Here is a 261896-nt window from a genome sequence, read left to right as displayed (position 1 = left end):
GCTTGAACATCTTAATTTGGCATGGCTCATGTTGTTGTGAGAGTGTCACAGCACCACAGATGAGCTGAGGCTGGCAGACCAGTCGCCCTGCTCATGCAGGGTCACCTAGAGCAGGTAGCTCAGGACTACGTCTAGTTGGGTTTTGAGTATCTCCAAGCATGGAGGCACCACAGCCTCTCTGGGCAAAATCTTCCAGTGTTTGACCACCCTCACAGTAAAAAAGCCTTATGTTTAGACAAAATGTCTTGTATTTCAGTTTGCATCCCCTGCCTCTTTTTCTCCTCCTCCTTCTCACAGGACATTAGCAGTTTCACATAACTAACTTCAAATATAGCATATTCATCATGATTTTGCTTACTAGATAAAATTAAAGGACAAACCCAACAGCTTGTAGATCACAGGTTCAGTGAGGTCAGGGGAACTGGAAAGATCAGAGAGACAGCCAAGAAGCACAGCAGCTAGCTGTACCAAGATCCATTGATGTAGAAACTTAGGCAGTACTCCAGCTAGCCACACACATGCCTAGCAAGTGAGGCAGATAAAATATAAGCAGAGAAGATAACAACTATCTACACAAGTTGTCCCAAACACTGTTTAGCCACGGTAAACATGGTATCAAATACTGCATAGAATAATACAGGAATTTCAGTGTTTCAGAACAAGTAAGGGAAGTACCTTACTTACCAGGTACTTATGCCCGCCATACCAGAAACATAAGGGGCTGGCCTCTCCAACATAAAAGGCACTAATACAGGAAACCTCAAGAGAAATGATTAGCTGGGTCCAGAATCCTTAGAACACATACCACAGCCATCACCTTTGCTACTTCCTAAGCACTAGCTATGCATCTTGTGCTCTGTATGGCACAAGCATAAAGCTAATACCTACTGAAAGCAATATTTAATCAATAAATAAGCAATATAATGAGAAATAGAGTCACCTTTTCACTTACACAAATATGTGCACATAATCTGTACTGGCTTAAAACACAGAAACCAGTAACAACAAAATAGTATTTGCACATTATTATGGCTGAACAGCCAAGGTATTAAACCTTCTAGCATATGAAAGTACTTGAGCTTTGGAGCAGTGCTAACTGGCCAATTGATGAGGTAGCAATATGCTGTAGGCTGACAATTAGCTTTCATTGGGCAATGAACAGATGTTTAGCGTTTCATGTGCTTTCATCTGGGAAGGTGCTACTGAGCAGTGTCACTGTAAATTGAAGAGAGTTTAACATTTACCTGGGTTACAGCTAAGATCCTCAAATGGTAAGAGATACTGCCCTAAACCATTAATACTGCTAAATCATTCAGGCTGGCAACAGCAGGAGGAACTCAGTCTAACTATGGTTTGCTGCATTAACTAAGATTTCAGTGAAGCAGCTTCAACAGAAAGACATAGGGAGGCAAAGTTGCGCCAGGAGTGGAGTGAAGTGCAATATTTACATGAATTCAGAAAATTGCAAGGGTTTGGTGGTTTTCTTGTTGTTTTGGAGAGCCATTATTAGAAATTCTGCAAGAAGAGAAGTTGTTTATCAAACACATGTTTTACATGGGAAGGCATATGCCATATGCAAGGGAACAGCTGACAACAGGGGCTCTTCCAGGAATGGAAATGCTATCCCTGTCTGTGTGGCTGTGGCTGATGAGGACGAGATTCACAGAAGCTCAGGACATGTCCTGGGGGTTTGCACCTATCTATAACCAGCAGGTGAGATGCTCTTTTTCCTCCCATGCTAAGCTGTGGGAGCTCTGAAGCCTCTAACAGGAATTGTGGCTGGGAGAGGGTCCCTTGCTGCGTAAACACAGATTCTTAATGTCCTTGTGGATAATTGAGCCTAAAGTTACTTTCTGTCTAACTCACTACAAAATCTTAGCATACAGGCATTAGTTGATTTGTTATTTAAACCTGGGTGACAGCTAAGCCTCTTGATGTTTGAGCATTATTCATCTTCTTCTGTTGTTGATGTACAGAGAACACAGCAGAATCAAAATCCACCCTATATGTAACCCTGCTTCCATTACAAAGTATTTTCCCTAAACCACAAATATACAAGATGTGCTATTCACTACCTATGCCTTATAGTTATTTTTTCACACTCCTCCCATGGCCAAGAGAAAGCTTTGTTACAAGAATATAGCCTTCCCAAGGCTAAAAGAGGTGACCTGCCTACAGTCACTCTGCAGAAACAAGCAGAAAGACCCGAAGCTCAGTCCTTTTCAACCATACTATACATTCCACTCCTGCCGGCTTAGCTCATGAAAGACTTTGCTGTCCTTAAATGTCAGAGAATCTTATGTTCCAGGCATGGACAGTAGCTTCAGCCTCTCTGGCTGGTAAAGGAAGCAAAACCACTGTGGACTAATTGTGCAGGCCTTCAAGACTAGTTCTGACTCTTGTAGCTCATATGAAGCTTTATTCAATAATCAGATCTCAAATCTTTGAATCCTGTGGGTACTTCACACTACCTTGTATTTTGTCAGGGATGAATGACCCCCAAAATGTGGATAGACAAACTCTTCTAACCTAATTGATCATTCCTGCATACAAGAAATGTTTGGGGTTTAACTAATCATGAAACAACTTATGTCTTTTCCAGAACTGTTTCCTCTTTCCTTTTACTCTCCAATTCACTAAAAACGTTTGGTACAGACAGGTAAGTACATTATTTTCTCCTAAAGCCTAACTTCTTGACATCTGAGGTGTGCCTCCTTCCTGTCTCATTGTAGGTTCAGAGGAACAAATAATGTCAAAATCAACTCTATTTGCACTTCATTTCCCAGTAGGAAAAAAAATCCTTTCCTGAACCACAAAGATAAAGTATATATGCTCTTACTGGCTCATGCTTTGGCTTATTTTTCATGCCCATCCTGCTCTTGGTTTTAGATTTATATTCGTTGTGTCTTGTCTTTTTTTTTAAAGCCCTGTGCTTTCCAGGCTTAGTTTAGCTAGCTGGCTGGCCTACGGCCAACAGTGGTGAAGAATATTTTAAAACATGATGATTAAATGTGAATTAATGTACTTCTTAGAGGATGAAACTTAATTAGCCTGCTTCCTTAATTCATAATAATTAAAGAAATTACATAAAAGGATTGTGTGGCACATGCTACTCTGCTCTGGCCAGTGTCCCTGAGATCCACACGAGTCACAAACCTACCATGAGCAAAACATGTTCCCTGACCAGAAAGCAAAACTTCTGCTCCAAAAGACAACTACATCCTGTTCTCTGCTCCCACTCAGTATTCAGATTCAGACCTTCAGTATCTCTGTTTTTCCATTTTTGTTTGTGTTTTAAATTATATCATGAATGCAGTGTGTTTGATTTTCTTTGTAAGTCACTGTCTCAGGAAGCTCTCAGAGCAGCAGCCAGAAAAATGAACCTCCTCCTCTCTCCCTGTCTGAAAAAGATGTCCCTGCAATACATCACCTGTTTGCAATCAGCACTCTGATCAAATAAGCATGCTTAAAGTGTTTCTTCTGTTCTTTCTATCTGCAGGCAGGCACAAAGCTTTGCCCTTAAGAGAGCTGCAGAACAGCTGTGTGAGTGCTTGGCACTAGGTGCAGAGACCTCCTGTTGATCACTCACTTAGAAGATGGCCCTGAAATTGTGCATCCTAAGCATAAGAACAGGCAATCCTGAGGAGCAGGAATAGCTCTGGAGATTAGGGAACTGCTCTGTAAATGATGAGGGTCTGTTGCTGCTGCAACAACTAAGTTCATTTGAGGTCTGGTTACATACGGTTATAGAAGCCCTGGTTTGAATCTTACACTGAAATATTGAAAAACGTGCTGGGAGGCACTCAGAGCTGTGGCATATAGCTATTCCTTTGTTGTAACTAGGGCTCTGAATGGGCCTGGGGTTGCTGGTACAAGAATTTTTAGCGAGCATATTCATAGGGAAGAAAACAGCATTTGTAAAAGATTGCTTCAAAGGAAATGTGCAAAATAGTCCTGTTTAAACTCAGAGGCTTGAGAAAGCCTTATCACCTATTTGGGCTAGATCTTTATTCAACATAGGTTGGAATAGCAATGCTGTCATCAACCGACTAACAATGTATGTTTTACATTGGTTGAATCAATGGTTCTTATCTTAAGTCTTTATTGGGACTGAGTCCTTAATTCTGGTTATATTTATTACCCGAGACTTCAAACTGTGGTCTTCCCTGAACATGGTTACTTATGAGTGAAAAGGTACGCCCTCACTGCTTGAGAAAAACTTTCCAGAGTTTCATGTTGGCCAGGAGTATTCAGAATTAGGGTGTCCGGACAAAAGGCAAGTGGGAGAGGAAAAGCCTCTTCCCACATCATTGCATCAGTTAAAACAAATAGCACGCCTGTTTGCTTTTGCACTTCACTTCACTGCTTCATTGCAACATAAATTCAGATTAAGGAGGTCCTTTCATTTCTAGTACCTACTTTGGGGTTCTGATATCTTGGAAAAATAAAACCCTTGGGTTAAGGCTTATGGTCTGAATTCTTGCCCCTGCTCTGTTGGCACGAAGCACTTGAAAAAAACAGCTTATGTCATCTCTAGAGTCCCCAAACTTAAAATTTTCCTTAACACAGTGGTTAGGACATTTTGCAGAGCAGTGCAATATTCCAATCATAAACTTTCTTAAATCAGGCAGGGAAAGTACTCAAGGTTCTCAATGAAAATGAAATGCATAAAGTACAAGAATGTAAATTATTGTTGCCTTCTTACACAGGCTGTGGTATCACTAGTGCCATTCCTCCATGGATCGTGGAAGTATATTATAGGTATTAGAGAATTCGACTCTGATACACCAAATGAGCTAAATTATGCCTAAGTAACTCATATAGCCTCAGCTGCTGCAGCATCTGACCTCCTAAAAATATTTATTCCTACTGTATGAAGCCTGTGGCAGGTGACTATTAAGATATTTAATAATAAGGGAATTGAGGCACAGTGAAATTGGTGACCTTCTGTCAGACAGGGCAGATAGCTCTGCAAACCCTATGCTAGTTTCCAGTCCACTTAGCTAGTCTGCATTTCTGTTGCTGCCTAAAAAAAATATTATCTTCCATGGAGAGCTAAAATATAAGGAGAGTAAATGTTCTTATAGAGCACCCATAATTCAGTTACCTTGCACTTCTATTGTAAGACTAAAAAGTTGAACTAAGACCTAGAAATATCAAATGCCCCTTTACAGGGAAAGACCACTCCCAAAGGAAGTAACACTAGGTATTTTGTAGTAGTCTTTGACTCTAAAGTCACAATCATAACATTCAATAAAAGCATCTTTCGTAATCAAAAAGTCCCAACCACTTGTTCAGGTCTTTTTCCACAGAGCTGAAAATGATTCAAAACACATGGAAAATTCTTTCCATAGACTCATACTAAAATAAAGGTGGGGTTTTGGAAACCAGTTAGTTCTAAACAAAACAAGACCCAAATAGTGACTTGCCTTTGGAATTCCCTATTTGCACCTGTGGAGCAGCTAGTAAGAGGATCCCAAGTAAATGAGTGAGTCAGAGTCAGTGCAACATTAAATGCTTACCTTAATTAGAAGCCATTTCTTTGAAACAGTTGCTTTTCTCTGTTATTGGAATAGCTGCAGGGGATATCTCACTGTCACTTGAGAAAAACAAAGTGATTGCAAATGACTGCATGTTCACAGCGTCACTAGCTTGGGCTTGCAACCCCTATTGAGAGCCAGCTATAACGTATGACAGAGAGATTCTGAAGCTCAGGCTTTGCCATGGGCTGCAGGCTCCCTGGGGTTAACTGTGTGAAGACATTTGTACAGTTCAGTGAGGAACACTCAGGACGAAGACTCACCAGTGATTTAAAATGGACAGGCCAAGCAGTTGCTACCTCCACCTATCTATCTGCCCATCTATCTTCCAAAGGCTGGAGCCTCATAGCAGGCTGAAGCTGCTTCTGAGGCACAACAGTCTGCAGCTTTGCATATTAAGACACACTGAAATTGGTGCCAGATTTGTTACATGCGGAGCAGTAAATCACCAAAGTTCATGAGGAGCTACACATACTTTGGGCTGTCCTTGGTGCAAGGTGGAAAGGAAAGTGTGGCGGTCAGGTCACATTTAATAAACAGTGAAGCAGCAACTACTTCAACTGTCAGCTACTTCCTTCAGATTTAGGTTGGGATGAAAGAAAATATTTTTATATGGTACTAGGTCTACTCATTGACATGACAACTTGGAACTACTAGCGGTTCCTTTAACCCTCTACACAGATGCTCTAACCCTGTTAAAGAAATACAGTGGCACTAATGAAAAGCAGCAGCACATTAAGTTACCACACAGATACACCTACATACTACCCCACGCTCTGGGTTCATGGAAGTGATCCCATGTTCAAATAAACAGAATTTAAATAACCATGCATGAGAAACCATGCAACAAAGAAGGAAAGATGATGACCTTGGACCAAGCAGTCCTACTGGCAGTAATCATGAGGTTCTAAGACCAGAGCTGCCTACACAAACCAGATCTCACATGAATTTTTTATAGAAGTCTTCAATCAACTCAGTCTTTGCTTCCGAAGATCACGTAAGATCTCCCCATGTAAGATTCCCTTGAGGACTCTGGGGAAAACTTTCCCTTAGAAAAGATCTGGAATTATTGATTGGTGAAAGGGCAATGATTTAGCAATTAAAAGCAGTGCTGATTTTTCAATATTATTGTGATGCAAATAGCTTATACCAAACATTAAGAGTGCTGAGAAGAGATTTATTTTTGTTTAATAAGTACATGAAGTTCCTATTAGGGGCCAAAGTACATGGCCTTGTCTACAAGGGTGGAGACATCATGGGTTATAGGAGCCAGTATTGCCATCTCATTTGAATGAATCATGGGTATACCTGGACTACTTCTTTTTTGCTGATTGACAGAGATCTACTGCAGCATATTCCCTGGACCACTGTTCTGGGGTACACACTGGGCTCTTAAATGTTTCTGGGATGCTGCAGCTCTGTTGGCATTTCTTCTAAGAACAGATTCTTTACTAGCTACCCGTGTGTTGACACAGGACCTCACAGGCCAGCTGGCTTCTCAGGTTCCTTCTCAGGTAACTTCTCAGGTTACCACTGGCTCTTTCAGATTTGTCAGTAGTTTCCATGCACTCATCCTTTGGCATAGCATTTCCAGATGAGGCACAAAAGGTAACTGACTTAAAGACAATCATGATGGGGGGGTCTTTGCCATAGGGTGGGCCTTGTAACTCCTTTTATTAATTCATAAATTAGTAAGAATAATGCACCAGAGACCTATACAAAATAAACCACTACTTCTTTCCACAAGTGTCATTAGACCAGCTAGTACAATTAGGAAAGATGGACAAGTTTCAGGCACATACAACCTTTTTCTGCATGCAGAAAATGAGCACATATGATTTAATCTCAGAAGAAATTTGTGTCTAAAGTGGCAATCTGCTCGTTTACAGGGAGGTTCCTGATGGAGTCGGGATTCTTTTATAGAAGGGTAATATCAGCTCCCCACCCTGCGCCCCCCCCCCCCAAAAAGCAATACAATGTGATTTGCAAAATAAGACAATGGCTAAGTTCAGAAAAGCTTTTCAGACAAGTGCTTTTGTAATAAATCTTAAGTTTTACCATTGACTCCCATGGAAGTACAACTGGATTCAGTGGTGTTGATCTCTATCCTAATGATGTCATGGTGAGTTTTTGTGGTTGTGGGGTTGGAAAGGGCAGCACCAATGCAGTAATGTTCTTTATACCTGTTAGGTCCCCTTTAGCAGAAGCAGCTATAATTTATAAATTCCTGTGAACTCTCCTGGGTCAAACAGGAGACAGACTGTCCTTCCAAGACGTGCCTAGCACCAGAAGTGCCTGGGCTAGCTGGGATCTGAGATTCCATGATGGTTTTTGTCATGTTTTGGCACCAAACCCCTTGTTTTCTTTACTTTCCAATTACTTTTCATTGCAGGGCACAATGTTAGTTCATCTCACAGGAATTTGTTTACTGTTTTCCACTATTTCAAGCCTCTTTCCTGGTTAGATTTCAACTCGGAAATTACCTTTTTCCACACAGACACATTTTTTCCCCTATAGTTCTGATTAGATGCTTTCTTTTTTCCACTTTTTGCCTTACCCTGTTAAGTAGCATTACTACTCACTGAAGAACATTGGCTGGTCTGCAGCTGTATTTTTCAGTATGGATGAAGGTTTTCTCAAGTTAAGAGGATGTCTTCTTTGCTGGATGCTGACGAGCAATATCTCACTGGAGTAAAAGCAGTGAAAATAAGCCAGGCATTTTAAAGCACAGTCTTGATGTGGTTTGTACCTTATTTTTCACTAGCTTGGCTCTGTGAGAATGTAGTATTAGCTCGCAATCTGTTTTTATTTCCTCCTTTTTTCCTCTTTCCATCTTGTTTTCTCCTCTTTTTCCTCCTGACTTTCTATCCTAGTTTCTTCCCAACCCCCCCCATCTTATCTTTTATGCATCATGGGCTACAGCCAGGATAGGGAATTTGATTATGTGGAGAAACGCTGACAAAGCAGAGTGGATGGTTTAAATGGATAGGCAAAGCAACACATCTAGTGTGGAAGATACGTTTTTTCTTCCACCATATTTTCAAACGTCTTCAAACTATATCTTATTTCAGGGCTTGAACCTGATAAATTAATGTACCAAATCGACAGGATTCTCTGTCTTGCCACTCTCCCTTCTAGTTCATGGTGGTTATATCAAGGCTAACAGGCCTCTGTGCATTAGAGGTATCTGTTTGCTTAGGGTCCTCATGTTTGCCAGCATTAAGGCTTCCTGCTTTAATTCAAATGGATAGGATGCTGCGGTTATGATTGGGGCATTGAAGGAGGAGGATATTGAAATAACAAAGAAATTGTCGTTTCAGAATGAAGAATCACCATAATCTGCAAGATCTTTTCTTGGGAGTCCTTTTAATGCTTGAGACCAAACTCTCAAAGGTTGTATATGGCTAAGGGCAGCAAGAAGAGAGAATTCAAGAGCCAGATCTTTTGTCCATGCAAACAAAATGCTCAGCACCTTTCTGGGGGAGCCCTGGTAGACATCTTCATTGCTGTGCCATGTTGATGACACATCATCACACTAGTGTGACCGTGATGGAGTAGGGAAGTGGAACCACACTCCGCATTACCAGAACAGCTCAAGGATAAATGTAACATAAACCCAAGCAGCCAACAGGGAAGACTCTGCTGATATGTTGCACAGTAGCAGCTGGAAGACAGTTTTATTGCTTCTGGCTCTTACTCTAAGCCTGGCTTGTTTAAGACCTGAGCACTTCTCCTTTAGTAGTAAAGTATTTCAAGTCATAATACAGTTTAAAATAGAGCACATATTATGTCACACCACAATACACAATATTTACCTTCATTTGGGAAAACCAAAACTTAAAAAATGTTTTATAATATGGAAACACTTCAGATTTATTTAACATTTTATACTTTCCTTGGCTGTACTAATTTTCTACTTTCTAAATATAATCTAATTTCTAAATATATAAACTCAGCTAAACTGAGTATTCACATAAAAGCAAATTGGGAGGGTTCTGGGGGGTAATTTTTCCTGTTCTAAGGATGTAAATTGAAAAGTGCGTCCCAAATGGATGAGGAAGATTCTTTGCCAAAAGTTTTGTTTTTTTTTTTTTAATATAAAAATAATTACAATGAGAGATGTGCCAGTTTAGGACAGGTTGTTATATGCAAGCTACTGTATCTATGTGTGTATAACCAACCAACTCTAAACAACTGTATCTATATCTGTATGTACGGATTGTATATATGCCTGTTTCTAAACAAGAAAATAGGAGTTATTTATTCAAGAACTAAATTTATATAGCAATTCCTGCCTGGCTGCCTTCATAGGATGCACAGAAGTAGGACCAGAGCTAGAGCAGGTGTCCTGCATGGCTTCTGCTAGAATGGAGTTAGAACTGCCCTGTACTTCAGACCCTCCATTGCTAAAAACAGACAGCCTGGGGGTGTAACTCATGCTGTATGTCAGAGCCTGCGCTTCATACAGTCGTCTTCCTAAGGGACGGCCAAGACAGAGGGTGGAATGAAAACTGTGATGTTCTGGAAGGAGAAGATTCATTGTAGTCTGACGCCATGGCAGGCACAGATGAAACTGATGATGCAAAGCTAGTTCAAGGCAATAGGAGTCTCAAAAGTGAAAATGCTCCTCTCTTCAGTGGCAGGACTGGAGAACAGTTTGTGTACTTTTCTCTTGGATCTAACTGGAAGTGTCCAGTTCTCGCTTAAGCATAAAGAATGCTTGCTGTACTTTAAACTTGTGCGCTGTAGTTGAGGCAGCATGTTTGACACAAATCCACCCCTCAGTTGCCTCTCCTTCTGCAGCTTTAATGTCTGGTTTCTTCTGTCTCTTATTCCTTCAGATTTACTGTGTTGCACTCAGAAAAATTAAGCTACACTTTGATAAATGGCTGGGTTTCTTTACATTTTGTACAGTAAGGCATTCATTTCGTTTACACCGACTATCATTTCCTTGGACTGCCATTTATTTAAATGAAGCTCTGTATCTTTATTTAAACATGAAATGTATTAATCAGTGATATGATGGCTTAAGTTCTACTTTATTACACTTAGGTGGAGCTGGTGAAATCATGTGGTTATATTGATCTGAGCTCAAATCAGGGTTCAGTTCTGACCTTCGATATACTCACATAGAGTTCCTGCTGATTACAATGAGAGCCAAGCATATGCAGCCAAGGCTCAGCATTTGGCCTTTGGTCAGAATATGTATTAGTTTTTGCTTTTCTCTAGATGTAGAGGATACGTAAAAAATATTGGCCATTTTAAATTTGTTTTTGTTCTCTTTTGCTTGTCTAAAGTGAGGTGTCTGTTCCCGTCATGTTCCCAAATGAAAGTCACAAAGCTAACTTCTAACTTTGCCAACTGTAGTTCTCCAAACTTGCCAATACTTTTGCATCAATGATGAGGACAGGTCATATCGACCTGTTGACACAAAGATATGCCTTTGCAGTGCAGCCCAAGGGTGACACTGGTGACGCTGCCTGTCTGTTTCACAAGCAGAAGTATTATGTCAGTTCTTATTGGAAATTCCCCCTAACCAGGCAATTCGTGAAAAACAGTGTTTTAGCCGCTTAGATTGTAACTAGTTGTGTTTATACAGGAACTGTTAAACTAATTTAGCAATAACACATTTAAAACTACCATCTTGCAAAATGCTGAGAAAAAGCTGAAAACAGCCAAAAGTAATGTTAGTTTGAATGGCCTCAACAGAACTAGCCAAATATTTTTAGCACTTATGTCAGTGTCATTCCAACAGAGTGCACAAAAAGTTGAAGGTGAGACAGAATTTTCTCATCTGGAGTTTACAGTGTCTGAAGATAAAAATAGGAAAAGTTTTTGGGGAAAGGAAGTATTACTACACAGCTTCTGAGACAAAAACCTTAGGCAAAGAAAGAAGAATGATTTGCTCAAAGCTATCAAGGTTGTGGTGTTCTGAGGAACTGCGCTTGCTGCTCCTGGACAAGGCATCAGAGTATTTTTCCACTCCGTTTTGCTCCTTGGGGTAATATTTAACATTGTGTATGGCAGAGTATAAATACACATAATAACAAATCAAAGTAGTTCAGATCCACTAGTGGTTTATGTCTACGCCTAGTGTGTCTATGCCTCCAATAATGCAGGCACATGGATCAAACTTTTAGGTAGTCCTAGAAGCAGAACTGGGACAGACAGGGGGGAAGAGGGGAATCAATTTCACTGGCAAACAGAAACTACAAGGGTTTAGATGAAGTTCTAAGACAGCCTTGCTCACCTGACCACAGCTACTGGTGGGGCGAAGGCACCATAGAATAGGTCTATTTAAAATACTCTAATCCTTGTGACAGAGCCCACATTATGCTGATAAAACAGGCATGCATTTCTGAAGCCACTTTGTGCGGTTTACTATGAATTTTTAAGGCTTTTGTACTGAATTTGTCAGCATGCTTCTGGTGTTAGAATAGTCCATTCCTGCAGCAACCTGGGAGTCAAGTTTTGGAATAGGCTGAATTTCAAAAACACTTTGGGAAAATTGAATTTGAAAGAATGTTGATGCCTATACACACATCTAAGTATTTAGACATGCATGTACAAGACTTAGATGCATATAAAGTAGAAAGAAAGGATTGTAAGGCAATATTCTTTTAAGGAGGTAGGGCTGGAAGAAGCTTCCTTTTATATACAGGGAAAAATTTCCTTTCTGAATTTTTAAGTTTTGCAGGGTCGCTTTTTATTTTTTTTTGTCTTGGGGTACTTCATGTACACAGGCCCTACCAAAGTGATGGCTGCAAAGCCTCAGGCAAAGTTCTCATTTTACTTCACAGGATCATTTTCCTGATTTTCCCCTGAAAGCATTTAAAATAGTTCTCCTCTATAAGATTTGCTGGTTTATGTAAGAAAAAATTTAAAAGTGGAAGACAAAATCGCTATTTAAATCTATTCCTTCTACTCAAAGTTCTCTTTTTCTACCATTGTGCTCTCAAAATCTTGTCCATAAGATGCCCGCAAATGGTCATTGATTTTTTTTCAAGAGTGAAATCAATAATTGGAGAAATGTAGTCTTTAAGGTCATGGTAAAAGGCTGAGAGAAGAATATAAAATAGCAGTTTCAAATGAAAGCTTGACGGTAATGTTGCAAAGAGATCCATAGACATGCTGACTGTTGAGAGGCTGATGACACAAGGAGCTTTATTGAAGTAATGAGAGAAAACACCTCCTTTATTAGGACAGACTGTGTGAAAAGCTGAATTAAGGCTCCTCTGCCTGACTGTCACAGTCATCTTCTCTCTAATGTGTTTTGAAGTTTAAAAGAGTGTAAAGAGCAGGAAAGTCTGTTCTGTATCAAATAATGGAGGAACACCTGAAGAAGTGAAAATTCTTGAGGCAAAGGTGACTCTCTTTCAGAGTTTACACACTTAGGCATGTGGCAAAAGTACTGGGTGCCCATAGAACAAAATCTCAGACAAAATTTTGTCAAAATGCGGGATAGGAAATGTGTGTTTATGAATACCTTGTTACTCTGTTTTTGCTCCTTTTCTCCTCTTTTTACTGTCTTTCTTTTTAAAAACGATCATCTTGATATTTCTGTGGATTCAATTATTCTGTATTTGTTTGACATATCAGAATATTCTGAAACATTAAATTACATACATCTTTCTTGTACCAGAGAGACAATTCAAATGCTAATGTAGATGTAGAGCCCTTATTCCTGGTATATTCTTATACAGTAGAATATTAGGGCTGATTCTGTCTCACTTGCTCTATGAGCATTCAAAAAGTCCACCTCTGAAATGGAAGCTCTTCTACGTATCTTGGCCCATGCAAATGCCAAGTTGTTTCCATGTATTTGAAAGACAAAGTCCAGCATGTTTGTCTTGCAATACTCAGCTGAGTGTTTTAAAAGAGGAGATTTAAAAATGAAAGCTCAAAATATTAGAAAAAGGTAAAAGTGGCAGCTGTTTTATGGAAACTTTGCTGAATTTCTTTTGGTAGACAATTGTGTGTAAATACTGCTTAAAAACATTAAAATAACTTTTTGTTAAAAGGTGTGAAACCAAAAATACATGCCTACTTCTTCGGTTTTTAACTCATGCCTTGAAAAGGCAAAGTTTCCAGTGACATGTACAGAAAACAAGGTCTCATTACTTAACAAGGTCTATGTCTTCAACTTTTCTTCTACCACAGCTAATTTAAACATAAGAACAGCCAGTATTTTTAACTTTGTCCTTCTTTCATTGAACTGATGTGGGAAGAAACAAAGCACCTGACACAAGCTAACAGCCTCTTGTCAGATGGCATGCTGATGAGGATGGTGGAAATATCTACCCTGAGTTCAGGGGTCAGAGTTGGACTCTGTAGCAATAAGCACAAGGGAAGAACTGAAAAAAGAATTATTTTCCTTTCTTGCCTGGCTTTCCGAAACTAAGTACTCTCTCAACAAAAGGCCCTTTAGATTTGCAGATACTTGGGATTGAGGAAAAGGTGTTCAGTTTCACTGTCAGCTCCTTCCAGCTAAAGCTACAATTCAGCAAGCTTTCACCAGCAGGCATAAGAAGAGTTGTCAATCAACAGTTAAATACTGACATGAATAGTTCCTTTGTAAATATTTCTCTTGTGCCTTTGAAAGCACACAAGCCAAAACAAAAAATCTTTTGACAGTGTGTGAAAAACAAAACTGAAATGCTTCAACAGCCTTTCGCAGCTAGAAAGCTGGCCATATAAACTCTTTAAAATTGAATGCTCTTTGTCAGGCAGAGGAAAGCTTGTGTTCTGAGATTTGACCATCAGGCAGCCCAACAGTGCAGCTGTGTGCCTTAGAAAAGCGTTTTTTTAGCTGTGTGAGTTGGTTGGTTGCATTTTTATTCACATTCATGAAGCATTTGCAGTTGTCATTGTATTCACCTTGAGTGAGTTTCCCTTTCAAAGGCATTAGCAAGACACCGAGCTGTTTCCAGATCTTCAGTCAGATCTGATATATTGTAAGTTCTGCCAAAGAAATCCCCAAGTTGAGCGATTTCCTTACCTGGAAGAATCAGGATTTGAGTTTGTGTTGTTTCCTTTTTTAAATGCTGATTGCACTTGGTGTCAAAGGCTCAGCCTGACTCTTTGGTAGCACCAGCAGAAAGCAGTAGGTTAAGTCAGGCTTAGATAAAGACTTTTTCGGTGTAATGCCCCAATTCGATTAAGTCATGTAAGCATATCCCTGACTTTAAACACAGGGATGATTGGAACTATTCATAGATTTAAAGAAAGAAAAACAAATTGCTGAACTTCTGGCCAGCTTCTCCTCCATGAGTGGCTCCACTGAGGCTGTTACTCCTGCAGTAAAGTTTTTCTGAATGTGAAGTGCAGATAGCAGTGATGGAGGCAAAGAAAGAGAAGCAGTTGCTTTTAAGAGGCAGTAGGAAAAGAGCCTCGCATACACAAAGAAAATGTTTTTCATACGTATAAGTTTATAATTGCCTGTATAGGGTAGTCTCAATGACGCGTATTGCAGAAAACATTGCAGGTGGTGACTAACTAAAGAGCAGTGGGACAGAAGTGGAGGCATTATCTTGAGTTGCACAATCACACTTGCAAAATTGAATATTCAGACTTGTTTGGATTAAAGGGCACATTGGCTAAAGCTGCCAATTTATCTGCTGGTTTTATTGTAACTTGTCTTGGATTTTAACTTCCACCAGAGATGACAGAATTGTTAGTACCTCATCTAATATCTAGCAGACTCAAGAGCAGCACCACTCTTGTCAGTCTGCTCAGAGGTGGGAGTCCAAATTCTCTCATGAAAAATTAAACCCAAGAATTTTTATCCTAGGCCCTGTGTTTGTGGGAAAGTTGGGGGTTTTGTACAGGATAAAGTGCTTCGTGCTCATATACAACAATTTGGGGCTTTTTTTTTTAGTCATCTGGCATCTTTTGCATACCAGTTAATTCCCTTGGGAAGGGCAAAAGTCTATTCTAGAACTGTTACGTTTTCAGGAAAATAATTTTCAGCAGTTACCTGAAGTTAGTTCAACAGTTCCCCTTCGGACAGTCATCCTGTTGCTATGCCATTCTGCACAGATTTACAGCTGAATTAACTTGTGTCTTTTATCTGTAGGTCTTCTAAGGCCAGTTCAGCCGACCGTAACCCTCCACTTAGATTTTAAAATTCAACTAGCCCCAGTAAAATTCCAGTTTATGTACACTCTGCAACATTCCCTTTATAGCAGTCATGTTGCCTGCCTCCAGGTGCACTTGGTAGGAAGGTCTCCAGTTCTTTGGTCACTGGGAAAAGAAATTAATTCTCTGAAATGCCAAGACCTACCAGCACTGGAAATGCAGGAGACAGATAGAACCCCAGTGTCTTTGAAAAATGGTCAATGGGGAAGGCATCTAAGTAAATGCAGGTGCCAGGGAGGGATCTCTTTCCCAAACAGAAAGAGATTCTTCCAGGCAGATTCTTTTTCAGCATATCAATCTTCATTTAGAAACAGGACCTGGAAATTTAAGATACAAATGTGAATCTTTAGGTGGAGAACTAGCCTGCAGCTTCTGCTGAGGGCAATACTGCCGGCTAAAACACAGGCTGGGATAAACCTTAAAATTATGAGGTATAACTCATGTTCTTAATTTAAAGCAGATAAACGCAAGATTGCTCAAACAGGAAGAAACAAATGTAAACTTCTGAGACAGAAATAATTTCTAAATACTGCCTGAGCTGAGAATATATGCATGTAGGTAGATGGATGGATATGTACAGAAACATCTAGCACCCAAAGGAAAGCCTAAAGTGTAGGGCTTTGGCTCGCGTTCTGCGGAGCTGTGTGGGATGGAGCTGTTGTTTACCGTGGCTCTCACCTTGGCACCAGGGATTCTTCCAGCCCTTCCTCACTAGCATAGTAAAACTGGAGGCTTGGCATGAAGAGCAGAAAATAGCTGGGTGGATCTTGTTATTTGTCCTGGTGTAGCATCCTTATTGTAGTCACTAAAGTCTACACTTGAGTTTTGAATTTGCAGTCAGTGCTTATAGCAAAATACTTTTTCTCTAGACCTTCTGGAATGTGTAGTTATTTTGTCCACTAAAGTCAATGAAGTAACAGTGACCTAAATCATCTGAGCCTTAATCCTGCCTGTGGCTGGAAGCCCTGGCTCTTGGTGTTTCCCTCACATGCTTTGCAGTAGCAGAAGAAAAAGCATTACAGAGAAGTGACATTTCTGTTTTGAATCAGAGACCATTTCTTTTGTTTTGCTTTGCATTTTTTTTCATTTGTTAGTTTATTTATGAATTAGTCAACATCTACCAAAGGTGACACTCCATCTGAAAACCTAATGGATGGTAGCTGAATCTCAGAAGATCATTTGGGCTATGCATATATTGACAAGTAGGGTAACACAGTAGCAGTGGATCTGTACAGTAAAAACATTAGTGCTCAGGACTGGGTTTTCCACAACATATTAATTTCATTAGATTTTACTTCAGACTGGTTCTGGTCTGACCTGTGAATGGAAAGCTCATTAGAGGCTGGAGCACTTCAGGGGCACATCTTCTGGTTTAGTTAGTTATCTGCAGGTAATCCAGATAATATGCTTCACGACCTCTCTGCAGCGTGGTATGTGGGAAAAATCAGGAGGTTGGCTTCAAAGTTGTTCTCTTGGTCTCACCTAAAATGCAATGTAGAAGCATGGTGTTTAACTCTGTCCTGAAGACAGGTCATCCATTGTACATCCTGCAATAAGTGCACAGTCTGGGTATGGTCTTGCGAGTTCTTCCATTGTTAAAAGTCTTCCTACTGGATTAGAGGTAAACTGGCTTGCAAAAGGATTATTTCTGAGCTGAAGTAAAACATACCTGGCATACAGCATATAACTATGGCATTGTTTACACTCTTCCAAGGCTTGCCAGCAAACAGCTGTTTCTTATTTTTCAAGTGTAGTGAAAAGGAGACAGATGCAGCAAGAAAACTCAGACAGGGGGTGGTAACGGCTTAGAATTTGCACTCCCTTCTTGGGCAAGGTGTTTGACTAAAGAACTTGAAACTGGACCTGGGCAAGCTCCCTGAGACAACACAGACACAAATGCCAAAGTGATTTTAACAACCAAAGATCTGACCAATAAATTTTTACCTGGAGAGGAAATTACCGAGATATAAGCCTCAGTACTGAAGTTTTAAACCTCTTGAGTCATATACTTTCATTTTTGATGTGCCCACATGACCAACAACACTTTATTTTTCACAAAATAATAACTCCACAGATCAGAGGACAGGCAATAAGAAACTGATTTGGAGTCAATAAAACAATTCATCAGTATGTGTATTTGATGATAATGCTTCCTGAAATAAGTCTGAAACCACCGTTAGCACCAATATCAGAGCTGGTGAGAGCACTTTGCAGAGGGTAGCTGGAGGTGGCCCTGACAGCTGCTCTGAATTGTCATATTGCACATTCCATGGTTTAAACAGTAATTTATTTTGCAATCTCTGCATCATCAATTCTGGGGTGTTTGTCCATAATGTTTAATGTTTAAAGAGGTCAATATTTAAAGAGATCTGTGACAGCAAATAAAACCCCTACGTTGCTTGAAAGTTAGTATGTCACACACTCTGATGGTGATATAGAACAAGAACTGTCACTGACAAAGTGTCAGTGCCTCTATTAAGACAAGAAATTATGATGCCAAGAGAACCACCAGTGAGAAAGACTATTTAAAACTTCTGACGCAGTTTCTGAGTATCTTAGTAAAGTTCACCGGAGCTTAAAGGAAAAACTCTATTTGTTAATCCTATTCAAGACATGCAGGGGAGCAAAACAGTATGAATAGTACAAAACAGGGTATATAGGATTTGCCAATGTGGAGAAATGAACGTCCCTGCTGCTCTGCCTCCTTCTCCAAGCCAGCGTGGGAAAAAAGAGGCATGTGTATTCGCAGGCTGTGGGATACACCACTGCTCTCAGTAATGCCTGTAAGAGTTGCCACAATATCTTCCTGCAGGATCACTGCTTTGAAGTAGCACGGTCATGCGTGGCATTGAGGTTCCCAAAGTGATGCTGGAATAACCAAAGTAGCAAATTTGTGGGTTGTGCTGCCCATAGGAGAAGATGATGGCAATAATAGCTGGTACTACAGGCACTGAAACCGGTGTACGTGACTGTATGGTAATATCAGCAAAGAAAGAAAGGGCCGGTGGAATCCTTTCACATGCCGGTGACCCGAGGTTAGCAGGCTTTGCCTCTGCTAACCCTGCTGCTTCTAGATCACCCCCTCTGCCCAACAGGGCTTTCTGCAGCAAAGGTCTGCAGCAGCAATGCTGGGAAGCACAACCTGCCCTCACTCTCCTTCCATGCACAGTTCTGAGCAAGAGGAGGACTGGTGCCTTAAACAGCAGATGGGCAAACACCTTTGAGCAAAATCTGTAATTATCAGAATCTCAAAGGTACTTTTTGATCCTGTTAACTTAAACTTTTAAAAGCAGGGTTATTTGATTAGTGAGAGGACTTCTGATTTTATATCATACATTAGAGATACATATGTAATATTTTCATCTGACTTGAGTAAATTCACATCTGCAAGCACAAGGAAAATTATTCCACTGAATTGGAAAAGCACCCCTTGAATCTAAAATTACTTTGGTTGAAGCATCAGGCTAAGCATCGTGATGTAGTGTATTTGTTGTGCAAACACAAATTAAATAATTAAATAAACATTCTTATATTATTACTTTTTCTGATTTTTTAGGAGCTGTGACCATTTGTTTCCAGATACTCTAAGCAGTTCTGATATTTCTGGGAGAAGGCAAGGTGTTAAAATTCCTATCTCTAACAAGGAAGTCTGGTGTTTCAAGCTAGAAAGATAGCTCACTTCCTCAAAATCACATCTGATAATATCTTTCCTTAACAATAAATATTTTTCGTGTAAAGGGAGCACAAAATACAGTTGAATACTTCTAAATACCACTTTTAAAGAATTGGAAGATGTGGGTTTTTTCCCTAACTTGATCCTCGCAAGTTAGATCCTCCATAGTCCCAAAAGGCATGAATAGTTTCTTGTAAGTAGAAAAGGGAAATAGAAACAAGACTTATAAAATCTTCTGAATTCTCAGGTCTGTGCTCTCTCTCTATCGGCGCTCTCTCTCTGTCACCAGACCTAAAAATGCTGTGAAGTTGAGGCAAGCTGCCAAGAGTTTCACACCCAGTGCTGAACTGGCATAAAGTCAAAGGTTGCTAGTTGCATTTGGATGCCAAAACATTAGCACGGCTCTCACTACTGGCTCTTACACATCCTTTTTCAAAGCTAGGTACTTTGCAATTTTTGCCTCTTCTACAAGCTTTCATTGCTTGCTTTTCCAAGTTTTCCTTGAGCACTAATCTTGCTGCTGGTAAGAAAGCATCTTGCATACTAAAAGTTTCCTCTTCAGTAGTAACTGTTGATGGAGGTCCCCCTTCTGCAATGGGAATCACACACAAGTGTTGCATGTCCTGGATATGTCTGCAGTATTAGTTCAGTGCAGTTCAAGCCTGCTCTTTGGTCTGGATTTGCCAGTCAGCCACACTGTAACCCCCAAAGCCCCACTGAGAGGCTACTGCAGCCCAGGCTCCACATGCACGTTCAGAGGGGCACAGCCTGCCCTTTTTTAGAACCCCAAAATATGTCCAAACTTCCACTCAGAAATGGAGTATGTTAAGGCTGAGTGCAATACTGCCCTGTCAGTGCTATCCCAAGCTTGACCCTTATTAACACTGTATGAATGCACTTAGTGACTAACCACCACAACCTGAAAAGTCATGGGCTGCATCAGCTGGGATCTGCCCACAACTTTGCCCTGCAACTAACATTTACCCTCAGAGAGTACCACACTGGAACAGCAGTACGTTTGACCCATAACTTGCAAGCATATTTTTGGGACATAGGCTTTTATTTACCATGTACTCAGATAGACACCAATATGCAACTAATAAATCACAAACTTCACTTTAAACTCAGAAATGTTCCCACTGAATTCAGTGGGAGTATTCATGTGTTAAATGCTCTGGGATCAGTCACCTGAGGCTATGAACTCCCAGATCTGCCTAAAGCCCCTTGCTGTTACAAACATGTATGTGTATCAAAGCATCTGACAAAATGGCACATTGACACCTTTACAATATTTGATATTATAGCACTTTAAACCAAGGCTCTGTTCTCCCAAAAAAGCAAGGACTCCAATCACAGAAAACTCTGTGTAACGTTCTTTCTTTGTGGATGTTCAAGTGGCTAGCAGAAGGAACCAATACAACTGAGCAGATGCCTTCTTGCACCAGGGCAAGGTTAATTCCGGCATGGAGGGAAAACAACTGCAGCCTATAGGGAAGTATTTAATCTCTGTTCTCCTGTGCAATTCTCAGCAACACAGTAAAAGGAACACACACTACAATTAATGATTTACATATTTATAACCCAATCTTCTTGACCTTTGTTAGCCAAAACACCTGAGTAAACCAATCTGTATGCTTAAATTTCTTGTAACAGCTGGGAACGTGGCAAATGCTTTAAAAAAAAAAAGTGGGCAGGAAGGATAATTGTTTTGGTTTTTTTTAAGGTAAGACAAAGCAGGAATACAGAAATGGTAAGATGGAGTTTAACAATAAGACAACAAGTGGTAACTGCTAAAAACAGAATGTGAAAAGCTCTTTTGCTTGTGCAGTTGCAACTTCAATTTTGCAATGATAAGAAGTTGCTTGTTTATCTCATCCAAGCAACTGTTTCCTCATTTCACATCACAGCAAATAGCTGACTAGGTGCAAAAGGTTGATCAGTAATTTTGAGGATTATAGCTAAATCATCACACTGGTTTCAAGTTAACGGTCATAAAAATGTCATATTACTTTTGTAGCAGTTCTTTGGACAGAACACAGTATTTTGACTATTTCCAATTCTTAGGATAGCAAGCACACCCTAAAGGAATATTTTAAAAATATATGTACCCTTTTTGATGACTACCTCTTTTGGCTTCAGCCACCCAATGAAATGAATGAAATCTGAAAGTAAATTTTATGCCCTTGAACAAGGGCAGGATTCCTTTTCTGAGTACGTTTCACTGAAGCTCCTACAGCTTGCAGCTAGTGTTTAATCTTGAGTTGAAGCAGGCAGGGTTGCTTGTCAATTTTGTAGTTACATGTGGCATAATGATAAATTAGAAGCATATTTGTGTCAGACTAGCAAGGGAAGGTCATATAAAGAAGCAAAGTTACCAGGAGGAAGAACACCTCTCTTGCTCTCAGGAACTAAATGCTCTGTTAATGTCAGTGAAGGAATTCCTGCCTACCCTTACCATACTGCTTTAGAGACCAAAAGTAAACCAGGACCCATAAGCACTCTGGTCTCTTCTAGCTCTACCTAATCTCTGTAGTTGCCAGATCAAAGCTTTTAACTGAATAAACCAATCTATGCTTCTGTATTTGAGTCAAATATGCTTGATTGTGCACACCCTGCTGATAAAAAACGGTGCTTAATCAGCATAAATGCATGCTTTGTGTGCAAGAGCACAGTATTTCACTGGAAACAGATTGGAGAGTTTTAGCTGGGGAAAATTACTGTTGTGCAGATCACCAGCAATTTGGAAGGCTGTTTTTCTGTGGATGCATTAGGTATACATGGAGTACTAGAAGGCAATGACTGTAGGATGATATTGCATCCATATGGCTGCAGAGGGGGTCAGAAAATTAATTGTTAGAAAGGTTTTAAATGGGAATGGAAGGATGTTTGTTATTCCACCCTGGAAAGTGTAAGACATAAACACTGGACTTGGGAGCTTGCTCAACAATTGGAAGAAAAAAGGATATCAGCACGAGTTCCTAACTACAGACACAACGTTGATAAGTCTCCCCCTGAAATTTTCATTACAATAATTTGTTATTGAAGACAAATAGCAATTAGTTAAAAAAAAAAAAAAAAGAAAAAGAAAAAAAGAAAATCCATCACTTTGAATAACCTAAAAAAGGTTATTTTTCTCTTCCTAAATCAGTTTTTGCTCTTCTCCATTGTGGAGTCACTATTTCCTTTGTTCTTCATGCTCAGGACTCACATAGTAAAGAGGATCTTAATTTCTGAAGTGAAATAATGCAGACGATAGGCTAATTTACAAAGAAACTTTGTGGCTTCTCTCAAGCCTGGTGCTGTAGGACAGAAGAACCTAGTGTTCTTCACTTACAGGATGGAGAAGCAAGAATGAGAAGAAAGGAAAAACTCTTTTTAATTTTACCTATGTATTACTTGCGTATTTCCTTAAATAGAAGGTAAACAATCTAATCTAAAGCACTACAAAAACCTTTTCTTTAACCTTAATTGGCTGGCAGAGGTGCAGCTATAGTACAGGTGATCCTTTGTTTGACAAGCAGATAAATGCGAAGTTTGAGTTAAGGCTCTTAACTAACCCCAGTGCTGTGCTCCGATCTGCCCCTGTAATGCTGTACCTACTGCTTTGTTACTGCAGTAAATACCCAAAGGCATTATTGTCGCAGGCTACCTACTGGGTATTTAGGGAAAGAATCTGGCCTAAGGGTGTCAATGGGAATTTTGCCACAGGCTTCATTTACAGCCTGGATTTCACCCACAGCTTGTTGAATCACTGGGTTTTTTTTACTGAGCTTTCCAAACTATACAGTACCAGATAACCTTCATACTCGAGTTTCAGCACTATTGCTTTTTTTGAATCAGACATCTCTGTTGATCTGCCTAAATGGGCATAAAAAAAAGAGGGAAAACAAGGTTTTTAAAGTTTTGAAAGAAAGCTTTGTACATCTTTTCTAGGTATGGAGCAACAATTACAAAAATTATACCAACAGGATGGAAGAGCATCATTTCAGGAAGATGAGCCACTAACCCTCAGAGGCCTACACCTGATACCTCAGAAAACTAGCCGAATGATACAGCTAAGCTGTAGTGGAGTTTCAGGAAGGTAATTATTATATATGAATAGGTATATACATGAATGGAAGCATATTCAAATATATCTTCCTTTGAAGTGCATCTCTTCACAGGGGAAACTGGTTTGCTTAAGTGAATCTTGGAACAGGTGATCTTCTGTGTTTTTCCATTTAAGTAAATAATCATCCTCTTTTCTAGCTGTACTAATGATTTCTGTTGTCCAAAAAGGCAGTGGTTCTTTCTCTCTCTTTGTTGCAGGGAAGGTGGGATGGAGTACTTTCTTAACATTAGAAGCATGCATATTAGTACACTGTAACACAAATTAAGAGAGAGACCTTCTCTAGGCACACCAGTCTATAAAATCACTGCTCCCAGCCACTTAGTTTTAAAAGAAATGAGCAATTCAGGATCCTCCTTTGCCCAAATTCACTATTTCTGATTAAACGTATTTCCCAATCTTTTATTAGTATTTCCATTTTGCAAGGCAAGCATAAACCTGCTCCATTTTGCATTCCCTTTGCACAGGTGCAAATGATTTAGCAATTGCAACCACATATGTCCTACTACATAACTGCATATGCTTCCTGTTTTAATCAGTGTGGCAAATGATTAATTGTATAAATGTGCAACTTAAAAACCTACTAATGTGAAAGCAAGATAGAGAACACCTTTATTTTTGAGGCGCCGCTGCCCTGTGGCTGAATATATCATGTTCAGTGCTATAATTCTTGTCTGTAATGACACCCTACCCAGGTAGCTGATTCACCTTTTCACTCACTAAGAAATGTGCTGAGGTGTAAAATTTGTGTCCTACTGTAGAAGTAACAGAGGACAGAACGTGATGCCCTCAGCTGGGTGACCGGTAGCTACATGTGCACAGATGATTAGGCAGCTGCATTAGAGGTATTATGTATTGATCCATGGTAAACTTTGGATATCTCTGCACTGAAGCAGGTGATCCTTTTGGACTGGGAAGAACTGATCCCACAGTGAAATAATTAGCTATTTCTAGAGAAAGAAGAAAGCATATGTTTGTTTTCCCTCCTTGTATTCCTTTATTTTCTTGGATAGATGAGTTCAGGTCTAAAGAGTTTTCTCTACTCTCTATGTAACACTGATAAAATAGAAAAGTCTTGTTGAAGACAGCCATGCCGGATGCATCTTCTCCTTAAGTTATGGCTAATATTCTGAATAGACAAATATAATGAAGAAATGCGTGTATGTCCTTGGACACACACAGAAAGGTAAGAATGATCAACAATTAGCGATAACCTGCAAAGACGTAGCAATATGTTTAAAAAGGAAAAGGATGTATATGTTGAGAAAAAAAATCCAGTAATTTTATAAAGGTTCCCTCTCCAATTTGTAAAGTCACCGTTATGAAAAGTATTACTTATAGTCTCAGTTTTATTTTTATCACTTGTCCAAGCCCAAACTTGCTTCAAGAATGCAAATACATGACATGCCTACTATTCCAGGAAGGAAACAGAGTATTTTTATTTTCTCATGTTCTCCCACTTTTTGCAACCTCTAGTATATTAAAAATGTACAAATGCAAAGGGTATCTGTGAAAGAGAGAAACTACCTACTCTTTTTGTCACCAGAACCACATGTATTGGTGTCGAGACTTTCAGACTGCAGTAACAATGATTACTGTAATTTTTGCAGATGCAGCCCTACAGTTTAAAGTCCTCACTAGTTAGTAATAATGTCAACGCAAAGACATCAATACTAACTTGGACAAATGAGCAGAATGTATACTCTGAGTATCTAAATTCTAGAAAAAATCGTGAACTCATTGCAACCTCCATACAGCCTCATTCTACAAAGTTCGTTAATATCAACATCAATATTTTGCAATGTAATAACAAGTTCAATTTTTAAAGTCCTCTGGAATTAAAATGCAGGCTCATGTGACTTTCAAAAATGGAATCAGTATTCTGAATTAAGCCCCTGAATCCCTTGAAGAACTTTATTTTCTCTGCAGTATTTCTTCATGCCAGCTTTCTGTTTCATCTAATGTAGAAAAAGTCCTTGTCAAAATCCTCTCTGTACCTTGGTAAGTTATTAAGCAAATTAAAAACTTATTATAGCATTAAACCAGAATCTCGTTTTTTATTTCTATATACAACTTTAATTATTACATACTTTTACACCATAGTCAGCTTTCAGTCTATCTTATTTTTATAATGAAAACATGTAACAGTATCCGAAGTTGTAAAAAGAAGCTGAAAAATTAACAACTGCAGTTCCTGGCACCAAGAAGATCTACAAGCACTCAAGAATGTAGAATAAACACCTGTCCTAGCAGACTGGCTTTTGCTGCTGCCTCTCACTCATCCTCAATAGTGTCTTAACCTTTCTTCTTCTGCCCCTAAGCAAACCTAACTGTTGAAGCAATCCTTTATGTTCTTGGTCTTGCTTCCCTCCCACAGCCACTTTAAAATCCTCCCGTACCTGCTTTAAAATGCTCGTATCACACCAGACCAGGTTTGTCAGATTCTTTGTTTGCCACTTTCTCTAACAAAATAGATTAACTCTGCGCTGAAAGAAACTGTGAGCTCCTGGGACACAAAGTATGTCGCAAAACTGCCAACAGAAGTCACTGGAAGGATCTTTTGAAGGCAGCCATGGGTATACATTTAATTTTTCAGATTGGCAAAAGCATATCAACTTTCCAAGTCTGTGATTAAGTACCAGCCACCATCAAAGCTTTCGATACGTAATTAAAAACACAAACATGAAGATCTCTCTGGTTTCATACCCAGTACAGGTATAAACCCTGGTTGTCTATTAACTTAGTGATAGCTACCTGTTTTACATCATTGTGATAGGTCCCATGGACTTTATAGTATCCCTTATAAAGACAAACAATAAACAATTCAAGTTTAGGTGGATTATCAAAGCAAATACTTTGAAAATATTTTTTCAAGGGCCAGATGAGATGACTACCAGAGAAATTACAAGATGTTGAAACAGAAAGTATGAGTCTGGAATAAAAGCCTTAAGCAGAAGATAGTGAGCAGGTTTTATTGTCCATCAATGTTACCTCCCTGTGCCCAAGATACAGTAAAGAACTGCAACAATGATCAATCCATAGAAACAGGGCATCGTTGTTCGTTCGTTCTTTCAAAGAAAATTTTCCCCCAGTTGCCTATTGGATGTCCTCATTCATCCCAATGCATTAGTTTTTATGACAGGACTTGCATTACTGTTTTCATCTAGCAGAACACCAGGACTTTGTAAAGAGTGAAGCAGACGCTCATTGCAATATCACCTCTAATACCAGCTGTTTCTGTACTTCCTTGCAGGTGTTTGTCTTCCACATGGCTGACAGCTGAATTCTGTTCAAAAGGGATGACTAAGGCTGCAATAGGTACAAAGCCAAGTTCCCTCTTGGATTCTCTTCTTCCTCCTGCTGTGCCTCATGTGGCTGGCAGAGCGTTGCCATTGTGGAACAGAGGTTGCTGGAAATAAATTCTTCTTAGGCAGACAGGCTTTTGTTCAGTTTTGACTCCAGGCTCCCAGCCCAAAGTCTTGAGCAATCTGCACTGAGAAAGCTCTGTGCGTCTGTGGTAAGGCTCTTTTTTAAAGGCTTCTAGTCTGAGCCAATTTGTAGTAAAGAGAACCATTTTCTGAAAGACTGTGTTCTGGGCAGAGGATCTTCATTATCAGTCTTGTACTAGCATATTCTCTGAGATTTCCATCAAATTAGGCTTTGGATTTAGATGCAGATAAGATCATTCTTAGGTTTCTATGTCTGTATTTCTTTATGCAGACTAGTTACAGAAAAAATCAGAGAGGCACACTGTATTCTTGTGCCTCTTTTCTATTAATTAATTAATCCTTTGCTTTTTCTATATAAATGGGTAAAAGAAATGGTGTGCACATTAATTTTTCTTTCTGAAAAAGGAACACATGTTTCAACTGCTTATTTTCTGTCACAGCCATGATTTCATTAGGTGAAATCCAAGGTTACTCTGTGCTTTAAAATAGTCAGCACGTTACTCACCTTTTTGTGGACATGCATGAGGCCAAATAATTTTTTGTGTTTTCCTGCTCCTTTTCCACTTCTCCTCTTGTTACCAATTCCAGAAGACGGTGACTGTAATGTCTTTGCACAAGTCAGCAAACTGCAGCACTTTTTAGAACCAAGACTTTTTGGACACACTCATATCAGTGTAAAGTTTGTGAAGCGTTTTATGTAACTGTTCAAAGAGTGTCCCTCTCTCATTTTCTTAGTGACGATGGTAGACAGCCCTTCCTGTCTATCAGTTAGAAACTGTCATCACCTGTCACCCAAGTTCTGAGCATTTCTAGCCAGTCTTCACCTGCCAGCTATTTTTGTTGAATGCTTTGGTGAATCATATAAAAATTGCGTAAGTGTGACTTCCGCTGCAATATGCACTTTACAGACTCTTGAATTCTTTTGCAGCTAAAAAGAGAAGAATGAGGTCTATAAGGAAGTCCCATATTTCTTTGTCTAACTGTAAGTCTGAAAATGCACATTCCCATGCCTGTATCCTGTTCTGCAGAATGGCAAGGCAATTTTACAACAGCTATGAACTCCTAGGTAGCAGCTTTGTTGTTCTTATTTTCAATCCCACCTAAGATGCTTGCTTTTCCCCGTAATCTTGTTTTCCCCATTCTTATTCCACCTCAAGCAAGACATTTGATTCCCTCTTCTCTGCTATCTACATGTGACATTGTTACATGTTTTTTTCCCTGGATTTATTTAATGGATGATCTTTGCCTAGACTTCATCTGTTACAAATTGCCACATCCAGGCTTGGACTCCTATTTTTAAACACCTTGCTAACATATTGGTTTTCCAGATGTTTCTATTTTCTAAAAGAATACCTGAATGTACCAATATGTCAATTATCTTAAAAAACCAAAGCATATAGAACAAATGAGAAAAGCCACAAAACAAAACGCCAGCTGATTCACAGCATATGTGATTATTTTGCTTTCCGCGATATTAACAATGCTGTTGCTGTGGTGGCTATGTCTAAGATGAAATGTGGAAACTCCCTTTGGCTTAGAATACTGATGACACTTAAGATAATAATGCTTATCTGGTACCTTTTAAATACTCATTATCTTGTGTTCTTTTACCCAAGATTAAGACAGATGGTTTTTGAATCAACAGACTACACTTGGGTAGCCAGATAGTGTACCAGATGGGTATCGTTATTCACTTATATGAAATTCTGTATTGCATCCCTTGGGACATATTAAGAGTAGCATATTTCTTAGAGAACCCGTCACGCTAAAGGCTTTATTTGTTCAGTTGATGGCTGCTTATAAGCAATAATTACAGCACGACAGAAGGTGACAGACGAACATATTCATTTTTCAGTGCATAAATACAGCCTGAGCATGAATAGCTCAGCATAGGGTTTACTATGAATGGGGAAGGACCATTTAGGCATATAACAGAAAACAAAAATATATAGAATTATTTTTGCAGAAAGGTGTTCTTGGTCTTTTAAAACCTGTCCATTACTTATGAAGCCACAATATTGCTTTAAATGCTTTAATGGAAACAGTTTCTGTAGAGAGAATGATATATTTTATTAGACCAACTACATAGGGTTGTAGAGTGGACTATTTTTATTAAGTGTTATATAGTGTGTTTTAAGTACCTTAAATCTGAGTGGATGAAAGTGCACATATGAAAGAACAAGTCTTTCTTTCATTAGCTAAGTGTAACAGCATTATCAAAGTTCAGTCATGACTGGGAGAAAAAACAAAACAAAACAAAACAAAAGGTGAGCCACTGGGAGGAGTGCTGTGGGAAGGATGCCTGGATTCTTCAGATTCTTCACTTAAAATCTGGCCAGGGCATCGTTTGGGATTCATATCTACTTCAGTGCAGCCAGCCTTTCATTGTCTGTCTCTTTCTGAGATTTTTCAGCCCTTCCCCAGGTCTCGCCCCTTCACACAGTCCACTGAAGTCCATCTTCAGCCAGAGAACAGGCGGGAACCGGCCTTTTGCACATCCTGAGCCCTCCAAGTCCTAAAGAAATTGAATTAACAGGGATGGTCCCTACTGCCTCAGCCCGGCGCTACAAGCTGTGCAACAGGGCTGGTGCAGGCATCTGTCCCCGGAGAGGACTGGGAGCTGTGAATGTTAATCAGAGATGAATTCCTGCCTATTGCCGAGAGCAAGCCATGTTTGCCACGGACGTCAGAACACACGGACATCTCCCATGGGGCAACATTTATTCATTTCCCCTGGAACAGCTTTTGCAGCTCCCCGCTCAGGATGTGGGTGCTGGTCAGCCTCACTGCTGGAGATCCCTGCATGTTATATATAGGGAGTCCTGCTACCTAAAGCGACGTGTGGCTGCTGCTGCTGAACTGGAAGCCTGACCGATGTGTAAGCCTTGGGTGTTGTAACCCATTCCTTAGCACTGTGCCGATGTTACGTATGGCCGAGATTGTAACTTCTTTTTTTTTGAGCTTTCCAATATGCATTTATCACTGAATTGAAAGAGCCAATTTGAAAGTAAGAAAAGTTTTGGCACAGAATATACTTTCAACAAAAATTGAGACGAGCGACAGAAAGTTGTTGCGACCAAGAGCTCCCTCTCGTGTATTACAGACAAAGCAGAAGGTTGGTGTCTGCGCAGGTCTCAGCGTGGGGCCGTGCGCCGTGGGCAGCACCAGTGAAGCAATGGCACCCTGGGCAGCGGGGGTCCCCGAGCGGAGCCCACGGACTGAGGGGTCCCCGGCAGCGGCTTCCCAAGCTCACGGCTTAACTCTGTTCCAGGTATGTCGTGAGCTTCGTCATGGCAGCGTGGAAGTACATTTCTGTAACGTAAAAACTTTTTGCAACATTTGCAATCACGTTTATTTCACTAATTCGTCTTTAAAAAAAAGAAAGAAAAAACCCCACAGAACTGACATTTTGAAACAAATTCTTATCCATTTCAACATCTTACTTACAAATATATTTTTTTAAAAAAGCTGAAAATCTGAGTGCTGTGTTTTCATGAATACAGGTTCACAAATTCTTTGTGTCAATAAGACTTGAGACTCTGCAAGAGTGCATGTGGGATATTTCAGAAGGTAACAAAGGCCACAACCTTCCCAGTAATCCCCCTTCTTCTGATTCCATGGTGGCTCAACCGCTTGTACTGCATCAGCTCTCAACCTCTTCCTCAGTTAAGCTGTACATGTGGAAACACAGTAAATACTTAGTTTTCAGAGCAGCTAAATTTGTTTTTCATCCAAAACATTTATTTAAATGCGTTATTTTCTTGGGATATCCTGTCTGGATGTGTTTTGGCTTTTATGTAATCAACTATCACGAGCACAGACAGTAGCGCACTGACTTTTTAAACACAAACAAGCTGATTTCTTGTTCACTGCAGTTTTGAAAACATGAGAGCAGATGCTAGAAAACGCACTGACCCTTAAAAGAAAGGATAAGTTCAAGCAGTTTTAAGGTCTGCTGGTTCTTTCCTCCACAGCATGACTTTGCACAAATCACCCTGAAACTGTGTGCTGGAACTGTGTTGGTAGTTAGTACACTTGACTGCCCTTCAAGTGTTTTGCAGGTGCCAAAGTTGTCCAGGGCTGGTTCTTCAAGTATGAAGGTCAGTGAAAATGAAGATTAATTTGTATTATAACCTGACCAGCTTATTTTAGTCATTTTAATCTTTTGAAAACTGAGCACTGTGCTGGCAAGTAAACAGGAATTAATATCTGGATATGACTATTTATAGTGAGAATATAGTGTCTACTGTTTATGTAAAATCTGTCAAAACAAGCGCAAAGCAGAGATTTTCAAAGCTGAGATACTTAAAGTGGTGAAGCTTTACCGTGCTAGCTGAGCTTGAGCAGCAAGGTGAAACATAGCGTCGAACATACTTTAAGTGAGAATTAAATGAAGACAGTGAAGCGGATTTTTTTAACCGTTACACACAACGAGATTTCTAGAAAGGTACGATGGCCACACAGACTAAGGAATTTTATGAAAACACCTTTCAATACCTCCCATGGGGAGGATTGCATATTGAAGGACTGTAAAGGTGAAGAACAGCTTTTTCTGTTTTACTACTCAAATAACAGGAGATGTTATTTCAGTCATAATACCGCATTTTATTTGCCTGAAATTACATCCATGTTTACAGCCTCTAACACAGGCAATAGGTCTCTTAACTACCTCAGGAGAAAAGATTTGAAACTTGCCTCGGCTGCTAAGCAGAGAAGACGGAATACAGACACCTGCGTTTCTTCTGCTTTGCAGGTTTCTTCAGTCTTTCTGCAGCTGCTTCCATGTGTGTGTTTTTGAAGAAATGAACTGCTGGTACCACGATGGTTCATTAGCATTCTTCAGGAGAGCATGTTTTAATTAACGCCTGTGCAAGAAATGCTTGCCGTTTGACAATTTTAATTTCTCACAGCCAGAAAGTGACACCAGACATTTACAAACTTGAAGTCAAACTAATCTAACAGTAAAATGAATCCTTGTTATTTCTAGTCTTTGACTGAGAACTGTGGTCTAATTTTACACACAGGGTAAAAAAAGCACATTAATAAAATTATCTAGCTATGCATGTATGTTTGGGGAAGGTTGCAATTCAGAATTCTGCTTGCAAATATTCTGTCATGACAGAGAAAAAATGATAAAGATTTTTCTCAAGCAAGAACTATGCTGAAGAGCATCTGAAACTGAGTCTCACCCTAATTAAACAGATTGTCCAGTTGGAAAGAAAAACTCTTCATATGACTCCCTCCAAAATATATTTATTGAACTTATTTTGGGTTTAACATTCAAATATTATTTGCACAGTCAGATAATAAAGACAACATGTGAATTTTTTTATTTTACAAACAGAATGATTACACATGGAGACGGAACAAATTACAAATTAATATATAGTTCCATATATCATTTAGGGAATTGGATATCACAGTAAGTAGGGTGGTTAAGAAACAGACAAATGAAGCCAGTTTCAAGCTTCAAAAGAAGTGCTAATGTTCATAAGCAGTTCATGTTGGTAATAGTTCTTCATTGCTATCAATCACTATCACTACATAAACAAAACAACGAGTCCTTAACAAACCTATCCCAGATGAGCACCACACAGGGGAGCTGATGCTACGTAGTTAGTGCTGATGGCTATGCTCCTTGGTGGTCCTTAGTCACCAGGGCCAAGGTGATCAGGCTTGAGAGCTCCTTGCAGGCAGTTTGCCATCCTTCTTCTTTATTCAGTTGATGTTTTATACTCCCTGTCCCTGATCCAAAAGAAAAGGATCTGCTTTTGATGACTCATTTTGGGGATCGGGACATGTTCTGGGTTTTGCTTATTCTGCAGGTGCCGCCAAAGACCTTTCTTGCCTGCAGGATTATCTTGGTTTTACCAGGCATCTTTCCCCTTCTGCTTTGTTGTCTGGTTATTTGGTGACAGGTTTCCAATTGTAATTTCTTAGGTAAGCTTGATTTTGCGTATTTAGTGAGGCTTTAAGAAAACAGCTAGAAAGAGTGAAGTAGGAAACCATAAGCTGTACCGGATCACTTCAGTTGCCATGAAAAATCAGAGTCTTCCTGAAATGTGTTTCTTGCCACACGAAGGAGAAGGTGATTGGGAACACTCTGCACAGGCATACACGTCCTACAAGCCTGCAGTCACCGATTTAAGTAGAATTGCTGAAGCTGCTTCCTGTGGCACAGGATATATAATCTGCTTTTGAGCTATCTCAATTATCAGCCAACACTTAAATGCAATCTGAAATAAAACCAGTGTGTTTAAATGAAAACAGCAGAGATCTGAGGGTTAATTGCAGGTGGACAATGTCTGCCTCAGAGGTGGGGTGGATACGTGGTGAAGCATCTGCCATCGCACTTTAATCCATACCTGCAAATCTACCAGAGCCTTCAACACGTGAATTTTGGGTACCTCTGTCCTGTGAAATCCACAGCCCTCAGAGGCCCAGGCTTCTTATACGGTGCTGAGAACGAAATCCACAGGCTCCACAAGCTAACTCAGGGGTCACCTGGCTGAAGCTCGGGGACTACGGAGCCGCGTCCTGGCGCAGGGCCTCTTTCGGCATTAGGTACTTCATGCGCGCTAGTCCCTTTTTCAGAGGAGCAAAACGGGAGGTCAAGACTGCCCCATCACAAGCTCATTCTCCTGCCTGGGAGACTGGAGCCAAGTGTTCTTTTTCCTACTCTGACTGATTTACCACAAAACTTAAAATGAATAGAAGGGTGGCGGTTATCTTTGATTTCTTCTTTTGAATCTGTTTTACTTTGTAAAAATGACTATCGAGCACGCCACCGGGTATTTTCTCTCTCTGGAGCAGCGAGCAGGGCGCGAAGCCGAGCTCTTCGGGTTCCTTCCTGTGCCTGCGGCTCCTGGGAGGCGGCGAGCACTGCGGCTGCTTTTCACCTGCGCCGGGCGGCAAGGGCCCGCTGCCCCAGCCCGCCATCGCGCCGCGAGGAACCGCGCAGACGGTTTAACGGCCGGGCAACCGCCCGCCGCGGGCACAGGCCACGCCCCCGGCCACGCCCCACACACGTCTGCAAAACCACCCGCGGCGGGCGTAGGCCTTCACCCGGAAGCGCTCCCGGAGGGCGGCACCGCCCGGCGCGAGTGCTTCCGGGTAGCGGCGCGTTTCCTCGCTCGGCCCCTCCGCCACGCCGGCGCCGCCGCCTCCGCCGGGCCGCCCGCTGCCCCCGCCTCGCTCTGCCTCCCCCCTCGCCTCTCCCCGCCCCGGGCGATGCCGCTGCGGGGCTCCCGGTCCGCGGGGCCGTGGGGGCGGCTGTCGCCGTCGTCGTTGCTTCTGGTGGCGCTGGCGGCCTGCGCCGCTCGGGCCTCCGAGATCACCTTCGAGCTGCCCGACAACGCCAAGCAGTGCTTCTACGAGGAGATCGCCCAGGGCACCAAGTGCACCCTCGAGTTCCAGGTAGCCGGGGGCGGCCGGGGGCGGCCTGACGGGGAAGCGCCGCCCCGGGCCTGGGCTGGGCGCGCCGCGCCGCGCTGGCGGAGCCGGGCGCCGGCCGGGCGCCGGGGAGCGGGGTCCGAGGGCCTTGTGCTGGCGGGGGAGCCGCTCGGCTTCCTTCGTTCGCTGCGCGCCGCTGCGAGTGTCGGGGAGAGGCGCCTGGGGCGGGAGCAGCGGTTGAGGCCCATGCGGAGTTGGCAGCTCAGCGGAGGAAGCAGCGCAGGCCGCGCTACGGCCGGCGGGCGGGCCTGCCTTCGCTTCAGAGCTCCGTCAGACACCTCACGCCGGCCCGGGAAGCTGGCCGTGTCTTTTACCCTCATCTCTGGCCTGCAGTGCCCCGTCTGAAGAGCGTGGGGAATACCTCCAGCGCCCCTGCCCAACAAGATGCCGCGAAAGTGATTTCCTCGCGGTTTGTGGAGCATTTGCATGATGAGCACGATACAGCATAAGCAGCTAATGCTTCTCATTTCAGAGTACGGTTCAAATGGTCACATAGCAAACAGCAGGAAAGTGAGGGAAGAGGTATGCAGTACTAGCAAAGTGTCCCGGGCACATAGCAAGACAGCAGTCTTACAAAAAATAAAACATGCAGGCAACTGACATCTTCTTGAAGTCTGTGGTTAACATGCACGTATTAAGTGAGGCTGCACAGTTTTTCTTACTTTTCCCAGTTTCTAACAGTTCGAACACGCAGCCATCATGGTAGAGCATGCTGTGCAGCTTTGAGATGTATCAAGCAAACAGCCCTGACAGTTTTGGTGCCTTTGCGTGTATCAGCAGAGTTCGAACCTTTCAATCTGTTCCTTCAGCTGGTGAAGTCACTGATAGTACAGCAGCAGCATAAGAGAGAAATCATCCTTGACGATGGGAGTCACAGTTACCTTTGGGAGCTTTTGAAGAGGCTGTGTACTTTCATGGTCCAACTTTTCTGGTTGAAGTCCTGTGTTTTTTTCTTTCTGACTGCTGGCCCGCCTTTTGTATTTTGGAGTGTGTTGCTGCCAAATATCAGTCCTTGTTACTCTGTCCTATGTGTTCTAATTCTTTCTTAGATACAGCTTTTTCCCTACCCAGGTGTCTTTTGTCCCTGCCTGTTACTTTCATAAAGTCTTTTCTGTGCAGTACTTTCCTCCCTGTTTTGAAGTGGATATCATTGGACGTTGCTGGACAGATAAGCCTGCTGTTGTCACCTTTGTTGGTGATCGGAACAGGAGCGGCATTGTTAAAAGTGAAGTCTGGGTTTGACCATCTGCCAGTAGACTGAAGTGCTGCGTGCATGTCCTTTGGCAGTATGTCTCGAGAGCTGAGAAGAGGCTCAAGCAAGCTCTGTGGGAGGGAATCCTAGGGGAACTCTAAAGCTCTGGCAAATCTTTACCATGTATATGTAAGCTAGCCTTTTCAGGGTGTGTAATATAACTGAATGTGAGTGACTTTCATGTAATTGGTAAAAAGCACACCTCTGTCAAATTTGAGATCATACTTCAAAAACATCATTTCATTACAGAAAACCTTACTGTTGTTTTTCCTTCCAACCAGGTAAGCATTTCTGTATGAAAATCCCAAGTAGATGCAGACACCCAGAGAAAGACATCCAGAGATCCAGACACACCAAAATTTTTTTGCTCTTTGTATCCTGTCATCACATTTTTGGAAAAACTGTGAAGATACTGCTTGCCAACTGAGTATTTTTAAAACTTCCTGTTTATGGAGCAGCTACTGCTGAGATCTCTTGTTATTTCAGTTCTACCATTAACCTTATCGTTTTAATAACTTGATACCTAAATAAACTGTTGTGAGTTTAAATAGTACTATGTGAGCTGAAGTGCAGATACTCAGATACTAAAATATTTCAGTGATTTCTGCACACATAAAAGGGACATGCCTTTAGATATAAGTCTCTTCTTCCTTCAGCATGCTGTATCTTAAAAGCAGTAAGTTTGAAGCAAGGATTAGGTGTAAAACTACTAACCTAAGAGTCGTCAGAACACCCAAGTTATGAATACCTAAGCTACCAATTAGTCTTTCTCTAGAGGTGGGATAGCTAGTCTGCAGAGCAGTATGCTGTAGACCAGCAACCATCGAAGCCTGAAAAGAACTTTGAGACAATCGCGTGAAGTTTTGAGTCACTTGTAGGCATTATCTAGATGTGCTGGTTTTGGGAAGAAACGCTGTGCCTAGCTGTGCAGGAGGGAGGCAGCAGACCCCACAGAACATTGCTCTGTTCACAATGCAGGTGAAGACAGCCAGGTTGAAATACCTGTTCTACTGGTGGAATGCCATTCCTGCAGCCTAAAGCAGCTGGAGCTAATAGGGTAGTTACACTATTTTGGCCCTACAGAAAGGAGCCATCTTACTGCATGTTAGCAATCTTCTCTGGCTGAATCAATTCCGTGGAGGACCTGTGAATACAGTAAATGGTTGATTTGTTACAGTAATCACTTTGATGCCCCGTCAGCTTTCATCTACTGCAGCCTTTGCTGTTGTACGGTTATTTATAACAAAGTAAAACTAAAATTGCTCTCGTAAACAGTTTGAAAACATAGTTGAGATTACATATCCTGAACCTAAAGTATTTTGAATGTCTTCCATAAGAAAATAATTTTGCATACTTGCTTTGAAAGATTTTAAAGTTAATGTATTATATTCTATAACATTTGTTAAAGCAAAAAAAATTGCAGTGCCACTTGACAAATTATACTTCTTAGAAGAAATGCATATATGTCTGTATTCCTAAAAAGACAATTTCTTGTTTTTTGTTTTCAGGTGATCACTGGAGGTCATTATGATGTTGACTGTCGGTTGGAAGATCCCGATGGCACTGTATTGTACAAAGAGATGAAGAAACAATATGATAGCTTCACATTTACTGCATCTAGAAACGGAACATACAAATTCTGCTTCAGCAACGAGTTCTCTACTTTCACACACAAAACTGTGTACTTTGATTTCCAGGTTGGAGAAGATCCACCACTGTTTCCTAGTGAGAACAGAGTAACTGCACTTACCCAGGTAAAATGCTGTTGTGTTTGACAGCAGCTGTTAGGTGGAGGCAATGTTTTCCCAAGTTCAGCTGCATTAGATATCTATCTCACTTTTGAAAATCAATGGATTGAAGCTTTTAAAATAATCTGAGTTACTACAAATAAGCTTTCTTTCTGAAGATAGGATTTATAGAACATAGAGCAGAGCTGAGAAGGAATCACCAAGTGCTTAAGAGAAAAATAGGGTAGTAACTTAAACCTTAAACTCCAGGCCACTATCTCCTTCTGTTTGTTTTTTGTTGTTGTTAAGGGAACTTCCTTTTAATGCCATGGTTCTCTGCCTCTTGAAGTATGGATTTCACAAACTGTAAATATCGGTGGATCAGGGTTTTCAAAATTTCCAAACTTGGGAGAAACTTTGAGAATTGTTTTTATGTTTAAAATGGTGGAGTCTTTTTTGGGAGAGGACTTAAGCTGACCTCTCATGTAACTGCCATTTTTAAAATGAAGAAGAAAATTCTAGCAAAATAAACAAATTAACAAAATTAGCCATATTTAGCTGGCTTCTGGATATTTGTTCTTTATAAGACACTACGAAGTGTCAGAGCATTATTATTGTATTCTCGGGATTTTACAGTTTTGTACCACCTCTTCGCAATCTAAATCCATCAAAACTTCCCTTGGAACACTTGCTTCATGAATTCCTACTAATGCTCTTACATTATAACCATCACCAAACCTCGCTTCAAACAACTGTTAAAGAGTTCTGGACATGGTCACTATTTTGCTAGTCTGGACTTGACAGCATAAATACTGCTTCCCAAATGCCAATCTCACTTGAATTTACCTCACTTAAGTCTGCAGTAGCTGAGATCTGTAATGAGTAGATGACTTGCTGTGAATTCAACTACAGCTCTTACCTCTTTCTTCTTGTCACTCTTCTGCTCTATTTTTTATTCTAATTGTTGATCCTGAATCTTTCCATCTCTTTTCCTTTAGTCTTCATTCTGTACAGTCTGTATGTCCCATTACGTCTGTTTTTTCTTTTGCTATCTTGGCATCAGCAGAGAGATTTTGAGAACATGCAGAACATGTGGTTTCTGAGTCTAGCACCTCTGCAGCCCCTTGCAGCCTGCGGGAGAAGATACATAAAAAAATAGTTTATCACTGGGTTGTAGCGTACGCAATGCAAATAAGGTATTTGGGAAAGGGAGGATTAGTTTTCAGAGTACGGCACATCTTTGGTAAGAAGGTTCTTGTTGCACTTTTCTTGAGGCTTGTAGCATGACCAAATTTGGGCAGCCTTTCATAGGGATAGTAAAAGGTAAATCCCTAAAACCAGAGTGACTTTGTGTTTAAATCTCTTGTGCAGACTAGGAGAGCTCTATAGTTTATCAGTGAGACCAACGGCAGAACTTAGTTTGGAAAACCTTTTCCTGAATTTTGTTGAGAAGAATATCTTAGACTTGTTCAGACACCTGTCTTGAAAGACATCAACTTGAAAAGATGGTTAGACACAGATACAAGTAACTGAGAGTGGTCCTGTCAGGGTGTTAAACGTTTCCTTTTGTAATAGGTTGTGTTGTTTGATCTTCAGGAAATACTAATTTTAAGCCATAAAACAGAAAAACAAACCGTGACTAGAAATTAAGTATTTTGAAGATCTATTGATGAATCTCTTGGTGAGCAAAACACAGTGAGGGGTAATGGCTTTTACTTACAGACTATAAACTGAAAGTGGAAGAAGTTTATGTGAAAAATGATCTAGGGCTTGGAAAACTGGCAATACTTTTTTAATGAAAAATTACAAGTTGGGCTATTTGTTCAGTATTTGTTATATGATTATGGAGCATTCAGAAACACTGAAATGTGACATAATTGTCCTCCCTCTAACCACTTTTTGTGTGCATGACTAAGAGAAGGGTCTCTTGCCAGAAGAACATGTTGAGTTCAGTAATGTCAATTTTTAGGATGTTTTATAACTTCAGTGAGAATTGTGCAATGAAGAATGTCATACTTGTGAAACACAGAAGCATTTAATCTATACTATGTGTATCTTAATGTTATAAGCAACTTTGTTTTCCTGATATGTGTGGAATTAACAACTGGGAGATCACCGACATTTCAAAAGTGTTTCTGATGTTCATTTTGAACCCAAACATACATGAATTTAAGATTGTTTAGTCGTTCTCAGAGCCTGTTGCCTTTTATTAGATCTACAGTTTTACACGCTTCTGTGTTTAATAGTCTTGTCACATTCCTGTGTATGGAGTTTGATCAATGTAAGTTAAATTTTACTGCATTTACAGTATTTCAGTCTGACAATGGACTGAGTTACTCCTTAGCTTGCAAAGTTACATGAATCCTAATTTTAAATATCAAACCACAAAACTTTGCAGAAAAAGCACTAGAAGCGTTCTTAATTCAGTGGTGTGTTTTTGTTTGCTTCTCTAGATGGAATCTGCGTGTGTTTCAATTCATGAAGCTTTGAAGTCTGTCATCGATTATCAGACTCACTTCCGCTTGAGGGAAGCGCAGGGCCGCAGCAGAGCAGAGGATTTAAACACAAGGGTGGCCTACTGGTCAATAGGGGAAGCAATCATTCTTCTTGTCGTTAGTATCGGGCAGGTATTTCTCCTCAAAAGCTTCTTCTCGGATAAAAGAACCACAACAACACGTGTTGGATCATAACTGGTAGTCGTAGTGCTTCAGGTCATTGTGTGCTACTCATCTGTAAAAATTACTGTTCTCCAATTAATTGCAGGTACAAAGGATCTGAGTATATGCAACATTCAAATGTGTCCACCCCTCATCCCTTAAAAAACACAGAACAGACCCAAAATGTTATGAAAGGGACACATGATTTGAAATATTTTAAAAATACTTTGGAACTTAATTTTTTTTTTATTCCTGTATTAAATATCTGGCAGTGACCAGCCTCTCTTCATTTCTAATGATGTTAATCCAAACTGAGTTTGATTTTTACCAGCAAGATTAGCCATCTGCAGCATAACACTTTAAAATAACCCAACAGTCTAGTGTCTGATATGAGAGCCAATATATATAAAAATTTGCTTTAATTTTAATTTTCAGGATGAATGTATTGAATTATAAAAAGGCAAATGTGATTAACTGTAGTGCACTGTTTTGATTTGCTGTTAAAAAAATAATTAATGATACCCTTTGCTTATTTGTAAAATTGTTGGAAGCTTGACACTACATCATGGTGCAAATTCTCCATCAGCCTGGTAAGTCTCCACCTTCAAAACTTGCTAAATTTTATACTTGAGTATGTTTGCTTAAACATACATTCTTCTGTATTAAAATAAATACATTTCCTCTTTTACAGTGTTTGTTTCACTGAACAAATTGTAAGCTGAGACTACTCAGGAAATCCACTTTCTGTATTCAGAACTCCAAATCTCCAAGTTTATTTAAAATACATGCAATAAAATAAGGAATCTTGTAACTTTGTCACTGAAACTGTACAGTTTCTATACGCATATATGCTGCTGCTGCTTTTTGGATTTAAGACCAGAAGTAGCTTGGTTTGTGAAGCAGCACAGCACCAGCACTGGACGAGGTTATATTGTGTGTTAGGCACATACAAAGCTTTTTACTAAATTGTTTTCCTATTAAGAGGCCAATTTGATATTGATACTGCATTGCACGAGTGCTGTAAATTTTACTTTCCTGTGTGTGGTGCACTGATATTTGATGGCCTTGTGCATCTAATTGCCACTCTTTTTTGCTAGTGGTCAGGAAATGTTTTAAATATTTCAGGTTATCTTTTTGGTAGAGTTGTAGTTACATTGTTTCCATTGCTCATGTCTTTGGTAGCTTATGTACTGTAAAGTCTTGTTTTATTTGGGTGTGGAAGGTAGTAAATGTACATACCTACAAGTAGCTTGAATTGAGCTGGTCATAATAAGGCTAAACTCCTTCAAATGGCTCTGGAGGAATAAGTTGACTGACCTATTCGTAAGTGCACACAAACTAAACTAAAGTGAAAAAATTTGTTGTATATTAGCGGCTAATTCAAAAGATGCTTAAACGAGTTCTCAGCAAGCAGAGAAAGAATGATAAACCCTTAAATTACCTGTATTATTTCTAGCAAAAAATTGAAATTACATGTGCAGGTGACACTGAGTCTGAAGAATTGATCTAAGATGACTTGATTTTTAACATCTTGTGATGCCTGAAAAAAATAAACAAAAGTGCACCTCCTCTGTTGTGAACTGAACGACTGCTCTTTTGGAAACTGAAGAAAAACCTCAAGCAGCTACAAAATTATTCAAAAGGTCATGGGGGTATTGAAAAGCTTAAGGTATGTAAAATGCAGGAATATATATAACATTTTTCTATCCTGTACTGAATTTTAAATACTGCAGTCCCATTTCAGGATGCAAGCTTCCCAGAAATAGTTAGACTCACACAGATCAGAAACAAAAAAACCCCTAATGTTTTCTTCTTATGATGCAAATCTGTGCCTGCACACAATGTTCTTGATTGTACCTATATGCTTTATTCTTGTGTTTCGGCAACTGATATTCACTACTCTTTGTGCTGCATCGCACACAATAATGAAGCAAGTGGTACACTTTGTGCAAGTGTCGGATGAAAATAGGATTTAGTTTTGATAGTGTCCACTATTATCTTCCGGAGTTTGAATATCACTTGTGTAGCTTTAATCACAACAAAAGCATTTGTTTTAAGGATTGAAACATGTTGGGTTTTTTTTCACTGACTTGCTCTGTGTGCTGTCAAAATTGGTAAACGATGGGATAAAACAGATAATGGTTGGCCATTACGTACACGTCTCTTTATTCTTTATGTTTGAATGTGTGAAGTGGGACTGTTCAGCTTAATATTACTCCCACTGCAGAGGTTTAGTGGACTTGATTTTTGCATTGAAGTTAGGTATCCGAACCAATCCTCTGGTATCCTGCTGCATAATATGCAGCAATAGCTTAAAAATGCCTTTATTTTTGTGTTATTAAAAACATGGCACAAATACACGTTTGAACATAGCTGTACATAGTTTTTAAAATAAGTGACTGAATAGGATATAATGAAACACATGCTAACACGCAGTGGGTGAAGAAATGCATTGTGACTTTTGGTTAAAGCTGCATCTTTTTAATATATGAAAAGAATAGTTTGGTTAATGGTGTGATACACAAGTAAACGCCCTGCGTTAAAGGGGATATGACTGTGTTTTTAATTGCTAAAGACCCTGAGTTTCAGCTATTCCTTGGATGTTTTATGTTTACAGAACTTCTTTTCATGTCCTGAAATGTCAGTTCTTGTTTTAGTTTGGGGGCAAAAAAAAGTTTAGTTTGAATAAGTCAAAATGCAGACCCTGTGAATATTGTATGGGAAAATAAAAATTAATATATGAATGTGGTCTGATTGTTTTGTTTGCATGTGGGAGTGGGGAGCATTATTCTTCAAAAAAGCTTTGAATGATGATTTGAGTAGTCAACTTGTATTTTAACACATTACAGTTAATGTACCACCTGACACTTGATCATTACTTCTATTCCTGTACATCAATAAACATACCAGTCCACTGCTGTTCATAATTAGCTGTGCTTTCAGTTCACTGGAACAGCTCAAGTTTCAGCAAGATAATTTGGTTACTGGCTCTTTGCTCAGCATGTTAGCAGTGCAGGCAGTAATATTCACAAATCTGCTCCCGTTGGAGTGGAATTCAAAGTATTTGGCTACAGATGCCAGGAATTATTTGGGCTGTACTGCATCTTTTCAGATTAATCCTGTAGATACAGGGTTAATATGGGATGAGCTAGACGGGTGCATCCAGTTAGTGGTGTCTAATGATGGGATATAAACTTAAAATATTACATAGTAACTAAATGTGTGATTTGAGATATTTTTATGTTGTGTAGCTTTTTGCTGAATCTCAGCCCATACCAGTTAGGTTTTAACAACCAGATAGAGTAGGCATCATTGCTTTGTGTGGGCACCTTCCAAAATGGCTTTTGTGTCCCGTTTGTGTTTTCTCTTGTGTCAGTTGCTGTACATTCAAAAATTTTCAAAAATATTTATGGTGCTTGGACTAAAAAAAAGCTTTTGTCCAGAAGTATGAGTAAATTCTAATCTTTCAGTGATGTATTGTTGTTATGGTCAGGTTTTTTTAGGAGCCTCGTACCCAGGATTTTAAAGTAGCTTAAGATAAGTAGTGATCTGAAGCATTTTTCCACTGAAAGCTGATCATCTTACAAAAAAAAAATTTAAAAAAATTAGACAAAGTGAAAAGATGAGGTTGTACGATGATGAAGGCTTTTATTGAGGAGGAAGTAGAAATGCGCTCTGGACCATTGCAATCCATTTTAAACAGTTTGTCGGACTGCCAGGCTGCCCGAGGGCACAACCACAGCAGAGGCACCGCAACCTGGGTTTTGTATGACTTACACAATGGCAACAACTATTGAAAGACATTTTTAAAGCCTGACCCTGCCATTCAGCGGGGAGTTACGGTGTAACACATCAGGGTGCAGAAAGCTGGTAGGCTGCACCAGGTTACTCTAGGACAGGTTCTGGGCTTGGTGTGTGAGTGATGTTCATCATGTGATACGGATCCAATTTCCTAAGTAGTTTGGGTTTTTTGCAGTGTATAGTTATATTCTACATCTCTAAAGGAAAGCAAGCTTATTGCGCCTTATCAAGAACTCAGATTTACATTGTCTAGCGCAACTTTGGAGTCATTGCTATTGCCTTCAGAGGCTTTTGTGTAGATTTACCTTCAGGTCCCATCAAAGTGTGTCTCCTAACCATTATTCTTGGTGTGCAAACATTTTGTACCTTTGCTTTCTGCCTAGCTGGGCTCTTCACAGGAGGAAGTCATACTCATGGAGAAATCCACCACTAAGGGGATCATCTAATGCCAATGATTATTTAAAACTAAGTCTTAGCAATCCGTATTACCATTACTGAGTTACCAGTTACCATTACTTCAGCCACTGAGGTAGTCTCTGTGCATTTACAGCTGATGAGTGCTAATTCTGCTTGTCAGTAAGACCATGGGCATGTTCCCTGAAGTGATCAAAATCTTCCAACACCACCTGATTTCTTGTTGTTAAAAACAGATTAAATTCCTTTTTCTGTATAGCTCGGTGGAGGAGCGGTCTTCCAGGTGTGAGATGAAACCAAGAGTGTAACATGGGCCCTAAATGAGACTGATGTCTTTCTCTCACACTCCTCCCCTTGACTTCCACGGCTGTCAATTCAAGTTCCAGAAAATCGAGGTTATGGTGTGTGCACACTGAGGATGCCACCGATCTTGACTGAGGAAGTGGTGTGAGACGTGAGGGGAAGTGGTGAATCATCTCAGCTTAGGAAATACTCTGGTTACCCAACAGTAGCAGCTCTCAACAGGTTCGTTATTTGTATTAAAAAGTCCACGTTACAAACCTCAGGGTAAGATCCTACGTAAGCATAAAGTGGTTTTACTTTGCGATACTTCTAACCAGATGGATTTGACCCACTCACGCCTTGTCCTCTGCCTGCTGACAACAACCCGGACACGTGCAAGTGGTCTGTTCAGCATCCCTGGTGTGCAACACAGCGATTTTAAGCAATTTGATTGCCTTGTGCATCTGTGTTTTATATTTCTTAGCATTACAGGCTGTTTTGCTGGTGGGCTAACAGGAAAAGGAGTCACACAGGGAGTATGCTGTAGCCTTGTTGCCATCCTCCTGTTTTCAAGATGCAGAGTCCTCCTCTGATGACTCATCTGTGCTGTGGTTTTACCAGAGTGCAGAAACGAATCTTGACAGGGACACCACGTTCCTCAATTTTACTGCTGTTAATTGTGTGTTTGGTTATCAATAGGGGCCGTTGAACAGGACTTCCTAAATATTTCCATAGCCTGCCTGTCTCACTGTGAGACACTCTCCAGCTCAGAGTGCAGCAAACGAGACGCAGTATGGCAGGATGCCGTCCCTTCAACAGCCGGCACTGTTCAGGTACGCGTTTCATAGCTGAACGCATTTTGTTGGTGTGCTGCCACGGGAAGGTTGTCACGACCTCCTGCCAGCCGTGTGTGACGGCGCATGGTCAGCGATCAGCTGCGTATCTGAGAGGTCTCCACTTGGTGGAGTATTCCTGGTTTAAGCAAGAACCTTCTTGTTAGGGATGTGATTGGTTCCTATCTGTGTCTTGGGTATTCTTTCCTAAATTTCTGTATGTGGATTTTCCTGATGCCAAGGACAGCAAATTTGTTCATTCCTTGCTGTAAATGAGTAGTCTTTATAAATTACCAAAAAGAAAGTATGTTGATGTTTTTGATATGTAGGATATCAAGAACTGAGGAGTAGCATTTTTTTTCTGGAAGAAATCAAACATGAGGGAAAAAGCTTTGAGAATGTTAATGTATTGATATGAGACAAGAGCTTTTCTGGCAAGGCACTGCCTTTTGCTCTGGTGTTCGGAGAACACAATATCACTGGGTGTCAGGGAAGTATCTCAACAGGGACAGAAAGGAGGGGAAAGAGAGGCAGAAGAGAGAGGGGGAAGAGAAAGAGGAAAAGTGAGAGCGGAAGAAAGGGAAGGAAGGAAGGAAGGAAGAGAGGACAGAGGGGACAGAGCGGGGAGAGAAGCCCATGTGCCAGGTTTGGGAGGCTTGAGGAATGCCCAGCTTGCTCCCTGTGGACAACAGGTGCTCCCTTTTCTGGGGTGTGGGTGGCCTTTGGTGGCTGCTGCCCCCAATAAGGGTGCACAGCGCAATCTGCAGAGAGCAGCTGTAATTCACACCGGAATCCACTCTTTCTAACACATATTGACACAGCCATAATGAGGAATTCAATGAAAATTGCCCCAAGGGAAATGAGAAGAAACATTTGTCAAAGTGTGGACGGAGGTTGGAAGAACAGTAGGCTGTTACGGAAAGGGAACGTGAAGAATAGAGTATGGTAACAAACAGGAGGTGCTGTGACCTGTGAAATATTCTGCCTCACATCAAACCGGCCTTTAATCCCACTGACACAAACCCAGAAGGACTCCACAGCTCTCAGTGTCATTGCTTGTCTTAAACTGACGTAAGATGGTCAGCTGCCTACCGATCCCACACGTCTCTTTCACTCACAGTCAAAGATGCGTAAGACATTGCAGTCTTACTTAGTAAGTCTCACTTAGTACCACACCACGCTTGCTCTCCTCTAAAACAAAAGCCCCCAAACCCTGAAAATTCACAGGGCAGGAAATGAGGCTGTGTTTCATCACTTGTACAAATCCCTGGGCCAAGCCCTTAGTGGGCTACACCTCATTAAGTGGTATTGTGCAGCAAGGCAAACTTCCACCCTCTTGCAAATGCCACCTTAGAAAGAAATCCGCTTGCATTTCAAAATACAGGTGAGGATGATGGAGTCAGAGCAAGGAGTGCTAATAAACGCGTTGCTAGCACACCTCGTTTACTAATACATAATGAAAACCAATGCCCACGGGCGGCAGAAGTCAGGTGCTGCGTTGGAAGGTATTCAGAAATGCTGAAATCAGGATGTCTTGCTGCAACGTGAGAATTTCAACAGCCTGAAATCACCGCAGAAACCATATTTCTTCCTGTCATTTCCATTTGCCGACAAACCAAACACTGAATTGCAGTAAGGATATCTGTTCTTGGTGAACACAGACTGTCACTTGACACTCTCACTGACTCGGGATGTTTAGGCAGAGAAAGCCCAGAAGAGCTTTTGCCACCTTCAAATAGCAATAATAATAATCATAAGCCCCTCCATCCTTGTGATACATCTGGTGCATGCTGATACAGCCCAAATTCCCAGTAAGCTTAGACTAAAAGGAGTTTTGAAGTCATAACAAAAACCCCAGGAGACCGGGGCTAGCCTGGTACTTGGGCCATCTGGGTGTGCCTCCTCCTCTGCAGGCCCCGATCCCTCAAGGGGATCTATGCTTTCATGGCACGCAGAGCCACTCACTTCCACTGAACTCCTAAGAAGGTGGCAAGACAAAGCCAGGGATTACCTGGACCACTAAATCTCATCTGCAGATGCATCAACCGTGAAATGAGCATTTATTCCAGAAGGGCTCAAAGAACATCCTCCAGCCGCTCCAGAGGGTGCCTTCAGCACTCAATAGCAAATGAATGGCCTGTCATAAAATACAAGCTCCCAAGTCTCAAGGAACGTTCCCCAGGCAGCCCTTAGCAGATCAGAAGCAAAGGACAGTGAGAGAAGACAAAGGGGAAACGAAGGAATTCGGAAAGACTCAGAGCCATCACACCCCCAAAACTCATGCACTCGGCTAACTGTTTGGCACTCTGCTAGAAATAACAGACCCTACACAGCTCTGCATGCAGATTTGCTCCTCCGCTCTTGCTTTGAGGGCAGTTTCGGGACTGTCCTCGCAATTGCTCTGTGGTGACAGCAAGGAAGCTCTATAGCAGGTGCTGCTCCTTGTCTCAAACTCCCCCAATAGGAGGGGCAATGCAGAGACAAGCCCTGGATCTCAAGTAGCGCCAAAAAGATCTTCTAGACGAAGGATGGTTTTCACACGATGCAGCAAGTCTGCAGGTTGACTCAAGGATATTAATCACCCGGACTTGGGCACCCAGATGGTGGCATCAGATGGGAAAAGGAAACAGGTGCATTTGAACAGGTATTTAACTCCCACATGGCAAACATGAGCTCCTTTGACGTGGTTTTGGAGCAAGAAAGGTTCTTTTTCCCATTTTACAGACAAGGTGGTGGACCAGAGGAGGGCACATCCTTCTGTTTCACATCCTTCAGTGAGCTTGGGGAAGGGACACCAAGGCAATACCTGAGTCAGGCAATGGAGCAAGGCTGTCTCAACTCCACATTAGCCTCCAGATCCCAGAACAGCATTGCAACACTCCTGCCCCATTTGTGAAACCTAATAACCCTCAGGCTTGTTCTTGTTTATGTTTTCAGCCCACAGAGGCCTGCGTGGCTGGTATCACCTATTAAATCACTTGGAAGTGATGGCTTAATAGCAAAGTCCTGAGGCTGAGCAGCCGGGTACTTTGGGGACATCTCTGTACTCTCTAGACCAATAAATGCTCACTGTGCTCTACCAGGCACTCTGAATAAAGACATGACCCCATAGTTTTCATGTACCTCTGACTTCAAGCTCCACTTGCGCTCCCTTGCCCTTCCCCCCAGAACTGGCGTATATGTTGAAGTTGGCTTGGGTGTTTCAAAAGTACAGTGCCCTCGCTTTTGCCTGCCCTGTGGCTGGCCTGTAGGACTGCTGTTGAGAGATTATTACTTTGCACTTTCCTATATATACACACAGAGAAAGAAAAAGAAATCCAGCCTAAAGAACCTGCAGTCTAACTGGGATAAAATAAAGGATGGCAAGAAGGCACACTCGTACCCACTGTGCAGGCAGGAAGAAAAATGCAGCATTTAAGAACTGAACCCACACAATTACTCAGGGGCTTCATTTTCATTAACGGAAGCCATCATCTTTCTCTGAAGTCTTGCGGTTATCCTAAGGCCAAGTGCATGGAGGGAAACAGTGGCTGGACAGAGACTGACCCTAGACTCCCTTTTGCCCAGCTGTCTAGTAGGGCAGCATCTTCTCCTTCAGGATGCATAGCAGAGGGTGAGCACCTAGTACAACACATTCAGGCTTCGTTACAGAGAGATCCTAGCTTTTTCTTGCTCAACCTGTTACAATCTGTGTTTGCCAGACAGCGTGGCTATATTGCTCCTCAGCATTTCTTTTTACATGGCTGAGAACTTGTAGCCTGCTGCTAGCTCACCTTATTTCCAGGGAAAGAGAATGATCTTGATCTGAGCCCTTCCATGAAGGCAAGGCATTGACAAGGAGAGCCAAATCCCTCAGTGCCCTGTAAGTGACACGTCTTTCTCTTGAACGAGAAGGAAATTACTCTTGTAACAAGACACAACAAACGGTCTCCAGAGTGTCTGAATGACTGGGTATTGGATATGGGTGTCTGTCTGAAGTCTAGTGAGGATGAACAGCAGACCGAGATAACAGATGGAAATGTGCGAGAGTTAAACCTTCCTGGGCCCTGGTCATGGTACCCCCTTACACATCACCTCATTCTCCTGGAGGAGGCAATCATTCCCACAGGGCGGAGGAGACTGATAATGCCGCAGGTGATGGGATAGCTGGAACCTGAAGCCAATGTCAGGATACAAGAAACCTGGAGAAGCAACAGTATCAGCGATGCTGAGTCTTCAGTTCAGCGGAGCAAGTCCTATTCATTCAACGTATCTCGGACTCTGCGGTGAAAGAGCAAAAAACTACAAAAGGCCTATTTCCTCTTTCAAAAAAGAGCTTTTAAGAAAACATGCAAAAAGGGAAACGTGTGATTCCTGCCAAAGCTATGTTCTCTGTGTTGTGTCTCATCCATTGCCTCCTTACAAGGCATTCTGCATACAGCCACATCAGACCACTGGCATGGAGGGGTAAGGGCTCAACATGAAAAGGTCATAGGGGTATCTGTAACAGCAAGCAGTAAGGGAAAAGCAGTCAGCCTGGATGCACACCTGAATGCCTCCCAAAAAGCGCCAAACCTTTTTGAAAACCAGGTGTCCTACAAACACTCACAATGAACTTCTTGCTATCCTCTATTGAGATTTGTTACCCTCTTAAAACCCAAAGGGAAGATGATGTGTTTCCATGTGTGTAGCCAAAGGAGATTGCTGTTAGTGTCATTCTACGAAGTAGAGATGAAGGGACAGTGAGCAGGACAGTCTGCATGGCAGTTTTGTTTAGGGTGGCTGGGAGGAAGAAGAGTGCAAGAAGTGTAGGCAGTGCTTAGCTTGCATGGCCAGATTTTTCCCAGGCCCAGGCAAAGGTAAAGGGCAGTAATGGAGCAACATGGGGAACGGCAAGCAGGGAAACTGCTGTGGCCATTTGCGCTGGGGAAGGTGCAGAGCTGAAGCGACAGAACTACAGAAGTTCAGTGAGCGTAAGCTTCCCCCAAACAGCACATTAAGGCACACAAGGAGGCAGAGATCCACTTGAAGGTTGGCGGTACAGGAGTTCGCAGGCAGGATGCAAAGTGCGTGATTGCTTTATGAGGCGCAGCTTTCCTGGTGGTGGCTGTCGCACAAGGATCTGCCAGCGCAGAGAGGACATGTTTGTTCTCTCAGTTGGAGAGTTCTCCGAATGGCAGCACCTGAGAAATGGAGAAACGCCCCCAGGGGAGGTGCAGGGCAGTCCCACTTTTACTGCGGCAGTCCTCTGCAAGTTATGCCCTCCTCAAACTGCCTCAGTTTCCTAGATGAGGCCCATCCTACAGCTGGGATCACGGCGCACCTTGGAGGCAGCAGAGAGCGTAAAGGACAGCAAGAAGCAGCTAGTGCTGGCTCAAAATTCTGTTACTTGACCTGGGTAACTGGGCTCATGAAATTAAACTACAACCCGCTGCAGGGCTCAAAGGCAGCAGGCATCATGCAACATCTAGATGCGAGGCTCCAGGGTCAGAGCTTCTTATTTTGGTCCATCTTCAGATCATTGATGCAGGTAAATGGAAGAGGCCAAGTTCTGGCTGTCAGGCAGGTGTCTGAGGATCAAGGCCTTGCCTTCCTCAAAACACTGTCAATTCCACATGTGAAGCCAGGGATACACAGAAATCCAGAGTCTTAGTGCCCAAATGAGATGTAGAGAGGAAGGACTGAAGATGTGTGAAGCACTCAGAAGCCGCCTGGGACAACAGAAGCCTGAACAAGAAGAGAAGGCTGCACTTGGACCATAAGGAAGGGAGGCTTCTGGCACTGAAAATTCAAAGCTGCTGGAGGAATAAAGTAGAAGCTGGGAGAAAGCACACAGGTGCAGAAGGGCGCCCAGGTCAGATTGGTGTGATCTAAAAAGCAGATACAGCTTGCATTCAAGGCAGAGCTCAAAGGGGGGCTCTGTAGTGAATGGGGCTACATCTGGCTGGCGACCGGTCACCAGCGGTGTTCCGCAGGGCTCAATTCTAGGGCCAGTCCTGTTCGATATTCTTATCAACGATCGGGATGCAGGAGTTGAGCGCATCATTAGCAAGTTTGCTGATGATCCCAAACTGGAAGGTGCTGTTGACTCTCTGGAGTCGCCTGGGACAGAGTAATGCCGGGCACAAGTATAAACTGGGAGAAGAGTGGCTGGAGAGCAGCCCTGCAGAAAGTGACCTGGGGGTGCTGGTCAACAGCAGGCCCAGTAGGAGTCAGCAGTGTGCCCTGGCAGCCAAGAGGGCAAACCGCATGCTGGGGAGCATCAGCCCTGGCCTAACCAGCCGGTCAGGAGAGGGGATTGTCCCACTGTATTCAGCGATGCTGCGGCCTCCCCTTGAGTGCTGTGTGCAGTTCTGGGCCCCACAATTTAAGAAGGATGTGAAGGTACTCGAATGTGTCCAGAGGCAGGCAACAAAGATGGTGTTGGGTTGGAAGGCATGTCCTGTGAGGAGCGGCTGAGGACTTTGGCCTTGTCTAGATTGGAGAAGAGGAAGCTGAGGGGTGACCTGATTGCTCTCTACAGCTTCCTGAGGAGGGGAAGTGGAGAGGGAGGTGCTGAGCTCTTCTCCCTGGGATCCAGTGATAGGATGTGTGGGAATGGTTCAAAGCCGCATCAGGGGAGGTTCTCACTGGACAGTAGGAAGCATTTCTTTGCTGAGAGGGTGGTCAAACCCTGGAACAGGCTTCTGAGAGAGGTGGTTGATGCCCCCTGCCTGTCAGTGTTGAAGAGGCATTTGGACAATGCCCTTAACAACATGCTTTCACTTTTGGTCAGCCCTCAAGTGGTCAGGCAGTTGGACTGGATGATCGCTGTAGGTCCCTTCCAACTGAAACAGTCTAGTCTAGTCTAGTGTATGCTATGCCATGCTACGCTACGCTATGCTACGCTACGCTATGCTACGCTACGCTCTGCTGTGCTGTAAAGAAGACAGCGTGGGTTAATGGCATTGCAGTTTCTACAGCTGTGTGACCTGGGCTCGAAAACCAGCTCAACCCAACGCAACCCAATGCAGCCGTCACTGTACCTTCCCCCAGAGCTACTGCTGATAGGATTCGGCTTAGAAGAAGACACTTCCCTACCAAAGCCCTCCTGGTACTGTAACTGTGTGCACAGGGAACCTGAGTGCACAGGGTATCTATGCAAAGAGGTAACATGGAGCACGTGCCTCTTGTCAACATCCGCACCTTCCCAAGCTCATGCTCCTTCTCTCTCCTCCTCTGGTGATGTTTCTACATTTCTTCTCTCACTCCACCTTTGTCCTGGAGTAGGACATTTGTACAAAATGTTGGCAATATCTCTGGTCCCACCACCCCTACGCAAAGAAAACCTTTTACTTCCCTGTTTGGGAGCACCTATCAGACCTATGAATCACTTTACCCAGGACGAGGAGCCCGGAGCTTCCAGAAGCTGACTATCACCTCTAGCAAGGAGTTGTTTTGTGATCCGGGACGACATCACCTTTCTTCATCATTTTCTCTGAGAAGTGACATGCCAGCCTGCACGAGGTGAAAGCTGAAGGACTTGTTCTCCTTGGTGAAGGCTTGGGCTGGCAGAAATCACTCGGTACCTGCCAAAGGCCGTTAGCCCAAGGCTTGCCTCTGGCTTGGATGCCCCTGCCCCTTGTCCGTGCCTCCTTCACAACCCTCCCCGTAGCGAGGCTGCCCTGGCCGACGTCCGACAGCGGAGAGAAACCAGAGCAGAGCAGAAGTGTCAGCAGCTGGGCAGAGAGAGGGACTGGATGCAGGCTGAGGATACTGGAACTGCTGCAAAACCAGCTTCCCCTCCTGCCTGCTCTGCCCTCAAGGGGCTCCGGGGGCCCATGGCTGTGCCCCCCGTCAGGCTGGTGCCACCCACAGTGGGGCGTGGGGAGCAGGGAGAGGCACCAGGGGAAGGGGGAGAAAGCAGCACCCAGAAACCATGTCAGGGAAATAGCAATTTATTTCCTTTTTCTTGAATCAAGGCTTGCTGCAGCCCTGCTAGTGCCGCCAGCAGGGTGGCCGCTTGCAGGGCTGGGGAGAGTCCTGGGGGCCGGGGGCCCTCCTCTTTGGGGTTCGCTGCGGCACCCCACGCCAGCGGTCACTGCCCCAGCTGGGAGCGGAGGGGCTGCGGCTGCAGCCCTGGGCAGAGGGACCTGCCGCCGCCGCCTGCCCCAGCTCCTCCTGGGGCTGCTCCTGCTCTGCAGGCACGGGTGCGGATGGGGGGCGTCTGGGACCCCCGCGGAGGGCGGCCTCCCACGTGCCGGCTTCTTCCTCCACGTCGGAGCCTGCAGGGCTGCTGGAGGAGGCCAGACTGGAATCTGGAGTCAGCCCCCGGGAGGCGCTGGGGCTGGGGCTGGCTGCAGGGCTGGCATCCTCCCCACCGGCAGCGCAGGGGTCCTGCTGGCCCAGGTGCCGGCGCAGCTCCCTGCCACACAGGCACACGGCGGTGGTGATGAGCCGGCGGACGAATGTTCCTGTGTTTTCCTGCAGGCAGTTCTGCAGCTTCTGCACCAGCACCACCTCGTCCAGCCCCCAGAGGCACAGGTGGCCCACAAGGACTCCCTCCACTACAGCCACCTCCCACCACCACTCCTCGAAGAGCACCGCGAGCTCCTGTCGCAGCCACGGCACCAGGGGCCTGATGTTATCTGGGTGGCTCTTGAAAAAGTCCGCCCAGACCTCGGGAGGGAAGTCGCCCACCTGAGCGCGGGGCACTGCCCCCACAGCCCCCCTGCTCGTCCTGGTGGTCTCCAGCTGGTGCTGCTGCAGGGCCTGGGACATCGAACGTCAAATAATCATCCTCCGACCACACTGAGAACACGATGGCCGTCGTCCCCGACTTGCACAGGGGGCAGTTTGGCTTCTGCCGTGCCCAGCGCTGTGCACAGTCTAAGCAAAACTGGTGGAGGCAAGGTGACATGTAGGCAACGCCATCTTGATCATCGTGGCAGATGGGGCAGCTCCACTTGCTCTCGGCAGCCATGCTCTCTGCATGCTGCAGCAAGCTGGGAAGCACCGAGGATGAGCAGCTGCTCCCTCTCGCTGGCGCCACAGCAGCGGGTGTTGCACACTGCAAAATGGAAAGAGGCCACAGTCACTCGCTGTCCCAGGGAGGGAAGGGGAAAGGAGGGGAGGAAGAAATGCTCACGTCCCTCGAGAAGGACACCCTCCCAGCTCCCCAAGCCCCATTGCCCACCCCACGGGCACCCCAGGGGGACGTTCCCCCGCACGGCTCACCTCCGCTGCTGCAAGCACACCCCGCGGTGCCCAGCTGCCTGAACCAGGCAGGGCCGGGGAAACACAGGCGATGGCTCCAGGACAGGCACAGAGAGCTGACAACGGCAACCCCCAAAGCACCACCCGGCACCAGGAAAAGCCTTGCTCCACCCTCCACACCTCGCAGGCATGCTCGGCAGAAGTCCAGGCCCGAGCCAGGCTGGTCCAGGCCATGCCGGTGCCCGAATATAAGCAGCAAGGGACATGAGGTCACAGTCCGTCACCCGCTGACGACACAGTCCGCCGCTTGGTGATGTCACCCTCCGCCACTCGGTGATGTCACAGCAGGCCTTCCGCCCCCACAGGCACATGGCATGAAGAGAAAAAAGAAAATATCGTTTCTTGTTTTCATCTCCTATATTTCTGTGTTGCTCTAGCTTCGTCACCTGCAACACACGGCCGTGACTGTGTGTCTCATCCCCCCACTCCTGACACCCTGCAGAGGTCTCCTGTGAGGGGGAGCATGGTGAGACCAGTCAGCTTGGACTGCCTGGGGCTGGATGATGCCTCCCCCAGCTGGCTGCCTTTCCCTGTGCAAAGCCGGGATTTGCAGGGGAGCCTGGCTGGTCAGTGGCTAGCCCCGGGTGAGAGTCTCCCACCCTGCTGGGTCCTGCCCCCCGCCGGCAGGGGGAAGCCTGAAGGGCCATTTTGCTCTGGCCCCATCCACTCCCGCTGGCATTCACCCACAGTGCCAGGTCCCTCTCCACTTTCCAAGTTTGCCATGTTTCTGGTAGGTGGTGCTGCAGGCCAACTTTTGCATTAGTGGTCCTCAAAAGCACCAGCAATGGAGGCTGATACTATATGCGCAGGAAGGAGTTGTTGTTGCTGTCCCTCATAGTCCCTAATCAGGAAACCACACCTGATTAGGGACCACGCTTAGCCTTGTTTGCAAGCAGCAAACATCTGCTGTGTTGTGTTGGGGAATTTTCATGGTAAGGGTAATTAAACTCATGTTTGTGCTTTAATATAAAAGAAAAATTGAATAAACAGTGCATTGGGCAGAGTCCTACCACCATAAGCAGTTTTACATGGAGTCTGCAAAGATACATCAGGAGATGATTCCTTATGTATGCTTGCACCAGCAACCATCCTGAGAGCAGTTGCCTGGGGCACCTCAGCCCCGCCGTTGGTCTGTCCCCCAGCCCAGCTCTGCTGCCCAAAGGTGGCCCCTGAGCTCTCCCCTACCAGAATGGCCACAAGACAATGCTGCGGCTGTTTCTTATCACCAAGGGGAACTTCACTCCCTTGCAAGGAGTCCTTCTGTCTCTGGCATTCCTGCTTGTGGCCAGTGCAGCCCCTTCTGCAGCTGGGCCTTCTTGCCCTCTGTGCCAGATTGTACCACTGCTGAGCACTTAGAATTTGAATTTCCCCTTCACCATGAAAGACAACAGCAACATAAATGATGTGCAAGTGTAATTACTGCTGTAGAACTAGCACAGCAGAATGTGGTTTTAATTGTGTGACAACTTTAGTTGGGTAACTTGCAGTTTTAATATCAAAAACAGTGATGGCTGGGGATGTCTTACACTATTAATGCACTTGGTGAAGCCAGACCTTAAAATTTAAGCAAAAAATGAATGGTAATCTTGGGACAAAGTTTTTTCAGATCTTTTGGTTCTTTTCATAAACAGAACCAGAACAGAGTTATCCTGGCTGCTAAAAAAAAAAAAAAAAAGAGAGAGAGAAAGAGCTAATGAGGAAGATGACTTGCATATCTTTGAGTAGGAGAAACTATGGCCATAAGGGAAGAGCAACCTCATGAATTTTAGCAATTAATATAATATAAAATGCAAAAGCATTCTCTGAACAATGCACATACAGAATGATATCTATGTGTGTAATGCTTTATTATGGGACCAGAAAGCTGCAGAGCTCTCTGTGTGCTAGAAGGCTGGATGGTTGAGATGGCAAAATGAGAGTATAGGAGCTGCAGAATGCACAAATGAAAAACATTTACACTTGAACATAATGTAGACTAAAATTAAGACATCGATTAAAAGAGGATTAATACGACACACTGTGATATATATTCACTTTGCCTTTTTTATGATTTTGATGGAATCTGGTGTCATCTTTCTGGTTCAGAGGTATACCTAATACTCCAGATGCTCTGCCTTGGACTTCCAGGGACCAGTGACAATGAGCAGCTCTTGGTCTTCGGAAGCTGTTGGAGAGGCACCCCCGGACATGCAGAGGAGCAGCTAATCCAAGGGAGAGAGAAATTCTGCCGCTTTCTTCTTTCCTGAAGCTTGCAGTGCTGGCAAGCAGGCTCTGGCACAGTGCTGGGGAATATTTTGCCATCTCATGGCAGTTCACAGGAAAAACAACTCTGGGTGATCAGGAACACTCAGCTACCCAGAAGGAACAAAGCTGGAATGTATGATTTCTCTTGCAGTAACTGCAAAATGGCACTTGGAAGGTTTGCAGCAAAACAGAGCAACCCAAAACCCTGCAGAAACCATTATCTGCCCACCTGCAGCTCCAGGATGGTCTCTGCATGCCAGTGGTGGCATCTGAAATGAAGGCAGAGAAGCTGACCGTGATGTATTTGTGGGATGCTGGAGCTAACTTGGGATATGCTAAAAAAAATCCCACAAATCGAATGGCCTGAGCCTCCTGCTGAGCTCCTTCCCCAAAGGAGCTGTTGCTGCCATGCCTGAGAGGGACTCCTCCCCAGCCCACGGCCTCCTGCTCCCAGTGTGTGCACAGCTGCCCCTCTCCAAGGCATCTGTAGCGGTCGCCATCACAAACTATGAGGGTTACCCAACCTGTGGGTGCGTAGAGATTGTTACCATGGGGTTCTCAGGATTCTGCAATACACAAAGACGTGGATATCTGGGTTTCTGAAAATGTCTTTATTGCAAATTACTACAAAACCACTGTTAGTAAAAATAAATAAATAAATAAATAAATATACACAAATATATACTACAAGTCACTGCAAAATTATCACTAGGAAAGCAAGTGTATGTATATATTTTACAACAGTAAAGCAAATATATGTGATTACAAATTATTACAGAATTCCAACTAGAGAAGCAAGTATATATTTATGAACACTTAACTGTGCATGTGCCTATAAATATATTACATGAGGTGTTACTGGTATGACACTCACCAAACCGCTGCCAGGAGTGGGGCTAGTTGATGACAGAAAACGTCTCACTTCAAAGGTCATCCACATCACAGAGTCCAGAGTCAGCCAGGCATCCCCAGCGAGGGTCTGGTCTGTCCAGGAGAGCTCATGCAGAGAAGCTCTTGCAGAGCTGTTCTTGCAGGGAAGCTCATTTTGGGTGGGTAACAAGTTACTTTCTATACCTGTTTGGTGTAGATACCTATGTGGGCATAGGACATCAGTTCCTGGAATAGTTGTTGCTGACTCCTGTTTTCTGGGAGGGTCACTTTGTTATCACAGTTTCATTGTCCTGCACTCATCAGGGTTTCTTTGTGCCGCCAACTACTCCCCATCAAGGAGATTTCAGCTCCAAGAAGTCTGTGGGTGGGATGAGGTGGAGCAGGTCTGTGAAGTTTCTGGCAGAGGAGCCACAGGCTTCTAGCCTTCCCCAGCTGTGTGGAAAAAAAAAAAACAGAAAGATCCCTTTAACTTCCAGAATTGTTTCTTTTCAGCTCATTAATAGAAATACAGATAGCCAGTGTCAATTAGCTGCTCTTAGTAAGACTAAAGTTCAGGTCATGTGTATCGGATTAGCTACTCCCCTGACATGACATCTGTGAGGAGATGCCACAGGTCCAAGTCCAGGCTGCCTGCAGCCACTGAAAACCCCAGGCTCCCTTCTGCTGGCCCTTTTGGGCTGACTGCTGCCTCAGGGTTTATGTTTTTTCCTAGTAAAAGACTGAAGCTAACTAAGGATATTCTTCAGTAGCTGATGCCTATTTGTGAGAGCACATCTACAGGCGAGCAGCTGCAGAGAAAGAGCTCCTTGGACAGCGGCCCTGCCGCTGGGACGTGATGAAGAACGTTGTGGAGGTCAGGCCCGCGGAGGCCTGGGGAAAAGCCAGCCAATTTGCTGTTCCCCAGCTGCGCCGCCCTCCCCTACAGACCTTGGCTGTGTGTCAGCCCTCCTCCCGGTGCTCCAGCATCCGTCCTCTCATCCTGAATCGCAGTGGGATGCAAGACATGAGAACAGGATAAGAGGCCCAGATCACTGAAGTGCCGGTGAGTGCCCCATTAAAGCCAACAGAAAATTAACATTCAAACCCTTCCCCAGGTAAACTAAAGGGGAGCACAGATGTTACACTTGTGCAGCTGCAAGCAGGTGCAAGAAGAAATGCCAGTGCTACGGCCCACCCTCCTTCCTCTCTTCAGGGGGGGGAAGAGTCAGTTTTGGCTCTGTCAAAAATGTTTTCTCAAGTACAAGTATGGGAAGAAGAGAAACACCCTTCAAATACAGCAAGTGACATATTTCCTTGGTTGTTGGATTTTTTAAATTATTTTAAACACAACTTTGAAATATTCTGTGGATATATTTAACATACAATGAGAATACCAGATGGCTTCATGAAATTACAGCTTCCAAACACTCCTCTGAGAAACCTTAAAAGTTACATACCAGCAATATTCTACCTTCTTCACTTTTCAGAAGCGTTCAGTGTAAAACATGCTACTTTTTTATTCTGGGGAGTCAAACCAACATGACCTGTTGACCAGTCTCTTTGGTAGCACTAGTGTCAATGGTGGTGGTGGTCCTTCTAGGAAGGATGTCCTGGGAGAAGGCAGTTGACTGGAGCCTGCTGCTTGTTCTCCTTGACCGAGGCTGGTTACAGTTCCCATGTGAAGGGTGTTGCTGCTGGTATCCGCTATGACTGGACTCTGATCAGCTGCTGTTTCTTGAAGCCCAACATCAGCATTTCTAATGTCGCCACCTAAGTCCCATCTGCTGGTAGTAATACTGTAATTTTTGGCTGCTCCTCCAGTTTCCTTGCTGGCTCTATAAAAATCTTTACATCCTATCATTCCCAGAAAAGAAGATGGAAACTTGTTTTCCCTCTCATTTATCTGAGCTGTGCCTATCCAAGTAATGCTGCTGTTGTACTCGGTACTCTGTCTCCTTGTCACTACTACTGTCAGTTTTAATCACCACTGGAGATAAATGTACTGAGTTATTCATGTGATGTTTCCAGTGTTTCTTCTGTTGCTTTTTCCTTTTGGGAGGCCTTGTTGTGCTGATTACTTTTCCTTTACAGATTATCTCCACACTTGGACGACTCCTCCTTTTTTCTCACGCTTCGTTTCACTACTTGCTGGATAGCCTGAAAGGCTGTCTTCACCAGTGTAGCAGTCACTGAATTCTGGTTAAGTTTTCTCAAGGTCATTTTCTCTCGCTAGACTTGTATGCTCCTCAACTGTGCTCTCCAGGTGCAGTTTTGTACTTTTTCCACCAAGCTTTTCTCTTTTCCTTCTGTTCATCCCTCAAGAAGGGGTCCTTGGTCTGTTGCTTGATCAGCCTCTTGACCTGCATCTTTCGTAAGAGCAGTAGCACCTGCTGTGGGGTCTTGGCAACATCAGCAAAGTTGCTGGTCTCACTTTTCACCCCCTTTTTTCACAGGGTTACATTTAGGAATGTCGTGGGTGGCCCAGCTCCTAGCACTGATCTCTGCAGAACTGTATTGGCAACTTTCCTCCATTGCAAGAGTTAACTATTAACCCGTACTCCCCTCGCCCATCTCCTATCTGTTAATTATTTATCAGACTTTACTATTAAGTCATTCTTTTAGGCTTAAAGCTTCTTTTAAGGCTTAAGGTTTCTTTTAAAAGCATTGAGGGGACTTGGTGAGAGGCCTTTTGGAAACCCCGTAGACTATATTAACTGGACCTTCATTGCTTACTGATCCCTTTAAAGTAACACCAACAGACTCAAAAGGCTTTAAAAAGCCTTTCCCAGATAAAGTAAACAAAACCAAAGCTTGCAGTGCATTTAAAAAATTTGTGTAACATGAGGCAATCCAGTAGCAGGTGGTTACTCTGTATGGTATGTAATCCAAAAATCACTGTTCAGACAGCTGTGTCACCTATGCTATGTTAATTACTTCTAATAAAGGGCTTTATGACTTAACTAAGGCTTTACCACCTGGATTAATTAATTTTGCAGGCTATGTAATAATCAGTCTGCATAATAAACACAGAGTTGATGGACAGTAGGGATTTATTGTTCTGTGAAGGCAATCTGTAAATACGTTATGGTAACATGATAAACATTTCAAACATATATAAACTGTTTTGGTATCCAAAATAATGCAAATATATACAGGACCACTTAACTAAACATAGGAATTCTTTCTTTTCCAGTGTCTTTAATGCTATGTGCTTTGTGATCTACCCAATATGACGCTGCTAATAATTTTTGTCTGCTCTGATTGCTTTTATCCAAGATGTTCGGAAGCTACCATTGAAAATATGTTTGGGGAGGTAAACTTGACATGTGCTTTCTTTAAGAACACCTTCTTTCTTAATAAATTAAAGAAAAGAATACTTTCATACGGAAACATCTTTAGTGTACATCTGTAACGTGACATTTCCCCTAACTTGCAGCCTTATAATTTTATATTTTGCCTCTTAAAACTTTTTTCAGTTCAAATCTACTTAGAATTACAATGTTAGTAGGAACATTTTAACTACAATCATGTTTTTAATCCTCATGTAGCTTTCTCTTCCATTGGATCAAATATTAGTTCTCTGACCTAGGCATAGGTCTGTTTGTTCAGTGCATGATCTGAATAAAATCTTTGGTTTCACAAACAAAAAGATTCAAGTGAGAATAAAATTGAACTGATACAAAGGGTGTGGTGTGCTTTGCCCGTTGTTTATCATGACACAAAACATTCATCTGGAACTGTGATAGAACGTTCTCTATTTACGTGTAGTGTTAGTGAGAGGTGTAATAAAGAAGGTACAGTGAGAAATTATTCTTCTTTCCTTTGAAGCAGTTGTACACCCATGGAACTACAAAAATATTTTAAGGAGTGCTTCTTTGGAAATTAGATAGCAGCACTGATTTTTTATTTTGTGGAATTTTTGCCCCTCAGACTACTTAGAGTACAACTCTGTTTAGAATGAAGTTTTTTGTAAAACTACAGCTACTGAAGTGCCCCTGTCCTAGATGTTAGAATGCTGAAAAAAAATACTAATTTTGTTCAGTTGAGAGACTGGAGTGCTCTGCTTATGGACTGTGTAACGCTAATGGGGTGACACAGCATGACATGCTGTACTGAGACTCTAGTGAGCCTTCTGAACCATCAGGATCGTTTATACCAGTAGAGCCTCAGTTACATTTCTGTAACCTTGATATCTCTGAAATCGAAAAAGAGACTTAATTGTGATGGTCTTTTCTTATAAAGGACCGTGATCACAGTTAAGTGAAATGAGACTAACTTTTCCTTTTCTTAGCCAAGAGACAGAGTTTGTCAGGGCACCCGACAAAGTATTTTGCACTTATCACTGTACTATTGCCGTCTGAGTTTGACTATGAAATACCAGCCTGTGAGGTTAATGCTGTGTTACGCAAGAACCACCCTGTTCCCCAGCAGATGTATTAAACGCCATTTTGGTTGCTAGTCAGGAAGAAAGGAAGGTATCCCAAACTGGTGTGTTTCTTTGCAATCTCCCTAGTCTAAGCCAAAATGTTTATAACTTTACAAATTAATTGCAGACTTCCTTAAGCCATTAATTTTGTCCGCAGCAGACATTTAAATCCTGGTAAACCTTTTGTATCTGCATTAGTAAGTTGGGTGTGTATCATTTCAAGTTTTATCTGAGAGGAACTTCAGTTGTTCTGAGGGTTCTCATGTAAGTTATGCAGTGTTGAGTTCTGGGGACAAATACCTATAATTGGAAGATGTGCACAGAGCCATGGAACGTAATACTGACGGTAGCGAGGTAAGACAAGAATGTGTAAGGCTTGAATTAATGGTGGTGAATAGAGGTTATTCACTGCCAGAAAATTTGAGCATCAGCGAAGGGCAGAGACTTGTGTAGCGTGTGGGCAGTCCTTTACACTGCAGTTTCTGTGCCGAGAGAGCAGGAAACAATTTTTTTTTCTGCAGTAACTTACCGTTGGTATGATAATTTTACAGGTTAAAGTCTGAAACACTTACTGATAACGATCGTGGCATGCCAGAATTATTTGTTAGTTACGAGGGGGACCCTGCTGATGTGAATGCTTCGGAGATGGCTGTGCAGATGCGGAAAAGCAGAACGAATGAGAATGAATGGGATGGATTCCTTCTTACTTCCAGCCAATGCAGTGGAAATTAACTGCCTTGCAGTCAGCCTCTGCCTGCTGCAGCTCAAGCGAACGTGGAGGAAGACAAAAGGCGAGGAATAGGATAGTGAATGAATGTAACAAAATATCAACCACTAACGCAGCAGAATAGATTAATGTGCTACAAAGACCCTTGCTAAAGAGGGCATAGTCTGCACAAAAGTACTCCTTTAGCTATGCAGGTGGGCTAGAAGGCCAAGTCATCATCAAGACAAGTTTCCTCAGCTTCCCCTTAGCTTTGCAGCATCAGACCTGAGCTGAGTACTAAATCATAAGCCATTCCCTGCCTGGTCTGAGCCGCGAGAGTTATCCATATTTATAAAAAGAGGTAGCAATAAATTAAGACTGCTAGAGTTAGACTAACAGGTAGTGTCACTCTTGTACAAACTGGATCCCCTTGGTCCCCTCCCAGTACAGGCTGGGCCCTGTCCCAGTACAAATCGGATCCCCTTGGCCCCATCCCAGTACAGGCTGGGCCCTGTCCCAGTACATAACTGGATCTCCTTGGCCCCCTCCCAGTACAAACTGAGGATGACAGGGAGTGTGCTGGTGTTTGGTGTAGTGTTAGGCAGTGCTGCGAGGAGCGGGGAGTTGGACTCGATGATCCTTATGGGTCCCTCCTAACTTGAGATCTTCTTCTGTGATTTTTATATATAACACATCTTTATTTACTTTGCATTTGTACGGTGTGCTTCTGGAGCCTACATTTGATAAGATGTCAGCATTTGAATGTTTTATTAAAATCTATACCTTCAAAAAGATTTTTGTTTGGAAGGTTGAACCTTCTGAAAGAAGAGACTGTAGTGTGCATGTAAAAAGTTTGGTATCCCATACTGACGATGTATATAAAACTCCTGCTGTATTAATGCTGTTTTGTACTTTGCCGCCAATATTCTATGTGAAGACAAAATATAAATAAAATGTAAATAAAATATAAATAAAACATAAGTAAAACATTAAAAAATATAAGTTGAGTACATGTTGTACGACAGATTATTATGGACCCCATGTTTGAAAATGCTTCCGTAATTTACCAGGGGAAAAATTTAACCACCAAGCAGAGGTCCTCCTGTCCTTCGCACGCTGCGGAGGCTAGGGGCGTAGCGTGCCCGTTTTCTCTTTAACTGCAGTCGTGCGGGGGGAATGAATAATCCCGCGCTTGGTAACGGACACGCGAGAGGCGGCTCTCCGGTGCGGCACGGGCTGCTCGGCACCGCCGCGCCCCGCGGCACCCGGGCCGGCTGCGGGCCAGCCCCTCCCCTCAGCCGCCACGCCCACCGCCGCCGCCGGCCCCCCCGCTCCCCCGCCGACCCGCACCGGGGCTGCCGCGGGCGGCAGCGCGGCCGCTCCCCGCTCCCGGCTCGGGAAGGGCCGCCGCCCCGCGCCGCCCCCCGGAAGCTCCCGCCTGCCCGGGCCACGGCGGCTCGGCCGCCGCAGGTGAGGCCGCCTGGGCGGGGCGGCGCAGGTGCCGGTGCCGGTGCCGGTGCCGAGGGCGGCCGGGCGGGGAGCGGGGCGCAGCGCCGGGTGCTCCCGGGCCCGGTCCTCACGCACTCTCCGGCGGGACCGTCCCTTCTCCTCCGCCCGGTGCCCGCCGCCCTTTGGACTCCGCGGCGGCTTCCTCCCCTCGGGTGAATGCCAGGCGGCCGAGCGCGGCCCGGGAGCTCCTGACGCCGGGCCGAGCGCCAGCCATGTCGCGGAGCGCCGGCTCGGAGGGCGGGCGGCCCGGCGGGTCCCTGCTGCCCCGTAGGGCCGGCCCGGGCTCCCCGCTCGCCGGGGACGCGCAGCCGGGGCCCGCCGCCCCCTTGCCGCCGCCCCCGCTCCCCCTGCAGCCCCCCTTCGGCCCCGAGGCCTGCCCCGCGGAGGGCAGCCCCGGCCCCAGCGGGCCGGCCGAGCTCAAGCCGGTCCGGCGCTTCATCCCGGACTCGTGGAAGAACTTCTTCAGAGGGAGGCGCAACGACGGCTCCAGCTGGGACGGCACGGCCTCCGACATCAGGTACATCTCGGACGGGGTGGAGTGCTCGCCGCCGCCCTCCCCGGCCCCTCTGCGGCCGGGGCCCCGGTCGGTGCCCGGCTCCTACAAGGATCCTTACGGAGGCTCGGGCGGGAGCTACAACTCGCGGAAGGAGGCCGAAGCCATGCTGCCCGGGGACCCCCTCGGGTCGCTGGAGCGCCGCGCCGCCAGCGGCCAGACGTACGGCGAGCGGCTGGAGGCCTACACCCAGCGCTACGCCTACATGAAGTCCTGGGCCGGCCTGCTCAGGATCCTCTGCGCGGCCGAGCTGCTGCTGGGCGCCGCCGTCTTCGCCTGCGTCACGGCTTACGTGCACAAGGACAACGAGTGGTACAACATGTTCGGGTACTCGCAGCCCTACGGCTACGGGGTGGGCAGCGCCTACGGAGGCTACTCCTACAGCGGACCCAAAACACCTTTCATCCTGGTGGTGGCGGGCATGGCGTGGATAGTCACGATAGTGCTGCTGGTGCTGGGCATGTCGATGTACTACCGGACCATCCTCCTCGATTCCAGCTGGTGGCCTCTGACCGAGTTTGGAATTAACGTGGCCTTGTTCTTGCTGTACATGTCGGCTGCCATAGTGTACGTAAACGACACCAACCGCGGTGGGCTCTGCTATTACCCCTTGTTTAAGACGCCGATAAATGCATCCTTTTGCCGTGTAGAGGGAGGTCAGACAGCAGCGATCATCTTCTTGTTTGTCACAGTGATCATCTATCTAATCAGCGCGGTGGTTTCTCTAAAGTTATGGCGGCATGAAGGAGCTAGGAGGCACCGGGAATTAATGGAGCGAGAGGTAAGTCCTTAATTACCGGTTTGTATCTACTGGGCATGGAGCGGTGGGGAGCACCTGCAAGATCGCTCTGTGCCACAGATGGGGTCGGATCAGGTGCCTTCTCTGCAGCAGGTCCCTGGCCTTTGAGGGTGAACTTCCACCAGTCTTAACAGTATTTGAGATTGCCAAATGAAAGGCTTTTTTTAAGATGTCTGATGCAAATTCTTGGAGGTTTTGTGTTGTTTTTTTTTTTTTTAATTCGCGTTGGTAAGGAGCTGGCTCTGTTCTCCTTGTAATGCTCAGCTCTCTTCCTGCGTCAGCCGAGGAACTGCTTCCTGGTGTCTGTTTTCCAAACAAAGGAAGGAATGAACAATGTCCTTGTTCGGCTCTTCAGCAGGGTTAGGCTTAAAGCCACCTCGCATCTATATGAAGACCGTGCTTTCAGCACGTTCAGTGCTAGCGTGAAGAACGTGAAATACTTACTTTTACTTTGCAAGCAAAACTCCAGGCTACTTCTTTTTATGTCTTTTCAGTTTTCCTTACAATAGGTATTGGAAAATAATAGTAATAACAGAGTTGGCGAGATTTTAATCAACTTCATCTTTTTCACATCAAGTATGTTGCGTTGCTGCTGACCTTACCCTTACTAGATTGCATTCAATACTCACCTGGTTAATGATAAAATGTAATAGTAGAGACTTACCACTATCAACTAGAGAATTCAAAGTAATTTGTGTAAAACCTCTTTCCCGTGAAACCACCACCGAAGAAAACCGTTAAAAAATTAATAAAACTTAACATAGCATAAAAATCAATGTACATGAAGCCTACGTAAGCCTAACTGAAGGAGGGGACAGCATTTTAGCGATCTTGGTAGGAGAGAGCTCTGCTCTGTGACTGCAGTCTTGATTCGCGACATTTTCATTTAATGCCAGTTTCCATTCCACCATCTTGCATAAACCTGAGACTCCCCGTTTGAAGAGTACATTGCAGCTCTTTGATAAAAGTTTTTTAACCAACTTGTAATATGTCCTGCAAGAATGAGGTGGTGGCTGGAATTATACGGAAGGTGTTCAGTCACTCTTCCCTGTGACTGTCCGTGTTCTTTTATTCCAGTTGCTTAATGCTTCCAAAGGGAATACTTTTATAATACAGGTTAGGCTCTGGAGAGTGCTGTGCAAAACAGCTGCTCGCTGAGCTACCAGTCAGTGCGCTGTCGTGTTTTCTAGGCAATGAATTAGGCTGCAGAGTGTCAGTGAGTTAATACCAGCTGGAATGTGAAATAATAAAGGAGACTGGAAACTGAATGGGGTATTTCCTGCAAGCTGTTCCTTACAGCTATGCCCTGGGAGATCCTGTCATTGTTCTGGGTTTTGGGTGGTTGTTTTCATTCCACTGTTCTTAAACAGTTTCTAAATCAACTTATCTGAAAATATTGCTTATGATAAATTTCTTCATACATAAATATAAATGTGATTCTCTGTACAGCATGATTTTGAAAAAGTTTACATTTTAAGAGTCTGCTTTTGCGTACTATTTTTGCTGAAAATAAAACTTACAGTTCTTTCTATTTTTTGATAGATGAAAACACAGTCCTCTTTTCCAGAAAAGAAGGTAGGAAATGGGAATTTATTCTTCTGTTTAGTGGTATTTCCAAATGGTTGTTCTTTTTCTTGTGACTATTTTGATTGACCTATCTTATTTACTTATTTGGCTTGGAAGAGGTTAGGTTTAATGCTTTAACGTAGTCCGGACAACATTCTCCTACCTAGAAGATTCGGAAGAAGCTTGTAAAGGAGTTACTCCTCGTTAGGCTGGGTTATAAAGTTTACTGTAAATAGCAAATCTGATGACTGCCTCTGTGTGTGCTCTTACCCTCTTTTGTGAAGTGACAAGTTCTGTAGCATTTATCACAGTGTTGGCAGGCGTGGCTCGAACAGTAGGTCATCTGATGCGCTGTAGGTTTTAGAGACTCTCTTTCCTCCTGGCTGGTTGCTTAACTTGGAGGATAGCCAGTGGAAGCACAGTGGTAGGGGCTCTGTGAGTTCCGCTTATTCCTGTGTCTCTGAGACTGCCCTAAAGAACTCCTTGCCGGTTTTGAAGTATCAGCAATTTTAGTGCTTGTGCCGCATGAAGATGTGGTTGCATACACTACAAAGATTGTATAGGGTCTTAACAGCAGATGTTGATGATTCCCAGAGAATTGATGGTGTACTTATTTCAGTCTTAAATGTCTCCTGTTTAAGATACTGGGAATTTCCTACCACTGTTTTCTCTGTTGCTTCAGTACTGGATCAGGATCCTTTTTTATGTGTTCCAACAAGACTCCATGTGCTTTTATTTCTGGATCAAGGGATAAATTGTGCAATAGGAAACCAGGGGAAAAGGGAACTCCAGAGAACTGAGTGATTCCTGTTCTTTCACAAATTAGGTGGATATCCAAGGAAACTTCCTTAAATTATATTTTTAAGACATACAAGACAAATCTTTCCAAGCCCCAAGAAGTATTTATCTGTCACTGGTACCGCTGTTAGGACAAACTGAAGATGGATACTATGTGAGAAACGTTACTGTAACTCTTTACTAATCTTCTAATTACAATAAGGGTTGTAAGAAATGTCTATGATTTGCTTCTACTGCTGCTCAATACTTGTATCTCTGTCTTCAAATGAGTTGGGTATTTTGTAGTTTATGCATATTGCATTTGAAGTAAAACTGACTTCATTAAGAACTACTTATTTTTCTTTTAAAACAGTATGAAAGTGATGACAGACCAAGAGAAGAGGTCACTTACAGGCAGCTTAAATCAGTGGAAAGAAAACCGGAACTACTTAATGGTCATATACCTGCAGGCCACATTCCTAAACCTATAGTGATGCCAGACTACTTAGCGTAAGTGACTTGACTTTGATGAACAGACTTAGTGGAGAATACTTGAATGATGTTTTTCACTCAGCATTTCTCATACATACACTCATGGATTCTCTGCCGTGCATGTGCTATGGGAACTCATAATTCTTTATTAAGTTAATATTAAAAATAGAGAGGATGGAGGCTGGTATCAATGGTATAGAGCCACTAATACACATAAAGAATCTTAAATTTAAAAGAAACAACCGAAACCTCAAATATTAAAGCAGACCGTTATAATCTAGCAAGTACAATAACTGCCAAAGGAACAGAAGACCACCACGCAGACAATTTAGGAAAAAAAAAAAAAAAAACAAAAAAAACCAAAAAACCCAAACCATGGGAAATTACTTGGCTTTTTAGCCCCTGAAATTTGACTACCCTTGTACTGTCTCAGTGCTAAATCTATAACATGCTCCCTTGTAAAGGGTAGGCCTTTTCATGGTGAAGCATGAGATCATGGATTAATTTTTATACTATTTGCCATAGACTAGGGCACAAACTGAAACACAGGAGGTTCCACCTGAATATTAGGAAAATGTTTTTCACTCTGAGGGTTAGCACAGGTTGCCCAGAGATTATGGAGTCTCCGTCCTTGGAGATATTCAAAAGCTGTCTGGACACAGTCCTGGGCAACCAGTTCTAGGTGGCCCTGCTTGAGCAGGGGGGTTGGACCAGATGACCTCCGGACTTCCCTTCCAACCTCAACCATTCTGTCATTCTGTGATTCTGTGATTTCAATGCTTTACATACATGCAAATTTCAGCAGGTTATGAGATTAGCAAACAATACAGAAATACACTATCAAGGTGAAGGGTCCGTGTGTTTGTTGAAGTCCTATCTCTAAAACTAGTCCTTTTTTTTAAGGAAATACCCAGCAATTCAAACAAATGAAATGCGAGACCGGTACAAAGCAGTATTCAATGACCAGTTTGCTGAGTATAAAGAACTGTCTGTGGAAGTACATGCTGTATTAAAAAAGTTTGATGAGCTGGATGCATTGATGAGACAGCTTCCTCACCATCCTGAAAGCATATATGTAAGTACCTATGAAATGGGGTCATGGAAAACAGGTGTGGTATTAGGCGGTTTCTGACTGTCTTTAGCGAGGGCACCATGTCTTGTAATGCTGGTGGTGACTTGGTAGGAGACCAAGTTTCCCCAAATATGTTATTTCTTGTTTGGTCATCAGTCGAGGATACCAAGTTGCAATTAAGTTGTATACATGTTTTTCTGGGTTGTTTTTTTTCATGCTAGTAGCTTTCAAGTTCGAGTGAGTTACAGTTAATGTACTTTCACTAGTTCTCAAGTGCAAGATTTGCAACTAAAGTGTTACAACTAGAATGGATTGATCAAATGAGAATTTTACTTCTGACGAGTATTTTGTAGAATTTATATGAAGACATGGAGCACACTCAAAGTGTTTAAAAATGTGTGGTCTCTCTCATTAGGAACAGGAAAGGATATCAAAAGTTCTGCAAGAATACAAGAAGAAGAAAAATGTGAGTGTTTTCAGCTTTACATTGCTAGTGAATCTAACAAATAGCAAAGAGAGTGTAAATAGCCAATATGTCTGACACTAGGTACAATTCAGTAGCTCAGGGTATCTGTAGCTACGACAGGGCTTTGTATATTTTGTCTTTTAAAACTTTGGCAAAGTTAGGACACAACCCACTCCACTCATGCCAACAACCTGTTTTGAGAATAATGGTTCCGTTAGGCAGATGTCAGAAAAACCCAACCACAAGAGTTAAGCATTTTCGTCTTCTGAGAGTATGTCTCATCTCTTAGCATTCTGCATTCAAAAGATTGGTTATTTTTTGGGATCCAGTTCATTTATATTCACTGACTGACAGCTAACAGATGAGTTAACAACAGAAAACATAATCTTACCCTTGAAAAGAAGTTTTGTATTTTTGTTGTGGTATGGAACTTAGACAGACTTTCAAAACGTAATTTTCAGTGTAATCCAAGAGGTTTCACTTTGTCATTTTTAAATGCAGGCAGTAAATGTGTACCTGTGTTCCATTAAAAACATAATACATTACAAATACCTTCTTTTCTTTTTCATGGAATTGAAATTTTGTGTCCGTGTTAGTTAAACTTCATTGCTTTTTTTGGGGGGAGGGGTTTAACAGACATACCACAACACACCTATAAAATCTAAATTATGTAGTAGGATATCATTTATATTTGCAGATTTCTGTTTAAAAACTCCTCTGTTTACTAAGTAACTACAGCATATAAAAGCAGAACCTATTTTTCCAGCCTTTCATGAAGGAAGGGGAAGCAGGAAATAAGAAATCATGGCCAAGGAAAAAGAGTGTGATTTTTCGAGAATGTTTATATACTGTCCTTAATCAAGAACATAATTGATAACAGGCTATTCTTGGAAGAGTCTGGAAGTGTAATATATTAATGTAAAGGTTTTTGTATTTTTGGCAGGATCCTGCATTTCTGGAGAAAAAGGAGCGTTGTGAATACCTGAAGAATAAGCTTTCTCACATAAAACAACGAATTCAGGACTATGATAAAGTTATGAATTGGAATGTAGAAACTTAGCTATGCCTTCATGTTGTGGATACTATTTTCTATATTTTAAATCGATATACGTATTTTAAACTATTTATTTACTCTCAGAGGAGTATACCTATGGGGATTGCTTAATCACTTTGTCATTTATTTAGATGTTGTACATTACTGGTAGGTTTTGTATGGAGATCCAATTTTAAATCGATGTAATGAAGTTATCAGATAAGTTTAGAAAGCCCGTGCTAACATTCTGCTTTTATTAAACAGTGCACAGCCTGGCCTCTTAAATATGAATACTGTATTTGAAAATACTGTATTAGCAAACTCATGAAGCCCACCAGAGAAAGCAGTGCTAAGTACCATGTCAAAAGTTTGCACAGAAATGCCGTTAACAATTTCAGATTTTATTTATAGGTGACATCTTAATGATATCAGAAAGAGTTGAGCCGTTCTTTCTGGCTGGGGTTTGGTGGAGTGCTTAATCATATTGAATAATTTTGGCAGGTCAGAAATGAGTTTAATAAGACTTTTTGTACTGTATTTCCAAATGCTCTGCTGTATGTCAGAACTTATCTGGAATTTCACCCAAGAGATGCAAAATAACTTCCTATTTAAGCAACCACAGTAGGGGGCAGGGAGCGGTGGTGGTGGTGTGTAGGTTTTTGGTTTGGGTTTTTTCTTTTTTTATTCCCCTCTTTAGAGGTGATGCAACAAATTTATACGTGGCCTTAAGGAACAGAGGTACAGGATAAGACTCATGCTAGTGTTCCATTAGTGTTGCTGTAGGCTAGTATGCTCTGCATACCTTTTCTGGGTCATCTTAGTAGGAATCCATGGGTTTAAAGGCAAAATACTTCATTCTTCATCAGCAAGTAACAGGACTTTTTGTCTAGGCAGCAGCTGCTTGTGAACTTGGCATTCAACGAGTAAGCATGGCAAAATTAATCCTCATTCAAAGTATAAATTATTAGTATCCTTTATAAGGCCAGGTAAAACGTTTTAATAGACGTGCTTTCCAGAGCACATCTGCATAAATTCAATATATATTTTTATATTTTATCTTGGGGATAAGTTTGTATATGCAAATGTTTTCATAAGCCAGTAAATTTTCTCTTTGGATCCTTTTTCACATCTTTGTTTACTTTTTTAACTTACTAAAATTATTAGAAGTATTGATAGTTTCTTTGTACAGTTTTCCACAACTGCAATTTGTCTGCTCTGAAATATATTTTAATTTGAAAAAAAAAACAAACACCAGTGAAGCTATGTTATTCTATTGCTTATAAAGGCATTTTGTTAGAAAAAGGTGCTCTGGTTACAGTTATTTCAAATTTTTGTTAGCAATCGTTTTTTCTTTAAAAGAAAGTTTTCAACTTCTGCCTTAATTTAAAGGCAAGACATCACGAAAGCTGTTTCCAGTTTAGAACAGTACCACCTGTGTTCTTCAGTACTGGAAATGCATTAATATACCTCACTCTGGTAGTTATATCCCTTCTGAATTTTGAGCCCTTATCGTTCACACTGCAATCCTGATGGCTATACACCCACTTTCATATTTATAAAGCTGACATTCCAATTTTATCAGCCACTTCATTCCAAGAGTTTTAGTGGATGAAGTAAATAACACAAGACACCATGGGAACACTGAGAGAATTTGAAAACATGGCACCTCTTCATTTAAAAGCCTTCAGTCTCATCTACCTGGAAGGTGTCTCAATACTTTCATCACTCTGAAATCAGATGACAGTCAGTGCTATCCCTCGTTCTCCCTCTCTTTTCAGGTGCCTCTCTCTCTGGTTCAGGTTTCTATTCCTTTCAAAGACAAGGAAGCCTCTCTACCTTATAAAGGAGCTGGGCCAAGTGTTTTATACCTATTGTGCTGTATACTTGTTAAACTTTTCTTTCTAAGAGAGGTCCTTGTCCAAGTCCCTGCAATCTAAATGACCTCTCACTGTACACCCAGGTTTCTCATTTTTTCTCAGTGGAAGTTCTGGGCATTGCATCAGTACCAGGAGAAGATTAATCCAGTTTTAAGGATCAACTGATGTTTATAAAGTGCTAAAAAGAAGCTGACTTTGATGTTTTCTTTGAAAGATTCACAGTCCATACCCTTAATAGGTCTTCCTCCCATAGGACACTGAGACCCAGCTCCATGCTCCCTTTGGCAGTGGTCTGAGTTTCGGTCTCTGAGAAGCTGGTTCCTGGCCCCTCAGACAGTGCCTGCATAGCCTCTGCAGAACCATTGTGCTTCTCCTTTCCTGCAAAGTTTCCAACAAATGAGTTGTGAAAAGGGGACACCATGCCTGTGGCTGGAACGAGGAAATAAACCAAGCAGAGAGAGCTGTGTGTGGATTGCTCCACCTTTCCCAGCAAGGTGCAGCTGAGTGGATTTTCCAAAAGCTGGGGAGAGAAGATACGTAGGAATACTCCCTTCTGCCAGCCTTTTGGGTTTCAAGTAGGATTAGTGCAGTGGATAGCAGTGGGGCGTGCTAAGCACGGAGCCCTAGGAGGTGGCATTTACCCTTTGCAGCTTAGGAAGTCCAGCAGGGCAACACATTGCGACCGTTCCAGTAAATTACTTGCTCAGTCCTGGATCTGTTAGAGACCTCAACACTGCTAAGCCGGCACTTTCGGTGCATACAACTGGTGAGGCGGTTTTGCTCTAGCCTATTAGAGGACTGAAAAGGGTCTTGTCGACGGTGCTCTGAATGTGCCAAAGAAAAAATACTAGTCTAGGAAACGTTTTTATCATTCAGAGAAATTGAGATTAATGAAATAAGAATTAATGGCTGGGAGTTGAAGCCAGTCAAATGCACAACAGAAGTTAGGAGGAAACTGAGTGAGAATTAGTTACAATCAGAACTATCAGGGAAAGTGGTCTCTTGATATCCTTAAAGAACAGAAGGTATACTTCAGACAAAAATAAAGTTACTAGATGATTATCACCTCGGTCTCTCTATGCAGCCTCTCAAGTCTCAACTCTGTGAATTTACATTGTTGCATGCACATGTAAACCGCCTGCTATGTGATCTTACTCGCGTGACTGCGTTTTTGCAGAAGGTAGTTAACATTTATTTGAATCTTATCAAGTAATGTTGCCCTACATCAATGGGCATACAGCGTCCACTTTCAGTTACAGCCTGCCCTCAGGCACTGAAGGATACAAGTTCTTGTTATATACGCTCAGTCTTCCTCTTAGAAAATGCCTGTCTGGCTTCACAGATCTACAAAGGGAAATGTCCAAGAGACTACCAGTTTCCAGGAATACAATAGTTTTCAAAGTGGACTTGAATGAATCAATGAAAGGGTTTTTTTTTGTCTTAATAAACAGCTGGATATCCTTGATCAAGATAACTGTGGCATACTCTTTACTAATCGGTACATTTTTGCAGGACAGATGAAGCAGCACCTAACAAATGTAACCAAAAGTTTGTATCACGTAGTAGGGTGGACTAGCTTTCGTGACAGCGTATCAATTAAAAATACTTGTGGCAATGAAAAACCTAATGGATTTGAAATTGTAGAAGAAGCTATCCAGTATTTAGTTAATTAATCTCAAAATAGTGGTGCGATTTGAAGTATTCGGACAATTATAATCTAAAAAATTATTGTATATCGTGCATTCCCATCCAGCATTGACATTCTTGGCCTTAACAATAAAAAATACTGTTTTTCTGAAAGAAGTCTCATTTCTCTCTTTTTCTATGAAAATTGTCAGCTTGCAGCCATTTTTCCATTTCAACGTTTTATAAATTGGATTTTTTCCTTCTTAAGAAAGGATGGCATGTGATCTAATGGGAGTAGATCAAACTACAACTTTATTTCAGTTCCTAGAAGCAAATCTTGACTTCTTACATTAAAGAATTCCCCTTTTTCCATCTTCAGTAGTTTTCATTGCTTTCCTTCAAAATATCTTGGATTTTTCCCAGGTATGGTTTAATTGAAAGGGAATTCATTTCTCCTCTGTTTCCCCTATATTTGTACATTGCTCCTAATAAATGCAGCAGGCTGACACATACTGAAGCAGTAAGCTTTTCCCCACTCCTATTTAAGGAAATGTTACTCCTGTTTAAATGTTTTCTTCCTCATTTATTGTCTTACTGGGATGCAGAGTGACACCCCTTAGAAACGGATGCTCGGCAACTTTCCTGTAATTCAAGAGGTCAAACCCAGTCTTGGCACACTTCCACTGTATCCAGTAAAGTTATGATTGCTCTGCAGAGAAATTGGCTAAAACTATCTCTAGCTTTATTGGGCTGATCCTCACTGTGATGCTTATGAAATGGAAACTCTTGGTGACGTGAGAGGGTGTCCTGGTTTCAGCTGGGATAGAGTTAGTTTTCTTCTTAGTAGCTGGTAGAGCGCTGTGTTTTGGATTTAGGATGAGAATAATGTTGATAACACACTGATGTTTTGGTTCTTGCTGAGCAGAGTTTACACTAGTCAAGGACTTTTCAGCTTCTTGTGCTCTGCCAGGTGCATAGGAAGCTGGGAGGGAGCACAGCCAGGACAGCTGACCCAGACTGGCTGACGGGCTATTCCATACCATATGACGTCATGCTCAGTATATAAGCTGGGGGAAGGAGGAAGAGGGGGACATTGCGCGTGATGGCATTTGTCTTCCCAAGTAACCGTTACGCGTGATGGAGCCCTGCTTTCCTGGGGATGGCTGAACACCTGCCTGCTGATGGGAAGTAGTGAATGAATTCCTTGCTTTGCTTTGCTTGTGCGCGCAGCTTTTGCTTTACCCATTAAAGTGTCTTTATCTCAACCCATGAGTTTTCTCACTTTTACTCTTCGATTCTCTCCCCCATCCCACCAGGGGGGAGTGAGCGAGCGGCTGTGTGGTGCTTAGTTGCTGGCTGGGGTTAAACTACGACAGAGGGATCAATGCTACTCAGAATTACTTTAGGTAGAAGCAAAACATGATCACGTAACATCAAAATACCTGAAACTAATTTGTTACCTCTTTTTGTATTTTGATGTTAATCTGAAAAGATCTCAGACTCTTTCTGCACGTGAAAGAGTACACTCTTGTGTAACTGCATTTTCTTTTTGCTTGTGTTGTGGGAAAGCAAACGTTTGCAAGCTTTTAAAACTGCATATAGTTTTCACTCTAACAAAATAAATAATTTGAGACATTCGTACAGTTCTAGAACCTGCCCTGTAATCCTGTCTAAATATAGATAAAGACCTTGTGGAATTACCAGAACATGTAAAATGGCTATGATCTATTCTTTCATCCTGAAAGGTTGCTTATTCCCTACTATTCCTAAAATATATGCACTCTGTAGATGTCATTGAGTTTCTTCCTCTCTACCTATAATTGAGTAGTTACAGTAATTTTCCTTTTCTACCACTGCATGTAGTGTTCTGTTCTGGAGCTACATGAAAATTATATGTATGCATGTGTAAATTATATGTAAGTATTTTTTTTCTTTTTTACAGCAGAATGTTTCATAGTTCTGATCCTGTTTTTCTGTCAGTGAGTTTGTTCTGCTAACAAATCTGTCCCTCTGTTCCCTTGTACTCTTGTATTTGTCTTTTTCCCTGCTGCCTCATTCTCACAAAGGCCAATCCATCCTATGGCAACATCTTGTCACCATGTCTTCTTCTCAAGTACTCTGACATTAATCCATACAACTGAAAATGCTTTTCTTGTATTTAAACAAACCATCCTCTAGGTTTAACAACATGAACTAGTTGCTGTTGTAAACTCCTGAACGTAGGGACCACGTTGTGCTTCATTTGGCATGAACTGGTATGGTATTACTGCAGAATTGTTTGTCAATTTCTGGGCATAGCAAAGTAAGGGTAATAGAAGAAAGTTACTGTTACATAGTTAAACGTAGCTTTATAATCTTTACTACAGTAGTTGTGAAAAGTGTTTAGTTAACATCTGTAACAGTGCGTTTTCAGTGTGAGATGCACAACCTGTTTTCTGCCTGCATATGAAGATAATCACTATAACAAGTGCTTCAGATTTCTTCTTTGGAGAGAACAATAAAAGCCCCTCCCGGGCCTATGTACCAGCCGAAAAAACAGTATTTCTACTGGGTGTTAAAACTGTAACTGGTGTTCTTCTTGATGCTTTCTTTTAGTGTCTAGTCAGAGTTTTCTGTGTGCAAACAAAACAGCCTGTTGCCCTATTTTGAAAAGCAAGTGAAAAGGAAAAGCTATAGCTTCAGGAGGTTTTCATCTCTAAGAAATCCCTACATTACAACATCTTCTAGTCTAGACTTGTGCTATTTTATAGACCAAAAATAATCTTTTTCAAAGTTGCATTGGCATGTATGGTTAGAACTCATCCAACCCAACCACTCTGCTACATTAATCAATATTTCAAAATCTCTCTGCTGTAATCTGTAATGCCAAGAGCTGCCGGATATGAACTACAGTCCTTCTTATATCTGTCTGGCTACCTTTAAAAATAAATTGTATGCTTGCAAAGGAGACAAAACAGTAAATATAAAGATATCTGAAAAATGAAACGTACACAACCTTTAGTGAAAAATTACATTTCTTTTGGTCAGAGCAATTAGCACACTCACTCAATGGAATACAAAGCATCCCAACCTACTTTTTAAATGCAGTTGCCAGTTAACTGTTCACAGCTTTGTAGTGGTGGTTTATTAAAAGAAATCCCCAAAGAAAGCTATCGCACTGAAACAAGAACCCAGCCTGAAAGGGGTGATTCTGAATACGGTGAGATCGCTCTGCGTGTCTGCAAAAACTTGTATTACTCCACTACTTAGTTTGCTCCTGTGAGCACACTAAAATCACAGAAAATATACCTTAAACTTTGCAGCAATGAATGAATTCCAAGTTCTGTATTTTAGAATAGAGTTAAAGCAGTGCTTTTGCTACCGGGATAATAGGCAGCTATTTTCATTAAGTAACTGATGAGCGTAATTATGCATTAAAATTCAGTGCTACAGTATATGTAAATAATGGCCTTTTTTCCAGGCTCCCGGATTCTTCTGTTAGTTACTGAAATCACTCCAGTTAATTACAGAAACACCGTGTAAACCCAGACAGCGCCTTGATGCCGTTAACCGGTGGGTGAGAGGAGCGAGGGCCGGTTTGACCTGACAGAAACTCACCGCCGGCTCCGTGCCCACACGAGTGATGGATCCGCGACGCGTTTTCGCTACGCTACCGCCCTTTTAATAATTTAATTGGAGTATTTTGACGTTGTTGTGGAAAATATCCTGTATTTAACCGTAGCGGCAGCAATATTTTCGTCAGTTTGAGATGCCGAGGGTCGCCCGTTCACCGGAGCCGCTGAGAGGCCGGACGGCTTCGCTCCCGCCTCCCCCGATGGTCTGTTTCCCGCCGAGCGGTAAGGCTGGGCTGGGCGGGTGCGGCCTCAGAGCATTTTGAAGCTCCGGGCAAGTTAAACCCGGCATCACCCGTGACAGCCACCGGCTCTCCCCTCGCTCACTCCTGCGAGGTGGGCAGCAGGCCGCCTCCGTTCCGGGGCCTCTCCTCCCCGGAACGATCGCTCCGCGGCCCGGGCGGCAGCCGGGAGGGGCTGGCGGTGCACCGAGGCGGAAGAAGGCGGGCGCTGGCGTTTCCGGTTCGGCGCGGTGGGGCGGCTGGGCCTGACGGCAGGCAGGGCCGGAGTGCGGGCCCGGTTCCCCTCAGCCCCCCGGGTGGCCCGCCTGGGGCCGGTCCCTCCTCACAGCCCCTTCGCCCGCCGTGCGGCACCGTAACGGGGCTTCCCGTCAGGCGGGAGTTGCGCCTCCCCGGCCGGGGCCAGCGGCTCTCGGCCTCGTCCCGAGCGCGGCCGTCGTTGCCCTCCGCAGCGGCAGAGCGAAGCCGCGGAGATGGATGAGGAACCCGAACGGACCAAGCGCTGGGAAGGAGGCTACGAAAGAACATGGTAGGCTTTCCTTTTCCCTTCTCACCTCCTTGTTGGTGAAAGACGAGAAAAATCTCCCTTCTGCTCAACAACGATCTGTTTTGCGTAGGGAAATCCTTAAAGAAGACGAATCCGGATCGCTGAAAGCCACCATCGAGGACATTCTTTTCAAGGCAAAGAGGAAAAGGTATTATGTGTTGCCACCAGCCTGCTAATAATACCGGTTTGCTCAGTTAGAGGGACTTAACCATTCTGAAACTGGGTCCTCGAGGGTCAGCAAGCGTATCGGCACACTTGCAGTAGCTTTGTGTCCTTACCCCTGCAGAGCTTCAGATGCATGCTTCTTGCCTGCTACTTACTAATTGTGGCAGGAAAAATAGTAATATTTATTTTTATCTTTAATTTCAAGGCTGAATGTATACAGGCTAGATAGCCCAGATGTATTCTAGCTAAAGAGGTGAGGTCTTGGTCTGATGAAACATGGTGCAAAGCACTGCAATTGCAGATTGCACTGCTTAGAGAAAATTCTTCAACATTTTTTCAATATACAAATCGTGCTTCAAGCTGGGTTTTGGTATCATGGCACCAGATTTGTGTTTCAAATTGCCAGAAAAATTGCTGGATAAAATCTGGATTGGTTTTATTTCAGGTCGTGTTAAAATATTCAAATTTGGATAAAATTTTAAAGTTCCATTCAACCTGGTAATAAGAAATAGTTTTTGGTTTTTTTGAGAGACATGAAATCTGTTTGTAACTGAATTGTCTTTTTTTCAGTGTAAATAAGTGCCTGTGGTTTGTTATTGCTTCATATTTGCCAAAAGTCTCGTATTGGATTTGTTCCAGACTTTTGTTTTAGGAACAATTCCTTCATTTGCATCTTACTTAAATCCTTTTGTGTTTTATTAGACTCTATGAACACCATGGACAAGTTCGACTGGGAATGGTAAGTTAATATCTTAACCCTTGTCTGTCCTGAGTCCAAGACTACTTGAATAGAGGTAGTATGCCTCATCTGAAATACACTTTTGCTAACTTAATGTGCTTGAGACCACAGCCTGCATTTTCCACCAAACTTTTTTTTTTTTTTTTAAAAAACATTTTTTGTTCATTGGTGGTGTGGGATGTGAAGCACGAGTATTCAGAGGGGCAGGTTTGGCATGTTCACTGCATTGGGGTGTGTTTTGCATCAGCAGTCAGATGACATGCACTTGCACTGTCAATATTTCTTCATGTGAAAAATGGGCATAGTTTAAATGAGTTGTAAATAATAACGTACAACACTGAGCTTTTCAGATGAAGAGGTGAAGGTGCAAACTATGCATATTTTGTAGTTTTTCATGAGAGGAGAACAGTGTGCATTTTTCAATATAGGGTTTTTTTTTCATTTTGAAGGAAAAGTGGAAAAAATGCATTACTTTTCCAGTTGTTGTTGATTGCATAGCTCAGTGTACTGAATTTTTGCTGTTTGAGGGAGGAAGTAGTTGCTTTTTTAACTAAATGGAATAATAAACAGTTCATTGAAATATCTGTTCTGTGAGTGATTATCACTTATGGTGAAAATGCAGATGCGTCACCTTTACGTGGTTGTTGATGGATCAAGAACTATGGAGGACCAAGATTTAAAACCAAACAGACTTACTTGCACTTTGAAGGTATTTCTGTACTCATAAGTTTTCTCTTATTAATCCACTGTTTTTCTGTAAACCAGTTCCATTTTGCATTTAAAAGAATGGTAGTCTCCTGTGACTAGATTATGTGCGTAGCCTCATCTCTTCTCTCATCCCTACTTTTTCCCTTGTTTCTGTTGCTGGTCTGTAATCTTCCTGGCTTTTGAATAGTAAAATCTGTGTGATTAGTTTGCCTTGCACGAGTACTTCTGTATGGTAAAAACACTTCGTAAGGACATATTGTGGAAAGACACATTATGAAAAGTATGTGGAAATAAAGCTGAAGTGTTGCCTGTAATAAGGGATGAAAGAAGAACAAACATGCTTTCATTGCACGTCTAAATTTTTATTTTTTTTATAGTTGTGGTTTGATGAATTGTGGTTTGAATGGATGCTAGGCAGGAGTTGAACTGGATGGCTGCTTCAGACTGTGGAGGACTTGAACTGTACATCTTGTACTATATGGTCTTCTCTAACAACACTAAGCATTGAAATCCTGGGGTTTGATGATTTTTGTATGAATTAGTGCTTTTTGGTGTATCGTAAACCTCCATTTGAAACAACAGTAATCCAGAACTTTAACATATAAAGTGAATAAAATAAGGGGTGGGTGGTTTCTGAAATTTACATTGTATGGGTAACGTGGAAGGAAGGAGAAGGACGGAAGGGCTAGGATGAAAGGAGAATGGAAAGGAACAGCTCATTCTCCCCCTTTTTTTTTTCCCCAGCATTTTTTTAAGTGATAGTGGATGTTTTGCGAGTACCACCTACTTAATGCATGTGGAATAAAACTGTCTTCAGTTTTCAACGGTGTTAACTTTTCTTTGTAGTTACTGGAATATTTTGTTGAAGAGTACTTTGACCAAAATCCTATTAGTCAGGTATGTACAACCATGCAAGAAACAAGTAACTGAAAACTATTTTAAAAGTTAGTTTTAGTTTTAACACTATCTAGTAAACTGTTTCTAATTGATGTGTTCCTTCCGTCCCTTCCTCATCAGTCTGGTGAAATTCTTGTTTCTGCCTGAACTAATGAAAATAAGAGTCCATATATTCCCTTTTTCCTAAACATAAATTCTAACACAGAAGATCTGATTGTATTTTTTTTCAGGCATTTAGAATTTTAGAAAATTTCTTTTTGTACCTTGTGGCAAAAGTACTGGAAATACAGGAATGTATGTTAACTGATGCATAGTGTTGTGCTGCTTTTGTTAAACTTGCAAGAAAACTTGTATAGTTAAGTAATTCTGATCCATAAAGACGTGTTCGGCAAAATATAGCAAAAATGTAAATCAGCTTATTTTTAAACTTGCTAAGAAAAGTTTTGCCTTTTTTTTTTTCCTTCTCCAGATTGGCTTAATTGTAACCAAGAGTAAAAGAGCTGAAAAAATGACAGAACTTTCAGGTAGGGAGGTAGTATATTTTTTTTAAATTGGAGACATTTTCATCTCTTGTGTTGATGTTATGAGTTCTACCTGGATGACACTTCTGAAAGTGAAGTAGCGTTAACATAATATTTTTGATTTAAAAGAAAGGTTATTGCAACTTATCCAAAACCAGAGTCTTTATTTTGATGTTTTGATCTAGAATTGTCATTGCGTGCTTGTTCAAGTCTTACCCAGGTTGCAACTGAAATATGCTTTGTTTCCCCTCTGGTTAGTTTCTCCCCTGTTTGTTAATTTTGTATTTTATGACATCTGTGTGTTCTGTGAAATCTGATCAGATGTTAAGAAGCAAGGTTTCTTTTGTTCCTGCCTTCTGTCACTAGGAATCCATGTGGCTTCAGAGATGAAGTCTTATTTTTTCCTCTTTGTTCGCCTGTAAAACTGGAGCAACTTTATTGAAGAATTTGAGGATCAATCAATCCTTGAACAGTACTTTGAGGATAACAGAGGAAACTAAACTCTGTTTCTGCTGACTCTTTGTGAGGCGTTTCACACTCGTGTTAAGCGCTTAATGATCCACAACAGCGATTTTATTCCTTTTAACTTCTTAGTTTCTAACGATTGAGCATCTGTAGGGTAAATGTCTTTCTGTTAATATATTGTTTTATTGTTTTCTACATTCTGATCAAGAGGTCACTTTCTAAGGAGAAATGTAGAGTTACAAGTCACAGTTTGAAAACTGTTATTGTGCAAGTACACTTCATTAAATATATAGTTTAAATATTTCAATTCTTTTAGCTTGTTATTTCAGGTGAATTGTTTTTTTCACTTACAGGTAACTCAAAAAAGCACGTAACTGCTCTGAAGAAAGCAGTGGATATGAACTGTAGTGGAGAGCCATCTCTATATAATTCCCTAAATTTGGCCATGCAAACTTTAAAGTTAGTATATACATGGAGTTTTTTTGTTTTCTTTGTTTTCCATAATCAGTATAGTGCTGATTGTGAATTTTTGAGGGGCAGAGACAGTATTTTTTACAAGTAGCATCTTGCATCATGCTGACCTGAGTCTTTAAAAGGCAGCTTTATGTCCTCTTACAATACAAACCATTAAGAAGTTAAATATGCTAGTAATGCAGAAGTTAATTTTCTAACACAAGATACTTGTATTTAGAGGTGTGCTGCTTATAAAAAGCAAGAATATTTTAAAAAGAGTAGGTGATTTTATGTTGTGTGTGAATATGGCGATGAAAGACCTTGCAGTTATTTTCTGCTAGAGGGCTAAGGTGTGAGAGAGGGCAGAGTTAGGGATTAATAATGGTAAGAGAACAGGAAAAGAAACAGCACTGAATCACAATAATCTGCTGGGAGTCTTGGCATACTTTAGAAAGGTAAGTTTTTGTTTGGGTAGGATAGATTTAAAAAACTTTTGCTACGTGAGGTATTGAGATGGGATAAACATTTGTGGAAGACTGTTTTAAAAAATAATTATAGCTAGAAACACTGACAGGACAAACCTGGTAGTCAGTGTCATAAAAATTATTTGAATGACTAGTTGGAAGAGAGTTTTCCATTTAGAACTGAAAGAGAGTAGTTAAAAGTAATGGATTTACACCTATAAACTGATTAGAGATTTTTATTTTAAGAAGTCAGGAAGACTTACTGCAGTGCTGCTAGTTTGAAGGTGAATTTTACCTGTGAGAGTACTGATAAGGTACAGGAATAACTTAAGCATTAGAGCAAACAGTCAGATAACAACTACACAATCAAATACTGTATTTTAGATACTGGAAAGTTTTGGCTTTTAGAAGGTGAAATTCTGGTGCTCAGAGAAGGATCTTACCCGTCTTTTATAATTTGTAGGGTACTTCATATCATATCATATCATCTTCTGACTTTAGTACGTTTAAAGTCCTTGGAAGCTTTAGCATACACATAGCTTAGTGTATAGAAGTAAATTAACGATATACTTTCTTTAGGCACATGCCAGGACATACAAGCAGAGAGGTTTTGGTAGTCTTCAGCAGTCTGACGACATGTGATCCAGCCAACATCTATGATCTAATTAAGGTACAGACGTGAAGTTTGACTACTACGTTGAACATACATGCTATTAGACTAAAAACAGACAGTTGCAGTGTCATTGCCAGTTAATTTTCGTTTAAAACTTTGAGCCTTTTTACTGTTTTCTGTTCTGCATATGAACTTGAGTATGCTTTCTTTTTCCATTTGAAGTGTTTAAAAGCAGTTAAGATCAGAGTGTCTGTCATCGGCCTCAGTGCTGAAGTTCGAGTCTGTACAGTGCTTGCCCGAGAAACTGGTGGTATGTATCTGAAATTCAGTAGATATACTACTAATACAAGTTTAAAATCAAAAGCAGCCAACTAATTTCTCATATATTCATTAATGTATTTTGATATTTAAAGATGAATATTCTGTTGTGCTGGCAGAAAATTTAAGGGTTTCCCAAATCTACAAAATACACAGGATTTAGTGAAATTATTATCAGCTGGTAGCTGCATTTCTAGAGAGAAGCAATATATATATTTTAAAACCCAGTGTTCCACATAAAGAGCTATGTGATGTGGAACTTAATTAATGTAACATGTTAATATCAGTTACTACAGTGGTAACACAGTGTCATTACTACAGTATATAGAGAGAAAAAAGCTATGGGCCTTCATGTCTAATTAAACATTCTGGTGTTATTAATTTTAAAACTTGTCATTTTCAGTAGCATTAACAGGACTTTTTTAGGCACAGGGTTGGCTATTTTTTTTTTTTTACTTAAGATGTTTTCTGTCATTTGGACAATGTTTGTATTCTTATCTGCTCATAATCTGAGAGTAAGGCATTTCTTTCTTCGTGACAGGAACATACCACGTTATTTTAGATGAAAGTCATTATAAGGAGCTGCTGATGCATCATGTTAGTCCTCCACCTGCCAGTTCAAGTTCTGAGTGCTCCCTTATTCGAATGGGTAGGATATGGTTTTGTTCAAGTCCTAGCACAAGACTGTGAATCTTGTCTGTTTCTTTCTTTGCATCTTCTGTGTTAAAGCCATACAAATAGTTAGAAGCATAATAAAGACATTGCACAATTTTTTTTTATTTTATTTTTTATTTTGCTAGATAGATATCAATTTTCTTGATGTTGTTCCTGCAAAGTCATCAACTTTTAAATGAAGTTAAGAATTAAATAAGACAAATTACTCAACTGCAGTTGGAAACAGTGAAGTGGAATGATACTGCTTGTACAGTAATTGATATAAACGTAATACTTAGAAATGAAGGATAAAAACCGATTTTGTTTCTCCCTCTGTTTTTTCTCCTGCAGAAGGCAACTATTATAAGCTTAATTAACTATAAGAGCCATCTGTTTGGCCATATAGTACGTGTTTCTTAGGGGCACTGTTGTGGTGTTCTTTCAACAAATGGATTAGGTACCTTTTCTTCCCCAGATGTATTTCTCAATAAATTTAAGCCTGGAGTTAAACCAGAATAGGAACTCTAATGCCACAAATTAGAGCATTGATTTCTCACTTTCATCCACCTGTTTTTACTGATAAGAATGTATGTATTTTTACGTGTAGATTTCAAGACTGAAGAGATTTACTTGTTATAGGTAAAGCCTGAGCAGCAGTTGGAAAAATGAACTGCCCACTTGACATGAGCTGCAAAAAATAAGCAGTAAAAATAATGGTATCTGTTACAGCCTTCGTAAAGTGCTATAGTCTCATCTGTCATATACTGCACTTGGAAGGTGAATATATGCTTGGTGTCTGCATATAAAAATATTTTCCCCTTAATTAGAAACCCTTGTTCAAGTGAATATTCATGTAGTGCTCTTTCTGCTTTCCTACCACTGCACATCATTTTCTTTTTAGCTGTTCTTCAAAAATGGGGTTCCAGTGAGCTTCAGTTAATATGAAGTCTATGAAAACATTTTTTTTCAATTGGGGAAATACAATAAGGCATTTGTTGGTAGATGTAGGTAGAGACCTTTAAGAAGAATTTGATACCTAGTAAGAGTGTATTACTTCTCCTGTAATAACAAACAAACAAAAAGACAGATAGGCCTTAATGTTTAGAATAATCTTTGAACTTCTGCATTGAAGTAAGAAACGGAAAGATTACTTGCATGTTTAAAATTGGTAATATGAGGTGTTTTTCTCTTCAGGTTTTCCTCAGCATACCATTGCTTCTCTATCTGATCAAGATGCAAAGCCATCCTTTAGCATGGCGTGAGTATAGTTGATTAGAATTCAATGAGCTGATTAGAATTCAATAATTAAAATTAGTCATATTTAGAAAATCTGCTTGTCAGTGAAAATATTGCAAAATAACATGAAAAAATAGTAAATCATGTCTTATGACTTCTCAGTAGAAATTTTGTTTCCATTTGCACATCCAGTATGTGGACATAGATACCTCTGTTGAATATGCTTTTTAAAATCTACATTTTGAAGGCAAATCTAAAAAAAAGGTAAAATCTAAATTTTTTGAAGGTAGTAAATGGCTTTTAGTTGTGTTGCGCAGTGATTAGAACACAAGGTATTAAAGTGGTTACTACAAATTTTACTTGCATTTCTTGATTCAAGTATTTTTATCACTATAAAGCTAATGATGAGGATGAAGGGCGTTATCTGGAATAAAGTATTTTAATGTGACTTTAAAGGGAAGTTTAAACTAGAGGCCTCATTTGATTAGTGTACCAGTGCTCTTCTCAATGAAAGGAATCATGGTTTTCAGGGGTGATAGGGGAATCTGAATTTTCAGAAGGAAACAGTGTCTGCTGTTTGAAAGAATAAATACTAATATGCATCTTAAGGTCAATACAGAGTATTTGTGTGTGTGTAAGTAGAAATACTACTGCTGTTATCTTTCATAACTTTATTTTTTTTGAAGATATATTGGCTTCTTTATGTGGGAAAATTTGGTCTTTGTTCTGGTTCTGTGGGAAAATGTAGTTACTGATATCTCACAGTATCAATTGCTTTCGGACGCTTCCATACACATGGAACTGTTGCATGGAAGCTACTGAAACTTTTTAAACTATCTGTTGTGAGAACTATGTAGTATTTTTAGTCATGTAGTATTATGGTGTTATCTCTTAGGTATTAAATTGTCTCTTGCTACTCTAGGCAATTGGAAAACAGCAGTGAGCCGGGTCTTACACTGGGTGGCTATTTCTGTCCCCAGTGCAGAGCCAAATACTGTGAACTTCCTGTGGAATGCAAAATCTGCGGTGAGTAGCAAGCAAAGGTGAGCAGATGAATTACGAGTTAGTGGTAAGAGTTAAGGGGTAGAAAAATTGTACTATACTCTAGGAATTAAAAGCCAACTCTGCTTTAAGAAGCCTGCATTCCTGTGTCCTGGGATGTCAGCTTCGTACAAGGGACTTTCAGGACTATACCTGTAACAGTAAAGCAGTATCATATTCCCCAGTATAATGTTATAAACTAAAAGCCCTAAAGCAAAGGGGGGAAGGAGGATGATTCACATATGAATGGTAATAATTTCCTCAAGAATCCTAATTTAACAGACACACCAATGTTTCAGACTCCTCAGTGCAAGGCCATGAGATTAAAGAAAGCTTTGGAGTAAGAGGACAGAAGCACCCCTTCACCTCTGGGAGTATGTGGATGAAAGGTTTCAAAGTTGAACCCAAGGGCAGGCTGCACAGTGACACTTGAACATGGAGTTATAAACGGAAGCCCTTCGGTCTTGCAAATGTTAATGGACTGTGCAACCAATTGTGCCCCCCTGCCCCTAACGAGGGTGGGAGGGAGGATTAGCATTTTTTAATGGTATTAATATTGTGTGAGCGACAGCTGTCCTCCTGTTAGCTGCTGCAGGTGTATGACTAAAACATAATAGGTATTATCAAGATGCGTGTATTTGGCAAGAGGATGAAATAATTCTAGTTTTGGGTTACCTTGTTCTAGTTTCATGTCAAGGTTTTCATGTCGTCATGAGTTTCGTTTCAGCAAGGTAATAGTGTAACTGGAGAAATCCTGTGTATCAGCAACAGATTCTCCACAGCTGCAGCTGTCAGCAGAACAAGAGCTTGGAAGTTTACACTGCATGTGAGTGAGCAATGAAGAAGTTTGTGCCAGCCCATGCCCCAGCTAACACTAGCCTGTTGTCGTGGTTTAACCCCAGCCGGCAACTAAGCACCACACAGCCACTCACTCACTCCTCCCTGGTGGGAAGGGGGAGAGAATCGGAAGAGTAAAAGCGAGAAAACTCATGGGTCGAGATAAAGAGTTTAATAGGTAAAGCAAAAGCCACACACATAAGCAAAGCAAAACAAGGAATTCATTCACTACTTCCTATCAGCCATCTCCAGGAAAGCACGGCTCCATCATGCATAACAGTTACTTGAGAAGGCAGATGCCATAACTCTGAATGTCCTTCCCCTTCTGCCTTCTTCCCCCAGCTTTTATTGCAGAGAATGATGGAATATCCCTTTGGTCAGTTGGGGTCAGCTGTCCTGGCTGTGTCCCCGCCCAACTTCTTGTGCACCCCCATCCTACTCGCTGGTGGGGTGGGGTGAGAAGCAGAAAAGGCCTTGACTCTGTGTAAGCACCGCTCAGCAGTAACTAAAAAATCCCTGTGTTATCAACACTGTTTCCAGCACAAATCCAAAACATAGCCCCATGCTACCTACCGTGAAGAAAATTAACTCTACCCCAGCCAAAACCAGCAGACCTGTGTCAGCTGAAACAGGGCTACGGTGTGCCTTTGGCAGTATTATAGTAGGCTGCAGTAGAGCTTTTTAGTTGGGCACTATTTTAGCTGGTGATGTGAAACAGCAGAACTGTCATTGCCAAAGAGTTGTGCATTTACATTTAATTGGAAGACTCTTCTATGGTTGCATTTTGTTTATGGCATGAGGATGAAAAACTTGTTAACTTTACAACTGTGCATTGTAAATGTACTTCTAAAGACTGAGTTAAACATTTTAATTAGAAATTTGAGGAATTTGCTTGTTCTTTATATTTGGGAGTTAATTCTGGAAAGGATTACAGGTTTCAATTATGGAAGCTATCAAATGGTTATGGTTTTTAATTCTTAAAAGTTCTGAATGTAATTAAAAAATCTTTTTTCCTTTTTGCTTTGTTTAATACAGAAAAGCTTTTCAGTAAGTTCTCTCTTATAGTAATTTTGATGTCTCTATTTGCAGGTCTTACATTAGTGTCTGCACCTCACCTGGCTCGGTCTTACCATCACTTGTTTCCTTTGGATGCCTTTCAGGAAGTTCCCTTGGAAGAATACCAGGGGGAACGGTATGCAAATCATATTTGTGATAATGAATGTACTTGTGGACCCTGTAATTGTTTTGTCACCAAAGTAAGAATAGCTGGCAGCAGCTTCTTTGCTGCTGGAGACACTGTTGAATGTTTGGGCATTTTGGGGCACCTCTGGCAATAAGAAATATTTGTAGTACCCATTAACAGTTATCCTGTATGTTCAGTTGAATAGCTGAAATAATTGCCATAAATTGTTACTATGTATGAGATGTTTTTTAAACACCATTTTACACACTCTTGACTTCTTTTTCAGTTAAAATACACAATTTTGCTTTTAGGTATTGTCAAGGCTGCCAGGGAGAAATGAAAGATCAAAATGTAAGTATGTTGAACTGCATTGGAATTTGCATTGAGGGGTGTCAGAAGTAGAGATGATCCTTTAGTATAGTCTTCTAAAGACCAGAAAAATATTTGTGGAAGTTTATCTCATGGTTAACTAGAGTTCTCTGTTATAGAGTTATGTCTTTTAGACTGCAAAGTCTATAAAAGTGTGGGAAGGGATTTCCTAGAGAGTTGCATAAATAACCTTCCACTCTTAGCCATTTGGAAGCATCTACAGTGACTTGAACTCAGCCCTTTGGACATACTTGCCATTAGAAACTTCAATTGGTTTTCTGTGATGTTAGCAATATAGTCTATGTACACCATCTTGATAATGCAACTGTTGCCCTCCTGTAGTGCTATGATGGTAATAATTTTTTCCTAATTTGACTTTTCTATCTTTTCCACACAGGTTTACATATGTAAAGTGTGTCAGAATGCATTTTGCGTGGAATGCGATTTGTTTGTTCATGATTCACTGCACTGCTGTCCTGGCTGTATTCATGAGCACCCTGCTCCCATATCTGCATGATGTCATCTCTTTATAGAAATTGTCATATCTATGTCATTCTTGCATAAATCTATTTTGTTTATTCAGCCATAGCTTTCAGTGAGGCACCTCAAAACAAGAAGGACCTAGGTGATCACAGAAAGGATGAACACTGGCTTGGGAGCAAACATTAATTTTCACCTAATGTATTAATGATTTTGTTACTGTTAATATATTCTTGAATTATCTGTATCCAATTTATTTTCTTTGATCTTCTCTGAAAAACCCTGGCTTTTTCTGAATGCTATTGTTAGTAGCATGTATATTTGTAAATGCGAAAGTGATAAAACTGGTTTGTATGATAATGTGGTGATTCATCTTTGTTTCATTATTTGTTAAAAAAAGGAGCCCTGAAAATGTATTTTACATATTGATTGTTATATGCTCTTGTTTTTGGTGGATGGTGGAGTTCTATAGATCAAAATATTTTCTATAAGAATTTAACAAAGGTGGGTTTGAGCTATTAGTTGGGGGACATTTCAAATATCAATTTCAAGTATTGTGGCTATTCACCGTGGCCTTCACTAAGGTGACTCAAATACAGCTGCTATAAATGTGCTGAAAACACGTTCTAGGTTTTAATGATGCAGCTCAAAACTAACAATTCTATTACTGCTGTGCCTATAGTTGCGTGGTTTAAGTTTCACTTTCTTGTAGGAGTGTAAGGTTACTGAAAGGCAATGAATTTGCAAAGGTGTAAGACTTGAGTTTATGCAAACTATTGTTTGATGGTCACAGTATTGAAGACAGCGATGCCGTTTTGATTCTGAGGCTAGAACGAATTGCCAGAACTGCAAGTCGTCTTCTCTCCTTGGCTAAGCTCCCAGAGCAACAGACAATAAGGTGGGGGGAGAAGGGGAAGCACCTGTCCTTATCTGAACATTGAAGAATGGAAATTGAGACAAATGCAAGACACTCTTTGCCATGGAGACCTCATTGCGGCCTTTCAGTACTTAAAGGGGGCTTATAAGAAAGATGGGGACAGACTTTTTAGCAGGCCTGTTGCGATAGGACAAGGGGTAATGGTTTTGAACTAAAAGAGGGTAGATTCAGACTAGATGTAAGGAAGAAATTTTTTACAATGAGGGTGGTGAAACACTGGAACAGGCTGCCCAGAGAGGTGGTAGATGCCCCATCCTTGGAAACATTCAAGGCCAGGCTGGATGGGGCTCTGAACAACCTGATCTAGTTGTAGATGTCCCTGCTCATTGCAGGGGGGCTGGACTAGATGACCTTTTAAGGTCCCTTCCATCCCAAAGCATTCCATGATTCTGTGATTTTACAGTGTCTGTTCAAAGTTTGATTGCAATTTGAACTTGTGAGAACGTAACATGCTACATACACCTCAGTAAGAGCAGGTTGTGATGGTGCAGTCTAAAGCAGGACGTCACATTGGATTTTCTGAAGTCATCTTGTGACGTTTGTAATACATCTGTGACTGAGTTACTCTGGATGCATCTGACTTAATTTTTAAAATTGTAAGTTTTGTTGTCAGATTAGGAACAGCAACCACTGAATCTTGAAAGTTCAAACAAGCACACAGAAAAAAAGCAAACCCGTAAGTTAGTTCCCTGTTTTTCACACTCGCCGCATACAAACAATACATGCTACTTCTCACTTTTCACAGACAGTTTTCATTTCAAATCCTTTAAATACGCAAATTCTCAATTGTTAACATAGTTCCTTCTGTGCTTTTTCTACTATTTATGCCTGCAGTCTGGCTGGAATGCAGTAATTCTACTGTGCTGGCAGAAAAATGACTGTTTCAGCATCTGTGTTTCATTTTGTGCTGAGTCAAACAATCCGTATAACCCCTTTGTGCTATCAGGTGATTGCAGTGCCTGTTACTGTAAGGGTGTCCTAAAAACTAGCAGAAAAATTACATGTTCATGGGTTTTGGTGTGGTCTAGTAGGGCTGCCCTAAGCATCTGGCTCTTAGATATTCTGATACTGGTGACAGCCTCTTGATACGATGTTTTCTCATACTACTTTCATCTTCACAGTCAGCATTTCTTAGTGGAAAAAAAAAGGTTTTGTCAAAACACTTTAAATCTGTTCTAGCTTTTTCTCTTGCTAGACATGAAAATAACATACTTGGAAGTAGAAGCTGTGTAGAAGTTGTGGCCATATACTCCTTTATTTGGTTGTGGTCTGAGTAATAATTTGGCTTGTCGTTTTCCACCCTTCTTGTCTGATAGGAAGAGCAGTTCAAACTAGGTCCTGAAAAATCGCTGTCAGGGCAACATTTCTTTGATGTGTAAAGAATTTCAGCTGTGGCCTTTGTATTTAAAGCAGCATGGAGGAAATGGCTCCTTCATCTGTACTCTTTGACTGGGATTCACTGGTTCTCAAGTCTCCCTTGCTTGTGGGAAGCTCCAGCCTGCTTCGTTCTTGTATTTCCGTATTTACGGGATCTGACGCAAGGTTAGTCAATCGGCGAGGTTACTAGCAGGCCTGTGAGAAATTCTTGTACTTCCTGAAGATGTTGCACAATATGGTTTGGACATAAAGGGTTGAGGGAAGAGAGAAAAAGACAAAAACATCCTCTGGTGGGGCTGGGGACACAACTGTGGCAAGAAGTTTGAGGCTGAAAGGCACCGTGAGACCAGAGAGCGCGCTACCGTGTGGAGCGAAGGGGATTTCGGAAAGGTGAGTGCCCTTGCTTTACTGTCCACTTTATACTTTCCTGGCAGGAATAAAAGTTACCATCTGTATTAATGCTCATAACTAATTTCCAAGAGCGGAAGTGCTGAAAATATATTAATTAAAATATGAGTAAAAGAAATGTCTGGATTTAGTTTGCATAACAACCGCAACTCCTGAAGAACTTACATGGCATCCTGGTCTGTCTCATGCAATGTGAGGAACAGTTTTAATTCTAGATTGTGATGTAGCTTATGCGTGAAAAAATGCCACAAAGTACTAACTCTGAAGCATTACCGGATTGTGCAGGCTCCTGGCTGAAGGAATGAGAGTAGATGAATTTTATTTTTAAAGTCATCAAATTTGAACGAGAATCACGTTTCCATATTTAGGAAAAATAAACGTGGTGCCCATAGTGCAATTCATGAAAGTAACTTCTCAAAATATAATAGAACTTGAAGACTTTTACAACTTTTGCAGCACTTTTTGCCTTGGGATTTGAAAGCATTTAAATTGTTTAGCGTACATTTTCCTGTGAGAGGAGAATGAGATTTTTATAACCAGTGAAAAAGAGTTTTTACTCTCCAACAGGTTGGAGATTCTGGATTTAGAATCACTTTCTTAAGGATGAATTTGTTTGGTAAATGCTGTAAATCTCTTGAGATCCCTCAGTTATTTGAGAAAACAAAGCAAAGCTCTTTGGAGGTGTGGGGAGCAGAATTTGACTATATGGAGCTGAACTGTAGACGTGTTTGATGTGTTCTGAACCATCACATAGCAAAATATTTCCTACACTTGTCTTACCGCAGTACTAATAACGACAAAAAGTCATTAGTTCCACAAGATAAGCTACAGTTGAGAAGACTAGTGGAAATACCACACATTTAATAAAACCACTTTATTGGAGAGAAGTATTGACAGTATGAATTTGGCAATAAATTTCATTGCCAAATTAATTTTGTTTTGTGATGATGAATTCCCAGTTCCTTCTCACGAAGGATTATGCAGTTCCTGCTAGTCACTGCTTATGTTGAAAACAGCTAACAATTAAAAATACTGCAGTAAAACAGTTGCTTGCTTTGATTATTTTTTTCTGTTTTTCATTTCTGCTTCCTGTCTTCCATTTGCATTGCATGTCTTGCCACCTTTTTTTTTTCCTAATTTAAGGAGAAATTCAAAATACGCTAGCAACATTCAGTCATGGCTTTGAGATGGAAGAATTGAGATGATAGAGGTGTGTTGGTTTACTGAGGCCTTTCTAGGTTTTTAAGCTACAGGATGAAGCTCTTACAGTCTGCCAGCCACCGGTGTCATCTTGCTCAAATCTCACCTGTTTATGTCTCTTTCTTTCTCCCCATTTTGGTTGTAAAGGCTTCAGGATACTTGCTGTTATTGTTATAAGGGCAGTGGTCAGTCAGAGTTTGCAGAAGTCTCAAATTGGCTAGTCAGATTTAATAATACACCTGTTCATACCAACTCTACCGTTAACTTATTGCTTCTTAGTAAGGTGAAATCAAATATTTATAACCCGTAAAAAACGTGTTATTAACATAACAGAGGTGATGACTGAATGTTATCTAAAAGATGCGCGTAATATAATTTGGTAGTCTTCCTTGTTTTTTCAGAAAATGTCTGCCAAAGAGGACCCTACAGCAGAGACAAATGAGAATGAAATACATGAGCTGAATCCTTCCGCATTGCAAGCTCATTTCCCGCATGGAGCCTTTGATTTTCACAAGTTTGCCAAAGACTTGGAGGCAGAATTCCAAGAAGTCCGCAAGCAGCTGCAGAAGGGTTACAACCCTACCATGAGAAATGAACACAATAGATTAAAGTCCTTCTTGTCCTATACATTTCATTCATCATGGTCTTTCACAGAAATGGCAGCTGCTGGCTTTTATCACACGGGTGTTAAATCCAGCGTGCAGTGTTTTTGCTGTGGATTAGTTTTATTTGCCATGAAGCTTAGATGTACCCCGAACGAACAGCACAAGAAATTTTCTCCCACTTGTGAATTTGTCCTGGGCAAAGAGGTGGGTAATATTTCAAAGTACGATGTACGTGTTCAGAAGTTGGAGAAGAACCTAGCAGAGCACGCCTACAGGTACAGCGCGGAGGACGCAAGGCTGCAGTCCTTTGACGGATGGCCATTCTATGCCCGAGGAACAAAGCCTGATTCACTGGCCAGAGCTGGGTTTTTCTTTGCAGGTAATTGGAAGCGATGCTTGCAGGGATTTCTGTTTTGATTTATAAAACGATGCGAGTCTACTTACAAGACTTGAATGGGTACAACATTGGTTTTTTCATGCCGCTCATCGTTTTGCGATGTATTGTATCCCCCATAAATGCTTTCTTTCCCAGGCTGAAGAACATAGGCAACTCAACCATTCTTCATGTGGAAGGTGTTCCACAATTTTATTATCCTTGCTGCTGTTCCCTGCACTTTTTCCTCTTCTAATACAGTATGTTTTGAGTTCAGGGGACCTCAATCACATGCACTGTTTAAGATGTGGATTAATCGTGGGTTTGTACAGTGACATAATTATACTTTTTTCTGCTTATTTGTCTCTAACAGATGCCAGACTTATAGATCTGATGTCTCTTCCTCTCCCCCAAAGGTGCAGGCTGCTTTTTAAAGATTGGTATTATGTTTTCCCCACTCAGCCATAATCTGTTGCATAACTGCTTTGGTTTTGGATCCACCTTCTGCTGTATGGCCCCACTGCTTTAGACAATGGGAATCTCCCTGAATTCTTCTGCAGTGAACATTAATGCAGATATTGCAGAGAATGTCACTTCAAGTCCCCTGCAATTGCACTGTCCCCTTTGAATGGTTCTTTTACAGCCTGGTTAGCAGTTGGCTCTACCAGCTCTCTTCACTGCCTTTTTGTTCCTGCCATGTGGAAGAAGTTTTAGATTCCTTTAGCTTGTTACTCTTGGACTTTTTTTTTTTTTCCCAGCCTGCCTGATTTTATTTTCACACTTCATCTGTCAGAGCTTTTGAGCCTTCCATTTTCTTTGCTCAAAAGCTTCAGCGTTTTGAGTGATACCTTCTTAGTTTTTGTAATTGGATTTATTTTCCTATTGGTCATACTCCTTTCCTGTAACTTTTCCTAAGTCTTTTCTAGTAAATAGCACATGCTGGTGTTGCATTTCCAGTAAAACATCTTTCAGGAAACTCTGAAATGCCTGTAAGAGAGTCGTTGGGGTTTTTGGTGTGTTTGTGTTTTTTTTTTTTTTTCATTGGTTTTATTTAGTCAGCCATTTCAGCTTCCTTACCTTTATATACTTCCTGTTTTTAAAGTTTAACATAGCCTTAGTAAGTTCCCTGTTCCTGTGGGGGATGTTGTACCTAAGTAACTTGCGATCATGGTTACACAGTGACGCTTCCACTATGAGACTTTGAGCTCTTCCCAGTGCATTTCTCAGTACCAAGTCACATCATCTTGTAGACTTGCTAACCAGCTGCCCCATGAGATTATGCCTGATAGTATCTAAAATAAAGTCATCTCTACTTTGCATCTCACGGTGGTATCTGTGCAGTCCACTTGGGGGATAACTGGAGTCACTGGGTACAATTGTTTCTTGCCCACAGTGCCTCTCTCATTTCTTTGAGCATTATGTACTCAGTTTTGTCACCCTGGTTGGTTGGCTGGTAACATGGACCAAGAACTGAGGCCTGAAATTCCAATCTGTAGAAAATCTTTGCTCTTTGTTGGTTAGTTTGATTTTGTTCTAAGATATCATTAAGATCTGATATTCCTTCTAGCACTGTTTACTCAGTTTTCCCTGAGTATTTTGTATACTGGCATTACAGCATTTGACTGACCTGTCTTTCTTCCATCACATTTATGCTGACTATCGATATGTTAGCTTAGGGACGGAAATTCTAGTTGTCCCATCTTATTCTGTTGGTTTCTAGAATTATTCATTTACTTAGCTTTTACAAATAAACTGACTAGCTAGAATGCAAAATTTAAAAAATAGCCAACAAAAAAGACAAGTTTATTCTATCAAGCCTCTACAATTTCTCAGATATTTCTGAAGTTTTATTTTGATGGAAAGATCTGCCTTATATTTTCATTTTTGGATCTGCACTGTGTGTAGAACCAGACTGACCTAACTGAAATTAAATGAAAATCTAAGCAGTTTTGTAAACCTTTTAGTTTCAGTTGCGATAAGCAAAGAAAAAGGCTTCCCTTAGCTACAAATTTTGGACCAATGATATGCACTGGTATACTCGTCGCGTGGCTAGAGTGCGAGGAAGTAAAACACGCAAATGTGTGATTATCTCTGAGATCTGTAACTCTCTACATGCAGGCAAGAAAGATACAGTGCAGTGTTTTGCTTGTGGTGGATGTCTGGGAAATTGGGAAGATGGTGATGATCCTTGGAGAGAACATGCTAAATGGTTTCCTCAGTAAGTTGACTGTCTGTACTAGATTTCTATATGTACAAAAAGGTTGATTTGTTTTGATATCTCTTTTTTAACTCAGCAACAATGCTGGAAAGTAAAGAAATAAAAAACAAACCCCACATATTTGTCTTCAAGGTTGTTATGTTCAGACAATTGATTTCAGCAGATCTTTATTTTTGAGAACTGAACTGTACAAATCTACTATCCCTAACCTTATAATTACTCTCTGTATATTGTTTTACATACTTTCTAGAGATCTCCCATGGGCTTTTCACTGAGCAAAAGCCAGCTGATTATTCTCTCAGACAGTCACTATGTTGCATGAACGATGCTGACGGCACCAAAAAGTTTGCCTTTGTTCCATTGTCTTTCTGTTGTGAAAAGTCCTGAGCATGCAACTCTTAATAACTGAAACACTGCTTCCAGAATTGTAATTGGAATTAATGCTTAGGAATAACATTTTGGGTTTTTTTGTAGATGTGAATTCCTTCAAAGTAAGAAATCAAGTGAGGAAATTAAAAAGTACATTGAAACCTACAGTGGATTTGTTGGAGTGGTGGTAATCTTGTCATCTCTTTCAATCTTCCTTTATCATGGAATACACCCCAAGGAGTTGCTATATGGGACTTGAAGACAGGCAAATTAGGCCTTGACCCTGATTTCCACCCTCTTCCTCCTAAAAAATACCCCAAAAACCCAAAAGCTGGATATAATTGCATATGTAATTAACACTGTGCACTCTAGGTGGAATTTGTTTCATGTAAGTTTATTTTGATGTGTGCATCCAAGCTGCTTGCTGCGGCAGTACCTAGGAAGTCCATTGATGAAAAGCAACATACACCTAATTGGCATTTATCCTACTCAAAGGCAGATGGATTAATTAACTCCTCATGGCACCTATACATATATATTGACTATTAGGAAGATTGTAGGTGAAAGTGCTAAACTAAGCACTTCTGCATGGCTGAAGTCAGGTTAGGTGAACTCTAACCCACCAGCTCTGGTATCACTTCATCTTTGTTTGGAGGACTTGTTTTCATCAGAAGAAATATAATATATGTTAGATCTTTCGTGATTAAAACCCCTATGCCTCAAAAATCTCAAAAAATCTGGAAGCGAAACCCATTAGCTGATGTAAGATGAGAGGGCTGCAAGTGTCACTTGGAAAACACCATCTCGGATATCTTAAGAGCATCGGTGCTATCTTTCTTTCTTTAGAGCTGCTACTGCCTGAGGAGAGCCATTTCTTCTCATTAATAGTAACCTGTCATTAGTCAATTCTGTTTCAGAAAATTCTCAAACTGAAAGCATTTAAAATGTTGATGCTTAGTACTAGCCCTGTTTATATATGATAGTTATTTCTTTTGTCTAGCCAAAGGGTGAAATGAAAATAGAATGCATAATAGAAATAAGTATTAATTTTTAATTTTCCACTTAGGGAAGGCATTTCACATGTTCCCTTATCAAGGAGAATTTGTCTACTGCAACAGGTAAGAAAATAGAATCCACTGTCTATTCGCTTTTCATTAGAAAATAATGCCTTCATATTTTTCTTGTACATCACCCTTAACAATGAAAGCTTGGTTCTGTATTTCTGAAGCTTTTACTACAAGTAAAATTTTGTTCTCTGTAGAAGCTAAACGTAAAACATGCTGCTTGAGTAGATCTATCTCACTTGCATTTGTAAGAGAGAGATGAGAAATAAATGAAACCTGAAGGCTTTGAAAGAAAAACAGAGATTTTCATCTGTACTATACATCAAGAATATACATTTATAATTGTCTGAAAGATACGGTTGTGTAGTCCTGGTTTTGCTTTGCTGTAAGCCTGGGATATATGCAATCTAGTTCTGTTCCTGCATTGGAGAATCTGATAGCAGGCTAAAGCTTTCCTAACTAACCAAGTATCTTTGGTTGCAAAGGTGATCTCGTCTTGAACATCTTTGAGGATGAAGGAGTTCGACTGGACTCTTTTAAAACTTGGCCAGCAGAAGCCCGTGTTGAAGCCACTGCTCTTGCTAAAGCCGGGTTCTTCTATACAGGTTTGAACCAAGTTTGTTAGCTGTATAAACACAGGACAAGTAAAAGATCCACTTTCCAATGCAGCTGGGAGAGAGGTTCAAGATAGTCCTGGTACCTAATTAAAATCTTTCTTTAGCTTTCAGTAAGGAGAATAATGCAGCTGCAAAATCAGAATGGCTTTTGCAAAAGCTGGAGCAAGGGAATCGAAATGGAATGACCTTGTCTGAGGTGAAAGCCAGAGCAAAGACTTGCAAGGAGGATATGTTTTTAAAAAGGAGGAAGCATTTATCTGAACACTCGTATATTCATTTGTCTGGTGTCACTAAAAGGACAATAATGGCACATCTCTTAATTCTATGGCATTTTCTTTTCCTTGATTTAATTTTTCTTATTCGTGATCTAAAAAGCATGTAATTCCAGGAAGAGATAGACGTCACCGAAGTAAACTCAAGAAACAGCTGCATTGTTGCAGTCTTTATGCTGCTGGCATGTTAGTAAGGAAAAAATCATGTACGTGACCATTTTTGAAGTGCATCATTTCTTGCTTACAGGAGAAGGCGATAAGGTACAGTGCTTCAACTGTGCAGGTTGCTTACACAAATGGGAAGAAGGTGAAGATCCTAGGGAAGGACATGCAAAATGGTTCCCTGAGTGAGTGACAGAGTATCTTAAGACAATTTTCTGCTGTGTGATGAAAGTTGCCATACACTTTTGCTGTTGTTTTTTTAATACTACTTTAAATGTATATAAATAACTATATGTTCCTTGAGTGTATAGCACATAATGCCTCTGTGAAAACCCTTTTTTTTAATTGACGTTTAAATGTAGAAATACACTAAAAGCTTCCAAACAAAAGGAATGTTTGTGAAATAGCTCCATCTTTCTGCCAAATATAAGCAATAGAAGCCATGCATTACGCTAACTGCTGTGTATTTTGAAAACATCATTCTAGTTCCAACTGCTTGGAGGTACTTGGAAAGTCACTGGAAGAGCACCCAGAGAGCCCGTCGACATTACAGTCTGCACAGGTTTGCGCTAGTGTGCAGTATTTGCTGTTAGTGAAGCCATTTTCTTGCTTTGCAGTTTTAGATGATACAGTTACAGGGACCCTCCGCGCACGTGTGTGCAGAACGAGCAGCAACAGCAGCTTATTGCAGCCGTCCATCCCAGACAACCTTTTCAATTCACTGTGTTTCAGAGGCTGCTGAATGGGTGGGGGGTATGTGACCCGCCTCGGCATGGTGCCGGCAGCGGCAGCTCCCCTCTGCCTCTGTAAAGGTGTTTCTGAGCCCTCGTGGCTCAGGTACCCGCGGTGTTCAAACACGTACCCCCATAAAGTAGCTGCCTGCCGGCAGGCATTCACCCAAGTTGTGGAGAAAGCATCTCTGCAGGGCAGCTACCGGCAATCAGCTTTTTAGTAACTAACAGTAGTCATCCTTTGCTGGCAAATTGTAATGTGTGCAACAGCGCCCGGGCCCCTGGGCTGCTCTGTCGGTAGCAAAGCAGGCCAGCCTGGGGTGCCGGGCACGGCCACGGGAACCGCAGGGCTGTCGAGAGGCCGCTGCAGAGAGGCTGGTGGCAGGGGGAAAGCTGAGTCCCAGTTTGTGGGACTGCGGGAAGCTAGTGGAGAGGTTTTGCGCAGGACGTGTTATTGTGGGAGACCTCACAGCTCCTCTCTTGGGTCGGTTTGTTCAGGCTCCTTGAGGATATACACAACTGAGAAGTACAAAGCGATTATTTATTTGCTAACTCATGCTAAAGATAGATGGGATGTTACGAGCTCTGAGGCTGAGCCCTAGCATGCTCACCACCCTGCTCAGGCAAACGAAGGTCTTTGCTGGGCAGGCACACGGCAGAGTCCTCCGGCCATCAGCCGCCTGTCTCACCCTGCTCCCTCTGCCTGTAGCGGTACCTTTCCTGCATCTTTGCAGACCGTCTCACGGCTTTCTCTCGGCACTCTGCGTCAAGGTTATGCATGTGTCGTATCAGAGCTGGGCCTCGTACCCTTGGCAGGCAGCAAAACCCTGGGATGGAAGAAGCTTACAGGGGAGAGAGAGAGAGATGAAGACAGAGGGGCGTTGTGGCTCGGGTCCTGCTTCTCAGAGGAGTAAAAGCATTTTGCTAGTGTTGCAAAATACAGAGCTAGTACTGCATCTGTTGTAAATTGCCCTTGCAGCTGCTGGTGCTTGCCGGTACCTAAGCAACTCAGTCTGAACTAAATAATAAATATGTAAGGGAGTATAACTGGATTTATTTTTGTTCTAGCAAACTCCCTGTAAAGCAAACCTTGAAGAGAAAGCAACCCTAAATTCTGTAAGAGCTGGTAAGTACTGTGCAGCCTCACTTGAATTTACATTTTAGTTTGAGAAGTTTGTTAATGGTTTTCTGGTTTTGGCCCTTACTTAGTAAGACAAAATTTTCATTGAAGTAAGGACTGAGTTAGGATTTATGGATTGTCCATACATAGAGACAACAAATAGAGAATCTGTCAGCTACTGCTGCTTTTGTGATTATGAATATAAACCAATCCCTTAGCAGGGGAAAGTCAGTTCTGTGCAGGTGAGGCATATAAGCAAACTAAATTATTTTGTCACAATATGGTATGGTTTTTTTCATTCATGTTGAGGAAAATTGCGAATGTATATCAGCTGTGTACTACATATTATATGTACATACTTTTAGATACAAAAGAAACTAAGATGGTATAACCTTCCAATATCTTTTGCTTCTGATGCTTCCTTTTTCCAAATACAATGGCCATTTCAAGGGAGCGGTTTTGTTGATACATGTGTGGATTTCTGAAGGAAAAGTTCATACACAACGAGTTTGCACTGAGTTGCTGCAGAACAGTACTGATGTGCAAGCACTGAGTTTGTAATTCAAAAGTAAATTTGCTGTGCTGGTACTGCCCAGATGCTTTTTTTAGCAGCTTTCTGTTAATCCACAAACCAGCTATTACTGCTTCCCAGAAATGCCAAAATTATTTGGGATATATGTATCAGATGGAGCTGTTTTGTAATTTTTGAAGGCACTAAAAGCACATTTTAGAGCGCTGAAAGCATAATAATAGTTTTAAACCTCAAGGTACTGAAATGGCAGAGGGAACAATAAAAGTCATAGTTGTCAGTTTATTAATGAAGGCGTTTGTTCATTCTTTGTATTCACCGACACATACATCGCCATTTTACTGCAAGTGACTGGGGCTGTTTCTGATAAGAAGTCCTAGATCCCCAGGCTATGGCATAAATATACCCTATCATGTCTGAAATTTAGCAAAGGAGCTCTCTGGTGTCATCTCTTGGTGAAGTGCAGGAAGGGCCAGTGAGCATTTCTGGGGTTCATTGTACTTTTGTTGCATATGCAAAGAATAAAATGGTACTGCTTCATTTGATATTGACAGATTACTGTGGGGTTTTTTGGCAATACATATACTGCATATCTGTATAATTACATCAGTCTAAAAGTACATTTACTTTATTTCAGCTGTTCGGAAATACCAAAGTACAGCCCCCACACATTTATTTTAGGACATATTATCTGTTTTGTGGATAAACTGTACTATGGGCACAGGCAACACAGCTGGCTCTATCCAGAATCAATGCTCTGTACCAGAACTTAGAAACCCTGGCAGAGCAACAGCTTTACAGAGCGTGGTGCAGAGGCGCAGTGGCTCTGTAGGAAGCTAATGTGGGTCCAGAAAGGATGTTTAGGTCAAGTTTAACACTACTTTGTCTGCATGGTGCCAACTGAACGTGTCTTCACCACTCTCTGAGCCTGCTTGCGAGACTGGCAAGTCAGTTGTTTATTGACACAGTGCTGCATCTGAGCTAATTATTCTTTTCAGACCATGGAAGGCTAGGGATCGTTGCACTGACATACCAGCATGCCTCTGCACAGAGCTAGGTCAGGTCCAGCAAGGCTTTTTAGCTCAATTTTATCACTTGATTACTTGCTACACACAAACTAACCCCACAGTAAACCAGATGGGTGCAAAGCCAACTGAGTAGGACAAAGAGAAACTGTGGGAACTTGATTTATCCAGAAGTTATACCAGTTTTTTTCATTATCTAGAAAATCTCAGGTTCTTATTACTCCAATTTAATGCACAGCTGACTATATTGTCTTTTGTGTGCAGAATCAACTGTTCACTAGGTTTTATTATTTAATTTCATCCTTTTTGCAGACATGACACTTGTTGAAAGTCAGCGTCTTCAAGAAGCAAAGAACTTGACCGAACAACTTACAAAGGCTTACAACAATAGGAGCTTCAGCAAATTGTCTTCCTTTGGGAACTCAAACCATTTGGCTATTGACTTGAAATTACTCTATGGGGACCTATCAGTTGTCTCAAAGGATATTAATGATCAGCCAATACAGCAGCTCTTTTTTCATGAAATTCTTGCGAACCTTAACTCCACTATCGTGCTGGAAGGTGAAGCAGGAAGTGGAAAAACCGCATTTCTCAGGAAAATAGCTCTTCTTTGGGCCTCAGGCTGCTGCCCCATTCTCAGCAGGTTTAAGTTTGTATTTTATCTCTCCCTGATTCATGCAAGATCAGATCAGAGCATGGCTGATATTATATGCAATCAACCAGTAGGATTTGTAGGACCATTAACAGAAACAACTCTCAGAGACGTAATCCAGCCACTGAAAAACCAGGTCTTATTTCTTTTGGATGACTACAGTGAGACGAATTCAGTGCCCCAAGCTGTACAAGAACTTATACAAAGAAACCATCTCTACCAGCACTGTTTGGTTGTTGCTGTCCGTACTAACAGGACGAGAGAATTTCGCAAGTACGCAACAACCACTTTAAGCATTGCGGAGTTCCCTCTGTCCAGCACTCTGTATGTACTAAAGAAATTGTTCTCCTACAACATTGACCTTGTGGAGCAGCTTGTCTTTCAGGTGGAGTCTAAAAAGTCTATGCAGACCATTCTAAAGACACCACTTTTTATGGTGTCTCTTGCTGCATATTGGGTACAGCACCCAAAGGGTAACATAATCAGTGATAAGGCTATTTTTAAAGCCTATCTGCTCTATCACTTACTAAAATACAGTGAAGAAAGAGAACACGTACTAGCTATGTTTTCCTCATGTGGTGAGCTTGCCTTAACTGGTCTTTTCAAGCCATCCTTTGATTTCACTGAGTATGATCTATCTGAAGCAGGAGTTGACAGAGATGAAGCTGTTAGGCTGGGTTTACTGAGCAAATTTACTGCCCAAAGGCTTCATCCAGTTTATAAATTCTTTCACCCCTTGTTCCAGGAGTTTCTTGCAGGGAGAAGACTGAGTGAGCTCCTGGTTTCTGATGAAAAAGAAAAACTGGAGAGAGGGCTGCAGTACTTGCAGCAAATCAACACATTTAGAAAAGTTGCTGGGCGCTATAATTTTTTATTGGCTTATACTTGCAGCTTTTCTTCCAAAGCAGTACCCCAAATTATATCCTATTTATTTAAATTGATTGACTGCAAGGAGTCATTGGAAAGCCAGTCAGAAGATGATGAACATCTGCAGCACCATTCAGACCTTCCAATAAGAATGTTGTTCATTGACCAGTTAAGTTCTATTAATCCAAAACTGCTTCTTCCAGTTTTCATGCAGTATTTACTGGGCTTTGCAACTTCTGTAGCTTATGAGAGTAATACCATCTCTGTGTGTGCCCCAATCATTCTTCAGTTCCTAAGAGGCAAAGATATTCACTTACATTCATTTTTATCACCAAGAAAATCTGAGTTGCATTTTTTTCAGGATTACCCAGAATCGCTGTCCCTACCCAGTAGTTTTCAGATTGCAGTACAAGGAAGTGAACACAAACAGGAATTTAATATATCTGCAATAGGTTCTTGCTATTCTTCACTGGAGATGCCAACAATTGACCGGGATTATGCTCCTGCATTTACACTTTGTAATGACATGGCACAAAAAGTGAAAAAAGAAGAAAAAGACATTGACACCTTCCTTTCACTGATACGAAGACATCTACCAGACTCCATCATGCGTCCTTTTGTACTTACAACAGGGAAGATGCAGCTTTTAAAATGTACATTCAGCAACATCAGTTCATTTCAGGAAGCTGACCTCAGAAATTTGATGACACTGTTTTCCGTTTCGGATTATATTGAACTTCAGCTGAATAACAGTCCTGGATTCATAGAAGTTATCCGACCTGCTATTGAACAGTACAAAGAACATTTTAAAAAATGTAGTCTACATCATCTTAACTTGAGCAAAACAGAGCAAGAACTACTTCTCTCAATGTCTTTTCTGGAATGTCTTGAGGTAGAAGAAAAAGAAATGCCAGGTACAGCAAACTGAATTTCGGCAGAATGTAATTTTTTCCTCTAGTTCCCTTTTTCTTCCTCTCCCCTTGGTGCCTGACAACTGAACAGCTCCATACTATGAATAATAAAGTTGTCTTCTACCATATGCATTTAAGGGGATAGGCAGCCATTCTGCATTAACAGATTTCCATCCTCGCCCCTAATTTCAGACAAAGACCTCAATACTGGTTTTTGATCGAAAAGAGGGGTATGTCACTAGAGAGGCAGAACTGCACTTCAGCAGAGGACAGTGCAGTATTGAGGACAAGCTAGCAGGCACGGACGGACATGCGTTTTCTGCTTGGGGAAATCTGACCGGGCCTGCACTGGGCTTTCAAAATAGAAGAATACTGGGCAGTGCAGGTGCATTTGTGGGATCTTGCCAGGCGTATGCTCAGGCTGCAAGCAGCAGAAGCCTCAGCAAAGGATGGGTTGGCAGGGAAGTGGAGTGGTACAAGGAGGATAGGAAGCAGCTGTCAAGAGAAGGAAAACCAAAGATGTTAGGATGTGAGATAGTGAAGTTCAGTTACAAAATCCTTGGCAAATTGTCAGAAGAACAGAGGGATTAAGCAGATCAACCCAGTTTCATTGTACATTTGTCTGGCTTCATGCAGAACTACTTTTTTCAAATTTGGACAAATTCATCTGCCTGGAGGAACTGTCAGTGAGTCAGTGTGAGAACTGCAATGTATTTGATACAATACCTGATGGCTTCAAAAATCTCTGTAACATGAAGAAATTGTTGATGAGCAGAATGAAGCTTGAAAACAGCTCTAGATTGGGTAAGGTGCACTTTAAAACATTAGGTACTGTATTCCACTATAACTTGTTAATACTGAGTAGCAGTTTTAATTTCTTCTTTAACAGGCATGTAGCATCTCTGAGTTGTCTTCCCATTGTTTCTACCCTACAGCTTGAGTTTACCACTGCAACAAAAAGAGGAGCTGAACCTCTCAGTGCTGTAACTTTATTATAGACTTCCATAAGTTAGTATGGTGGAATGAGCAGGACTGTGCTCTTTGTTTTCCTGGAGTGGGTATTTTCCCTTCTTACCACTCACAGTCTGCTGGGAAGAAGAAGAGCGGCAGCACAATTGGCAACTGAGTCCAGATCATGTGCATAGCTGCTCTGACAAGCCAATGAGTGGGTCGTGACTTCTGTTTTAACTGCCTTATTCCAGGAAAAAGCTTACTTTTCACTCCAGTGCGCCTAGATTAAGCAATTTTGTGTACGCTATGATAATAGTTACCCAGTTCTACTTCAGCATAAACATACAGTACAAACCAACAGCATTCAGAGAACTGAACCCTCCGTATCTGGCCATTGGATAGGGTTTTACAATGTACCTAAAACTAATAAGTTTAGGGGGAAGGTGTTTAATGAGTTTCAGTCCTGCTAAATGTTGAAAAACTAGAATATTTTTCACATGTGAAAGAAACCAGAAATGAATCTATAGCAAAACTTGCTTGCATTTTAAGGCCAGAATGATCCATCATGATTCTAGTTGTAAAATAAAAGCCATGCCATCTGATTTTGACATGTAAACAGAGAAATCAAGCCACTGCTCCCATTCATCTCTTTATCTGTCTCACTTGCTTTTGTTGTGGTTGAAGATGCTTCCCTCTACAGTAAAGTTCACACGTGGAGCTAAGAGAACCTTACTGATTTTTGACCTTTATTCACTATACAATGAATCTCCAGTGTTGCAACTCTTTGTTTTGTAGCTGAATTTGTTAAGAGCTTCCAAGACCTCTCTGTTTTTCACCTGAACTGCTCCAGCTACTTCAATCCTGAATCCCTTCTGGCAGCAATTTCTTCATGCAAAAAATTAACAGAAATCAAGTTAACTGGGTCATTCTTGAGAGATCCATATTTGCTTTCTTTAGGTAGGAAATTTTTTAAATACAGAAAACTTACTTTTTAAAACTTAATAATTGAGAGAAACTGCTAATTTTAAGTTCCAAGAATGACAGTGTATATTTTTTTTTCTTTCCTCCTAGCTGCTGCTCTGCCCAATTTTGTCTCTCTCAAAGTGTTGGATCTTAATAGCCAATCTTTTGATGACAAGGAAGCTTGTGAAATGTTTGGTTTGTACATATCTTTCCTTTCGGCTGATCTCATTTGTTGCACTTGACAGAATTATTTTGTTTCAGGTTCTTTTAGAGATCTTAAGAAATAACTTGAACTGCTTAAATGCCATTTGAGATATTGGAGAGTATCTAGAACTAGAATGTTAAATCACGTCTCACAAAGCAGTTTGTGCCGAAGGGCATGTGTTCACGTCCTTCTGATAGGGCTGAGCCAGGTGAGATGGATGGCTGTCCTAAACGATGGAATCAGAGGTGCTCAGCACCTCTGAAAGCCAAGATCGTCCTCCTGCAAAAGGCATGTCTGTAGCGAACAGGGTAAGGTTGAAAAGGCTTGCATTTTGGGAAGGAAGGATTACCCTAATTTCTTTTTCTTTCCTGGGGGCCCCTTGAGTTTGGCAACATGGAATATTCATTTTATCTGTAGAGGACCCATGAGACCTCTTAGACCCTTCCTGGAGAAGTAGTTCTGCCTTTTCTGTTAATGACCTTTTCAAGCTATTGAGTTAGAGTGAAGCGACCTTCACAACAATGGCAGGGGCGAACCTGAGGAAAGCAAGCTGATAGTAACCTAGTGCCCAGAATCTAAATTGAAATTCTTTTTTTTTTTACTTGGCTCTGCTGCTGTCACTCATTGTCATTACAAGATTTAGGAAATGTGTACTTGTTTAATCTTAACAGGAAAGGTCATCTTCTTATCTCTGCAGCATACAATTTAGGTGTTCTTCTTAACCTGGAGGAGCTCATCCTTCCTTCAGGGAAGGGAATAAAGTCTGCAGCCAAACTGGTTATTCAGCAGTGTCTACACCTGACACACCTCAGATGCTTCTCATTTATCACATGTCTGGGTGATGACAGCCTGTTAGAAATAGGTAAGTTTAAAGGAGAGAACTTCAAACATGAAATAACATTTCTGAGTAGAGAAGATACTGCTTCAGGATAATCTCCTGTTTGATACATTCCAACAATTCCAAATTATTTGTAATTTTTAATGGGTATCACTTCTTGTTTGTACTACACACAGCCCAAAATATTTCTTGCTCATCCAAGTGTATTCAGACTGCTTATATACTAGACTTTGCTGAAACCTCTTTTGAAATGCCTCCTTAGTTCCCCTTGTCTTCTACAAAGCAACGTAAATTACAAGAAAAATAATCAGTGGAAAAAGACTGACTTAAAATAGAGCTTCGTAACTTCATTGCTAGTTATATTAGCTTACATGCCCTAGCTGTTAAAACTGTGTATTACCAAAATATTTCTTGAATTTAATACTTATTTACTATAGTCTTAAAACTATCATCTCATATGTAGGACAGGGAAAATGTCTTTTTTTGTAAGCAAATGCTAAGTCTGTCACATCATCTTCCTTTATTTTTGACGTACATTTTAGGATATATAGTGACTTGATGACAATCTTGTAGGTAGGCTGACCGTAAGGCAAGACTGAAGAGCATATGTGATGGTACACGGGCATTGTTAAACTCAGTATCTTGCATCTGTGCAAAGCTGATTTGGTCTCTGACCTCCAGTGGTTGCATGAGTTGGCGTATTTGCTTTGCTCTGTAAGAGTGGTATTCGAACACTCGTGAACACATGGTATCCTATTCTACTAGACATTAATGTGCCTGCTAAAGTATCCTCTACTTTGTCAGTCTCCTCAGTCTGAGGTATTAAAATGCTTAAATGAGTTGAGTTCCAAGTTTTAGCTTTTTCAACCTAATAGCAACAACTTTTGTTTTATTTTTAATGTACAATACCTCAGCTTCACTGTATTGTTTTTTCATGTTTCATATGCGTTTGGAGCATTTCTAAATCCTTATCGATGTCTGTTTATTTTTGCAGCAAAGGTTGCAAACTGTGGAGGTTTCCAGCAGCTCGAAAACCTCTTGCTGTCAGCAAATCATGACGTTACAGAACCTGGTTGGAGAAACTTCTTTAGAACACTTGATAACATGCCTGCTTTAAAAGAGCTGGACATTAGCCGCATATTCACACATCAGATCAAAGCCAGTGCACCGACAGTGACGGCGTTTGTCCAGTGTGTTTCTCGATTGCCTGGTCTTGTGACAATATCAATGCTGGGTTGGCTGCTTGATGCAGAGGACCTTAAAATGTTTGACATCATGAAGAAGGAGCATCCCCAGGCTAGGAGTTTAAAATTATCTTGGCAATGGGTCTTGCCACTTTCACCAATTCTTCAAGACTAGAAAAGTTTCAAAGTGTTACGGTTTGGGGTTTTTTTCTCTTCCTTCTTGTATTATGAATTACACATCCGCATTGCAAATAAACACATATTGAAAAATTTTTACCAGGATGAAACATGCCAGTCTCTGCTACAGCAGGGTTAGGTTAAAGGATCAAGGAGTAGAAGACAGGATTAATGTAACTCTAAAAACATTACTTGCTTTGCAAATATCATTATAGATTGTACCTAAGTGATACCTTCCAAAGAAAAATGTAAAACTTTGCGCAAAGTCTATTCAAAATAAATTGTTTCTGTTCAGTTGTTTTGCTTGCAAGGGAACAAATCACATGAATCACTTAGGAAATAAAAATCATAAACACCTTTATGGTCAGGACTGCACTAAAAATAATATTGGACGCTAGATTTTACTAGTGTCAAAAACTGATGAAGGGCACTTTTTGTAACGTAATGCCAGACACTAACACAGGACTAGCTGCTGGGGGCAGATGGCAGTTGCCCCTCTTTAGCAGTGAACAGCTGATTTAGAAGCTTTGCATCACTGCAAGCAATCTTCATTTACTTCAGCTAAACAATTAAGAAAAAGCCTTCAAAGTGGCTTAGGGAAGTTAAGATTATGTCTTTCTCTTTTTGCTCAATTATTTGTGGGAAAACTGATTTTCTGACACTCGACCGCAGCAGGAAAAAGAACTGAATGCAGCAAAGTTCAGGCTTGTATTTGGCTAGTTTCCCTGAAAAGCAAGCCACTGGCATTAACTAAATCCCTGTCTAGTTTTGTGGCTGCAGCCTCTATTCTACAAGACTTCAGACTGTAAGGGCTGAAATCCAAGTCCATACTGACCATTACCTTTCCACAGTCTGCTTTTTCTGATTCACCTCAGAAAAAGGCCAAACAGCAAAACTTTCTCGTGTATTTCAGCCATTCATCCAACAGACAGATGGCTACAGAAGCTAAAAATATAAACCACCCCAAAACAAACCACACCCCTAAATTCAAAGTTTGAAAGTTAGAACTTTATTAACAAGCACTTGAAACAAAAAAACGAGCCTTTCTGAATCCAGCTCTTGTATTCAGGATTCTAATCAGATCCATAAGGTATCTCTTTATATGATGGGATACCATTTTCCAGGCCACTGCCACCAGTGGCCACTGTAACATACATTGCTGCCATAGCTGTCCCCTAAAATATACTGTAATTGCTAGTTCTAGCATTGTCATTCAGATAAAAAGTCTGAGGAATACAAGAGGTGTTAAAATAAGAGATAAACGAAATCTATCACGTGGAGTTAAAAGACTTAAATCTAATCTGTGGTAAAAAGACTTAAAATTGTTTCAGGGAAGTAAAAAATATTTTATTGTTGCAGTGCTTTCTAAGTACATTTGACTACAGGTCACTCGTTTCAATGCACATATAATTACTAGTTTCAAGTTATTTGTTTACTTGTTATCAGGGGCAGCTCAACGTTAAGAAAATGTTAAGATTAATTGTCTTGATAAAATCCTGATCTTCACCATCAACCATCAGTGCATAAGTGATATACACCTCTCAGTGTACCTGGCTTTAAAAAAGAAGCAAAAATTAGTATACAAGAGCTTTTTGTTTTTAAACAAACAAACAAGTATTACTTAACTGCACAGAAATTACATGTTGTCACAGAAAATCAGAAAAAAAGTCCCCAAGGGAATATGGTTTTATTCTGTAAGGAACTGAACAATATACCGAAGAATTCTAAACAAAGGATTTCCAATAAAAGCACAGGCACTGAAGTAACGAGAACAGAACTTCTCAACAATATCAAACCAAAATGTTCATCTTGTCCCAAAAACAAAGTTTAGCTACACATCCTGCTATGCCATCTGTATAAAGAAGCAGTTGCTTCTGAAGATGTGTACATAGGTGCAAAAACTGCATTTTACTTAACAACCTTTTATTTTCAAAATAACCCATAAACAAATAAGGTAAGTCTTAATAATTCAAGTAAGCTGCGCTGTTAATCCTGATGTAGAGAGATGATGTAGTTAAACCTCTCATCACAGCAATACAATACTTCACTCTGGCCAAGAAAACACTATTCCACAGCTTCTAAGCAAAGAAGGAATTAATACTGGCAGAAGTGGTCTTTGTAGAGAGCCATAAGCACGAACAGAAGTCATGAAGCTCAGAGTTTTTCCATGGAATTCAAAACTTGTTGAGAGCTTGTAAAATGAACAGTAGTTTCAAACAAATTTGTCTGGCAACACTGTATCTTCATTTAGCACAAAATTACAATACTTACTTACAATCCTTCAAAACAATGATGGATATTCAGTTATTTTGCATGTGTTTCTCTGTCCAGTGCTGCTTCCATTCGACTTTGTTTTAAACCCTACAGGATACAATTTAGTAAAATCTGGTTTTTACTAACATGAAAATAAAAGCTTTAGTTGCAGAACAAAAACATTTTTTGACAGTTTTTTTTAGTCCTTTACCAACCAAGAATAGCTTTTAACTCTTTGGGGAAATCAGAATGGGCGGTTTAAACAGGACAAAGGCCAAGCTACATATCGTCTTTATAATCCGTGGCTCAACAGAATAATTTCAGATATGTATTACTTGTTTGATTAAAAGTAAATTAAAGCAATACACAATTATATATAATATGAAGCAAGAAATTCTAAAACTAGTCTTTCGAACATACCCTATGGCACCAAATCCCCCCTTTTCCAACTTCCCCAATGTAGAGTTTAATTCCTCCTGTAATTTTCTTTCTTTATAAGTGTACAAAGGAAAATAGAAATCAATACTCCATGTCACAGATTTTTCACAACTATGCTGACAGCTCCTGCTGGACCTTCACAATCACCTGAAACAATTACTCACGAACAGTCTCTGCAAAAATGCCAAATCTGATGCTAAATGTGATACTACCACTCAAAGAAAATATATAGAAGACTACTGAATCATAGAATCGTTAAGGTTGGAAAAGACCCTCAAGATCATCGAGTCCAACTGTTAACCTAGCACAGCCAAGTCCACCACTAAACCGTGTCCCCAGGCACCACGTCTACCCATCTTTTAAATACCTCCAGGGATGGGGACTCAACCACTTCCCTGGGCAGCCTGTTCCAGTGCCTGACTACCCTTTCGGTGAAGAAGTTTTTCCTAATATCCAACCTAAACTTCCCCTGGCGCAGCTTGAGGCTGTTTCCTCTCATCCTATCACTTGTTACTTGGGAGAAGAGACCAACCCCCACCTCGCTACAGCCTCCTTTCACGTAGTTGTAGAGAGCGACAAGGTCTCCCCTCAGCCTCCTCTTCTCCAGGCTAAACAATCCCAGCTCTCTCAGCCGCCCCTCATAAGATTTGTGCTCCAGACCCTTCACCAACTTCCTTGCCCTTCTTTGGACACGCTCCAGCACCTCGATGTCCTTCTTGTAGTGAGGGGCCCAAAACTGAACACAGGACTCGAGGTGCGGCCTCACCAGTGCTGAGTGCAGGGGTAAAATAAACACATTCAGATTTACTCAACCTGTCTACAAAGACAGAACTGGTTGTTTCAGAATGCCTATAAAACACTGGCTATAAAAGTACATAATGGGACCCCTCCAGCAGAACAAAGAACGAAACCAACATTGACTATACATATATGCTGGCTCATGTGACCCTACTCAAGGTCAAGAATCCTTACACAGTACAAAATACCCTTAAATTTAGCTATCATAAATTAGTATAAGAGATCTAAAAAGCAGCCCTCCGTGTCTAATTTCTTGCTGAAAACAGCAGCAGCAATACAAAAGCAAAATTACAAAGACATTTCCAGACAAAAGTGGCACGTACCAGGTAATACCCAGTGTGATAACCACTCATGTACCAGGCTATCAACATGCTCCCCAGTGCTTCATCATCCTCAGGAGAGTCTGGCCTCATAGGTGGTGGAGGAGGAATCAACTACAAAATCAGAAATGACATGCCTGTGTTTCAATAGGGTGTATCCCAGGTTAGATAACAACAAATTCTAAAAGATCAAAATATAAAACCAAAAAATAGGAACATATGCTCAATGCATTCTCTGAAAAGGAGTCAAATACGATATTTTCTGAAAACAGGTAATTTCCAAAGCCTAGGAGAAATACGATTCCTGTAGCTTGACTGTACCCAAAAGTTTTATTAGAGGAAAATGTTTATCTGCATCAGTAAAATGCTGTTAATCAAATGTAAGGTCTAGTTTCTTCAAATAACTTTTCTCTTTACATTCTTATCAACAGCTTCACTGTCACAAAAATGAATGCAAACTAGAACTTGTGCATTAGATTTTTGTAATATTTGTAACTGAATGTGTTATCAAATAGCTGGAAAATACAGACTCTAACACATAAAAGTGTTCTAAAAACACATGCGGTGAGCACATTCAGGTAAAAAACTTGAGACCACCAATACTCATCTCCTGACTCTTTCTTCCTCATTCTCCTATCACTTACCGGTGGTCCTGCTGGGAAGGGTGGGGGCCAGCAAGATAAAAACGATGGAGGTACTCTGAATTTTGATCCAGGCTACATTGAAAAATTGAATAGTGCAAATTAAAAAGAAATTTCAGGCATTAGGATTTTATTTAAGAGAATTATTTGAAGCAATTCACAAACCTTAAACTAAAAACAACACATCCCAGCAATTTAATGAAACTGCAATAACAACACACAGTAGCTATTCCCATGGAGCACTCCGTGACTGGAAAAGTAAAACTTACATTACACGTGTCACTGAGGTAAGCAGTGCTGAAACAGGGTTCTAGTTAATACAAGTATTTTAAAAAGTTTTTTCTAAATAGAAGTCAGTGGTTGCACTCCCACATGAAGAAACAGATCTAATATTGCCCACAGGCAAACAGATAATTTGTCTGCTCCTGTGTGGCTGGGGGCACATGCTGACTAAATTCCATTATGCTTGTCAATCTCTTTAAATTAAGCTTAGATACAAATCTATTGATATGAAAGAAAAAAAGATAAAAGAAAACCTTATAAAGAAATCTTACACAAACAGTAATATTTAGAAAACATAATGCTGCGTTCAACTGCACTATTATTTAGACTCCTGCACAACAGGAAAACTGAACAGCATATCAATACCCCAGCCCTCGTAACTCAATAGAGAAGCTACAGCTGAGAGCTTCTATGACATCTGGACATCACTTCTGCTGCCTTCAATGTCCTGTGTACTGAAACACATCAATTGGCTAGAAGAAGTGCAATCTTAAAACATCAACAGTGCTATCATTAACAGCACCATCATAGCCCAGGGAACAACTACCCTCTTTTAAGCTACAAGGCGATTGCAAAGCAAGTGTTAGCTAGGGAGAAGGCTTTCCTCACTAGACACCAGCCCTGCAAAAGGGCTACACTGTGGCCAGACTATTATAAAATGACATACCAACAGGTTCTAACACGGGTATCTGTACATCCATTCTCAAAATGCCGTTATTTGGTTTCTAGACAATGATAAATATCATCCTATTGTCTCAGAACTTATAATAATACCAGGCTTAACAGTGGTATCTGAATTATTTCAGATATGGCTGAGCTTACCCTTCCCAGGCCTGGGGCTGCTGGTGGTACAGGAAAACGTAGGTTTTGAGGGGAGAATCTTGCTTTCGTACAGTTGTTTTTGTTTTGAGGTGACTGGGAAGATTTTTCACTTTCGTCTGTTGAATATGGAGTCTCATTTTCATTCTAGAAGACCATGACATTTTTAAGAGATGCACTGAACAGTTTACAGCAAGCAATTTAGTGTGAAAAAGCTTGGAAAGCCCCATCCACATCCTGCCCTCTCTCTAGCCCTCCTAGACCTACTCAGGAAAGATCTTATAACCTCATAATCTTATCTGCTCACCATTTTAGCTATGTTATATTTCACCCATTAATTTCTTGTTGTCCCCTCCCTTTCTTCCATGCTGAATTCAAGAAGGGGACACTTCCATTCCCTCCATCAGCTTGTGTCCGTTCACAATGGAACTGGGTATCAATTCTCACTCTGAACATGGCAGTGGTACCAGAAATACTGAAAAAGTCGATTCTCCCGCTTTCTCTTTCCTTTTAAGAAGAATGAAAAAGTGCCCCTCACCTCCCCAGAATTCCCCATCCCATTTACTGTTTCATCGCTGGCTGCAGGAAGTAGATCAGACAGGCTCTGCTCCTCCTGATTTCCATATCCCGTGTAAGTGACGATACACGTTCCTCTCTTCTGATTGATGGAGGCAATAGTTGCTAGGTAGACGTTACCATCCTCTGACCAAACAGCATTACAGCTGTCACCAACCTTCCACTGCAACAGAAGCAACAGAGGCAAGTAAATACCTACACCAATGATCAGAAAGATGCCTTTTTATACACTACTTTTTGTCCCAACCAGGAGAAAGATGACTCCCACCCACAAGGTTTTTCCTTTGTACTTAGTGAAACTGCTCAACGTAAGCTATAAATAAGGTTTATAACGTTATCATCCCCCCACCCCAGAACGTTACTGTCAGGGTGATGAAAAAGCTACTTTTGAGTACCACAGAGAAGTACAACATGCGGTACGAGCATCACTGGCATTTACGGGCGAGGTGACCTGTTTCAAAGGCACCGTGTTGCTCTTCTTTTTATTTCTGTTCTTTTTATTATTTTTTCTCTTCATCCCCAGGCGCTGCTCCTGTTTGTCCGAAGGCTCCGAGCACTCTCCATTCTTTAAAGCGTTCTGCGGGAAAAGAAAGGAGGAAAACAATAAAAGCCAAACCAGCGGCCTCAGCCCAGGGCCCGGCTCTGCCCGGCCGCCCCCCTTACCTTGAAGGAGGCCACCGCCTTGTCGTACGCCTTGATGAGGGCCGTGTCGTCCCACACGTCCGAGTCGTCGCTCTGCGGAGGCCACAGACCGCTTTACCGCCGATCCAAAGCCCCGCTCCCGCCGCCCCGGCCCCGGCCCCGGCCCCGGCCCCGGCCCGGCGCCCACCTGCCCGGTCCCACGCCGGAACAGCACCCGATCCGCCATGGCCGGCCCCGGCCCCGCGCCGCCGCCTCCCGCGCACGCGCCGCATCGTCACTTCCGGCGCGCCGCGGCCCCGCCCGGTGGCAGGGAAGGGCGGGCCTCAGCTGCCCGCCGCGCCCCGGCGGAGCAGGACCCCGAGCGGCCCCTGCGCCTCCGCCGGGCTCCCGTAGAGCTCGTCCCCCCGCGCCGCGCCGGCCAGCGCCGCCGGCCGCTGCCAAGCGCTTGATCTGTTTTAACGATCCCCATCAGTCGGGCTGCACCGCCCGCTCCTGACGGCGCTTGGCCCAACTGCGTGTGCGGGCCCTGGGCTCGCACCCGTGACCGGCCCGGCGGACTTGACAGCAGGAACCAAGACGGAGCCAACTGAGAGGAAGCGGAAAAAAAAAAAAAAAAACAACAAAACCTGCTTCATTTCTCACCAACCGCAGGTATTGCATTGCCAAAACCAGCTACGGTTTCTTCAGACTCTCCTCGAGCTGTGCCCAGGGCCGGTTAACAATAAACGCCCTTAGCTCCTGTAGAGTTCACACAAGCAAAGGCTTCAAAGTTCTCTCTCTCTCTCCAGAGATTTAAACCAGTTTCACCTCCGTCAGTACACAACATGCTCAAGCATGTCTGTGAAGCGAGCGCTGAGTTTTCTCACGCTAAGTTTTATTCTTACAGCTGGTTTATGCAGCAGTTTTAAATTCTAGTGACGCAGCAATTTCAAGATTGCTTACATCTGCAACTCATTAACATCAAGCCTGCAGCTTCTCTGAAGTTATTATCAGTAGTAGATTCACAGTTACCTACAGCAGTGAAGTCTGCAACCCGATAGGCAACTTTTTCTATAGCGCAGACTTACCACTGCATATTATATTGCTTATAATACGCATTTCTTATAGTATGTATTTTATTTATATTATTACACTTACATACTTACATTGCATTTCTCCACAATTCTATCTATTCTTTGTGTTCTTGGTAACTTCTCAGAAATGAACCGATTATCAAGCATAACCATTTCAGACTAGACAGTATTTCATGCAACATTTTATTGTAAAAATAATTTAAGATGAGATTTACAGTTCAGACCTCTGTAAGGTTAAGCACATTTTACAAGTGTATTCCATTCTGAATGAAGCTGTGCTTCAAGAATTAAGACAAGAAAAATCTGGTCTAACTGTAGATTCAGAAATTGTTACTGGAACCATTAAGTGAAACCAACTAATGCAGCAAAAGCTGGACTAAAGCCATTGCTTGATAGTTTTATTCATATGCATGCAGAAGAGTGTAGTCAGTTTTGAAATAGCACTCCAGACAACTAAGTCTATGCTAACCAGAAAATACTCTAAACTAATGCTAGTTGAACAACTCCGCAAGATAGATGTTTAGTCATGTAATGGTCAGACACTTATGAATGATCTTCCAGGCCCCTCTCTTCATTGGTGCACTCCATCTTCTCCACACAGGCAGCTCATTTTGCACCTGCCTGCAGAGACTTCCTCTCATTAGCCGCTTTTTGCTTTTGCTGCATAATTTCAGAGTCTCTGAAAAAAAAAAAAAAAAAAGTTGGATTTCAGATACTGGCTCACTGGTTTTCTAAGTAGAGTCTCCTCCAGCTTGTTTTTGCCCTTTAGCAACACCCATTTCAAGAAGGGAAAAAGATTAGTATAAAACTTCTCAGTTAGCCAGGAGCACACTGTTTCTATTACCCTGTTTTTTTCAGTACAGTACCCCATGAGGTAGACAAGTTACTTGATTAGTAGACCTTACATAATTCTTTTAGTTTTACAAGTAAAGGACACAATGGATCAAACACCTTCAAGAAAGTATTACACAATCTTTTCCTGTTCTTACCAGGCAAAAAGTTGCTCAAAAGAAAGAAAAACTTTACAAGTCTTACCAAAACCAAATCTGTTTTAACAGCATCTACAGTAAAACCTACATCCAGGGTTTATGCTCTGGCATGTGAATGGATCGTGAATCAAGGCAAAGTACTTACATGCTGTTTTAGCTATGACCCTGGATTCTTTCTGACCCATTTTCCCCTCCTATTGTGCCCAACCGTGTCACTCAACCGTACTAGATCTTACCTCTGTTTTCTCTGAGAAGCAGACAAGCTATCCTCTTTCCTTTTCCCTTTGTGGATCTCCTGAGTCTTCTTCAGGTTCTTTTGGCGGGCAAGTTCACGCTGGTTCCCACCTGTAGGATAATACACAGTTTACACAGGGACTACCAGTTTTTACACACAGTTTGCCTGTGTACAAGTCTATTGTAAAGGTGGTAAAGTTTGGCTTAATCTGTAGAGTTGGTACAGCAGTATCTTCGCTAGTTGGCAGTATCTTCCATCGCAGTCTCCCTCCCCAGTGCACAATGGGAGGCGAGAAAGCCTGTCAGTTCTCACATTTACGTTTCTACAGGTCATGTCCAAGAGGTCACCAAAACCCATTCCAACATTCCTTCCAGAAACGCGATGCAGTTTCCCATAAGAGAGTGAAGGCAGACCATCCCATCGATAGCCTAGGCAAAATGACGACAGTAACTCATCCAAGGAGGAGCCATCCTCTCTATCTCAGATATCAGCATCTAATATAGATCACAAATTAATTTTAGACCGAAAGAACAGCATTAAAATGAGGGCAGCCTGAGAGAGTTTATAAGCTTCCTCGAACTCTTCCCAAGGCCCTTTAAGAAACTAAAAAGCAAATGGCTTTAAGTATTCAGAATGCAGAAACGTCCACCTGCTTTCATTGTGTAGTGCTGTCACACAAAATCACTGATGGATGTCATCACATCCCATGGTCAAGCACCATGAACTTTTTAAGTCTTGCTTATACTTAGTAATAGCAGTTAGGGCCCTCACATGTCTTTGTAGAAAGGATACACTGCTTCAGATGCCACTTAGAAGATGACCAGTGTAGTTAATACATATGGGAACTCTGGCTTTACTTTTCTCTGGATAAAGTCCCTAAAACTACTTAACACAGGATTCATAATGTATGATTGGGCACTCATACCCCAGAAGCTCAGCTAGGGCTATCAAATGCTAAAGTTGCCGTACTCTAGGAACCATGAAAGCAGAGAACACATAGCAGCCAAGCAGCTGTGTGCAGGTTTAATTCGTTTTTGCTCCAAGGCAGCTGAGATGTATGCAGTATGAGCTACAGCAGCTATGGAGCTTCAGCCCAAGATTTTGTTTACCTACTGTATGCCACAGAGCCCTTTGCAGAAGAAGTGCGTCTGACAAAGCTGACACACAACCAAAACTCCAGTTCCTCATCAAGACGCCTTGTTTAGAATAAAAGGACTTAGCACTTTCCCCAATCAGGCACGTGCTTATGTTCCTGCACAGGGTGGACAACCCTAATGCCGTTCACATGCGAGAGTATTTTCATGCTATTGAAGGAATTAGCAAACAAGCATTCAGGAAGGTTCCTTCCATGCACGATTATGGGCTTTTGTTTATAGCTTTCTTTCCCATGCATGCTGTTTAGATTTCATTGTAAACCAACATCTGTATTTTTCAATCCTCCTCATTTTATGGAGTTTCTCTATGTAGATGTTCCCTTAACTTGGCAGCAAGGGCATGGTTATAGGTGTTCTACCTACTTCGCTTGTGATGGACTTTTAGTCCATTCAACTAATTACACTCAGACTATTAAAGAGGTGACCTCAAAAAGATTTGTTATTTGAAATCAAGCGTAGCATTTAACCATGGCCTTAGCAAGTTAAGCCTCACTTTCAACAAAAGTGAGAAGAGTGACATTACACACACACCCACACACCACCACATCATGCCAGTATACAGGACACCTCTTCAGGGGACAGTCAGCTTTCCCCAGGTCTACCAATCCCCTGAACTGCTGTCAAGTTAGGCATGCAATCTTTTTGATCAGACAACATTCCTGAGGGCATGACATTGAAACCAGCACAACACAACTGCTGCTCAGAGCAGATGCAGCTCTCCATCTAAATACTCAGGGTCTTCCAGGCAATGGCCACAGCCATCACAATTACAAACTCTTCTGCATTAGCTGACAATCTTTTCTTACTATCTACCTCCTTATGGCACTTCTAGTCTGCTCTAACGTGCCAGAGCTTGTTTGCTTCCTTGGTATTTCTTCTTGCCCTGCTTCTTTTGGACTCAAAGTGTTCCAGATACTCCAGGCATAATCACTCGTGCTGTTGAACAAACATGATCACGTTTTTCTATGCTCAAAAATGAAAGCTCCAGCTCCCCATAATTTCTGTTGTGCCTCTCTTCAGCCTCAAGACTACCCATACCGTCTTTCAGTCTTGAAGACTGAGATCTCTCCAATCATCAGGTGCCTGCAATTTCAGGTATACAGAAGCAGTTCAGGACGAGGTCAATTTTACACAACAACCTGTTGATACAGCGCACAGCTTTGTACTCACCCCACTTCTGAGCTGATAAAGGTACCTGCCATGTCAACAAGCAGACAAGAGCAACCCTGCAGAAGCAGTGGTTCTGTGCATTCTTCACACCAGTACGTGTGCTGCCTGGCAAGAGGTGCCAGAAGCCGAAATGAAAACAGCGTATGACTGCTGCTTCCTGAGGGCTGCTCCTGCCTTGGAAGATGTACTTCATCTGTGACAGGATATCAAGCACTACCTTTTGAAAAAGCTGAGAGAAGTCCTGCTCCATCCTCCTCACTAGCATTCAGTGAGATCCTGTCCCAAAAGTCCATGTAGAAGAAGGGCCACTATTTGTCCAGAAACGGAAGTAAAACAGCTATCTATCTATCTCTGCTAGTACTGGTGTTGATTAGAACTCGATGACTCATGAGCAGATGATACATTCCAGGCTATAAATGGTTCTTGAGTTTTGTGGTGTGCAGGAGGCATGAATGTCACGTGAACAAGGCGGCAGCAATGAAATCTCTTCTGTGGTGCTTAAAGAAACAAAGTATCTTCTTTTATCACGAAAAAAGAGAGCCAGGAAGTCAAAACACACTGCTATAGTCAGAATTCACACAGCAGTTATCCTCCACCCTTAACTTTATGCACTTCCTTCCTTTCCAAGCAAACACTGTGCAGAGTTATTCCATACACGTGGTAAGACTGTAAGCTCAAGAACCAAACCGAATGGCATCACTGAAAAGCTTGGCTGACACTTTTGCACAGCAAAGCAGAGCAGGTAGAAAAGTAGAGCAAGACAGTATGCACAGAAGGCATACAGAGCCAAACAACTATTTGAAAAGAAACTTACTTGTACTGTCCCTGCTTCCATGTAAACATTGCCAAGGACTGTTTGGCCCCAGTACTTCACCTGGGATGCTGAATGAGTAACCAGAGCTCCAAGGGAGACGGTGCTGTTTTCTACATTCTGTTAACACCAACCTATATCTTCCATGAAGTGTGGTCCAGTCCTGACAAAAGACAATTCAGCTTCCTGTAATGTGAAATTCAAGCATGAACTGCCACATAAAGGCCAGTACACCCTTCCTGGTTATACCTATGCTTGAGCATCCCCATCCATGCCTGCCTCTGCAAGACATACACCTTAGTTCAACCTGTCCCCGCTCTTCCAACTCCAAGATCCAAGTATTCTTGAGGAGAAAGACAGGCAAAAGACCTCTGAATAGCACTGGAACAAGCAGTAATCATCTCTACTGTAAGGAGGTCAAAGAGAATGGCAATGAGGATTGGCAACTGAGGTCATTGTCCCTGGGGTTCTTTCTGAGCAGCAAGGGATCTAATTACACGTCAGAACTTAAAACAGAAGAAAAGCGCCTGCCACCATGTCCCAAAAATAGAATGCAAAAGTAAACAGAGCACTTTGATGCAGGCACAAAGCAATAATGGAAGACAAGTGACAAAAATTTTCCAATTCACCTAGTCATCACCATCTTCACAAATTTATTCAGTTTTCAAGTACCCTGAAATTCGGCAGTGCAACAAGTACCATGAATTTATGAGCTCAGAGACACAGTAAGCAGTTGTGAATAAGCAATCCATTCTTATTCTATTTTACTATATGTCCTTTTGAAATCACAGTGTCTAGTCCAGGTCTGATTGATAAAAAAGTGCTGAACTCTGGAAATGTGTACTAAAGCTAAGACTAGACTGCATGGTAGCACACCACAACTTCTACACCTCTAGTATTTCAGATACCGTATTAAACTAAGCCATCCTAAAATGAAATGCTATGATTCTGCTATGTTCAGGTGTGGGATGCTGTACCGCTTCTTAACTTTAAGCTACGTTTATTTTAGCATCATGCAGAACAGGGGGAAAAAAAAATATCAACAAAAGCCATAAACCTGCCTCTTCCTCACATCCAAGGTCTGATCTGTGCAGAAGCTGTTTATGATCCAGGTCTTCGTCTACACTTCCAGCAGTACAGTGGCTTTGAAGGTACGTATTTTTAAGCGTGAATGTAAAAGCACCTCCTCGATTGAAAACAGGTAGGTTTTGTATTGCCAAGTGTAACAGGCAGACACCAGAACAGCAGCCCCAGCAGTTAGGTGCATTCATTTTAGAGTAGATACACCAACGTTACTTTTGGATAAGGTGACAGTTAGCAAGTCCTGTTGCCCTTCCACGGCAGCCTTAACAACCACCATTTAAGCAATGTAGTATTAAGTATTCGGCAGTGACATAAAAGCCTTTTAGTTACAGACTGGGCAGTAGCCAGGGCTGCAACTGAGCGTTGCTGTTGTTCCAGCAGACCATCATCTTCCCCCCCGCCCCCCGCACGGCCAGCCAGGGGCCGGCCTGACGAGGTTCTCGCTTCCAGCCCAGGACGCCGGCAGGACGCGGGAAGCCTCAGCCCCAGCGGCCCGCGCCCTCGCCGCGGGATTTCGTCACGGGGACGCCAAGCCCACAAGGGCCAAGACCGGAGAGCGGCACCACACCGCGGCCGACCCCCGCAGCGGCCGAAGGCCGGCCGGCCCGCCGCCCGCTCCGCTCCCCGGCAGGGCCCCAGCGCGGCGCCGCCGGCACTCACGGGTCATGGCGAGTCGCTCCGGCCGCCCAGCACCGCTACCGCCAGTCGACCGACCGACCGACCGACCGACCGAGCAGCCAACGCCCCCCGCCGCTGCCAGAACCTTCTGCCTCCCGCCCGCCGCTGACGCCCCTAATAAACCCTGACCGGCCCCCAACGTCACTGCCGCGCGCGGGAGGCGGCACGCCGCCGACGGGCCTCGCCCAATCAGCGCGTGGCGGGCGCGTCAGGAGGATCCCGCTCCCGCGACGGGACGGGAGGCAGAAACGCCGCCGTACGTTAGCGTTCGCAACGCCCTTGCGTAAGAGGACCTGGCTTTTTCGATCGACGATCGAGCGGCAAGAGAAATGGCGGCAGGCCGCTGCCGGTCAGCGCCACCAAGGAAAGTTAACAAGGAGCCCGCGAGGCGCGCGCTCCGCGGCTCTCCCGGGGCGCCGTTCCCCCCGAGGGTGCTTGCGGCTCAGCGCGGCCCCAGCCCTCCCGCGGGGAAACGCCTTCCCCACCGCTGGAGCCGCCCTTCGTCGCTTAAAGTCGATCCCCGCCGGCACAACGAACGCCTGGAAAGCTGCGCACGAGGTGTCCGAACTAAGGCCAAAAAAAAGCCTTTCGGGCTGCCGAGGGGCCGCAGCCGCTTTCCTGCCGCTTCCCTGCTCGTTGTTGATTTTCCCGCGCAGGCTCCGCCCTCCCCCGCCCCCCTCCGCGCCGTGCCCGCTCCCGCCCCTCCTCTTCCTGCCGCTGCCCGCTGATGACGTCACGGGGCGCGCCGGGCGCGCAGGCGGGTGACATGCCGTGAGGCAAGCGAGCTCGCGGCGTTACCGGGCCGCGCGCCGCTGACGCCGAGCTCCCGGGCGGGCGCGTGCGTGCGTGGCTCTGCCGAGCAACCGGAGGGAGCCGCCGGCGCCATGTTCCGCCGGGCCCGCCTTAACGTGCGGCCCAACGTGCGGCCCGCGGGCAGGGGCGCCGGCGGCGCGGCGGACGCGGAGCCTCAGGGCTCGGTCTCCCCGGCGGCTGCCAGAGGAGAGGCTGCGGCGGGAGCGGCGGCCGAGCCCCCGCCGGCCGCGGGGCGGGACGAGAGGTGAGTCCCACCGAGGCCCCGCGGTGGCCCAGGCTGTGGGGAGGGGGCCGTGCCGTGCTGCGCCGCGGGGCTTTCCCGGCGGGGTCTTGCCTGGGCCGCCGGTACCCCGTGGCCGTGGATCCCCGGCAGCGGGACGGGCCTGGGGAGGTGGCGGGGCCCGCCCCCGCCGCCCTGCAGAAGCCCCCGGGGATGTCGCGGTGGCAGGCTCTCCAGTAGCCCTCGCTGTCACAGCCTGTCGCCTCCTGGCCGTCCCTGCGTTGGTCGGAGTTGTCTCGTCTTGAAGACCTCCTGAAATAGAGGTGCTGCTCTGCCCTCCGGCCGGTGGCTAGGGACAGCTGCCTGTGTGGTAATCGGACGACGACTTCTGGGTGTTTGATGCATTTGCAACCTAAGCAAAACCTGCATTTCTGTACCGCGGTTGAACTGCAGGTGCTTGAAATACTATGTAAGTCAAGACTGCAAAGGAGGGGCCTCGTGTGGTCCGATACTCAGTTTTTCTGACAGTGCAGCAGCAGGGAGCTCCCGTTTGCTGTGTACAGCAAAAAGTCTTTGCACTCCATAACTGGATGACTTTGATTTTGCATTCTTACAAGTGCTTCCTGTTTTGTGCTCACCTGTTCACGCATTAGTGAGGGAGAGCTTTCTGGCTTTTTCTTTTTTGGTTGTTTATTTTTTTTAAGTGCTTTTCACTGCAATGGAAATCCATGGTAAGGTTGGTTGGAGGGCTGGTCCTTCAGGCCTCCCTGTTGTGGGTTAACCCCAGCTGGCTGCTAAGCCCCACACAGCTGCTTGCTCACCCCCTCACCCCGCCCAGTGGGATGGGCAGAGAATCGGAAGGGCAAAAGTGCAAAAACTCATGCGCTGAGGTGAAGACAGTTCAATAGGTAAAGCAAAAGCCGTGCGCACAAGCAAAGCAAAACAGGGAATTCATTCACTGCTTCCCATGGGCAGGCAGATGTTCAGCCATCCCCAGGAAAGCAGGGCTTCATGTATGTAGTGGTTACTTCGAAAGACAAATGCCGTAACTCCAAGTGTCCTTTCTTCCTTCTTCCCTCAGCTTTACATGCCGAGCATGACGTCATATAGTATGGGATATGCCTTTGGTCAGTTGGGGTCAGCTGTCCCACCCATGTCCCCTCCCAGCTTCTAGTGCACCTCCAGCCTACTTGCTGGTAGGGCAGCATGAGAAAGACAAAAGGCCCTGATGCTGTGTAAGCGCTGCTCAGCAATAGCTAAAACAGGGCTGTGCTGTCTGCACTGTTTTCACAGAATCATAGAATGGTTTGGGTTGGAAGGGGCCTCAAAGATCATCTGGTTCCAACCCCCCTCCCGTGGGCAGAGACAGTTTTCACTAGACGAGGTTGCTTAAAGCCTCATCCAACCTGGCCTCGAACACTTCCAGGGAGTTTTGGTCACAAGTCTGGAACATAGCACCATGTGAGCTACTGTGAGGAAAATTAACTCTATCCCCACCAGAAGCAGTACAGACCAGTTCTTCAGGACATTTCCCCAGTCTGGTAATTGGTCTTCAGAACAACCTTCTCACTTCTTTTAACTAGTCGGTTTTGCATCTTGCATGAATACCTCTATTCTTTTAGTTGAAACTTGTCCTTTATGACATAATACAAGGTCTTCTTACAGTCTTCTGTTTCCTGTGACTAGAAATTCAGGTATCAGACTAGTTGGCATAACGTGTCTTTGGTAAACCCATGCTGTCTTCTATTCAACTTGTATCTTTCATCTTTTATACTTAAACTTGTTTTACAATGTGCTGTAAGGATATTTTTCTTTCACATTTTATTTATAGAATTTGTGTGTTACAGAGATCAGGTTACTGGATCTTTTGTTATCCAGAACTTTTTTCTTAAATGAAGATATTGTTGCTGTTTTTCAGTTCTGTGGTACTGTTGATGATTCAGCGGATTTATTAAAAATTTTTGTGTTTGTAATTTAGTGGGTGCCTCAGTGTAATCTAATTGTAAGTTTCAAAACTAGACACCAATGCTATTCTGAAAGGGAGAATATTCTAAGGAACCTATTCATGGGGCTTGAAAAATAGACCTTTGCCATGTAAGTAGCAGGGTCATAAAATATTTTCCTCAGTAAATGCGAAAAATGTTCGAGCGAACAAATCCGCAAAACCACATCCTGCTGTTTTAAAGAAAAAAGTAGAGCAGTTGTAAGAAATTTAAGACTCTGTGATGGAAGCTGTTCACACTGAATGTACCATACAAACCTCTTCAGTTTGCCAACGCAGTGAAATGTGTGGGATGTGGCTAGGAAAGAGCTACTTTGGAGAAGCAGAGGTTTGGAAAATGATGCGCTTTTTAGAAGAGGCACATGGACTGCTGGAGTGCTGTGGTGAGTTCCACAGCTCAGCTGGAGGGAGAAGGTAGTATCTAACATAAAATTGCTGGGAGACTCTCAGGGGAACTTTTAGTCCTGGGAGCAAGTAGAAAAGGCACAGGTGAGAGCTGCTCCCTTCTTGCCCCCATTTGGTCACCCTAAATTCCACCAAATAGCTGGTTCTTAAAGTTTTTTGTTACTGTTGAAGGCATATAGCAACCAAATAAGAGAAAGCAGGCCTAGGGATTTATTGCAGTTTAGGCATTATTAGCTTCTTGGTGAGCTGTCTCTCTAGATGATGCGTTTTAAAGATTGGTCACCTGGGTGTCTCTGAAGATTCAGGAAGAGTGAATTTGAGGGAGGTCACACAACTTGATTTCCTGAGTGCAATGATTGCTGACATACAGCACAGTGTGTTTGTTTTGTGGTCTGCAAGAGAAGTAAAGGTAAACGTGAAAATATCTTGCATATTCATCCTTCGTTATGAAGGCATTCCTTCATAGCTGCTCAAACCTGTATCTGTAGTGCCATTTACTGTCCTTTCTTTTGTTTTCTAAATGCTGAATGAGTTTTGTTGCTTATCAGGGAAGTGAAAATTCTCTAAGCATAATTTTTTGGGTTTGAGGGTTTTTTTAAATACAGTTTCTGCTAACAGCTGGGGCTGTTAAATACAAAAAGATCATCTGCAGCATTTGCCTGAGTCACGGATAGTAGCTGGAAAGGATTTGGAAAAGTTTCACTGTATGTTTATGCTTTTCTTATATTCCTTCAAAGGCATTTGCTTCTGACTGTTTTTGAAGATAGCTAAGTGAACCATGGGTGTGGTTGTCCTTATGTACAGAAACAAGGCATAGTTCCAATGTAAAATTAAAAAAACTCTTTATGACTCAGTTGTAATTCTGCTGCAGTCTTACTGTGAGCAACAGCCAAGGGGCCAAACACTGGAGGAGCCTGCAGATTTAGGAAGATCATAATGGGTGGCAATTTTGCTTGCACTTCAAAAATTATTTCTGCAAAAGGGATGGAAAAAGTACTTGAATAGAAAGCTTTCCAGGGAAGACAAAAGTTCTTGCCTCTATAAGGCAACTTTTGATGTGTTAAGTGTGAGTAGGAGAATAACAGCAGCCAGTTTTGCTGCTGAGGTTTTTTTTGGAATTCACAGTTTACATATCATCTACCTGCAAACGTGTAAAAGGAACGTTCAGGTTGATTGTAATAAAAATCATCAAACTACTTGTTGCATATAGCTTTATTAAAATGTTTTTAATGTGTCATCTATGTTGTGTGGGTTATTTTTTATAAAGCTTTATTGTATGATGATGTTTGGTATTCTCAGCTGAAAGTAGAGAGCCTTCCAAAAAAGCAGGGGGTGGGGAAGGAACATGTGAGTTTAGCATTGTTGGTCAACTAGCTTGTAACAGTAACATTAATTAATAGTAATTAATACTAGAAAATAACATAACCGTTCTTATAGCAGATCAGTTTATGGAGAAGTACCAGCTACAGGTTGGTTCTAGTGTGACTTCTTGTATATAACTGCATTTTTCTGTAGCACTATGTTATACCGATTGGCGCATAAACATATCTTGAAAGTAAGGGTTACAGATCTGTCACTGTAAATATTTCAGAATACTCTTTTAAATTTTCCAGCGATGACAAGGCTGATAGCTCAAATGGTGCTGGAGAAGCTAGTAAACCTGCAGAGATGCCTACACAGAGAAGAAAACGGATCTCCACCATGCCCAATCTTGTCAAACCCAGAGCTGGACCTTCATCTGCTCAGCGTTCTGCATCAAAACCGCAGAGGCGAGCATCACAGGCTCCTGACAGCAGTGCTTCACTTCAGAAGGATTCCTCTCCATCAGAAAAGAGTAACATTGAAAGCTCCTTGAAGTCTCCCATGCTGCCCGAAAAGAAAACACCTGTGCCACAAGTGCCACAGTTTTCCCCGCTAAAAAAATCAGTGAACAAAGAGCAAACTGTAGGTGTAGCCGCTCAAAAAAATGATGATACCTTGCAGAAGAATGTACCCTCCCCACTCAAGGAGAGACCAACACAGGAAAGATCGGGAACACAAGAAGAAAAGCTACCTACAAAATCTGTTCCTGTAAAAGAGAAACGAATATGTTCTGACCGTGAAAGGATCCTCAAAGCTCGGAAGTTAAGAGAAATGCTTAAAGAAGAGCTGAAGAAAGAGCGGATGGTAGGCCTCTGTGTTGAGCAGTGCTGATCTGTGAAGGGCAAAGACATGTGGTTCACCTAAGATAGTTACCTCTTTGCAGTAGTCTTTTCTGATGATCATCAGCTGCTTACTGCTAATAGTCTGTGATACCTCATAACTCTGTATGGGTTTAGTCTGTTTATAAGCACTTACAATAGCACTGTCTTCTCTCATAATACAGATTTCAAGAGAAATTTTATATCTTTTCATTGGAGTAGACCCACAAGCCTTTCTGACATAAGACTTGCTATTATATTATAGTCAACATTCCAATTTTATAAGTTCCATGGTTGATAATACAATGGGGAAGTGTGCTGTAAGAAGCTTGGGACTTGGAGTTTCTTAGATCTTTTCAACTTGATTGTTGCCCAAGTTCTGTGATTTTTTTAATAACTTTTCACTTCTACTTGTGCCAAGTATTGAATTTCTCTGAGAGGTTAAGTTGCTTAAGGGTCCGTGGCATCCTCTCTGACAACGGGACACTTTTAAGATAAACTTATTTCAGTTGTTGGGGGGGAACAACAAAATTCCCCGAATGGGGTACTTCGTAAATAAAGAAAAATATTAATTTGTGAAATACAAGGTACTTTCAGGGTGAATTTAAGGGTTTTGTTTGTTTGTTTTTATATGGAAACAGTTGAAACACAGGCCTCCAGTAATTGAAGGACGTTCTCCACCAGATCGTTCTAAAATGACCATGAGGGACTTGATATACTATCTGCCAGAAAACAATCCTATGAAGTAAGTATGACTCTTTTCTCTCTCCTTAGGTTAAATGATTTGTCTTTTTCTACCAATTTAATAATTGTGAAAAGGAGAATTCTTAAATCTGGAGTATTAACACAGTTGCAGTATTGTTGCAATGGTAACAAAAGCTCCTAGGTATTTTCACATCTACTCAATGTTCATACAGAAATGAGAATAGAGATTAATGTACTTGTTGAAATATAAAAACACCAACCTGTCCCTAGTGTTCTAAAATGCAGAATAATAGAATTTTGGTTGATTGGTTTTGTTTGTTTTTTTTTTTCTTTTTTTAACTTGCTGCTGTTAAATTTTTAGTTATGCCTGCTAGGGATGTTATGACTGCCTGCCAAATCTAGTGGGCTACAGGAAGCTAAGCATTTCTCCTTCCTAGGTGCTGAAGAGCAAAACACACTGCAGGACCCACAAGGTCTCTGCATTCCAGCTGGATGGATGTAGCTGCTACTGTTCCCTTTACAGGTTTTGCCAGTAGCAAGGTTGAGTCAGCATGCCAGAGGTGCGCGTACACAGGGAACACTAATGCAGCTGGCTGCATGGACTACCACAGACAGAGCAGGGCCTTTTTTCCCCGCAACTACCAAAACTAATCACATAAACATAAGTACAGCTATCCAAGTCCTGTTCTTCCTCTCAGTAGCAGATGCATTTTCTATTACTGTCTGTTATCACCTGCTTGTTAATGTCTGTATGCTTTTGTGTTTTATTTATCGCTTTCCTTGTTATTTTTTTCATTCACACTGAGTAGTCCTTAAGCAGGTAATGAACCAGATACTCTCAGATTCCCTGTACCCTTACAATGGATTACTGCTTGAAATATCTTTTTTGTCCTTGCTTATACAAAAAAAAAAAGCAAAATTCATTAAGTTGTTCAGTTGTACTCAAATCTAGATATGGTACAAAGAACTGAAAAAGAGCTTTATGTTTCTTTGTCCGTTATCCACTAAAAGGGGGTTTTGTGGAACGAAGCAGAAATGTATCTGTACGAATGTTCATCTCTAGCTTTTTATAAAATTCTAGGTCTTCATTGGCAGAAGAAAAGAGAACAGAAAAAAATTCTGCACTGGGTCAAATGAAAGAGTAAGTCTTGGTGATGGAAGTACTTATAGTCAAAAAATTTTCTGATGTTGGAAAAAAAACCCCATGTTTCTGTGGTAATACTAACAGTGTGGGTCTTTTTTTTTCACTGTTTCAATATCACAGCCCTTATTTATAACAAATTGTAATTTGGGAGGGGAGGGTCGTTAAAGAGCATTGTGCTTTCAATATTATGGTTTTGGATTTGTCCATTTTACAATAGAATGAAAAGCAGATTCCAGAGTTTATGTACTGACTAACTTGCTGGTGGGTTGCTGTCGTGGTTTAACCCCAGCCAGCAACTAAGCACCACACAGCCGCTCGCTCACTCCCCCCTGGTGGGATGGGGGAGAGAATTGGAAGAGTAAAAATGAGAAAATGCATGGGTTAGAGATAAAGACAGTTTAATGGGTAAAGCAAAAGCCGCGCGCACAAGCAAAGCAAAGCAAGGAATTCATTCACTACTTCCCATGGGCAGGCAGGTGTTCAGCCATCCTCAGGAAAGCAGGGCTCCATCACGCGTAACGGTTACTTGGGAAGACAAACGCCATCACTCCAAACGTCCCTCCCTTCCTTCTTCTTCCCCCCTCTTATATACTGAGCATGATGTCATACGGTATGGAATAGCCCTTTGGCCAGTCTGGGTCAGCTGTCCTAGCTGTGCTCCCTCCCAGCTTCTTATTCACCTGTGGCAGAGCACAAGAAGCTGAAAAGTCCTTGACTAGTGTAAACTCTGCTCAGCAAGAACCAAAACATCAGTGTGTTATCAACATTATTCTCATCCTAAATCCAAAACACAGCGCTCTACCAGCTACTAAGAAGAAAACTAACTCTATCCCAGCTGAAACCAGGACACTATCCACCCCTTATTCCATACCATTTACATCATGCTCAGGTCCCACATTATCCAATATATCCTCATTAACCACCACCCCGCTTATTCTATGGACCACCCCTGTGACATGTCTGTAAAATGTCCATAAACCTCCACAAATGACCACATAATGTCCATTGAGTTCATTTAGTCCGTGACTTTGGGCTCCATCTGTGATGGTGGTCACTCAGGACAGGAGAGGTGGTGTGTTGCATGGAGTTATTGGGCACCAAAACCAGCTCAGGTTGGGTCACTGCTGCACTTGCACTGCTTCTTGTAAGGCTTCTCCTCCATTGGTTCAGGTGGTTCCTGCTATGGTAATTCCTATAACATGCAACTCAGATCATAGGTTACAACAATTTAAAGGTATTTCCATTACAATCTCCACCCCTGGCCCCTTTGGGTCAGGATTAACATTGCAAGGAACTCCTCCCTTGCTCCTAGCCTGGCTAGCAATAAGGGATTCCTGCTATAGTAATTCCCATAACATGCAACTCAGATCCCGGGTTACAACAATTTAAAGGTATTTCCATTACAATCTCCACCCCTGGTCCCTTTGGACCAGACCATTAGGTTTAACACTGCAATGGACTCCTCCCCTTGCCCCTGCTCCGGCTTGGACTTATCCACAGACTGCAGTCCCTTAGGGGTTTACCTGCTCGAAGTGGAGCCTTGTCTATGAGCCACAGTCTCTTCAGAAGTAAACTTTCTCCACCATGGCCTTACCCGCAGCCACAGTCTCTTCAGAAGTAAACTTGCTCCACCATGGCCTTACCCATGGCCACACACTTTGAGGTGCTCCAGCATGACCTCATGCACAGCCACTGATGCTTTAAGGTGTACCTGCTGCAGCAAGGACTTATCCACAGCCACAGATGCTTTGAGCTGTACCTTCTCCAGCGTGGACTTATCCTTGGGCCACAATCCCTTCAAGAGGTATACCTGCTGCGGCACAGACATAACCATGGCCACAGATGCTTCAAGACATACCTGCTCTGGCATTGGCTTATCCATGTCCACAGATGCTTTGGGGTGTCCTGCTCCTGCATGGACCCATCCAGAGGTCACAGTCCCTTCCACTCGAGCTCACACTGGAGTTCCAGCCTGTCCAGTACAGCAGCACAGAAACAGCAGTGATGCCCTGGCCATCTGCCAGCTCAGGGACATGGCTGTTGTTGTTATCAAAATGTTCCCAGGCACAGCAGAGTAAGATGATAAGCAGTTCAGCAAGCAGCAAAAGCAAAAAGCAGCCACTAACAAGCACTAGACTCTAATATACAGTAAGGCAAGCAAGCCCTGTGGCAAGCACAGAAGCCTGCCGATTAATAGCTAAACAGCACTAACAACTATAAATTCGATCTAGCACATTCCAAATTAAATCTGTCATTATCTCGAACCCTTCGAGCCCCATGTTGGGCACCAAAAAGGACTGTCGTGGTTTAACCCCAGCCAGCAACTAAGCACCACACAGCCGCTCGCTCACTCCCCCGCGGTGGGATGGGGGAGAGAATCGGAAGAGTAAAAGTGAGAAAACTCATGGGTTGAGATAAAGACAGTTTAATGGGTAAAGCAAAAGCCGCGCGCACAAGCAAAGCAAAGCAAAGCAAGGAATTCATTCACTACTTCCCATGGGCAGGCAGGTGTTCAGCCATCCTCAGGAAAGCAGGGCTCCATCACGCGTAACGGTTACTTGAGAAGACAAACACCATCACTCCAAACGTCCCCTCCTTCCTTCTTCTTCCCCCCTCTTATATACTGAGCATGATGTCATACGGTATGGAATAGCCCTTTGGCCAGTCTGGGTCAGCTGTCCTAGCTGTGCTCCCTCCCAGTTTCCTATGCACCTGTGGCAGAGCACAAGAAGCTGAGAAGTCCTTGACTAGTGTAAACTCTGCTCAGCAAGAACCAAAACATCAGTGTGTTATCAACATTATTCTCATCCTAAATCCAAAACACAGCGCTCTACCAGCTACTAAGAAGAAAACTAACTCTATCCCAGCTGAAACCAGGACAGTTGCATTGTAGGGTGGTTCATTAAATTGTTGAACATCTGGCATACAGAACAGCCATTCAAAACACTAACAAAAGTAATATTTTTTTGCTTGATCTCTTACAATTGTAGACAGGAAGAGAAAAATACTCCTGGTCATGAAGAGGAAGATGAGGAGGAAGAAGCAGAGAACGGGGAAGAGAGTCAGGATGGCCCACTTCTAGTTCCTCGTGTGAAAGTAGCAGAAGATGGTTCAATTATTCTGGACGAAGAAAGGTAACAAATTCTGTGCCTGACTCAAGGACAATATATACTACGTTGCTGCTTAGTTTGTGAATAGAGAGCAGTTACTTTGGACAGGGAGAAACATGAGTGTATGTATGTGTTGAGAGTTGAGCTATGCTAGCTTAGAAAACAGTGCAAATATGCGGCAAAATATGAGCAACAGTTATCTGCCTCTCAGTAGTGGCAGACTTTCTCTATGAGAAATGTTTTTGGAGAAGGAGATAGAGAGGAAGATGTCGTATTTTGTTACAGTGAATGAGTGCTGAATATTTGTCCAAATGTCTTCTATTTGGTTGACTTCTTTGTTTCTCATAGTTGTGTGTGTCTGCTTACTGTTACTCAGTTGTCAGTATGAATTGCTGCAGCTTTGCATCTTGCATGTTATTCAGCTGTCAGTGTTTTCAGTAACTTTGCTCAGAATACAACTTTTTTAAAGTATCAGATTACCAAATTATTGAGTTCCCCAGATGTATTATTAGCATGAGATTTAGGCCAAGGTGTAAGGCTAGAGCAGTCCTGGTAAAGGAATTTGAAAGTATTCTAAAAGGATACGGAGAGGCTCTTGTGGTTTTGCAAAATAATTTTCTTTAATGTTAAAAAGACAATTTTTTTTTAAAGATATTTAATTAAGTTTGTCTGTACTATATCTTATAAAAAGGGAAAAACAAATTTACTTGCACAGGATGAGTAGGTTAATGATTTCTTACTGCATTCTCTCATTAAAATACATGTTAATGTAATTATTACACCTGATTACAGTACAAACTCTGACTTATGGCAGGAAAAGTCTGAATAGCTGGCTTATAAACATCTACTGTGTGTCTTGATAGCAGTATTTTCAGATGAGTCTCTTCGTGTGTTTGCTTTTCCAGTTTAACTGTAGAAGTTTTAAGAACAAAAGGTCCATGTGTTGTAGAAGAAAATGATCCCATCTTTGAGCGTGGCTCTACAACTACATATTCCAGCTTCAGGAAAAGTTTTTACACGAAACCATGGTCAAATAAAGGTTAGTATATTTTTGGTTTCAAGTTTTGAGTCTGCAGAAATGTCCTGGTTTCAGATGGGATAGGAAGAAAATTAACTCTATCCCAGCTGAGATCAGGACAAGAAAAATCTTGGTTTTCCATCTACGCTTTGTACGCAACAGTTTTTATTTCCAGTGGCGTAAATTGATCTACTTGTGTGTGACGTAGTCTCAACCCTCCAAACTCTTACAACAAGCAGAGCTCTAATGTTTACTGTGAAAATCGGCATGTTTAAAAAACCCAGTGCCTTATGATATGCAGGCTACCTGTGAATTTTTTCTGTCATGGGTATTCAGATGCTGTGGAAATGCTAGTCTGCCTTATCAAAAGCATAATTTTGGATTCTGGTGTCCAGGTATTTGAGCTCTATGTGGAACAATTAGCACTTCTTAACAGCTTCTTTACTTGGTTCTTCCAGCATGGGCAGGAATAAATTCTATAAGCCATCTCTATGTGGGCCGATTTCAGTGCGCATGGACAGCTGTGCTTTTATGAGTGGGTGGGTTGGTTTTTTTACTATGCCTGCTGTGAACTGGTTATTATCTCTAGGCTGACAACACCATGCAAGACTTCTTAAAATTGAAATTGATTTTTTACAACCATATATGGAAAAATTAGCTTCAGGAGTCACTGTGCTGCTTTTGGAATGCACTCTTTTCCTGTTAACAAATAAAACTGGAGATGGTACTTTTACACATGATTTCTTCTGATTTCTTTTTGTGGTTGTGTTCATAATTCAAATTTCAAGTTGGTTAGCCTTGATTTACTAGCTTTACAAAACATATTTCACACTCTGTTTTATAATAGATTAGACAATTCTTTCTGTTAATATTTCATTCAGCAAATGTTATTAGAAGTACTCAAGTAAAATAACACACACACTCCAGCCCAGCTGAACTTGCAGCCACAGTAGATAACCTTAAAGTTATCTATCTCATTGTGTTAAGTTTGAAAGGTGTTTTTATTTTAGATAGCAAGAAGGATGGTTAACTAAATACTTAAGTGTCTGTATCTTTCTTTTTTTTGTTTTTTTCCCCTCTGTTCCAGAAACAGACATGTTCTTTTTAGCTATCAGTATGGTAGGAACAGACTTCTCCTTGATTGGACGGCTGTTTCCTCATAGAGCCAGAGCAGAAATTAAGGTAAAAATTAAAGCACTTAATAAAGCAATTAAACGTCTAGTTTCAGTTTTCTGTTTCTCACTTGCTACTCCTATGCTTCCTCTATTAGTCCTGATAATTTTGATCCTAACTGGCTCTGTAGCAATGCTTTTTTAATACCTGTTTCCAAGAGGTAGCAAGTAGCTGAAACATTAATATGCTGGGTTGAATTCCGATCAGCATATCTAGTAAATCTAGTATATCTAGACACAGTTTGTCTTGATTTTATTTTAATTGAAGAATGCTGCTAAGCATAAGTGGATGTTTGGTGAGGGTCTTCTGTGTTGCCTCTTTCATGGCATCCAGCTGGGAAAATCTTCGATATTTCAAACCCTGCTTAGACGGGAAGTAAGGACAAAGATGTTGAAAATAATAAAAAATTATGACTGGTGATATCTGTTGGTGACAGATTTTATATTTAAAAATTAATTACGAACTTGTGTTCTGTGAGTGTGCTGGTAAGTTTTAACAGCTTTAGTTGGTAGAAAATTTTGTTGCATTGAAGAAGCTTTATCTTGATCTGCCATTTTTTACAATATATTGTTGCATTTCTTGCTTACTGAAAAAGACAAATACACTTTTGCTTTTAGAACAAGTTCAAACGTGAGGAAAAAGCTAATGGATGGAGGATAGACAAAGCTTTCAGTAAGTAAAGTCAATGTACCCCACCCTACAATGAGTCATTAAATGGTAGTCATCTTTTTTCATGGTGATTTTTGTACTTTGCCTTGCTTGAATTAATTATAAGAAAAAGGTTTTGCTCCTGGGTGAGTTCAGAAGCTGGAGAATCTTAGGTTTTTATAACAAGCGTGGTTCACAGTGAAGATCTTTAGGTTTAATTTCTGGCTTTTCTATATGTCCGATAAATGAGATTAATATAAAATTTCATATATATATATATTCAGTTGAAGATTATTCTGATTCATGGGAATTTCTAGCACAGTTACTTACTGTAAACTGCTTTGAGAATCCTTAAAGGCTTTGTGTGTTATTTGAATGAGCTATGTAAGTTCTAGAGCAGCATGTTAATACATTTGATACCATGGTACAATTCGTGTATTTGTCACTTCTTAAATTTTCTAAACTACTAAGTACTGTAACGTTTTCACTATTTTTTTTTAAAAACCAAGCTACCATAATCCATATATATGTCAACCCTAGTCCCTGCTCAAGTGATACAGAAAGTATTTTCAAAAACAATTCTCTGTTTAAATTTATATAGCCTTTGCTTTTTAATATCATAACATGTACCACTGATTATTTTACAAAGCAGGAACTTGGAAAAATTATCAACTTTGAAATCTTTTCTATTTCTTTGCTTTAATCTGATAGAAGAAAAGCGGCCTTTTGATTTTGAATTCTTTGCCCAGCTGCTTGAGAAGGTCTTAGCAGATGAGGAAAAGAGGAAGCAGAAGACTGTTAAAAGCCAGAAGCCAAAGGAAAAGAAGCCATCAAGGCCTCGGAAGAAGCCAAAAGGTACTATAGCCTTGATGCAGATTTGATTAAGTAAAATGTCCCACCTCTTAGGACTTACAGCTACATATAGAAATTCTGTTCATAGACTTTAATGGTAGATTAAAGGTACTTTATGTGTAAAGCAAGGTGAGTATGCTTTTCTACTTCTCTTGCATTTTGGATTTCTTAATTACAGAGGAACAAAGTTCGTATAGGAATAATAAAAAGGACAGGGGAAAGTTCTTGGTGGTTCATGTTCGGCACAAATACAAGATCAAGACAAAACGTCCTGAAAAGGGGATGGAAGAGAATTTTAGAAACTTCATTAAACCCAGAAGAGAATTTTAATTATTAGCTAGATATTAATTCAGCTTTTTTACGTAAATAAGTATGATTTACGACAATACATCTATTGATCAAAATTACTTTTTCACGGCATACTTTCTGCAACCATAATTACCTCTTTCTGCAGAGATATGATAATTCTTTTCAGGAATAGCAATGCCTATTTTTGCTGGATCCACAAGCGGCTGTGTAACCTGCTAAAAAGTACAGGAACAAAAACATTTACTAAATAGGCTTTATATCCTGTATTGACTTTACCCTGGTGAAGTGTTGTCCCATGTACAGAATGTGTTTTGCATTTAGTGTTGAAGTTAATTTATGCTGAAGCTTTTCTAAAGTCAGTGACTGACTTTTCATGGTCTTGCTCATACGCCTGGCAGTATATGGGCAGTGATGTATGAATTCACAAGATGTTGCTAGTGGAAATACCGTTGTGATTTATGGTTCCTAATACTCCACCAGTCTAGTAACTAGGAATCATATTGTCTCAATAGCAAAAGCTGCCAGCACAGAAGCTGCTAATGATCAAGATGATCTTCAGGAAGCCAGAATTTCTGATGCAGAAACAGAAGCAGATGCTGTGACGGCTGAGAAAGAAAATGAGGAATCTTTAGGCATTTCTGAACAGGCAGAAGAACAGGTTGCATTAGAGCCAGCATTAGCAAAAAAGAAGAGAAAGAAGAAGAGAAAAGATGATATTGAACAGGAAGGGGAGAATCTTCCAGAAGAAATGGCTGTCCCTTCAAAAATTGCTGAAGAAGACAAATCCTCTAAAAAAAGTAAGAGGCAAAAATGCTCACTTTCAAATGTTCAAATATAAATTTTATATAAACACATTGTAAACTTAAAAATGAGAACTTGAGTTTTGATTGATATCACTGATCTGCCATGGGATGTTGTGGAACAATGCCTTTCAAAATCAGATTTCATACTAAATCTAAACATTTTATTTTTGCTGGGAACAGTTCTCTTAAATCTTAATACTTAGGCATTTTCTACTGGCATTTTTTGTTTTAAATTAACTCTTTCTTCAGTGTAGCTAGGATGTGACTATTGGATTTCTAAGATGTTGCCCAGAACGTCCAAATTGATTTAATCCTTATTCATTAGCAGAAAAAAAAATGGTACGTGATACAAACAATGATGGCCATACTACCTGTAGAGAAGAACTGGATAGTGTTGCTGAAGGAAAACAAGATGAGTGTGCTGTTACAGAGGAAGAGAGATCAGAGTCCTTTTTATCAGTGGATGACATAATGCAGAGAGAAAGTGATGTCAATTTATGCAGGTAATGTTTACAATGGAAAGGGTAACCAAAAGGAAAAATAGTTTGAAGATTTAATATTGGTTTTATTTATTCATGCTTACCATAACGTTAACTGGCACAGAATGGGCAGGTTTTTGGTTTCTGAGGACTGTCCTGGGTTTTAGTAAGCTGTTTTTAATTTACACTCTTGATGTATTCTCTGCCCTGGTGGGCTGCCCTTGCAAAGTTAATTTACATTAATACTAAAATCCCATCCAAAACTGCTTTCACTTTTTTTTTAGGATGTTCCTGAAGGCTATTAGCTTATCCTTATTTCTCTCAAAGCACTGCTTGGTAATGTTGCGAAGTAGTGTTGCTATACACTTGGAATTTATATCTGTTTTTAATAAGATGGTTCTTGTGGGAAAGGAAAGTTGCTTGGACTTTATTTGTGCAGAACCTAGGTGGGAGGCAAGCTTTTGGTTTCAATTTTGGGCATTCTTTTACCAGAAAGAAAATGAATGGGTTTTTTTATTAAACTTGTTATGTAAGAAAGTGGTAAATCTAAAAAGTCATTATGAAGCTGTTAGTGCTACTTCAGAATTTTGCGTGTTAATTTTTGTATTTAGCTGTATTGTAATTGTTTGTTATTTCATACAGATTCTCGGAAATTTTATGTGCTTTAATACCTCATTGGAAGCATATGAAGGAACAGTATTTATCTTTGAAGTCAACATAGATTGTTACAGAACATCAGGGGGAAAAAAAGCTTATGCATACAATGTTTATATTAGTAAAGTCTGTTTTAAGAAACTGTCTAGTCTAGATTATTCACTTCTTGTAATAGCATTGCAAAAGTACAGAAGTTGTTTTAAAGCTCACGTCCTGCAGATATCACTAAAACTTGTAAGCTTCTCTGAAACACATGTAGTTATTTAATGTCAAAATTGCATAATTTTTCTGTGCAACTTGATCTGTCTGTAAATAATAATAGCTTTTTTTTATTAAAATACACTAATGTTTTTGTGTGCTTTTATTGATCTCAGCTTTGAAGATAGCAATGATGTTATACTAGAAATGGAATCTGCTAAACTGAGAACCCTGCATATTAGTGATGATACATCACAGGAAAGCCAAATTTCAGAGTTACCAGTTTCAAAGATTAGAAGCAAAGAAAGACAATCTGAAGAAACTAGAGAAACAAAGGTATTTTTATTTTTTATGTAATTCTTACTTAAGATCTTCCTCTTTACCACTTTTAAAAGTGTTTTTCTAAATCAAAGCCATTTTTTGGTTGGTTTTGCGATATTTTTACCACTAGGTGGAAAAAAGGCAACAAGTCTGAGAACATCACCAAAACTTAAATACTATCAGTTTGGCTGGCATTGTCTGTGTTGTCTGTTATACTAAATTTTTTCAGAGACTGTTCTGTGCATGCCTGGCTTACCTCAATTTAAGACAATTTAAACCACTGAACAGTTTAATTATTCAAAAGTGGAGCAGTGCAATATCAACAGTTATACCTTGGAGCAAGATTTTGCTGGCGTATGCTTTCTAGCACAATGTTAGAAACTGATTTGAGCAGGATGAGCATTGGATTGTTTGTGCTGCCTCAGAATGGAAACCGGTGTAAACTCTTGTCCTCTGGTACTGGCTGCCATGAGGTGTTTCAGGAAATGTGTAAGAAACTGGACCAAGACTGAATGATCTTTCTTCGGGTATGTTCTAATCAGGTCCAGCAGTTTAGAAACTTCCTGAGGTTGTGTCTGGCTTCTTCTGAGGTCTTCGATGCACCTCTTACTCATGAGCTTGTCTAGCTGCTTTTTTGCATCTATCTGTACCTTTGTCATGAATTGCATACTACAGCTGAGAGTTCATTACTTTAATTATTCACTTAATAAAAAAAGTGTATTCTTTGGATTGTTTCAAGCCTGATGCCTGGTAGTTTAATATGCACTGTACTTCAGTTGTTATGTTCTTGTTCATCTTTATGATGTTCCTGTTCATCTTCTCCAAGTTATTCTTGTTCATAATGCCACTTTTTCCTCTCTCCAGCAATATTGTTTTCAAGCTGAAGAGTCCTAATCTTACATTTCATATAGAGAAAGTTCCATTCCTCTGATCATCCTTCTATCCTTGCATCATTGTCATTTTTGGAACTTAATATCATACTATTTAAAGGCTTGTGCTGAGAGGGGATGAATTACTGTCTCTTGTGCTTTCTAAGATGAAGAATGATCTTATGGCTAAAGTTTGTGATGAGAGATTAGGAAATTCTTAAGTGTTAGTGTTTCCCTAATGTGACAGGCAAATTATTTGTTCTTTGGCCTTTATTTTGGATTCTGTTACCTAAAATAATGTCTTCATCTCAATAGAAAATCAGCTACTTAGGATCTTGGCAAATACGAAATGCCTGTAATTGGAAATGTTATACCAATACAATCTCCTGGTATTAATTGGAATAATATTTATAAAAATCAATTAATTGAACAGGGCAATGTGCTATATACACGAGCCTGTTACAGTGGTGTCAGTCGCCTCAGTAGCTAAGCTCTCTGGCTGGTTAATTATAGCTGTTTGACATGAGAAAAAGGCATAATAATCTCTAAAACTGACAATTTCGAAAGACTTTTTATGTCCATTCTAATTCTCTTGGCTTACTGTAGTTAATTTACTTTAAAAGTATATGAACGTAATCACTGACCTAAAACTAGAAGTACTCATCCAACCAGTGATGTGAAACATGATTGTATTAATATTATTCAAGAGGTAAATAAAGTAGAGAAATGATGTTTTTGCGCAGTAGGCTTTTACCTTAATTCGCTAAATTGATTCCATAAAATCTTTGCTGTAATTGTGGCTAGTTTGCTATGTTGTCAAATTTTTTTTCATTTTCAGAGTGATGGTCAGTGGTCTCTAGGAAAATGATTTAAACACTAGACCTAGAAAGTTATGATAGCTGACACTGCCTAAGGAGTCTGTTGTCGGCTTCATGCAATTAAAAGGCAAAGAAATGGGCTGACAGGAACCTCATGAAGTTCAAGAATGGGAAGTGCAAAGTCCTGCACCTGGGGAGGAACAACCCCAGGTACCAGTATGTGCTGGGGACCACCCAGATGGAAAGCAGCTCTGCAGAAAAGGACCTGGGCATCCTGGTGGACACCAAGTTGAACATGAGACAGCAGTGTGCCCTGGCTGCAAAAAGGGCTAATGGTATCCTGGGGTGCATTAGGAGAAGCATTCCCCTCTATTCAGCACTTGTGAGGCCACACCTGGAGTACTGTACTGGAGTGCCCAGAACTAGTCACATGAGAGGCAAGGACATACTGGATAGAGTCCAGCAAAGGGCTATCAAAGGTGAAGGGAGGAGAAGCATCTCTCATATGATGAAAAGCTGAGACGAGCAGGGACAGTTCAGTCTGCAGAAAGAGAAGGCTTGGTGGGAGTGGATGGGGAAACCTCATCGATGTGTATAAATACCTGAAGGGAAGGTATAAAGACAGACGGAGCCAGGCTCTTTCCAGTGGTGCCCAGTGACAGGACAAGAGGCAATGGGCACAAAATGAAACACAGGAGGTTCCTTCTGAACATCAGGAAATACTTTTTCACTGTGAGGGTGACCGAGCACTGGCACAGGTTACCCAGAGGGACCGTGGAGTCTCCATCCTTGGCAATATTCAAAAGCCGTCTGGCCATAGTATTGGGCAACCAGCTCTCGGCAGCCCTGCTTGAGCAGGGGGTTGGACCAGATGACCTCCAGAGGACCTCTCCAACCTCAGCCAATCTGCGAATCTTGTTCTTGTTTCTGCTTTTCTTTACATTACAGCAAAGAGTTCTTCTACATTTATCATTTCATTTCTACAACATTATTTTTTACCTTACACAGAGCAAAGACATACATGACTTATGTAGACCAGATGAAAAGCAGAGTGCATCAGAAAGTGATTCTCAGTCTGAAATCATGTAAGTATAATTATTTTACCTTGTAGTGGTACTCGAGCTAATCTTGCATTTACTTAATTCGGATATAATTCTGATTGACCACAGTAGGTTGCACTAGACAGTAGATCATGATAACTTTTTTCCATATTCAGTGAAGTTTTTTGATAGAAGTTTTGATCACTGAGGAGCAATGCTTTGACTCAGATTTAAAATGTTACATGGGAATGAGGAGGAAGGCTTTAACTGAGCTTAGAAAAAAGCTAGCCCCCTTCTACAGTCAGCAAGAATGAGAGATTTCTCTGAAGAAGTTCTGCTATTTTGTGGGTGAACCTTGGTTGTGAAAGTTGGTTTGTTTGTGTTGGGTTTTGTGGGTTTTTTTGTTGTTGTTGGTTTTTTTGTTTTTTTTTATAAAAGAGCCTCACTATATTCTTTGAAATTCACAGTTGTCCATCAGAGATTATTAGCTGCACACATCATGTATATGGCGTATTCATACCTTTATAATTGGAAGCTTGCTCTTTGGAACTCAGTGCAAGAGTCTAAGTTGAGACACACCTGTCTAGAAGACACTCCAAGCTGTCTCTGTCTTACCTGTGCTCCTTTATGAAGTTAACCTTTGTGACTATTTCTTACACTTATTGCTGTAACTGAGCAGTGGTGTTTAAACAAGTTTGTGCCTAAAGTTTCCATTTTTGTGTGATCAGCAACTTCCTATTCTATTATATAATTTTTTAAAGGTGATTTAGGGATGGGCTACCAGTTAATGCTAAATTGTTTTTCATGCTTCTGTCTTTCCCTTATTGAAGGGCAGCTCACTTTTATAAATAAAGACTGTCAAAGGTTTATTTGTCCTGTTACAGGAAGAATATAAGAAAAGGTAGTAGTTCCCAATCTGAAGGTTATTAATAAGCTGTAGGGCTCTGTCGAACAGTGTGTGAATCCTAGGACACCCTATTGCTATGGTTAAGGACACAGAGATTGATGTATGTACCCCATTCTTCAGTGATGTATGGGTGTTGGCAGTAGGACAAGGTGTTTGAAAACAACAGTTCTCTGAGTGGGGTAGCTTTGAAAGGGGTTGGAGGGGCAGGAGAGACAGATGCAAAATTTTGTATATAAAGTAAATCTGCTCTACTTTGGAGCAGATTTCTGTTGTTTCTATTGAAATTAGTAAGCCTATTCACACAGACATCAATTGTGAATCCCTAGGAGAAGAGGTATTGCTATTTATTGAACAGCAAGAAACACTTCATAGAATCACTTAGGTTGGAAAAGACCTTTAAGATCATCGAGTCCAACCGATGATATTTCCTTCAGATATTTGTAAGTAGATTCCACTGAAAGCCAACAGAATTGTTAAGGCTTATTTGTCATTCTTTGCATTAAGTAGTAGCATATCTTCTAATATCGGAAAGATGTAATATAATTTTTTTCAGTTTCTTGTCTTGCTGCATTACCCACACAGCCTGTGGTGCTCTTGAAGTACATCTTGGACCACATAAGACTTTCTCTTTGGTAATAATATATACCACCTCTTTTTATATCTCAAGGAAAACTGAAAAGCCAGCAGAAAAAGGGCGCTTGGAAAGACCTAAACCCAATTTAGTGAGATCATCTGGAAAGAGAGAAGAGGCAACCCAAGAGAAAATGGAGGCTGAGACTTCTTCTCCAAGCCTTGTGAACACAGATCAAAAGGTCAGAAAGAGGAACGTTGCTTAATATGCTATGCTCTTGATTCTGTATCCGTTTTCACCAATGCTCATACTGTGGACCAGCTACAGTCTAATAAGTAGTATTCTGAGAACTGCCTCTGAGGTATCTGTACACATGTCCAAGAGTAATACTCATTGCCTCAATTCCAGTGCTCTGAGGAAGACAGTAGAAGAAACAGAAATGAAGCCACAGAAATAGAGAACGTGGATTTGGATGCTAAATCTCAGTAAGTATTGAGATTGCTTTTCCAGTCTCCTGGAATTAACTGACTATAATTGTTAATTTATTCTATATAATGCTGTTATGAAAAAACAACAGTAATTGTGAAGTTTTAATATAAATCTTAAATTTGACTTTGGCATTTTCTTGGATGATATCAAGTGGTGCTATGGTAAGAGGTATGGACTTCTGGGAAGCTGAGGAAAGCATTACTTTATGAAGTACCATCTATGCTTGGAACTTGGGAGGGGGAAGGGAGGGAAGTGATAACTGCAGCCTTGCCTTCTTCCCACCCTCTGTTGCCAGGTAATGGCTCTGCTTCTGACACTTGCAGAAGCAGCTATGGTATGCAGTCTGGTTAGGTTCCTCCCCTGTGCGATAACTTCGTATCTTTTTAATAGGTAGATAAATAAAGTTTCCACAGTCTGTAAGACTAAAAGTTTGGTTCTCATGTGAAGAAACTTGCGTAAGTTTGTGCAAATCCTTCCAAAGGCAACACAATTCCAGTAAAGAAAGCTGTGCAAGTCACTGAATATTACATAGGCTTGAATATTATGGAGTAAATGTCACTGTTGTGGATACTTTGTGCAGAGCACCTGAAAAAACTGTAACTGCAAAGGCAATAGTTAGAGGATGTCGGCAGAGATTTAAGCCTAATGTTACAAGAGCATCTGTAAGGAAAGAAGAGGCTGGAAAAGATGCAGGAAATGATAAAATGTCCCATCCACAGCCGAAGGGAGAAACTGAAAAGGTATTTAATCGAGTAAGGTAACTGGAGATACGTGCGTGACCTAAAAAGCTGCTGGATGTAATAGCAATGTTATCTTTTTCTTTTCTTTTTTTGTCTTATCTTTTTTTTTTCCCTGAATATGACCAGGAGTCAGCCATTTACTTAACCTGCAGTGACAGCGTGATATTGCTTAGAGGCCTCAGTTAAGCTGGGAGCTCATCACACAAACAGTAGATGCCAATATTCTTTCATGTTCTGCCGCAAATACAGCTTTAGTTTTATGATCTAGATTTTACTGCACCTTTCTGACTATGTGAAATGTACCCTGTCATTGCTTGTGTCTGTCATAAGCAATCCATTTTGTATCCTGTTATGGACAGTTACCTGGTCTGTCAGGTAATGCTGTCCTTTATAAATGTAAGAGATTTAATGTCTTAATGTTTTATTTCTATTCAGAATACTGACCAAAGTAATAGGTCTGATGCTACCAGTGAAGAAGCTGCAGAAAAAGATGGTAAAGTCCTGGAGACAGTATCTCAGTAAGTATGTGAAAAATAAGAAGACATGCTGCTCTCCAGCAATTTGCCATCCCTCTCACTTCTGGTAGTATTACATAGCATGGTAATTATAGAAGTTTCTGAAGAAACTTCTGCAATGAGACAGAAGTTGAGGAAAGAATAGGAATCTTTTTTTTTAAAGCACGAAACAAATAGATTAAACATTTTTGTTTTTAAGGCAGTGCTTTTAAATGAGATGTCAGTCATGATAAATGCAAAAAACCCTGAAAAGTTAGTCCCCTGAAAACTCAAACAAGCCTTCTCCACTAGCTTTAATACTGAAATGCATCTGTTTCAGTGGTGGAAGGTATTAAGTATTTAAACAAGAGGAATAAGTGTTTGTTCTTAAGGTGTAGTAAAGTGTTAGGTGTCTGTTATTATGGGAAAAAATTCCAATGTGTGGGCAATTTAATGCACATTAATTAAGAAGTGTTTCTTGTATTTCTTTCAGTGGAGAAATGGCAGCTGTATTATGAGAGGAGGAATATGTTTTACAGGAGAGGTTATTAAAAAAAAGAAAGAAAAAAACCCAAAGAACAGAAAACAACAAAAAAGACCCCCAACTTCTGTTTTTAAAGAGGGATAGTTGAAGAGGATAGAGGGGGGTAAACTGGGTTTGATAATCTGGCAGAAAAATACTTTAGCACTTATTTCTTTCATTAACATGCTATGTAACTTGGTGCTCAGGGTAAAAAGGCATAGAAGTATCTGATAGTTGTAATAATATGCCTCTGATATTTTTACGTTAGTAAGATTATCAAGTTATTTATGTATTTTCTGAATGTTTATGATTTTTAACCCTTCATTAAATTAGGTCCATCTGCCTGTAGACCAGATAGGAATACGAGAAGAGCCATTATGGTCAGAAAAAGGTCTGTCTAGTGTGGTATCCTGTCTGCAGTGGGAAAAGAAAAAGAACAGGGCAAACATAAGTTTAAACTTGTCAGGTATTTTTTCAGTCTCTAGCAGATAAACTTCTAACTTTGTTTCATGAAGTTAGTAATGCATAGCTCCATTTTAGATAAGTGTATGTTAATAACTTTAAAAAAAAGAAAAGAAAAAAAAATACCACTTTTCAAAGACTCCTTCCACTTTCAGATGTGTTATGTACTTATGGATCTTATATATTTTTCCAGGTCTAATGAAACAGCTGGTTTACAAGAAGACAGCAAACAGAGCGTGCTGAAACCAGCACCTCTAAGGAGAGGCAGAGTGCAGAGACCAAAACCAAATCTCGGAAGAACTGTTGCAAGGCAAAAAGACTTGACAGATGAAAAAGATCCGGAAGAGAAGAAAACTGAAGGTGGAGAAGTAGAAAAAGCTGTAATACACCATTGGGATGAAAACAATGATCCATGCCTCAAAAATGTAAGTTTCTTGAGCAATTGCTTAGACACACTGTTTTGCTTGGGCCTAAGTAGAAGCCTCTAGTAAAAAAATCTAGGTACATACCACATAATTTGTAAGCATAGCTTTTGCATGCTTTGTTTATTCTTTCAGAATAAACTGATCTGTTGTAGAATTTTCTCATGCTTGCACTTGGGTTCTGTTTTCCATAGATAGATTATATCTCACTTTCTTGTGATACTTGTGATACCAGATCTGAAAAGAGAAGTGCAGAGAAAAAAGGTCTCTTGGAAGACAGACCACTTCAGATAGAAAGTATATAGAAAAATAACAAATTTTTACTTTTAAAGTATCTACTGATATTAGTTGGACGCACAGGAAGCAAGAGAGATCTTTTTGAGTGTCTTTGTAAGAGATACTAAAATAAACTTCTCTTTGCTCCTCTGAAAGAGAGGTTGAACAAATATTTCATCATAATAAAGTGAAACTTTTATTCCTTTTAGGATGTGACAGTTCATGAAGACACTCAGCCATGCAATGTGATGTTAGAAGGGGATGTTTCTGCAGATTCTGAGATGAACTCAATACATACAAGGCAGTGTTACCACGAAAAGTCCTCAGAAGCAGAAAGCTATGAAAATGAACAGGGATTGTCAGATGTCTTGAAACAGGTTTCAGATTTCAATACAGGGTAAGGTTATTTTTTAAATGGAGAGAAGGGATGGTTCAAAACCATCAATATCTCTAGGTATTCTACACTTCCACATTCAACTCCAGCATGAAAAATAAGTTTTATATCTATAATGAGATGTTTATTCAAGACAAGACTAGACTTAAACAAACAAACAAAACTCCAAGAGCTCAAAAGCACTAAATTTGCATGCTATTGGATGTTAATTTGATCTTTAGACCCAGTTTTTAAATAAATACATTTTTCTGATGCTCAGTTCCTGTGGTTATCTTCTCCATGTTGGTCCTAACAGTGCATCCCTATGTGCTTAGGTAAATCCTTGAGTATAGGGTTTGGTTTCCTATTAAAATGTCCTTTAAAAAAAACCAAACTGTGCTGTAAATCTACTGAGTAGTTTTAACCATGATTAGACAAAGAAAGGCATTTGTAAAATGTTTATATTCCTCTCAGAGTGTGACTGGAAGTTGTGGTTGTTCTGAAATGGCATTTTTTTTTTAACTTATCTTTGCTCGCCTATTTATAAGATGCACAGGGTTTTGGTAATGTTCAATGTGCTTTTATTGGATCTTTTTTCGCAATGACAGTAACTTTGTTATTGCTCTAAGAAAGCTAAGGATTTTTATACTTCGCTACTGTACTGAAGAGAGCTACATACAAGTATGTCATGCATGACGTGGAGAACCACTGTTGTCCCATGCCTTTGGTTGTTCTTTTGTTTGTTTTTGTAGGGAATCTTGTCCTCGGAAGGAAGAGGAGAAAACTGTTGTATCATCAGCTCGGCTACTGAGGAGTCGATTCCAGAGACCAAAGCCAAATTTAAGAACAACAACTGGTAGAAAGGAAGTGCTAGATGTAAATAATAAAGGTGTATCACAAAAAGATACCAACAAGGAAGAAAGTTTGACACAGTGTGACAGTGAATGTAGCATCCTTCCTGATGCAGATGTAAGGCTTTTTTTTTTCTTTAGTTATATTTGAGCTTTTGGGTTTGTGAAATTAAATGCTGATGATTTAAAAAAAATGAAACATTTTTTTCAAAAGCTAAAATTTTCTACGTGAAAACTCCTGTGCCTTCCACTTGGTTGTATGTGAGAACAAAAAGATTACATCCATTCTGTATCTCTTGTTATGTGTCCAAATGTCTTTCTGACCCGAGGTGGCCTTGTAGAGTTGACAGTGAAGAAGGAAAAGTATTAATAGAAGATAGCAAAGAGGAAATCTAGATTTCAAGCTATTTTGTTTAAAAGAAACAAATGTGTGTTTGTCCTGGAAAGACTGGGAAATAATTAGTGAGCAGTTACAGAGGCATTTCTGCAGGAAACACTTCAGAGAGTGATTAGTACTAAACTTTGTGGACATCGTAATGTCTCCTTTTGGTTTAGTATCATGACTTTTTCTGGTGTTTACATTTTTCAGAAAGCAGGAAAATATCAAGTCCTGCAACCATTAGAATCCTTAGGAAAGGAGAAGTCATTTGGCCCTCAGGAGGTTTCTGAGAGGCCAAGTTGTAAGTCCCCAAAGACACTTCCAAGGTCAGAGGATGATGAACTCAAGTTTTGTCTACCTGAAATTAACCAAGATGACACCTCAACTATTAATGCAGGGTAAGGGCTTAGCTACTTTTGTTTCTTGACTGTAACAATGAAGGTATTTTAAAAATAAATCATTGTGCCAATGGATTGCTAACTGGCAAAGAAAATCTAATAAAAATACTGAAGGAAATCTCAGTTCTCATAGTTTTGACACCAGTTATACTAAAATTCCCGTAACTTCTATGCTAAGCATTAAATTAATGAGCATTCATTTTACAACTGTTTCCTCATCTGAAACAGTAGATTCATTTCATGTAAGCAGAGGAATACTACTGTGCTTATCAGAGAAACAATATGAAAATTGCTTTGGTTTTATAGTCGTAAGCTGACAGTAAGTTCATGCCTCCAGTGAGTTGGTTAATCCTGTTGTGGAAGTAGTTAGGAGACCAGTGCTTTGAAACTTCTCCTGAAACAAAGTTTTGTGTTTGTAACTTAAACTCAGCAGAACTTTATGTTTACATGGTTTCTTTTAAAAACTCAGCTGTTTTTTTATATGTAAATATAATGAACCTGTGTTTGTTAATGACATCTTTTGTATTAAGTTTCGGATTTATTTTTTTTCTGTCTGACTTAGCATTGGTAGCAAAAATACCACTACAGAAGAAAATAAACAAGCACCTCTTCAACCTGTCCAGTTAGTGCGGAGCAGATTCCAGAGGTACAAGCCAAACTTGGGAAGAGCTGTTGGAAAGAAGGAATTACAAATATCAGAAAATAAGCGGGAGAAAAAGCCTGAAGCAGAGCAGTTGGTATTGCAAAAAGATGAGTCTGCCAATACTGTCATGGTAAGTCTAAAAAGAATAAGTGCTTTGCCTTCGAAAGTATGGTTCCAAGTTGCACGTTCTATTTTATGAAGTTAAATTAGAACATTTAAGTTGCATTTCCTGAAGCTGAGATGCCATACTAGATGAAAAAAAATCCCCAAAACCCTGGTATGTTGAGGTATTGCAGGTATAATCAGTGAAGTCTACAACTTGTACTATTAATGTCTTCTGGAAAATGAGGATCTGATTTTGATTGGATTACATGATAGAAAAAAGGATTATGGACATTTAAGGTAAACGCTAAAATAAAAATGTTTTATATTGCAATACATAAAATGAGCAAAAAAGGTAATTTTTATCTTTCCTGTTTGGATTAATCAAATCTGTGTTGAGAAATCTAGTATAGAGTATCAAGAGAAGGCAGAGGGTAGCTATTTTTCTGTAAAAAATAAGCTCTCATTAATTTGGTAAGCTTTGACTGGCTTCACCACTACAGTGCCTGATGCTCGTCTACTTTACATAGGTAAATTTAGTCATTCACCTACACTGTGTATCCCCACAGCCACTTCACTAGGCGCTGTAAAAGGTTTTGAAATCTTTGAAAGCCATTATAGTATGATGGGCTCTCTGTAACCATTTTGTGTGTTGCTCACGAATCATCTCATGGATGTGGGTGTGAATTGTCTCTGCATAGACTTGCCTTAGATCTCAAACATAGCTAAGCTTTGTAAGAGTGACTCATTTTTTGAAGTGGTTATAGCTGGTTTTGCTCTTGAACCTGTGTAGAGCTAGCTTGGAGTACTTGGTACTGCATCTGTAGTCTCCCTCCCGGTGCCACAGTGTCAGCTTACCCCTAACCGAGACAGTGGCTTGCAGTTCATCTTTGGCTATTCTAGACCTGTGGACCATGCATGTACATCTGCTCTGTGCTGTGCAAATCTGCAGAACCACAGCAGGCCTGATGCTCCTCTGTACTAATAAAGCTGTCTCAGACCTGGAGTGCTGAGGGATGTGTTTGAGTGGCTTCTTTGTGGAACCAGTGTGGCAAATACAAAAGTAAAACTTCCAAATCTGCTGTTATGTTATAGTGGCTTAGCTGTGCCTGTGCTGTGCTCTGCAGTGTCCAGTTTCCAAAGGTTTTTTTCCATTTGCCGAAGTATTTTCTTTCCATAGTGCTCCATGTAATAGAGAGTTGATTGAATGCTAAATACGAAAGTGTTATACACAATGCTTGGGTGTATATAGTATTTAAGATCCTAACTCTAGGTAGCCCAGGACTAAAAAGACTTTTGTTTCTGCTTGCCTATAAATTGAATTATGTGCTCAGGCAGATTAGTCTTAATAAATATAACTTGATTCTTTTCTTGAGTTAGATTGGGAAAATAGCACAGAGTTCTGTAGTTTATAGGGTTTTTTTAATAAAATACAATTCTGTTTTAAAAACTTGCTTGATTCTTTTTCTTCATGCTTTTTTTATTGAAAATTAAAGGGTGAAAATGAAGCTGTATTGTGTCAAGCAGATGTATTGAGCAATGAGGAACAGGAACAGCAAGAGGCGCCTCAGGTGCCCTGTATTTCTGAAAACATACTGTGTGAACAAAGCAGGTGAGGTTAGAGTTTAGAAGAATTGCATTTGAAACGCTGTCATCTGGTGTATGAAACACTTTTGCAAGTGTTAATCCTTTTGTTCCTTGTCTTCCCCTAATGTTTAATTTTCAATGCCTACAGGCAACTTCTTCCCATGTTTTCAGAGCACATTTTTAGTTGAGCTGAACTACTAATCATTGTTTATCTCGTACATACTTGATCTGTATGAGCTCATAGCTCTTCTTGACCAAGTTTTTCTTTTATTGGGTTTGTATTTGCATATACAGCGATCATACATGTAACAGATACAAACTTTGCAAAATGTCAGAGATATGTCTTTCATTGATCCCAGTGTGCTGGGATATATTTTACTGCTCTTGTTAAAAGAAGATCTTAAGCATGTATTAGACTGCAGATACTTCAGTGTTGGAATGGTTAGCAACACAACTTTTTTCTTGATGTTAAAAATGCCTTGATAAAGAAATCTTGTTATTCCTGCTCACATGTTAACCATAAATGCCCAAAATGAGAAATACATATTTAAAAAGATGATTTTCTTTATTTTAAACAAAACAGTATATCAGTCTCTAACCCTCTTGTATGAGTGTTGAATCAAAACTTAATGAAAGCAGAATTGCTTTTTTCCCCTCCCAACCAAAGTCAAGTGACATCACTTTTTGGTTTTTTGTTTGTTTGCTTTAAATTCACTAGTGCTGAAAAATCCACTTCCCAAGAAGGCAAGCTGGATGCTCTGAAACCAGGACAATTCATAAGGAATGGATCTCGGAGAACTAGACCAAACCTAGAAAGAGCATATAGCGAAAAAGAATCTCCAGTGGCACAAAAACTTGCTGCTCCAGTTGAGGAAGAAGCAAATAAAGGAGAGAATCTTCCTATGACAGAAGAATCTGAGGAACCTCTTTCCTCAAAAGTGAGAATACTGTTCATATACTTCTGACTATACTTTCTGATGCTTGGTACTGTACCAGCTGTTTTTAAGACATCTAAATAAGCTGTTTTAAATGCATAAATTAATTTTGGACTAGTAAGAATTACATTCTTGTGTAATATTTACACCCTAATATGAGGTCTTCTAAAATTCTGTTAATGACACATCAATAATATATAGAGTTCTGTTAACAAATCTGAAGACTTCACTTACACTTTGAAATTTCAGTCATGTTCATGATACGTGAATGGTTACCTGCATGCCATATTTCTGTTGCTGTGCTGCTTCTGAACTCCTTGGTGGTTGCTCATGAAAGACTATATTGGTTATCGTATCTGTTTTTGTTAGATAAATGTCTTCTGTAAAAGAACAAGGAACAGTGATGGATGCCATAAACTACTTGAAACTTTTTAAGCAAAAAACTTGGTCTTGATCATAACTTGCAATGCTTTAATTTGCAGGTGATGTATTTTGTGCTAATATTGTTGTTTTTTTTTTTTTCTCAAATCTAAGGATGACACAGAAGTATTGTTGTTTGTGGGGAATTTGTCCAAGAATGACAATCTAGACATAAATCCGAAAAGTGTGAAGTCAGAAACACTCTGTTCCTCTGAAAAATCACCTAACTGCTACAGCAAGGGAGAACAAGCAGAACTTTTATCTACAGATGCTATGGGAAGCATTCAGGATACCATAGAAAGGTAAAGTTCTCTGTTGACAGTGTAAAAAAGTTCTTTAAAAACTTTCTCTATTTGTCCAGTTGCTTTCATACAGCGCTTGCTTCTTGAAGTGTGGGCTCTGAGCTGTACTAATTGTTACATGCTACATGCGGTGAAGGTCACTAGGTGGCATCCTTAGGTAATATAAGAGTTTTTAACAGAATTTTTCTCAAGGGTGTTTTCCTTTTTAGAAGGTGTTTTGCAGGTGTGAGTAGGAGCAACTAATCAAGAGATTAGCTGTCTGAATTTCTCAGTAATACGTTCTTAGGGTACACTGCACTATAAATGTGGACCATTGAAAGGAAGACTGAGCAGTGCCATTGGCACTCATAATGGAGAAGTGGTAGGTAGAGTAACATAAAATGAGCTTGCTGTCTAAGATGTATTCTGAGTCTCTTCACTCTTTCTTCCCCGCAGGAGAAGTTCATGCAACAATGTGCAGTGCCCTGGTTCTTCGATGGAGGGGATGCTTTTTATGTATATGCAATATGAGGCAGAGAGTGCCATTTACATGTAACAGTTCCGGGTTATGTTATAAGCTACCTTTTGCTCAATCTTAACTGATACAGAGCAGCCTGAAATCAATTTATTTTTGCTGTTCTCTGAAATTAGCTTCTGGTTCCTGTCTGTCTCTGAGCCTCTGCTTAAAATGTCTTCCATAACATGTTGAAATCGTATCCCAGAGTCTTTGTGCTCACAAGACAAGGACCTTACCAGACAATCTGGGCTTCTGTGATGGTGGAATTTCATAGAATGGTTGAGGTTGGAAGGGTCCTCTGGAGGTCATCTGGTCCAACCCCCTGCTCAAGCAGGGCTGCCGAGAGCTGGTTGCCCAATACTATGGCCAGACGGCTTTTGAATATTGCCAAGGATGGAGACTCCACGGTCCCTCTGGGTAACCTGTGCCAGTGCTCGGTCACCCTCACAGTGAAAAAGTATTTCCTGATGTTCAGAAGGAACCTCCTGTGTTTCATTTTGTGCCCATTGCCTCTTGTCCTGTCACTGGGCACCACTGGAAAGAGCCTGGCTCCGTCTGTCTTTATACCTTCCCTTCAGGTATTTATACACATCGATGAGGTTTCCCCATCCACTCCCACCAAGCCTTCTCTTTCTGCAGACTGAACTGTCCCTGCTCGTCTCAGCTTTTCATCATATGAGAGATGCTTCTCCTCCCTTCACCTTTGATAGCCCTTTGCTGGACTCTATCCAGTATGTCCTTGCCTCTCATGTGACTAGTTCTGGGCACTCCAGTACAGTACTCCAGGTGTGGCCTCACAAGTGCTGAATAGAGGGGAATGCTTCTCCTAATGCACCCCAGGATACCATTAGCCCTTTTTGCAGCCAGGGCACACTGCTGTCTCATGTTCAACTTGGTGTCCACCAGGATGCCCAGGTCCTTTTCTGCAGAGCTGCTTTCCATCTGGGTGGCCCCCAGCACATACTGGTACCTGGGGTTGTTCCTCCCCAGGTGCAGGACTTTGCACTTCCCATTCTTGAACTTCATGAGGTTCCTGTCAGCCCATTTCTCCAGCCTGTCCAGGTCCCTCTGTTTGGCAGCATGACCCTCTGGTGTATCAGCTACTCTTCCTAGTTCTGTGTCATTTGTAAACTTGCTGAGGGTACACCCTGCCCATCATCTAGATCATTAATGAAGATGTTGAACAGGATTGGACACAGTATTGACCCAAAGTGTATACTCCTAGTTGCTGGCCTCCGGCTAGGCTTTGTGCCACTGATGACCAACCTCTGAGCCTGGCCCTTCAATCAGTTTTCAGTGCACCTCCTTGTCTGCTCATCCAGCCCATACTTCATCAGCTCCTCTATGAGGATGTTAGTGGTGATAGTGTTAGAAGCCTTACTGAAGTCGAGGTAGACACTATCTACTGCTCTCTCTTCATTTATTGAGCCACTCATTTCATCGTAAAAGGTTATCAAGTTCGTTAAGCATGACTTCTCCATTGTGAATCCATCTTGACTCCTCCAAGTCGCCTTCTTGTTTTTCATGTGCCTGGAAGTGGTTTCCAGGATTAGTTGTTCCATCACTGTCCCAGGGACTGAGGTGAGGCTGACTGGCCTGTAGTTCCCTGAATCCTCCTTCTTGCCCTTTCCTGAGACATGAGTTTAAAAGCCCAAGATTTCTGTCTTACTGGTCTAAATGTGCTTGAACAGATGTAAGAATTTCATCCTGTTTAAAAGCAGTAGTACCTTGAGCACTGGAATTAATGAATGTAATGTTCCTATGGTTGCTTAACTTTTGGGACCTATTGTGGTGTAGCTGAAACTTTCTGCTCTACCTGACTTCTTAATGTTGTTTTCTTTCCAAAAGATTTTTCCAAAAGTAATCAGAAAGGTCCACTACTGCAGAAAAGCCAATTATGTCCTTTTTGCATTGTCTTTTTCTTCCCTTATTTTTTTAAATTTTACCAACTAACTAAATAAAAATGCAGAACACTTAAGTTCATTTCTAGCTGGAAGTACTAAATATTTGATAGTAAACCAAGCTTGTAGAGTGTATTTTGTAGTTCCTGAGAAGTAAAAGTTGAAAACTGTTTTTGTAGGTCCAATGATAAATTAAGTTCTGGAGAAGAAAGTAAACAGAGTGGTACAAAACCTTCGGATCAAGCAAGAAAAACCCTCTGGAACCCCAGGCCAAACCTAATGAGAGTTACTAGAAAAAGAGATTATCCTGAAGAAGGTGAAAACAGAGAAGAGGAGAACACTGATAATAGAAATGCAGAAGTGTGTTTGGTGTTAGAAAAAACTGGTGTATCGATGGTAAGTGCTGATCATGTGTTTTGAGCCAATTTATACCTCAATTCTTGTGTTTAAGTTCTTAGAACCATAGATGGCACAGAAATCCAGTATACAGCTGTGAAAGGTTAATGCGATTATTTCATTTTTTTTAATTCACTCTTGGAAATCATGCTGGATAAATGGGCTTAGAATCTAAAAACTGTGGGAATGTTTAATGTACACTGTTGTCTTAAGTTTTACAGCTTATATGGTCAGAAGTCTGCATTATCATAAATACAAGCTAACGCTGTTACCAATTAATGTCTGTTGTTCATTGAACAATGGAAATTAAAGCAGCTGTCTAACAATGAGATACTACTTAAAATCCATATCAGTATACTTATAAATTGAAATGTATGTGAACGAAGTTCAGACCTTGGTTTGCTTAAATTTGCTCAACAGGCCTAACCTAGCCCAGACTAGTTCCTTCTCTGTGTAAAGTTGCAATACCTGAATCAAGTTTATCTGGTGTTCCTTATTTTCTAGATGGATCAATAAAATCTTTCAGTTAACATCTTATTTTAGCCAACCATCCATAGTTGACAGAATTGTGTTTACTGATGTTTTTATGTTTTGGGATATGTTTCTCTGTGTGTGTGTTTTGAATAATATTTAAATGCTGTTCTGTAAACTATGGTAGGTTTTTTTCCTTCCTAGTTTGTTCCCAGGGCAGGAAAAAAAAATTTTCCTTCCCTCAAATTGTTCTTTAAATTAATAGGTAGTTTTAGAAAATGATTCATCTTTCCAGCTTCTGAAGAGTTGCTGCTCTTAGTAAGTAGATCATGGCCTTGGTCTATTAACTAGCAGCGGCACTGGGAACTCAGGCATCATAGATAATACCATCTGATGACAGTTCTGCTATAGAGTCTGAAATTAAAGAGAATGGGGAAAAATCAGAGATGACAGCTGGGCATGTTTTCAAGAACCTCAAACTTAGTTCTTTAAATCTTTTTGTCACCAAAACCAGTTAAAAATGTTTGGTACTTAATACAGTAGTAATTGTCTCCCCTGTTCAGCAAAACTCCGGTAACATAGTGGAAGCGGCATCCTTCTCAGAGGCTACAAGAAAACACAATTTTACAGACTCTGTTGAAGAAACACCTTGTAAAAGAATCAGGCAGGATAGTAGACTCCAGTCTCCAGAGAGATCGTCAGAGAGTGAGAGTCAAGTAGAACAAGAAGATGATTTGCAGCTTTCTACCTCTCAGGAGAAAAATTCAGACAGTCTCACCAGGTAAAACAACTAATTTTGGCTTGTAAGCTCAACAGATTGGTTTTGGCTTTCGTTTTAAAAACGTAATTATTGGCCTTAGTTCTGCAGTGTTTTATGTGAGCACATGCAGGATGTCAGTCCTTGTGTCTTCCACCTGAACTCTGCCAGATGCATGCAGGTATCCCCATGTCTCTTACCCTGCCTGCATTCTCATAGAATGAACACAGCCAGCACTCCCACCAGCCCATCCCAGGGTCCACCTTTGCTTTCAGTGGGAATTCCTGATTTTAAAGGGGAGAACTTTGAAGTACCCATATTGGGAGCACAGGGATTGTGGGATTAACCTGAACAGAAACTCCATGCTGGAAGTGTCCTCTGCTGCTATTTGTTTCCCCTCCCTACCAGTTTACCAAGGAGGATGTTTTTTGGGGGAAGTTAGGAATTACTTTTGGTACCCTAAGTGGTCATGCCCATCATTTTGAGGAGGGAAAGAGCAAGCAGCTGATTATTGAAGAGATTGCTGTCTGAGAAACTGGAGCAGATAACTAGTTATCTAACAGTTCTAGTTTCTAGACATTAGTCAGATCAACTAAAGTATCGTAGTTTGGGGCTCCTAGTAGAGCTTTAGCAAAACAGAACTGGAAGTGTGCCCATGGTGTAAAAAGCATGTGACTTCCATGTCCCTCAAAATGAAAATTAATTCGCCCTTTTTTAATCAAAGAATTCTGTATCTTGTAAATTTAATTGTGCAGCTTTCCAACACTCTGAAACTGCTTAATGGACATTCACAATCAGTACTTCGTGCATACATGAAGAAATTAGGTTTTCTTAGGTTAAAATGGTATGTGGATGCATTTTTGTCACTATACATTAGGAAGTAAATAGATTGTATTGTTGGTCACAGTGATACTTTTTTATTCATTGAGTTTGTTTTGATTTGTCATACCCCCCCCTTTTTTTATTTTTTTGGAATGTCTTGGACTTCATTTTTTTTTAAACATGCTTTTGTTCTGTACTTTAGAAGGCAGTCCAGAAGGTCATCAAAACGGACAGTGCTGCCAAAACATGTCTCAGAGCTAAGAACTGCTGCTGCTTCTGCCTCTGAATGTGAGGCTGATTGCAGTGAGAAGGGGAATCAAAGGCAAGAAGTTAAACCGAGTGTTACTAGAGGCAAAAGCTTGAAAACTACACATAGAAAGAAATCTGGGAAGGAGCACAGAAGTTCAAAGATAACCTTGGTGACCCTCCGGGCTTCTCAAGAGGAGGAGGAGGAGGAGGAGGAGGCAGATGACTTTGAGCCTGATGATGAAGATGAATGCTTTGCACCGGAAGAACTAAACAAAGCTCCAGTGTTTGTTCCTATAGGTCTTCGATCTCCAAAACCTATTCCTGTTCAGATAGAGGAAACCGTGGAGGAGGTAACATGTACCTGGGTTCTGCATATGTACTTTTGTTTTGATTGTTTAAACAGCTTTTATTCTAATTGCATCTCCGAGTACTTGGGTTTTATCTCAATTTAGTTTAATGCGTTAAGAATGATGTCGAGAGTAGCAGGGATGTTACTTGGCACACGTACTTGGTTTTGAACAAAATAATACATCAGTCTAAGGTCCAGTTATGTTTACAAACTGTATATAGGTCTGCAGGGTGCTCACCAGTTTGTTTATTGGGATTGAATGTAGGCACAGACTACCACACTTACTACATGTTTTGAGGCCCAAGACGGAACAAACAGGGCATTTCAATTTTAGATTTGAATGTTAGGAAATGATGGAGATGTTTCTGCATGTGGTGTCCGCCTTGCGAAGAAACTTTTACTGTATGGTGGGCTGACTCTGACCAGTAGCTAGGCACACACAGCTGCTTTCTCACTCCCCTCTCCTGTGGGACAAAGAGAAAATAGGAGGAAGGTAAGAAGACTTATGGATTGTTATAAAGATAGTTCAATAGGTGAAACAAAAGCTGTATGTGAAAACAAAGCAAAATAAGGAATTTATTCACTAGTTTCTATTGGCAGGCCACTTCCTGGAAAGCAGGGCCTCAGCCTGCCTAAGAGTTACTCTGGAAGACAAACGCCATAACCACAAATGCCCTCCTCTTCCCTCTCCTTTCTCTGAGCTTTTATTGCTAAGCATGACATCATATGATATGGAATATCCCTTTGTTCAGTTTGGGTTAGCTGTCCCAACTGGGTGCTCTCCTGACCTTTTGAAGGAAGAATAGGAAAACAACAGCTTTGACATTGTGCAAGCACTGTTCAGCAATAGCAAAAACACTGGTGTGTTATCAACACTGTTGTAGTCATAAATCGAAAACACAGCACCATGTGGGCTGCTATGTAGAAAAGTAACATCATCCCAGCCATGCCCCGTACAATCTTCACCCTTTATTTCATACCATTTGTGTCATGCTCAGGTCCTACACTATCCAGTACATCCTTATTAACCACAACTTCTCTTCCTGTCCTTTGATACATACATGGCTATCATTCCCTTGGTCCACAGGCTGACCCCTTAAAATGTTCATCAAATGTCCTTTGAGTTATTTAGTCCATGCCTTGGGCTCTATGTATTATGTGGTTGCTCAGGAGAGGTGGCATGTCGTGTTGAGTTTTGGGGCACCAAAGCCAGCTCAGGTTGGTCACCACTGCACTTGCCTGGTTTCTCGTGAGGCTTGTCTTCCCTTGATTGTTCTTGTTCTTGCTATAGTACTTACTATAGCAAAGGCTCAAATAATGGGTTAAAATGTTTAAACATGTATCCATTAAAATCTCCAGCCCTTGTCCCTTTGGTTCACACTGTCGAGTTTGACATTGCAAGGGACTCCACTCCTTGCCCGTGCTCCAGCATGGGTCCTCCATTGGCTGCAGTCCATTCAGGGATGTTCCTGCTCTGTCTGGCATGGGCAGATCCATGGGCCTTGGTCCCTGCTACTGTCAATGAGAGACCATCTACATCTTTGTCAATTTTTTTTTCAAAAGCTCTATGTTTTGACTCTTCCATGGACCATTTGTAGAGTTGGAAACTGTAAGCCTAGAGTGCGGACGAATGTTTTAGTTGTACTCTTAGACTAGAATAAAACTCGAGACTGTAAGACTCTAGCAAGACTTGGTATCATATCTGCTAAGGCCAGTCACTAGAGAGGAAATGGCATTCTTTTTTTGTCATCAGGGAACTGCTGAGGTTTGGGAACAGTGGACTATGTTCAAGGCCTTGAAAGGGATTGTGCTCAAAGGTTTAGATATTTTTCTGTTTTTTTTCCCTGTCATTCAATGTGGCTTCTTTGCTTTTTTTGTCCTTTCTAGCCTGTCTTACCTCAGTGATGTGTCTTCACAGCTCTTTTTTTCCTTTCTTTTTGCTTCATTCCAAATCTGTTTATCCAACCTGTTCCATTCATGCCTCAGATCTTCATCACTACTTCTTTCCATTCACTCCAATTCTTTTTGCTTACTACTACTAGTCATCTTCCTCTTTTTTCCCATTGAGATCTTGCTTTTTTTGTCTCCTGAATTAATTACACTGTTTCTTTCTCTGGGTGAAACACCAAAAGAATTTAAAGCTCAGTCAAAACACCAAGGGAGACTCTAGAACAATAACGGACAGGAAAGCTGTTGCATGGAAAGTTTTGCTGAATCCCTTCATTTTAAAGATGTGGAATATATTATGTGTGGGGATGATGATCAATTTTCCTGGTTTAACACACAGGAGCCATGAGTACTAGTAAGGGATATGATTAGATACCTGAGGACTCAGCTGCTGTAAAATTTAAATAGATCAATGGAAAGTACCCGTAAAAGTGCAAGCCTTTGAAAGCTACCCAGATTGACCAGTGTTTTTCATAAGAACCTCACTGGACATATTGTCCTCATTTCTGAAATGGCAAATGTCTGAAGTTCTCAGTGAAAAGACAGTGTTAAACAACAAGAAAAAAAAATTATAGGTAAAATAGTGGGGGTGGGGTGGGGTGGGTGTGTATTCCCTAATCTTACTTTAGGAGAAGGCTGAACTCTTTTTCTTTCCTGAAGACTTACAAAGCAGAAAAAGTGTGAAAACTAACAATACCCGTTTGAGGTAAATAGCCACCATGTAAGATCTCAGCCGCATAACTTAGTTTGGTGGAGTAATAAGCAATCAGAAACAAGGTATTAGGTTGTCTGATGCTTCCAGTTAGTTACAAGCAGCACTACCAATTCTGCCTCCAGTTCATACAACTGCTTCCTTCTTAAATCAGAAGGTATGTAGTATAAGATTGGGATTGATTTTTGGGAAAGAACCCACTAAATGTTCAAGATCTGGTAAGTATATGTGGTTTATAAAAATTTGCATTTGACAGATTTTCTTTTGGGGCTGATGAACTGAAATACTTTTAAAATTATTTTTACAGCTGGAAATATCTGTGAATATACCAGATGTGCCGGTGGCTACTGATGTTGAAAGTCTCTCTCATGCATCTGTCCAGCCAGTGGTACAGAAGGAGGAAAAAGTAAGTACCTCAACAGCTGTAAGAATGTCTTTTTGTCTGTTTATTTCATCGCACATACAAAGCTATGTGGACAGTGTCTGGTTGCCCTGTCTGCTTGTAACAGTATAGCTTAATAGACTCTCACCTGTCCCACACAGATATGAGGGATACAGCTGTGGGAAAACTATGTAAGTAAATATTGTCAGCCTTTAAAATACCCTTTCAAAGCCAGGATAACCTTTGGGCAGAGAATTTACCCATAGGCATTAAATTAAAATTGTGGACTCATTTTATGTAGAACTTTGATATTGTTTTTCTTTTTATTTAAGGAAACAACTGAACATGAAAACACAGAAGTGGACAAAGGTAGATATGAAACAATCTTGTTCATATCTTTCCCGTTAACTTGCTACCAATATGTAGTTATTTTTGCTGGAAGTTTGGAGGTTTATATATCTTACAAAAAAAACTGCTCATGAGATCCTGGATGATTTTATGTTTTGGAGATTTAAACCATTTTCTTTCTTATTGTTTCCTATGAAGTAGGGGGACCAAACATTGCAAGGTTCTGTTTCCTAGGGTCAGAATATGCCCTTTGTGTGTCCTCTCTATCACTTTCCCATGCTGTGGCTAGTTGTACCAGGAGAAGAGGAAATTTTGCAAGTGGTTGCTTGATGTGTGACTGAGTGATACAAAGAATCATAGCTTTCTCATCTCTGTGTTCTTTGACTTTAATATCCTAAACTGGTAAAATAGCATGTGTGACAGACTGTGATCACAGTCTTCCAGAAGCAAATATTCTTTCCATGTGAGGTATGTTACAAACTCTTATGGATCTATTAATTTTTAGAATAGCTTTCACTTTTGAATTCATTCTCAATACATCTTGCTAGGAAGCACTGGAAGTCAAGTGGGCTGCTGTCTTAGTTGAAGAAGGGGAAGCCTACTTTGTTCTTTCCATTTATTTCAGTACAGTAGCTTTGGAGGATGGAAATGTTTTGTCTGATGCGACCAGTTAGTGACAGGCAAAGGGATGTATTCTGGGTAGAGATTAGGCATTGGGAGTCTAAACTGGGATATGGATCAATACTCTAAGTTATGGATTTCTGTGATTAAACTGTTAACCGCTTTCTTTTCCATTTGTGGTGGGTTGACCTTGGCCAGCTGTGACATGCCCACCCAGCTGCTCTCCCACTCCTCCTCCTCAACAGGATGAGGGGAGGAAATAAAATGGAAAAGCTCCTGGGTTGAGACGAAGACAAGGAGATCACTTACCAAAGCAGACTCAGCTTGGGGAAAACTAATTTAATCTATTGCCAAATAAAATAGAATAGGATGGTGAGAAACAAAGACAAAAACTAAAACACCTTCCCCTCCCCACCTTCTTAGGCTCAACTTTACACCTTCATTTCCCACTCCTCTGCCTCCTCCCCCCAAGCAGCACAGGGGGACAGGGAATGGGGGTTGCAGTCAGCTCCTAACGGTTCCTCTCTGCTGCTTCTTCCTCCTCATGCTCTTCCCCTGCTCCAGCATGGGGTCCTTCCCATGGGATGGAGTCCTTCAGGATACGTCTGCTCCACCATGGGTCCTCTACAGGGTGCGATTTCTTCAGGGCATATCTACCTGCTCCACCAAGGTCTCCTCCACAGGTTGCAGGGGAATCTCTGCTCCCACACATGGAGCATCTCCTCCCCCTCATTCCTTACCATGTTCGCAGGGTTGTTTCTGACACTTTTTCCCTCACCCTTCACTGCTGTGGAACGTTTTCCCCTTTCTTAAATGTTTCCCAAAGGTGCCACCATCTTGGCTGACAGGCTCAGCTGTGTCAGTTGGAACCGGCTGTGTCCAGGGCAGCCCCCCTGCTGCCAACACCTTGCCACCTGTACCCAATACACCACTAAAGGGAATAATGTTGCTGTTCAGTGTTTTCACAATAATTTAAATTTAGTGGGTGAGACTTGCTGTCTGTCTACAAGCATCTTGATCTATGAATGGCAACAATTTAAAAAATGCATACTTCACTGTGTGGATGATAGTGTAAAATGTTTTTTGAATATGTATAAGTGGATTTCTGGTTAACGTGCTTATGACTTTTAACATGTGTGAACAACTTTGCAGGAATTAATGATGGAAGTGCTGAAGCTGCCATGACTTTACTTGCAATGGGTGATCCAATGTTCCAGTTAAAAACAAGTGCTGAAGGTATGATCTGATTTATGGGACAAAGCCTTGCTTGTACTGTCTGGTTCCACCTACGGGGGAGGGTGGAGCAGTGGCTGCAAAACTCTTCCACATGCTGCTGCATAGCAGGACGTCAAGAGTCTTTTATGCTTTTAGTCCTCTGCTGAATTGTAATGCATAGTGAGACTAGGCAATGCAGTTTGGCTGGAAAAAGTAAAGCACCTTACTGGATACTGCCAGCTGCATCACTGTGCTAGAAAGATGTTTTAGGCCTCTTTTAGGGAGGACATGTTTGAATTAATCACATAAACTGGACAAAAGAAGGGAATCAGACTTAAATGACTGTAACTATCAGTGGTCTTTTCAGGCCTTTAACCCGAAGCACAGCTTTTTCCACCTAAATAGCTACGACCTGAAATTACCTGGTTGTAGTCTAGTTTTTGATAGACTTTTATTTAGAATTTATTATCTGCTTTAATTGGTTGAATGTTAGTTCCTGCATTCTTACTATCAAAAGTGTGATCTTAGGACTGCATTTAGCTGGGATTTGAATTTGCATCTTTGGAGAATGTAGACTTTGTTAATTGAGACTTGAAGTTGAACATCTGTAAAATAGCTTTTATGTACATGCCAATCCTGAGTCTTTTAAATTATGCTTTTCTGTTCTCTTTATTGTTTTAACCAGAATGGACACACATGGTACCCGCTCAAGATGAGTTGGACATGGCCAATAGCCTTGTAACCCACACCTACTCCAAACAAAATAGAACTCCTAGTCAGTATTTACTTTCTTCAGACACTTCTACCAAGGAATTGGTCCCTTCTGAGGATGGAAGCAACATTAATGTAGAGGATCAAGGCACTGACACAAGAATAGGTGTCGAAGAATATTTTGAGAAAAATGCTACAGATACCAGGTTAAATTACTACTTCATTTTCTTTAGGGAGAGAGATCCTCTGACACTGCTTACTTTTGCTAGATTCTTTCTGGCATTTTTATTTAATTGAATGCAGTCTTTCTTTAGCAAAGGTTTCTCAGTTTAAGTAATCTGGAAAACCCCTCCTGTCTCTTTCTTACGACTTTTATGAGATGTTGGTATGTAATTTTGGGGATGTAGAACTTGCTCTTCACTCCTGAACTTAAGTTTACCCTGGTGGGGGAGAAAGGAATATTTGAACTTAGTTGGTATGGATCACTCTTAATTACCAAGCTCATTTTCCCAAAGTACTTTACAGCTAATCAGGCCAAGGCAAATTTCTTAAGTGTCACTGCTGCTGCGGGATGTAGATCAAAGATTTAGAGCAAAGCCATGTCATGATCTTCTATCATTACATTTTTTTAATGCTTTATGTTTTTTAATTTTATTTAAACATTTGTGAATGTTGAAATAGCTTGATGGAACACGTTTTCAGAAAAAATCTGCCGGTGATCACATTTTATTTGAAAGACAGTTTAACTTGTCAATTGCTTGAACATACTATTGGATTATAGTCCTCTGAAATATTATAATCAAAGATATTTTACTTTAAGTGCAGTGGTTCTTTTATTATATTATTAACCAGAACTTGCTACCATGTGAAGTGTTAGATTTATGATCTTCTCATGTTTTTTAAATATTTCAATTTTTCATTTTTTTTCTGTAGGTAGAGAACATCCTAGTTTGCAGTACACCTCTCTGCTCTGATTCCCAGATGATCTTTATTTTTTATTCTGCCAAATAGTCTTCTATCTCCTCTGCCAGCTGCAGCCTGTATTTTAGCTCTTCATCGTCTCATCTACTCCATCTCTCTTATCTCTTCTCTGCACAGTGATCTTTCCTGGAAATACTTATTTCATCTCACAACTAACTGTCAAAAATCAAGAACTATATTGATGGCATTTTTCCTTTTTACTTGCAGTGATAGCTCTTTCCCTGTGGTGAATAGTGTAACATTGGCAAGAGGCAGTCTGAAGCCTGAGCCAGACTTTGGAGTATTGAAGTCCAATGAAAACATCATTCATAAGTCACTTAATACAAATGTACTTGTGGAACAACTAGAGCAAGTTCAAAGTGGTAAGCCTGTTTCTTATCCTAGGGTTCTGAAAATGGTTTCTTCTGATGGATTCACATCTCTTTATGAAACAAAACTAAGCTGAAAGTAGTCTTCACTTTCTGTTCATGTTCGCAGATGATGCATCACCCCTGTAACTCAGGGCATCCACTTATGGTATAGTGTTATACATAAGTATACCTTTCAGTATAAAATTAAATGAAATCTGAATAGCAGTTTTTCTGCATAGGTCTTAAGTGACCTGGAAAGCCCTTAAATTACTGAACTGCTGATTACAGAAATACAGTACAATACAGTGTACTTTTTTCCTATTATTACTGTCTTTCCCTTCTATTAAAACCAGAAGGGGAGATGTACAGAACTGTTTTGGTATTCTTAAAGCAGCTACAAAAAAAGGTGGTCTTCAAACTCTTAATTATCTTCGTCTCATTTATATAAAATGTGTACATATACAGCAAAATTGTTAATAATTTTGTAGTGTGTTTATATAAACACATATATATACAAAAGCTTATGTGTAAAAAAAATGTGCATATATACATATACACACATACATGCACACACACACAAAAAGTTATTTTAATTTTTATTCTTGATATATCTTAGAGCCTACAACCCTGAGAGGTACTGCAGAAATGCAGAAGGTGGAACTAGAACAGGTCAGACCAGCTGCAGGTGATTCTTCAGTTCTTCATGATTTTGCAACTAGAAGTATGGAACATACCAAGCAAGTAGACAGAACTGAGAGGTAGGAAGAATCATCAGTTAATATTGACTTTATTCCTAAAGTCTCTTAAAATAAGCAGCTGAAGTGCATGTGTATGCGTCTGTGGTGGAAACAGCGTACTTACAGATATTGTGTATGTTTATGGACATAAGTGTACAGTTTAGACTTTTATTTTTAAGGTTTTTCTCTCTTGCATGTTGTCCTACAGCTTTTGTAGGAAAAACATTTACTTCTGTTTGCTGTTTTAAAACTTAGTAATCACCTTGCTGCTTAACTGTCTCCCATGAAACAGTGTCTGAAAGGAAATGTTAAGGAGTTGATCAATTTGGAAATGTTAATGAGCTTGTAAGGCTTCCTGCTTGATCATGCTTTTAGTAGTAAAGTCTCAATTAGTGGTGTTAGGGAGGCTTTTTCTTGAAATACTTTATGTAGACTTGTTCAAAGATTATGCATTTTGTTTAGTAGAATGATGTATTATATGGAATTTACCCCATGCACAGGGTATCTTCAGTTGGTTTCAAATTAACTAGGTATATACCTTTCAGAACAGAGATGAGAGATGCTTGTGGAAATTCAGGAAATGTAAGACCTATAACTGCATCACCAAAACCAGAAAAATCTCCTCTTGTACTAGAGGATTATCCAAATCAAAGTTCTGTGGATGGACTTCCTGAGCAAAATCCTTGTCCTCCTGAGCACAATATATGCACAATCAACTTTACTCAGGTAAAGAACCTAATTAAATTACAGTCTAGAAGTGCACGGTTTCTGAAATTCTGTAAAGGAAGAGGTTTTCAGTGCAAATGTACTTGCCCATTTTAAAGAGCTGGTACTTCAGCTGGTGAATGAAACTTTCTTTTTTGCAAAGGCATAACCAAACTTAATCTTTCAGACAAACTTAACCTTTGCAAGCCTCAGTTTATAGCATTTCAGCAATAAGTGATAAATATATTAACAAAATTTTGAACAATTTTTTAAAGAGTTCTGATGGAAGAAGTTACCTAGGACTCATGTGTTCACTCAGTCTGACCTCTTCCTGTTATATTTGTTTCAATTAAAATTAAGTTAAAATATCACTGCTGGACACAGCATTTTCATAGTCACCTTCATTTGCTTTGCTTAAAACACACTTCATCCTTTGCTATACTCTTTCCCATTTATTTCAAAACCCAATGAAGAGTTTTACATGCGTATTATCATGGACAAACAGTATGTCTTTCACATCCATTTGTTTGCAGTAGTTTGCGTATCCCTGTTCTAGTATAAATGAGAAGTATCTTGTTTCTTCATGAGAGAAACATTCATTCTCAGTACCCTTGGGTTTTCTAGTGTTGCCTGAGATCAGTGTACATGCAGATATGGTGGAACAGCTGATGGGTAGTAGCTTGTTTCCCCAGTGCAACCTGTTGCTTTGTCAAGGCTGATCTCATGTTAGAACAAGGTACAAGAACGATTTGGCTCTTGTAGGACTGGCAGAGAGTGTGAGAAGAGGCAACTTGCAGTGGAGTATTCCTGTTTTTAGCAAAGGTACATGCTATAAAAGGGAAGGGATAGATGAGTTGTGGAGCTTGGTGTTTTTCGTTGGCACTCAGTGGTTTTGTAATGGTTGGGGGAAATTGTGTTCTTAGTGCCACTGAGCAATTTATTATGTGACTCATCTCTGACAAAGTTGTGCTGTAGGAAGTATAAATTTATTTTGACAAACCATCAATATAGACAATGAGCTGCATATAAATTTTATATTGCCCAAGTGTTTCTTGTCCTTGTCAGGCCTATATCCTTCAACTTAGAATAGCTAGAAGTGAAAGCTGACAAAATGCAATTATGATGATGTCATTAGATTTTTTGGATCTTCAGCATTTGACATGCTTTGTTTCTTTCCTGTTTTCTAAAGTTATTTCTCAGATTTATTAACTTGTTTTATTTCAAATGTGTTTCTAGAAGGAAGCTTCTGCTCAGGATTCTCAACAACAATGCATAAGCAGCACAGAAGAGACTTCAGGTATAATGTGCTAGTATTCTGAGTTAGCAAAAGCCCACACTTGTGTATCTTGTGGTTACACAAAGATTAATTAAAAAAATGTTTTCATTGACATGATGAATCAATCTATTTCATTAACAAAATAATGACCACAGCACAGTGCCATTCCCCTCCCTAGCCTCTTATTACATTTCATTAACACAAACTGGGCTTGGGAACTTTTTGAATGGCACTTCATTAAGTTTAAATATCAGTGGAAGGGAAACTTCTTGCTCTCTCGTCCCTGCTGTGAGCTCCTGCTGCTTACCTTGTGCTAGGTTTAGCAGTTGTTAGAGCCCTTTATGAGCCTCTGACTCACTTATCCATCAAAAATTGAATGTGACAGAGGGAGAGAACCTATGTAGTTTTCCACTGGCTTAGTGAGCTATGGTGGCTCATGAAGTTGTCAAGTGAATACCAGTGTCAAAGTTGTGTGAGTAGGAGGGCTGGACTGTGCAAGTGTGGAGCGGGGGAGAAAGGAGAAGAGGGAGAGAAAAAGGAAGAAAACAACCAGACTTCCCTCTTTAGCTGAAGTGAGTCAGCAGATTAACTCCTAACTGATTAGATGTGATGAAAGGTATAAAGGCGATGGCTGCTTTTCCCTAAACCAAATTGAAATGGAGCTGGTTTGGAACCAATACTTGTTGAAGGTATAGGAAAATCACTGTGTCAGAAGCCCAGAATACTTACTTTACATGGAAACTGCAGTCCAAAGTTGTGACTCCTGAGCATGTGCAAAAGATAGGGCTAATACTTCTTCATAGACATCTGTTGTTACGGTCTGTTATTGCAAGGATCTTGGGATGGAGCATCTTAAATCATCTTTAATTAGATAAAGAACCAAAGTGAGTTGAAGTTGGAATAACAGCAGCCTTACATCATCAAGAATGAGAGCTGTCTTAAGTAATGGAGCAGCACTGTTGTTTTCCATCTTTTGAAAACTTAACAAATGTTCTCTCCTTCAATTCATTCTAATGGATGGCAGTTGACAATTATCTGTTAATGTTCATCTGTTGACGAAATTATTTATATTTTTCATTTATTAAATTCAAGACTATACTTCTCAGGTCCTCTTCTGCAAGTCTGAAGTTAGGGGAAAAAATCCTTGTGTTTACCATCAAAACAGCAGACTCCTGCCACTTAAAGAAGTAACTCTTAATACCTGACAGTTGCAATTAAGGACCATTTGACCACCATTACACAAGTTTAATTAAATGACAAATTGTTCTTTAATGCTAGAACACCCATTTAAAAAGCTCCATCCCTCCTAGGCATTTTTAATAGTCTTCATTCTGAATGGTAATCAGGACTCCACTGCAATGAATAGGCTCCAGGGGGTGACAATGCATATCTCATGTAAGAAGAAAAGAAGCATATTGTCTCAAGAATATCCCCAGTGCCTTTTTCTATGGAGAAATGGGTGCCTAAAATTTAATTACTCAAGGTAGGGAGGGCATAAAGAGAATAGTGCAATTTCAAACTTGAATAATAGATTTTTGTTATTTCTTTATTTCCCTGAAAAAATTATAGTAGTGAATGATGATCATAGATGTCCAGAGGAGGAACAGACATTCATTTTAACATTGGTGGAAATCCCAGCCGACTCAAAAGAGTTTGATGCATCTGCTTTGCTGGAACAAACTTCAGAACCATTACTACCAGCCCCAATACTAATCAGCCCAATAAATGCAAGTGAAACAAACGTGACTGAAGTGGAGAGGTAAGTGCTTTATTTTTGAGCCAAGTGAAACAGTTTTTGTGAATGTTGGTTGTTCCCTGAATGTGCATTACAGATTAGAACTTCTCAAAAGAGGAAATGCAAGAGGAAATAATTTTGGCAGACTGGTCAGAGAATTAAGAAAGTGAAAAGGACTCTAATCATATTTGAGAGAGATCTCATCAGTGGTTTAGAGTTAGTGTTCTAGTTAGCTGGGGTTTTGGTGTCAACCTTAGTTCTGATTTATCCTTTAGAGCACGTCTTCCTTTTTAGTAGAATTCATTTGTCCAGCCTCAGTCTATATACCTAGAATATAGTCGGATACTTAGAATAAAAAGTAATTGAAATGAAAAATCTAAGCATGTTTGCATTTTTATGGTACTTTAACAGTTTTGTAAAGTAGCTGTTTATCAATTGCTCTTCCAGATTTTTAGCATAGATGGTCTTCTGGAGAACATGATAAACAGTGGACATAAATTCAGATATTCTCTTGAGTTTGTGCCATATTCAAAAGGCAGAAGAGCTGAAAAAGCAAACAAATTAATTGCTCAACAGAATAACAGCTGGTTTGCAGTATTGTGATACAAAGGGTTTGAGTTTCTTTTACAAGGAGTACTCATCAGTGCAGCGTAACAAAATCGTTATTTCAACATTAGAGTTGAACTAAATCTCCTGGTCAGTTTGGGAGGAAAAAAACTCCAACATCAAAGGAAAAAGACATTCTGAAGAACAGGAAGTGTTGCAAAGTTGTAAAAAACCCTATTACCATATTAATGTAAGGCTTCAGGTGATAACTAGAGGTGCCATGCAATTCCACATCATTGTGGACCTTGCACTGTGACATCAGATGTTAATGTCATTCCCTTAGTTATTGAAAGGATAGGTCTTTGAGTGAATTTTGGCTGCACAATGACTTTTGGCTACACAATGTAAGAATTCCAACTCCTGTGGAACTACTGAAGATAGACAGAATTGCTGACAGGCAGAGTTAGGGTCCATCTTCTGTGTCACTGTCCCTTACTGCTTTACCCTGTTTCCCTAGTCTCTGCTGCTTCCCTGGATGTCTTGCTGTCTTTTGAGATCTTACTGGGGAGGGGTGAGGGGGTGAAAGGGTGGGGGCATGGGGGTGAAGATTTAACTATGCATATAAATAATACTGTATTTTAGGATTTTCTAGGACTGTTAATCAGTTGTCGTATTTTTACATTTTATGAAAATATCAAGTGGAGTTCAAATAGAACAGCTTCTGAAGTAACTAGATTGAATTATGACTAGAAAAACTCAATTCTCTAACTCAAGATAGCACAGCAAAATGTTTCTTGGTAGTAAATAGTACATTTGAAGTTAATATTGACATTATGCACGAAAGAGTATCACCATAGATTCATTTGTAATTTCCATACAGAAATGTTATACAAGGTAAATTTTGGCTTCTTGTACAGTCACAATAATGATTTTATATATAAACAGCAGTGGATCCTTGACAACTGCAGCTGATGAATTTGCTGCACCTTTAAACAGCAGTATGGAAACCGAACAACTAGGGAGTGCATCAGTAGAGCCAGTTCCAAATTTACAGACAACTCAGAAAAGGTCAGCTGCTGAGCTTGAAGAGAGTGATTTTCCTCCTGCCAAGAAAATTCTGTCTACTGTTGTAGTGGAAGGTAACTTGGAAACCACTTGTAAGGTGAGATGGTAATTTGGTAAGTAAGTCTTTATGCATAGCGTAGGTGCATAACACGTCATAGATCATTTTAATTATGTTTATTGTTTAATGGTGTCACTTGCTTAAAAATGTACTGCCTGTACAGCTTAAAAGGAAAATCAACACCCATAGATTGCTTTTCATTTTGAACTCTACAACAGTTTTTCGGCTGTTGATTTAGTATTAATTTTTTGGAGAATCTGCAGGCTCTCAGGTTTTTTTATTAGCCTTCCTAGTAGGCAGGCTGGTAGTATGTCTTATTTGGTTCATTCACTGCAGCCTTTCTGACAGTGACATGGCAGGAGGCGAAACTCTGGATGTATATTGGATGACTGGCAGACTGTCTAGGTTCACTGAATGATGTTATGATTCCTCGTGGTGTCTATTATATGAAGAAGTTGTTAGATATGTTCCTACCATTTTTTAAGATAGTGGGTATTAGTTTAAAAGAACAAGCTGCAAATAAAAACTGGCCAGCATGTTTCCAGCTTCCCTCTGTGCTTTTAGAATACGACCAAGCTTGTGGCAGTGACTACCATTCATTTTTGTGAGTAGGCTAAGATTGTGTAGTGTGTCTGGGTGAGGGAATGGGTGATAATTCCCCATATGATTCAGAGAGCTTTACTCAGGAAGGACTGGGTAACAATCCTCTTCCTTCTTTGACCTCTCATCTTGACATCCTTGTCTTGAGTCATTTGTCATAAGAACACCTTGAAAAGCCTGCTCAGGAAATGAGTTAAGTCATGAATGATACTGTACTGAAGAAGTAGTCTTCTGTATCACTCCTATTCTTAGAACTGTGCACATGGGATATGAGTTTATCAATTTTCATTGTCTCTTCTATATTGAAAGAAATAGAGAAATAACTTCTTTTTTTCTTTTTTAAATACAGGGTTATTCAATTAAATCCACAAATGCTGCAATGATAGCTTCTGGTAGGTAAACTGAAACTCATAAAACAAAGTATAATGAATGTAAATGCATAATACATCACAGTTTAATACTGGTTGTTGTGCTAAATAGTCCTGTGTGAGGCTATCTGACATAAAGGTAGAAACAGATTTTCCTGGTAATACCCTAATACCACCATTCCATGTTTTCTGCTATAAACTAGATGTGTTGGATTACATAACTGGTGTTAATTTAATAATGGTTCTACAAACATTGCTGTAGCTAGTCTATTTGTGAAATTTGGGAGTTTCTTTGGACTAAACATGGTACTCTGTCTTAAATATTTCCACCTGTTGGAGAGTGCTAATAACCAAAGGTATTAACTAGTATTTTAACCATACTATGCCAAAATAATTTTATTTTATTTTCTATTGATCTTTTTAAAAAATACATGCACAATGTAACTGTTTGAAAGCTTAATCTGCCTCTGAAGAATGAGGGAAGGTAGAGTTGCTGACAATGCAGTTTTCAGTGATCTGACCCTGTGAAGGGTTTGGAGAACTACTTTTGGGCCCTGAAACAGACTTTAAAGAGAAATTGTGGAAGCTTAAATAACTAGACGACTTGAAAGTTCTATGGTGTGCTGTAAAAGATGGGGGTGAAAAGGGGGTGGGGGCGTTGTGCTGTAAAACCACACTTGGACGAGCTTTTCCAGCTTTCCCCCATCTGGAAGATCTTAGAGACTTTAAAAGTAGGCCAAGAACTTTTAATTCTTAGTGGTGACTTCAAAAAAAAAAAAACCAACACAAAACCAAAACAAAACCCAAAAAACAACAAAACAAAACAAAAAACACAAAACAAAAGACAAAAAAACTGAACAAAAATTCAGCCCTTCTCTTGTAATGGTGCAAGCCATTTGCAGATGACACCAAGCTGGGTGGAAGTGTTGATTTGCCTGAAGATAGGAAGGCCCTACAGAGGGACCTGGACAGGCTGGATCATTGGGCTGGGACCAACTGTATGAGATTTAACAAGGCTCAGTGCTGGGTCTTGCACTTGGGTCACAACAACCCCATGCAACGCTATAGGCTTGGGGAGGAGTGGCTGGAGAGCTGCCTGGCAGCAAAGGAGCTGGGGGTGTTGGTTGACAGCCGCCTGAACATGAGCCAGCAGTGTGCCCAGGTGGCCAAGAGGGCCAATGGCATCCTGGCCTGTATCAGGAATAGTGTGGGCAGCAGGACCAGGGAGGTGATCGTGCCCCTGTACTGGTGAGGCCGCACCTCGAGTCCTGTGTTCAGTTTTGGGCCCCTCACTACAAGAAGGACGTCGAGGCCCTGGAGCGTGTCCAAAGAAGGGCAAGGAAGTTGGTGAAGAGTCTGGAGAACAAGTCTTGTGAGGAGCGGCTGAGGGAGCTGGGGTTGTTTAGCCTGGAGAAGAGGAGGCTGAGGGGGAGACCTTATTGCTCTCTACAGCTACCTGAAAGGAGGTTGTAGCGAGGTGGGGGTTGGTCTCTTCTCCCAAGTAACAAGCAATAGGACAAGAGGAAATGGCCTCAAGTTGCGCCAGGGGAAGTTTAGGTTGGATATTAGGAAAAATTTCTTCACAGAGAGAGTGGTTAGGCATTAGAACAGACTGCCCAGGGAAGTGGTGCAATCACAGTCCCTGGAAGTATTCAAAAAACGTGTGGAGGTAGTGCCTAGGGACATGGTTTAGAGGTGGACCAGACAGTTAGGCTAACAGGTTGAACTCAATGATCTTGAGGGTCCTTTCCAACCTTAACGATTCTATGATTCTAAGCCATCTTAACATCACACACGTCTTTTGGGCTGTTGTGTTATCACTGAAGTTAAGTACCTGAAGTCCTTGAATGACTCTCATCTCCTTTTACAGGGAATCCTTTTCAAAAAATAGAAGCTTCAGCAAAGGAAAAAGTACTTACCTCTGTGTTGGTGTCTGAGTCTATGTCACCACTGGCTGAGAGAAGGCAGCTTGAGACTTTGGAGAACTTAGGGAAAGCGCCACTTGAGAATTCAGCATCCAAACAGGAAGAGGAGGCAATGTCCAGAGTAACCTCTAACAGAAAAGCAGAAATAAGTGGACAAGGAAAGCAGGGGGATGTGCAGGAATCTGGACAGTTGGAACATACTGGAAGCCTAGCATCATCTTCAAAAACTCCATTACTCAGGTATTTATGCAACAATGTTTTGTCAGCCTTTTCTGTAAAAAAGACCTTGTTTCCATATTGAGGTTTTTATATCCTTGTTTCACTTAGTATTACAAGAAGGGCAGTACTATTGTTTGTGACCTATATGGCTAAGAGTTACAGTATCTGTCATCTTCAGCAAATTAGAAAGGATCGAACTGTCTGCTTTGAAATTTGAATTATTTTATTCATTAAATGAGCAAATTGACCAAGGGACGCTACTGACGTATGTCTATTGAGACACTGACAGATGCCTCTTGTGAGGCAGACATCCATTGGCGATGATACAGATTTAGGATAATTGTTGTTTTCCTTAGCTTGGTCTAATATTGTGATATATACACCCATCCACTCGTTTTGATATTTGTTCTTCTGCCCATAAGATTTGTTACTGGTATAGTACTCAGCACACTGGATTTTTAGGACTAACAGAAGATGTGTCATTTCCCCAAAGGAGTTTCAATCTTGACAGCTCCTAGGATATTCCTCTTATTTATCCGACTGTGGATTTTTTTCAACATACCTTTCTATAATGTTGAAGTGTTTGAATTCCTGCTCTCTGTTGCTCTTGCACTCACTGATTTTGATTGTAGTGCTCCACTGGTCTCTTGTGATCCTGTCATTTATTCTTTCATTATGCTTGTGTGAGTACCAAAACTGGTTATTTGTACCTGGGACATCCACAGCAATTGGGTAATGATGCATTAACATCAAAATCCTTGCCTTAAAGTTTACGTTCTAAGTTGCAAACTCTTAACAACATGAAAAGTTGATACTCTCTGTACCTCCCTCATCACTGTCACTTCCGTAAGTTCACTGGTATTAGGTATGATGCTGTTAATAGGCTGATACCCTGCAGCACACAGTCGTCTTTCTGGTCTTTAAGATAGTCTGCTGTGGCCCCATCCTTGGGAATCAGGTTTCTTTTTCCATTGGTTACATGAAGTATGCTCTTCTCCCTTTGTTCTTTAGGCATATGTCTCCATTCCTCTTGGAATTACTTTCTGAACTTCTGGTAGCTTGTTACAGGTTCTGGTTTAGTAGCAAATAGTAAGTTCCTGTTCTCAGGGTTGGAGATTGTCAAGAGTCTTTGTAACTCTTCAAAAAACTCTTGTGCCAGAATATTCAGTAATAGGAAAGCCTTTCTCAGAATTAATTTTGTTTTTTTTTCTTGGAATTTTCATAGATCTTGGAGGTGTGTGTTTGTTTCCTGTGTACTGAATTGGGCTCCTGTAATACTATTTACATCTTCCTTTTATGGAACAATCCTATGACATCCTGACTGTATTTGTTTTGAACAGGGGTGGAAGAAAACCATTGGGATTTTTATCTTTAATTTGCAAAAAAAGTAGTTCTGAATCTGGAGAAGATACCAAAGGGAATAGAGGGAAGATCCAAAAACCTCGGATTGTGACTCCAAAGCGAAGTCTAAAAAAACCCACTCCATCCACTAAGGAATCTTGTTCCCTTCCCTCTACAAGCATGTCATCTTCTGTGGAGTACGAGAATGTTGCTGCTGATGCTGCAGTTACGGTATGTGTATACTTTTGAATGCCCTTGCATTTTTGAGATGTGAAGAACAGTGAATTAGTTGTTTCAGGAGTGGGTAGGTGGGTATGTAGTGTTCATGTTTTGAGAGAGATATCTGCTCCAGTGAATAAATCCTGACTTGTGCATGTCTAGGAAACTTATAAGGGAACTAAGTTGGTTTTTTCCTCTGCACATATATCTACTTGTTTCCCATTTTCAGTAAGCTCTTAATTTTTTGCCTGAACTTTCTATCTAAATTGGAAGCTGAAGTGCATCTATATATATATAAATATATGTATATATATACATACACACTCACACACAGAAACAGATTGAGACTGTTAAGAACAGCCTTTCCTTTTTCTGTTAGGTTCCAAGTAACGAGCCGTCTGAGAAGCCACCCCTTTGTGCTAAAGATCAAGAGAAGGAAGAAGAGCCAACCAGAATCTCTGAGTATTTTTTCAGTGACATCTTTATGGAAGTGGATGATTCAGAATAGCAAATTTGCTTTATAAAAACCTGGGATCTGAGAGTATAATGCCACAAGAAAAGAGTATTTTTTAAAAGTTCTGATTTGTTCTGATGTTCGTTATGCCACACTCACTGTCTGCCAAGCTGTTGTGAACGAATTCCATAAAGATGAAACGGATTCGTTCTGAAGTGACAAATGTTGACATCTAAACCACTACATTGATGTCATTGGACCAGACCAGCAGCTGCTGGCTTATAGTTTCACTTGTTTAGACACCGATAATGGATGCATGACTATCTTCCAGGAAAGTGCAATGAAAAAATGCTTAATCTTGTGACAAGTATCCCTTTGAATTTTAATGCTAAAGCTTGTGGTACTGGTTATACAAGTTCTTTACTTCTTTTTGTGAAGTATGTTATGTTAGTGTGTTAGAAGGAGGAATGAACCTTTTATGTATAGTGTAATCTCTGTAGATCAGGATGCAAATACTGGAAGTAGTATAGTAAATACATAGATACGTTCAGCACTGCAGGTATTTTTATTAGCATCTCCAAATGACGTATTTTTGTAAGAGTTTTTAATTACATAAATTAAAAGATCCTAACCTGAAAAGCCAAATGGGTTTAGTTCCTTGAAAATGTATTGAGAACAACCAGAAAAACACAATTTACTAAAAGATGCTACATAGTGTTATTCTTTGCAGCTGTCCTACTGGAGTGGGAGAAAGAGGTTAATGTTTACTAGTATAAATGTTAATTTCCTTCGAAATTTGAAAATAAGGGGATAGATACCATTTCTTTTCCTTGCTTTTACGTGTAGGTGTTTGTATCTCTGCTGACTTCCTTGGTGTCCCTTGTGCAAAGTAGCACAAAGAGACTGGATTTAAACCATGACTGTACAATGTGGTTGCTTTGAGGATTTGCTACCTTGAAGCAGTTGAATTTGAATGGTTTTCCTCATGTTGCATGTTTGCTTGTACTGTAACTTGCTATAAAATGCTGGTGTAGCTTTAGATTTTTTACTTGCCTCATCAAGAAGATTGTCTTGATGAGGTAACAAGGTTCATGCAGTCTCAAAGTCAGGCGGTCACTGAAAGAGTCAATATTTATTGTGAAACTCCTTATTACACAAAAATGAGTGTGTAGATTTAAGTAACAGGACAAAAATTTAGACTACTTAATACCAGCAGGTACTTTTGCAAAACAAATGATTTATTATGAAGGTGAACCTGATGTTTAAATGGTATTGTTATGCTCTCAAGAAACTCGTCTTCAGCTTTGGACTGCATAATGATTTACTGGCAAATATTTTCATATGAGTATCTAGTTACTTTTGAAATACTTGATGAAGTTTGAGAATGTTTGCCTTTTCAGAAGTTATTGGCAAGACTTCTGAAGGAGCATTTAAAATTTTGTCAATAAGGAAAAATTAACAGAAAAGCTACTGTTACTGCAAATTGCTATGTTGTCAGGCCTCTGTCAATCAAATGTTGCTAGCAGGAGTATCTTCTTGAGGTAAAGTAACTTACTTGAAAGCATACTGTCAATCCCTCCCCCCAACCCAAACCCAATAAAAACCCAACCCCCCACCACCACTATTTTCTGTTCAGACAGTATCTTGTGCTCTGCCTAATCCATTTAATTTGAACTGTTTACCTAAATATTGTCTTACTGTAAACATTATGAAGTTATTAGTCTATACATAAAGCTCCATGTATTGTATATCTTGTAGATATTATTTTATGTATGCAAGTGTTCAGCTCCTGACACATGTGGCATGTTTAAATCACTTGCACTGATAGAGCCTAAAAATAGATTTGTGGGGAGTGGCTATAAAGTAATTGCCCTAAGTACTTTCTGAGGTGATAACTATCCTTCATTTAGTTGAGTAGATTTTAGCTTGCATTCATATTACAAGGAAAAAAAAAACCCACAACTATTTCATTACTAAGATTTAAGGTGCCTTATCTACCTTGTTAATTGGGGCTACACATTTTTCCCCTGCAGTAAATCCATTGCACTTTGTTAGACGATTTTTTTTAAAGAACATTTAATTTGAATAGCGATAAGACAACTATGTGTTCTGTTTTGTGTATGAAAGTTTTATAATGGCGAAAGATGTAAGAGAAGATCAGTGAAATCTCAATGCCTATTAGTTTAGCATTTTTACAAAGATGTGGCATAAGGCTGCTTTGCTTAGAGTTGTCTGACACCCTGTATAATCACATATAAGCTTTCTGTTTCAAAGAAAGTAGTCATATTCTGTATGTAAATTATGCGAATAAATTATTTTATATTACCTGTGTTTCCGTTTCTTGGAGTATCAGGTGCAGTTTTTAAATGCTCATAGGCATAGCAAGTTAACAAAAGCGTGGGCTAAATGAGTGGCTGAGGTTCTGGCTGCAGCACTGGGTTGCATAGACGCCCGCTTGGGTGGTGGTAAGAGACGGAGTACACTTTAACAGGGGTTTTGTTTTTGTTTTAGAAAAGAGCTTAATTTACTTGGTGTCTGACTTCCCAGTGTTCTTTCTCTATAAGTCCTATGGCCCTGTTTAAAAACAAAGTAAAACTGGTATGCTGGAAAACAGCAACGCTTTCAACCGAGGAAGCAACTCAAGCAAAGAGGTTAGGGGTTTAAAAAAATCTGCCACTGTTACTGCAGCAGCTAATGGCAAAACCCCCCGATTTCTAAGAAGGGCAAGGGCTTTTCTGGGTTGCACAAGTATGTAATCCTGTCTGAAAAGTGACGCGTACAAACAAAATTCTTTCAAAGGGGGTTTTTGAGCACTATCTTGCCCCCGGGGCCACGGGGACCGAACGCAGCAGGCGGCTGTGGTGTACCGACGCCGACCTGTAAAGGGAAAGGCTTTCGCATTTTACCGGGTTTAATTCTCAAAGCAACAGCGGTGGGGCTGGCGGGGCCGGGGGCGCCGCACCCATCCCCTGAGGGCCGCCGCGTCCTTGCCCGCACCCAGCGGCGGCGCGGCCCGGCCCGGCCCGGCCCGGCCCTGTCCCGCCGCCCGGGGCCGGCTCAGGGCCCCGCTCTGCCCATTGGCTGCGGCGGGGGGAGTGGCGGCGGCGGCGGGCCTGGGACGGCCGGCTCGGCTCGGCTCGGCTCGGCTCGGCAGCCATGCTGCGGGGCCCGCGGCGGCTGCTGGGCTCCTGGCGGCTGCTGCGCCGCCCGCCCGCCCGCGCCTACCGCGGCGAGGCGGTGGCGGCCGTGGGCTCCCGCCCGGACGCGGGTTCCGCGCTCTACCAGGTAGGCCGGGCCGGGCGGGCCCGGCTCCCTCCGCCCGACGGGCCGCGGAGGGGAGGCTCCGGCGAGCGGGGGTCGCCTCCCCGTGCGGCGGGGGCTGGGGGCGGGCAGCGGCGCCGAGCTCCGGGGACGCGCGGGAGCCGGGGGTTGGCCTTGCCGCCGCCAGGCCGCGGCGGGGCCTTGCCCGGCCCTGGGCGTCCCTCCCGGCCTGCCCCGGCCCGCGCCTCGGCCGCCCTCCGCCTCCACGCCTTGGTCGTGAGAAAGCGGCGGGTCGTCGAGGGGAGCCGCCGCCCGTGGGGCCCGGCCTGCCAGCGGCGCTGCGGGCCTTCGGGCTGCCTGTGCGGCGTGGGCCGGGCCTCCGCTGCCCGGGGCCGCCCGCGGGGGAACAAAACCGAAGCGGGGAAGCGGGCTCTGAGTGAAAGTACGGCGGTGGCCGCCGACTGGCTGGTGGTGTGGTGGCCGCTTGGCTCGCCGGTACGCGGTAACCGTGTGAGTCAGCCCCAGGTCACCCTGCGCGCAGGCCGAGTTCTACCGTGCTGCTCCCCCCTTTCCTGTGTCTTCAATGCCAAGTTCTGTTTATTTCATTCAAGCCGCGTGTAAAGGTACCGTATAAAAAGGACGTGGCTTTGTACCATCGCCTGCCTCGTTATAGATTTTTTGACACTTTCTTAATCAGGGTGCCAGCTCTTGCTGCGTTTTCGGTGTTGAAGAGCTGGTCGATATCGTACTAACTAACGAAGTGGAGACGGGGATTTTGTAGGTGGCTGGAGGTGGTGTCTGATGATTTCAAAGTCGGAAATTTTCTTGTGTTTGCAAGTTCATTCCCGAGTTGAAGACAAGTGAAATAGTTTTTTACAAAGTCATGGGCATGCCTCCAGAAAACAAGATACCAGCAGAAAGAATCATCTGAGGAGGAGGGATAGGTGGAATTCCCGTTGTCTTTTCAAAGAGAACAGTACTTGTATCTGGTGTAAATAGTTTTATGTTTAATGGGGCATTGTTAAAGTCATCGTATTCAAGATAAAAATCATGTTTACAGTTAGGCTGAGAAAAGCATCGTTTTGGATGTGGATCAAAACTAGTAGGAGGGCATGCATTTGTTTTCAGATTTGTTCCAAGTAAAATGTCAAACAGCAAGTGAAGCAACAACATGTATTCTTATTGAAATATTTCCTTTGGTTCTGTGTTTGGTTTTGCAGAAACTAAATTTTGGGACAGGAATTAGGTGACTGAAACTTCTGTGAAATTCCAGTATGCATATACATACACACAGACATACATACACACTTCATACACACGCACATACAATGCTTGTGTGTATGAAGTATGTCTGTGTGTATGTTCATATTTTGCATACCATAAAAAGAGTAATATTTTTAATAAATGTGTTTACTCGGCTAAGCTGTCACTGGATTTGCATTTGTGTGTGTGTACCTTTTGATCTCAAAAGAAAAGCAAGGCTTGGTAACTTCTGTAGGACACATTTTTTTACTTTTTTTTAATGTTCATGTATTTTGCCAGCAATTTCCAATGGGCTATCAAGACAGGAAAAGTTTGCCTAGCTGTGTTAGACAAGCCCACTTGCTTGGATACATCTGGTACGTCATTCAAGCAGTAAAATAGCTAATAGTGTTAGTATTTGGTAGAAATAATTTATAGATCACTGTAAATGCGTGTAGTGCTTTACAGACACGAAGAGCTGAGGTTCCTGCTGTGAGGCACTTAACCATCTGAAATAAAAGTAATACAGGGAATAACAGTGCAAACACAAGAAGGTCTTGCGATATGTGATGAAGGTCTTGCCTCCCTTAGCTTATGTTTGCCTTTCTGGCTGTGAATTCAGCTAGACAGGCTGGCCTTCATAATGTAAACTGTCTTTCAAACCAGACAGGTAAAAATGTAATTTAAAAATGAGTAAGTCTAAATTCTGGAAAATAAAGGAAAATCTGTGTAAAGATTCCAAGGATTAGCTCTTGCAGCCACTTTGCTTGTGTAGCAGTAATTCAGTTAGCTCATGCAATAACTATAGGATTAGTCTGTAGGTTTTGTCTCTTGGTTTTGCTTTAAAGTTTGTAGAGGCCCTCATATTAACAGCAGAATTTTATAGAACTTACTGGTGCAAGGGCCTGTTTCCAGAAAGATCTTGTGTCACTTCACTCCCTTTTTGTCATTAATTAATGAAGAACCCACAAATATATGGTAGAACTAGCATGTTTGATTCTGAGAGGAGCCTTCTCTGTGTGCATTCAAAACATTTCAAAGCATCTTTACTTTTCCTTTGTAAAGTATAATGATGTTGTGTTCTGGTTAAAAGCATGAAAGATAAGGATAGAAATTAAGTGAATTTAAGCAACTCAGATATTTGAGTACAATATTTTTTATAGAGGATCTATAAAGTCCTTTCAGAATTTTTCACGTAGAGTAGCTAAAGTAGCTACAGTGAGGAGTTAATTCAGAATCTAATGAACTTGCCTATGATTGTGTTTGCTGTGCCCCTTTTAATTCCCTCTGCCATTTTTAGCCGCTTTTTTTTCCCATGTTAAAGGTGAGTTTTTAAGCTCAGTACGGTGTGCAGAAGGTGAGTGTATTTAGAGAAAACAGCCCGACTGAACAAGGAGAAATGGGGAAAATACTTTATATGTAATGCTGCAAAATGAGCCAGGTGGACAAGCCAAACACTCACACATACAATAAAATAGGGGTTTTTGACAACTTCAGATTTTTAAAAGAGTGGAATTACAATGGCTGTTCTACAGATTTTTCACAGGGAAAAAAAATAACTTGTAAACAGAGTCTTCTGGAAAGGATTAAAAGCAGGTTTTGCTTTCTTCAGTGCTGCATGTAGTTGTGTGGCTGCAGTTACTGTCCATGGTCTCTCCTCGGAGCAGCGGAGTCAAATTAACAAGACGTGGCTTGTTCTGTTCTTGGTTTTTGGGATGGTGTGACAGTGGTAAGACTGCCAGTAGGTCATTGCAGTGTGATTTCACAGGTTAGGAGGAAAAACAAACAGTTGTAGAGGCAGATGTTGGAGCTGTGCTGTGGGCAGGGCAGGGAGGGGGAGAATTAAAGTATCAAAAGCAATGGACTGAAAAGGGAGTAATGTGGTGGACAAACTGATATAGCCTTGCAAGGGAGGGGGGAGATGCAGAAGTCTGGTGACCTTCCGTGTCCTCAGTAGTCAGGGGGCTGCAGGGTGGCACCGCACATCAGAGGGATTTCGTTAACTGAGTTTGGGATCTTGACATGCGTTAGGGGATGGCTGGCAATGAGGCGGTACAAAATTCGTACAAGTGCAGGCTGTGGGCCGTATCGCAGATGGCACGTCGTTACAACATGGGGAATCGTGCCCAAGAGTCAACAGAGGCTCCAGAGTTGGGCTTAGTGTTTCAGTATGTCACCTTGTGGGACGACCTCTAAATGCTGATCTTATGTATTAACTGTGTATATGAGCTGATAAAATTGCTAAGGCCTGTTGTCATCTGGTATGTTTTTACCTTTCAATAGAGTATTTTTAATCTATTTGTAGCGATTACAAAGGGGGAGAAATGCGTTCTTTTGAAAGTCGTAGTGTGCAGCTAAAACAGTTTGAATGTGAGGTGCCTATATACATGTTTTTATTTTCTTCCTGCTTTGCATCTTGGTGTCTTTCAGTGACTAAGACAGAGCTGAACAAACTTAACTGCAACACTTGTTGCTTCTAGGGGAAACCTTAATTCTGAGTGTCCGAGTCCGAATATAGAGTCACCAGATTGTTTTTTCTGTCAAAGTAGACTCTAATAGCTTCTAATGAGAATTAGACAAGACAGTATGATTTTTTTTTTTAATTTTTTTTTTTAAACGCAGCAGTTATTATGTTCCTTTATTGCAGGTACAGTTTTCAAAGAGGTAACATAGCTCTTAATATGTCTGGAAAAAAACAAGTTAAGCTTGACTAATACTTTCTAATTCCTAAGAAATGGTAAAAAACTGCTGTAATGAGCACACAGGGTTTTGGATAATTCTGATAGAAGTAGTGAGCTCAGTACTGGATCACTCATATTCAAAACTAAGAGTCTTTGTTTTTCTAAGAGGTATATTGGCAAGAAGACCAGACTTTTTTTTTTTTTTTTAAAAAGCTTCAGTTTATCTTTACATTCTACCTAAACAACAAGAATGTAAAAAGTGTTTACCAAATTCTGTTTGGTCTAGGTCATTCATCTTTTGGTACAAGAGACATGGCAGCACTTAATTTGAATCCTCGTAATGTTTTTTACAAAATTAGATTAAAAAAACAAACAAACCTGCAACAAAAAATTAATAAAACCTGGAAAATAGCAGTTCAACTCTGTAATGACTAATTCTATTTTTGTTTATTAAATTTGGAACTAGTCTCTTACAATCCTAATGCATTCAAGCATTTTCATGAAGCATGTTTATTAAATTATTTGGGATGCTTGAGGAAAGCCAATACATAGGTAGAAATGTTATTACTTCAAAACCAATACAGAGCCAGTATTTAATAAGGTAAAATGAAATTTGGAAGAGAGAGAAATCTTGTACTTTCTGTGTTTGTTTATTAAAAAATAATACTGTCATTCGTGGTTAAACTTAAAATGCTGTTTTGTTCCCCACTTAGGAAAACTATGAACGAATGAAAGCACTGGTAACTGAACTCCAAGAGCAAGCAGAAAAAATCAGACTAGGTAAGTATGGTAGTCTAGATTTTAGAACACTTGCTTAATTTGGTCTAAAACCCAGTTTTGTTCTTTGGATTTTTTTCCCCATAGGCTGTACATTCATTAATCCATTCATTCAGATACAACATATTTGCTGGATTATAGTAGTCATGCTGAAATTTTAGTTCATCTGTTTAAATCTAGATGTACCATCTTGTCATTTGAAAATCTTAAAAGGTTTACGTCCAAGCTAACTTGGTTCAAAATTTAGGGCTTTTTTTAAGTAACTCAGGCTAGCTAAGAAAAACGTCCATGCCATTAGCACTTCCTTGTTTACCACAGTATCTAGTGTCTTAACACATTTTTTTGTTTGCCAGTTGAATATCAGAGCCATATGCTAATGCAAGCATATCCATAAATTACTGGAAGCAGACATAAATGAAAGCAAGGCTGATTTAGTCAAACAGAAGATTAAATTCTTTGCCAGAGAGGCAAAAAGTAAGCAAGTAGATAGTGAAAAACTGGGTATTTAGAGTTGGTTAATTTTTCATCAGTTAAGATCTTAGTAATCATTGGAATGTATGCTTCTAATAGCAAGATTTTTAAAAATAGATTGGATTATTAAAAAAAGGCTTTTACTGATAAACTTTCCACTTCACCTGCTTCCTTGCTTCATCCACTGCTGCCTGCTTTTATAACAGATTGGTTTGGCAAATGTGCTTCTGTTCGAGTTGCATGTTAGTCTCTTCACGTGCAAAGCAGATTTTCAGAGATCCTAGCTGTAGTTGTGCTGGCAAACAAAAGCAAGTCTGTAATAGTTTAAAAGATAGAAATCTGTGTTTCATCTTCTTGACTTGTATGACTACCTGAATTAATTACAGTTGGCTATAATTAATGGGGACGATAAAATGAAAATGGTTTATAAATGCTTAACTGTGCTGCCAGAGGTTGAGCATGCAGCTTTAATTCTCCCCTTCTTGTGTCCATCATGATACTGTTTGTCTCTTCATATACTGTTTCTTATATAATCCAATTTCTTTTACAGCTTTGGAATGGAGCACAGTTAAGATTTTCTGCTTAGTGTTTGTTCTTGCTTGCTGTGAAACAAAGCTCTGGGACTTCCTGAGGAGATGCTGAAACCCATGGACTACCTCTGTCTTTTATGGGTGCAGAGACTGTTCAGCAATTCTCTATGTGGCTCATGAACTAATGATCATGGCCTTCTTCACTGCTGCACCTTTTCCTGTTCTTGCCTGTTACATGATAACAGGACAAGAACATGGCCCCCATCTTTCCTCCGTCTCAGGGAGCTCTACCAGGATGTTAATACACCATTTTGAGTGACATCGATTGAGATTGCTTTGGCTGTCATTTAAGTATATGAGAAGAATTAGGTACTTATGTTGAATACTTTTGAAGAATAAGTGCCATATCTTTTTCTTCGTAAGAGCTGTCTGTCAGAGGATGAGCTTTTGCTAGATGTCTTTGTAATGAATGCTTTCATTCTTTATCTGTTACTTCAGCGGGTAGGGCTTTTGTGAACCAGTATCCCATTCTACTGAGTAATCACCAGCTGTGTAACAGGAACATGGTCCCTCCCCCGAAGAATTTACAGCCTATGATAAGTTACAACAGATGGATTTCTGACAACAAGCACAAGAAGCAACTGAGATACTTTTAGTCTCCGTGACTGGCAGGAATCATAGCACATCAGCAGTCACAGTGAAGTTTTTACAGACATTACTGTAAAGGAGAAATTAAAGAAGGGATTTCAAATTAAATGCCTCCGAGTTTGTTTCATTGTCAGGGACACTGCTTCTCACAGTCTACAGAATAGAGGCTAGCATAGGGTAGAGCAAACATCTTGATCTTGGAAGAGAAAAGCTCAACAGAATGACTGTGGGGCCCAGAGGGCAAGCATTTAGGATTAGTGCATGAAGAAGGGGAGTCCACAGAGATGACAGAAATCACAGGATGGAAAATTATTTTTGCAGCATCACTCTGGGTGTAAATGAGAAAGGCAAGGTGAAGGTCAGAGAAAATGTTGTAGTTACCATGATGTGGGATGTTGAGAACTTGGATGAGGGTATTAGCTCTGTGGGAGCATATGAGAGGCTGTATCTTAAGAAACAGAAAGAATTTATAAGGTTTAGACTTAGGCTGGATATACAGATCTGATGAACAGTCTGATTCAGAAATAAATTCTGGGCTTTCTGGCTTGCCTAACAGGTAGGAAATCATGTGCATAGTGATCAAGGAGGGAGGTAAGAGAAAGGGCTTGAAAGGTAGGCTTAAAAGCTCTGTTTCAGTGATGCTTAGCTGACAAAGAAATCTTGAAGTATCAGGAGAAATGTTAGCAAAATAGCACCTTCTTTGTTTTGGATGGGGGAGACAATTTTAGAGTGATGAGGTGGATCAGTGATCTGTCCACATAGACAGTGTTTGTATAAGCTGTTGTTATAAAGAGGCTGAGGTGTGTCAACAGATCTTAAGTATCGAATGACATAAAGCTCTGGAGAGCAAAAGATGTGATTTAGGATGACCTCGCGTAAAGGGTTGAAATGAAGCAAAGATAAACTTGATATTAAATGCTGTGTGTCTGAACTCCGGTTACAGTTTTGGAGTGATCTAAGGAAATGAACCCAGACTCTGTTGGGTCTTTCAAGATTGGATTCAGCATGGCTATTTTGAACCAATCTGGGGGAATAGTGTTTTTGTAGTTCTTACTGCTGTGTTTTTGTCCGTGTTTGGTGTTTTCAACCCTTCTGTTCCTTGCTAAGCAGTGGGGTAAAGTTTCAGACGACTGTGTTTATTGAAGTTTTTACCTCAAGACTAACTATAAAAAATGAGGGGGAAAATGGAGTAGATTCTGAAAAGCAAGCATTTTTATCAATACCTTAAATCTGTTTGAAGTGAAAACCATTATGTATTAAATTCATTATTAAGGTCCACACTTCAAAAACTGGGAACTCATCAGTGCTTCCATTCTAAGTTTTAATATAAGTGGTGATTTATCTATCTGTGTCCATAGTAAATCTAACAATTTACTGTTATGTCACAGGAGGTGGAGAAAAAGCTCGTAAGCTTCACACATCAAGAGGAAAGCTGTTACCCAGAGAGAGAATTGACAGGCTTATTGATCCCGGGTAGGTACTTTCTGTTTTTTAAAAACACTTCAGGTTCTCTTTTGTGGGTAATTAAAGTACCGCAACAGGCTTGTTTTCTCTTCGTTTTCCATAAACGCTGGGAAATAACACAGTTGAAATTTTACAGAAGTGTTCTTTGCAATACTCATCTCTTTAAAAAAAAATATATCATTTTTAAAAATTTAACCTTTTAGTTGAGATTCAGTGGCAAATATGGCCAATTCCTTTTTAAAATTGTGTTACGTTTGTCATTATTCAGGTCTCCGTTCTTGGAGTTCTCCCAGTTTGCAGGTTATCAGTTGTATGGTAACGAAGAGGTACCAGCAGGAGGCATTATCACCGGCATTGGACGAGTATCTGGGTGAGAGATACCAGTGATCTACATTATTGATGATATGAAAAGGAAGAAGGTATAATTTTGTTTAGTTTCTAGTATTAAGCTATTAGCATTTTTAGTGTTTTGTTTCTGACACCCAAAAAAATCAACAAAGTTGGTATCTTAATTTGTTCAGTCTTAGCTAAAAGGGAGTGATTTTGTGGGGTTTTTTTAGTTAGCGTATCCCATATTAAAGCAGAACACACATCAGAGTTTCTGGTGTCTAATGAAGGAAAGAGATTAGTGCATCAATAAGGCAATTTTCAAAAAATAGGGCAGTATTCTAGGCTAAGAAGTTTTGCTCACTAAAAGTACCTCCAAGACTATTGTTGAAATTAAGTATGAGGCTATACAGCATTATTTTAGGGAGTTAAGGGACTGTGAAACAGAATGTCATAGTGCTGAGACTGCTGTTACAATGTGCCTTTGAGGGAATGCGGGTGAGGAGGGCTCTTTTTGAGCATCTGGGCTTCAAGACGTCTTGGCATGTTGCAGTTCTTAACCAACATACATAGTTAGTTATTAGAAATATTTTTCTCTCTCATAAACTTGTTTTATTTTTAGGGTGGAATGCTTGATTGTTGCTAATGATGCAACTGTCAAAGGTGGTACCTATTATCCCATCACTGTTAAGAAACATTTACGTGCTCAAGAAATCGCAATGCAAAATCATCTCCCTTGCCTATATTTGGGTAAGTCCCATTGCAGAAATAGAAAACGTCCTTTGTTAAGGGCAGCTCGGGATCTCTAGATAAGACACTATTACTTAAAGTAAATGTTGTTGAGACTGGTGTGTCCCCAGACTTGACTAACCAGGTATGTATTTTAGACGCACACATTGAAATCTATTTTCATCAGTACTGTTACCTCTACGGATTGGTGGCAAATCTTAACCGGAGGGTACCCATAGCTTCTCAGCAGTATCTTCTGCACTGCTGTAGGGCTGGGTTCATAAGATACAGATGTAATTATGCCACTGTATCACTGCTTTCTTACTCCTTTCCCTTCTGTCATGCTTGAGCAATCTATCCTGTAGTCTCATCCAGTCTTAGTTCAAATTGCAGTTTAAAAAAAAAAAAAGCTACTTTGCCTTTTGGTGGAGGATGTAGCTGTATGAGAGAACATACCAAAGAAATAAAAAAAGTCTCAGTGCCAAAAGTGTCAGTAATAGTTTGGATCAACAGATTTTTACAATTTAGGATGAATTTTACTGAAGCAGAAATGTCATTGGATATTATTTTGCATTTTGAGTTTAGTCTATCAGTCTAATCAGTCTATCAGTCTAATCAGTATTTAGCCAGACCTCCATTTAAGTTTTACTTATTTGTACTTGTATTTAAGATTAAGATCAGAGTGTCAAATGTCTTTAGTATATTACGGGTAGTATTTTCTTAGCCTGATTTGGTACAAATACAAGAGCTTCTGCCAATGTCTGTCTTTCAGTCTCAATTCCCAATCCAGTAACTAGAACCCATTACCCAATTTCAGCCAAATTTGACAGATTTAAGAGAGTGTGTATTCCTGTGAATTTTGTGTAAGTCAGCATCAGAGGAGAAAGACCCTTCCTCTGCCTCTGTTTAAAAAACAGGGTGGGTTAGTCCTTGTCTGTTCTGCTTGGCTTAGCAGTTTACATAGCAGCTGAGAGGCATTAATTGGTTTGCCAGTCGCGATGCTTGTACTAGTTAAATAGTTAACATATATGTGGGTCCTGGTCAGTGTAAGTGTTTGTAACTTCTTGCTCTGCTGGTAGGCCAAACATGCAAAGAATACTGAGAGAAGGATTAGGAGAAATGTGAACTTGAAAGTATTGATGGAGTGGATACAGGGACAGCATGGGTGGGGACTGTGGGATTGTCATACTGCAATAGGAAGAGTCTTGGAGGCAAGGGGAGGGCTGAATTTTATCTCGGTCATAAAAACCAGAAGAAACTTAACTTTGCTTCTTGCAAAACAACTGCATGATTTTTTAGTCTGAATTATCATTAAGTTCTATCTGTTCAGACAACTCTCTTATTTTTTTAGTGAGCAATTATGTGTGATTCTACCATTTTAACATTTTACGGAATGAGGAACTGTGGGACATAGATAGGCCTTTGAAACAAAAGTTTTAATTTTTTTACTCCACCTTTAAGATGTATAGTCCCTGTATATATACTGCTCGTAATTCAAACCTGGTGAATTATTCTACGTTTGCAATTTCTGTACCTGGGCTTGTTTCAGTTCATTTCAGTTATGTGATCAAGAGGGAGTGCTTTGTAGTCAGCCAGCACTTTGCAGGCCATGTAATTTTCATGCCATTTGAAGTGCCTTTTCCCTCAGTGGTAGCCACCTAGATGTTAAGTCTCTGATGTGGACACCTCGTGCTGTTTGTCACTGAGTCAGTCACTGCTATGGGCATTTTCTTTTGTATTCAGCGATGGCCCATTTCACAACACTGGTATGTTGACCGGGTTGGAGTTTGTCTAGTTGCTGGGTTTGATGCTGGTTTGGGAGAGCGGTTCTGCAAGCGCAGGTGAAAGAATTAAAACCCTGCTTCACGGTAAAGCTGAATGTAGGGTGTTACTGGCTGCAGTCATGCAACATGAGAATGTGCATGTGGACTGTTGCTCATAGGTAAAAATTAATTACCAGGAGCCAGAGTTCTCAGAGATGCTTGGCCTCCCTGTGCATTTCCTTCTAGTCTTCTATTCTTCTTTGAAGTCTTATGACATGTATTTTCCTTATTTGGGAGTGGAGAGGTGGCTGCAGTTGGAGACCTGTAAGCTGGAGGGCACAGCATGAGGCAATGGCACATAATAAATGAAGGTTCTTAAAGATAGGATGAGGTCTTGGTATGTCTGTATAATCAGTGTATGAAAGTACACGTGCTATACCTTTTGAACTTGGTGGTTAGTCTGGAACTTGTGACAGAATTGCAATAGACTAATTGAGTTAAAATTGTACATTGAAAGTGTTCTTAGTTTAAATATTTTGTAGTAAGATGAATTTAGAAGTTTGTATAGGGAGGTACCATTGTATCTCTAGGCACATCTGAATTTATCTTCCATTAGAATGATGGGGATGGATGTTATCTGTGGGAGGAGGGTGTTACTATTTTTCTTTTTTTTTTTTTTTTTTTCAAGAAGAATATCCTAATATACCTAGATTCATGGAAATACATATAGTGTTAGTAATTGCTGTATATTTTAAGTAATGTGTGGATACTTTGCCAACAACTTAAGTATATAACACTGTTCAAAGACATGTTACTGTGTTTTCCTTCACTCTAGTTGATTCAGGAGGAGCAAATTTACCTCGGCAAGCAGAAGTATTTCCAGATCGGGATCATTTTGGCCGTATTTTCTATAATCAAGCAGTCATGTCCTCACAAGGAATTCCACAGGTAGTTTGCTTTTACTTAAGAATGAAATGCACTAATCGGTTTTTAAGCTTGCTGCCTGTACCTGGTTTCAAGGCTTGTACCCATGCTTTGTTTTTGACAGCACTGTGTTGTGCTGACCTGATGGCCCAGTCTGGGGATTGGAAGCACGGTAAACACAGTAACTGTCCACAGAAAGTCGTTATAATTTCAAAGAAGCTGTCTTCTTTCTTGGCCTTAGTGTTAATGACATGACCTACTTGATCCTTTCTTGGGGTGGGAGAAAAAGGGACTTGACAACATGGTACATAGGGCCATGTGAGGAAGCACTAGGAAATCTCTTGGAACAGTTGATTATTCTGTATCAACGCTGTAAAGGTGAGGAACCCTTTGATGATGGCTAGTAAATGAGGCATACTTTCTACTAACAGGGGTATGCATATATTTATATATCCATTTTATACACTGATGTGCTGTATGATAAAACTTCCCTAACAATGAGGTTATTTTCTAATGTATTAATGATGCATAGAATTACTGTTAGTCACAGTTCCTGAATTTAGAAGTGGTTTTGTGTCACAGGTATTTCAGGAGTGCGTTGGGGTCAGTTTTTTGACGCAGGTGGCATTCTAGGGGAGGTGCGCTTCTGGATCTGTTACTCATGAAGAACGTTAAACTGTTTGAGGATGTGGTTGCTGATGGCAGCCTTGGCTGCAGTGAAGTCAGAGGGCGGAGTATAAGGTCCCGATGGAGGTGAGTAAGGCAGGTAGCAGGATAAAGACCCTGGACTTCAGGAGAGTAGTCTTGGGCTTGTTAAGGGAGTTGTCAGCAGGGACCTGTGAGAGGCTGACAGGGAGGGCAGAGTCGTCCATGGTCTTTGAAGACAACCTCCTCCAAATAAAAGAATGCTCCAGGAAAGCAGATGACCAGTTCATTCCTACAGAGTTGCTGTCTAGTCAACTCCCAGTGTCTTCATTTGGTTGTGTATCCCTCTGATATACCTCTTACTCCCCTTTGCAGGCCAAAGAATTCAAGCTTACTTAGTTGTTCTTCCTACAGAAAGTGTTCCATACCTTTGATGGTCCTAGTTCATCTTCTGTAAACCTTTTCCCATGTCTTGTATCTTTTTTGAGATGAAGGAGCCAGACTGCACTACTCAATGTTTCAACTAATGATGGAGAGATATATATAATAGCGTAGTGATATACACGATTCTCTTTTCTATTCCTTTGCCAGTAGTTCCTAATGTCTTTGATTTTTTTTAACTGCTGAGCAGTGAGCTGTGTTTTCACTGAATTATCTTAATTTCAAGAGCCTGCTCCTAGGTGTAGTTGTCAGTTTGATGCCCTATCACTTTATATTGGCTGGATGAAAGAAGGTGAAGGAAACTTTCAGGATATTCCTCCTGAGAAGAAAAATTGTTGTAGAACATTAGGCTTAGAAATAGGTGTTGGAACCTCAAGCAGAGTAAATGTTTAGCTAACTTGCTGTTTTATCTGAGTACTGTCATGGAAATATTTCACCACCGTGTTGTTTTGACATACTTGACTATTGAACTTATCATTAATGTAAAGTGGAAGTAGGACTTTTCTTCATTCTTACCAACATCTGCCATTGAGAGGCGTGGTTGGGCTGGAATTATTTTTATTTATTCTCTCTGAGAAAAGCTGTGCTTGTTTGAATCTCCTAGCCCAAAAGGAGGAAGTAGAAGATAACACTTCCTTTCAGTGTGAAGCAGATGCACCAGCCAAGGGTACAGTATTCCATCGGACTCCTCCTTACGTGGCAGACATTGACTTTGCATGATTTCTGAGGAAACTACATTTGTTACCTTGATACCTTTTTGGCACATTTTGGAAGCAAGTCAGATTTCAAATCTTCAACTATCTTTTCCTCTACCAAAGAATCTTGAAATCCATTGCTTCCAGTGATTAGCTAGGTCTCCAGAGGCAAAGCACTGTTTAGTTAGAACAAAAGTATTTCGGAAAAAAGGCAGTTTACAAGCTGGCCATTCTGCACAGTCACTGATAGGTCTAGGTTGTACTTTAGATTTATACATGTGATGAAAATTGGTCCCAGCATTTTTGTGGAACAGCAAGTGTCAAAGGAGACAAGTCACAGGGCTGCTTTGCTGGATTATCTTTTTAGAAGTTTTGGTAAACCTTATTTTTGCTAGAGAACTCCAATCATTATCTGGTATGGGAGCAGTGATTTTTAGATGTTATGTCAAAGATGAATATGTAAACCCAGTTTGCAAGGCTGAAATTACTGACATTAGGCAGCACCTTTCTAGAAATGCCTGGCCCTAAAGTCATGCTGGTGTTTTCCTGAGTATCTTGAAACAACTTTAACGTATTTGTAAAGTTCCTTATAAAGTTGAATTTGTTTTCATTTTGATTACCATATAGTGTTGCATTAAGAGTAGCATTGTACTCCTATACAACAAAAACTAAGTGTAGGAAAGATTTGCCTTTTATTAAAACACATTTCTGTTTGGTATGACACTGATGAAAGTTTAACTTTCTTAGAATATTTATAGAAGACCGGGAAAAATGTTTTACTGAAGTGATTCCTTCATTTAAAGGATGTAATACAGATGTGTCTTGTTCGAGGGGTGTTTCTATCCTTTGTTTAATTTCAAAAGGCACTATTAACATTTGTAAATTTGCTGTTGATCCTGTGCTAACAGACTGTGGTAGCTAGAATCATCTTCCCTGTCTGAGAGGATGCTTCATTAGGAAATGGTGTTAGGAAAATATGCTCCCTCTGATTTCCATTCTGGTTAATTCCTCTGACATGGGAGTCTGGATGTTGTTAGTTTTCTACCTGCTGTTCTCTGTTGTGGCCTGCTTGAAGGTCCGTTTCAGCAGTTCAGCAGCCCTTCTCAATTTTGCCCTTGAAGCGCTTGCTTTTTTTTTTTTTTCCTTTTTTTTCCCCATTTGCCTATGGTGCTTTTAATTTCCCCCTCCACTTTTACCTGTGACTAATTTATTACACTCCTACTGCAGCTTTAAATTGCGGTGATGTCTGTATGGCTGTGAATCAGAAAGCTGTGATTAGCTGCTCATTAGTTGCTTCCTAAGCACTCTCACACTCATATGCTGCATGGATACAATGGGGAGCTGATCAGTGGGTATGAAATACCGTTTGTGCATTCAGAACTGTTGATTTTTATTGTGCTAAGTAATTTCCTATGCGATAATTCAAAGAATGAAGTCAGGAAGTAACAGATTAGTTGGGAATTTGAGGTTGTGCTATTTGACAAGTAGGTTTTGGTTTTTCCAATATGTACATATTCCAAGTTATGTATTGGAAAAAGTAACACCTGAGTTAAAGTTTAAATGCAGGCACATTTTTCAGCATAAGCACGGTAAGATTAAGAGTAGGAAGAAACCACAAATCCTGGGGAAAAATCAAATTAACTTCTTCCCCAAGTTTCTCCCATTTCTAGAGGCTTATGTTATCTTTGTATTTAGCTGGAGGTATTTGCTAAATGCACAACAGAAATGCTGCAGATTAATTATGTGATTCTGAATATAGTTTAAGATACTGAAAACCATTTGCTGAAAAAGCTGTTTGATTTGATGATGGCAGGTTGACATAGCTCATCTACTCCTGCTTTAGATACAGGTAATGTGTTCTGGAAGTTTTATTTCTGTGTGCTGTTTTCTTTTAAGAGCAAACATTAAATTATCATTTAGCACATAACACTACTTGATGTTGCTTTAGAAATATTTCCAAACAAAGTTAACGCAAAATAACATTATTTTGTGGGTTTGGGGTTTTTTTTTGTGCTTGTGAAAGAAAGTGTTAGATTAGACAATTACTTCTGTATTGTCTGCCTTTTCCATATGAGTATTCCATTTCTTCTGCTTTACAAGCTGTTTTGAAAGGGTCTTTGGAGGAGCTCCCCTGAAGGAGAAGTTAGGTGACAAACTTCACTTTCATGATCATATGCTGCTACAGTATTCATCATGTCTGGGGTCAAGTCAGTTTTGTAAAAGTGTCACCAAGGTACTACTGGTAGAAAATGTTCATTGGGTAGATGTTAATCTCAAAATCAGGCATAAGGATGAAGCAGAGATTATTCGTGCTAAAGCACGTGTTGAGATACTCAACATGCTGTGAAGGGGCAGAGTTAATTAGTTGATCCATTGAAGAATAGAAGTTACATACTAGTAGATGTAAGGAATTTTCTTCAAATGATGTTAACATTGGTGAAATTACGCCAATAAGCAACAACTGAAGCTCTGACTTATACGTAAATACCAGGACCAACCTCTAGGTTTCAACCTTTCACTATTCATCAGTAAAAACAAATTTCATGGTAGAACGTGCACCTCTTCAAACGTTTCGCATATGTAGCTCATGGTACTTCGTATATGAATTTTCCTGCAGGTTGGCCTGAAGATCATAGTTTAAGAGACTGTTGAAAACTAGAGATTCCCTATTTTTTGTGAACAAAAGCTAAAACATAAATAAGAAGTTTGCTCTGTCAGGCAAAAATAATCTTGCGGTGCTGTCCCAGAACCTGTATTAAAGTCGGTACTATATATAATAGTAGCATGTACATTTCCTATTTTTAAGGGTTGAACAATCCATTAACTTGTGTTGTTTGTTTTCCCAATAGATAGCAGTGGTAATGGGATCCTGTACAGCAGGAGGAGCATACGTACCTGCAATGGCTGATGAAAGTATTATTGTTGGCAAACAGGGAACAATATTCTTGGGAGGGCCACCACTGGTAAGGATACAGAAGTTTCTAGTAACATAGTTCCAAAAAATTTGTGCTGCTGACAATTGTACAGCTTAAACTATTGAGACCTTTCTTCTTGGTGAGATATTTCCAGATATCCTGCAGATTGGTTTGCATTTTTTAAGTATATCTGAATGTTTATATCGTAAATTAAATCTCTTCTGTCTGTTAGAGGTGTATATATAAATCAGACTTTGTTAGGGTGTTTTTATAGTACTGCTTTTACATTGCCGTGCACATTTTAAATGATGAAACTGGTTTCTGTATTCAGTTATGTAGTCTCTAGGTTTGACTTGAAATAAAAAGAAATTACAAGCATGTGTATTATATCTCAGAGTCAAGATCAGAGGACTTCAGAAGCAGGACTGATCTGCTATATTCTATGTCAGTTTACAGACAAAGGAGATGCACTTATGATGGAGTTTTCATAATTTCCTTATTTTCCTAGTAAGGAAATTGCTTCTAAGGAAACTGACCTGAAGAACTCCTGTGAATTAAAACTTGCTTTATTGTGGAACTTATAGTGGAATTTGTAACTGTGCAAAATATTGCAGCATAACACAGCTTTAAAATTATAGAAGCTTGGCTCCAACAGGAAAGGGAGTGTTTGAGTGGGGTTTATTTTTTTAAAAACAGTTGTACCAGTTTATATTCTAGTGTAGGCTCAGTTTTATACCGATAAAAATAATAATCTTTGATTTACTTAATACTAGCTTTATCTTGAAGTATTTAATTATTTCAGTGGAGACTTTCCAAGTTGACATGAAGAACAAAGTAATCAGCAAAAGCAGCTGAAGTAATTAATAGCAACTGTGTCATTTAACACTAATTTATTTACTGCTCATTAGAATTTAGAATTCTAGAATTTCTTTCTCTGTTGGAATTTCTTTGGCAGTAATTGTTTCAAATGTCTTACCTCGGTCTCTGTTCCTTTTTATCCTGTATTAGTCTCTTCCAGCTTGTTGTTCATAGGTAAACAAAGACAAATCCTCCCTCAAAATTAAGCAATTTTCTGTAAATTTATCACCGTAATTTAGATATTAGGAGTTTCTTGGTGAAAAGTGGCATAAATATGAATGAAGATATTAGTTGAGAATAATATTAGTTGAGTGAGTAACATTGAGTGATTCATACATCTTTTTATTGAGATAAAGAAATTAATACAATGAAAGAAATGAACTTTTACATCAGACTGTTATTAGCTTGGTTATTGTGTTACAAATAACTGCCCTGGTTGCAGGAACACCTGAGCTGTCTAAGTACAAACCCTTTCTATGTCCAGCACAGTTCGTTAGCTTAGAGTCAATGGCATATAAAGTGGCAGTACTGTCTCTGTACTGCTTGCTCAGGTTCAGAGTAATTTGTTGCAGAGGCTCAGCTAGTAAATCTGAAAGACCTGAGCAAACTCTGCTCTTCTGACATGGCATTTCCATTGGCAAGAGTGCTGGCGAGTGCTCTGCACCTTGAGTGATTTTGTCTGGAGCTACGTTAGAGCTAGAAAGGTTCTTCAGACCCTGGGAGACCCCTTGGGTGCACTCAGTTATGTGTCTTGGAGAGCTTACTCAAAGCCAGTTTCTTTCAAGCTCCAGCATTAAGCAGGTACAAAATAAGACAGCTAATATCCAGGAAGCTGGCTAAGAAGCTGAAAAAAAGGGAATGAGACTCTTGTTCTAAGAGGATGGTAATCATTTAACATCACACAGGAATTTAGGTCATACATGTGTACTGAGATGTAGCACAGCAGACTTTTGCTAGGACAGGCAGCTGAAAAAGGGTGACCTGAGTCAGGTCTCAAAGGGAAGAATTGCCTAGGCAAGTCAGTGACTGCAAGGATGTTGTGATGTTAGAAAGGACGAAAACTTTTCACCGCTTCCAGAGGAAGATTGCACTATACTCCAATTTAATTTGTTCCTTAGCAACCTGCAGATGTAATGATCCTTATCTTTGTGCGTATAGATCAAACTTTAATATCACTACCTGTCGGCTTTTCTGTATGGTAGAGCTTTTCATATTCTCACTGAAAATACTGTGTCTGCCTTTCTCTAAGTATCAAAATTACTTCAAACTCCCATAGAAACTTCCATTCCATGTTGGAGCAGATACTGTAGCCGTTATTGTGTACGCTCTGTTCCCCAAAATGTCTTTCCTATATGAAGAAAATTGGATTGGATTCTATCACTCACCTGCCTAAACCAAAACATCCTAAGGAAGTGAAAGAAAATCCCTCGTGTTAGTTATAATTAGTCTTGGGATGTGTATGCTAGAAAAAAAAAAACGTGAATTGCAGGTACAGTCCAAAGTCTAAAGTGCAAGTTTCCTTGGCCGCCTTTTTAGAAAGGTGAGGAGTAGTGACTTCATGAACAGGTAGATCTCGATAGTAAGAGGAGAAGTGTCGCAGTAGTAGTAATATCTAGGGCCATTCTTCTGCACTCCCCCAAGCTGAGGAATCTATATCCTCACCTTTGGCAATACTGTGTGGTAGCTCAGGATCCCGTGTTGACCTATAGGCTTCTCCATCCCATTCCAGAAACTTCTGATTCTTTCTTTCCCAGGGAAAATCTGCTACTTTCTGTGCTCAGTGGTGAACGAAAGTCTGGTGAAAAAGGATAAGTTTGTCAAATTCATGTGTATTTATATACTGGGGACTCTTCTACACAGCAGCCTGATCTATTGTGGGAAATGCATGTTTTATCTAAAGTTTGTGTTCCTTTCTCCTGATGAACTTTCTAGCCGAAGTAGCTTGAACAGGGATTTCTTTGAAAATCCCCAGATATCTTGTCAAGGCTCTATTTGCAGTCTGTTAGAAATTAATGAAATTTAAGGAAGTCAGTATTATTTAAACTAAGGTTTGTAGAATGCTCTATTGCACTGCAGTAGCTGGGAAGATGATGGAGCAAATAATCCTGGAAGCTATTTCCAAAACCACTACATACAAGAAGGTGACTGCGAGTAGTCAGCATAGATTTACAATGGGGAAATCAGGCCTGACCAAACTGATAGCCCTCTATACGGAGATGACTGGCTCAGTGGAAGCAGAGCGAGCAGTGGATGTTGTTTATGTTGACTTTGACAAGGCTTTTGACACTGTCTTCCATAACATCCTCAACAAACTGATGAAGTACGGACTGGGTAAATGGGCAGTGAGGTGGTCTGAGAACTGGCTGAACTGCTGGGCTGAAGCTGGAGGTCAGTCACTAGTGGGGTACCCCAGAGGTCAGAATTGGGACCATTACTGTTTAACATCTCCATTGATGACCTGAACAATGGTCCAAAGTTCACCATCAGCAAATTTGCAGATGATAAAAGCCTGTGAGTAGTGGTTAATAGAGCAGATGATTGTGCTGCCTTTCAGAGGGACCTCAGCAGGCTGGAGAAGGGGGCTGAACGGAACCTTTTGAAGTTAAACATAACAGGCAAATGCTCCTTGGAAGGAATAATCTTGGGCACCAGAACAGGATAGGGACCAACCAGTTGGGAAGATGCTTTGCAGAAAAGGTCTTGTAGGTCCTGGTGGACACCAAGTTGAAGATGAGCCAGCAATGTGCCCTTGTAGCAAAGGCAGCCAGCAACGTCCTGGGTGTGCATTAGGGAGAGTGTTTCCAGCAAGTCAAGGGTCGTGATCCTTCCCATCTACTGAGCCCTCGTAAGACACATTTGGGGTGGTAGGTCCAGCTCTGGGCTGTCCAGACTAAGACGGACATGGACATACTTGAGTGAGTCAGTGAAGGTCCACAAGGATGATGAAGGGACTGGAGCATCTGTGATATGAGGAGAGGGTGAGAGAGCTGGGTCTTTTCAGCCTGGTGAAGAGATGGCTCAGGGGGAATCTGTCCATGTGTACAAATACCTTGCAAGGGAGAGTGAAGATAGTAGAGCCAGACTTCTTGTTGGTGCCCAGTGACAGGTCAGGAGGCTACAGGGCACAAACTGAAATACAGGAAATTCCACTTAGATATAAGAAAACACTTTTCTACTGCAAGGGTGGTCATGCTGAACCAAGTTGTCCAGAGAGGTTGTGGAGTCTCCATCCTTGGAAATACTCAAAACTTGACTGTACATGGTCAACCTCCTCTGGTTGACCCTGCTTTGAGCGGGGGAGTTAAACTAGACAGTCTCCAACGGTGGCTGACAGACTCCACAACTTGGATTCTGTGATTTGGAGGAGGAAAACCTCACCTCTGTGGAAGAGGAAAAAAGCCATTTTTGTAAATTTTATTAAAATGAGTGTCTAGATTTCTGCACTAATGGAAATCAGTGCTCTATCAGATTTATTGGAAGTTCTGCACACTGCGTACTGTGTCAGACACACAGAGAGAGATGTATAGTATTATTTCATAGAATTACGGAATAGAATCATAGAATCATTTAGGTTGGAATAGACCCTTAAGATCATTGAGTCCAATTGTAAACCTAACACTGCCAGGTCCACCACTAAACCACGTCCCTAAGCGCCACATCTACACATCTTTTAAATACCTCCAGGGATGGGGACTCAACTACTTCCCGGGGCAGCCTGTTCCAGTGCTTGATAACCCTTTTGGTGAAGAATTTTTTATTGATTTCTCTTAAAAGTATGTTCTTCTGTTTGTTGTTTAATGGAGACTCAAGTTAATTATGTCTCCGACAGAAATTTTTCATTAATTAGTATCAGAATGCCATGCCTTCATATTACATGGGTAGCCATTCAAATTTAAAAGCAAAAATCCTACTAGTGAAGAAATATCTATACTTAATTTTATGAACTTGATGGTTTGGGAGAGTGTGTGTGTGTATATATATATATATTTCTATATTTAGTGTGCTTCGGTTTTAGACACGAAACTTGGAAACTGAAATCTGTTGTGGGTGTGATTATAGTTTTCTCTTCCCTTGTCTCTTACACTACCTCTGTACTCTCCGTGTGTGATGAACAATGGTTTCACCAGCTTGCAAGGAATACTTTTCAAAGCATTTATGGTAGAGTAGAAACGCATCCATAAGTTTGTTGTTTGTTTTTTTTTTTTTTTACCGTGCAGTAAATGATACTGCTTTGTTTTAAGGAGTTCACACTTGAATTATCCTGTCAAGTCTAAAATTTGACAGATCTAGCATTTAGATTGTGCATTCCGGGTATTTTTATGGAGGCATCATACGTGATCCAAACAGTTTTATGCCAGTAATATGCTTTTTTAAAGAAAACTATTCTTACTAAATTATTTTGTGTTTAATGCACTACTTAGAAAATAAAAACTGCTAATGATTGTTTGATGGTTAGTGTTAAATAAGTAAGTTAAAATTCACAGAAGAAGAGTTTGTGTAGAGAAACCAAAGTTGAAGAATGCTGAGTTTCAACTGAGGTATTGTTTGTTTGAGACAATGCAGGAAAGTATCACGTTTGAAATTACTTGTTAAGTGCTAAAAAAATTTTTGTGAAAATGCATGTTCATAAATCTAAAGGGTGTCTAAGTATACTCACACTAGTAATGGACAAAGCAATAAATACAACAGTAAGTGGAGAATCTTCCTCAATAAAAACTACGTATTAATGCTAGAGTAAGGATACAAAGTTAGAGAAATTAAGTGATTTTGACAAGATTCTGTGTCGTCACATTTTAAATGCTCTGAAGGGAGAGTAACTGAGGAAAGATTATTAATGAAGAAGCATTTTGCAAAGGTCTCTTTTATTGCTATAACTAAGCCAGTATAAATATTAATGCAAGACAAGTGTCAACTCTAAAGCTCATTTTCCTTTTCTTGTGGTAGGTTAAAGCAGCAACGGGTGAAGAGGTATCAGCAGAGGATCTTGGAGGGGCAGATCTTCACTGCAGGTTTAAAGAGCTATTTTCCCAGAGTTAATTTCTTCCATTCTTTAGATGTTAGTAGGGTGTATTTTTTAATTTATATTTAGATCTTTTTTAAACTACATTTAGATTTTGAAAATTAAGATTTTCTGTGTCCTTATCTGGTGCTGAAGAATCATTTTATTGTTAGAGTAGCATAATTACCTTATGTTACTCTAGTTAGGATCTTGTTTCTTTCGTTTACTACTTTGAAATACTTACGTGTCTAATGTACTGCAGCATCACACATAATATGGAGGACTTTTCTATACTGTTTAATATTGATTGTTAATAGAATAATATACATTGAGAAAGATATTTTGCAGATTGTCTTTCGTGCTATCAGTTAGAACTCACTACAAACAAGATGAAAATAGCTTGTCTTTTTTGTAAGAGAATACTTGTTATCAAAACAAAGAATTCTACGCACTTTCTAGTTCTAAAATGAAAAGAATAGTAAACAAAGTTAGGTATTACTGTACAATAAGTTAAGTATTATTGTACAATAAATGCTTAATTTTTACTTCAATTTACTGAAGTGAATAAAGAACTGTTTTTAAGGGCAGTTCATAACATTTCTGTAAACGTATGTTTTCTTTATAATTTCAAATGAATTTTAGTTTGCATTTGAACAATGTTTGTCATCTTTTATATTGTCATTTAGACTTTTTACTCCTAAAGTTGCTATTTGATGTCATGTCTGATAACTTAAATGTGCTGTTTCAAAGAGAAGTTCAGGCATGGGTTTTACTTTGAAAGTAATTTCATAACAAAACATGGAGAGCTGTAGTGTAGCATCTGTATTTTAAAGATAAATATAAAACTTTTAAAGATAAATATAAAACTTTTAAGGTCCTAAAAGTTTTTAAAACCTCAGATTTTCATTGTCAGATATTTTTTTTTTAAGTCTTCACGTTGCTATTGTTATTTGTGTACAGAAAATCTGGTGTAACAGATCATTATGCTTTGGATGACAATCATGCACTTCATCTAGCAAGGAAAGCTGTAAGAAGTTTAAATCTCCAAAAGAAAGTAGATGTAAGTGTATAGCATCTGAAAACACTGTATTGTTTAAATTACGAATGCTTTTCTTTGCCTGATTTATACAACACATTTTTTGTCTCTGACTGTAGACACTGTGAAAATGGGAGTTATCATTCCTGTCCTTAAAGATTCCTCTAATGTTTCATTTCTGAAATTACATTCCTGCTTCATTATTCCCAGTAACATCACTGGGATTACTTGCAAGAGTGAAGCAACTAGAACAGTGCTGCAGAATCACAGAATTGTGCTTTAAGATTAACCCCATCTTGCAAGGTTAAAATTTAATTTTAAGCCCACATGATCATTCCTATGGACTTAAAATTACATACCTGCTAAAGAATCTTTTTGAATACATATTTTCTATGATTATTAATGAAATGTATAAAACTGAGGGGATAGACCTAAATCATGTCATTGCATTGTATTGATTTAAAAATTCCTTGTAGAAAACAGGATGGATAGCATATGGGGGAAGAATTGCCGTAACTTATTTTGGCAGGAGACACGAGAGGATGAATTGAAGATTAAAGCTTAGCAGCTGGAGGAAGGCAAGATGTTGTACTCAGTTGCGTAGCAAAAATCTTCATCAGTTTTTCAGAATACTACCTGCCTAATAGGACACGGGGGGAAAATCAGCAAAAGTCACTTAATTTTTGATAACATGGAAGAAGTGGAGCACGTATGGAGGTATACGCAGGAGTAAAAACAAAGATAACAGTGAGAAAGTGTTATCGACCTTCAGTTTAAGAAACTTTATCTTTATGCAAAATGAGGACAAGCCAGTACAGGCATTTTGATGTGGTTGGTGAAGAGAAGACTGTGCTCAAAGCAGTTGGCAAATTAATTGTTGTTTAGTTTTTTAAGTCATAATGTAGACTAATAATTCCTTTGTTGTGTAAATTGTTTTGTTAAATTGCTGCAGGTGACTATAGAACCATCAGAAGAGCCTTTATTTCCTGCTGATGAAATATATGGAATAGTTGGCGACCAGCTAAAAAGAAATTTCGATGTCAAAGAGGTATGACTATAAATGCAAGATCCACATGCCCATACACGCATGCACTCAGTTTTCTTGCAGGAAATCACTCTTTATATCATCATAGTTTGTCTGCAGAAATCTGATTTGGGGTATATAGTGAATATTTAAATTTCATAAAATCTTTTAACTTTAAATGTTTTATATTTTTGCCCAGCAGATCCATTGCAATGGCAATAACATGTTGAAAATATAATGCTTTTTGGTTATACTTTTAAAAAGAATAAGCAAGGGTGAGATTGATAACGTTCTGAAAAAGCTGCCAGAAAACAGGAAACTTTGTGTTGGCAAAGCATTCTATAGGCTTGCTGAGTGATGTGATAGCTTTTTCTGTTAATCCCGTGAAAATAAAGATCAAATATTTAAAAATTTATGGAGTATAGGACCCCAAACAATTCAGTGCTCTCCCAACCACTTATGGAAACCATTGTACTCTACTGCAGGTCTGGTGTAATTATCTGCCTTGATATCTTCATCCGAGACCACATCCTTTCTCATATTTTGTTATGAGAATCCCATATTCCGAGCCTTTTTCACTACCAACCGAGCATTTATTTCAGAAAGAGTCTAGTATGTACCTTTCTTAGAATACTTTGAAATTACTAGGACTTGCTTTGCATTAAGGGAAAAAAAGATGCTCTCGAAAGTTGAAATAGCTTGGATTTATGTTCTTTTAAAGTTTAAATAAATATCTTCTGGCAAATGTCTTGCTAGCAGTGGATCTATATTTATATAAAATGGCTCCTTTGCATCTCAGAGAAACCTCAGAACAGATCTTCATTATTTTTGTATGTCACAAACGTAAGCAAAGCTGGAAATAAACTTATCTCTAAGAAAGTGACTCATGGCTATATATATTTTTCTCTTTATAAATGTGAGTCTATTGATTAATGTTTAATATAACCAGAGGTTGCAGTTTCTCTTTTAAATTTAACTAATGAGGAAAACTTTGTTCCTGTGTCATTTAAACTGTTCAGTTAGAATATTCTTAATCTTGAAATTCCTTTTTTTATAAACATGTAGATAAATCACACTTCAAAAAGTATATGGGCTTTGCCTGCCATCCAGACTATTTACATGGTGGGCTGCTTGATGTTCTCTAAATGGAAAGCATTTATTTTAAGTTATATGTTGGCATGGTCTTTCTTTCTAAAAAAATTATAAACTGTGAAGGATTAGGAATCTAATTTTATTTTTCTATTTTTTTCTTAAGGTCATTGCTAGAATTGTAGATGGAAGTAAATTTGATGAATTCAAAGCCTTGTATGGGGATACTTTAATTACAGGTATTGAGAACTACATTATAATTATTCTGTATATGTTCCCAGTGGTTTCATAGTTGGATTCATTCTGTTTGGCTCACCCATTGATATTTTTAATAACATTTTTCTTCAAAAGAGTAGCAGTTTCTGTTACCAAGAGAAGGCGTTACATTTATATGCTATGGTAAAATAACTATATGTGAAAACTTACAAATTCATCTTTCTCCTTCAGGATTTGCAAGAATATTTGGTTATCCAGTAGGAATTATTGGAAACAATGGAGTTCTTTTTTCAGAGTCAGCAAAAAAGGTAAATAAATAGATTATTAGCCTCTTGTCCACCAGAAGTTTTGTTTCTCAATGGCAAACTTGCTCTTGAAATGAGGAACTTTTTTAGATAATGAAAGTGGACTGGCTCTATATTTTTCGTGTCAGCAGGGAATAGCTTATAAGCTGTAAAAATAATTTACCATATTTTAGAAACAGTGTTCTGTCGATTTTTCTGATACAAAGTAGATAGGTCAATAGGAAAATACAGTTAGAAAAGCAGCGTTTGAGTTTGTGTGAATACAGCACAGTTGAAATAGTCCTGGAACGTACAGCTATTACAAGAGAAGTCAGTGCTGATTGCATAAAACACCCTATTAGTTATAATTCCTAACATCTAAGCTGTGACGTACCACAATAGATGACATCATTGTTTTTGTAATAATTGGAAAATTTTAAACCTGGATTCCAGTACTCGGTTCACTGGTTTACCAGAGATTTAATTTCTATACTTTGCTGCAGCAGCTCTTGGCTTAGACTAATGAGTGAAAACATGTGCAGTCTCATAAAATCTGTGAACTAAAATACCTGGTTTGTGAATTAAAGGGCATCTTAGCTGGAGTATTGTGATTGCATTACAGTTAACAGTGCTTTACAGATTGGGCTTGGGACATTGGTGGCGATAAAGAGTTTCTGGGTATGGCAGAGTGGTTACTTACCTTGTTCTGTGTTGTTTGGTTTAGTTCTTTATTTTTTCAAGAAACTGCTGTCAGTTGAATTTTTTGTAATAGCAATTGTATATGGTAGTTTTGTTCCAGCAGGCTCCTCAAGCTAATGGTGAGGAAATCAATATTGAAAATCTATAGGAAAAGAGGAAGCCTTGATGAGAGATTTGGTGAAAGGAAGTAATTTTACTTGATGTATTGCTGTAATAAAATAATACATGAGAAATTGAGTTTCACGTACTGAAGGAATACTTTCAACTTGGAGCACTGCAGTGAGTGAGATTGTTTTCGGCTAGCATTTGTTTTAACAGAGTTATTTCCAAGCTGAAAACAATTCTTTCAGTATTCCTAATGCTTTCAGTATTTTTCTTATAACGTAGTACTGCAACTTTTTTCCTACCAATGAAAAAATGTGCAGAGTCTTTGCTGGCTTTTGCTGGCATCTCAGTCCTGTAAGAGGAGATGGTCTAGTTTCACTTGTGTTGCTTCTAAAGAGACCTTTGTTGATGATGTTGCTTCTGTAAGCATCATAATCTAACAATATTCCTTTTTTTTTCTTCGCCATTTTTTGTAATGAGTTGTGACACATCTTTTTCCCATGATCATCACTGTGCTTTTTGAGTCCTTCTCTGAAAAAAACTAGCTAACCATTATGCTTTATGATTTTTCTCTCTTTTTCGTTTTCTTTACATAAATTTCGCTGGTTTTGTATTGTGAAGAGGTTAGTGGTTTTTCAGTTGCTGTGCTACATACCTTTTTTTTTTTACTAGCAGTGTGTAAATAACCTGAGGAACTTTATTGATTTAGATTGTATCTAGTTGAAACAGAGGCTTGGAATCTACTATTTGTGTCTTTGCTAGGAAAATGGTCTTTTCCTAGAAAATGGGGAGAGGGCATCTGCCCTGAGAGAAAGGAAAGAGTGTTACAGCAATTGGCAGGGCCATGAGCAAATAGTGTATGTGGGCCTTTCCCAATTTCAGAGAACAATTTTCTTTTGTACAGGAAATGGGGAGGATTTTTTTTTCTGACTGGCTGTCTTAATTTCCATGACACAGTCTGACAAAACTTGATGTCATATGCCACACTGTGAAGCTGTCTGTGGTTTAACTACATATTGGCTGAGTCAAAACAATTGAGCTTTTCTATATCAGCAGTAATGCTTTTTAAGGATATTATTTCTGCTTTACCCTTGGACTCCCACGTTTTTGGCATTTTCTTACTTTGCTAGAGTGAATGCATGTTTTGCAGTTGACTTTGGATGAAGCAGTAGTACAGCACTTCATGATGCAAACACTCCCATGGACTTCAGTGGAAGGAGACTTGTCACAGACTTCAGAGTGCTGGTAGTGGTAGCTTCACTGATCCAACTTTAAATGGCTTACTTTTTTTCCCTTTCCTCTCCACAGGGTACACATTTTATCCAGTTGTGTTGCCAGAGAAATATTCCCATTGTGTTTTTGCAGAATATTACAGGTGAATAAGCTCAATATTTTGAAGTTTCACTATGTTGTAGGCTTTGGTGTTAACTGTTGAGGCTATGACTTTTAGACAGCATCTTGTGTGCTTTGTTGTACCTACATCTCCAGCCTGTTCTGAAATCAGCCTGTCGGCAGCTGGTGAAGGCCTTGCCTTATGATTTGTTCTTCAGTTTTTTCTGCATGTGCTATAAAGCACATAGTATGACATATAGCAGAGTATAATAATATAAAGTTAGTGAGCCTTTTTTTATGTTGTAATTCTTTAGGTTTCATGGTTGGTAGAGAATATGAAGCTGGAGGGATAGCAAAAGATGGTGCAAAGATGGTAACTGCTGTAGCTTGTGCCAATGTACCTAAAATAACAGTGATTATTGGTGGTTCTTACGGAGCTGGAAACTATGGGATGTGTGGAAGAGCATATAGGTAAGTGTTACTTCAAATTATGACAGGAGATGTGACTAAGTTAAGAGCACATAACCTTGAAGTACCATTCTGAAAAACTATCGAAATTCTTGCAGAAGTTGTGCTATTTGGAAAACAAAACAGTTTACAGTGAATATGGTTATAAGTAAATAACAACCTGACAAACCTGTAGAGATTGATAGGCTCATGATTAACCTTGATTTAGGTGATGAAGATCTTCTAACACGTAAAGGTGCTGACATGCTTGCCTCCCATTTTAGCTCTTGGAGGAAAAATTGTACAGTCCTAACCAATCATTAGGCAGTACGTGCTGGTCCTTTATTCTGCATTCATATGAAGAGTACCAGCTTGTGTAAAAAACCCTTATTCACTTTAATGAGCCTGGTTTTATGAATAACGTTTGCAGAACCTCTAAGGATTTATTTTTTTTTTACCCTTTGGACATGACTCACATAAATGTTTTTTTCATTTTTCAAGGTCCCTGATAGTATTGAAGTTGTTGGTGATATTTTCAAATAGAAAAATTTCGGGGGGGGGGGGGGGGGGGCGATGAAGAGACTCAAGAAAGAAATAAATTTTTAAGGTGCTTGAATATAGGAAATGAGCAGAATTTTCACATTGAAGTACATTAATTTGCATTCTTTAAAAACCAATACATTGTAAGATTGTCGTGCATAAAAATGAATTCTTAGCTGAGTGAGAATTAGTTCTTTACTAGGAAATAAAGCAATGTCTTATTTTAATATTTAATATGTTTTTTTTCAGTCCAAGATTTCTTTATATGTGGCCAAATGCTCGCATATCGGTGATGGGAGGGGAGCAAGCTGCAACTGTTCTAGCTACCATAGCTAAGGACCAAAAAGCAAGGGAGGGAAAACAGGTACATCTTTCTTCTTTCATTTGCAGTAATGTCATTATCATATCACTCTTTCACTGGAGTTGCTCGCTTTATGAGCTAAAAAAGGATGTTACAGAGTGAGACACCAATGAACTGTCATTCTCCCAGTGCCACCTACTGCATTGACAAACATGAAGCACTTGTGAAGTGTTATTGTTTGCACCTTCTAAATGTGAAGATCATTCATGGCATTTCTTGTCTTTGCTTAAAAAGAGGAGTATTTCTCATATCATCATCTTTTTGTATTTTGTGCACCAGATTATTAGTTCTGCCCAAGATGAGCAGCCAGGGATCCTCCCTGGTTTGGGAGTATGAGGAGGAGTATGTGAGAATGAAGTATCTTTCCAGTTATTTTTGAAGTAGGCAATTTTATAGAAAGCTGATCTTCAAATTATTCAGTCACTGAGAATTATGAAACTTATAACAGCAGAAGTCTGTAGAGGTTTGGAAAAGGTTTTGACTCATTTCAACATTCTAATTGAAAATTAGTGGCATTTTGTTTAATAATCTTTTCTAGTTTCTCTGTACACTCTTTTCTCCTGTGTTTTTTTTTAAATTACATGGATTATGTTTACACTGGTGCCTTGGTCCCATAAGAAGTGATTTTATTGTGATGTCTTAAATCTGCTTGTATTTATCATGAGTAGTTATTCAGAACAATGAAACAGTATGTACATGTTATCTCAGCAGTTCTTTTTTCTACACTTTACTTGGGCTTTTTGTTTGATAGAATATATTCACCCTCATCTCTCTCTGTCTTAATTTCCCAAATCCCTAAGATGGAAAGGATGATACCCAGAAAGAAGTTTAAGAAACATAACTGTAGTTAATGTCACTAAAATGTGTTAGAAACTTGAAAATTTTCTGAATTACAGTGGTGACCACTCTGGATCATAGAAAAGCCCAGTGTTAGACTAGCACAGACTCGTTTTATTAAAAAATCTTGCCAAAGGCAACTCAGAATAGCGTTTATTCAATACAGTAGCTTCAGTAATTTTTCAGATGCTAATCCCCAGTTATTCTTACACTCAGTTAAGTATATTTTCACTCTCCTTTTCCCACCCACCTATTTTGAAAAGTGGTATTCTAATTTCATTGTCAAATATGCTAAATTGATAATTGTGTGTAAAAAGGGGGAAAAACCTTGGGGAGATCATTTAGGCAGTTTCTTCAAGTTTGATGCTGCATATAAAGCTCTGCTGACATTATGGAAGAAAATATTAAAGAATATCTTATCTGTGTTTGTTTATTTGCCTGGGTTTTTTTTAGTTATCTGAGGCAGATGAAGCAGCTTTGAAGGATCCAATAATTAGGAGGTTCGAGGAGGAAGGAAACCCTTATTATTCCAGTGCAAGGTAACATATAAATTACTTTTCCAAAACTTAATTGTAATCACAGGACATAACAATAACATCTAAATCTTGGTGGCAAAGAACAGCAGAACAGAGCAATCTGGAACGAAGATTGTGTTTGATGTGCAGGAGTACAACACAACAATCTTCAAATCAATGTTTTGTCTGTCTTGTCTCGGAGAGTTTGTAGTATGTACTGTTTCAGAAGAGGCAAGCACTTGCAGGAATTATTCTGCTGGGTCTGTAAGTAATGATATGGTAGCATGGAGTTTATATTCTATGCATTTTATTCTGGATAAGTTTTATGTCATTCTCCCCAGCGTAGTATCTGGTCACCTTTCTAAAGCCCATTGAACAGTGTAATGAGTGGCTGCATGTGTGTTAGGAAGAATTCATTTTAGTGGGATTCTGCAAGTTGAAGAAGCCAGTGGTGAAGGGGAAGTTTCAGGAAGACCTGAAGCCATTTGCAAATCTCAGGTCATGATCTTGGTAGGTGACTGTACTGGGTGATAGCAATTTGGATAGGGCATTAGCTGATGGGTGCAGCATATTCATGTTTGTTGAGAAGTCCTTTGCAGCATTTTGTGCTCAGGTTAATAGAATATTAGTAAATGCCCAGGAACTAGTTAGGCTAATGAAGAAAGGTGGCATCCTGACTCTTACCTCTGGAAACTAGCTTGGAGACTTTCTTGGCCTCTGATTGTTACTCTACATTAGTTTCATCCTGTCTGTACTGATCTTCCTGGACATTTTTCTGATTGTGGTATCCAAAAGCTAATTCTCCACAGGCTCTTAGCTGCTAATCATGGTAGGGGGTAGCATATAATAATGGGGTTTTACTGTGCCTCTATGGCTTTTAACTTTGCAGAAATAATATTAGTCTCATACAACTCTGGAGTCTGCTGTATGTATGTTTTTGTGTAGCTGAAATTAGAATTGCTGATGGTTTTCTTACCTGCAAGCTCGGAAGTCTGGAAACAAACTGAGTACAGAGTTGTTGGGATATGATAAATTTTGACTGTGGGCATCACGGGCAGAAATTATGTGAAAGGGTGGATGCAAGATACTCTGACAATGTCATAGAGATGCCAATAAGAGAAGGAGTTTGGGGGCCTTTTTGTCTAGCTTGATACCTGCTTAATCTCATGTATGATAAATTTGATACAGCAGCAACAGCAGCAGCAGCATAGCACCAGTGAGCTCCTTCATTAATTGTTTATCATGATCTGAAGGAAGATATAAAATTAATGGTAGCTTTTACTCTGTTTTCTGTTGGGATAGTGGAATGAACTTAACTGAAATAATCATACCTGGGGGATTGATACTCATTTTAACGTTTAATCAAATGAGTGCCTTCATCAAGTGGAAGCTCTTGCCATTTCGCCCTGGCTGGTGCTGTGATGGGACAAGTATTCTCAGCAGGATATGTAGCACAGGGCTTGTGGTGTTCTCGGGGCAGATTTCAGTGGTGCAGTTGTATAGCATGTGGGTCATGGATTTAGGGAGGGTTTTAGTCTCGTCACTGTTCGGTCTCTGCTTCTGGCAGTGTTGCCGAGTCATAGATATTGTCAGCTTCTTGAGGTTTTATGCATGTGTACAACCCCCACTGCTACTAAGTTACAGTTTATTGGGGTTTTTACATATAATCAATGAGGATACTTCTGTGAAATCCTGAATTGTTATTGACGTGGACTTTCTGGCAGCACACTGGTTTTGATTTTTTTTTTTTTTTTAATCTTTTTTAATTGATTTAAAAAACATAGGATTTTCCCCAAATTGATATGGTGTTAACTGTTAAAAACTTTTGTGCTATCTCTTTTAGTACCCCTTAAAGATCAAACCTAGTACCTGTGTCACAAAACCTTGTGCTCTGAGGCATGTAGGAAAGATGAAAACACATATTGTCATCTCTTATAACTAGATTTTAAGGAAAAGAATTTTCCACTGATATAATAACATGAAAAATATTAGTCAAACTGTATGTAAAATTAATCCCTACCATGGAGGAGAAGATGAATGGTTTGATCTTTTGCTTTTACATTTGCTTTTTTTAATATGTGCACTGGAAACAGAGTCATAGTCTCTTTGTACTCATGATTGAAAATAATTGGATTTATTTAACACTCAATGTATTCAGTGTATTAGTGATATAAAAACTTGTCCTCTCCCAAACGCCAATGGACCATTGTCAGTATTTACAACAGTAAGTTACTAATCTGCAAGAAAGTAGTTTTACATGTAAGATTAAGGCTAGAATTTTAAAAAGTCAGGTTCTAAATTTTTAATACTGTCCAGTGATTTTTAGACATGAAACTTGAGTATTTAACACCAGCTTTATGCTCTCTACTGAGCAACTTTTACCAGTTTATGTTTCCAGAATATCTAGCCATTTTGTGAAGGTAGGGTGAAAATCCAGAAGGCACCTCACTAAATAGCCTATGTTTGCCTACCCTAGGGGTTAGGAAGTGCTCTGAATGCTAGGCGTCCTGTCCTTCATTTAAAAAAGCAGGGTAGTTACGTACTTCTTATTGTGCCTGTAGCTTGGAAGGGAAACTTAACGTGCACAGATGTGAGCTGGCTGAGAACTAGCGTGGGTCGGGGTTGCATGTGGTTGGTTGGGTTCATGTGATGCTGCACTCAAGCTAATAAGCCAAGCTGAGACATGAAGTCAAATGTCAGAGCTGAAATCCCGCTGAGGTTCATCTGGCTAAAAGCAATGAAAGTGAAATGCCCCTTTTCACGGAGGAGTGCTTCTGAGAGCAGTGTGTGACTGGCTCAGGTCAGGACAGTCCAGGCTGGTTTCTCTCTCTCTTCAATCCACGTAGGTACAGTCTGTATTGTCTAGGAGTTCTTAATTGCTCTCTGCTGTCTTGTAGAGATAATTGGGTATATCGGTAGATATTCTTCCTTTTTCTGCCCTGATTTCATGCCTTCCTGCCAATATTATGATGTGTGTGCCTTGTTCCTTCATTTATTGCTAATTCCTAAGCAAGATCTCAGACCCATAGGTCAAAAGTCCTCATTGCTGTGGAGTAGACTGCCCAAGCAGAAACAATGAGATGAAGTAGGATTACAGTTTTTGTAGCAAATAATGTACCTGAGGGAGGGATTTAGCCACTTTATACCTTGGAGCCGACCCATTTGTCAGCCAACATCAGCAGCTGCTTATTGGCAATCATTTGCCGTAGGTCAGGGAGAAGAAGTAACCTGTCCCCTTTGCTCTAAAGGATGCTTCTCTTCTGGTCCCAAGCATGGTAAAAAAAAACAGTTGACCGTCAACCAGATATCAGGGTGCTGTATTGAAACTGAATCTGGACAGCCTTGGTTTTGTCAGATGCTAACTAGATCCCTCCACCAAAAAGACCAACAACAGAACTCCCACAAACAGCTTTGCATTACTGAGAGGAAAGCATGATGGATAGATAGGACGAGAGGAAATGGCCTCAGGTTGCATCAGGGGAGGTTTAGATCGGATACTAGGAAAAATGTCTTCACCGACAGGGTAGTCAAGCACTGGAACAGGCTGCCCAGGGAAGTGGTTGAGTCCCCATCCCTTGAGGTATTTGGAAGACTTGTAGATGTGGTGCTTAGGGACATGGTTTAGTGGTGGACTTGGCAGTGATAGGTTAACAGCTGGACTTGATGATCTTCAAGGTCTTTTCCAACCTAAACGATTCTATGATTCTGTAGATGGGCAGAAAACTTGCTGTCTGTATTACTGCTCAGGGGCAGCCAGTTCGGAGGCTTCCTCACACTGTCCTCTTGCTAAGATAATGGGGACCAGTCTGCCTCACCCCTAATGTCCATTGAGATTGATGTGACCCTTGCAGTTGACTTCATTAGGCTTTGAATCAAGCTTTTAGCAGTAATAATGAGAGGGAAGGAAAACGCTCTCACGATCTTAAAATACAAGCAAATTTCCCTATTTGCTTATATAATTTTGCTTGTAAATTATAACTTGTTATGTACAGGACGTCAATACTGTTCCCTGCTGTTGTATTTTCTAATCAAACTTTAATCAATTATCTGATTAGAACCTTTCACAGTGAGCAGTCTTAATTAACAGGAGTCATTAGGCAGCACCCTTTCTAATGAGTTATATTAATCTGCTTACAGGTTTCTAAAAGGGTTTCAGTGGTTTGCATCTGAACAAATTACATGAGACTTTTACTTTTGGGGACTTCATTTCTTTTACTCACAGTGTCTCGGTTACAAATATGAGTGTAGTTGTGACTCATGTTCTAGCAATGGGGTTTTAATAGATAGTTTAATTATTAATGTTACATCCCAGTAGAGAATGTAGTTTTCTTTAAACAAAGAGAAGCAGAAGCCAGGGGTGACCGTATGAAAGCAGCTTGACTTCCATGCAACATAAAATCTTTGTGGTTGTCAATATAAGTTAATTGTGTTGCTACAAAAAAACCAAATCTGCCATTAAAATGTGCTTCATGTTTGCAAGTGTTTATTACAGTGGTAGTCACTAGGAAGTTGCAGCTTGGAAGGTACCGCGTTAAGTTGGTGATTCTTTTTGATTCAGTTCTTCCCTGCCCTCCCCAGGCCCTTAGCAGATTTATTAAACACTTTTAAGAAGTATGAATTCCTTCACTCAGGTTCAATGTGTTTCATAAATAAAGAAGTTAATTGCAACTGTTCATTAAAAAAAAGTTGATATGCAGAGCAAACAAACCTGTAAATCAAAAAAAACCCCAAATGGCTTAAAAATAAATTACTGTATTTGAGATTGTTCTTACAGTTGTTTTTTTCACAGTCCTAAGAAAACAAAGAGACTGTGGTTGATTTGACCTCACAAAACTACTTTCCTTTTCACTATTAATAGGGATCTTCTCCATCCTTTCGGTGGATTAATCTGACTATATTCATCAAAACTAAATCAAGATCTAAAATACAAGAAGGAGGAAAGGAAAGAAAAGCAAATGCATTGAACTTTGGTAACGCGTAGTTCATGATGCTGAGAGTATAGGAAGTATTCTGTCTTGGCTATTCTGTCATGCTAGATTATATGAACAGGTATAACCAGTATCTTGGGGAAAAACAAGAGAATTCAAACAACTCTTAAGTAAGTCTCAGTAAAACCAAGTTATTATTTTGAACAAAAAAGCTTCTAATTGTTTTTGGTGTATGGTAAGAAGCGCTTACTCCAAGTCTCTTTTCAATGGAGTATTGTTAAAATATGCCAAAATATTTTAGTGAGTTATTACATAGAATTTAAAGCTACAGTTAGGAGAGGAATTGTTCACAGGAACCAGACTGCAAGAGCTTATATCATGCACTTTATCCAGAATATGATATAGACAATTCTTGTCTGTCTTCCGCAACAGAATTTGCTGTTAGTACCACTTCGGTGCAGACGCAAGCGTGGCTGTTAGAATATTCCAATGCACGGCTTACTAGCCCACTAGAAAGGAGATACTGAGAATCGTAAAATGAGAACAGATTAGACAGATCTACAGTTTCCTTATATTTGTAATTTGGGTTTATAGCATTTTTTTTTTCCTTTAAAGGCGTTCTTTTTTTTCCAGACTTCTTTCTATGCTGGTTGGGACCTGTCAGCCAGGTCAGTGAGTGCCACAGTTACTGCGGTGTAAAATTTCTTTAATCAAGCTTTTGTTTTCAGTCCCCAAAAAGAAACAGTGTAATTTTGCCCAATTAACAGCAAAGTCTTCCCTTCTCCAGACCTCCTTCTCCTTTTGTACTTCAGCTTTGCTCTTGTGCCCCATTTAGGGTAACAGCCTCCTCTACTTGGGGAGCAGCACCATGATAAGATTTATTTATAGCAGAACATTCTTTCTGAGTTGAGTATCTCTTTCCTTCTCTCTCTGCTAGTTGGAGAACAGGCTTCTAAGCTGAGTCTCAACCTTCATGCCTCATCTTGTTACAGGTGTCCTTTATTACAATTCCACTTTGTGCATCCTAGGATAGATACATGCATTTGTAGTGAAATGAAAAGCATACATTGTCAGTCTCTTAATATTTGTATCTGATTTGATGAATATTATTGAAATAAGAAGGATGGAAAACACTCGGAAGTGTCGGCTGCTGCCTTGAGCTTATCAGCATGTATTTATGTACAGTTTGCAGTCCTCTTTCTTTTGGGGGTGAGGTTGGCACATTTACTATTGAGAGAAGAGTGCAAAATACATAATTTCCTGTCTAATAGATCTTCTTCAATTAATCTTCAAACAACAGGGAATTTGCAGCTAGAAGTTTGCGGCTGGAAACTTCAGTTAGGAAGGAATGGCTATGCTTTCTCTTAGCTCCCTATTCATGACCCTTTCTTGTATTTTCAAATTTTCCACAGACAAAGAATTAAACATTAACCAACACTGAAGTAAGTTCAAAAAAGAATGCAAAATAAGTCTCTGTGGGGAAAGATGGGATGGAGGACAAGCATCACTGTCTTAGCCAAAGATACTGGGCATATGTTTTGCAGACCCTGATTAAAGTGCATGCTTATTTAAGCAAGACTGGGTTGCAAGGAGCAGTGTGGTACCTTGTTTAAATATCTTGCTGGGGAGGTAGTAGTTATACAATATTTACAGGTTTGTGGCCTGCTGGGGGTTTTGACATGGATTTTATTTTGGGTAGGATGGAGCTGTCATTGAGAACTGATGCCACAAGTACTTTAATTTTTGGATAGTATCAAAGAGACTATTTACCAGTGTTTGTGATCTTGGGGACTTGGGAATTTGGTAATCACTCATTCATAATTTAATTGCCTTCAGGGCTGGGTTAAGGAGGGTATTATCTTACAGTTGTTTAGAAATGGACTTCAGAAAAAATAAATACAAGAAATACTGGAAATACTTGAAATTTACTCTGGTTCTATGATGAAAGAATAAACACTTGCATCATCCTCACCTGACAGCTGTAAATAAAAAATCCAGAATCTCATTTAAAATATGTAGACCTGATGTTCTTCATTTATCCAAAATCTATGCTTTGTTCTAGAAGACAAATTCCACAGAGTAATACACACCAGTCCATCGGATTGATGGTTAAGGTGAATTAACTCCATGGCTTCAAGTATAATTTAGCTCTTTAGTCCATGGTCTTTAGTATAACTATTTCTCCAGTTTCATGTGCTTGAAAATCTACCCACTGTATATGTTAATTTCCTTTCATTATTATTATTTGATTTTTTTTTTCCCCCCCTAGATTATGGGATGACGGAATTATTGATCCAGCTGACACAAGACTGGTCTTGGGCCTCAGTCTCAGCGCAGCATTAAATGCACCTACGAAGAAGACAGAATTCGGGGTTTTCAGGATGTAAACTTAAATGTATGCTCATCAGAATTACCTCTGTATATTTTAATTGGGGCTGGGAAGCAAACTAACTACAATGTTGAGGTGATTAAAAAATAAAGATTTGTACAATGCTATTTTTAACGGAAATGTCGTAATTATTTATTTTCACTGAATAATCATCACAGTGCTTCAGCGTTTTGATAGTGATTTGAGATCAGTCATTTACGGTGCTTGTATAACACTGCATTGCATGAATAAACTGCAACTTCTAGCATTATGTTTAATGTTTGACAAGAAACCATTGATACTGTCTGTTACCTAAATAAATCTGCAAAATAAGCTACATATTTGGTGCTTATCAGCTCCTTTATTTCTTTTAATTCTTCTTTGTATGTCTCCTATAAATGCAAATACTTTTGTAAAAAAAAACACATTTGCTAGTAAATAATTTTTGCAAAAGAGAAGTGCTGTGAGGGCAGCCGGGAGTTCAACACAGTATGAAATTATAGATTTCACGCAGTTGTTGGCATTTTGGCCTTTCTCTGGCTTTCATCCACAAAAACATTGCTCTTCTGTACAGTTCCCTGAAGTCAAAACAACAAGAGAACCTGATGGATGCATAGTGTTTTCGGGAAGAGCCAGGGAACGTATGCCGATACCTGTGGGAGCTGCAGGTTGCTGGGAGCACTTCTGAGGATGGGGGTTGGCTGCAACGGTGTTTCAGCATCTTGCTGTGTGATCCTTCTGGCAATTCTAGTTTCACAAAGACAGAGTGTTCTCCCCACATGGATCAATGCTTCACCCAGAGCACACGCCTGAATCCCACTGACCTTAGGGCTCTTGAGATGCTGGAGTGCTTTGGTTAATCTTATTTATTTATCATAGTTTGTTGCAGTGTAATGTTTTTCAGGAATTCAGTCTCCCTCATTTCATTTGTTCTCCTTAGAAATATTGCATCTTGTAGAAATCAAGCGCTTGGCGTATGGTGTGCCTAGAATAAGGAGGCAAATACTGTGCTAGCTGGGACTAGGAAGGTGATTTTATCTGGCTTTGCCCTGCAGGTGCCCAGATAACCACTGGCAGAAACATTCTTGACTGAGAATCAAATCCAAGAAGAGTTAACATACACGGATGGAGGCCCTGTCCTGTACTGGCGCGCCGGGAGAAGGAAGATTGCTAATAGGAGTAATCATCCTGGACAACGTGCTAGCTGTAGTCTTCCTAGGCTTGTGTGGCAGAGGAGTTCCCCCTGGGCCCAGGAGGGGGACGGGAGCTCTGCTGGCTACGAGCCCTCTCAGTTGTGTCTCAGGCAGATGTGAAAGTGAAATAATTCTTTGGAATGGGGATTTTCAGTGTAGGATACAGACAGCCCAGCGCATGTTGAGCTGTGAGGTCTCTGGTACGCCTCTACATTGCACTGAAAGACCAGTTTTCTCTCTCATTTTACTAAGGAGTAATCTACCCAAAACCTGCTGTGTTCTGCACCACTAGAAAGGTTACTTCCATAAGTCTGCACACATGTAATCTCACTGTCGTGCTCACATGCATGTTCTTAGTCTATTAAATATATATTTACCAAAGAGGAGTAGTTTAAAATAACTGCAGTAAATGGCAACTAGGCACAGAGCTGCACTTTTGTGCCACTGATTCTTGTTCTTGTCTCGCTATGCAAACTTGGAACCGCGTTGGGCATGGCCCTGGGATTTCTTTATCCTGAAAGTACAGTGACATTATTTGTGGTTGCTGGGCTTCTGAAATGCCTTTAAAAATAACCTACTTTTAAATATTATTATTTTAAATAAGCTTTTATTTAGCTTTATGGCATCCATTACATAGTCATTCTCACTTCCCATTGCCATTGCTCTAGCAGTAGGCTTTCTTTTGCATGTTTAATGAAAGGAAATGTTAAATAAACCTAAATAAAAGGTAGCTGCCACTGCAAGGGCATAAGATTCCTGACAGCAGAGGCAACGTAAGAGCTGTGGGTGCCTATATCGAGGCTCGTCCTACCCGTCTCTGGTACGTGTCACCTATCCAAGTCATTATCGCACTCTACTCAGCGCTTGCCAGGCCACACCTGGAATACTGTGTACAGTTCTGGTCCCGGCTATACAAAAAAGATGTGGACAGGCTGGAGGGGGTCCAGAGAAGGGCCACCAAGATGACCAAGGGTCTGGCAAGCCTGCTGCATGAGGATAGGCTGAGAGAGCTGGGTTTGTTCAGCCTTGAGAAAAGGAGGCTTAGAGGTGATCTCATCACCATGTACCAGTACTTACAGGGGACCTGCAAAGAAGACGGAAACTCCCATTTTACAAGGAGTCACATGGTGAGGACAAGGGGTAACGGATACAAGTTACTCCCAGGGAGATTCCGATTGGACACAAGAGGGAAATTTTTCACAATGAGAACAGTCAACCATTGGAATAATCTCCCCAGGGAAGTGGTTGACTCCGCTACGCTGAACACGTTTAAGACTCAGCTGGACATGGTGCTGCGTCACCTCATCTACACTGTGCTAGAAAGGTTGGACCAGATGATCCTTGAGGTCCCTTCCAACCTGGTATTCTATGATTCTATGATTTTATGATATTCACTGTAGTACTGGATCAGCTCACAACCATTAATTTCTTTACTTACCGGAAAGGTTGATACTTAGAATGACACTGATACTTAGGATGATGCTGATTTTTCAGATGGAAGCTGAGGAAGAAGGGAAATGGCTTTGCCATATCAAGCACACAAGCTGTGGTGGACCAGGATCTCGAACTGGGTGCTCTAGGCTTCCAGGGGACCTTTCTGCTCCCATCTGCTCTCGCCCTGGGGACTGCTCATCTCTGCTGTATGCCTCCCTCCTGCCTCAGAGCAGTGGCAAGGCCAAGAGGGTACCTGGTTCCAGCTCTCTTTGGTAGCTGGACATGGCCTATTTAAGAGAGGTCAGCACTGGAGTACAAGGAGTTTAAAAGGCTCAATACTGTGACCTTGAGGGTGTTTTCAAACGCCTCTGTAGAAGGAAGTGGAAAGCTGTGAATGAGGTGGGTGAAGCTGGTCGTCACGTCCCTAGGGACTGCTGCAGTAACCAAGGGTGCTTCTCTAATTGCCTGGGCTGCGATGGTGAATTCAGGACGGATCACAAAAACCTACCCATCGCCATTTTCCTTTTTATTCTCATGGCAACTAGGAAGGTGCTGGAAACCACTGGGAGCTGCAGCGTGGTCACCGACCAAAATGGTTGGCAGTTTGTATAACAACTGTCACGGGCAGAGCCTCTGGTACACAATCATTGTGGGGCTCGCGTGCCTGCTTCCAAGGCTGAAACAAGATGTGACTAGTGCACAGCCTCCGCCATAGCTCTGCCTGCAGAAACAGGGAGGCTATAAACGTGATTTCTGAGAAGCCCCTGGGTGCCTGTTCGCACCTCTCTTCCACCCATTTCAGGATTAGTTTAATGGGAGTTTGTAGCCTCGGTGTTTCTGTTGGCATTTGTATATCTGCTGTTCCTGCGAGAACCCATCTTTTACTTAGATGGCATTTTTCCAATCTGTTACTCATCAAGACGAATTGGTATCTCCTGCTGAAACAGATGTTACCTTCCAAGTATGCCTCTGGACTCTATTATTGCTTCAAATGTGGCAGAACTCTAATTTATATTAGACTTTCCTCGCTGTTCCAGATTCCAGCCAAAGAAATGTCTTGATTCAGAAAAACAACAATGGTGTATTATATTAACTTTTTTTTTTTAAACTGAGGTTTATAAATTCAACAAAGCACTTACAAAAGCCCGTTGCTTTTTAGCAAAGCCTTAAAGCATCCACTTAAAGCCAGATGTCCACTTTCATGGCTCTGATTCAGTGGAGTACTTGAACAAATGCTTCACACTAATCTCTACGGCCTAGTAGTCATAAAATCCATCCAACTCTGTGTCTATGTCAAGCCAAAACTACAACACATAAATGAATCAGAACTGCTCAATGGATACTCCATTATTTTGACACCAGTGTCAACAGAAACCTCCATTATTTTCCTGCTTTTAGAAGTACATTCAGTTAATGGATAATGATGGAAGAGTGTGATTATGAAAAGCATACACCATGTACAACTTCAAAAATTATCCATTTGATAATACAGATATTAATGCACATTGTCTGTGTCCTGTTTGTACCTCATCTGCAATAACATTTGTATGGAGAAAGTAAGTTAACTTTGAGAAGTCTGAATTAATGCACAGCTACAACAGTCTGTCTCTGAGGTCTGATGGCATCTCGTGTGGATTATCTGGAGCTGAGCTCTGTAGTGCCACAGACAACCCTAATTTCATAGCCCGTTGTCTTATGACTGGCTACTGATGCTCTCAAAAAGTACCTGCCTTTTTGTAGCTGTAAAGAAGTGGGTTTGCGTTTTTGTATCTTGACCCTGTTCTGCTCCTTGACATGGTAGCTTCTGACACTCTTATTTAATATTCAGCTACCCTGCGCCCTATGACTTTTTTTACCCCCTAGTGCTGGAGACAAAGTCTACACGAATGGCTGAATAGGGAGCAGGGTACAGTGACATTTGCAGAGACAGTGTGATACAGACAGCAACAGGCACAGAAATGTACACTTCTGTGGGTGTCTGTAGCCAGACAGACACAACAACTTTTGGAAACAGAAACTTGTAATTGCCTCCACATTCAACAACAATTTTACTGGGGGAACTTTTGCTGGAAGTGCAAGTCAGAAAGAAAACAGTGATGTTTTCTGAGCATCTCTGTGGTGTTTTCAACACTGCATGAGTAATCCTCGTACTATAAAATATGGCTTGAATTTTTGGTCAGGCTTCACAGACGCTGCTTTCAAAGCTGAATAGGCCATATATCTGCCTCTCCATATGAAGTGTTGTGTTTTTCTTAGCCTGTGTTATTTCTCTGCTTTAAGAAACTTTGCCTCAGCAAGCCCATCATTTCCAGTACTTCACGTAGCTGCATTTTTGCTCCAGCCCGAGACGTGGGATTCGCTATGAGTGGTTCACTGCCAGCCTGATGTCTGACATCTTAGCCTTCCCTGTGGCAAAAGGAGACTGGAGGATTCGTGCAAACAGAGAGAGGATCTCTACTCGGAACAGCAATTACAAACGAGACCTTTGCTGGATGTGATGATCAATAGGAGCGTGTGGGAGGAGGTAACAGCAAGAGGTGAACACGCAGCTCTGGAGGCAAGCAACATGATAGTCGGAGAGAGCGGAGTCTTTTTACTGCCTCAAACAAAATGGTGCTGTTGAAAATTACTTGTTAATCCACGCTCCTCCTTGTCCCTTTAAACACTGCCTTCCTGTTTGGAAAAATATGTCCCTGGCCCTGTTTAATTTTCTTTAAACGACTTTTTTTTTTGCTCACGTTGCTTTGTCTTTTCAGGCTGTTCCTAGCTCCTCGACAAACAACTGGCTAGGAGAGTTTTAACGAGGCTTTCCAAATTCCTCCTTCTCCAGATGATCCTCCCTCCGCCCTAACTCAGCCCAGCTCCTGCTGCCGCTGGCTGGAGGGCAGGAACATCCCCATGCCACTGCAGAGCTGGGAGCTGTGAGCGGAGCCTCCTCGGAGGCAGACCCTGCTCGCTGCCTCCTTGTCCCCACAACCATCATGCCAGAGGGCCCAATGTCTCACACGGCAAAGCTGCTGCTCAGCTCCCCCCTGGTTTGCCCCAGCCTCGGCCTGGAGGCGTGAGCCTGGAGAGGGCTGAGCGCTGCCCCTCATCTTGCACGCTCTCCTTGGCACAGCACTGCTTTTCTTAGTGGGGGAAGCTGCTCCTGTCTTCCTCCTGCCCCCACCGTGACCATGACGCTTGGGCAGGTTTGGGCCTGCCAGGGAGCTTTTCGACCGCGGTGTTGATGAACACAAGGCCACCGAGCCTGCAGAGCCAAGCGTCAGTAGGAAGGTCTGAATGGAGATGAGTGCACTGGTGCTAGGTCTCCTTTTGGCGACAGTGCTTCTTCTCTCCCCAAAAGGAGGTGGCCTCATGTCACACACAGGATGGGTGATGCTCACCAGGTTCACCAAGGCTCAGTGGTATTTGGCCTCACGCGCCTTTCCACGGTTCTGTTCCAAGTACCAGCAATCACTTTTACCCCGGGCCTTTTGGTGCTGCTTCTTACCCTGCTCTCCGTGGCCCTGAGCCTTCCCACCCTGTGGCAGTCCCACCGGTCCTCATTCAAGCATCCCATGCTCGTCAGCTGGTCGCTCACCATCGTTATCTTCGCCCCCGCCCCGACTCCTTCAGGTCAATCCTCTCATCCTGGCTCTTGCTCCCATCACACTGTGCTTTTCCTTAGCCCACGGGCTACTAACCCGGCCTCCTCTCAGATCCCGGCGTTGATTTCCAAGCCTGGTCTCCCTGATGGCCCAACCTCCACTCGCTTCTCCGGCTGCCCACCGGCCTCCCTCTCCCTCCTCCTTCCCCGACCCCAGGGGCGAGGGAAGAGCCTCCCACTCCTCTCCCACAACGCGGGGGCCACCCGGCCCTTCGCCACCGCCAAGCCGCCGGGTGTGCGGGCGGGCCGCGTTCCCCTCCTTCGCTCTCACAGACGGCTCCGCTGTTCGTGGCGAGCCCGGCTGGACGGAGGGCGAGCCGCGCCGTCGCGCAGCTTCTGCGGGGCGGCCGGCTGCGGGGCAAACACTTGGGCGGGCGGGAAGTGGGGGGCGCCGAGCCGAGCCGAGCCCAGCCGAGCCGAGCCGAGCCCAGCCGAGCGGAGCCGAGGCGAGGCGCGGCGCGGCGCGGCGGCGGGGGGCGCTGACGCAGGGCGGGGCGGGCGCGGCGCTATAAAGGCGGCGGCGGCGGCGGCGGCGGGGCGGCAGCACCATGGAGAGCGGCCGGGCGCTGGCGCTCTGCGCCGTGGCGGCCGCGCTGCTGCTGGGCGCCCTCGGGCAGGGGCCGACCCCGCCGCGCCGCGACCGCGACCTGGGGCCCCCCGGCGACGGCGGCGGCGGCGGCGGCGGCGGTGCCTCCCGAGAGAAGGAGCTGGTGGGGCGGGGGGCCGGGGCCGGGGCGGGGGGCGCCGCCGCCGGCGGCCGGCGGGGCGCGGCCTGACGGGGGCTGTGGGGTCTCTCGGCAGATCGAGGCGCTGCAGGAGGTGCTGGAGAAGCTGAAGAGCAAGCGGGTCCCGCACTACGAGAAGAAGTTCGGGCAGGTGCCCATGGTGAGTGCCCCGGCGGGGCGGGGCGGGACGGGGCGGTGGCCGGCGGAGCCCCCCTCACGGCCTGCCGCTGCCCCCCTCACCGCCTGCCGCTGCCCCCCTCACCGCCTGCCGCTGCCCGCAGTGCGACGCCGGGGAGCAGTGCGCCGTGAGGAAGGGGGCCCGCATCGGGAAGCTCTGCGACTGCCCCCGGGGGACTTCGTGCAATTCCTTCCTCCTCAAGTGCCTGTAAGCGGGAGCGCCCGGGGCGAGCCGCCGGGAGCGCGGGCACCGGCGCCTCCCCGCCCCGACGTGCCGGCCCGCGGCGGCGGCGGCGACTTCCCGCGGCTCGTCCGCCCGAGGAACCCAGCGAGAAGCCCCCGCCTCGCCCGTGGAACGCCGTCCGTGACATCCGACATCCGTGGAGCTGTCTTCTTTCTCTCCTCCCCGCCTCCGCTTCCCCCCCCCTCCCCTCCTTCCCCGTTTGATTTTGTCCGTCCAGGAGAAACCCAGCCCGTGCCTTGCCGAGTAGAGGCGCCGGTACCGGGAGCTGCAGTGCCGTACCAGTGCAGAGCCGAGCGGTGCCGAGCCGTGCCCGGGAGCGGGGCTGGCCCCGTGCCGTGCCCCGGGGTGCCCGGCTCCTTCCCGAGGCGGGGAGCATCCACCCGCTGCCGGCCGGAGGGGCCGGGGCAAGGGGATCCCCTGGGTGGTTATGGGGGGGGGATGATGCATTCAAGGCACCGTGACCCCCTTTGTCTTGCCCCGCAGCTGAGAGGGCCCAACTCGGCACACCCCAGCGGCAGCGGGGAGCAGCCGGCGGTGGGGTTTCACCCGCACCGCCGGTTTCAGGCCAAGTCCAGCTGTGCTCACCCTGTGCTGGAGAAAGTCCCGCGTGAGATACCAGTGGCGTTCGGGGGTCCAGCACTAGCCTGGCTGGCGGTGGGGCTGGGGGGAAATCGGTTGCTTTACCGGAGCCACCACGGAGAGAAAGCTGTCTGGATCCGTTGCAAACTACCAGGGGATATCCTAGTCATCTAGACCAAATTGCTCGCATTTCTACAATGAACTGATGTATGTAAATATGTCTGTCCTCCACAGGCACACTGTGCATTTCAGCAAACTCATAACATGTTTTAATCCTTTGTTTGTCTCTGTCAATAAAGTCACTGTTCTGATGACAGTGTTTTGGAAGAAGTTTTAATTTCACACACGGGAATCCCTAGCACTCAGAGGGAGAGGCTGTGGGTTACTCCAAAATTCCTGCAGCCACCTGCCTTACCGTGTGCTTTTGCCAGGCTGTCAGCCAGGTCAGGACAGGGCTGGAAACTGAGGTTCACCTCTCCCGGCACTGGCTCGGCCGATGGCTGCTCCCTGCCCCATGGGCACCCAGAGGGACTGTGACGAGCACAGGCGCTTCGGACCTCAGGCTTCCCTTGGGAGAGGGCAGGCTCCATCCCGGCTGCAGGGACTGGGCCGGGGAGGCAATGCAGGGGGTCAGCCGCCATGGGCTGGATCATCTTTGCTGCTTTGCGTTTTATTCCCATAAAAGAGGGACCGCCGAAGGAACTTCTTGCCTCTCCCTGGGTCACAATCCATCTGTGGGTGTCTGTGCCAGAATCAGCTCTTACGTCTACCGGCATGGAGATGAGGGGCTGTGTGGGCCAAGGCAGACGTGGGGGGAAAAGCACTCCTCTGAACAGGATTCATGTTTGGTGCTGAAGAGAGCACAAATTTAGGTGAGAAACCCAGAGATTTGTAAGAAAAAAAGAAATTTCTGTAAGGCACTTGCTTTACTGCTGAAGAGTAAGAGCACATAAGCAAGCCTGGCTGAAACAGGTACAGAAAAACTGACTGCAAAAAGAGACATGCCACTGTTTGTTTCATTATCATTATTACTATTTCTTTTTTTTCCCCAGGACAGGGATGAGTTCTTCTTAGCCTAGAGAAAGAAAATAAACGGCAGCTGGAAACATCCAGAGAGAGCATGAAGGCCGGCGGAGCGGATGGGGCCACAGGGCTGGGGGATGCCGTGCACGGGCAAGGTAGTACTGATCTGGGGGGCTGTCTGTGTTGCGGGGGGGCAGGAGAGGAGAGTTAAAGTGGGGCAGGAGCCATGATGCAAAGGGTGGGAACACCGTTCAGGGAGGACTCTGCAAAGAGAAAGGGGTTATGAAGTGAGCAGGGGTGGAGCAGTGGGATTTTCCAGGCAGAGGTGGCAACCAGCTGTGACTGCGATTTTTGTGCCCGTGGGTGGGTGCTGGCCTGCGGGGGAGAGGTGTGACAGTGTATTCACAGGGCTGGAGGCGTGTGTTTGTTAGGTTTTGTAAATGGGTAACTGTGCTTCTGGATGTCTTTATGGTATTTCCCAGAGACACTGTAGAGGCATTTACCCTTGATTTCTTGTGGAATAATGAAATAATTTTTGTAGCATCTGGGTTTGATTCCCCCCAACCCCTACAATAAAAAGGGCTTATATTTAGGTGCTGGATGTTTTCAGGCATGGAGCACGTCGGCTGGCTCTCCGGTGGTCCCCTCAGCACAGAGTCCAGCCCCAGGTACCACAGCCATCTCAATGAACCATGTCCAGTGTTGATCATCTCAACATGTAACATTTTTACTGAAGGTTTATTTACACAAAATTGGAGTGAAACATGAAATACTGGACTAAAATGTATCAAGAATGATTCAGCTTGTGTGTTAATTTTATAGTTCTTGTTTTGCCAGATCATAGTGCTCAAAATGATAAACGTGGTTTAAATAAAGATCAAAATTATAAATCTAAAACCTAACTTAAGGAAACCAGGATTTATGGTTCACTTGCATGATGCTGTCATTATGAGAACACTCTCTGCAACAGTGTGTGCACCAGCCTGAGGGCTCTTACCACTTTGATTATGCTCATGACCACTTACATTAGCTTACAGTTATTTCTATTGTGCAGATTGAAAACAGCAGGTGAGGAGGGAAATCTGGGCTGTAACAGTCAGGATAGAGTTGGCATTTACATATTTTTCACTCCAAAAATCAATGACATGAGATGACACCATTTTTCACTTAAAAGATCTCTTGATTTCACCTTTCCTTTGGAGGGGTTTGGGCACACTCTGACACGGTGTTTTAGAAGCCTGTACCTCTGGGGGTCTCCCAGCACCCTTTGGACAGGAGGCTGTAACATCCTCAAGGGCAACCATGGGCCTCAAGGGCCATTCCTGTCCCCCGCCCAGGGCTTCTCCCCACCCTGGCCATCGCCCAGGACCCCATCTCAGCCCTGCCTGGGGCCCTCCGCCCATGCCCCACTGATGCCATAGGGTGCCGGCCTCCAGTTCCCCACAGCACTGTCCTGCTCAGCCGTGGGCCCCGTGGGCTGACGTGCCAGCCTGGCCTTGGCCCATCCCCATCCTCATCCCTGGGGAGGTGCCTGATGCCCCCATGGTCCCAGCCCCCAGCAGCCCCGGCAGGATGCATCCAGCACCTGGCAGGATGCACCCACAAGGTGCCGTGGGAGACAGACAGCTGGAGGCCAGTTGTCGGTGGTGTACCCCAGGGCAACACCGGTGTCAGTACCGTTTAACATCTTCATTAATGACCTGGACGATGGTCCAAAGTGAACCATGAGGTTCAACACAGGGAAGTGCCCTGGGGAGGAATAGCCCCACGCACCAGGACAGGCGCTCTTGGCCCAAGTGGGAGAGTTGGGTCTGACCGCACAGCTGAGGACCATGCAGCTCAACAGGAACTTAACGTGGCCTCATAGCAGTCTCAGCTTCACATCTTCTTTGCAAATGGTCTGGGTTCTGCAGGTATCACTTTTTTGCCCACCAAAAAGAAAGAGGGGGCAGAGCAGCTCCTACCCAGTTCTCTGTGGGCATTGATCCAGAGTACAAGGTCAGTGATGAGATCAACATCAAGGACACATTCCTCAACAGACTGCTGGATGAAACAGGAGGACAGTTTTGCAGACATCAGAAAGGGGGACAGCCTCCCGGAGCAGCTTGTGGAGAGACCAAATGCTTATTGGCATGGTTCTGACCTGTTGTGGAATTCAGGACTAAACCCTTCTTGGACTATCCTGTGCATCTGCTGGCTCTAGAGTCCGGAGAAAAGCTAACAGAGCCCTGTGGCTGGATTGGGGAACCTATGAGAACAGAAAGCGAGGCTGTCTTAGTCAACATCAGTGAGGGGGCCAGGGAACATACTAACACTTCCAAGGTGGGCCCTACACACCACTTAGCTGAGCGTCCAAAACAAGGACTGCAGCTTTTGAAGGTTCACCTTGGGTTTAGACAGCAGACAGTGCTGTAAGAAAGTTTGGACCCAATCCTACGGTTCAGAAATAAAGTGTTCATTGAGTATGAAGTAAAAAAACCCAGCTGCCTCAAGCGTCAGCCCATTAGGACTCAACCATGGTAAATCTGCTTGCCACTGGCAACTCCATTTCAAGATTGTAATTTTCTTTTTGATTGGATCTTCCATCTGGAAAGAGATGTCAAGAGAAAACTGCCCTGACAGACTGGCTGGCAGGTCCCTTCTTTCTGCAGGGAGGGTTGACCAGCAGCTTCTGCTGACCCCACTGCCCAGGGGATCATTGCTGTGGGCCTGGACTGCTCATCAGCGTCTGGGTCTTCTGGCAGCTCCCAGGCACCTGGGTCTGGCTAAATGCATTACACCTCTTCTCAACTACTGTACACACCAGGACTGAAACACAAAGAAACATCATGAAAAAGCATAGCAAAAAAGTGTTAATTCAAGGTGGCGTTATTTATTACTGATGTCTAAATCTGTCTGAAGGAAATAAAAATGAAATATAGTGCTAGAAATCAAGGAACTCATGCAGAAAACCCATCTCTGTCATTAGTCTAACCCCAACCAAAGGAGCTAGTTGAATGGCAAGCAGTGGGACAAAGTGGCCCAGCCGGATTACGCTGTTTGTCTCTTCTCCCTGCTTTCTGTGGGCTTTCCCCATGTTGTATCTGTGATCCACTTTCTTCTGGTCCACCTTCTTCTAGGGCTTGCTGAACCTCTTCCCAGAAACCACCTAGTCACAAACCCAAAGATGATCAACTTACATTGCTCATCTGCAGCCAGCTCTTCTGCAGGAGGTTTCCACACAATTCACAGACTTGGTGTCCCTGGTGGAGGCAGAACAGGCGCTGCTCTTCATTAACCAGCATCAGGAAAATGTATGCCTTTGGGTGGCAGCCTTTGGGGTAGAAGATGGGGCAAGTACTGAGAGGACAACTGAGATTCTCATCAGAAGAAGTCTCAGAGTTTGGAGATAACATTGCGTGGGCACGGTACATTTCACACTCTCTGGAAAAATCCCATGATATTTTCTGCTGGGGTGTGTTTTGATGCTGCTTGGGTTCTGGGGTTTTTTTGTTCGTTTCTTTCCCCACCACCACCCCTTTCTTTTGGTACCTCATTCTTTGAGCTACCAGAGAAAACAGTTAACGTACCAGTCAACACTGATACAACATGCTTGTGGATGTTTTCAGGCTTTCTACCCGTTTGTAACTTGTATGGAAGTACATGATATTGCATCCACTCAGTTGCTATTCCTTCTAAGTTTTCACCGTAACAGAAGTAGTGGGGACTTTATGCTTTTGTGCTGGTGGTGGATCCACCACAGGCTGGAGTTGGGCAAAATAAAATCTGCAGATGAACAAGAGGTGGCAGTGTTGTAACGGAATAAAATTCTCGGCAAGCCGCTGTCTCTCGTCTAAATGAGCATGGTTTAACTGTGATGAATGGGAAGCTGGATTATTCAGCTTTTGGGATTGGATTTTTTTATATGTATATAAAGTAAGTTAGAGCACACAGCTATACTTTGCCTGGCTAGAGGATCTGTGGCCCCTTACAACCCTCAGCAAGTCACCCTTAAACCTAGATCTCTGCAAGGCGTGACGACACCCCTTGCTGGGAAGGGGCTGGGAAGGGCGGCTGCGCAAAAAGGGACCCAGGGACCTGAGGGGTCTTACCTGGGGCCTTCACCCTCACCCCTCGATCCCTCACCCCACCTGTGTGAGCCCCATTTCAGCTCAGACATGGGCCTTCAGTCCCCAGCCCTGTCTCCTGGAGGCAGTTCAGACCTATGCTGTAGGCATCTTGTCTCCTGCATGGACCTCTTGTCTGTATGTTCTAGCTTGTCTCCAGCCCCATCTCCAGCCCCATCTCCTCTGACTGCACTCCCTAGGTGGATTCTGGACCTGGTTCACCACTTGCCCTCTCGGGGACTAGTGATGGACCATGTTACCAGCACCCAGCTGTGCCCCGTTGCTGAGGGCACTGCCTGTGTGTGGGTCCACCTTGGCTCCCAGCTCACCTTCCCTTGGGCAGCAGACAGCCCTTGCTGTGATGATGTTTGGGCACAGCACTTACATGCAAATGGAAAAGTGGCCCTGCAGCCATGGGAGACTTAAGGCTGCTCAGCCTTAAGTCTCACTCCTGTTTGCTCGTGAGTAAGCAACAAGCTGCCCCCGTGCCGTGGGAAGTAGGGGCTTGGGGACCCTGCTCTGCCACACCTGGTGGGGGTGACCACTTGCTGAGGAGCCGCCATACATGCCCAGGGGAAGTTGGTGCTTCTCACCCAGTGTCTTTACCTGGGAAATAAATAACCTGGCAGCGCTGGATTGACAGTTGGAGATGCTCATTCATGCCCTTCCTCCTGCAGCCAGCAGCTGTACCCATGATTTTGGCAAGACTGTGCAGAACGGGTGTGGGACCTGCCTGGAGCCCTGCATTCAAGTATTGCCCTTTTAATTCCTCCCTAGTAAATGGCAAATACTGTTTTGTATGTGGTAATTGACTGGATGGGAGGCTGGAGATCCTGCCTGTTTTGCATGATGGGGGGAATGCCTTCTCCCCTGCAAGCACTACTGGGAGCAACAGAAGAACCAGGCAGCAGACAGACTTTGTCCCAGAAGTCCCTCCCCTCTTCTGGTCCACTGCGATTGGCTGGCAGGACCCTACGGGATTACCAAAAAAGCCCATGACAACCCAAAGAACCAGCTGGTGGGTCTATGAACCACAAATTACATTTCAAGGTGTGGCACAGAGAGGGCAGATGGTGGCGGGGAGCTCCCTTTGCTGGTGGTTCTAGTGGATCTTACAGCAACTGCTAAGACCATGACAGGGTGCAGGCTGGTGCTATATGGTCTTCCATATAGCTTGATGCTTCCTATAAGGTCTATAAGGTCGATGGCCCTATTGAACATTTCAAAAAATCTCTGACTGGCAGTCTGAACATGGAGAAGTCAGAAGCATGCTGTGACCTGCTGGTGTTCCTGTCCAAGCCAGCAGCAGTCAAAGAAAAAGAATGGGTATGGAATTGACAGTGGTATTCAACGGCAAAAAAGGAAAAAGCCTGGAGAACTCTGACTGGCAACCAACTCCCCTCACACCCTGTTAATAAACTTTCTCTGCATTTGTGTTATAGTCCAGTGTTATATTTTGTACACGTGTCTAGTAGTGGCATGTCAGTAGACGTGTCTACACCACCACTTCTGTTGGAAGACATTTATGATGCTCCTGAGGAGGTGGGAAGCTCTGGGGTTATAAATGCTCCTCTGAAGCTGCTGAAAGGTGAACTGCCGATGTGAAGAGAAGCCTGGCTTGCAAACCAGGACTCTTACAGCTTACACAAGGTAGCAAGAAAACACTTCAAAAGCATTAAGGTGATTGTGGCAGAGGTGGAAGCACCGTGGCAGGCAGATTTGGTGGACATGCAACAGTCTTCCAAACACAATGGCAGTGCAACTTGATGGTGAAAGACATATTAGCCAAGCATGCCCGGGGCATTGGTCTACAAGGCAAAACAGGTTCTGAAATAGCAGGGGCTTTTACAACAATTTTTATCAGGGAGCGCTAGCCCCAGAAATTACAGACCAACCCAAGAAAGGAATTTTTAAACGAACCTTTAAACAAGCTGTTAAAGCAGTGTAATATTCACCATGGTTTTTTGCAAATAATGAAGTAAAAGCCTCTGTCACAGAATCTTTTAACAGGGCATTCAACAGCATGCATATTTTACAGCATGCAACACTTTTTGCTGTGTTGATGTGTTGTCGGCATTTATAAAGAACAACAGTCATAACTTCTGCAGAGTGATCAGCGCCCAACAGCTGGATGCGAACCTTCCAACCCTGTGAGGGTTTGGAAAATCCTATATGGGGGGTGTGTTTAAAAATAAAGAATCTGTATCTCTGCTTGAAAAGGGAGACCACATCAGGGTGTTTAGAACAAAAGAAAGACCTGAGGAAGGTTTTGACCCATCCATATACGGGGATTATTATAGAACCCAGGCTGGCAGTGTTCTCCCTGGTGTTCAAGGTGTCCCTGTGGTGTATGGTGCAGGTGTTGGAGGTATATTCTGTAGCTTGTGTCAAAATTCTCAAAAATAACTTTGGGGTGCCCAAGAAGGTATTGTTTTGTTTTGTGGATGGAGGGAGAGAGGCTAGTAAAATGGCAGCAATATAGCTTTTCATTGAGGGGCTGCTCTGTAATACAGACAAATGGCATTTATGCTGCTGCCAAAAAGCACATTTCTGGGGATCAAGAGTCTAGGCAGTTTGGTCCCGGCTAAGCACTCTGCAAGTTCCCCAGCTCATTTTCTCATAGCGACCCACTCGTGTGCCCATAAATGTGCTAAAACACATTCTCCTTAGGTAGTCCTTTTCAGCAGTTTTGAAAAAAATGGATTAAATAACCTTTGCAGCTCTCGATACCCAAAGCATAGGGGAGACTGCTTGGTTTTGTGGGTAAAAAAATGTAAAGACTCAATGAAACATATACACAGGCTGGGTACATTTATACACATGAGTTTACCACCTTGGGTGATTAATGGCACATCCATTTTTTCATTCAGAAACTCACTAACAATAAAGTAGCCATCAAAACCCTTGGCATTGTGTGCTAGGAAAGCATGGCCCTGAACTCCGTGTCAATAAACTACTGAATAAAGTGCATGAGATGTGTCCCCTTTAAACTTCCATTTTCTTTCCATTTTCTTTTCTGCCCCTTCTTCTGCTGAAGGGTCATCCAGGGCTATCTCCATGTAAAAACGTAGTTTGGGAAATGTGTCCCAGTTTCCTGCATATGTTCTACGTCATAGTCAATATAACCCTGCCCTGCTGCTGGATTTTTGATCATGGGCATGATTTTTGATCACTGGTGCTTGTTTACAGTCTTGATCTGTTTGTAGCTCGTTGCACACTTTCAGCCTTTATATTCATGATGTTTTTTACAGACTTTACATATCTCACAGAAAATCATAGCCAAAAAATCAGTTTGGTTTTTAATAGCCAGGCCCTTGTGCCTCTGTAAAAACTCCCCAGACCTGCACAGCAGCCTGCAGACGGAGCACCTTATCTTTGTCTCCGAGTTAACTGCACAGTTGTGCGATGACAGAGCTGTAAATAATATTTACAGCTGTGGCCATAGTTATACAGTGTATGACAAAGCCCACAAAGGTTTCTTACCCCAAATGCCTTCCTGACATCCTTAACACGATAATAATGTTCATTGTGTAGAAGGAGGAAACTACTCTTGGCATATCTAAGACTGTTGTTTGGCTTAGAGATCCCTCAGCCCTTTTTCCCCTTGGACAGGGGGGTGATGTATACATATATTAACTCCTGAGGTCACCTTCTGCCCCAGTGTGAGACATTCACCGGCCCACCATGTGGGCCAGTGTGCAGTTAAGTGCCCTTTTGTCCCCGTAACCCCTTGCCAACAAGACACTTGAAGCAATGTAAAATTCATTTAGCTTTCCTAATTAGCACTTTGTTGTAACATTTTTTCCTGTTTTGCTGGCTTGTCAGCCAAGGCCCCAGAAGTAAAAGCCCCACCAGCTCCATTATCACCACCATCCTGCCTCCTGCTCCCCTAGGCCCCAAAATAATCATGGTCTGAGCTGAACAGCTCTGCAACAGCCCAGTGCTGATGATACTGGTCCACAGGGCCCCCTTGGTTGGCTCCTTGGAGGGGTCCATGCTGCCTCTCCTGGAGTCCCCTGGCCTGTTGGTGCTTCTTCTTGCAGCCACACAGTGTGTGTGGTGGTGGTGGGGGGGGGGGAGGCAAACCTGCCTTTTACTTTTATTTAATTACTTTTTCATAGAGTCATAGAATCGTTTAGGTCAGAAAAGACCTTTAAGATCATCAGGTCCAACTGTTAACCGAGCACTTATTCATACTAAAACTTTATTATTCTGCTCATTAGCTGTTAGTAAAAGATGTTTTAACTACTTCATACCTATTTTTTTACAGATATATATGTATTTAGTTTCTGTATCTTTATAAATGCATACACATATACACATATACTGATACATAAGTATATAAAAGTAGATGTGTATATATACAAACTAGTGAATCCGTATATAAATAAATAAAACATATATGTATACACATTGTACACTTCTTTATATATCTACTTGCATATTCAAAGCATTGTATATGAATTTGTACATTTCCATATCTGAGCATTTCCTGGTCCAAAGGGAGCAAGGAGCCAATCAGAGGGACACCAAAGGGCACGTGGGTAGGAGAGCAACCAGCCAATTGCAGGGCAAGACAGTGGCAGCTGCCTGCCATAAAATGGTGGCTAAAACAAAATGGCGGCTCCCTGTGCACAGAGGGGAGGGACTTCCTGTTCTGCCGTACCACTGGGTAACCGGGAAGGGTCCCGGCAGCCAATCAGAGCAGAGCATGTGAGTGGAGGCGGGAGGGGGTGGTGCCCGGGAAGGCCCAGCCGTGCGCCTCGGGCCGCGATTGCCAGGGGGCATGCTTCTCATCTCGGGCTGCGGGAGCTCCCTGCTACGCTGCAGGCCCCGCTTCAGCGACTGGCTTTGACCTGGCCAGGAGCCCACACTAAAGCCACAGTGTAGCCAAATGCTGTTTCTCAGACTTACAGTTCCAAGTTTGGTGGTTTTCTTCTTTTGTCTCCTTTTCTGTTCCTCTTGTTCTGCCCCTGGGTTCTGGCATGCCCATGGGAAATTCACTTCATGCTCTTCCTGAGTGTTCTCCAGGAGGCACACTGAGATTTAGGGGAGAGCAGAAGCCAGAGAAGTGCGGGGAGTCCTGTTAGCAGGCCAGTGCAGGTTTGCTTGGCCCATACCCCGGCAGCTGCCTGCTCTGTCGGCACTGATCGCTAGCTCTGAGAGAAGCTCACTGAAACCAACCTGCCTCCTCCAAGCCAGGGTCACTGGGATGTTCCCTGTGATATCAGAGGGAGCATTCAAAGCCTTATCTGAAGTTCTTGGCATTGCAGGACTCATTCTGAAACATCCCGCTGAAACGATTGCTGGCTGACCTCTGTCAAGGACTGGATGTGACCCTTGGAGAAGCTGAGCGAGGAGGAGAGATTGGAAGAACTGAATGAGTAAATTTTGCAACTAGTACCACTGGTATGGAGGGACTGGTAGAGGCCTGGGACTTTCCTGCAAATTGTGAGTTTTCTGTAAAATCCTGTCCGTTCTGATAGCTCTTCATTGCTGCTGTAGAGAGGGATTTAGGGGGGGAAAGTGGCACAGAAAAGCATTTCTTTAGTCAGAACACTTCCTTAAGGTACTTGAGATTGCTCCACAAAATGACTCTCATAAGAAGTGGTCAGCAGTGGCAGTGTCTTAGTGAAGGTAGTCCCTCTGCTGTCAATCAGGCATGGACAACAAGTCTTCCTTTGAGGGGGCTTGAGTGAAACCAGAAGCTGGCAAACACCACCATGCTTCCTTCCTGAAAAGTAAATTTGAAAGCTGGCTTAGAGTACCTTGAAAGCTACACAACACAACTGCAGGCCTTCACCTGCCTTAGGGATTTCTCTTGACAACATATGATTTATTAATGTCGTTGATCTCCTCAAAGACATGGGCTTCAGTAGTGCTAGCATGTCAGTGCAGATCTCACAGTTAAGCCATTACTGAGCTGCTTTTGGTGATTTTTGAATGGTAGTGCTGCTAAGTCACAGAAAAAGCATGTACTTTCCTCTCTTTAGAAGTCATGTCATTTCCACAAGTTTAACGAAATACATGCTTTTAAAGAAGTAGCAGCCACTGAAGTAGTGTTACGTTATGTTCATGTTCCCTTCGGGTGGCTGACAAATTGCCTAGAGCCAGTCTCCTCATCCTCAAGCGATTGCTGTCTCTGCTGTGCCGCATCAGGCAAAACTCATCAATAAGCAGGATGGACTCCAGCAATCTTGCCATCTGCATTGGACCAAATATGTTGAGTGAGGAGAACCTGCTCCCACTGGAGGTGCTGATAGAAGTAAAAGACAAGATAACGCTGAATTTACCAACCAACTACAGCACTCTGGGCCAATCTGATCATTCCTTTTGAGAGGTACCTTGCTGTCTCCTCTCTTGAATGCTTGTGGAGGAGCTTTTTGTAAGAGCAGTGACATGGCTGCAGCTTTCAGCGCATAAGAAAGGGTCAGGAGTCAGAAAGGCTGTTTGATGCATTTTTCTGCACCTTGGCTTGAAATCAGTGATTTTATGTGTGCAGGTGAAAGTGCTGTTGGAGTTCCTTATTAACAACTGTATGGAAGTATTTGGAAAGGAGAGAGCTTGCCTTCTAAATCCCTCAATTGAGGAGTCACCAGTGCCCATAGGCAGCTCCACAGGTATGGAGGTGGACAGAGGATCATCACAGGCTGGGGCTGCTGATCCTTATTCCTTAATGTGTTATTGCATCTATGAAAAGCCAAAGAGTTTCTGAGTGCTCAAGATACTATGGTGGTGTTTTCCTACTGGAAGACTTCCCAAAAGTTCAATGACAAAATTCACAAAATAAAATTCACAGCAGATGTTTAACCATCTGCCCTCCGCATGCACATTAAGCACAGGCTCTATGAGCGATGCTCTTAGCTCAAGGGCATTTCTGGTGGGGCTGGAAACAGAACGTTGCTCGCTCAACCCAGCTCATCCCACAGTCTGTGTTTTTCCATGGCCTCTCAGGACAAACATGTAAAGAAAAATGCTTTTCAGTAACACCTGATAGTGGTAATGCCTGTTTTGTGCTTGTGTTGTCACAGTTAGCTCTATCCAGAACTGTTTACTCATCGAGATGAGCTCAAACCTGATGATCTAGACTCTGATTTCTGAAATATGCTGACTGAGATGTCATTTTCCAAAGCATTTCCAATCGGTGCAGCAGACATTACAGAAAACAGGGCATCAGAACAGGGCCTAGAAGAAAACTGGTACAGGGTTTAAGGTGGGCTTTGCTTCTGGTTTTATTACTTCTGAGAAATCACTTCACTGCACATGCTTTTGCTTTCTAGAGCTGTGTTCAGAGGAGTGTAGTGACCACAAAATAGAGGCAGATACAGAGTGTCCACATTTCCAGATAGACCACTCTCTCTGCTCTTACTCTTGCCGGACTCAGGGGCAGATATGGTCATGGAAATGGAAAAAGGACAGGTATGTCAGGTCCACAAACACTGCAGTGAAGTGTGTCATGTATGATGGAGTGTCCTGATGCAAAACTGAGGCAAAAATGTGTAAGGTCATCTTCTCACAAGAAGGAGAGGATGAATCTCCAGTCTCTACTGTGAGGTTAACTGAAATGAAGGCAGGTGCTTGCTTCTCCATGAGCTGTGGTTCTCCTTCTTTCAGCTACTAATTTCAATGTTGAGAAATAACTCCCCACTGCAGACACAGTATCCACCCTGAGAGGTGGGGAACATGGATGTGAGCAGTTACCCAGGGTCTGGGTAGCTCTTCTGCCTCTCCCTGGCAGGCCCCAACAAGGCTGTGATGGGACTGTGCCATGAATGGGGCCATTGGCCCCGGTGGGCAGTGAGCTGAGCAGGGACCAGCCTTGTGCCCAGGCAGCAACAAGGGCCTGCAGCACCCGGGGCGGTGTGAATAGAGCTCAGTCCAGAGAGCAAGAGGAGGGATTATGCCCCTCTGCTCAGTGTGTGTCAGACCTCACTTGGGAACTGACTTTGGGCCCTCCATACAGGAAAGACATTGACAAACAAGGGATTTCACGGGAGGCCATCAAGACAGTGGGGGCTGGAGATGAGCATCCCCAGTCACTAGGTAGGAATATGTCGGCTGAAGCCAGCCCAAGTCCGTTGTGTTCTTAAAAGTTGATTTTATTGGTTATACAGTTTTTATACTTTTTGTTGGGCTGATCGACAGGTATACACATATTGCTGTTATAGTTTTGCTGTGTTATTATGTGGTTTCCCTCCTAACCCCTGCCTACCTTGTTAGGGGCCTGTAAATACCCTACTGTGGGGGTGTGTTTCAGGGACAGCCTGAGCTAAGTACTAAAGGCTGGAAGGCCAGCACCATCTCCCGCCTGTCTGAGCCCGACAGGAGAAGTAGAAGTGGGGCTTCCTCCCAAGCAGCATCTCGGCTTCAGCCAGGAAAAATTGTGCTCACGCAACCATACCAGCGCTATGGTCCAGCCTGCTCTCAGACACAATCTGCGTGTTTGGCCTGAATGCTCTAAAAGCTTGGGGGCTCTAGATTTCTGCCACTGTACTTCAGAGCACATTAGGGCCTCGTGTATGTATGTTCAGGGGCTGTTTCCCTCTGGGTGAGGGATTTGCCAAGGAAGAGGAGCAGTTTCTTCTTATGCTGATTTCTGTGGATCCTGGCCTCCTGAGTCTGGGCAGAGCCAGCTGTTGACAAGCATCCCTCTGCAAGCTTCCTGGCAAAGAGCCCTTCTTCTTGTTAGATCATACTTCTTGCCCTCAGAAGTTGTCTTCTGTCCTTTGGTTCTTTAAACTACCTTTCTAAAGATACAGCATTATGAATGTATCCTTTGATTACTCAGTTTAGATTAACATATGCCAGTTGTGGGGTTTTTTTCTGTACTGCTTTTTGACATATGAAAGCAGAATTTACTGTGCTAAATAAGAGGACTGGGGCACAAAGTAGGTACTTTGGAAGTCATCGCCTAATTACGGATTAACTTCAAGGAGTGAAAAAGGTGGGGTTTTTTCAGGTGTAGTTAATATAGCCAAGCATATTTTTTCCATGTCAGTAAAAAAAAAAAAAAATTATCACTGCCTTTAAACAAGAGACCGTAACACTTAGATATGACACACAAAACTTGCTTTTAGCTATATAAATCAGAGCTAAGAACTTCTGTGGAAAAAATCCCAGATGTTGCAAATTTGTTAGATATCCACTTAGTTCCTCTAAATTTATGTTGGCTTAGATTCCGTAAAGGTTCTTTGGTTTGTTTTTTTGGCCATGACTTGGTTTAATGGCAAAAATGGTATTTTAGCAGGTTGGAGGAATATTTTTTTCTTGAACTGTCGTCAGCTCTCTTGATCTCCAAATTAAGAAAGCAAACCACACTTCAAAGATGTCTGAAGTTGACAAACAAACCTGTGGCCTAGCAAAATGGGACCTCATGAGATGCATCCCAGAGTCCTGAGGGAACTGGCTGATGTAGTTGCCAAGCCACTCTCCACAATATTTGAAAAGTTGCAGCAGTCAGGTGAAGTCCCTGGTGACTGGAAAAAGGGAAACCTTGCACCCATTTTTAAAAAGGGTAGAAATGAGGACCCTGGGACCTACCGACCTGTCAGCCTCACCTCTGTGCCTGGGAAGATCATGGAACAGATCCTCCTAGAAGCTATGCTAAGGCACATGGAGGACAGGGAGGTGATTCGAGACAGGCAGCACAGCTTCACCAAGTGCAAGTCCTGCCTGACCAACCTAGTGGCCTTCTATGATGGAGTGACTGCATCAGTAGACAAGGGAAGAGCTATGGATGTCGTCTATCTGGACTTCTGTAAGGCTTTGACATGGTCCCTCACAACATCCTTCTCTCTAAATTGGAGAGGTATGGATTTGATGGGTGGCCTGTTTAGTGGATAAGGAATTGGCTGGATGGATGCAGAGGGTAGTGGTCAATGGCTCAATGTCTGGATGGAGATCGGTGACGAATGGTGTCCCTCGGGGTCCAACCGTATCCTGGGCTGCATCAAAAGAAACGTGTCCAGCAGGTCGAGGGAGGTGATTCTGCCCCTCTACTCTGCTCTGGTGAGACCCCACCTGCAGTACTGCATCCAGCTCTGGGGTCCTCAGCACAGGAAGGACACAGGAAGGGCCACAAAAATGATCAGAGGGCTGGAACACCTCTCCTGTGAGGACAAGCTGAGAGAGTTGGGGTTGTTCAGCCTGGAGAAGAGAAGGCTGCGGGGAGACCTTATTGCAGCCTTTCAGTACTTAAAGGTGGCTTATAAGAAAGATGGGGACAAACTTTTTAATAGGGCCTATAGCAACAGGACAAGGGGTAATGGTTTTAAACTAAAAGAGGGTAGATTCAGACTAGATATAAAAGGAAGACATTTTTTACGATGACAATGGTGAAACACTGGAGCAGGTTGCCCAGAGAGGTGGTAGATGCCCCATCCTTGGGAACATTCAAGGTCAGCTTGGACAGGACTCTGGGCAACCTGATCTAGTTGAAGATGTCCCTGCTCATTGCAGGGGAGTTGGACAAGATGACCTTTAAAAGTCCCTTCCAAACCAAATGATTGATTCTATGATCCTGTGAAAATACATTATATCCTACCATTCTTCACCACAGTCTTACTCACACTAGAAATCCCACTAGATGCACTGATTTTCCCCCTTCTGGAGCTAGAATTCTGGCATGACTATTTGCACTGATCTGGTCAAAGTACATTTCCCCTGACTGAATTTCCAGAGTATTTGGTGTTAATTAATGGCACACAATTTTCAGGTACACTCTTCTGTGTTGTATCGGCTAGAAATTTATCTGCTTTTTCCAAAAAGATCTGTAGAGCAATAATTTATTTGTTCAGCTTTTTTTTTTTTTTACCTTCAGAATAGTCAGTGAGTTTAGGAATATTTGTAACAAGATTTTAGAAGTCTCCTTTACAGGTTTGCCACCTTTTTTCTTTTTATCGCCTTTTCATAACATCTATAAGGAATTAAAGAAACCACCACACAGAGTCAATTGAGAAATGCAATAACTAAGCATTAAAAGGTCTGCTTCAGTATCTTCTAGGCCAAGATAAAGCCTTCTTTAATCTACAGAGTTGTTTAAAGTATAATTGAATTCTGGTTGTGAATTTGGGAGATGACATTGGCATTTGTTGCCTGCTTTATCCATAAAACAGGTAACACTTCAGACCAATGTGCACGTCCTTGCCAAATAGAGATCAATGAAATGAGACTAATGATCACAATGGGCTGATGTATTGAACCAAATGCAATTCAAGTTAAGAGTATAATGAAAAGCATAAGGGCAAATGAGAGATTATAACTTTTTGTGTGCCGCATCCATGGAGGATGCTGTACAAGCTGTAGTTTTATTATAACCTGCCCTCTTGTTTGTATTAATGAAATTAACAGTCATCTTTACAAAGTCCAGCAGAGGGGGATATTTTTCTGCATTTGAGCACAGATTTTTTTTTTTTAAACCTCTATTACTAAACTCACCTGAAGAACACACTGATACAGTTATGTTATTCAAGCTACTTTTTGTAGGCAAAAGATGGCAATTCTAAGTCTTCTTAAAGTGCAGAATCAAAGATGGATTAGCTCATTTATTTGTAGCAATAGATATGACACCAAAAAAAAGTGGGACTTTTTTTCTCCTGACAGTATATTACAAATACTAGTGGTACAGATAGTGCTCCATAATGCACCAGTGGAGGCTAGTGGATGTGAAGGCACACCACCTAAGCTGGGTGCGCTGTGGCCCACCGTAGGCTGCAAGAGTAGGCTGCCAGCTGCTCATCCCTTCATACCCATACATCGCTGTATTCCTGATACACATTAGATGACAGAAATTTGGAATATGTCACGCCCTCATTTGAGCTGATCTAGCAGTTTTAAGTATGTAGTATTTCACCCTCATTACATAAATAAGGAATACTGTGGTTCAGGAGACAAAGCTCTTTTTTTGAGATCCTTTAATTACTTTTGAAGGTAATTGTGCAACAGTGCCAGGGCCAGAAATTTCATTGAAGTCTTTTCCCTAGTGCCAAATTAATTATTGTGGCCAGAGGTATTTTATTTTTCTTTAAATATATCTTCATGAGTGCATTCAGCACTATTGTTGCTTCTCACACTCTTCAGAATGTATTTTATACGTATTCAACTCACCTACTACAAACTCTTATATATATTTTTATATCTAGCACATTGTGAATTTAAATTGGATTCAAATTTACTTAGTTTTACTAATATCCTTATGTGTAAAAGTTATTCAAGACTCAGCTAGCAAAGATGACAAAAATCTACGTAGATAAGCATTAATACAAACCTGATAAAATATGGTTATATTCATGTGCAAAATACTGGGACTGATTTCTTCATTCCTTGAGATACCCATAGAATTAAACAGAAAATGGTGATCATACTGGAGGATTCTTGGAGAATCACTGCTGTCCCATAAGAACAGTATATGCTACATAACTCTGTAGGAGGATTTTGAAAAGCTGCAAAAATATGCAGTTCTCTGTTAAACTCTACAGCTGTTGAGTAGTTTCTACAGAGAACTGTTTACAAACTGCAATTCTGATTTTCTGTATGAAGTAACCTGAGCAGAAAAAAAATCTTTAATTTATGGATAGTTTAGGGCTGGCAGTCCTCTTCATTTTTGAAATAAGAGAACTGATCCACTGGTATTTGCATCAGTTGTGCTTTTATTCAGATACTAGTGCTGTACCCTAGCCGAACTGTGTATTTGTTCTCCTCTGGATCTGCTTATGTCATTTCATTGCTATTGCACTGTTTCTCATGCAATTTACAAAGTGTTGGAGATTTGAAGAGCCCATTGAGGACTTTCTGCCTTATGTTGAAGACATGGTGAAAACTCTTTTTTGAGAAATTTCCATGCTTCCTGGAAAGGTGGTTGTAGCTCCAAAGAAATACTGGGGCAAAAGTTGTTCAGATCAAAGATTTCTGATGGTGTTTGTGCAAATTAACATGTGAGGTATGTATAGCTGTGTTAATTACTGCTTTCCTGTCTGGGCAATAGCCAGCCATTGGAGGAACACATGTGAACCTTCAGGTTCCTGCTGTCACGACAGATTTGGAGCAGGGGAAGGTGAACTGAGAAGTGAATGAGGTTCCAGAGTTACCCAGAGTTACCGGCGCAGGGTTTTGCCTCTGCGCGCCATTAACACAAGAGGGTGCTGGTTACTGTGTGGAGACTTTTGCTTTTGGAAATAACTTTGTCCCAGTTTTGGAATGGAAAAGCTAGAGGGAGATATGCTGCCCTGAAGAGCTATATGCTGGGAACTGAAGAGACATGATCAAGGTAAGCACTATGCATGAAATCACAGCTACTCAAATAAGCTTCCTTAACAGTACTGAAGTTGTGGATATTATGTCTTTACTGTTTGCATCCTTCTCCATCCTTTCTTTACCCTGTGTAAAGTGAAAGATAGTAGTATTAAAAAAGGATGCTATTTTGTAGCATCATTACAGCAGGTCTGGACATTTGGATAAAGCAGCTGCAGAGCTCTCCCAGATGAGGCTTTTGCAGTCACCCCTGCTTAGAAGTAACACGGCACTGGAGACCTATCATGTCACCCAAATTCTGGATGAGCTTTTCTACTCCCTTTTGACCTGCTTTATGACCTCATTATGAGAATATGCTCATCCAAGCACTGTTAAATATACATATACAGATGGATTCTTGCATCCTATTCTATAAACTCAGCAGAAGATGGAAGCAGTGGACTGTGCTTAGTGTTTTTTGGGATATTGTTGCAGACTATTTTAGCAACTGGTAGAGTAATGATCACATCAGTTTGCTGCATTATGTATATTATGCCTGAAAATGGGATGTCTGCATAAGTGAGTAGCCAGGAGCCCAGATCAGCAACCATCCAGCTGATGGTTACTTCAGTAAACCCAGTACATTGCCTGAAGAGGTACCACCTTAATTAAAATTAGTCCAGATGCACACTTTCAGAAAAACAATAAGCGTCTGGAGATACACGTGAGCAATTTCTTGTGCTCTTAATGGCAATTTCTTACAAATCATATTAATTTATTTACCAGTTTTCTCCCTGTAAAACAGGGGTGTAAGGAATTGTGCTGGTTTTGGCTGGGGTAGAGTTAATTTTCTTCATGGTAGCTAGCATGGGGCTATGTTTTGGATCTATGCTGGAAACAGTGCTGATAATACCGGAGTGTTTTAGTTACTGCTGAGCGGTGCTTACACAGAGTCAAGGCCTTTTCTGCTTCTCACCCCACCAGCGAGGAGGCTGGGGGTGCACAAGAAGCTGGGAGGGGACACGGCTGGGAGAGCTGACCCCAACTGACCAAAGGGCTATTCCATACCATATGACGTCATGCTCCATGTGTGATGGAACCCTGCTTTCCTGGAGATGGCTGAACACCTGCCTGCCAATGGGATGTAGTGATTAAATTCCTTGTTCTGCTTTGCTTGTGTACACAGCTTTTGCTTTCCCTATTGAACTGCCTTTATCTCAACCCCCGAGTTTTCTCACCTTTTACTTTTCCGTGAGCAAGCAGCTGTGTGGTGCTTAGTTGCTGGTTGGGGTTAAACCATGACAGAAATGTTGACTTCATTCACAGAAATTGTAGCTATTCCTTTTTGTGCTGTGTAAGGGAATGAAAGAGATGTTTATTTGTGTTTGTGCTTTTTTGTGTTTATTGTGGTTCAAGAAGGACTGATTTTGAGGTGGGAAAGTTAACTAAAGAATGACTTGGTGCTGTGTTAATTTTAAAATACATTAAGTAGACCTTTACCAAGATATTTCAGAATTGCTACTATGCACACACACACATACTTACTTACCTATGAATCAATCAATAAACCTTTCTGTATACACACATGCACACAGGTCAGCAGCAGATACAAGCGATTTTCATCAGGTGATAGAAAAGGAGGGAAGAGCTTTGAAATAGTTTTCCTTTTGTACATGCCAACTTTCCTCCAGTTCCTTCCTGTTCTTGAGCAAACAACTACTTTCTTTAGTACCATTATTAACCTTGTCTTGTCTTTCCCAAGTAAGCCCACATTTCTCTCCTAGAATGGCAATAAGTAGACAGTTTCATTCCATTTCCTACTCAATTATGTCCATTTTCCTTTTCCTTACTCTCCAGGTAGGCATGTGTTTCAGCACTGGAAAACTTCTCAGCTCTAAAAGAACACAAATCCAGCAGTGAATACAAGAAGTGAGCTCCCACAACTTAAATAGGTAACTAATCTTAATAATCAGTTAATAGCATAGAAACCATCTATGAGAAATAATGCAATTTGTCCCTGAATGATTAAAGATCGGACAGGCTCTACAGAGCTGGCAGAAGCCATGAATGAAACTCCTTCTAAGTACATCCAAAATACTTACTGCTAGGGAACATTTGTCAACGGAGCTATTGAAAACTGAGTATTCTTCAAGTACTAGCACATGTATGCTCTTGGAAACAATCTAAAAAATGACTTGGTTATGAAAGAGAATATTTTAAGAAATTGTTACCAACAGCCAACATAGATTCAACCTGATTTATCTAATCAAGGTGTAACTTCGCCTTGTCATCTTCTACACTTCAAATTGCACTCATTATGGCAGGCCAGCAAAATCTTTGTCATTTACTGAAAAAATCTACAAGGTAAGAAGCAAACAGTGGTTGACAAACGGCTTTCAGTAGAGTGCTTCATTTGAGGAACACTTCTTGTTTTGACTTATGCAGTAGGTCTGTGTGTGCTATGAGAGAACAGTTATAATCTCCCTCCAGAAAAGAAGTTTTGCAGTTGATCTGGGTGAGAATAGGCCTTTGTCTTCCAGAACAATTCTGACAGCTACTCTTCAGACAAGTCAACAGACTGAAACAAGAAGTTTGTTTTTATTTGTGCCATGATGACAGAAGTATAAAAGAACAGAAACCTTTGTTCTATGCCTTTTCTTGCTTCACTGCATGTCTCAATTATCACGTAGCAGGGGAGAGTAAAATCAATGCTATATACAACATGTAGTCATGTGAAACCAGACAAAGTGCCAAATCCAGTCCAGAGGATAATGGGATCACTGGAGATACAAAGTCTCTTTGCTTCCTCTTCCACTTATTTCTAAAGATACTTTGTGTTACTAGTTTTCAATTACCTTTCCCTTTTTTTTCCTCCACTGCTATTTTCCTATTTTGGACAACCTTTGTGCTATATTTACAGTATATTTCCATGATTGCAGGAGCCGAGCAAGCCAACTGCTGTTGAATCTTGCTGACTAACGAAGGTCACCCACTGGTCTGCCTGGTGGAGCGCTTATGTGTTGCATTCCCCAGCTCTCTCCTGGACAAATTCTCTCCTTCTCTGGCAACACAAAGAGGCGTCTGAGTTCCCTCTACTGCTGCGTCAAAGGGGGAGCAGAGTATATAAGTGCTAGTAACGAGGAATACCTGTTAGGATGGTAAGTGAAGCACAGTATCTGAGCATTTTTAAGGATTGTAGTTCATAAAAGAAGTTACAAAACAGACCTCCTTAGCAGTGAACTGAATTCCATGGCTGTATCTTCATCCTAAACAAGGATGGAACAGTAGTTATGCTGACACCAGCGAGGTCAGAATCTCACCCCAGGCCCTTGCCTTCCCCTTCCTTATAATTCTGCCCAGTCTTGTATTTGGCAAGAAAGACACAGATAATTTTCTTTGTTCTTGTTCAGCTCTTTTCTGCTCCGTTTATCATTCTTCTGAACATATCAGACCACCTTGAACATAAACTTTCAATCTATACACACACAAGTAAACTAGTTTCCCTTTACTTCAAGTGCACTTATTGAGAATGTTTCTTATGATGTAGTAGATATGATTTACAGTATCTATAGTATAGTAGACATCTGTTTCAGTAGCGCAGCTGTTTCCTATGAAATGGTAAGATTTTGAGGTAATTCATCTCTCTTCACAGAATGTGCTGATTTCTATGTAGACTGTTGAGGATGAGGCTCAGTATTTTTTAGGCTCTACAGGCGTATTACTAAACATTGCATTGTGTAAAGTTGGAGCCGAAACAAAGTTTCAGTGCAGCTGAAATGCAATTTTTCAGAAATACCAAGCCAAAACTTTCCAGAATGTTTAAAAAACTTCAACTTCTGGGCCCAGTCCAGCAAACCTCAGAAAATTCTGAATGCTTCACAAGATGCGACTTTTGGTTTCCAATCCATTCTTACTTGAATTAAATCCAGTTTAAAGCAGCAGACAAAAGGAAATGTTGAACACACTAAAATAAATACCTCAACAGTTGCATCTTCTGATAAACTCTGGGAATTTATAATATTATATAATGTCAGATTATCATCAAAAGCATCCTATAACATGTCTATTGTAATGAATGCTGCTACATTCCATCCAGTTAACTGGTTAAGGCTTTAGTCAGTTCAGCCAATACCCAGAGCAAAACATCTTCATGATCTGCTGTTGAAATGCCTTATTTTTCAGAGTGAAGGGCATAAGAAAACTATAGTCTGCATGTCAGTACAGATCCAAATATGTTTTACCCGGGTTATTTTACCTGGAATCATCTTTTTTAACATCTTGAAGTTACAAGGTAGGAGTAACATGTTTGCATGATGACAGTGACATTTATTTGGGAGGAGGGCCAGCCAAAGAATATTTGATTCATGGGGTGTTTTGTTTTAAAAATGTGACCCCAAATTTGAAAAGAAGCTTACCTGTCTTTGGCCTGTTACTAAACACTTGAGGAGTCTCAAGTGGAATTACTTTATTTTTTTCCTTTTAAATTTGGAGTTGCAGTTTTCTGGGTTTTTTGGGTTTGGTTGGAAACTCAGACAGTCATACCGTGGCTTAAGACAGGAGTCAACAGCACTGTGCTGGGTTAGTATGCCACTCTTCTGAGCCGTAGCTGTCATGGAAAGCACAGAAAAAGTGTCTTCTAAAAAGAGGAGCATTTGTTTTTGATGAAGGCTGGAAAACTGAATTTATGTTTTAAATTTAAAAAGCTTAAGTTTTTAAACATTAGCAAAGCTACCAAAAAGATCAGAATTTTTGTTTTGGATGATAAAATACCACATCTAAATTCTATTGAATTCATTGAAGACAGCGGGAGTGCAATTTTATTAAGTTCAAAGTGTACGCTCTCTGTTTAATAACCTTTTACATTTAGGGTAATGCAATCTTCAAATGGGCATATTTTACCTGAACTTGAAAGAATTCCTGTAAAAAGTAGCACAACATGCAGACAGCAGGTCTGTGATACTGGATTTCTTGCCTACTTGCATCAGTAAGTACACAGTATGATCCATTCTGTTATTTTCAGAGTTAAGACGATCCTGAGGCAATGAAAGAGAAATGCAGAACCACTTCCATTGCTAGCATTCAGGTATCACACTAGTGGTATAATTTGCTTAGGACTGGAATATTGCGTACACATGCTTTAAACTTGTTCCCTTGAAAGTAATCAACAATGGTGCTGTAGCAGGTTTCACTAAGCTGCAGCCAAAACACAGTATTTAAAAGCCAGTAATACAGAGGCCTCAGTTCTCTTTTGAGAAAGAAGCCTTGCTGCTTTGCAGAAATAAGTGTTTTGTCATCTCTGCTTGTGAGGTGCTAGAGAGAACACTGGTTCTACAGCAGTTACTTGAAGACTTGATTGCCACTAAAATGAAGACCAGATCATTGTCACTGTTTTCCTATATCAAACACCTTTCTCCATTTCTCTTTAATTCAGTCTAGCAGGTTAGATGATAGCCTCCCACTGTTTTTTCCTTTCAGAAAACCAAGTAGGATTTATTTTATTATTAGAACTGATAAAAGGTCTGCTGACAACAGGCTAGGCACTCAAATAATGGGATGCTACTTGTTGTTGGAGAGCAAGAAGTCATCTTGCCACAAGAAAGATGACAGCTGCTCTGTGGAGCCATGGTAGGCTTGGGGCAGGAGGGGAACTGAATTTTTAGTTGTGTCTGCACCCTGCTTTAAGAACAAAAGTAATGTAACGTGTCTTGGCCTTCAGACCTTGTTATTTTTATGCCAGATTAATTTAAACGTAGATCAGGAGAGGAGAATTCTGTATGTTTGCAAGAATGACAGAATTTTCTACAAGTGTATTGAGTGCACTGCTCTACATTTGTGATCATGAGTTCATTAGAACACTAAAATGAGAAGTTCACGGATTACCTGTGTGACCTCCCACTGCAGATACATAGCTGAAGTGTAGAGATTAAATAAAATTGAATCCTGGATAGCTGAAAGTGATAGGAACATTTAACTTGTAATCCTTTTGTTATGGTGCGTGCCAATAGTTAGCTTTGGCAATGACACAACATAGTCGTAACAGATTTATGGTTTGGTTTTTTTTTTCATATACAGGTCAAACTCAATATTTAAGTGACAGGAAGAGCTGTGAGTGTAAAAGGACTACTGCAAATGTACACAACTTGCAATCAAGTTCTGCTTCATTATATTTTTTTTAAGTAGTGCTGCTACTCCTGATCAAGACTCTAATTTTGGATTCTAGTAACATCTTCTGTAGAATAAATACATGTAGCAATTTCATCATTCATGTAATTTACATTTTTCTTGAGGTTCCCTGTACAGCAATCATGAGACTTTCAAGATCAAGTTTTGCTGTTTTTTTTATTCTTATTTGAGTATTGGAAACAGATCAGTGAGATGCGGCTACAATGTTTCTTTAGTGGGTGCTCATTCATTTTTTGACTACCACTGTATTCTCATTGCTCAAAACCCTTTACTAGATGGCTCTTAACAGAAAGTACAAACATTAAAAGTACATAGGGAAGGAGTATATAATCAGAATTAGGGCAAAAATATGTAAACGGAATTACTGCTGTGCAGGCTGCTAACTGACAACTCAGGATCTCTCTGCAAACATGTACAGGTCAGGCAGTGAAACATTCAATTCTTGTCCTGTCCCCTGACAGCCTCCCCAAGCCTCCCCAGCCCTTTCTTACTGCATCGCTACACTAACTTTTTCAGAGCAAGTTAAGCTGTTTGTCATTGGAGTAACAAAAAAAAATCTTTGAAGTTCCGTCCCTCCTTCAGTACTTATACAACTAATAAACACTTGCCACATTGACTCAAAAGCGGGGCCAGAGAAATGGCATTTCAAGTTATCTATAAAGCCTAAAGCTGTTCCAAATGCCCATTACAATGTAGAATTTCCCTCTGCCGCAAACAGACAGGAAAGATGACAATATGTTGGCATAGCAGGTTTTTAGGTCAACAGCTATGCCAACATCTTGCCTCCCCTCCAGCTCTGCATAAAGGAACTTCTTGGAAAGGCATCTGTGGGAATTGCATAATCTTTTACTGTGATTTGTTTGATCTGAAATAGAAACCCAAAATTTAGGTAGAAGCTTCTCACTGTTATGTAAAACATCTGAATATCAACCTCACAGTACAGTGTACAGTAACTCTAATGTGAGTTGGTTTTTACCCCTTAGGCTATGAGATCTAAAAAAAGAGCCCTGACAAAGGGACCAGTTTTTAATTGTGTCTATAACAGTTGCAGAGCAGAGACAGTGTTTGCTTAACTATTTTTCATAAAGCAATAATGTATTCAGGACTTTCCTTACCAATGCATCAACAAAATCCAAGAGGAGGATGGTCAATCTAGAAATGTATCCTATATACCCTAGTAGAAGCATATTCTGAAGTGACTTTATTTCAAATACTCATTTTCTGGATTTGGTCAGTCTCTTTGTCCTAGATTCACCTAAACAAAAAAGTGAGGCCAAAGGAAGAGATTTAAAACACAAACATTTGCTGTTATAAAAATATATCACCAGCTTCACTCATACTTGGACATTACACTGGCACCTTCTTGTAATCTGCTTCCATTTGCACAAATATTTGCAGAGGGTTTTTTGGGGGCAGCAGATTTGCCAAGGAGACAGATTTTCAGGAGAAAAGCAGTAGTCATCACAAAACCGGAGACAGTCTCATGCAATTTACTTTGCCCACAGTGCCACACTTCTACTGTTTGGTGGTTGGTTTGGTTGGGTTTGGGTGGGGTTTTTTTGAACAAGAGGCTGGGGGTGGGGGGGTAGGGGGTGTGGATATTTCTGTTACCATGTACCTGGCACTGTACAGTACCTAAAACGGCAAGACTGAAACATAAGAGTCTAATTAAGCTTAAGGACATTTGATAACTGTACCTAGAACACAGCGACTAGGTCAGTCATTTGCAACACCAAACATATGCATTACTGAACAGACAATGTTGTCACCTGTGGGAACTGTCAACTGTACCTTTAATTTTCATTTCCAAACTCTGTATTCAAACCTGACACCTTAATGCTATATCAGCACTGAGGCTTTTTTTTGTTTGTTTGTTTGCTTGTTTTAGATTACTACCGGATTTTTGGGGATGAGGAGAAAAGCAAATGAAAAGTTCGTTTATTTACATTGGCTACAACATCTTCAACGAAACACAAGTGCATTCATGGTCACCAGATGCCCTGGCAGCATAACTTTCTGTAAGTAATCTTTGAAGCTGTGTTCCAGGAAACCCTTTCAAAGCTGTGATTGTTGCACAATGTAGCCTCCTTCAGGTGCTACTGTGCTATCAATGACCACATCACTTAACAATACACAACCCAGAACTGTCCAAGAAGAGGAGCGAAGACAGGAAGGCACACTTTTCCATATTGCATAAACAGAATAGAAACCATTAGAACCAAGCACTTTACCACATTTCAAAATACCAGAAGAGAGCACCTTTTGTTGTTCTTGTTAACACTTGTGTCTTTAATTAACATTACAATTAGCATGCAAGCTGTCGTTGTCTTACACAATTGAAAGTCTGTTTTTCCACCAATTATCCTCTTGTAAGAAAACAGTGCAGAATTGAAGACATGTGAATGACATTACATTTTAAAGAGTCCCTTTGGAATTATTTTAAAATCCATTTTAAGAAAAAGCTCTTAAATGTACCATTTGGAAATATTATCAGTGAATTCCATTAGAATTTTCCATTTGGGTTACTGTATCTCAGGATGGGAAAAAGTTTTAATTCTTCAAATCGGGAAGCAATTTGTAAGTTCAAATGCTTATTTTGTAAAAATTGTGGATATACAGAAAAAAGATGCTTAGTTGCCTAGTTTGTGTTTGCTAAGCCTTTCTGCTTTTAGAATTTAGGTTATAAATACATTTGAAGCAGGTATGTTTGTATACAACTTTTCTTTACCATTACCTTACAGATCTCTTATAAATGAGGATGGTTATGTTAAAACTTTTGCAATATCTGCATTTGCTTAAGCTAACAACTTTTCCAAGACTTTTTTGAATTGAAAACTGCCTATATTTGGGATCTGATTCTGCAGAATGTTTGCGTGTAAGCGTACTCACATCAGTAGAGGGGTTTTGTACTCTGACATGACATATAATAAACAAGAATTAAACTAAACAGCAGTGTCAGCAGACAAGATCAGGGTGTGTTAACATTGATGTTCTCCGACCTGCCAATCTGATGTCTCACACAATCACTTCTGTCCTAACAAAGCATGTTGTTTTGGAGGGCAGTGTATGAACTGCAGCTTAGTCTGGACTTAGGCCAAAGGAGGTATTATTTCACAGCTGCATATCCTAGCTGTGCCACTAACCCAGAGAGTCTGGATTTGGCATGCTGTGACAACCCAAAATCTAATCAGTTCAAACTACCGGCAAGGCTATGCTTTGCAGCAGTAACGGGCTGCCTCTGGACGTTAACATCCTATTTGAAAAATCCATCACTGAAACTGAAAGCAGGCTGCCTCTGGACGTTAACATCCTATTTGAAAAATCCATCACTGAAACTGAAAGCAGAGCTGTGTAAAGCTTGCAGAACTACCATGAGCAGCTTCCAGGACAGTGCAATTCTGACAATCTGCTGATACATACCATTGCTGCCACAGCTCATTTTAGAAAAAGTTTATTGTGAAAGAATAAAGGAAGCTGTAAATAATCTAATACAATTAATTTTTTTTGCAGATTTTGTAGATTTCTCCACAGACTCTACTAGCTAACAAGACAAACAGGTTAACTACCTGGCAATACATCAAATGCTACCAAATGCACAAAGCAAACCAGCTGTTGAAAGAACCATTTTCTGATTAAGTAGAAAATTTAATTGTAACTGATAAAAATAGAATGGGATGGGGGAATGCAGACAGTGCATTTTTCTTAACGCCTTGCCAACTTCATCTGTTCTCTCTGTTAAAAAGTTCAGTAGCAGTATGCCACTTCTATTCAGTATGGCCAGATCAGAGCAGGAGAGGGGAAAGCAAACAGGCTACAGGCTGACTTCATTTGATGCATTAAAGCCTCTCCCACTCTCAGACTGCTCTTCACAGTTTTCAAACATGCTGCAACAGGGGAGCAAGGAAGAGAGACAGCAGAAATGGTTGAATCAGATGAAGAATCAGCACCTCACAGAAGCAAAGCCGTGAGTATAAAAGGATCTTGAAACAAAGGAAAAACTCCACATGAGCGTTGCAGGCTAAGCTTTTGGGAGGGGAGAAAGGAAGGGAGAAATAACCATTGTCGACACTGATTCACTGGGAACCTTGCAGTAGAGAATGCAAAGATACCTTCCAACCCCCAGCATCACCTGCTTATTGTGTATAGACCTGCTCTGAGCAGGTTTAGACAACCAATATTTGAAGCGCTGGCAGCTGCCTGGAGCTTCTTCTATGATAGGGCTCCCGCTATCAGTACCAGTAGCTGCACTGGCGTTAGCAGTGTGTGTGTGAGGGAAAGCATCAGGAGAAAGCAGGCAGCCTTACGGGCACAGTTTAATCCCTGTAATTATGCAGGCTGGGTAATGTAAAGGTCTGCAAACAAATTCTGAAGCTCCATAAAACTGGGAGTTTGGGACATTCCCTGAAGGATCTTTGTTTTAAAAATGAGTATTTTGGCAGCCTCTGACATGCATTATCCATTTCAGTATATTTTCTCACTAATTATAGAGAAACTACGCCTAATTTCCTCAGAATAATAGCCTGAAATTTCTAAAGATAAGAGTCTGTCATAAATTGACTTAATTGCATTTTAATTAATTTTCATTCATTGCACTGGCTGAAGTATTTTTTTCCCATTAAATGCAGAATAAGCACATTTTTGAAGGAAAGAAATGCTTTACTTCAAAGAGACCAACCCAACATATGCATACTCAACACTGCCGAGGAGTCACACTCTTAATCCCACAGGACTGGTGAACAATCAGGAGGTGCTCCAAAGATGTGGCAGGTCTCCTGTGGACTGGGTTCCTGAAGAATGTTTGGTAGATTTCTGAAAATCTGAAAACATTCTGCACCAGGAAGAAGATGAAAGGAATGAGAAGGCAACCACTTTCTGGCAGATCCTGCAATCAGAGTTTGCATGGAAAGTTTTCAGCTGGGAACGCATCCACAATAAAAAAGCAGCAGCTGGAAACAGAAAAACATAGAGCGGATCTAAATACTCATTGAGGAAAAACTTGAGGGTTGTCATATTTCTTTTAAAAAGATTCATACATATTCCTCCCTCACAGCAAATTACTTGGCCATAGAGAATTTTATAAATTATTCATCCAGAAACATTTATTCACTTATTGCAGTATAAAATATTATTAGTTCTAATTGGATTTGACTGAATAGAACTGTCCTCTTCCTGCAATTGCAGGATTCTTCCACACTAAGTTTTCCATGGGTATTCTTCAGGCTAAATGAAAAAATTCCTGTTTTCTCTCCCCTGCTTCCAACACCTATGAGATTACTCCAGAGCCTAATCCACATCATTTTCCTGCTCGGTCTCAAAAGACACACTAGAATACAAAGCCTGCTGGAAAGAGTCCAGTTAATTTCTGTGGGTTTTAAATTGAGCCTATTAGGTCTAAATGAGCCCTTTTTTTTTTTTTTTAAGGTATGTCTTGATTTTACATCTATGAAATAAAAAAAAAATTGTACCAGTTTTTGTGGATCTTTACATCTCCATGTTGAAGTTTGCTAAGGTGTGACTGATTCTCATCTTCCCCCACAAAAGAATATATCCATCCCTCTGATCATTTGTTAGCTCAAGCTAAAAAAATTTTAAAATTACTTTTAAAAAATTTAGCCTGAGCTCCTTTGTTCTTTGCAATGGACACTATTTCAAGAGCTGAACTAATCTTTTTTAAAGTGTAATTTTTGTCCTTAAAAATGTCTAACTTTTTGCAGGTGGCTGTGGGAATAACAGAGGTACATAGTATAGACTACGTCTTTTGAGAAATGTTGTATTATCTGTCTTTCTCTGGATACTGAAAAATGTTTAGTTTCAAAATGAGAGATTTTTTGCAAGATCTGAGACTGAAGCATCCCATGGAGGCCTGGTTTCTCAGATTTTGCTGAACTCCCAGCCTCTGGCAGAATCAGCAATTTTAAAGGTGGCCCCAGAACCGAGGAACTGAGGTGTGCGAGTGGATGGGTTTGTCTGAGCATTTAACTACGCAGCACTGAACTTTTAACAGGCCAGTACCCCTGACTTCACCTGATAATGAGTAAGCTGACCCTTACTCAGACGTCTGATTCTAACTATTCACGTTCAAAAAATACTGACCTGTGAGTTTGTTTAAAGACAGTGTAACTTCAGTTTAATGTCATTCATTTACATTCTTATTTATGTAGACATAAATAAAATACACATTTTATCAATATTTGAATTAAGCAATACACTTAGCATGTTCCAATGGTAAAGTCTGCAACATGAAGAATAACTTTGAACCACATTGCTTATGAGTTAGATGGAAAGAAAAACAATTTCAATGGAATCAGCTAGAACTGGATAGTGTTACATACAACTAGCCAAAAATCCGATGCTACCAACATACCAATACTTAGCAGTCCTTAATTATAAAAGAAATCTTTGTGATTTTAATGTCAGCTCTTGCATTAAAAAAACTTGAAATAAAGCCATGGGTTTTAAACTTCACTGCAGGTGATGGATGCAGCTCCTCAAATAACTTTTCAACTTATCTATAAAGTCCATTCATTATGTCAACTTTTAAAAGTTAAGTGATACTACACTTTCAGATATTTAATTTTGTTTAGCTAGAAAGTCATCATACCTGTTATCCAAAATTGAACTACAAACTTATAGAAGATACCAGTAAAGTAAGTCACAAGACTAAGCAGGAAAGTAGGCATAAAAATATTTTTCTAAAAAATTAAATCAGTAATTTTTTAAGATCAAATATAGTGATGACCACCATCAGTAAATCTGGTAAAGATGTTTATCGCAATTATGTTAAACTTCTTACCTGTCTTTAAGATTAAAATAACTGATACAGTAGGAAGAATTTTGGAATACAGGGTCCTTAGATTTTTCAACCCTATATTTGTTCCGAATCGGTGTTACATGAACATCTCTCCTCCTTACTGGGTGTGAAAACTCCAAACACCCAAATTATTTAGCAGCTGACAGCTCAGCCTTCTGGGTGAATAGGACTTTGCCACTGACTGGGTGGAAGCAGGGACAGACATGCTTATGTTCGGAAGTCAGAATGTGAATGAAACCAGAATCAGCTAACACTATTCCACTCCCCTGTATGAATTCTGTCCTTCCAGTACACTGCGGCATTATTATATCATGGGAAATAATAGGTTGCCACAAAAAAAAAGAAACATGAAGTAGCTCAGATTCTCTGGATATTTCTTTTTCTCCAGTGAGAACTGATCGAGTCAGTTAGCTAATGTGTAGCCAGATGCCATAAAACATATCTTAAATAAATTGCTAGAACTGAGGTCAGTGATGACGAGAAATTCTACAAGCTTTAGAAAGGAACAGGGCATTCTATAAGCTCATATTAAATTTAACTTTGTCCCTGGAAGACTCATTTTAATAGTATTTTAACAATTAAAATAATGGGTGTGGTTTTTTTTCCGGAGTATCTTGTATACTGCTAGTATATACTTCCCCAGTGAAGGGGATCTAATGGATAGCTTCTCTACTCATTGCTTGACAAGATAATCATCTTTCCTTTCAGCTCGGAAAAAAGCTTGATGTAAGTGACAGGCAACACTCTTAAGTGGAGCAACAAGCGTAAACGCTGTTTTGTGAAAATGTCAGCTAACTACATACTTGTATATTCTCTACTGGCAAAGAAACAGCCTTGGCTACTTCCTTTATTTGTGCCAATAGACCAAGATGAAGCCGTTCTCAAGGCACAATGGAAAATTTCAAATGCGCTGTAGCAACATGGAAGTGTTACCCACGCCGTCCTGTTCATCCAAACAACTTTGTTACTACTGCTGTCCTAAATAGGAAATCCTCAGTTCCTATGCCACGGTGTAGTACACATATGCTGAATGGCCATGGGATATGGTGAGATACTTGACAATGGCTTTGGTGTGTAAAATTATATTTAACTGCACCACGATGTATCGCTGCTGAACTAAGGGCTCAGCTGGGTCTGAACAATAAATCAAACGTGTAACAAAACCACTCTCTCATCAATATGTTATGATAACTAACAAAAGATGTATAGAGCCAAGAGGCAGAGCACAGTGATTTGTTAAGAACGTCTAAGTCTTTTGTTATTTCTACCGTGTGGGTTTCACTTGGACTGTACTGTAAGGCATTTATGAAAAAGACTTGCATGCATACAGTGGCATTAGTTATTGACCTTCTGCTCCTCCCCAGTTTAACTAATGAACTACTAAGTCAGGAAAGGTAAATCAGGTACATCAGCATGAGGTATAAATTGTTCTGCAGCTCACAGGCTGTCTTCGTCAGCCCGTTTTTTCCACTCAGTGTAGAAACCAGAAAGTGGTTCCTGAACATAGGAAAGCACTGAAGGTGTCAGGAAAGCTACTGCTGTGTAGTCCTCAGGGAGGTATACAATATGCATCAAGTTACCTTTGCCTTATGATTGGTTCATATTAGCCATAACGTTCGTGAAAAATGTTTGTATTACCCACCATATAAATGACTGTTGGCACCTTTTCTAGTTCACAGACTGGGACTCCCAGAACTGCACCCTGTTACAAATGAATGTAAAGATGGTGCAGACATCTATCTGTCTTATAACAAATCAGAGGTTTGAAAACACAGCAGTATTCATTATACGATTATATGATTATATGGTGATTTTGCAACCAACATTTTTTAAAAATTAATCTAGTTATGAAATCAATTATTCCATGTACTTTGTTGTTTTGTTTTACTGTTCCTAACCCTATTTATTGAAAATTCTCTGTTGCACTTTAAAGAAAGGTGTTAATTACTATTCCTGGGTAACTTCTTACAGGGGCAGGTGTCTTGCAAATGTGTTCTTGCAATTTAAAATGTTCCTAAAATAGCTTGCTGTGGGCAGCATGTTCTTAAGTACGTCTAAGAAACACTGATTAAGTAAAGCTCCCTACTGTGTCAGGAACATCTTTATTGGAAAGAAATTTGCAAATTAACTGGGGTTGATCCGGATTTCTGATTTTTAAATATGGTTAATCCTGCTCCAGGCCAATCCATAGAAGTTTTGCTTTTCAGTTTTGGGCTCAGACCTTTTCAGGTCACTGCACAGAAAGCTGTCCAGCCTCTGCTGCAGCCCTGCCTTTCTCCCCACTCATCCCACGACCGATACGTCGGACACTGCCGGTAGAGACAGTACTGGTTATTGGAAGTTTGGGTGAATCAGTGACGATATGCTGGGGACACAGAAATTGTTGTGGGAATTGTGCATTTTCTTGTATTTCCCGTTTCTTTAACATTAAGTTTTTAAAGGAAATACTTTAATAACCTGGCAATTCTGAAGCAGAATTGTAGGGAAAAGGAAAGGTTTACCATGATTAGCCAAGAAAAAATGTTTGCTGCTGGACGATACCCTGGGCAGCCACTGCTGGAGAAGACCCGCTGAACTGGCCTCTGAGAGGCAAGTGATGTCAAGACCAACACAGTAACGGAAGAAAACAGATTCTTTTTTTCCTGTCCTGTTCAGAAACATGACAAGATTTTTATGCTCAATAAGTGTTTTCCAGATATCTGAGCATGAATAATTTTGCCAGAATGATGTTTTAGCATAAAGTCCATACAGTTAATGAATCGCTTTATTTGCTGCACCCAGTAACAGAAAGATTTGCCTAAAACAGTATCTCACTGGAGAAAGTCTACATAGCTACTGCGAGGGAATTTAACCTTTAAGTGGATTTTGAAAATAATCCCATGGCATTCTATTGCTTATATGGAGCTACTGTCTCTTTTTAGGTCTACTTGAGTAAATCTACAGAAAACATATTGACTTAGTCCTTGTTCGG

General features: G+C 41.3%; 9 protein-coding genes, 2 long non-coding RNA genes and 1 pseudogene across 52 annotated transcripts; 8 read left to right on the top strand and 4 right to left on the bottom strand.

Moving 5' to 3' along the window:
* The first annotated feature begins 33978 nt into the window (after positions 1–33978).
* Positions 33979–40683, top strand: TMED7 (transmembrane p24 trafficking protein 7). Its single transcript, XM_087741920.1, has 3 exons — positions 33979–34323; positions 37120–37365; positions 39792–40683. Exons 1-3 carry the CDS (start codon positions 34138–34140, stop codon positions 40026–40028), a joined length of 669 nt encoding a protein of 222 aa, XP_087598046.1. The 5' UTR covers positions 33979–34137; the 3' UTR covers positions 40029–40683.
* A 3793-nt stretch (positions 40684–44476) lies between these two features.
* Positions 44477–57295, top strand: LOC148050441 (uncharacterized). Its single transcript, XR_015701053.1, has 3 exons — positions 44477–44735; positions 45192–45325; positions 56645–57295. It is a non-coding gene; the product is annotated as an uncharacterized LOC148050441 (long non-coding RNA).
* LOC148050442 (E3 ubiquitin-protein ligase Topors-like) lies at positions 53282–55272 on the bottom strand (annotated as a pseudogene).
* Positions 57296–64281: 6986 nt separating the features above from the next.
* On the top strand, positions 64282–72193 carry MARVELD2 (MARVEL domain containing 2). Its single transcript, XM_009473247.2, has 6 exons — positions 64282–65648; positions 67209–67241; positions 68383–68519; positions 69405–69576; positions 69989–70039; positions 70983–72193. Exons 1-6 carry the CDS (start codon positions 64527–64529, stop codon positions 71097–71099), a joined length of 1632 nt encoding a protein of 543 aa, XP_009471522.2. The 5' UTR covers positions 64282–64526; the 3' UTR covers positions 71100–72193.
* Positions 72194–77508: 5315 nt separating this feature from the next.
* Positions 77509–90475, top strand: GTF2H2 (general transcription factor IIH subunit 2). 13 transcript variants are annotated; one of them, XM_087741732.1, is made up of 16 exons: positions 77509–78954; positions 79043–79120; positions 79840–79876; positions 80499–80585; positions 81431–81481; positions 81951–82005; positions 82821–82926; positions 83964–84054; positions 84220–84307; positions 84857–84964; positions 86164–86227; positions 87128–87231; positions 88018–88072; positions 89173–89275; positions 89578–89617; positions 90033–90475. In XM_087741732.1, exons 1-16 carry the CDS (start codon positions 78899–78901, stop codon positions 90044–90046), a joined length of 1137 nt encoding a protein of 378 aa, XP_087597858.1. In that variant the 5' UTR covers positions 77509–78898; the 3' UTR covers positions 90047–90475. The 13 variants fall into 13 exon arrangements, 7 of the variants coding, with proteins under 7 accessions (XP_087597858.1, XP_087597857.1, XP_087597862.1 ...); XM_087741731.1 differs by having other exon boundaries at positions 88012–88072; XR_015700964.1 differs by lacking the exon at positions 90033–90475 and having other exon boundaries at positions 88012–88261; positions 89578–89609.
* A 132-nt stretch (positions 90476–90607) lies between these two features.
* Positions 90608–110166, top strand: NAIP (NLR family apoptosis inhibitory protein). Of its 8 annotated transcripts, none has more exons than XM_009473248.2 (15): positions 90608–92819; positions 94439–95021; positions 97134–97233; positions 97708–97789; positions 98669–98720; positions 99152–99271; positions 99803–99902; positions 100204–100279; positions 101517–101574; positions 103435–105555; positions 106189–106356; positions 107299–107460; positions 107575–107661; positions 108369–108533; positions 109504–110166. In XM_009473248.2, the coding sequence occupies exons 2-15, from the start codon at positions 94442–94444 to the stop codon at positions 109866–109868; spliced, it is 4236 nt and encodes a 1411-aa protein (XP_009471523.2). In that variant the 5' UTR covers positions 90608–92819; positions 94439–94441; the 3' UTR covers positions 109869–110166. The 8 variants fall into 8 exon arrangements, with proteins under 8 accessions (XP_009471523.2, XP_087597849.1, XP_087597851.1 ...); XM_087741723.1 differs by having other exon boundaries at positions 94421–95021; XM_087741725.1 differs by lacking the exon at positions 106189–106356.
* Positions 100306–109382, bottom strand: LOC148050440 (uncharacterized). Its single transcript, XR_015700970.1, has 4 exons — positions 109045–109382; positions 108374–108520; positions 105269–105423; positions 100306–101290 (listed from the first exon to the last, which is right to left on the bottom strand). It is a non-coding gene; the product is annotated as an uncharacterized LOC148050440 (long non-coding RNA).
* A 150-nt stretch (positions 110167–110316) lies between the features above and the next one.
* On the bottom strand, positions 110317–116914 carry SMN1 (survival of motor neuron 1, telomeric). Of its 7 annotated transcripts, none has more exons than XM_087741739.1 (9): positions 116827–116914; positions 116661–116732; positions 116449–116574; positions 115987–116160; positions 115425–115568; positions 114324–114395; positions 113683–113793; positions 112142–112231; positions 110317–111424 (listed from the first exon to the last, which is right to left on the bottom strand). In XM_087741739.1, exons 1-8 carry the CDS (start codon positions 116863–116865, stop codon positions 112175–112177), a joined length of 795 nt encoding a protein of 264 aa, XP_087597865.1. In that variant the 5' UTR covers positions 116866–116914; the 3' UTR covers positions 110317–111424; positions 112142–112174. The 7 variants fall into 7 exon arrangements, with proteins under 7 accessions (XP_087597865.1, XP_087597868.1, XP_087597866.1 ...); XM_087741742.1 differs by having other exon boundaries at positions 110317–111420; XM_087741740.1 differs by having other exon boundaries at positions 112146–112231.
* Positions 116915–117878: 964 nt separating this feature from the next.
* LOC104019904 (small EDRK-rich factor 1) lies at positions 117879–124114 on the bottom strand. 4 transcript variants are annotated; one of them, XM_087741745.1, is made up of 5 exons: positions 123815–124114; positions 123133–123257; positions 122075–122234; positions 118938–119046; positions 117879–118391 (listed from the first exon to the last, which is right to left on the bottom strand). In XM_087741745.1, the coding sequence occupies exons 1-5, from the start codon at positions 123819–123821 to the stop codon at positions 118319–118321; spliced, it is 474 nt and encodes a 157-aa protein (XP_087597871.1). In that variant the 5' UTR covers positions 123822–124114; the 3' UTR covers positions 117879–118318. The 4 variants fall into 4 exon arrangements, with proteins under 4 accessions (XP_087597871.1, XP_087597872.1, XP_087597875.1 ...); XM_087741746.1 differs by lacking the exon at positions 123133–123257 and adding an exon at positions 121478–121757; XM_087741749.1 differs by lacking the exons at positions 122075–122234; positions 123133–123257 and having other exon boundaries at positions 123815–124099.
* Positions 124115–124541: 427 nt separating this feature from the next.
* BDP1 (BDP1 general transcription factor IIIB subunit) lies at positions 124542–180728 on the top strand. 13 transcript variants are annotated; one of them, XM_087741714.1, is made up of 43 exons: positions 124548–124889; positions 128886–129438; positions 130094–130197; positions 131239–131298; positions 134292–134435; positions 135317–135450; positions 136517–136611; positions 137220–137274; positions 137962–138105; positions 138924–139208; positions 139540–139717; positions 140722–140881; positions 143562–143638; positions 145168–145312; positions 145480–145556; positions 146141–146300; positions 146736–146818; positions 147973–148204; positions 148687–148874; positions 149603–149819; positions 150291–150478; positions 151041–151251; positions 152720–152835; positions 153529–153748; positions 154280–154467; positions 154903–154998; positions 157044–157260; positions 158295–158512; positions 159513–159909; positions 162875–162973; positions 163282–163318; positions 165071–165154; positions 165819–166050; positions 167033–167187; positions 167792–167933; positions 168443–168638; positions 169854–169914; positions 171463–171652; positions 173171–173336; positions 174247–174289; positions 176136–176430; positions 177750–177981; positions 178349–180728. In XM_087741714.1, exons 1-43 carry the CDS (start codon positions 124717–124719, stop codon positions 178475–178477), a joined length of 7176 nt encoding a protein of 2391 aa, XP_087597840.1. In that variant the 5' UTR covers positions 124548–124716; the 3' UTR covers positions 178478–180728. The 13 variants fall into 13 exon arrangements, 11 of the variants coding, with proteins under 11 accessions (XP_087597845.1, XP_087597846.1, XP_087597840.1 ...); XM_087741712.1 differs by having other exon boundaries at positions 173123–173336; XM_087741711.1 differs by having other exon boundaries at positions 124550–124889; positions 139543–139717; positions 173120–173336.
* Positions 180729–181513: 785 nt separating this feature from the next.
* On the top strand, positions 181514–219915 carry MCCC2 (methylcrotonyl-CoA carboxylase subunit 2). Of its 2 annotated transcripts, none has more exons than XM_087742208.1 (17): positions 181514–181708; positions 186321–186387; positions 189422–189506; positions 189766–189867; positions 190447–190574; positions 193152–193264; positions 197871–197984; positions 203739–203803; positions 204754–204853; positions 205782–205877; positions 207109–207181; positions 207390–207466; positions 209555–209621; positions 209893–210049; positions 210815–210929; positions 212217–212302; positions 219476–219915. In XM_087742208.1, the coding sequence occupies exons 1-17, from the start codon at positions 181580–181582 to the stop codon at positions 219591–219593; spliced, it is 1692 nt and encodes a 563-aa protein (XP_087598334.1). In that variant the 5' UTR covers positions 181514–181579; the 3' UTR covers positions 219594–219915. The 2 variants fall into 2 exon arrangements, with proteins under 2 accessions (XP_087598334.1, XP_087598335.1); XM_087742209.1 differs by lacking the exon at positions 181514–181708 and adding an exon at positions 181818–182307.
* Positions 219916–226398: 6483 nt separating this feature from the next.
* On the top strand, positions 226399–227009 carry CARTPT (CART prepropeptide). Its single transcript, XM_087742244.1, has 3 exons — positions 226399–226560; positions 226652–226735; positions 226857–227009. Exons 1-3 carry the CDS (start codon positions 226399–226401, stop codon positions 226962–226964), a joined length of 354 nt encoding a protein of 117 aa, XP_087598370.1. The 3' UTR covers positions 226965–227009.
* Positions 227010–261896: the final 34887 nt, after the last annotated feature.

This window comes from Nipponia nippon, unplaced genomic scaffold (genome assembly GCF_047370975.1).
Source record: "Nipponia nippon isolate SJK-2023a ecotype South Korea unplaced genomic scaffold, ASM4737097v1 scaffold_8, whole genome shotgun sequence".
Lineage (NCBI taxonomy): Eukaryota > Metazoa > Chordata > Aves > Pelecaniformes > Threskiornithidae > Nipponia > Nipponia nippon.
This window is presented reverse-complemented; position numbering and strand designations above follow the sequence as displayed.

Coding starts and splice junctions, on each gene's coding strand:
- LOC104019904 (XM_087741745.1), bottom strand. Junction 119,047..122,074: donor TGGAAGCAGGGACAGTACAA/GTAAGTTTCTTT, acceptor ATTATCCTACAG/GTGGGAACCAGCGTGAACTT. Junction 118,392..118,937: donor GCTTCTCAGAGAAAACAGAG/GTAAGATCTAGT, acceptor TTTTTTTTTCAG/AGACTCTGAAATTATGCAGC.
- MCCC2 (XM_087742208.1), top strand. CDS start 181,580: ATGCTGCGGGGCCCGCGGCGGCTGCTGGGCTCCTGGCGGCTGCTGCGC. Junction 203,804..204,753: donor GGGGCAGATCTTCACTGCAG/GTTTAAAGAGCT, acceptor ATTTGTGTACAG/AAAATCTGGTGTAACAGATC. Junction 205,878..207,108: donor GAAATTTCGATGTCAAAGAG/GTATGACTATAA, acceptor TTTTTTCTTAAG/GTCATTGCTAGAATTGTAGA.
- BDP1 (XM_087741710.1), top strand. CDS start 124,717: ATGTTCCGCCGGGCCCGCCTTAACGTGCGGCCCAACGTGCGGCCCGCG. Junction 137,275..137,961: donor GAGGATAGACAAAGCTTTCA/GTAAGTAAAGTC, acceptor TTAATCTGATAG/AAGAAAAGCGGCCTTTTGAT. Junction 146,301..146,735: donor CGAAGGGAGAAACTGAAAAG/GTATTTAATCGA, acceptor ATTTCTATTCAG/AATACTGACCAAAGTAATAG.
- CARTPT (XM_087742244.1), top strand. CDS start 226,399: ATGGAGAGCGGCCGGGCGCTGGCGCTCTGCGCCGTGGCGGCCGCGCTG. Junction 226,561..226,651: donor CCTCCCGAGAGAAGGAGCTG/GTGGGGCGGGGG, acceptor GTCTCTCGGCAG/ATCGAGGCGCTGCAGGAGGT. Junction 226,736..226,856: donor AGTTCGGGCAGGTGCCCATG/GTGAGTGCCCCG, acceptor CGCTGCCCGCAG/TGCGACGCCGGGGAGCAGTG.
- NAIP (XM_009473248.2), top strand. CDS start 94,442: ATGTCTGCCAAAGAGGACCCTACAGCAGAGACAAATGAGAATGAAATA. Junction 107,662..108,368: donor GGAAGCTTGTGAAATGTTTG/GTTTGTACATAT, acceptor TTATCTCTGCAG/CATACAATTTAGGTGTTCTT. Junction 108,534..109,503: donor TGACAGCCTGTTAGAAATAG/GTAAGTTTAAAG, acceptor TTATTTTTGCAG/CAAAGGTTGCAAACTGTGGA.
- SMN1 (XM_087741737.1), bottom strand. CDS start 116,865: ATGGCGGATCGGGTGCTGTTCCGGCGTGGGACCGGGCAG. Junction 116,733..116,826: donor TCCGGCGTGGGACCGGGCAG/GTGGGCGCCGGG, acceptor TGGCCTCCGCAG/AGCGACGACTCGGACGTGTG. Junction 116,161..116,448: donor ACACGGTGCCTTTGAAACAG/GTCACCTCGCCC, acceptor CTTCTGTTGCAG/TGGAAGGTTGGTGACAGCTG.
- MARVELD2 (XM_009473247.2), top strand. CDS start 64,527: ATGTCGCGGAGCGCCGGCTCGGAGGGCGGGCGGCCCGGCGGGTCCCTG. Junction 67,242..68,382: donor CCTCTTTTCCAGAAAAGAAG/GTAGGAAATGGG, acceptor CTTTTAAAACAG/TATGAAAGTGATGACAGACC. Junction 68,520..69,404: donor GTGATGCCAGACTACTTAGC/GTAAGTGACTTG, acceptor CTTTTTTTTAAG/GAAATACCCAGCAATTCAAA.
- TMED7 (XM_087741920.1), top strand. CDS start 34,138: ATGCCGCTGCGGGGCTCCCGGTCCGCGGGGCCGTGGGGGCGGCTGTCG. Junction 34,324..37,119: donor AGTGCACCCTCGAGTTCCAG/GTAGCCGGGGGC, acceptor TTTTGTTTTCAG/GTGATCACTGGAGGTCATTA. Junction 37,366..39,791: donor GAGTAACTGCACTTACCCAG/GTAAAATGCTGT, acceptor TTGCTTCTCTAG/ATGGAATCTGCGTGTGTTTC.
- GTF2H2 (XM_009473240.2), top strand. CDS start 78,899: ATGGATGAGGAACCCGAACGGACCAAGCGCTGGGAAGGAGGCTACGAA. Junction 78,955..79,042: donor GGAGGCTACGAAAGAACATG/GTAGGCTTTCCT, acceptor TGTTTTGCGTAG/GGAAATCCTTAAAGAAGACG. Junction 84,308..84,856: donor GCTTGCCCGAGAAACTGGTG/GTATGTATCTGA, acceptor TCTTCGTGACAG/GAACATACCACGTTATTTTA.